Here is a 223,476-nt window from a genome sequence, read left to right as displayed (position 1 = left end):
TGGTAAGTAGATGTATTCTGTGAACCGCATTAAGATTTTCACACAAATCCTTCGAATACTTCGAACTGAAACTCAAAAATTTTTTTTTTCATCAAACCCATACGTGTGGGGTATCTATGGATAGGTCTTCAAAAATGATATTGAGGTTTCTAATATCATTTTTTTCTAAACTGAATAGTTTGCGCGAGAGACACTTCCAAAGTGGTAAAATGTGTGTCCCCCCCCCCTGTAACTTCTAAAATAAGAGAATAATAAAACTAAAAAAAATATATGATGTACATTACCATGTAAACTTCCACCGAAAATTGGTTTGAACGAGATCTAGTAAGTAGTTTTTTTTTTTATACGTCATAAATCGCCTAAATATGGAACCCTTCATGGGCGAGTCCGACTCGCACTTGGCCGCTTTTTTTCCTGATCATTCGTTCTATTCGTTCAAAGAATGCACCAAAAAAAAAATTGCAGAGGTATTGGATTATAGAGTCTGTTTGAAAAGAGAAGAATCGTGGAATGTATTGAGCCCCATACATTCCACGACTCTTCTCTTTCCGCACAGACTACCTAAATCTTTTAGCGTCATATCGGCGTCATGGTCAGACCCCTAAAGCGCCCGCACGTGTTGCATTAGGGCGTCGTTGGGGGTCAAACGTAGCGAATCGAGGGGCAATTCCGACGAACATTACGGTACAGGTAGTAACCCTGGCGGCCTAGCCAAGGTGACGATCGCTATCGCTTCGCCATCGAATCGCTTTGTGTCTCTCTATCACTCTTCCATATTAGTGCGATAGTGACAGTTGCGTTTCGATCGCTACGGAGCGTAAGCGATTGGCACCTTGGCTACACGGCCTGATCTGATATGTATTTGTAGGAATTGGAGCAAATGATGTTTTGTAGGTTAGTTGAAAATAGTTTTGTAGTTTAGGTTTTGTCATCACTACATAGTATAAAACAAAGTCGCTTGCCGCTGTCTGTCTGTCTGTCTGTATGTCTGCTTAGATCTTTAAAACTACGCAACGTATTTTGATGCGGTTTTTTTAATAGATAGAGTGATTCAAGAGGAAGGTTTATGTATAATTTGTTATCCCGTGCGAAGCCGGGGCGGGTCGCTAGTTTTGTATATATCAGAATAGGGCATTGTTGGGGTTCAAAATGGACGTTTCTTCAAACAAAAACGTCTCTTTTGACACTGACATATCCGATCCATATCGTATCTTTAGCGAATTTTTGACGTAGGTATCTTAAAGTTCGAATCAGGCCGCTAGTCTTTGAAAATATAATAAAAATAAAGACTTGGCTTAAATGTCTCGTAACCAGCACATAGAATTAAATATATATATATAAGTATTTCAAAATGGCGGAAATATGGGGGTCCGCGATGTCTACAGCTCACAGAGCCTTTAGTTTTATTAAGATTGACTTTACAATCCAGTGGCTACAGGGTGAAATTAAATTAAATTAAGAAATGAAATTGCCGAATATATTGCAAAGATGCCGCCACATGCAACGGTCACCCCTCACTGGGGGTTGATTTGAGGGTCAGTCCGTTCTATTGTTAATATTAATAACATTCGTTGGACATTCGAATTTAGTTTTAAAACTGGTTTTTGAAATCATAGTTTACAGCTCAATCCGAGGCCTTAGTTGTTTGTTCACAATAAAAATATAATATTTTTGTGTTAACAATGAGAATAATTTGTAAGTAAATTTCAAATTTTGGTTCCCTCTTTGTTAAATAACGAGTAGGAGATAAAAAAAAGTTTTTTATTTTTTATTCGTACATTATTTTTCCCACCAAATTTAGTAATTATTGCTATGGTACACTCCCGACAAAATGTACCTAATGTTAATATTAATGCTTGTTTCTCATCAGCGCTGAGACCATATTTCTTTATATTTCTCTGTGGTAAGACGTTACCGGTCATTAAAAAAAAAATATCTCATTATTTTCCCTTCAAATTATTACGATCATAACCAAAACTCATAAATTCCAGACATCAACACAAACCACAATAACATTATGGTTTTCTGTCCGATCCATCAGAACCGACAAAAAACGCTCGAAAAAACCGATAAGTATCTAAAACCGAACCGATATCATGTGTCTTCCGCCCGCCCCTAGCGTAATAGGGTTACCAGTTATGACTTTTAAAATGTATAAACCTTTTTTTGCAGCAAAACATTTATTATTATGTTTTTGTTTTAAAAAATATCTTATATATGTAGGTACCTAAGTATTATGGAAAAATACAAGATACATATTATGCTAATTTTTACTGAACAGAAATTTAACGTGGAAACTTCGTAATTTTTACAGAAAAATAAAAATAGATAATTAATTTACATGGCGGCGTGTTGAAATTATTAACTAGTAAGCCCACAATATTTACAAAGTCTAACTATGGCAAATTGCTTAAAACATTTAAGCCGGTAGAGTCTGGCTAATGAAAGTTGAGCCTGAGATAACGCGGGAATTTCAATAAAAACCGCACCTGGCAATAAAATTACTATGAAATTAAATGACAGCTTGAAACTGACAGCTTATTTGATAGGAAAAAAAGTTGCCATATAAAAAGTTTTAAATAAATCTCAGGCTCAACTTTCATGAGCCAGACTCTAGAATCGTGTTCTACAGACACTCCGTCAGTAGGTACCCCTATTGTCAATTTCGGACGCTCGGTGGTAACCCTGCCCTAGAGGGAAAATGGCGGACTCCCGTGAATTTTGAACAAGATGTTTTTACTTTAGATAATTAAGAATTTTGCTATATTGTGCTGGTAGGGGAGTTTTATAGTGTAGATGGCAAATTGTTGCTAATTTATTAATAGGTTTCTTGTCTTAATTAATTGGAAGAATGTATGAAGATACTTACATTTTTTTCTTACAGACATGTATTCCGTATATATCGTCATTTCAACACCAAATATGTAAGTACAGTCAGCAGTAGAAGTTGCTAAGCGGGCGAGGTGTTCAAAATTACCTGGACACGCTCTTATCCTCTTAACAATAAAGTCGCGTCAAGATCATTTTGAACACCTGGCCCGCTTAGCGACTTCTGCTGCTGACTGTACAGGTACTTATTGTGTCTTATTGAGCTTTCCAATCCTTGATAAAGTAACTGTCAACATCTTTGATAAATTTGATCGATTTTGTCAGTAAAGACGTTGAAGTTGATTTTATTTACTTGTGTAATTTTAGTAGTTTAATGAGCCCACCTAGAATCGGACCAAGCTTACTCTGCATGGCATTTGCAATGACTAAGTGTGGCCGTGTCATGATTAATGTCTATTTTCTGTGAAAATGACCTTTAAAAAGAAACCCTCTTTGCTTAGGCGGACTCAACCGTTTATGTTTTGGAACATGATTATGAACGGCACTCAAAATCTTGAATAAATAAATATAAAATATTATAGTACATTTTTACACAGATTGACTAAGTCCCACAGTAAGCTCAAGAAGGCTTGTGTTGTGGGTACTCAGCCAACGATATATAATATACAAATACATAAATACATAGAAAACACCCAAGACTCAGGAACAAATATCTGTGCTCATCACACAAATAAATGCCCTTACCGGGATTTGAACCCAGGACCGCGGCGTCACAGGCAGATACTAGGCCAGACCAGTCGTCAAACAAAACTATAATTTATATGTGTATGTCTTATTATAGTTACCAAGTTAAATGTCTGTAACTTTACCAACGACCGGACAGAACAGACGGACATTATCAGTCATATGACGAAACTATAACGGTTCCGTTTTGGCAATTTTTTCAACAGAACCCTAAACACCTTACCAGTACATATTAACTGAATTAGTCACTCCATTTCCAAATAAAAAGAATAAAATAACAAACAAAAACAACTTGCAGATTGAACCCTCTTTTTCGAGTCAATTAATTAGTAAAATTGACGGACAATAGAGGGCGCTGTTATTGAATTACGTCAAGAGGTCAGTGACCCCTCAATTGTGGACGATGCAATGCTATTCGTGTATATATATAGATTTAGGTTATGTACTTAATGATGACGTGTTTTTGTTTCAGTCAATTAGTGATTATGGTTTAGATTTAATTGGTACAAATTGTGACGTTATCTATGAAAAGGGACCTTATTGTCGATGGCGCTTACGCCATTATTAACGATGCTCCGATATAAATACAATGCCGCGCGACGCTGTGCGGCGTAAGCGCCATCGACAATAAGGTCCCTTTTTATAGATAATGCCCCAATTGGTTTTATTATTGACAAAGGCACCTTATTTCGTTTGGGATTAGGTTGAAAAATATACAGAATGACTAACGACGTTATGTTGGTACTTAGAGAACGGCCCGATTCGAACTTTAAGATACGTCAATTAATAGATCTAGAAACGATATGGATTAGATATGTCAGTGTCAAATGTGACGTTTCTTCAAACAAAAACGTCACTTTTGACACTGACACATCTAATCCATATCGTTTCCAGATCTATTAATTAACGTATCTTAAAGTTCGAATCGGGCAGAAATTCAAATTGGCACCTATAGATCAGGTCAGGTCAAGCAAATCTTGTCAGTAGAAAAAGGCGCGTAATTCAAATTTTCTATGAGAGGATATGCCTTTGCGCCTACATTTTTCAAATTTGCCGTCTTTTACTACTGACAAGATCTGGTTGACCAAGTATAGCTAGTATTACTAATAAGATAAGAAAATACTGGACTTTGAATAGGATAATACCTTCAATAGCTACTTAAAATATTAAATTATTTATCTATCAGTTCCAGTGATTTTTCAATAAATTGAAATTTATTTTATTTGGTATTAGTTTTTAGTTTTAATTTAGTTTTATTTAGATAAGTTAGTTTTTTTAATGTACCTGTAAATGATCTTGATATTAATAAATAATTACTTTTTTTAGGTATCAATGCTATCTAGAAACACATATGTAGTTCACTTAATTTGACATTTAGAAAGGCTATGCAGAATTGCAGATATTAATGCCTTAATGTTAATATTAAATAATTCATTGACTTGCCATTCACAGAATGCAGGTGCATCTCAACTCGAATTACATTTGTCAATCAACTCAGTCATTTCCGTGTTTATTCCCGGAACAAAATGCATTGTTTCAATGCAACTTGGTGCATCGTCATGTTTATATGAATTCTGTCAAAAATTATATTTACGATGTCGATACACTCCTTTCTTTTGAAGTATGTATCAGGACTTCAGGACTTGTTTTCGTTTTAAAAATAACGTCATTGTTTTGTCCTGTCTTCACTAAAGACGAATATCGGTCACTTTGTGTATACTTACACTAAATTACTCAATGACCAGGGCTATAACCGCGAAAATCGAAGTTCGCAAATTGAGGGCATAATTACGCCTTCTTTGGAATAAAAGAGAAAGATCCCCGCAATTTGCGAATTTCGGTTTTCGCGGTAGCCCCCCTGAACCCCTAGTGTGAATTTCATTCGATAGCGCAACGAGCGTTCGCGTTTGCGTTATGTCTATTTCTGTATGGGATTTTGAACAGCGCGCCAAGCGGGACATTTTGGAAACTCAAAATCCCATACGTGTCCGTCACGTCACGCTATCGAATGAAATTTACACTAGGGGAAATGGTTTTTTTATTTACTGAGCGAGATGTGTATTTTTCTGTCCAACTGAGTCGGAAAGTGGCTACTTCGTTTAGCAAAGCGGGCCGAAAGTTGACCCTTTCCAGCCGGAGGGCAGAAAAAATATTAGGTTTAGTGGTTCTTCCATAACTTTTTTAGGTAGGTATTCTGTATACTTTGATACTAATAATAGTCTGACAGGAGACGCGAGCGTTTCCCCAAATGTTATAAAAACACTAGATTTAAATTTGGAATGTCTGTGGCGGCCGGTAAATCACTTGACGCTAGTGAAGCCGCAGCACACATATTATTAACAGTATTTCAACTTTAATTTTCATTCATATTTTTAAAAGAGCCTTCGTTATGTTTGTACTGTGGGCCTGGAGGATTAAACTTATATTTATAACCGCAGGAGTTTCCAGCGTCAATAAGCAGCGGTGTCCGCTTATCACTTAAAAAACGTTATTTTCATTCACAGCGACAGCTCTTGTATAACCAACTATTAATGGAGTAATTAATGAGTTATAATAGTTAAATTTAAATTTTACATTGTAGAAACTTATTATTTAGCACAAAATAAAAACCACTACTTTATTTAAACAAAAGAAAGTTCAAGAAACGCTAAAGTATTTTTCGTATTCTTTTTTCAGCTTCAATCCTTCCTTTTCCTCAAATTACTTTTGTAATCGTAAAATTTACTTGTTATACCTAGAGTCTTACTGTCACTCTTTTGTCAGCTCTGTCTCGTATAACTCAGTGTCACATCACTTTTGCGCGCTGCAATTATTCTTGACTCTTTTATACAGCATGTATTTTTAGCTTTGCTGTTTTGAATTTAAAAGTCAAGAACTCGAATTTCATATGAATTTGAACAAATACCACCCACACTGTTAACTGACAGTTCGTAAACCTCATTACAAAAGGGATAGGGTCCACCGATGGACAGTTAAGAGTAGAGATGCAACGGATAGTTGGTTGGCCGGATACCAGATACCGGATATCCGGCCGGCGGAACAATACCTGTATTTTGAGTTTTGCAGGTTTCGACCTGTTTCGTAGTGAACGTTCGCGCGGACACATTTCTAGGATCATAACGAGTTTTATCATGTCATTACGTAGTAAGTTCGTTTATGTTTATAGTTACAAGTGCGCGCGCGTATTTTTGTGTAAACAAATAAGTGTATTGTGTGACGTTGGTTACGCATTCATTTCTATCTACTGTGTCGTTCGCATTATGACCGTGACTGTTTTTTAGATTCCATTTTTTACCCCAAAATGTGTTAATTTTACTATCCGGTATCCGGCCGGATACTAAAATAACGGCAGGATAGGCCGGATACCGGATAGTAACTGGATATTCGGTGCATCTCTAGTTAAGAGTGTTGCTGTTTGTACAAGTGAACCGGGGCTTAAAACCGAGCATTAGGTTTTAGTGCAATGAAACGACTTTAAAATATATTATTTTATTGAGCTTTAACTAGTAGAGTGCAATTAATTGTTTGAAATATTTTTCGAGACTATATACGCAATACATTAACGAATGTATTGCGTATATCACTACACCTTATAAAACAAAGTCCCGCGCCGCGTCTGTCTGTTTGTATGTTCGCGATAAACTCAAAAACTACTGAATGAATTTGCGATTTTCACCTATCAATAGAGTGATTATTGAAGAAGGTTTAGGAATATAATTTGTTAAAGTTTTGTGTAACCCGTGCGAAGCCGGGGCGGGTCGGTATAGTTATTATTATAGTCATCACTTGTGACAGTCGACTTCGCCTCAGTAAGCGCTACATTTTGAATAAGAAATGTAATGATGCAGTGTACCAATGCGTGATGATTTATTGATGAAAAATTAAAGTCGTATTTTTTTAGTAAAATGCATGAAAGTTGATTCATTTAGGTGTATATTACTTACCTCAGAACATATGATGTGATCGTATCAAAAATACACACTGTAGAGTTTTGCTGTCAATCTTTTGTCAGCTCTGTATCGTATATCTCAATATCACATCACTATCTCGCGCAGCGAGTACCTATTGTTGACTTTTTTATAGAGTTAATATACTGCTAATAGTTTAACCGTGTCGCCGGCGACGCGTTAACGGTATACCGGTTCAAATTTACGATTGTTCTTAAACAAAGGGACGTCAAATAAACGCTGAGGGATGTAAAAAACAGGTTTTTCGGTTTTAATTAAATTCTTTAGTGGATTGCGTAAACGAATTATGCAAGAAAGTTTATGGATTTGTTCAGTTATAGTTAGGTACCTACATATAGCCGGTCAACCAAACCTTGTCAGTAAAAAAAGGCGCGAAATTCAAATTTTCTATGGGACGATATCCCTTCGCGCCTACATTTTTCAAATTTGCCGCCTTTTTCTACTGTCAAGATCTGGTTGACCAAGTATATGTATTATTTTTACATTCGGATAACGACTGCAACTAAGGAACTGAAGAATATTCCTATACGGGTACTTCAGGTACTTGCCGACTGCAAAATTTTGAACCGACTTGATACCGCGATGAAATGGTTTCCCATAAAAGTGAAGCTAAGTCCGAATTTGATAGCCTGCCACGGCGGAAATTGCCGAAAGTACGAAAATGAAGGCGACTTCCGAAAAAGGGGGACTGATTTAACCCATCTGATACCGAAATAATAGTTATGGCAGTAGCAGAAATCTGACAGTATTTTTTTTTGCCGGAAGTGCTTGGCAGACGTTCTCAAAGATGACCATCGGGACCCCTAAATTAACACGTCTGATACAATCATGAAACCGGGTTCCTTTTGTAACTTTTTGTTATGGAACCCTAAAAATAAAAATATTGTATCGAGCGCCAGTTTCTACGAAAGCGATTTTCCCATTCAGATTGGAAATAAACTATGTTTTTTCGTATTTCATCAAATAAAAACAGTCTAAAAACCTGGAGCTTCTTTTTTTGAGTCGGTGTAAAAACCGTAAAACCGATTTAAAACCGGACCGAAGTAATTTTACGGTATATTTACAACATTTACACGCTCCAACCTGTCAAATTGTATACACGATAAGCAGCCATATTCGAACTTTAAGATACGTCAAATATTAGAAACGATATGGATAGGATGACTGTAACGTTGACATATAATTATTATAGTGTACTAGCGACCCGCCCCGGCTTCGCACGGGTTAACAAATTATACATAAACCTTCCTCTTGAATCACTCATCTTTAAAAAAAACCCGCATAAAAATCCGTAGCGTAGTTTTAAAGATCTAAGCATACAGGCAGACAGACAGACAGCGGGAAGCGACTTTGTTTTATACTATGTAGTGATGTAGTGAAGTGTAGGTAACATAGCATGCATAATAACATTACTTAACTGTAAGCTTATTTGTGAATAATATAAAAAAATATCAGTGTCAAACAAGTGTCAAAAGTGACGTTTCTTTAAACAAAAACGTCACTTTTGACACTTGTTTGACACTGACATATCCGATCCATATCGTTTCTATATCTAATATGTGATGTGTCTTAAAGTTCGAATATGGCTGAAGGACTTTCAAAGCTCGCAGCTTTTGACGGGAAAAATGAGCTTTTACTCCGTACCCCGCTTCGAACTATAAAAACAAAACGTTGTAAGTGCCTTTACTTTCTTTCCGACTTACGCCCTTTTATATAACACAATATCAAACATAGCCAAGTATCAAATGCAGGCGTCGACAACCTTTATACAAGGTTTTAAAGTCGATTTTCGTCAGATTATTTGTAAGATCGTAGGTTGTGGTGAACTGCTTAAAGTATTAGTTTTAGAGGCTAAATAGGGCGATATGTTATGCTTAGTGGTAATCTATTCTAATTGGTAGCGAGTTCGATGCCCGGCACGGGTCTAAGTGAATTCTTACTTGAGTACGTAGGTATATCGTTCGGAAGTATGTAGTTAGTTGATGGAGACGATTGAATTTAAAGGCGTAATTCAATTGGTGTATGTATTCTATAAGTATCATAAAAAACGCAAGGATATATGCTTTCCAAAAGTTTTTTGCTAATCATTGCCAAAGTGTGGTTATGGCATCATTAATGTCAATTTCTATGAAAATATTACCTTTATAACTACACTAGCGACCCGCCCCGGGTTCGCACGGGTTAACAAATTATACATAAACCTTCCTCTTGAATCACTCTATCTATTAAAAAAAAACGCATTAAAATCCGTTGCATAGTTTTAAAGATATAAGCATACATAGGGACAGACAGACAGCGGGAAGCGTATACTATGTAGTGATACCTCACTTTTTCTGTTCAAGTCGGTGCAAAATTTGCCACACTCTCATTTATTTTTGTAAAGCTATTAGAAATTAGTAGACTTTTGACAAGTAGTTTCATCAGCTACTTATTTATGCCGACTGTTCGTTTCCCATAAATGTGACGTTCTCTATCAAAAGATACCACATTGTCGCTTGCCATAAGGACCCTCTGACAGGTTCTTCGTATGGTAAGCGACAAAGTGGTACCCTTTGATTGAGAACGTCACAAATAAAGTTGAGGACGCTAATAGGTAATATTACGCGAAGCTCTGCGTAGGGGGCGCCACTCCCACAATCAGTCACAATCTGAGGGTCTACCCTACCGCAAAAGAGAGAGTCGAAATTTTGTTATCTAACCTCTCTATCACTCTTGCATATTCGAGCGATAAAGAGGCAGATAGCTGTGTTTCGATGTCGCGTTTCCCGGTAGACCCTTTGTAAACAAACCGCCTTGATGTATCAGTCATATTTTATTGTCTGTGAAAACTTGTCAAAAAACAGTTTAAGGCACAGTATGTATAAGATACTGTATGGTTTACTAAAGGCGCTAGTGCTGCACTCTGGCAAGGCATTGCAGTAATACCCCCTAACTAAAGTTACTCTTCGAGTCCATATATTTTCCTATTGTATGATCTCCACTTTCAACTCGTTAGAGTTTTAGATCAGATAGCAAGATATATCTGGTATTTATGCCATGATATGTCACAACACAATACTAAGCATTACTGATCGGAGATACAGTCAGTAGCCTATTTAGTTTACATTCTATCGGACGAACTATAAAATAAATAATAAACGATATTTTATAAAAAAGGTAAGCGATGACTGCACCGATCGTATCGGGTCGGGTTACTGTCAGGGGACATAAACATTTTCTAAAATCATTCTAATATTATACATTTTAATCGTTTATGTGTAGCTACCAAAACGGGGCTTTACTAATTGGAAAATAAAAATAAATCCGTGGAATGTTACCTAATTGTGTGAATGTTAAATGAAAATTAAGGTGAAATCTGAGTCCTGGTAAAGTCATCGTAGGTAGAGGACCTCTTACAAATAAATGATTATGATTATTATGATTAATACTCAAATGTGTCCTATAAATATGAAACTAAGTTTAAAAATCTGTTGTATAAATTAATGTAAGAGTACTGACTCTACGACTAATACGAGTAACTTACTGTACGAGTGTACATTGAATCAAAATGTGACGTTATCTATGAAAAGGGACCTTATTGTCGATGGCGGTTACGCCATTATTAACGATGCTCCGATATAAATACAATGCCGCGCGAGGCTGTGCGGCGTAAGCGCCATCGACAATAAGGTCCCTTTTCACAGATAATGCCCCAAATAAATAAACAAAGACATTTAAGTTATCAAATAAACCTTGTAAAATTTTAGTTCTGTTTTAACATTAACTAGCGACCCGCCCTGGCTTCGCACGGGTTAATAAATTATACATAAACCTTCCTCTTGAATCACTCTATCTATTAAAAAAACCGCATCAAAATCCGTTGCGTAGTTTTAAAGATCTAAGCATACAGACAGACAGACAGATAGCAGGAAGCGACTTTGTTTTATACTATGTTATAGTGACAAAGCATAAATCTTATTATTTACACGTCCCAAATTCACGTCTAATTAAATTGAATTGAACATGCAAAGTTGAAAGGTTGCGCGCCCCTGCTTGCGTCGGTTCGTTAGCCGTGTCGAGTGTACATTACATCGACTGTACTCCCCGAGGGAATAGTTTGAAACTCGACTGTACATACATATGGGGCATTATCTATGAAAAGGGACCTTATTGTCGATGGCGCTTACGCCGCACAGCGTCCCGCGGCATTGTATTTATATCGGAGCATCGTTAATAATGGCGTAAGCGCCATCAACAATAAGGTCCCTTTTCATAGATAACGTCACATATAACAACCATCGAACTAGCTTCTACCCGTGACATTGTCTGAGTATAAGTAATTGTTACTTAGGTTAGGCTGTACTAAGTAAAATATCTACCGAGCTTTGCCGAACATATAAAAACTCAAAATTGACCCAAAGATAAAACCTAGCTATTGATTTTCCCAGAGATAAGACCTAAAGTGTCATTCAATAGAACTTGCTAACTATGTAAACAAACCGCCATACTAAATTTGACACTGAATGTCAATTTACTAGTAACTTTTGTTTACATAGTTAGCAAGTTCTATTGAATGACACTTTAGCTATTGATGTTTCGCCCCCGAAACCCCCCATATAGGTAGCAAATTTTATCGAAATCGTTAGAACCGTTGCCGAGATCCCGGAAATATAAAATGTCACCGTAAAATTGTAAACACTCGTCAGATTATAATCTCACTAGTTATATTATAAACTGACGGTAGGGAGATTATAATCTAACCTAACCTAACCTACGTTAGATTATAAACTAACGGGTTCACAATCTTACGGTGACATATACATATATATCCGCTGATGTATCCGACATTGTTTATTTTAGGCATGGTCGGATACAATCAGCTGAAAGTCAGAAGGGAGCTAGCACTCGTTACATACATCTTTAAGCTGCTTAGGGGAAAAATATACAATGCGGATATATTGGGGTCGGTGGGTATTTGTGTTCCGCGCGCTTGCGTGGCGCGCCGTCAGCCCGGGCTACTGGCCGTGCCGCGCGCGCGCACCAAGCTGCTGCGCGAGGCGCCGATGACGCGCGCCGTGCGCACCCTGAACCTAATAGCCTCGCATATAGACCTATTTTCATGTACTACGAGTGAATTCACTAAAGTAGCTTTAATAACTCTTTGTTATATTGAATAGGTAAAAATATGATTTGTTAGATATAGGTACTTGTGTATTTGTATGTAATATTTTGCTACATTATCGCATTGGGTGCAACCTGTAATGATAATTGTATGTGTGTAAATAAAAAAAAAAAAAAAATATATATATATAAATAAATAAATAAACAAGAATTGCTCGTTTAAAGGTATAAGATGATTGATGAGTCAACTGACTCATCATTTAATTGATTTTTATTGAAAAATGTGTATCACAAAAAAGCTATTTGCCGTACAAATATTTTTGGTGACGACACTCGGCAGTTGACAAACACATCACGGCTCCCGTATGATCCGAATGACGAATATCAAACATTTAAGATTGTAACTGGGTTAAGTCTGGACACTGACGTGGACTTTATTTAGTATTAAGTAGACTAACGGCGACTAATTCCAATAAGGCCTAGTTTTTATCTAGATTGAAAGGTCAGACAGTCGCTTTCGTAAAAACTAGTGTCAAATTAAAACTAAGGGGACTATTTACTAGTAGTTCGCCCGCCCCGAATATAGTCTGTGCCCGAACTGAGAACTCGCGTTTCTGCAAAAACTATATCTATAGTCATAGTCATAGTCATAGTTTATTCATAAACAATTTTCATTGTGTTTGAAATTAATTTACATATACATTTTCTTATCTATATACACAAATAAATCTTATATCACGAACAATAAATACTGAAATTAAATTTTATTAAAGGAAAATTAAAATATAAAACACAATTAGAACAATATAATAAATTAATAATATTTCATTTGTAAAGTCAAAATTAATATTTATTATTCATGTCAAAAATATGAATTAAAAATCTTAAAATATTTACAGGCATAATACTTGCATTAATCTAAAATTCTACTAAAATATTCCTATAGAGGTTGATTCATAAACATCTACATATTTTATTTTCTACTCAATCAAATAAAACATGTGGAAAACCTCATATAGGTATTCAAAAAAAGTATCATATTAAAAATAGAAATTCATGATGGCGGCCATTTTTTACAAATTTAACTACGAATTCTCTTGTACGAGTATTCTCTCTCGTATATTCTACATTAAGGGACCTTTCGAATCCTCAGATATCAATACATATTTAATTTTGGATATGATCTGTGATATTGGTTATTGTTAGGTATTCCCCGCTAGGTACGGTACGCGTTCTCGCACATCTCTGGTGGAAACGCAGCCTTATGCGCAAACCAAATTGTATAGAATACAGTGCTTGTATGAGCTGAATGGCTGCGCGCGACCAATTTGTTGATTCCGCGCGTTTGCGACTGTTCAAACACGATTAACAAGAGATTTATGTGCGCTAGCGTTCACGCGCGGGATCTCCCGTTTCTTTGCAAAAACGAAAAATAACCTTGTAGGGGACGATCGATTCTCCATACAAAAGTAGTCCTCATTTTCCACCCTGGATATATTATGGAAAATATTTTTACACAATTAGATATATTTTAATCATAGCTATGCCCGACCGTTTACCCGAAAAAAAAAACGAATAAAATCAAACGGCTAGCTAATCAAATAGCTATGATTAAAATACAATCGAATTGTATACAAATATTTCCAATTATGTTAATATTCAGAGAGGAACATGGGGAATACGAAAAAAGACTGCCAGAACAATTGCTAGCCCTATATAGTCAACATCTTCGTCATCCCACCAACGAACTGAATGGAAATCGTCCATAACCGCACAATGGCGCTGATGGGCCCAATTCCCGTGCTATAAACCGTCCAATTGGCGTCATTAGGGTCAAATGGGGTCGCCGATCAGCTGTCATCGATTGAATTTACGGGTTCGTTGGCTTACAGGTTTAAGTTTCTGTCATTCAGTACAGTCAGCGTCAAAAGCAGTGGAACAGACTACGCGTCAACGTGTCTACTATTCTCTTATAACTTAATAAAAAGAGATACATCTATGTATGTAATGTAAAACAATTAGAATGTCACAGATAGTTTAGAATGCAAACTATAAATATAATAAGTATTATAACTATTTATCTACACACATGTCATTAGTGCTCTATAATGCGTTCAGAAACCGTAGGAAATGACAAGCTTTATTACAACCAATTTTACTATGAGAACTTTCTTATCTGTGGTAGTAGGAAAATTTGTACTTTAATGTAAAGTGTCATTCAATAGAACTTGCTAACTATGTAAACAAAAGTTACTAGTAATTTGACATTCAGTGTCAATTTTAGTATGGCGGTTTGTTTACATAGTTAGCAAGTTCTATTGAATGACAATTTACGAGTACATAGGTAACGTTATAGATTTTTGTAAGGTTATGAGTTTAAATTTTGAACAGCAGTCCAAACTCAAGTGGGTCTCTATTCTAGTATCCATAGATATTAAAATAGTTATCGATACAAAACGTCAATTTAGTATGTTTTTTTAATATAAACCGCACGATATTTGATCTCGAGTGACATGAGAATAGGGACTTCATTCTTTTGTCTAGGAATTTAAAAAAAACTACGGATGTGTGATATGCGTGAAAAAAGTTTTAATTCACCGCCATTTGACGTACAGTTTATCTTTTAGTTAGTTTTAAGTATGTGTTTAGATAAAGTAGTGTATGTAACTGTACATAATTAGGCATTAAAATACTCGTGTGATCCTTTTAAGAAACTCACTAACGTTCGTTTCTTAAACCCACACTCGTATTTTAATGCCTCTCATTATGTAGCAGTCACATAAACTACTATTATAACTTGTGTGTTGAAATTTGTGTACGTGTGGACGCTAGATGAGATTGGCGCCAATAATTCTCCTGATCAAATCAGTCGATTTTCCCAGCTCGTCTGGACTCTACTTATAGGTAATGTAAACTAAGATCTGTGTCCAAATATTTCATATTTAAATGACTAACTATTTGAGAACAAGCCTCAACTCATCAAATCCGGTTGCCCAAGACATAATCCATCTCAATCAACTTATCTAGTTAGGGGACCCGAATACTTGTTGTTATCTTATAAGCCTATGTTGCCAGGTGGCAGTGATACTATAGGTACTTAACATTGCATTCGTATATGCATAGATAAAGAAATACTCAACAAAATGTTGGGTTAAAATGCTAGAAAAAATACACACCAAGGAAAACCGAGACACGTGCAAAATATGCAATTATGCACAATATTCTAAAATATTGTAAATATGAAATATTGAAAATATTGTAAATATGAAATATTGTAAATATGAAATATTGTAAATATGAAATATTGTAAATATGAAATATTGTAAATATGAAATATTGTAAATATGAAATATTGTAAAATAGTTTTATATTGTATGCGGTCTTTTGACAAAGTGCCCTCTACGGCGGCAAGGCAACATACGGTTTGCAAGGTTTTATTACGAAGAATCAAGAGTGAACAGGCACCTCCTGGGCAGGCTCGCTCCATCGTAGGCCACGTCTTCGCCTCGGCTAGTCTGTGGCCATGAGTAAGCCCATTAATATTATATAAAAAAACCCTTTATTGTTATTATTTACCTCTATGTTCGAAACAGTTTAGGTTACAGATATACAGAAAGACACCTAGGTATTGAATCGCAAAGAGAGCATATAGTCACTAAAACAGTCGTATATATATATCTGAAAAAATCAACGTCATTTGAATCATACAATCACCTAGGATGTAATAATTCCGTTCATTCACCTCTCGTATCATTCGCCAGTCTTTAAATTTCAAGAGCAAACGTATCATAATATATTTATCCTCTGGCACAGCCACTCTGTCAGTAGAAAAAGGCGGCAAAATTAAAAAATGTAGCCGCGAAGGGTTGATATCCCATAGAAAAATTGAATTTCGCACCTTTTCTACTGGGGGGGTTTGAGTATACTTAATGTAGTCTAATTTTAAACACAGTTTATCTATGACGGTCAACAGATCTGACAGTTGATAAACCAATCGGTAAACTTGTTGACAGATAATAACCGTTTCCTGGCCACCTGCCAATTGACCAACAACTTAGGCAACGAGGTAATAAAATGCCATTTCCCGTATTTGGAAATTTTTACAACTTATTTAGATTGATAATTCTTGATGCTTGTTTAACCTAACTTTAAAGTCCTCTCCCTTGTGGCAACATTTGCCCAGTTCCGGTAGTTCAGAACCGCTACCAACTTTTGGTACGTTGTTGGGCATGCTTTTGGGACTCGAAAACTACCGGGAGACAGTGACGCAGGCCATCTACTTCAGCGCAATGACGTCATCAAAATGGCTCCCGCCGCGTTGTGAATACTGCATATCACACCCAAACTATGCATTGCATATATACATGAAATTGGGGTATTAAATGAAAGCATATTAAATATACTACATTTAGTACATACACTGTGTTCCAAAATATACTACAGTTTAAGAGCCATTTAAGCCAAGTAAGTCAAAATTATGTAAAAAAATACGAGTAGGTGACTGTACCTATGCATTCCTTTCGTCCGCCTTCCGTAATATATGGCGCCTATAGATTAGAAGCAAAGATATTCCAAAGCTCAGACAGCAATCAATATTCATAATAAACATTTGAATATTCATATAACTTAATTTACGTCCGTTACAAATACTCGAAGTTGTAAGAAAACCGGTAAAAACCGGTACTGAGTAATTAAAATAATTATTTAATTTCTCACGTTAATTAAATTCTTGGCTGTATGGCTCCGCCCGTGCTCCTTCATAAATCATGGCTAGTTAAAAATAAAAATCGCTTCCTAAGCCCTTTAAAAAAAACTATTGAGCTGTCAAACTGTATTGTTCAATTTTCAAACTTCAATTCACACCTCGAGCTTTGTTTGAGCGTTCCTTTGGCAGTCACAAAAGCCGAGACACAATAAAGACTGTTTAACTCAAATAACAACATTATTCCTTTGAAATAGAGTCTAATTTAGCAATAGTGCTGTAGTAAAAGTCAAATAGCGGAATATTCTACAATAACTTCCGTGCAAAAACTCGTTATTACAAAAGCGACCCTGCTCCTTTTCGTTTAGGTCTAAATTTCAATGTGAGGATACATATGACGTTCTGATTTCAAGATGGCGGTTTGACGTTTCAATCAAGATGGTGGCTAGTGGTTTTCGGGAATTTTATTATTGTACCAAAGTGGGTCAGGGATTTGTTTTGGTCGTGAAAGCTACCGTTTGTCCGATACAGTCCTTTTTATATGATTTCACAGCTTTTGTGCAAAAATAAAGTCAATTTAGCTTGAAAGGGTTTTTTGGCAGGTGAGTAAAAACTTGAATAGACCTGAGGATCAACAATGTTTTTTTTTGCTTGACGTAGGTCCTGTTTTGTTCACGCCTTTCTTGAAGATGAAAAGGGACTCCCGTATTCCAGAATAGGATAGAATATAATGATAACATTGTACGTATACGTGGGCCATACTGAAAGTTTCTGGATTCTGATATATATGAGACGACTTATTTTTTCTATGTGGCCAGTTCCAGGAATTTTCAGTATGCCCTAAGTATCAGCCTAAACTATTATGACTTTGACAGGTCACGGACTTAAACACCTTAAATACTAGGTATTGGACAGGACGCGGGACTGACCTTAGCCAGTTGGCCAGTAGGTACTTGGTCAGTTGAATAATTAATTAAATTACTGTATCTACCAATTAAGTATTGTGAGGCAAAGAATTGCCAGTAGAAAATTTCGCCTAATACTATATTACCACCCTAATAATAATTATACCTAATACCTAATTACCACCAAACCTAAACAAAACCTAATTATTACCTACTATGGAAGTTGGAAGATCGAACTTTCGCTTCACATTTTTGCCGCCCTATTTTTACTAAAAAAACTTTTGTCAGGCGTTAGTTAATTACAGTATAACTACCATGTTTAAATACTCGTACGCCCTACAAACCAATTTAATTTATACAGAACCACGTGACTATTAAAAATATTAATAAATTCATAACCATAGCCAACAGCCGCCTTTTTTTCTCCGCTCGAAGGAACGTCATGCAGCCAGAACTTTTTAAATTTCAATTGGAACTGTGAGTGCTCCTGTTATATTTTTTATTGTTCGGATGGCGGGTAAAGTGCCCGGTTATTTATAAAAAGAGGATTGATTCTGTTCACTATTTGAGTCACAGTTGGAGAACTAAATAACCGGCCAAGTGCGAGTCGGACTCGCGCACGAAGGCTTCCGTAATACATATTAGGTACGCAAAAAATGGCAAAAAATCACGTTAGTTGTATGGGAGCACCACTTAAATATTTATTTTATTCTATTTTTAGTATTTGTTGTTATGGTGGCAACAGAAATACATCATCTGTGAAAATGTCAACTGCCTAAGCTATCACGGTTCATGAGATACAGCCTGGTGACAGACAGGCAGACGGACCAGTTTTTGATTAATGTGACACACACATAGATATTTTCATTCACTCATTCATTCCATTCGTGCCAGCTCTTGTACATCGACCTGTATGTATATCTGCATCATGTATACTCGTAGGTACTCGATTGCAAGTGCACGAAGCTCGAAAGCGTTTGATTGGCAGTACAGTGGGACGCACAAGTGATACAATTACGATCCAATCACGCCGACATATTGCATTAGGGTACTGTCGGGTACACATGGCGTGTGGAAGTTCCTGTCGTACACTCATGAGCAATTAAATGGGACGCTTTGTATATAATTCATTTATAAGTTACCCGCTTTGAGTGTTACTAAGTTTAATATTTGTTTGACCGTGAATGTATTTAATTTAGGGGAGATAGTCTCAGTCACAATGTGTAATTAGAATATTTGAACAGTCAACGTCAATAGGTAGTAGCGGATGAAAAGACGCGCCTAAAGTATCTGCCATCCTGAGATACTTTTCTAAACAGAGATAATTATGTAAAGGAAAAAACGGAACCCTTATAGGATCACTCGTTCATCTGTCTGTCTGTCAGACCAAACATTTTGAAAAAAAATACTCATAATAGTTCTTTACCTATGACAGTACCTATTAGAAATGTGCAGTCAAGCGTGAGTCGGCCTTAATGTAAGGAACCCTCGGAACGCGCGCCCGACTCGCACTTAGCCGGTTGTTAGGGTTCCGTACCCAAAGGGTAAAAAATGGGTCCCTATTACTAAGACTTCGCTGTCCGTCCGTCCGTCCGTCTATCACCAGGCTGTATCTCATGAACCGCGATAGCTAGACAGTTGAAATTTTCACAAATAATGTATCTCTGTTGCCGCTATAACAACAAATACTAAAAATAAAATAAAATAAATATTTAAGGGGGGCTCCCATACAACAAACACGATTTTTTTGCTCTATTTTTTGTTGATGGTGCGGAACCCTCCGTGCGCGAGTCCGACTCGCACTTGGCCGGTTTTTTTTAAATCGCGTGGTATTAAACCCTTTGAAAGCCACGTCGTCGTGAACCTTGTTGAAATACACGATGGGTAATATGGGGTTGATGCCGTTAGTTGCCGTCTTTGGCGGTCAAAGGGTTAAAAGGGACATTTATTTAATCACGTGGACTTATCCGTCCCTAATACGGTGTGTGTATGACATCGTAAGATTGTGAACCTTAGTTTACAATCTAACGTAGGTTAGGTTAGTTTATAATCTCCCTACCGTCAGTTTATAATTTAACTAGCGAGATTATAAAGTGACGAGTGTTTACATATTTACGGTAACATATAACAATAATATTTAGCGAACTGTACTTTAAAAGTTAGCAAGCGATAGTATAGGCGCGTGGCGGCTGTCCGTCTCACTTAGCTCCCTCCGGCCAATACAGTCGTATATTCCGACATTGTTTCATTCACTATACGCACATGTCTACACACATGTCTACACACATGCCATAAACCCTGATGATGCCTTCAAAAACCACAATTTACGGCAAGCATAAATACTTATAAACTGTTTTGTTACAACTTGTGAAAATGTTATTATTGCGTAATAATCATCATCTTCCTCGCGTTGTCCCGGCATTTTGCCACGGCTCATGGAAGCCTGGGGTCCGCTTGGCAACTAATCCCAGCCTAACTAATCGTCGTTATTATTGCGTAATAATAACGACGATATATTATAATACCTATAACATTCAATTGCCAATATCTCTGAAAAACAATAGTTGTTAGCCAAGGGATGAAATGATGCCTTTCACCCGAGTTAAACACTCTACTTTACATTACGAATACGAGGGAAGTAAAATGAATGCATGTGTACCTTCGATTAACAATTTAGGCAAAAGTATCGTTAGGTATTTGTGGAATGGGGAGTTCAATATCAGAATGGAAATTGTACAACAAATCCATTTAAACCAAAATTTCAATAGCTTATCGTAAAAAAATTATATAAGTAGTCGTACTTGGAACGTAAAATGCTCTAGTGCAGAAACGTATCATTTTCTGCACACCTTTTAGAATAACAATGACCCACTTTCAGACGAGCATGAGAAAGGAATATTAGTAAGTAGTTTGTGTTACAAGGGATCAAAATGATATATTTCCGTCAAAGGGCGTACATTGAATCCTGAATGAAGCGATGTATTCTACAAATTCTACAATAGAATTCCGAACGTAGTGAGGGATTCTAAGGTAAAATCCTGAGCGTAATGAGGGATTCAAGTGTTAACACCCAAGACGAAAATAATTTTGATACCGTGTGACACATACTGCTTTTCACATCAACTATGAGGAAAATAAAAAAAAACCTTAGTGTTGACACAATCTGATGCTTAAACAGATTATTTAAGCTAAGAAAATAATGTGCAAAAAAATGAAAAAATAGTGTGCTAGAACAGAAAATTGCCACTTTGATCCCTCCTAGCAGGGAGGAAAAGTGACACTTTGATCCCTCCTAGCAAGAAAAAGCTCTTTTCCGAATAGGTGGTGTGAAAAATATATAGTCGTACTTGGAACGTAAAATTCTCTAATGTAGAAACGTATCATTTTCTGCACACAGAGCATGAGAAATGAAAAGGAATTTGATTTGATTTCACCTCACTGCTATAGTCAAAAGGACCTTTTAGTCAAAATGAAATGACAAAGCAAACATTCTAATGCCGCAATGGAGGCCGTAACATGCGGTTCCTACATTTCTTTATTAGTAGCGTTACCACGAGCTTGACACTGACTTGACATACAGGGATCGAATACCGGTATTTTTTGTATGGGAACGGAAACGGTATTTTTTCGTTCTTTGCTAATTACTTCATTTCTAATTGGGAAATCTAATAATACGAAGTCGTAACCTAAAAACACAACTGAGTGCTACATTTCGGGTATAAAATAATTCGAAAAATATGGTTATTTCTATGTTTTTGCAAAAAACCGGTTCCGATCCCTGTTGACATATTCGCTAGCGTGTGCGTAACTTACTTTCTATGCATCTTGCTCGTACTGGCATATTAGTGCGCGCAAGATGAAGAAAGTAAGGTACGCAGACGTTAGTGAATATGTCAGTGTCGAACTCGTGGTAGCTACACAAGCACATCTTCGTCCATGAAGCAACTCGCGATATTTTTAAAACGCCGTGAGTGATCTGCTGCACGGTGCCGAGCATCAAACCCGCACTTAGCTTATCGCAAGCCGTAATGGTGACCCAGGTGACCACGATTCGAATTCGCGCCGGACTGTCCATCTTTTAACTGTAACTAGCGACCCGCCCCGGCTTCGCACGGGTTAACAAATTATACATAAACCTTCCTCTTGAATCACTGTATCTATTAAAAATAAACCGCATCAAAATCCGTTGTGTTGTTTTAAAGATCTAAGCATACATAGGGACACAGACAGCGGGAAGCGACTTTGTTTTAATATTATGTAGTGATTTTTTAACTGGGTTTTATACAATGTCAGTGCAAACAAACAAACAGCTTGTCTGATGGTAAGCGGTTGTCATAATCGTAACCTATGAACGTAGCCGACTCACTAAAGCTATAAAACCTGTACACTATTGAGAGTGGAAAATACTGAACTTTTTAAAAGGTACCTGTCAAATGTGGCCAAATATTAATTAATTATATTATCTTACAATGAAGCGAGTCATATAACATTGATCGAACTTCGCTTGCGATGCTCGTTTGATCATATATTTACACACCTTTGTTACCCTACCATAAACATAAGTACCTATAGTATATGTTGCATGTTCCGATATTTAGTCTGTCAAACAATTTTGTCGAGAGAAAAAGTCGCGAAATTCTAATGTTCTCTGGGACGATAACCTTTCGCGCCTACTCTTTTTTAATTTGCCGCTTCTTTTACTGACATAAATGGCTTGACATACTATATTTGACGGCTCTGGCCGTCACTATCTATTGCATTCTGCGACGGTAGCACGGTCGCATTTTTATCTCCTGGCACCATGCCTGTCACGTTCTAACAAGTTAGTATGTAAGTGCGAAAGTGACGGGCATAGTGACAGACCATAAAAATGGAACCATGCTGCCACCGCTGGTTATAGTTTTACGCGTTATTCTACCCGATAATACTGCTGCTGACTGTAATAAGCCGATGTCAAATCATAAATTATCCACGATATTATTTGCACAATCCACGCGTATCGTAAAGTGTGGTGGCCCCAGCGCATGATTTACTATGAGCGTATTTAATGGCATACATCTTGCATAATCTGTTTGTGCATATAGAAGTACATTTATAATATTTATCCACCTATCATAAACCGTCTATGATGCATTCAAAAACTGCAAATTATGGCCGGTATAAAGATAAACTATTTCGTTACAACACATTTCTTATCTGTGAAAATGTCATTATTGCGTAACGTCGTACTACGTCGGTGGCAAACAAGCTTACGGCCCGCCTGATGGTATGCAGTCTCCATAGCCTACTCCAGAGGTGTTACATGCGCGTTGCCGACCCTAGCACTCCCTCGTTGAGCTCTGGCAACCTTACTCACCGGCAGGAACACAACACTTTATGAGTAGGGTCTAGTATTATTTGACTGCGGTTTTCTGTAAGGTTGAAGTACTTCCCCAGTTGAGCTCTGCTCTACATCTGGAATGACATCCGCTGTGCTGTGCCCTACCACACAAAGCGAGATGACATTCACAGTACCCATACCTCTCTTACGCTGCGTCTTAGGGTCTCCCCAAACTTATCGACGCGGAATCGGCAATGCCAATAGAAATGAAACTTTATGTCCACGCAATAAGAGCGAAAAAGACGCCGACGCGTCGGCCGTCGACGGCCGAACGGAGCCGAACCGAACCTTACCTGTTTATGCTGTTTACTATCGGCTTTCGCCGAATCCGCGTCGATAAGTATGGGGAGACCCTTACGTAAGCGAACAACTCGCGAACGCGGAGCGAAGCGGCGCGTTGTGGCGCGGCGGGCCCACGGCGTTCGCGTTCTCAACGAGATCGCCTACGTAGGACACTTCTATAGGTATCAAAGGATTGATTCACCCCGCGCCGCATCGCTTCGCTTCGCGGTCGCGTGTTGATCGCCTAGTACGCTGCGTTACTTAGTACCATCGCCCACGTACCTTATGCCTTTTGTAATACGGTCCACCGATGTACAATAACTAAACTATTCTTTGTTACAGCGCCACCATGACCTAGCCATGCGTGTGCTACTGCTGGTCGTGCTTCTGGCGGCGCGTGCGCGCGCGTGCCCGTGGGCGTGCGGCTGCCGGCCCGCCGCCGCGGACTGCGCGCACCGCTCGTTGCTGCACGTGCCCAAGAAGCTGCCTGTTGACGCCCATCGACTGTGAGTACCGTGCCATTAGTAGTGCTGTCTCTGTCGGGCCCGCCGCCGCGGACTGCGCGCACCGCTCGCTGCTGCACGTGCCCAAGAAGCTGCCTGTAGACGCCCATCGACTGTAAGTACCGTGCCATCTCTGTCGCTAGTAGTGCTGTCTCTGTCGGGCCCGCCGCCGCGGACTGCGCGCACCGCTCGCTGCTCCACGTGCCCAAGAAGCTGCCGGTTGACGCCCATCGACTGTGAGTGCCGTGCCATCTCTGTCGCTAGTAGTGCTGTCTCTGCTGCTGACGCTGAAGCTGCCTGTTGACGCCCATCGACTGTAGGTAAGTACCATGCTAATGTCAGCTCTGTCGGACTACCCCACAATATCTATAGGTACGAGGGGCGTTCAAAATATTCTCGGTATTGATATCTTACAACCTCTTCTAAAATTTCTTTCGTTACTGGCCGCTAAGTTTTATTCATTGACATTAAAAAAAAGTATAATTCGAACCGAGATGTTCTTTTATTTTTCTGCAATTGCTGAACAAACATGAACATCATGTGGGAATTGACAATGTTAACTAAATTAGAACATCGATGCGTGATAAAATTCTTGACAAAACAGGGTAAAAATCAAAAAACCATAAAAGAGGAAATGGATTGTGTTTACCGTGAGTCTGCTCCTTCTTTATCTACCATTCAAAAGTGGTCAAGCGAGTTTAAACGTGGAAGGGAGAGTGTTGAAGACGACCCTAGACCTGGCCGGCCTGTAGTAGCTACTTCACAAGAAAATATTGATAAAGTGGAAAAACTTATATTGGAAGATGGTCGAGTGAAGGTAAAATCTATAGCACAAGTAACCAATCTCTCTATTGGTACCGTACATGATATTATCCATGACCATCTTAATATGTCAAAAGTAAGTGCAAGATGGGTTCCGCGAATGCTGACTCGGCTTCAAAAAGACATGCGTGTAGCTTGTTGTTCCGATTTTATTGACCTGTGCGGTGAAAATCCTGATGAGGTGCTGCAAAGAATAGTTACTGGAGATGAAACCTGGGTTCATCATTATGACCCAGAGAGTAAACAAGAGTCCATGCAGTGGCACATTAAGGGTTCAGCTCATCCCAAGAAGTTCAAGGTCATCCCTTCAGCTGGCAAGGTCATGGCCACGATATTTTGGGATTGTGAAGGAGTATTACTGATCGATTATAAAGAAAAAGGTGTAAATATCACAGGACAGTACTACGCTAACATTCTACGTCAATTAAAGGATGCAATCAAAGAAAAGAGGCGAGGAAAGTTAACCAAAGGTGTTATGCTTCTGCATGACAACGCCCCCGTCCATACTGCTCATATTGCCAAGGCAGCTATTGTTGAATGTGGGTTTGAAACTGTTACTCACCCACCGTATAGTCCGGACTTAGCCCCCAGCGACTTCTTTTTGTTCCCCAATCTTAAAAAGGATCTGCGTGGAAATAAATTTTCCGATGATGAAGCATTGAAGGCGGCAGTGGAGGAGCATTTTTACACCAAAGATAAAAAATATTTTTATGCAGGATTACAAAAAATAATTGATCTATCTTTTAAGTGTATGAACATAGGGGGGGAGTATATTGAAAAATAAAAATATCAAACTTTTCGTACTTGTTTGTTTTCATTCTCATACCGAGAATATTTTGAACACCCCTCGTAGTTCGTTTTATTAGCATTAGAAAAAGACTACGCGATCTTGATCATCTTGACGTGTCGTATAATTGAAAAATGCTTATTAAAAATCGGTAACTACTTATTACTTACGAGGGGTATTCAAAATATTCTCGGTATGAGAATGAAAACAAACAAGTACGAAAAGTTTGATATTTTTATTTTTCAATATACTCCCCCCCTATGTTCATACACTTAAAAGATCGATCAATTATTTTTTTTAATCCCTCGTAAAAATATTTTTTATCTTTCGTGTAAAAATGCTCCTCCACTGCCGCCTTCAATGCTTCATCGTCAGAAAATTTATTTCCACGCAGATCCTTTTTAAGATTGGGGAGCAAAAAGAAGTCGCTGGGGGCTAAGTCCGGACTATACGGTGGGTGAGTAATAGTTTTAAACCCACATTCAACAATAGCTGCCTTGGCAATATGAGCAGTATGGACGGGGGCGTTGTCATGCAGAAGTAGAATACCTTTGGTTAACTTTCCTCGCCTCTTTTCTTTAATTACATCCTTTAATTGACGTAGAATGTTAGCGTAGTACTGTCCTGTAATATTTACACCTTTTTCTTTATAATCGATTAGTAATACTCCTTCACAATCCCAAAATATCGTGGCCATGACCTTGCCAGCTGAAGGGATGACCTTGAACTTCTTGGGATGAGCTGAACCCTTAATGTGCCACTGCATGGACTCTTGTTTACTCTCTGGGTCATAATGATGAACCCAGGTTTCATCTCCCGTAACTATTCTTTGCAGCACCTCATCAGGATTTTCACCGCACAGGTCAATAAAATCGGAACAACAAGCTACACGCATGTCTTTTTGAAGCCGAGTCAGCATTCGCGGAACCCATCTTGCACTTACTTTTGACATATTAAGATGGTCATGTATAATATCATGTACGGTACCAATAGAGAGATTGGTTACTTGTGCTATAGATTTTACCTTCACTCGACCATCTTCCAATATAAGTTTTTCCACCTTATCAATATTTTCTTGTGAAGTAGCTACTACAGGCCGGCCAGGTCTAGGGTCATCTTCAATACTCTCCCTTCCGCGTTTAAACTCGCTTGACCACTTTTGAATGGTAGATAAAGAAGGAGCAGACTCACGGTAAACACAATCCATTTCCTCTTTTATGGTTTTTTGATTTTTACCCTGTTTTGTCAAGAATTTTATCACGCATCGATGTTCTAATTTAGTTAACATTGTCAATTCGCACATGATGTTCATGTTTGTTCAGCAATTGCAGAAAAACAAAAGACTATCTCGGTTCGAATTATACTTTTTTTTAATGTCAATGAATAAACCTTAGCGGCCAGTAACGAAAGAAATTTTAGAAGAGGTCGTAAGATATCATTACCGAGAATATTTTGAACGCCCCTCGTATGAAAGCAAAAGACTGTAAAGAATCGTATATGATTGTTACATATTTGCCGTGACTTATTTTTCAAAACTCCGTAATAAAAACACACCTCAAAATGTTTACCTTTTTTTTTTGTAATGCTAATGCTTCTCGACGCAACGTTGGTGCAACTGCGCAGCGACGCTTCTTTCCATAGCGCTGCCCTCGCCATAGAAAATGCCTTAAACCATTAAGTAATAAAGTTTCAATAAATAAATAAACTGTCTTCTCAAAAATTGGCTGACCGTCTAGCATGAGTTGCGTTCACGCGCACGAGTCCATACTTGAAGACGCGTTAGATGTATGTAGTCGCGCGCGAGAACGCAACTCATGCTAGCCGGTCTAGAAGACTCCAAAAACTCAAGTCTCTATACAATAATGTCTTGCGGGCTTCAGTCCCGTTGTTCAATAACATACAATATATAACAATAACTATACAAATAACCGCAAATTTGAATTTACGTCGCGAATTGCCAGCGATTTGCACAAACGCGGTCGTAGGGCCCTACAATGCGTGAATACTGTGAATAGGTTAGGGATGGGAAAAGACGAGACCGAAACCCGTTCGGCTATGAAGCCATATCACATCGAAAATCTGTTTGGAAGACTAGGTACCCACTATGGCTCTGTGAGCTGCAGAGCAGCTTTTCTCAAAAGCTTGTAACTTGTAATACAAGTGGAAGTCCCTTTCCCATAAAAGCTGTCAAAAACTGACATCCACTTGTATTACAAGTTACAAGCTTTTGAGAAACGGGCCCCACAGACTTCGCGAAACTCCAGGGCTCCGTCATTTTGAAAAACAAAACAAAACTTATAACTATCGAACATATTTACAAAATTTCCCATATTTCTGAGAGAGACTTACAAAAGCAATTTTGCTCAAGCTGAAAAGGAGACTTTCACCCTTACTCGGTCAGAAATAATCGAAAATTTGAATTTACGTCGCGAGTAGATGGTATTACTGCAATGTTCTGCCGCCAGCACAAGCACCACTTAATTCGTGACATCGTAAACCATAGAGTAACTTATACATACTGTGCCTTTAACTGTTTTTTGACACGTTTTCACAGACAATAAAATAAGGCATTGATGCATCAAGGCGGTTTGTTTACAAAGGGTTTACCGGGAAACGCGAAAATCGAAATTTAGTTCTGCCTCTTTATCGCTCGAATATGCAAGAGTGATAGAGAGGATAGAAATTTCGATTTTCTTGTTTCGCGGTAAACCATCAGATTGTGACGGATTGTGGTAGTGGCGCCCCCTATGCAAGTTCCGCGTAATATTCTCTATTGCCAGCGTTGTGCACAAACGTTTTACATTGTTTGAATAGGCCTCCTGGCCGCGTAGCCAACATGCCAATCGCTTACGCTCCGTAGCGATCGAAATGCTACTGTCACTGTCGCACTAATATGGAAGAGTGAAAGAGAGACACAAAGCGTTTGGTTGTCGAAGCAATAGCGATTGTCAGCTTGGCCATAGAGAAAAAAATAGGTACATAGATTGCTCACTCCATACTCCATACATCAGTTTTGGTACCAAAAAGACTATTAATTTCAGTGTCTACATCTAGCATCGAGTAGCGGAACTATTAGTACTGCTACTTGCAATAGATGTAGCACCGACCGGAAAGTCTTTATGTTGTTGAGTATACAAGTAGCAGTACTGATAGTTCCGCTACTCGATGCTAGATGTAGACACTGAAATTAATAATCTTTTTGGTACCAAAACTGATATATGGGGTGAGCACTCTTGTCTTACTATATTTCTCTATGGCTTGGCTAGGCCGGCTGAATGGGTTTCGGTCTCCTTTTTTCCCATCCCTACCACTGAAAGGCGTGAAGCCCTATAAAATAACTATACACTCCACCAACTTGCCATGCGGTTGCTCAACGCGAAAACTACAGTTTTTCCATACAAATTGCATAGCAGTGGCGCCCTCTCGACCGCAAATGTAAGTTGGCCGTGTGACTTGTGGTTATACTTTTCCATTTTCTACTACGTTTGGTGTATTAGGTTTGGGGTGGGGGTAGAGTAGGGAAGAGATAGAGTGTGCTGTATACATTTTTAGTAGTAGTATTACCTAAACTTTATTGTACAAAAAGAAATATAAAACATGAAAAAACACACATCATTTGTACAAAGTCGAACTTATCCCTATTTTTGTTATTTATTGGTAATTCTAAACAAGATGCTTTGTCGTTTTCGTGACGTAAAACAATAGGGTATTTTCCTACTAGTCAAATCAGTTACTTCTTTAGAACTGTCAAAACGATTTGCTAATGTGGAACTGGAATTTATATGAAACATTACATCGTGACGTCACGGTCAACTCACCTACTTTTTATATTTCTATCCGATTTATTAAATAGAACTTGTGTTTAAAAATACTCCTATCTGTGTTTTTCTAATAATTATCTGGTACTTTATTTCATGCATGGTGTAAAATAAATTCGCCTTGCGATTCTGAACAAACCGTTTTTAGGTTTTCAGTGGGTCTTGAAACAACCTGTATAAGAATTTAAACAAAACATGAATTAGCGTTTTCCAAAAAAATGTACATTTCATTCATGTCTTCAAAATATTCACTTCTTGGGCTCATTTTACTCAGAATCATTTGTACATTCACGCCTCATACATGAAAAAATGTGTCCCAAAATTTTGTATGGAAAAATATTTTTCCAGTGCGTCACGTTCATACAAATAAAACAATTATTCATACAAAAATGTCACGATCTGTAAAGGAAATCTTGGGACAATTTTTTTCATATATGAGGCGTGAATGTACATACAAATGATTCTGAGTAAAATGAGCCCAAGAAGTCAATATTTTGAAGACATGAATGACATTATTTTTGGAAAACGCTCGACTACTTTTTGAAGCCATACTTTAAAGCCGCCTCTATAGTTTTCGTTACTCTGGGCACCCCACATGACATGTAATAGTGGGGTAGCTATATTATTTTCGTGTAATATCAATGTTGGTACAGACGGGAGCAGAAGTGAGATGAGGAACTATTTATTGATTTAATGTTTATTTGAACAAGATGTAAGACTTAATAAATACCTAATGAAATATCTAAAAAAATGATTTTAAAGTTTTCCACGTCAGAATGAAAAGATAGTAGGAAAAAATGTTTTCTGTGTGAGGTCCGTTTCACAAAAAAACTGGTTTTAATTTAAAGCGAAAGAAAGTCTGAGTCCAAGTAGGTAACTAGTATTAAAATCATTCTTCGCTATTTTTACGTATAGTCTAGTGTATAGTTTGTAGCTTTCTAATAGGCCCCGAAGGCTAATCCTATTGTCTATTGTTAAGAAAAACCGCTCGTGCCACGTGCCACAACCACCTGCATAAAAAATCGGTACTTCGGTTACTGAGTGCCGGCGAGTCGAACGCTACAGAACCAGTCTAAAATGTGTCATCGAGATGCGTAACAAAGGCGCGTTATCGGAGAGCGCACCTACACTGGTTTTTTGAGCGTTGGACTAGCCCGCGCTCAGGTGCCAAATAGAATAATTAGGACCCTTTTTTGCAGGTAAGTAGCACGTGCGGTTTTACTGAACAATAGACAATAGGATAAGCCTTCGGGGTCTACTAGAAAGCTACAAACTATACATTTCATTTGATAACGTGACGTGACGTACGCGTTTGCGTTAGGTCTATTTCAAAACGTCGCTTGGCGTGGCTATTCAAAATCCTATACATAATGAGTCACGTCACGTCACGCTATCAAATGAAATTTTCTCTAGGGATTCTGATTTATTTACCTAAATGACGTTTAGATTGATTTTTTTAAATGCCCATTGTTTAATCGTTTCAATTTTTTTTCGTCATTTACCTATGTTCATAAACATTTAAAAATAAATTGCTAACGTTCACATTTACATTTTTAACTATGTAGTCAGCAGCAGAAGTTGCTAATCGGGCCAGGTGTTCAAAATGATCTTGACGCGACTATTATTGTTTAGAGAATAAGAGCGTGTCAAGGTAATTATGACCACCTCGCCCGCTTAGCAACTTCTGCTGCTGACTGTATATCATTTATTATAACTAGAATATCATCCTTTATGGTAACACTTTTGCCCTCGCCCGTACCAATATAAGGGCGGGTTCATATTAGCATCATATTGGCGAGCGGGGAGCAATACGTCTTTATGATGCCCGTGAAGAAATATTTGTTTTCTCATTACATTACTTACGCAATCGCGACTGTAGCTATATTTCATGGACAAATCGATTTTGTTCACACTCACAGTTATTATAAAATAAAATAATTCATCCCTAAGTAGTTCGTTTTTAGGGTTCCGTAGCCAAATGGCAAAAAACGGAACCCTTATAGATTCGTCATGTCTGTCTGTCTGTCTGTCCGTCACACATATGTCACAGCCACTTTTCTCCGAAACTATAAGAACTATACTGTTGAAACTTGGTAAGTAGATGTATTCTGTGAACCGCATTAAGATTTTCACACAAAAATAGAAAAAAAAACAATAAATTTTTGGGGTTCCCCATACTTCGAACTGAAACTCAAAATTTTTTTTTTCATCAAACCCATACGTGTGGGGTATCTATGGATAGGTCTTCAAAAATGATATTGAGGTTTCTAATATCATTTTTTTCTAAACTGAATAGTTTGCGCGAGAGACACTTCCAAAGTGGTAAAATGTGTGTCCCCCCCCCCCTGTAACTTCTAAAATAAGAGAATGATAAAACTAAAAAAAATATATGATGTACATTACCATGTAAACTTCCACCGAAAATTGGTTTGAACGAGATCTAGTAAGTAGTTTTTTTTATAAGTCTTAAATCGCCTAAATACGGAACCCTTCATGGGCGAGTCCGACTCGCACTTGGCCGCTTTTTAGCATTAGAAAAAGACTAAGAGATCTTGACGGGTCTTTTAATTGAAAAAGGCCTTTTAAAAATCAGTATTATTACTTATGAAAGCAAAAGAATGTAAATCATCGTAGGTATATTGATTCATAATTGTTATATATTTGCCGTGACTTATTTTTCAAAAGTGTTTTTCAATGAAAAGACACGTCAAGATTGTTTACCTTTTTTCTAATGCTAGAAAAACTTACTATAGAACTCAATTTTGACTCGACCGATTTCCTATTTTTCGCTCTTGTATCGTAATTAAGCATAGAAATAAATTAAAAGTGGAAAATTCACTGTCTTGGGTGGGACCCACGACCACCGGATCACTGGTACAGTGCTCTGCCATCTAATATATAATATCTGGGTGACCGAGCTTCGCTCGGAAGACATATAAAAACTCATAAATGCGCGTTTTCCCAGAGATAAGACCTAGCTAGATCGATTTCTCGCCCCCGAAAACCCCCATATAGTAAATGTCATCGAAATCGTTAGAGCCGTTTCCGAGATCCCCGAAATATATATATATACAAACAAGAATTGCTCGTTTAAAGGTATTAGATTTATATAAATAGAATTTAATTTATTTCTAAGCTTAATAGCGTCGTTCGCAGACGTTTCTGCTTGATACAAAATTATTTTTTCACAGCACCTATTCGGAAAAGAGCTTTTTCTTCTCTGCTAGGAGGGATCAAAGTGGCACTTTTCCCCCCTGCTAGGGAACTCCCTATTTTTCATTTTTTTGCACATTATTTTTTTAGCTTAAAAAATCTGTTTAAGCATCAGATTGTGTCAACACTAAGATTTTTTCATTTTCCTCATAGTTGATGTGAAAAGCAGTATATGTGTCACACGGTATCAAAATTATTTCGTCTTGGGCGTTAACACTTGAATCCCTCATTACGCTCAGGATTCTACTTTATTGTAGAATCCATCGCTTCAATAAGGATTCAATGTACGCCCTTGATGGAAATATATTATTTTGTGATCCCTTGTAACATAAACTACTATTGTATCGTAATTTACTGTTGTTATACATACTTACCCCTTAGCTCCCACATTAAGTTAATATACCTATTATAATTAATATATAATATACATTATGTAATATTTAAAATATTATAAATAAATAAATTACTATGACTAAGACTACCTAACAATATATATATTTGGGTGAAACCGTCCTAAACCTATTTCCACGTGACTGAACCAATTGTCATACAGGGTGTTCCACCCTGTATACACAATCGAACACAAAAGCCAATGTAAACACATGTAACTTATATAACACGGAAACGAAAGGACAAAAAGGGGACAAAACGTAAAAGGTCACAACTCGCAAAACGATATTCTTAAACAACTTTAGTTTAATTTTAAATCTTATTTCTACAACATTACAGTTGAAATTTGAACGTCAATGACTTATGTCTTTTTGTTAACGTTGTATGTTTTCGTACAATACAGGGTGGTTACGACGTTCTTGCACAAAATGGAGGTTTGACTTCCGGTGGAAAATAAAATTTACATTTCCGGGAAATGGCGCTAATAGAGGAAGAGGGGGAGGAATAACAATAAAAAAGGATAAACAAACAATAGGGCCCGAATTAGTATTCCTATCACGAAATATTCGTGCTGGTATCCCTATTTTACAAAAGAAAATACATTTTTCACCACACCAGTGCGCAAAGGCACTTTTTATTCTACAAAACATCTTCCATTTTATCCACAGTAATTTTATGCAAGCTTCCCCGCGTTGGTGTGGTGAAAAATGTTGTGTTACACTCGGTAACAAAATTTGTTTAAAAAACCCTCGTGCCTTGAAACCCTGATCATGATTCCACTTTTCAAATTTGAGATCTTTCGCTTGTTCGGTTTTAGCATTAGCAGTTAAACAACAACTTGTACTTACTCGTACCTAAAACTAGTCACAACACCTTATTATATGTAAAACAAAGTCCCCCGCCGCGTCTGTCTGTTTGTATGGGCCCGATTCGGATTTTGTAATAGACATCTATTAGGTAGATATCTTGTAGACATCGCCAAGATACGATAACGATATGTTTAAGATCTAACCTGTCAAATTTGACATTTCCGCGATTCTGGAGATACTCTTGAACGATTTCCACAAGATATTACTTAGAGATCTAATTCACATCTAATAGATATCTAACACGATCTATCGTAAAAGTGACATTGGTTGCCCGAATTGCGCTGCAAAAGAGAACTAGTTGAAATCTAAACTATAACGTATCTAGAATGGATCTAGTAGGTGTCGTCTCTTGTGAATATCTTGAAGTTCGAATACGGCAGTATATGTTCGCGATAAACTCAAAAACTACAGAACTGATTGTTTAGGTGTATAATATGTAATGGTTTTGTGTAACCCGTGCGAAGCCGGGGCGGGTCGTAGTCTGTAAATTAAATAACCTGTAAAAAAGTAAGTAATATTCTTACAATTGTATTAAGGATAAAAACAGGATAAAACTTGTATAGGATCGCTTCCTTGTATAGGATCAGGATAATATGAGTGGGGATCAAATCTTACCCGCAGGCAAGACATCACTTCACTGGGGAGAGTATCATTTCATAAAACGGAGGACAGTCTACATATTTCAGGGACACACCAACCTAAGCCCGTACCATGAGTCACTGACAGTGTCAAAACTGGCATATACGCTATCGAGAACGTAATTTACTTTCTATACACCTCGTTTGCACTAATATGCGAGTACGAGCGAGATGTATAGAAAGTAAGTTACGTTCTCGATGGCGTTTATGTCAGTGCCAAACTGATGGTAGCCGTACTAGCCACCGACATAAAATCGAAGTTAAGTACGCTCTCGTTTAAAACGACATTCTGAATTTACATAAAATTTGACAGAACATTCAAATAACATGTACAGATGTAGTGCATAATTATTTCCATCGTACTGGTCCAGTCATTACTGTACCGCGTTAATTATTAACTAAACATAAACATAACATATTGGCAGAACTCATACGCTAATCCACACACGCACGCACATGCACACACACACACACACACACACACATACACACACACACACACACTAAATAATAGCATAAAATACCTAAAACATTCTTTAAAATAAAAATAGAGAATGTTAGTTATAAGTAGTTTATAAAAAAAATAAGTTACTTGCTTTTTTTTTATACTTGCTTATATATAATATAACATTTCCTATATTCAGTAATAATAAGACTGTTTAGTTATGGAGGACCGGCACCCTGATACAGGTTCACTCACCTAAAAGGAAGTCCCAACCACTGATGGCAATTTATAGATACCGATAAGGAAATAAATAATTTTCATTTTTCATTTTCATTTTCATCGTAGGTATTTTCACGGAAACGTACGAACGTGTCTTGCTATTTCAGTCAGTCTCGGTACAAAAAGTACTGACATTGGCTGAAGTAGCATGACAAATACGAACGTTTGAGATAAAATACGATGGAAAACAATTATGCACTACATCTGTATCTATGTCTGGTGCTAGTTTCCGTTGCTATAAATTGTAATACAAAGAAATTAGAGAGAGATAAGTCTTGCTCTATTTTCTATGTAGGGAAGTATAAAAATGTTTGGCAACGAAGGCCGGCAACGCACTTACAACACCTCTGGTGTTGCGGGTGTCCATAGGCAATGGTAATAGCTTACTATCAAGCGACTCGTCTGTTCGATTCCCTCCTATAACATAAAAATTCCCTCCCGCGGAATTTCCTCCCGCGGACGCTCCGGCTGCGGAATGAGCTGCCTTCCTGGTTTTCCCGAGGGTCTACAGTATGGGGTTCTTCAAAAAAGGAGTGTACAGGTTTTTAAAAAGGTCGGCAACGCGCATGTAACACCTCTGGAGTTGCAGGCGTCCATAGGCTACGGTGACTGCTTACCATCAGGCGGCCCGTATGCTTGTTTGCCACCGATGTGGTATAAAAGAAAAAGACAGTCTCATTAGATCCCAGAGACATTGTCACCGTACACCATCCGCCCGCGGCTTCCGCTCATTGATGGCCACTTCCGTTACGGCGGGGCTCGACTATTATTGGTATTTTCGTCTTAAATGAAGAGAGAGAACTGTCTTCAGAATTGAGTATTTGTCGATGTCGATTTTAGGGCAACGTAGATTACGACTTGTCACATTATCTATAGTTGGTCAAACCAATTTGTCAGTCAGAAAGAACCAGGAAAACTATAACTACTCATCCTTTTTCTTTTGGGTGCTAGTACTACTGTAAGACAAAGATAGTATGATTGTCTCTGTCTATGTTTGAAACGAGACAATCCTTTGACAAACTATAGATACAATACAATACAAATACTCTTTATTGCACACCTCATTACAGAAAACAATACGGATAATACAGGAAGAAGAGGTTAAACAACAGGCGGTCTTATCGCTAAAAAGCGATCTCTTCCAGACAACCTTTAGATATGTCATTGTTAATTCTCGAATGTAGAACATGGGTCTTTATTGTTTCCCAAATAGTTTTAAGCCATAATGTATTGTTTGCCCGCATTTTCGTTAGTCATAATTGATTTGATTCAGAAATGCGTCACTTTTCAGGATTGCCATAAAACAAACCTAACCTAACCTAACCTATCTATAGGATAACCTAACGAAAATCCTGAAATGTTAACGGTTTCAGTTTTATGACTAATGATAATATGACAAACAATACATTATGACTTAAAACTTTATGGGAAACAACGGGACCCCATAGAACATATGTGGTGCAGGGTGATACCTACAGATCTAGTGCATAATTATTTTCCATCGTATTTTCACGGAAACGTACAAACGCGTCTTGCTATTTCAGTCAGTCTCGGTACAATAAGTACTGAGGTTGACTGAAGTAGCATGACAAATACCAACGTTTCCGAGAAAATACGATGGAAAACAATTATTCAGTAGATCTTCACTAGATTCACGACCAGTCTGGCCTAGTGGGTAGTGACACTAGTGACCCTGCCTGTGAAGCCGCGGTCCTGGGTTCGAATCCCAGCAAGGGCATTTATTTGTGTGATGAGCACAGATATTTGTTCCCGAGTCATGGTTGTTTTCTATGTATTTAAGTATTTGTATATTATATACCTATATCGTTGTCTGAGTACCCACAACACAAGCCTTCTTGAGCTTACCGTGGGGCTTAGCCAATTTGTGTAAAAATGTCCATTAATATTTATTTATTATTATTTATTTATCTGGATCAACATAACCCCCTGGAAAACGATATGTCTGTTCCCCCCTTTCTCCCCGATGTTCTTAAATTAAATCAATCATCTTCAAAGTCCCAGTATTTCAGTCAGTTGTCTCAAACAAGGGGTGGAACTTTTTTAAAGTAATTAATATTTATATCCGCTGGCGAAACTCAGATAATTACTTCTTTGTTTTCGGCCACTTAACTGACAGAAACTGTTATTGTTAATTTAAAATTGGGGAAAAAGTTTTATTATTAGAACAAATTAAATTACTTTCTATGAAAATATTTTAATTTGTGTTAGAGTCAGAAATGTATGGGATGTAAAACATTCTACGACTCTTCTCTTTCCGCACAGACTCTAGTGTGAAATCTTATCCGAAAATCCATAATATAAGTTACCTACCTACTCGCAAAAAACTGCAATAAAACGGACCTTATCTATAAGAGGCACCCCTTGGCAATTAATATCAATTATTACGGACGTAATACTGCCATTCGTCACGAGATGGCGCGGAGAAGGTACTTGTGGGGCTGAAACTTTAGAAAATAGCTTTCAGGAAGCTGGTGCCAAAGAAAAGCTTAAATAAAATATTTAAAAATGCTTCTAAAAAGCAACCAATTACATTTCTTTTTTTTTGTGTGGCAAACAAGAGTTTTTTTTTTCAGAAAGTTGTGTTTTTTTTTTAAATGAAAACTTGTTTAGCGGCGCTGTGCACTTTTTGAGGTGGGGAAAAAATGTTAAACTCGCGACAGGTCACGTGACCGACAGATTCGACAGATTGAAAATTCGTAGACGGACACGTGACCTGATCGAAAAACTGTTACAATGTCATTGAGTTTTCACCTCTGCCGGCACTCCCGGAGTGCAACCCGTTGTTTTTTTTATGAAGAGTTGTCTCTTCATTAGTATTATGCTGAGGCGTGTAAGTAGGGATGAAAATCTTGGCCTCCAGAACTTTATATGTTAAGTAAAAAATATCATATTTCTTCGACAGTTATTTTTTAAACTTTCATCTTAATTGACATAATTTCCTCAAGAATTCGCAAATCTTTTTCCCGTTCCTTTACCAATTAATTTCCAACTTTATTTTTAATTCTGCCCCGTGGTCCAGGATTCCCTAAGTGCAAACTGCAAATAATTCTGTCCACACCAACCATTTATCCTGCATCCATGCATTCATCACGGACATTTCGCAGTGCGATTTGGACTTCAGCCAGCGACAGACAAATTTCGAAAAAGGAACATCTGCATTAAGTTCACTAGCGGTTAATACCTTCTTTGGACTGAGTAGAAACTGTAGGAAGTACCTACTGCCGCGATTAGGGTTGCCAGCGGACGTGAATTTACGTATTTAAGTGTCAAAATTATCTTATCGCTGAAAAATAATCCCAATTTTGGTCTAAGTTTCGCAAAATTGTCTTTTGTGTATTTTGTGTTATTTCCAAGTGTTTTGGAGGAGACTTTTTTTTATTTTCGACGCCATTCCCTCAAGCCAAAAAAGTGCCAAGTTAAGCTTATTCCTACTTATTTTGATTGAAATTGCTTCGTCCGTACCGTACGCTTGAATCGGCCAAGGCCTGAAACTGTCTTACCTACTTTTGCATACGACATTATCTTAGAGATAGATAGGATCGTACATCGGGAGTCGAACCTCGAAATTATCGTACATGTGCGATAATTATCATACGCCTGGCAACCCTGGTGACGGTTTAAAATTTCAAAAAAGGATCGTTGACTTATTGAGTTACTGGCACTTATTACATTCTTCTATTTACCGTGACACGAGTCCAGTGAAGGCAATTTTCAAAAAAGGAACACCAACGTTCGATTTTAACGGCGCTTACTGCTTTCTTCTACTGACTGTTAATACTGCAATGTGGATTAAAAACTTAAAAAGGAGTAACTACGTTTTAAATTTCAATGTGGTTAATATGTTTTTCTACTAAAGAAGCGCTATGCGTCACGATGCGGGGCCATTTTTCATACGATTCAATAAATTTTCAGAAAGATAGTAATTGTTTTAAGGATGTCGCGTTCCGCTAAAGTAAATCGTGCAATAAATTCGTAAATTAGAACGTTATTTGTTGAACGGTGTATGAAATCAATACATATTATAAAACAAAGTCCCCTGCCGCGTCTGTCTGTCTGTATGTTTGCGATAAACTCAAAAACTACTGTACGGATTTTCATGCGGTTTTCACCTATTAATAGAGATTAATATTCTTGAGGAAGGTTTTGGTGTATAATTTGTAAAGGTTTCGTGTAAATTCGGTGAACTACCCGTGCGAAGCCGGGGCGGGTCGCTAGTGAAATGTGATCCGTTGTAACTTTAACCATAGAGAAAAAAATACATAGATTGCTCACTCCATACATCAGTTTTGATACCAAAAAGACTATTAATTTCAGTGTCTACATCTAGCATGCTCAACAACATAAGACTTTCCGGTCGGTGCTACATCTATTGTCAAGTAGCAGTAGTGATAGTTCCGCTACTCGATGCTACGAGTAACTGATGCTAATAGTCTTTTTGCTATCAAAACTGATGTATGGAGTGAGCACTCTTGTCTTACTATATTTCTCTATGCCTTAACGTTACATCCGGATTGGGATGTTATTGTTGCAGCATTACTGCTGCAGCGAGCGTTGACGCAAGTAGGTAGTATACGGTAAAAGAGTAACTGGCTTTCTACTCCCATATATACTAAACACCTTACCTAAGAACTTACAGTATGAACTAATTAATATTGTTGAAAACCATGGCAAATGTATGCCAATACTAAAAAAATACTACCTAAGTCTAGAATAATGCATATATAATAACTTAAGCATGTAATAATAGTATTAAGCAAACGCGGTTAGGACCGCGCGATCTCGCCAACTATTACATAAACCCTAGAGGTTTCCAATAGTGGCATGCATGTAAAAATTGTAAAGTTGTAAAGTGAATAAATAAATTAAAAAAAAAGTTAGTTTTCATCACACTTGCTCGAAAAAGATCTTATTTCACGCAGGTGTACTTGAAGGGAAAAGGACTAAGTATCAGGGATGTTGCGAACATCCGCATCCGCATTCGCAACCGCGGAACTTCCGCATTATTTTCAACATCCGCATCCGCATAAAATCGATGCGGAGCTTATGCGGATGCGGATGTCGAACAAGTCGGTACAGGAACGTCTTAGCGGCGGCGTAAGTGCTAGGTAATTTCGTCATTACCAGGCCTCGGAGTTTTTTTAGCACGGTAAGACTAAGGAGAGCTATGGAGTCTTTGTTAACATTAAAATTAAGTTCATACTCATACTCATCCTCATTAATTAAGTACAAGTAAATTATGTACAGCTCTAGACCTAATAAATATCAGCGATCATCACAATAACGAAATACGTAACTATATATTCATGACATAATGTGACATCTGATTTACTCATACACATATTTAGGTAAAGAGGTTTAATCATAAGTGGCCTATCACTTAAAAAAGTACTTAAGACATGCAATATGGGTAATATAATAATATTAACATACACATATACATATTATTACTTTTTTATAATATAACATTTAATTAAATATATGTAAACAGAATTAATTACATATAAGTAGTCTAAGTATTTATAAAACGATTCGGACGAACTTAATTAATGAGGATGAGTATGAGTATGAATTTAATTTTAATGTTAACAAAGACTCCATAGCTCTCCTTAGTCTTACCGTGCTAAAAAAACTCCGAGGCCTGGTCATTACCTATAACGAAATCGTCTAGATCCAGAAAAGTCGGCCAAGTTACTGTTTATTAAATATAACGCACCTATACATATTTTTGCTTAAATACTAAACGTTTCGTTTTTTTCAAATAAAAAAATACTAAAAATGTAATATTTGACGTTTTCTAAGTACCTAATCTTGACATCCGCATCCGCATCCGCATCCGCGGATGTGAGCCTTTAAATATCCGCATCCGCATCCGCGGATGTCAAAAAATCGGCATCCGCAACATCCCTGCTAAGTATCTACCTAGTTCCCGCGGGAGTAAAGCCGGGGACACACTTATCCCACGTACGCAACGTATGCAATGCATTATGACATCTGCACCCTAAAATTTGTATGCTTAGAAACATACTTGTCATACGCAACGCATGACAAGTATGTTTCTAAGCACACAACTTTCAGGGTTCAGATTGTCATAATGCATTGCATACGTTGCGTACGTGGGATAAGTGTGTCCCTGCCTTTATGGATTGTGAAAAAAAAAGTGTGAGGAAAAAATTGCGTATAACTCCGGGGGTAAGAATATTGTAAACTCGAGTCTTTAAATTATAAACTGAAATAGATGTCATATATTAAAGATAAAGTGACGAAGCCCTCCAGTGGTGAAGGCCGGATAACACAAAATAAAATGACTTGATTTGTTCCCAAAGTTGTGTCGAGTATTTAATTCATCATAGACATGTCTGACTATAGTTTTGCTGGGCATTTTCCGCCAATCGAAAACCGTTGTGCCTATTTCGCGTGAACACCAAGGCAGCGCTAACGTACGACGTATAACAATCGTGAGAGTTTAATTAAATCAGTAGGTATATTGAATAGTTCATTAGAAGCAAAGCGCGCCAACTAAGGTTTGCTCCCGGGAAATACCGGAACCGAAAGTACCGGGAATTCCCGGGATTTTAAGCCAAGAACCGGGATTACAAAATTAAAATCCCGCTACTTTCGGGATTTTCGGGACTAACATTTCCGGTACAATATCTGACTGTTTTCTTTTACTTAGCATGAAATAATATCATTAAGAAAACAAATATATTTTATTAATCTAAGGCTGATGCTAGGTAATACTTTTACGGCTGACCACTATATTCAAATACAATAAAAAATAGTCAATGGGTTTGACAATGCCTGTAATATAAAATTGCGTAATTTGAAACTTGGGCATAAGTGTTTTACGATAAATAATTTTATACGAATGATTAGTTATTATCGTACTATGGTAATAGACACATATTATCATACAAAAGAAGTGTGTGTACCTTCACTGTGCTTCTTTTTTATTGTACCAATGTTTAGAGAAAGATTCATGGTCGTTTTACGCATTTTTTTTTAGAAAATTTACGTAAAGCCTGTTTTTTAAAGGCAGTCCAGAAAGTACCGAAAATACCGGGAAATCCGGGTTTCGGTTTTGCCTGGTACTGTAAATCCCGGTTCTTTTAAACAGTACCGGTTCTGCAATCCCTAGCGCCAACTGAAGCTGCTACAATACCTATTAGTACCTACTTATTCCTCTGTCTGTATTGAGTACATTCTCTCTAAACTATCCCGGCCGTCAAAGTGGAGGAATATCACTAATTCCGCAGAACCCCCCCCCCCTTCACCCCCTTCCTAAGGAGGGCTCATTAAAACTTGGTCCTCTCAGGAATGCGGTACTTTGGGCGGCACAAGTGCTGAGTCTTGTTAGTGTGTTGTGGGTCGGATGTAGATTTGGGTTACATGGCTTTTCACTAGGCAAATTTCGCGATAGACCCCGTCTATAAATGTGAGTTAATATGTTTTCACTAGGTGTTTTGGATGATATTTTATGCACATGAAAAAAAGATTTATTTATGAATAATGCCTAGGGTTTGCAATCCGGATCGGGAATGTATGAAATTATCCAGATCTGGATCCGGATCCGCGGATGGTCCCATACATTTCGGATCCGTCCTGTAAACTAATGCTATAACTTCCTAGCCCAGCCATACAAAGGAAGACGCAAAAAATTTACAGTGAGATATTACCCTATAAAATTTAAAATTAACGAAACAAAACAAATTCATAATTCATAATTGTTTACTGCAGCCCATGGTATTACAAGATGTTCTTATGTTAGTTAGTGGACCCTACTAGGGCGTAGCAACATTTTAAAACCATAATTAATCTAAGTATAACTAAGTTGCACAAAACATAAGATAAATTAATATGTTATTCGTAATTTATTGATTGGTTTTGCTGTTGTAATTATAGCACCGCTCACAATCTCTCTGCTTGGCCTTAAGGTTGACTGGTAGAGAATGCCTTATGGCATTAAGTCCGCCTTTTGTACTATAAGGTTATTTTCTTTTGTGCAATTAAGATTAAATAAATAAATAAAATAGAAATAGCATAATATATAACATAATATTACATAACACGAGTATAACATAATATTTCCAACAATACGCATAAAAATTAAAACAATTAACTTATTCAACTCTGTTCCAATTGAAAATAACTTAAATTTCATTTCAATTTATACGAGTTGCTAATAGATTTTATCCTTGAGCGTTTAACATTAAAATTTAGAATAATAGAGTATAAATCCTTAATGCATATCTCTTAATTATTTAGCACTTTAGTGTTCTCCTGTACCAATCTAGACAGATATTAATCTAGACGCAATTTAACCGACGTATAGCCGTCGGCTAACCGCTCCTTAAGTACCGTTCCGTGTTATCGTGAACTTTAACTTTTAGTTATAGAACTTTTGACTTAAGTTTTTATTAGGCTATTGAAATCCAGTTGATGAATGTCTACATTCAAGACTCTATAAACTCAAAACAAATACTTCCCTACATAGTATAAAACAAAGTCGCTTCCCGCTGTCTGCCTGTCTCTATGTATGCTTAGATCTTTAAAAATACACAACGGATTAGATGCGTTTTTTTTATAATAGATAGAGTGATTCAAGAGGAAGGTTTATGTATAATTTGTTAACCCGTACGAAGCCGGGGCGGGTCGTAGACAAAAACAAATACTTATAGAATAAAAAAAGAGATAGGTAAGTTTAAAAAAAATATTTTCAAAAGACATTTCGTATATGTTGCGCAAAAACTCAGCCTCACTGTGCAGAGGGGGAACACGGCCAGTGTCCTGGGAACAGTGCCTCTGAGCCCGTACCATGAGTCACTGACAGTGTCAAAACTGACATTTACGCTATCGAGAACGTAATTTACTTTCTATACATCTCGTTTGCACTAATATGCGAGTACGAGCGAGATGTAAAGAAAGTAAATTACGTTCTCGACGGCGTTTATGTCAGTGCCAAACTGATGGTAGCCGTACAGGATAATTTAGGTTTAAAAAAAGACATTCTAAAATAACATGAACATTCAAGTAACATAGGTATATCTATATACTGGGTCAACCAAATCTTGTCAGTAGAAAAAGGCGGCAAATTTGAAAAATCGCGGGTTAGCAACACTACGTTTGAATTATTCAAAAATCGTGTGTCATTTAATATCATATCTGTGGTACTGTTTTGCTTTACATTGCTACTGACATATCCGACTTGACAGACTATACTACTATATCTGGTACTAGTGTTCTTTGCCAGAAATTGTAATAAAATTAGATTATTTTCTTTGAATAACATTTTTTAGCAACGGTAACTTAACTAGTAAGTACCAGACTTACAATTAGTGCCAGTTGCACCATCCGCACTTGACAGACTGATCATCGTCACCCGGCGCGCCGCGGCGGTTTACTATGAAACTTTCCATACAATAAAATTTAGCGAAGTCTTTAACGATGACAATTAGTTGTAGTTTGTAGTCATAGACTATAGGAATCCTCTGGACGGAGTTTAGAGCAATTATTTCATGAAACCGATGCTGCCAAAAATACTGGGGTGCGGGGGACGAGGTGAGCGAGTCCCGTGCCGTGATTAGTCCGTTCAAAGACACGGACGTCACACAAAGACACTTTGACTCGAAAATGGAGTAAAACTACCGTATATATTTGTGGCAGAGGGGGTAGCGCTACTATGCTCAGTCTAGAGGATGTCTTGTCTGTGGTTGTAGTGCAACCGACCTTAGATGTTACGTAAATTATCATGCCAATAGCCTAGGTCGTTTTTTAACGACTGCCAATAAAAAGGAGTGTATTGTTTTCAACATTTTCAGACACTAAGACTAATTACTTAAGACACAATATACTTATATATGGCAGTCCAAAAACATCCTGAATGTCATTGTAAAATGTCTGGTATCTGTCACACATTTTGTATGCAGCCTCGCGAATTACCGCAGAACAATATAAATCAAAACATTATCAATAATTGGAAATTAAACGAACTTACCTGTAAGTGAAGTTCATTTCAATTATATTAGCTGCACAAACTTCGAAATGATAATTTTAACTTGTAGTACGTGCTTTATCATGTAGCCTGTTCCATGAATGTTACAGAGAGGCAAAGCCAAAATTAAAAATATGTATCTGATTTATGAACATAACTCCTACGTTGAACGATTCCCGCGCTGTCAACTGTCAATGTCATTTAGTTTAGAGTAACAAGCCAAGACATAACACTTTCACTGCCAGTAGCCCGCTAGGATTCTCTATTCTTAGGTACTTATCGCTACAAAGCGGAAAAAACATATGGTATCCGCTATGCTTTTAGCTCACGCTGGCAGTGAATATGCCAATAGATGGAACAACTTGGCCCCCAATTCAGCAAAGCCAATATTGCCATAACTTTGACAGGGATTATAGGTACACGAATCCCTGGTTGTCTCAGGACAACGTGGGTACTGGGTGGGATGGGTTATCATTTCGAAGTTTGTGCAGCTAATATAATTGAAATGAACTTCACTTACAGGTAAGTTCGTTTAATTTCCAATTATTATTACGCTGCACAAACTTCTTCAATGATAATTTTAACTTGTAGATGTTTAGAGATAAGTATTCAAAGTTTGTTTTGGCTTTGTATTACAACAATGAAATCATTGATTAACAATGATTTATTATTTCATTTTAAATTAGGTACCTTTTTAGTTATCATTAACTATTTTCAAAATATAGGTATGTATATTTAGTTTACAACATTATTTAGAGATCTAGTGATATCATTTCATCAAACTGTCTATCGTATAGTATAGATAGTTGAAACAAAAATAATTTGATCCTTATTTATTAATAGGTAAGTATTTTCATTTATACCACCAAATACCACATACAACTTAATTATTATAGGAAAGAAATCAAAGGATAGCATGAGATGCATCTGTTGGCGAATACAACAACTATAAGCAACTCTTGGCAGTGTGTTATTGTTGGTTACACCTTTAAGTAACACTTATTTTCTCATTTATCATAGTAAGGATTTACCAAAATTATTGGATGGAACCATGATTATGAAATTGAGAAAAATCATTACAAGAATCACTCCACCTTGATGTTTTTCTTCCACCAACTCCTAAACGATTTACGGTTGACACAACACATAACAGGTTAAATAGGTGATGAAAATAAAAATATATCAATACAAATCTTTAAGAGTTGACTTATGTAATCCCTCTACAAATCGTTTGGGAAGTGATTTTTTCATGATTCTGAGGGCAATAAATAATCACTAACAAGTTAACTACCATCACGAATATTATTGTTCGTTATTTATATATACAGGTAATCAATGTTTTACACCTCATTCAATTTGAAATTAGTGTTTTCCCTGAAAAAATTAATGCTATGGATAGCAAGGGTTGCTGAAATTTATCAATCAGAATAACAGTAAAGTTTGATATTTTTTCAAGGACAGGGTTTGCACGTTGTATAGGTACAATCACAACAGCTAATAAAAGTGATAAAGTAATTTTTTACTTTTTCTTAATCCTGTAATGAATGATTTTCATTAGTTGGTGACATTGTTAATAAATAATTTAAGACCGATTAAGGGTACTAGGTCACACTTTAAGGTTGAGTTTGGTGTAATCGAAAAAACGTTCTTCATAAAGTGTTCAATTCTATCATTTGAGGAGAGCCTATTCCCCAATAAAAGCACAAGAGCAGATTTACAATTATTTACACATCTATACCCTCATTACATAATGCTATTAAAAACGGCAAGCACTTCTGAAACAGATGCCATAAAATAATTAATGTAATTATTTTTACATAACATACACCAGTATTTCAAGTGTGTACTGTGTGTGTGTGTGTGTGCTTGACGGTGTTGGGCGCAAGGGATTACACCGTACTGTACTCCTTTCTCCTCTTCCTCTTCTCCTTCAGTGATGGCTGATGGCACTTCCTGGATAACACTGGGGTAACCAGGATAATGGATAATGGGGTAACCGCTGTTGAAACTTGAAACCAGTTAATAAAATATGTTTTTATAAATGAGAGTTGGGGCGCAAATCTTATACAATTATATGTACATATGCGTGTAAATATTTTGTAAACTGAGTAGTTACAATGACCGTGCCTTGATGCCTTCTACTTTTCCTAAATTTTAATACCTTAGATTTCGTTTCAGTTGGAAGGAAAACATAGATAAAATATTTTTTGCAAAAGCATCTACTTATGTAGAAAAAACATCTGGGTTACTTCACCAGGATATTTATATAATAACCAATAACTCGTGAGGTATATGGATTTCCAAAATGTTGTAAGAATTTCAAATTTAATTTGCGTTAAATCTGAAATCTTACATTATTTTCTCTCAATCAGCTTATGACACTTAAAGCACATATAGCATTTAAGTAGAATATTGTAATTTCTCTTTTCACACCACTGCTAATGTTCCTAGACATAAAAAATACTGTATTTCATTTCACCGGTTTATAAATAATTGCGATAGCTGTGTTGTCTTCTCTCAGATGTATCTCAGTGTGGTAAACCGGAAAAGAGGGTCTTTAAACATAAACAAGACCACCATAACCTGAACAAAATTAATGTACCTAATTCATTCTATTAGGCTTATTTAATAATTTCCACACGGGTGTAAGTATTACCGTAAGTAATTAAATATCTGGAAAAAATATATATTTATAACCCTTTATTTTAATTAGCCACCAAATTATGTCACACTAGGTGATATATTGGCATTGTATTTCTTTAAAATATACGAAATTCAGTATAGGTACTTTTATCTATTCAGCTCTTTAAATACACACATAACCATATTCATTAGCCAAACTTAAATATCTATAACTTGTAGTTATAGGTACCTATAACTTGTAGTTATAGGTACAACAACCCATTTATATGAGCAAAGTTCATTAAAACTAATTACAATGTGACCAATATATAAAGGACTTTATCTGTTGTTTAAGTTTGTATTTATCCTTATCGGCTAAAGAAATAATTATAGTATTACCCAGCTTTCTGAGGTAAGTACTAAGGAGCTAATTTCATTTGATTATAGCTCCATATAGGTAATGGTATCAAGACTAATTAAGTGTATCTTGTATATGTATGCACCTACATGGTATAAATAACATTTATAATAATAAGCTTCAACAATAGATATATAATCTAAACAATTGCTCATTATGTGACCTCTAGATCTTAGACACTTCATGAAAGGTCTGACACATATCGACACCTAGTCTAATAGTCTAATAAAAGGACTTATGTCATTACTTCATTAGTTTCATAACAGTTCCAATTCCCTGTTGACTTAAACTGCTTAGTTGCAATAAATTTACTTCTTCTATAGGTATCTGTATTTATTTCTCTTAGGATTTGGTAGAGAAAATATTGAAGTCAATATTAAACTGTATAAAGTGTACATTATTTTATAAGGACATCATAGGCATATACACACAGTATATATCACAGTCACATAGTTTTCTAGTATTTGACTATCAATTTTACAGAATTGATCATATTTCGGAATACCTCTAGGTATTAGCACAGACAAAAATTTAATTTTGTATGACAGAATCCTTGTAAATATGATGTCACTGCAATTAAAGAAGTGTATTTAAATAAACCACAGCTTTTGAGAATTTGTTCTAAATGAACACAGGCTGTTGTAATGTCACTTGAGTGCGACCACATTGTGACTGCAGAGAGGAAAGTGTTGCTCCGCTTCCTTATCGCTGCTTTTGACCAGGGTTTTTTGTATGTTGTAATGTTAAATGAACACTTTATTATATGAAACAAATAGTAACAGCAAAACATACATTGGAAAATATGATTGATAATCGAGCCCTTGAAGTTGAAGTACCGGGCCGTAAGCTATTAGTTTTTCTGTTAGATTTTCTTATAATATCACTTGTCGACAGCATGTTTTAAAGAAATCTCTAATGCCATTTATTGTGCTTTAATAGTATTTAAAGGACCGCTGCCTTAGCGAAGATTCTCAGTGATGACAGTCACACAAATGAAAGTCAGTCACTTAAAAGCGACAGCCGGTTGCAGCACAAAATTGATTGAGAGCTAAATCATCACAGTTAGCAAACAAATACTTAGCCTTATTCATTACTGACAAGCATCTCACCAGCCGCAGTTCAAGTCGCTGCCAATAAAATTTTACAGCGCAGATTATTTTTGCATAATCTTGTTTGGGTCATACTGGTTTTGTAATGTTCTTAATTATACATCTGAAAAAACAAACAACGAGGTTGTCTTATTAGGATTTTTCCATATCCAGATTTCTGGTGCCTCCGTCTCACGATGTCAAGATTTACTCGCTTAATTCCTTGCTTGCTGAAATAAGAATAAATATTTTAATTCACCTACTTGAAGATGAGTACATATCAAGAGACGGCCTAATTTGGCATACCACATTGATTAACTCATGGGGCCACAAAACCCAGTTCTAGCAAGACTTGTGGCCTTAAGTCCACTGCCATTGGCAGGTAGGATATGAGCCATATCTCAGTGCTGTTAGTAAGGAATAAGTGACAACACCACAATGTCCCAAATATACTGGCATTGAACACACCTAGTATTAGTATGTGAAAGATTGCCAAGTTCAAATATCATCAGAGATACCTAGGTTAGTACTCCAAAAAGCTTAGTATAGCCATTTTACAAACAGATGCACCTAGAATAGTGCTCCAGATTGCAGTGCATAGCTCAGTCACCATGTGCAGTTAGCAGACAGACACACCTATAATAGTGGCCCAGAATGCACAGTGCACAGCACAACCACCGTGTGCAGTTAGCAGACAGAGGCACCTAGAATAGTGCTCCAGAATGCACAGTGCACAGCGCAACCACCGTGTGCGGTTAGCAGACAGATGCACCTAGAATAGTGCTCCAGAATGCACAGTGCACAGCACAACCACCGTGTGCAGTTAGCAGACAGACGCACCTAGAATAGTGCTCCAGAATGCAGTGCACAGCTCAGTCACCATGTGCAGTTAGCGGACAGATATACACCTAGCTAGAATAGTGTTCCAAAAAATCCAGAATGCACAAGTAGCACAAACGTCGAAAATCATGAACAAATAAGCACTTGATACTGGGTCCACTGTATTTCCTACTTTGCGTTTATTTCCCTTTCGGAATTTTAGATACGTATTAAACATTCGGTCGCTGGCGAGCGAGAAGGGCACAGATTGCTTTTTATACGCCACGCGAAAATCGCTTTTTTCTCTACGCCGCTGGCGGAGATGGAGATGATGATGCAGACCTAAAATAAAAAGTAGGTACCTACGTCCATGCCCTGCTAGATTCTTATTTTGATATGCAACATGTCCGGGTGGATAGTCATGCTATCCACGAAACGACGCCGCCTTTGACCTTGGTCGCGAAAGTAGCATTTTCTTCTTCAGTCTTCTTGTATTTTCTTCCAATTTTGTAATTGGTCGGACTGTCGTACACTAATATTTTATTTTTTCACATATTTATTATATATTTACTATTATTTCCTGTTAAAAAAGTTATATTTTATTAAGCCCTAATGGTCTAGGCTAACATGAATAAACACAATGACATTGACAGTTGACAGCGCGGGAATCGTTCAACGTAGGAGTTATGTTCATAAATCAGATACATATTTTTAATTTTGGCTTTGCCTCTCTGTAACATTCATGGAACAGGCTACATGATAAAGCACGTACTACAAGTTAAAATTATCATTGAAGAAGTTTGTGCAGCGTAATAATAATGTATGATATAAGCTTGTTTGACGTGCTGCCAACTTTAATGTGCAACCAGCAATTGTGTGAATTGATATTAATGCGTACTGAGAAACAATAACGGCTATTGTGACCTAACTTTAGAGCCTAGACCAACTTGTGCACTAACTGCATAAGAATTACATGCGTGTCTTAAGTAAGCTCTGACTTAACTACTAAAGTACCTATATTTGGGCATTTCTATTTAAATTGTAACTGTAACTTAAATTGTAACTTGCATTTTAGATTTTGGCATTTCTATATGCTTACATTAAATATTTCGACTCAGAATAGGGTATTTTCCTACTAGTCAAATCAGTTTCTTTGTTAGAACTATAGTAAACGATTTGCTAATACGGAATTTATATGAAACATCGTGACGTCACGGTCAACTCGCCTACTTTTTATATTTCTATCCGATTTATTAAATAAAACTTGTGCTTAAAAATAACTGCTATAGCTGGTCAACCAAATCTTGTCAGTAAAAAAAGGCGCGAAATTCAAATTTTCTATGGGACGATATCCCTTCGCGCCTACATTTTTCAAATTTGCCGCCTTTTTCTACTGTCAAAATCTGGTTGACCAAGTATATCTATGTTTTTCTAATAATTATTTGGTGCTTTATTTCATTCATGGTGTGAAATAATTTATTTTAAATACTCTATGATATACTTAAGTCGCTAGTGCTGCACTCTGGCGGCAAAACATTGCAGTAATACTCCCTATTGTGAAACCTAAAGCTCCTAGTTCGCCGCAAACCGGTCGGTCGCGTGTACTCGTGCAGTCTTCATTTGACATCCGATATTACGAATGCATCGCCCGGGAATCGAACCGCCCACCGCCGCTGTCGAATAAGTTAGCCGCGGGGCGCAAATATTGTAGTCTCCATCAGATATACAGGGTAATTTTGTATATGACCGTGTTTTAAGAGGTGAATATAGTTGGTCAAACCAAATTGTCAGTAAATAAAAACAAAAAAAACTATATATACTAGGTAACCCTTTTCTTATGGGTGCTAGTTGTCTAGTGTAAGACAAAGATAGTATGATTATCTCTGTCTATGTTTAAAATGAGACAGTCCTTTGACAAACTATATTTATTCACATCAACACACTGAACAACTATAGTTTGGCCCAGGACTGTCTTATTTCAAACATAGAGAGAAATCATACTGTCTTTGTCTTACGCTGGTATTAGCACCCAAAAGAAAGGAATGAGTATAATTGTATTTATTTATTTAAACTTTATTGCACCAATTTACACAAAAAGAGTACAAATGGCGGACTTAACGCCTTGAGGCATTCTCTACCAGTCAAACATTGGGCTAAACAGAGACAGTTTGTTTGGTGCAGGATTATAAATAGTGGATATGAAAACAGGCCATGCCACTTTAGTTATATATAATCGGTTTACAATTTTTAATATTTTTTCATATCTTTCCTATCTATAATTATTTTCTTTGCTTTTTAATACTCTATGCGAGAATACTACCAAAGGAATCATAAGACATAAAATACGGCAGCTAAATATATCTGCGCAAATGTTTAGTCTGACTGTGAGTATTAAGTTTCATATATATTAATAGTTTATTGTTTCTGTGAATACAGTTTAGGATTATTGTAATAATAGACTAATTGCAGATAACATAATCTAGACGACCGGTGTGGCCTAGTGGGTAGTGACCCTGCCTGCTAAGCCGATGGTCCTGGGTTCGAATCCCGGTAAGGGCATTTATTTGTGTGATGAACACTAATATTTGTTCCGGAGTCATGGATGTTTTCTATGTATATAAGTATGTATTTATCTATATAAGTATGTATATCGTCGCCTAACACCCATAGTACAAGCTTTGCTTAGTTTGGGGCTAGGTTGATCTGTGTAAGATGTCTCCCAATTATTATTATTATTTATTAATGGGTATTGGTTAATAGTACATTACATACCTAGGGAGGTGAATTCGTAAATGCTCCAGATCGCAGGTGTTTGTGGCCCGAACCGAAGGTGAGGGCCATAAATATGCGATCTGGGGCTTTACGAATTACCGCCCGTTTTACGTCTTGACTTGGCCAGGAAGTGACATTTTGTTATATATTTAATTACACAAACGGGTCTACCGCGATATAATATAATTGTTTTTACCTTTAATTCCGACGTTTCAGCTGAGTTGCATCAGCTGTGGTCACGGAAGGACTGACGTCCCAACGACGTCACGTCGTTGTGTAATTAAATATGTGTACAAAACGCGAGAGTTTATAGTGTGACATTTTCTTCTCGCGTAGCGGGAAGAAAATCCCACTTACGGGCCTGGGGTGACGTAATAATATTATCACCACGACTGGCATAAAACTAGTTGACAAGTTGGAATCGTTAGTTGCTAGACTGATAGTTAGACTAAGATAAGTCTTCAACGATTTTGATAGCACACGCAGTGCAAGTGTTATTTTAAACGTCAAACTTCTATGAAATTATGACGTATAAATAACACTTGCTCTGTGTATGCTATCAAAATCGTTGCAAACTTTTCTTGGTCTGACTATCTATAAAGCTCATTCTTACAAGCTTAATTAATAATAATAATTGTAAAACCGCGACGTCATGTACAATAAATAACAGACGTAAAATTTCTATTTTGAACTACGGCACCCTAACCACCTTTGCTAACCGCTCCCTACAAATCTCCACACCATTTCGTGCGTCACAATTATTTCAATTACTTATGTTGGTAATACTTACACACTCCCTTTTCATGTGGCACGAATTAAAAAAAATATCCAATCTGTGCGTGCGGGTGCAAATATTTTAAAGCTTAAACATGGCTATGGAATCGTATTCAGCCAACGTGTATACAAGGTTTTATTTAAGTGAATTTCGTAGTGAGTTAAGCTTTTAAGTGTGTGACATTGGAATTGGACATTCAGCCAATGTTACGTGTACACAAGGCGTTATATGAGTACATTTAATGGTGAGTTACGCCTTTGTGTGTGTCTGGCCGGTGATAAATTAAGTTATGAATGGAATGGACTCGTGCGTCGTGCGTCGGACGTTCGATAATTGAATGGGGTTTTTTCTTGTCTGTGGCGGCCGGTACAGAAGATTCAAGTAAAGTCTATTTTTTTATTCCGTAGACTAAAATGACATTTCATAGTATGAACATCATGTGTCATTTCATACTATGAAATGTCATTTTAGTCTACCGAATAAAAAAATAGACTTTAGCAGAACGTAAAAAATTATGTTCTGAAGTACAGTCAACATCAGTATCTGTTATATTCTAAGATTGATATGTGTTTCTTGTAAAATTTTCCTAAACTTTTTTAAGAATTTTCTACCCTTTTGCAATTTATACATCTGTAGCTGTGTATACGGACTATTATACGCAAAAGTTTCAATGTTTTTCCAACACCCGAGCCAAACTATCAATACGTTAGCATGCGTTGTCTGTCTGTCTGTCAGTCCCCGGATACTAAACAGACACCCTCAAATCTAATTGGTATTTATAAATACGAACACTCGAGATTATCTTACTGATGACTAACTGCATAGAGAAAAAAATACATAGAGTGCTCACTCCATACATCAGTTCAGACTATTAATTTCAGTGTCTACATCTAGCATCGTGTAGCGGAACTATCAGTACTGCTACTTGACAATAGATGTAGCACCGACCGGAAAGTCTTATCTCAACAGCATAAGACTTTCCGGTCGGTGGCGACATCTATTGTCAAGTAGCAGTACTGATAGTTCCGCTACTCGATGCTAGATGCTAATAGTCTTTTTGGTACTAAAACTGATGTATGGAGTGAGCACTCTTGTCTTACTATATTTCTCTATGCTAACTGTGATATATTTGGAAATTACACCACTAAAATAAAATAAAAAAAGTATGTTCTTATGTCTGAGATTAGAAGAGATATGAATGAAACGATTGATGAACGAATGACATAGGTAAAGTGCCTAAAGTTGGTCAAACCATTTTGTCAGTCAGTAAGAACCAGGAAAACTATACAACCTACTCATCCCTGTCTTTTGGGTGCTAGTACTAGTGTAAGACAAATATAGTATTATTATCTCTGTCTATGTTTGAAATGAGACAGTCCTTTGAGAAACTATTCCTACTTAAATATACGGGTGTCGAAAACCGTCGGATGCATTCTGAAAAGGGAGTCGTATTACAATGGAACTATGGGTGATTTTCGGAATTATCCGACATAGGTACGAAATTACCCGAATACACCTTGTAGTATTTTTCACAAAGCTTGGGTACGGTGACAGCTGTCATCTTGTATAAAGATGACAGCAGTTATCGTACCCAAGCTATGTGAAAAATATTCCAAATATACATAGATGGTAGGATATAATTATATCCTAATAGATGCATAATAGAGATGTGGTATACGCGTGCGTCCGTGAGGGTCAAAACCTGAGGTCAAAACATACGCAATGCGACACGAGTGCGACACTGATTGGTCGAATTTATTTGTTGCCCACCATAATCCATACTAAATTTATGGTGGGGAATAAAAAAAAATGAGACTGTGACAAGGACAAACAATAATAGCGTTTTCGCTGCTACTCCTACTGAAAGATTCATAAGACTATCCCGTTCGGTAATTTCCCCCCACCCCTCATGCCTGATCCAGTTATACTAGATTAAACCATAGTTCAGTTCAGTTTCAGTTATAAAGTTAAAATATCTGGTAGACCGAGCTTCGCTCGGTAAACATATAAAAATTCAAGAATAAGCGTTTTCCCAGAGATAAGACCTAGCTAGATCGATTTTTTGCCCCCGAAAACTCCCATATACCAAATTTCATCGAAATCGTTAGAGCCGTTTCCGAGATCGCCGAAATATATATATATATATATATATATCTTCTTCTTCAACCTAGCGTTTTCCCAGCCTAGCGCCAGGGTCCGCTTTCCTGCTTAGTCTTCTCCACATATATAAATAAATATATAAATAAATAAATAAATAAACAAGAATTGCTCGTTTAAAGGTATTAGATATTGCTAAGTGTTGTTTAATTTACTCTTGAAATCATTATGAGAATGTACTCTTCGACTCTTAAGACCCAAAAAGAAAGGCATGAACCATCCTAAATATTCGTAATTGTTAATTGTACACAATCTCAGTTAATTGTACCTTAATTCAAGTTGTTTGGGCTTGCGAGATGAAACAGTAGGGATGTAAATATCGACAATATCGATATCGATAAAGAAAAGAATATTTCATATGATCGACGATCTACCGTAAGAGTACTACACTTCTTAAACGGCTACCAGAGTTCCATATCATATTGGAAATTCACCAGTAATGATGCGCTATCCCATTCTAAATTAAGCCTAGCATATTGAGCCTAGGGCTCATATATGGTGGAAATATTCACTGGATTGGGTACGGTCTTGGTAGCTCAGATGGAAGAGCACTGTAATTCAATTCAATTCAATGTTTTATTCATAAAATATACATTTTACACGTCAAATTTTTAAACATTATTAAATCTAGGTACATTCTGTTATAAATAATTCATATTACATATTTTTTTATAATAGATTTCTTATTCACTTATCACATGTCTTTATTCATTGAATTTGATACAACCAAAAAACTCATCAATCGAATACAAAGCGTCTATTTCAAGTTTTGCTTTTATCTTTCGTACAAATGAATTATAGCTTGAAGCCTGTTTAATTGCTGGAGAGATTGCATTGTAAACCTTAGTACCAATGTAGTTAGGACATTTTTTAGCTTTAACGAGCCGTGTGTGAGGTAAACTAAGCTCATGCCGCCGTCGAGTAATGGAGCCGTGCGTGTCAGCGTTGGTACGGAAGAGATGAATGTGTTTTTTGACGTACTTAGCCAGTTCTAGGATGTAAAGACTGGGTACAGTTAAGATTTTGTGATTCCTGAACAGATCTTTTGCAGGGTGATCCCAACCCACACCGGCGATAACACGCACTGCTCTTTTTTGGAGCCTGAATACTCTCTCGCGTTCCGCCGCCGAGCCCCAAAGGTCAATTCCATAGATTAAAATAGAGTTAAAATAACCGTAATAGGCCTTTTTTACGTTAGTGGAACTGAGGCATGGGCGCAGCCTGCTAAGAGCAAAGCAAGCAGAGGACAGTCTTTGACATAAGTTGTCAATATGGGGTGTCCATTTTAATCCAGCATCAATGGTTAGCCCTAGATACTTTACCTGGTCAACTTGGGGCACCGGTTGGCCATTGCACGTAATATTTAATGAGTACTCATAATCGCTTGAGCAACGCAGACTAAAGTGAATGATGTGTGTTTTCTCCACATTCAGTACCAAGCCGTTAGCAGTAAGCCATGACGATATTTGATCCATTACTTCTTGTAGTTTAGATTTTAATTGTAAGTACGTCTCAGCCGCGACAATGACACACCCATCATCGGCAAATAGAACAAATTCCGCCTGGTCTGAGGCTGAGGTAAAGTCATTCATGAGCAAAACGAACAGGTTGTTTCCCATTATAGATCCTTGTGGGACAGCGCAAGGGCCCAGTTCTAGTAGGTCAGATTTTGTTCCATTTACCGACGTTAGTTGTTTGCGCGTCTCGAGGAATGATTCGATTACTCGGTGAAAGTTACCAGTGATGCCGTAGTGGTGAAGCTTTGCTAATATGAGCGGATGACTTACGAGTTCGAAGGCACGTGATAGATCGCAAAAAATCGCTGCCACCTGTCGCCGCCCGTCCAGGTGACCCATTACTCTGGATATGACGTCACGCGCCGCATCTATTGTTGACCGGCCGGGTTGATAAGCGTATTGCTGTTTATTTAACAATTGATTTTGATTGAAAAAGGACATAAGTTCATCGCTTAATAGTCGCTCAAGAACTTTTGAGAATATGGGAATCAATGAGATTGGTCTATAATTTTTTAACACATCCTTATCTCCTTTACCTTTGTATACAGGCTGGACTTTGACCTTTTTAAAGTTAGAGGGGTAAATTCCGTCTGCTATGCAATGATTGAATAGTTTAGTGAAAATCGCCGTGTGCCTGCTACACTGCCACATCTCAAAAAACCGTTTTTTCGAGAAATCGCGTCTCAAAGTTGTGAGAGTATAGTTCAGGGTGTATAATAGGATCTTACTCCTTTAGTTTTAGGTCTATGAATTTAAAATTTAGCTTTTTTTACTCGGAATGATATAACCCTCCTTATGACCACGCCACTTTTTAAAAGAAATGTATATTTTTTAAGACACAAGGCCCGAAAGACAGGTATTTAGAGTTGTGGCCGTATTGCAGAAACGTTTTTTAAAGATTTTGAGATGCGGCCAAATTTAAACACAAAATTATTTGATAAAGGTTACCATGTAAATATAAATAAAAACACCAAAATAGTTAAAATCCCTTTATTTTATCAACTTTGATAGGAACAAGATTACTGTACGCGATAATATGTGTAACTAGCTTATAATCAGCAACATTATACCATGTCATTACCAAATAATATTAATTGTTTAAAAGGTTCTTTATAAAATTTGAACAAATAAAACTTTGAAACTTCTTTTTTAAAACATTCAAAATAATAAAAAGTATTTAGAATACCTACTATATTATAAAATAAGAAATCAAAACACAATACTGTTCCTTGCTAATTTGTGAAATCGACATCTTTAAGAACATTGCAGGCAATTTATTTATTATAATGCATTCAGTAAGTTAATTCTTACAAGTAGGTAACTTCTTATAAGTAATTAGTACAAGAAATAACGAATATCACAATGTATTTCAACTTAGCACTAATAAAAAAAGCGTTGATATACAAAATATTTTGTTTTCGTTACTTTAGTAGAATCAACGTATGTAATAATCAGTCTTCTTTAAGTAGACTTACAAAATACAAAGGTAGTAAATTGCTGTATATTTTCCTTTAAAAGGCCAATATTTAGTACTTACACAATACACATCAATAACACGTAACTACTGGACACTAAACTTAATCATAGGTAATTCTGTTTTCTGGTGAATCCTTCGCTTTTGACAAAGGTGTCACACGAGAGAGACTGTCCGAGGTGGCATTACGTGTATTAGCAGATCTACTCGTAGTCCTCGAAATGTTAGATCTAAAACAAGCAAGCATATAAAACATAGCTATATCTAGTTTCTATCATTCTTCATAAAATCATTTTAATGGAAATAAATTGAATAGCTAGGACACACACCGAAAAAAACATTAAACACAGTCATTACCACGAAAATGCCTTTACCATTATCAAATAAGTAAATGTAAATATATCAAAGTAACGACTTGATTTAATCGTCGTGATTTAATTTTTGGCGCCAAAGTCCCCAAAATAAAAGCAGTTATTATAATATTTAACAAAATTTCAATATTATGACACCATCCCGAATACAACCATCCCGAACACAGTTAGTAATTTACCTCACACAATAAAATCCGTTGCATATTATTGGCAGTAAAGCGTGCTATAGAATTAGACACATATAATATTATATACAATAAGGCAGCGAGACTTGGCCTTTACTAGAGCGGCACAAGCAGGAACTGCGTGTCACGGAAATGAAGATGCTGCGGTGGATGTGCGGAGTTTCACGCAAGGATCGCGTCCGAAACGCCCACATCCGGGGTAGTCTTGGCGTCCGTGACATCGCTGACAAACTGCAAGAGTGCCGCCTTCGTTGGTATGGCCACGTCTCGCGCAGACCGGCAAGTTACGTTGGTAACGAATGCCTGGCCATGCCGCCTCCTCCCGGTACGGGAAGAAAAGGCTGGCCCAGGAAGCGATGGCTTGATGTCGTTAAGGAGGACATGCGTGCCAACGGACTCACCACCAGGGACGCCGAAGACCGGGCAAAGTGGACACGAAGGAGTCGGAAGGCGGACCCCGGGTCCTCGCGCCCCGCGCGGGGGCACAGCTGGGATTGACGCCAGGATGATGATGATGATGAATATTATATACAATAAAATGTTAGTTAAATACATACACACTCTTCGAAAACATGCTCAATACTTATCTTTCTTCAGACGGGTAAAAATATGTATTAGGCTCACGACCCTCACTGATGAGCCATATTGAACCGCACTTGTAAGAAAACAAAGTTGAGATTTGCTTAATCATTTTGTTGCGTTGTGGTAGTTTCGGTGGCGAGCTGGTAATTTTGTAATAATAAGTGTAATACTTACTGCTGTGACACAACCAATTGCCGTTTGTTTCTTTTATATTTATAGTGATTCATCGTAATTATCACTCAACTAATTATTATTTTCTAGGACGCAACTCAAAAGCTTCATTTAAAACGTGTGCTATATAGCCACAACTCAAAAGGGCCGTCAGTTCACGTACGAACGCCAGACGGCAGACTGGCAAGTGGCTGTATTGCAGGGAATCGTCTGACTATTTATGGTCAAATCCATAAGGCCACTTGTGAGAAAAAGGCTCTTAAAGACCTTTTTTGCTATGGCTCTCGAAATAAGGTCGTAAATTGAACAATTTTGAATACGAATCTGCAATAATCCAGAAAATTAAAATTTTTGAATTGTGGCCGTATAGCAGGCACACGGCGAAATATCTATAACAAATGATGGAAGTATATCGAATAGCCGGGTCGACATATCGTTGATATCTGTTGAGCTTTTCCGTTTAATTATTTGGACAACCTTTGCCACCTGTTGGCGGGAAAAGCCTTTGAATTGAAATTCGCGTATGTGTCGCTCAATTTGCTTGTTAAGATATTGAAGCGCTAAGAGGATATTAGTTTGAGCATTATAGTTCCTATTTGCATCAACGTAAAACCGGTTTAGGTCAGTAGCTACGGCGGCGCATCGCTGTGCTTCACTCTGACCAGCTGATTTGCTTATCAGTATTTGGAGCGCATCGCCTTTGTTTACACTCTTACCGGTCTCGGTAGCGATGACACGCCATGCCGTACGGCTGATATTATTACTGTTGGCTATTGATTTATTAATACAATCCCTCCGGGCCGTACATAACTCATTAAAATAAGCAGTTTCAATTTTTAACAGGTCCTGAGGTAAATGACAGTCGTCAGGGCTATTACATATTTGTTTTTTAATGCTTCGCAAATGTGAGCGTAAAACCCTTACTGAGTCGTTTACCCAAGACTTTGTTACACTGTTTTGGGGATATTTCCTTATTGGAAAATGTAGGTTGAAATAATAGGTGATGATGTCAAGAACAGAGTTAACAGTTCGGTTTATACAAACAGGTTTATTTAAAACAGAGTTCCAGTCATAGTTAGTTAGGCTTAAATTAAATTGGTCTATATTGTAGCTAGAAAAAAGTCGTTTCCATATAATATTATTACATTGATAAGTTTTGTCAATTTGAAAGGTTATAATTATACATTTGTGGTCAGATAAGTGCATCTCATAGGATTTTGCGCTAACAATTTCATGAGTTGACATGTTCGAATAGGCGTGATCTATGCATGACGCTCTGGTTTTACAAATTCTTGTGGGAGAAGACACAAGTGGCTTTAATCCCGCTGACGTTACAGAATCAAGTAATGATTTTTTTTCCGAAGTATTTGTTAATAAATCTACATTGAAGTCACCCACAATGAGCACTTTATATTGTTTTAATAATTGAAGCTCGATTAACTGATTAAATTTATTAAGGAACGTTAAGAAGTTACTTTTCTCACCTGGTTGGGGCGGTGGTTTATACACACATATAACTATCACATTTAGTCCAATAAGCTCAATTGCGCACGCCTCGAAATCCATTTCTTGACAGAGGGCAGACACTTCCTGGCGCTCTATTGTTAAGAACGAAGACCTGGTGAAGATGCATACTCCGCCACCTCGATGTTTAGATCTGCAGAATTTAGCGCTAAGTTTGAAGTTTGTTATATTGATGGATCCTATCTCAGATGGTGATAACCAGTGTTCAGAAATGCAGAGAACATCACTTCCTTTAAGGAGTTCGAGCTCACACTCCAATTTGTAGGTTTTGTTTTTTAATCGATTAACGTTCTGATGAATTACACTAATTTGTTTTGTGTCGATTGTCAGTTTCGTCGTTTTGATACCACCAAATTGAGTGATAAACGGCTCAGACTTTGTGTTGAGATTGGATGGGCTATCCCGACATCGCGTTTGTTTTGGAGAATGTTCATGGACATCATAGTCACTAGCTTTGTCGTGTTGGATCCTGCTGTCTGGATGCAGCAGTGGCGGGCGGGCTCCTCGCACGCCGGGCGCTGCGGCGAAACCACTCGCTGACTGAGATTCCCGGTGGCCAGCTGCTAGGGTCCATGAAGTAATCGTATTTCTCGTAAGGTAATGTTATGGAGAAAGAAGCGTAGTAATTGTGTTTCAGAGTTATTTGCTCCACTTTGTATGCCTCACAGTCATTTTTCTTCTTCATGTAGCGTAGTAGGGTTTCCGCGGTAGTGTTGGTTTTAAAAAAGCATGCATGAATGCGCTTCACTCTGTCCATTGTTTGTAAATCTGGATCTGCGGCTCCGGAGCCTTTTATTGCTGCTCTTCGGATGCTTTTTCGATTTTTCTTTCGGGACTTCTGTTCTTCCCACGCATTGTCATCATATTCATTTTCGGCAACGTCCGAGATGATTGTCGTTGTACTTAAAGATTTTGGTGTTAGTTCAGGGTTAAATAATCCTGACTCCGTTTGCGAAGAGATGTTTTTTTCTTCGGACGATGTAGGTGGCTCACATTTCGTATCTACTGCTGTGTTCGCGTCAGTTACATCTGTAGCCGGTGTCGGAGGCGTCGCGAGCGCATTCAATTTTCTGCCTTGCGTAGCACGGTTTATAGCTGCAGTTGCGTTGAGGCGCGCTTGGCGCACTGGACGCGGCTGTGTTATTGCCGGTGTAACGGTTGGTTTTTTCGGCTGAGATTTGGGGGTGGATTGATTCCCATCTATTTTGCATGTTAGCTCGCGTATTAGCAGAGACTGATTTGATATTTTAGCATTTTGCTCACTAATAACGTTTTCTAGACATTTCACTTTTTCCACCAGGTTAGACACATTCTGTAGCACTTTTTGCACATCACTTTCTATATTATTGAGTGACATTTTGTATTTTTACGAATAAAACGGCAGCAGCGTACTGTCTCGCGCGTCCGTCCCGTCGCGGGTTGATTAGGTTTACTGTACTAGTGATCCAGTGGTAGTGGGTTCAAGTACCACCCAAGACAGTGAATTTCACTTTTAATTTATTTCGAAGCTTAATAGCATTGTTCGCAGACGTTTCTGTTTAATACAAAATTAATATCTATGTGTAGTTTTGGTGTATCTTTTCTTTTGCTAATAATTGTTATACAAAGAAATAGAGCCAGTCAACTATTTTTGTACAAATCTACTACTTGCTCTATTTAATTCGTATTAAAAAATTGAGCCAATTATCAGACGATATTTTTGTTTGTTTATTTTATTTATTTGTTATTATGAATGTTTTAATGTTTTACGTTTAATACATGAAATAAACTTATAATCTAATACAGTTTCCTGCAAAACTGTTTGCACAGTTTGACTGCAGGCGCGAGTCTCTGTTGTCATTTATACGAGTATGTTACCCATTTAAATATCCATGCTGAGTTACATGCTTACATGTTACTTCAGCATGCCGTTTTAAAATGAAAGGGTAATTTCGATTGTATGATAGCGGCTTTTTGGAGACGGGTTCGTGTTCGTGAGGCCACAGAATAAATAATAGTACTAGGTACAGAAGATTCACTCTCTAACAGAACGCGTGTATTACGACAGATATGACCGCTAGGTGGCGCAACGCGAGCAGGCGTCCTTTCCGTAGCGGTGCGCGGCAACTACTATGGCTATACACCGAAATTGGTGTGGGCCGCATGTACTTGTAGGTAGTTGTAGCGTCGCGACGAAATCGCGGAGTGAGCCACGCCTGGTGAGGCTCTTAATCTATCGATATCGATAGCACCCACATAGCCCCAACCGTACTTGTATTAAGTCGGCCATGTTTGTCCAACAATTACACGCGCAATTAGCGGATCGTCATTGCCGCTTCGGCCGGCAATCGATTGAGATATTTTAATCGCTGGCCCCGGGGTTCCTTATGGAAATGTGGCTGTGACGCTATGGAAAATATGTAGATTGTCTAGAAATAGGGTAGGTATTTAACGACATAATACACAGGATAAGTGACTAAAAGCGATCGATACAGGATGGCCTAAACATAGGTTGACAAAAATTTAAGAATTATTTTCTTATGTACCTAATGTCATTTACAAAATGTAATTAAAAAAAACTAAAATCATATCATTCCAATAAAATAAATCCTCTTTTTTCACAACAGAATTTGCAAGTTAAAGCCGTATCCAGACGAGCTGGGCAAATCGACCGATTTGATCAGGAATATAATTGGCGCCAATCTCATCTAGCGTCCACACGTATACACAATTTAAACACCAATTTGCATTCCATAGATACTAACTTCGAAAATTGGCATTTTTGTGTCCGCACCTGCTGATTTGATCGGGGAATCAAATTGGCGTTTGCGTCCGCACGGCCTGATTCGATCGGACAATTTCATCAGATTGGCGAAAAATTGTCTCGTCTGGACTCCACTTAACTGTATACCTAGCTGTACGAAACCCTAAACAATTAGCCTTCTTTATTATATTTTTATTTCATCTTGTGAAGTCGGCACTCTTTTGAGAAACGATTGCGATACGTTTTATATCGATACGATTAAATACTTCAATTAAATTACAACATAATTAAACATGATAATAACCGCTCGACGAGATATTTTAATTATTTCAATAGGGAATATTACGCGAAACTCGGCGTACGGGGCGCCACTGCCATCCTTCACAATGTAAGGGTCTACCGCAAACGAGAGAGTCGAAATTTTGTTATCTAACCTCTCTATCACTCTTGCTATTGATAGTTGACCAACTATTGTGCTTTAATTACCGAGATATGGTAGTTCGGACTTGGTATCATCATCATCACTACATAGTATAAAACAAAGTCGCTTCCCTCTGTCTGTCTGTCTGCCTGTATGCTTAGATCTTTAAAACTACGCAACGGATTTTGATGCGGTTTTTTTTAAATTGATAAAGTGATTCAAGAGAAAGGTTTATGTATAATTTGTTAATCCGTGCGAAGCAATATATCCCTGTTAACTTTCATTGTTCATAATTATCTATCGTAATATAAGTAATTGATAATTACCTACCGGTACCAATGAAAGTGTACCGACAGTAATAAAACGACTCTCGAACGGATATGGCAATGAAACAAGCCTCATAAAGCGATTAATTCATTACTCCCACGGGCTGTACGATTTACATACAAATAAAATTTATATGAAAGTTGAGAGTCAAAGTTATACAGGGTGAAGTTTATAAAGTGACTAGAATCGCTGTTTGGCATTATAACCATTATTGATCGTTGTTAGACACTAAATCTATTATTATATGATCGATACAATCGATAATTGTCACCCATGTTACTTCGGATGTTCGGTTTGGACATATTATAATGTACGTGAAAATTGGTAAAAGCTAAAAACTTGTACAGTAATTTTCTGTTTATAATTTAATATTTATAACTTTTAAAATAAATTTATTATTAATAGGTTAGAAGTAATTAATTGTAAAAAAATACTAACGTATCTATAAAATAAAACTTAATTAAAACTAAAAACTAATACTAAATAAAATTAAATAAATCTAAGAAATTGCGCCCCTTTGGCATGGTGCCGATGACGCTGGGCCTAATTTAATTACTTAAGTAAGACAGTTATCCATACTGCAGTCTAAAACTTTAATAATCAAGTTTCTATTTTTTTTTATATGCTCGTTATCAATGTCATCCTGTAGAATTGATTTAATTAATTAGTTTACTGCTACAGTCGGTAATAACTGATTTATAATTATACCAATATAAATGCGTACAAGTAATTAAATTATGATGACCGATGTAAGTATATTATGTTAATTTTATTATTTAATAAATTTATTATATGTTATACATTCATTAACTGTCAAATGTGTATTAAAGTCAAATATAGGCATATCAGGCATACGAGTACATATATGTATAGGTAAAACCGAATACGTTGTTTAAGTGAATCATCTTTTATAGGTATAGGTGCATTGGGATAACTTCAAAAGCGGGGTGATTTATAAAATGGCAAATACGAGTATCTAGGTACTAGACTAGAAGCACTAAAGGTCGTTTCTCAAAAAGTTGGCACCGCCACCTGTCAATAGGTTTATGTTAGAACTTTTTTTTCATTATGTATAATTTTTATATATAAAATTTTAACACATATTTAGAGAGACTTTTTACACAGAGGCCTAATACTTTGAAAAAGATTTAATAAATATTGATTACAAAAAAATATATTGTAACTACGTTTATCCGCTAACCTGTCGTGTCCCAACGCGAGGTACTGATGTTCCAAGCTATGAAAACCACACAAATTATTGACTTAATTTAACGTCATTGCTGTATTTTATTAACATATATCCTTCACTTTTAAAGTATTACTGTCGCATAACAATATTATGGTTATATTTTAAGTTATTCGGCTTCAAAGTTTGTCCAAGGCAATTCTTGACATTCACCTGTCGCGTCACGTTCACGACGATTGTATAACCCCCACCGCACCTTTCCCGTATCACTCCGCACGAGCCGAAGCCGTCAGTCATCAGCTATCACCTGGTAGGACGACGACGTGGTTATTGTGCTCCGCAATTAAAACACAAACGACAAAGTATCGGAAATTGGAGTTTGTAATGGGTAAGTACTCTTTATCCTGGCGAGGATATCTTGCTAATTGGGTATCCTATCGCATTACTATTAAGATATGTAACGTAATCAATAGTTTAGTTTTATATGCCTAAGTATGGAGGTCATCAAGCTAATACATTTTGTGTATTCGCGATATAACTGCCATTTTCCCCATCACCTGCATATCGTCCACCTGGCTAAAACTGCCAGGTGGATGAGATTTTGCGGCAGGTTAATGTCACTGATACCACAACTAATACTCGTAACTATATAATTGTATAGCGGTTATATCGCTTTTGTGTGTTAATTTAGGAATAAAAACTATCCTGTCTGTTAAAGCTGCATATTATTCAAATTTATGTACTTTTGTCTTACGTCTCGTTAACCTGGCCAAAAAAGTCAGGTGAATGATGCAATAGCAGGTGAATGAAGCGTCATTCACTTGCCATATGACAGGTGAACGATAACTATTTTAAATCCACGTTACATATACTCAAACAGTGATTAAGTAGATTTGTGACGTCCCATGGGAAAAGGTACCTTATGAGGGTTTTTAGTTTTAGACATATTAAAATGTTTTGTAAAAAGGTGAAAACATGCTCAATTTTTTTATTGTGTGATGAGATGACGGGCGAGAGAGAGAGGTCAGTTCTGATAATGAGATCCATGAAGAATCGAGGGAACTCCTCAAATCTTAAAGGCATACATATAGTGAGTTTTGTGTTTTTATTTACAAATCAAGCATATACATTCAAAAAAGTGACATTTGATGAAGTGGAACTGCTGATGAAGATCAGAACGGAACTCTTCAACGACGCATAGTTCACGTTTGGCGATTTGTCCTCTTTGTTATGTTTGTTAAACAAGTTAAGTTTGTAAGTTACATTTTTGTCAAGCTCGAGTTCTGATGATGAGATCCATGAGGAATCGAGGGAACTCCTCAAATATTAAAGGTATGCGTATATACTTTTGAATTTTCATCAGAAAATCAAGCATTTTCATTAAAAACTGTCGCATTTGATGAAGTGGAACTGCTGATGATGATCAGAACAGAACTCTTCAACGACGCATAGTACACGTTTGGCGATTTCGATTTCGACTTGGACTGGGACTGGGGATGGGACCCGGACCCAGACTTGGGCCCGGACTCGGACCCGGACTTGGACTATGACCCGGACCTACTGCTCTTCCAGGACGTGTTGGATGACCAAAACAGCGTATACCTATGATGCACCAAGTCTATTCCACTTGTACTGCGAGGGTTCAGCATCAGCTCTATCTTGGGTACTGCCCTCCCAAGTCCTCATCAAGACGTGTCGAATGACCAAAACAGCGTGTGTCTATGTTGCACCAAACCTGAGTTCCACTAGGTACTGCGAGGGTTCAGCATCAGCTCTATCTTGGGTACCGCTTTTCCAAGTGCTAATCAAGACGTGTTGGATGACCAAAACAGCGTGTGCCTATGTTGCACCAAACCTGAGTTCCACTAGGTACTGCGAGGGTTCAGCATCAGCTCTATCTTGGGTACTGCCCTCCCAAGTCCTCATCAAGACGTGTCGAATGACCAAAACAGCGTGTGTCTATGTTGCATCAAACCTAAGTTCCAGTAGGTACTGTTAGGGTTCAGCATCAGCTCTATCTTGGGTACTGCTCTCCCAAGTGCTCATCAAGACGTGTCGAATGACCAAAACAGCGTGTGTCTATGTTGCACCAAACCTGAGTTCCACTAGGTACTGCGAGGGTTCAGCATCAGCTCTATCTTGGGTACTGCCCTCCCAAGTCCTGCCATCCAAAATTTTAACCTACTATTGTAATCATCGTAGTGGACAATAAGGTCCCTTTTTATAGAAAATGACACATTTTTCGATTATTTTTATAAGGCATTGAAAATTATGTGATGGACAGGTGAATGACACTCATTTCAGGTGAATGATGACAAGAAACCAGGTTAACGTCAACGGACACAGGTTAATGGAGCCTCTCGATAACGTGTCAATATTTTCAGTGGAATTTGTACTTATTTCTCGATAACCTGCTTCTACTATCGATAACCTGGGGACAAAATATCTTTCACCTGTCCTTGATGTCATTCACCTGAATTTTCAAACGCCTATATCTTCTAAACTAATTGAAGGAATTGCTTCCCTTCCACATTTTCTAATAGTTTAAGTTGCCTTTTAACGATCTCAATAAAAAAAAATGCGAAAATGCATAATTTTTGAAAATCATTTTTAACCTGGCGGTGCCAACTTTTTGAGAAACGACCTAAACAAACACTAAACAGTGTGAGAAGGAAAAAGTGTGGACTTAACGAAGATGTAGTGACAAAAATTGAGAAAGGTATGTTGAGAAGGTTTGGACACGTGGAAAGAATGAGTGAAAGAAGGCTGACAAAGAGAGTGTATAAGGGAGCAGTAGAAGAGGGAGTTGGAAGGGCAGACCTCGGCGGGCTTTCTCTGATCAGATCGGGGAAATCCTGAGGAAAGGCCAGGTCAAGAGCACCCTAAACCGGCGAGCGTGTATGAGGAATGTTATGAAAGTAACGGAAGCGAAAGAGGTATGTCAGGATCGTAGCAAGTGGAAATCCGTGGTCTCTGCCTACCTCTCCAGGAAATAGGCGTGATTATATGTATGTGTATGTAGTTGTAGAAACACTTTCTGCTGTAGCAATAAGCAAGATGCCTGGGTAAGCATTGCTGTAGCGTAAGTGTTTCTATAAACGTGATAGCTAATAAGCTAGATTGTCCTCTGTTATGGGCAATGGGTCAGCGGACAAAGTCACTTTTTTTAATAAATTATTAAGTATTTGATTAAGTTACTGTTGTTACATAGATGATAAGCTATAACTGAAAATTAATTATAACTGTAATTTCGCATGTCCAAAAATTACTCTGCCCCGCCCCGGCGCGAAGTGAGACTAAAATACTATAAATAGTTAGTGACCCATATGACTATAAAACGATAGCAGGCGTGTCTCACTCCGCGATTTCGTCGCTTTGCTACAGGTAGCTAAAAGTACATCCGTTCGGTTCGGCCCCAATTTTGGGGAAAACCATAATCCGCGCGTGGCGCTGTCGCCACCTAGCGGCCATATCTGTGCTGATCGTAACAGACGCGTTTTGTTAGAGAGTGAGTCTTCTGTACCTAGTACTATTATTTATTCTGTGATGATAGTAAAACTAATTGCACGCTTTGTACAGTTAGTGAGCCATATACAGCGAAAGCTTAACATTATCGTACCATTTACGATTGTTTACAAACTTTAACCTCGCGCCGCCCACCATACAAAATTATAGACAAGGAAGTTTGAACCTTTTTGTTTTTTAAAATTTTACGAGACAAATGAAACGCTACCTTCTTTGTTATTAATTAAGGTTGACATTCCATCGAAACTGAGTGTACATCCTAATGTACATTGGGCGGCTCGAGGTTAAGGTGGGAAGTAAAAGGATTGTTATACAGTCGCCATCAGATATATCGGAGCAGCCGACGCGCTCACAAAATATCTGTACACGCCTCTATTGTCAAGGCGTTAGAGTGCGTGTTCAGATATTTTTGGGCGCCTCGGGCGCTCCGATATATCTGATGGCGACTGTATGTAGCGCGAGAAAGTTCTATTCAGTTACAACTGGCTTTTAGGGTCAAAGGTACGTTCGTAAACTACTAGGTTTACTTCGTTGGACACACAATTTGAAAAAACAAAGATACTGAAGGTGACATTTAGCCCAGTTAAGATACGGTTGCCGGTTGTGCAAAACATTAAACTATAAGAGTCTATTTTAAACATCATTCTAATATGACATTTACAATAAATCTAATACCTTTTTCTACTCCAGCACTTAAATGTGTCAATTAAATGACTGACAGTGATATCTAAAGCAATGTCATTTGAATGCTTTGTCTATAGGCTCATAAGATGACTGCTAGCAGTCATCTTATGAGTATAATACAACTGCTTTATTTTTTTTAAAGATACAAGTTCCGATCATCTTGATTGAAAGAGGTATGTTTTCATTTACAATAATAACTCTTTTTTTTTTAAATAATAACTCATTTTTTTTTAAATAATAACTCTTTTTTTTTAATAATAACTCTTTTTTTTAATAATAACTCTTTTTTTTTAATAATAACTCTTGTTTTTAATAATAACTCTCTCTTTTTTTTTTTTTTTTTTTTTTTTTTTTTTTTTTTTTTTTTTTTTGCTGCAGCTGTCATAGAAAAAGTAATGTATGCAACAGCTCATAATTGGTTCTTAAAATTCTCGGGTCTTTTTTTACAAAACTCGACTTTTTTTTTTTTTTTTGCTGCAGCTGTCATAGAAAAAGTAATGTATGCAACAGCTCATAATTGGTTCTTAAAATTCTCGGGTCTTTTTTTTACAAAACTCGACTACGTCTCGTTTTGTAACTTCGACCCTTGAATTTTAAGAACCCTTATTATATCACTGTTGCATAAACTACTATTAAACGAGCAATTCTTGTAAGTATATCTATTTATTAATAGGTATATATATTTCGGGGATCTCAGGAACGGCTCTAACGATTTCGATGAAATTTGCTATATGGGGGTTTTCGGGGGCGAAAAATCGATGTAGCTAGGTTTTATCTCTGGGAAAACGCGCATTTTTGAGTTTTTATATTTGTTTTCTGAGCAAAGCTCGGTCTCCCAGATATTATCTATATATATATATAAATGCAAGTGTCCTGACTGACTGACTGACTGACTGATTCATCAACGCAGAGCCGAAACTACAAAAGCTAGAAAGTTGAAATTTGCACACTAGGTTGAATTTATAAAGTGTACGAGAGATAAGAAGCGATTTTGAAAAATTCAACCCCTAAGGGGGTTAAAAAGGGGATGAAAGGTTGTATGGGGTGCAAGTTTTATTTCAAGCGAGGAATTTGAAACTTTGTAAAAATGTACTATATTAAAAAACAAGAAAATTAATTTCTGCGTTTTCGAAAATTCATCCCCCAAGGTGGTGAAAAAGGGGTTGAAAGTTTGTATGGAGATCAAATATTTTTGTGAGTGTTGGACTTGAAACTTTGTATATGGGGATATTATTATAAGACGGGAAAAGTAATTTCAGCGTTTTTGAAAATTCATCCCCTAACAGGGTTAAAAAGGGGTTGAAAGTTTGAATCCATTACAAATGCTTTGAAACTTCTTAGAAAGGCATAATAGCCGATGACAAAAAAATAAGTAATTGCGACGTTTTAGGTAATTCAACCTCTAAGGGGGTAAAAAAGGGGATGAAACTTTGTCCTGGGGTGCAAATTTTATTTTAAGCTAGGACCTTGAAACTTCGTAAAAATGTACTATATTAAAAAACAAGAAAATTAATTTCTGCGTTTTCGAAAATTCATCCCCCAAGGTGGTGAAAAAGGGGTTGAAAGTTTGTATGGAGATCAAATATTTTTGTGAGTGTTGGACTTGAAACTTTGTATATGGGGATATTATTATAAGACGGGAAAAGTAATTTCAGCGTTTTTGAAAATTCATCCCCTAACAGGGTTAAAAAGGGGTTGCAAGTTTGAATCCATTACAAATGCTTTGAAACTTCTTAGAAAGGCATAATAGCCGATAACAAAAAAAGTAATTGCAACGTTTTTGGAAATTCAACCCCTAAGGGGGTTAAAAAAGGGTTGAAAGTTCGTCTTATGGTGCAAATTTTATTTTAAGCTAGGAACTTGAAACTTTGCAAAAAGGTATTGAATTAAGATACAAGAAAACAAATTTCAGCGTTTTTAAAAATTCATTCCCCAAGGTGGTAAAACATGGGGTTGAAAATTTGTACGGATATCAAATATTTTTGAGAGTGCGGGACTTGAATCTTTGTATTTAGGGATATTATTAGAAGACAGGGAAAGTTATTTCAGCGTTTTGTAAAATTCATCCCCTAACAGGGTAAAAAGGGGTTGAAAGTTTGTATGGAGTTCAAATTTTATTTTAAGCTACGAACTTGAAACTTCAAAAAAATATATGTTATTAAAATACAAGAAAACTCATTTCAGCGTTTTTGAATATTCATCCCCTAAAGTGGTGAAAAAGGGGTTGAAAGTTTGTATGGATATCAAACATTTTTTCGAACGCGGGACTTGAATCTTTGTATTTCGGGATATTATTAAAATACAGGAAAAGTAATTTCAGCGTTTTGTAAAATTCATCCCCTAACAGGGTTAAACAGGGGTTGAAAGTTTGAATCCATTACAAATGCTTTGAAACTTCTTAGAAAGGCATAATAGCCGATTACAAAAAAAAGTAATTGCAACGTGTTTGGAAATTCAACCCCTAAGGGGGTTAAAAAGGGGATGAAAGTTCGTCTTAGGGTGCAAATTATATTTTAAGCTAGGTACTTGAAACTTTGCAAAAAGGTATTGAATTAAGATACAAGAAAACAAATTTCAGCGTTTTTAAAAATTCATCCCCCAAGGTGATAAAACATGGGGTTGAAAATTTGTACGGATATCAAATATTTTTGAGAGTGCGGGACTTGAATCTTTGTATTTGGGAATATTATTAGAAGAAAGGAAAAGTTATTTCAGCGTCTGGTAAAATTCATCCCCTAACAGGGTTAAAAAGGGGTTGAAAATTTGTATGGCGTTCAAATTTTATTTTAAGCTAGGAACTTGAAACTTCAAAAAAATATATGTTATTAAAATACAAGAAAACTCATTTCAGCGTTTTTGAATATTCATCCCCTAAAGTGGTGAAAAAGGGGTTGAAAGTTTGTATGGATATCAAACATTTTTTCGAACGCGGGACTTGAATCTTTGTATTTCGGGATATTATTAAAATACAGGAAAAGTAATTTCAGCGTTTTGTAAAATTCATCCCCTAACAGGGTTAAACAGGGGTTGAAAGTTTGAATCCATTACAAATGCTTTGAAACTTCTTAGAAAGGCATAATAGCCGATTACAAAAAAAAGTAATTGCAACGTGTTTGGAAATTCAACCCCTAAGGGGTTAAAAAGGGGATGAAAGTTCGTCTTACGGTGCAAATTTTATTTTAAGCTAGGGACTTGAAACTTTGCAAAAAGGTATTGAATTAAGATACAAGAAAACAAATTTCAGCGTTTTTAAAAATTCATCCCCTAAGGTGGTAAAACATGGGGTTGAAAATTTGTACGGATATCAAATATTTTTGAGAGTGTGGGACTTGAATCTTTGTATTTTGGGATATTATTAGAAGACAGGGAAAGTTATTTCAGCGTTTTGTAAAATTCATCCCCTAACAGGGTTAAAAAGGGGTTGAAAGTTTGTATGGAGTTCAAATTTTATTTTAAGCTAGGAACTTGAAACTTCGTAAAAATATATGTTATTAAAATACAAGAAAAGTAATTTCAGCGTTTTTGAATATTCATCCCCTAAAGTGGTGAAAAAGGGGTTGAAAGTTTGTATGGATATCAAACATTTTTTCGAACGCGGGACTTGAATCTTTGTATTTCGGGATATTATTGAAATACAGGAAAAGTAATTTCAGCGTTTTGTATAATTCATCCCCTAACAGGGTTAAACAGGGGTTGAAAGTTTGAATCCATTACAAATCCTTTGAAACTTCTTAGAAAGGCATAATAGCCGATTACAAAAAAAAGTAATTGCAACGCTTTTGGAAATTCAACCCCTAAGGGGGTTAAAAAGGCGATGAAAGTTCGTTTTAAGGTACAAATTTTATTTTAAGTTAGGAACTTGAAACTTTGCAAAAAGGTATTGAATTAAGATACAAGAAAACAAATTTCAGCGTTTTTAAAAATTCATCCCCCAAGGTGGTAAAACATGGGGTTGAAAATTTGTACGGATATCAAATATTTTTGAGAGTGCGGGACTTGAATTTTTGTATTTGGGGATATTATTAGAAGACAGGAAAAGTTATTTCAGCGTTTTGTAAATCCCCTAACAGGGTTAAAAAGGGGTTGAAATTTTGTATGGAGTTCAAATTTTATTTTAAGCTAGGAACTTGAAACTTCGTAAATATATATGTTATTAAAATACAAGAAAACTAATTTCAGCGTTATTGAATATTCATCCCCTAAAGTGGTGAAAAAGGGGTTGAAAGTTTGTATGGATATCAAACATTTTTTCGAACGCGGGACTTGAATCTTTGTATTTCGGGATATTACTAAAATACAGGAAAGTAATTTCAGCGTTTTGTATAATTCATCCCCTAACAGGGTTAAACAGGCGTTGAATGTTTGAATCCATTACAAATGCTTTGAAACTTCTTAGAAAGGCATAATAGCCGATTACAAAAAAAGTAATTGCAACGTTTTTGGAAATTCAACCCCTAAGGGGGTTAAAAAGGGGATGAAAGTTCGTCTTAGGGTGCAAATTGTATTTAAAGCTAGGAACTTGAAACTTCGTAAATAGGTAGTTAGGTAGTAGGTTTTATTAAATAGAGGACATGAAAATCTTCTAAGGGGGTTTAGAGGGATTATATCGAGGACAATTTTATTCAGTTAGGGGCTTGAAACTTAGTAGGTTGTGAAAGACAAGTCTCATGCATTGTATAATATTAATAATTAAGAAATGATTAACCGTCCTACCGCAATCTCTTGCTGCATAATGTTCTAAGCTAATGTAGAATATATAACCACCAATATACAAATCCACGCGTACGAAGTCGCGGGCAACAGCTAGTAAATATATAAGTATGCAGGAATTCTACCAACCGAATATCGCCGGTTTTTCCACAGATACTCGTTTTTTCGTTTACATTGAATAATGATCTGGAACATCGGAAAATTCGAAAGTCATTTAAAATTAAAGTATGTATATAAATCATAATGTATGAAACTCGTGAAACTTAAATCAGTGTTCATATTTTCATGTTTTCCATAATTCCAAATAGCTCGCACGGTTTCTAATAGCATAACACAATAGTATTACATACTTCTTTATACTGTTTGGTCATTTCTATACATTTTCGGAGCTCTATCGGACTTATGGTCGCAATAAACAGTTTTACAGCCAACTTGAGCGTGTACAGATTGTAAACTAAATGAGCTTTTATTGAACTTAATTGATATATTCAAAACGTTACAGTTTGTCGGCCAATTATGATAAAGTTTCATGCTTGGAGTTTTACATTTATAACTTATAACGAATTATATATGTATACCTAGAAAGTTAGAAAAGAAGATCGAAAATGCGGCGAGATATTGCATGCTGTCAAGCTATCTAAAGTTCTAAACTTATCAACTACCTAATGTATATTTTTCTAATTAAACAATCGAGAGGGCTTCGACATTTTTTCTTTAATATATGACATCTATTTCAGTTTATTATTTATACACAGTAGTGTGACTACTTAAAAAAAAACAAAAATAATTTGATTTGTTCCCAAAGTTGTTAACAATTATATGTAATTAGAAAAAAAATTACAAGTATTTGTTATGCGATTACGCGACGCGTCTCCATTTCAGCTTGGGCAATAGTTATTATTTTTACGAGGGGGGCAAAGTTGTTGTTTATCCTCGTGCTAATATTGATACGTGAGCAAGCGAAAGTTTCCAAAATTGAACCATGAGCGTAGCCAGCGTTCTCCTTTAGATTACACATATACAGATCACTTTTATCAACCGATTCTCGTGAAGTTTGAGAGCAAGTCCATTAAAACTAAAAAGGTAAATTTAATATCTTCGGTTACCGCGATAGTTACACATGAAATAAAACCATGAAAACGGATTATATCGCGTATAATGAATTTAATTATAATACACCACGAAGTTTCGAACCCTTTACAGCGTCCGTGGTAAAGTAAATTAAAGATAAGCTCACATACATACTTAAATGCGAGTCTTGGTAAGTGCAAAGTTACCATTACGGTCTCTACTATATCAAACCGTCATCACACAAACCAAGTTGCCAACAAGATGCATAAACAGTTCCATTTCAACACATGTTAAACTTAGTCAGAATAGTTACATCACTCTAAGTGGCACTAAGTGCCGGCACTGTCATAAGTGCCGTACAAGTGCCGTAAGTGCCCGCCACCACTAATGCTGTGAGAGTTCACCTGTGCATGTTCCAATTTGATTTAAGACACTTTGAAGACAAGGTTACGGTATCATTTTAGAAAATGCAAATTATATAAATACTTATATTCGTATTTTATTGAATTATATAAAAGGTCAGGCTTACATAAGTAAAGTAAATTAAAGGTAAATATTATATAAAAGATTCATAATATTGACAGAAATAAATAAATTCAACAAGTCAATTAAATAAAAATAAATAAATAAATATACATTTTACACGTCAAATTTTTAAACATTATTAAATTTAAGTAAATTTTGTTATAAATCATTCATATTACAATAGTTATTAGATATTTATAACAAAGTATTATTAAATTTATTATATCTTATTATTATTTATTAACCATATAATTCTAGTAACAAAACTTCCGTGAGACATATTAAATATATTAAAAACGGGTCACTCACGTATTTTAAGTCGAAAAACGCTCGACATGTTTCACTCCGTACCGAGTAGTATCATCAGGAGCTTGCGTTTACGGTGACGGACCGGCGCAGACTACGCAGAAATACGTGAGTGACCCGTTTTTAATATATTTAATACATATAATTCTAGCTTTATAAAATAAAAATTCATTAAACGTCACAATTCGATACCTCAGTCTAGGTGCCAACCAATTGTAATCGCTTGCTGTGACAATCGATTTGGGTTAGTTACATCTCTATATAGGCACGTCAGTCATAATGTGTCAAAAGACGCAAATAAAAATAATTCCACTATAGTTCATTTAAGAGCGGACTTACACTAAATTGCACTTTCTTTGTTTCAGAGATCTCCAAGGAAACAACATCTCTATCATTTTCCAGAGCGATTTTCAAAACTTAAAGGAGTTAAAGACACTGTAAGTTTATTTTAAATTACTTATTTGACATTTATGCTAAATGTATATGGATAGCGTGCAATTACATTTTTAACCCAATGCAATATAAAAATGTTCTTATTTATTCAAATGTTTAAATACTACAGACATTAGAAACTGTAGGTGGTCTCATTAAATTTGATCGTTACTACTAAAATTGGTTTCATAAAAGTTCAATTTAGTAATGACTTTCATTTATTTCCCAGGCAATTATCCGAAAACCAAATACACACCATCGAGCGAGATGCATTTTTGGAGCTCACCGCATTGGAGAGGCTGTAAGTATTTATTTTTATACAAAACCTCCTGCTAAAGTTACGTCATTCGGAAACAATTCCAAATTCGAACGCTCGATTTTTCAAATCGCCCAATCAGAGCGCGCGGTCACTAATATCCGCACGAGGTGACCTTGCATCGTCGTAATGCAATTATTTTTTCAATTTATTTCAATTGCAGGAAATTGAACAATAATCGTCTGGGCCACTTGCCAGAAGGTCTTTTTATGAGATTGAGGCATCTCCAGAGATTGTGAGTAACCCCAATTGGGGATTCCAATGGTGTGGTCCTGCTATTCCCCCTTTTGATGATGTGGATTGCATAGGTTTTGCTGTGATTTTAAATTATATCAAATAGTCAATAATGGACGTATCATAAATTGTACATTTTAATCAGATTTTGTAACACTTTTTACATCTATTATTTTATTATTGCTTTATTAATGATAGGTTAGAAATAATACTCCTGTTGTAATTTCTGTTTAGCAAGCAATTAAAATTTAGCATAATCATCCTTAGTTAAAATAACTACCTAAGAAATATCTCATTTGTCTTAATATAAAATATTTTTTTATTGAATTGAACCATATTTTAACTTACAGAAAAAGGACCTTGCTAAAGTAAGGATGGTATGCGCGAAGAATATCGTACATTGACCCGTATCTCTATCGCACGCGCATAATTATATTGCGGTCCCACTCGCACAGTGGCATTGACATCCGGCATCATCTGCGGGGTAGCAATATTATTATACGCGTGTGATAGAGATTGAAAATGGTGGTTCAATGTAAGAAATTCTTCGTGTTTAGCGTCCTTAGTTTACACGAACGTGTAGATATAATCTAAAGCACAGCAAAACTGTCCGCAGTTATCAAAACTCTCGGTAGATGGTGCTTGTCTCACCCGGCGCTTCGCCCCCAGATGGCGCTTACCCCGTCCGCCATTTTGTTTCGTTCGACTAATTCCATCGATACCTTGGCCAATTTCTTTTTCAACAGTTACGTTTTATGAAGATTGGTTTTCCAATATGTTGCACTTAGTTTAGAGAAAAGGATCCATCCACAAAAATGTGTCATTATTATAAATGACTTCCGTTTTTGACAGATTTTTTGGGTTGGATCTTTTTTCCTAAATTACGTTCAGATCGCATTTCACATCATGTCGCATTTTTATCACCGGTCATGCCATGCGTCACTTTCGCACTTACATATTTGTTAGAACGTGACAAATGATAAAGAGACGGCCATCTTAGCCCTACAGGTGGTCTAGGCTAGGGCATGAATACGGGAATCCCGGAATCCTGAAATACCGGAATATTGGACTTTTATGGTTATTGTATACTTAAAAAATCGCACTTCATAAAGCGTAACAAGAAATCACACGAAAAACACCCCACCAATAATTTTCTTCTAACTCTAAGGGTGCAAAAACCCAAGAGTACAAAAACAGATGTTATTTTATAAACGAGATATCAATGGAAATAAAAGTAAGATTTAAAAAATAAAACCGAAAGATCTTATTTACTAACGCCATCTGGTTAACAAAATATTAAATTTCAAATTTCTTCATACTTTATATTAGCTATTTGGCTATACATTGTATAATTTAAAATAACGTTTCTTGTTGAATGACATGATAATCATGATATCCTAAAACTTGCATTTTAATTAACGATTTTTACTTTTGTCTAATCTTTCTCTAATCCTATTATAGGTATTACAGCAAAATCATATTAATGCGAACACTGTTAATTACCTATATCTTTGACCACATTTTTCATGATATCTCGTAGGTACTAGTGACGTCTTGTACTCCGGGTTGCCCTGCATTTAGGTTGCCCCCGTCTGGGTTCGGTCTAACCCGCTAGTCTACCTGTCTCAGGCACTAATCTATCGCAATCCCGGTTCCCGGGAATCCCTGAATCCCGGTTTTCACATCCTTATCCAATTTAATTGAACTAAAATCGTATTTTTTTTTATTAAAAAAGATTATTGAATGACAAGTTTGTCACAAAATCAAGGAAGACCAATCTGTTTGTGCATAGATTCTCAGTAAGTAAGTATATTGATTAGTGTTTTTTGCGAGTTCATACATTTGTTACTTGCGTTCAGTGCCAAATGTATGAACTCAGAATAAACACTAATCATTGTGCAAAGAAGGCCTATCCAATATGCCAATCGTTTGCGCCGTAGCGAAAGAAACGGTAACGTCTCGCTATCCCTCTTCCATATAAGTGCGAAAGAGAGACATTAGCGTTTCGTTAGCTGCTCCGCATTGGCATTTTGGCTAAGCCCCCTGGCCCTATAGTGAAGGCCACACTCATCCTATACAACTTACAGTCAGCAGCAAAAGTTTATAAGCGGGCGAGGTGTTCAAAATTACCTTGACACGCTCTTATTCTCCTAACAATAAAGTCGCATCAAGATCATTTTGAACACTATGCCCGCTGAGCAACTTCTGCTGCTGTACAATATCCTTAGAAAAACACTCAGCTATCCATTTCTTATCCTTCAGCATTTCAATAAAAGATAAGATGTTTTCGCGGAATCCTGAAGAATGTTTAAAACAAAATCCCGTCTTATCCCCGTAATCCCGTAGTATTCCCGGGAACGAAACTAGGCAACTGATGCTTTCTGTGTATTAAAGCTAAGCTAGGTTACTAATTAATGTAAAGGTAAGTTTGTAGATACATAACTGTTTTCAGGGATTGTTTATTGGTGTATTTTCACAGGTCTACACAACAATGTAAATGAAAATGACAGCACTTTAGCCGTACCACGAGTTGGCATTTTACACTGACGTTAGAGTTTGCGATTTGCGTGAACTCGATCGCATTCCCTCTCTATCGCACCAATGTGTCACGTAGACGCTAACGTCAATGTCAAATGCCAAAATTACAAAATTTTGCTCATTAAAAATTCTTAAATTCCTCATATTTTTGTTTGTGAATCGAAATTGTTCATTTCCGAAATGAATGTGAAACTTATCTGAAATTTTCGAGTACTTTTTGGAAACTTCGAAACTAGCACAACTGCGTACCTATTACTTTCACGTTTTTCAATGCTTCAAATATCTAATAGCAAACAGAGGCAAAAGTGGTTTTCACAAAAAAATTTAGCGTGACGTAGATTTATTTTATAAGTCTCCTGGTTTTTTTTATAAATCTCTCAGAAGTATACTTTCAGAAATAATCTAGTTTACCTATATTTTTCTATTTTTACTAAAACCTAAAATTGATATCGATTGATTCGTTCTTTACGGTAATGATTTTCGGTATAAATAAATAGAAATTACCACTCCTTTTCTATAAGCAGCGAGAGCCGGAAACGACAATAAGAAGTGAGTTTACGTGCGCGTACGCATAGGGTTGGGATTAGTGCATCGATAAGCTCGATAAGGTTATACCACAGAATAAATAATATTACTACGTACAGAAGATTCACTATAACGTACCCGTCTATTACGACAGATATGACCGCTAGGTGGCGCAAGCGCGAACGCGTCCGTTCCGTAGCGGTGCGCGGCAACTACTATGGCTAGACACCAAAATTGGTGTGGCAGTTAACAGTGTGGACGATGTTATCTTCGCGACACGTAGGTACGTAGTTTTAATAAGAAGTTCAGTTAAGAAGATAGTTAAATAAACAACGATGTCTACGGTTTAGGATTAAGATTATAATTCTTGCGTCTTGTTGTTTTTAAGCAGCGATTGAGCCAGGCTCTTTTTAAGATATATTAATGTTGTATAAAATACTAGCGACCCGCCCCGGATTGGCACGGGTTAACAAATTATACATAAACCTGCCTCTTGAATCACTCCATCTATTAAAAAAAACCGCATCAAACTCCGTTGCGTAGTTTTAAAGATCTAAGCACACATAGGGACAGACGGCGGGAAGCGACTTTTATACTATGTAGTGATTGATGATCATAATATGAATTTATCTAGATTGATATAGGTCATAGCATAATTTATTTATTTTTTTATACTATCGTAGGCCCCATTTATTATGTCCGCATGATCGAAGATAATTTTTATTGTTAATTATTGTCAAACTTGTTACTTATAAAATAAATGAAATCAAAACATCGATAGTCCTGTACACATCTCTAGGGCCCTTAGCCGAATCTTGGACCTACTGACAGTTTGATGCATTGATATATGCCCATGTGAACACGCGCAGGATATGTCAAATGATCTATGGAATGATCTATAATGGGCTGGTCGAATGTAACCTAATTTTCGGTCGGAAGGTTAGGTAATGAAATAAAAGAAGTAGAAATTACTTGAACTTTATTATTTATTTATTTATTTTAATCTTTATTGCGCAATACATGAAGGTACAAATGGCAGACTTAACGCCTTAAGGCATTCTCTACCAGTCAACCAATGGGTCAAACCAGAAAGATCAAGTAGGTGCAGTGTCTTTTAGAGTAAATTACTTAATTAGAACTTTATTGCACGAAATAAAAGAAATCATGTAAAAATGATGGACTTCATGCCTAATAGCAGTTACTAAATACAAGTGGCGAACTTAATGCCTTTAGACATTCTCTGTCAGTTAATGTTGGGGTCAAAAGTCAAAAGAGAATTACAATTATTAGATAGCAAATAAAGCACATATATAGTTTGTCAAAGGACTGTCTCATTTCAAACATAGACAAAGAAAATCATACTATCTTTGTCTTACACTAGTACTAGCACCCGAAAGAAAAGGATAATTATAGTTTTTCTTATTTAATGACTAATTTGGTTTGACCAACTATATTAGGTATGTATTGTTAGGCAATTGACTTGACCGGATTCATTCCAGTACTTTTTGTTCCAGAAAGAACTTGAACTACATACCTTTAGATTAATGTTTTTGGCGGGATTTATACAGAGTGATTCACGAGACGTGAGTAAGATCAGCACTCAGTACATGTTAATTTAATTTAATGAAATCGTATTTAAGTAAAACAATCACACCTTTTTCCTATTTTTAACTCATTGTCCGTCATGTTTTTGACGTGATAACGTCTTATAAATCGATGAACACCGGTAGAATGCACGAAAAAGTATCACGTAACTGGACAGACCTCCATGGCATGGTAACGTTGTGGACAAATCTCCATGGTAACGTATAAAAGTATGCAATTTTTCATCAATGTTTGTATGACGTTACCACGCAAAATTATCGTCCCTAAACCGACTTTACAGACAACCATTTTTAGGGTTCCGTACCCAAAGGGTAAAAACGGGACCCTATTACTAAGACTCCGCTGTCCGTCCGTCCGTCCGTCCGTCTGTCACCAGGCTGTATCTCACGAACCGTGATAGCTAGACAGTTGAAATTTTCACAGATGATGTATTTCTGTTGCCGCTATAACAACAAATACTAAAAACAGAATAAAATAAAGATTTAAGTGGGGCTCCCATACAACAAACGTGATTTTTGACCGAAGTTAAGCAACGTCGGGCGGGATCAGTACTTGGATGGGTGACCGTTTTTTTGCTTGTTTTGCTCTATTTTTTGTTGATGGTGCGGAACCCTCCGTGCGCGAGTCCGACTCGCACTTGGCCGGTTTTTTTTATCTGTTTAACTCGGGTGAAAGCTGTGGGTGAAAGGCATCTTGGTTTCACCCCATTTCACCCCTTGGTTAAAAATCTACTAGGTATACTGAATCTGTTAAACTAGCTTAATCCTGCTCTCCCTGATCTCCTGAATCACCCTGTATATTACGTGAATAGTTAGGATATTGCGATATTCTTTGACATGGCTGCTTCCTTCTCAAGATGGCGGCTTCCGTCTCACGTGAGGCGCGTGCGCGTGCATTAATGTGCGAGTCTAGTTATTCAACGAAGTTTACTTAAAAAAATTAAAATATACTTAGTCAAGCAAATCATGTCAGTAGAAAAAGGCGGCAAATTTGACAAAATCGCGGGTTAGCAACACTACGTTTGAATTGTTCGAAAATCGCGTGTCATTAACATCTTATCTGTGGAACTGTTTTGTTTACATTTCATCGTTGTTCGATGTACCTTGCTGCTTTCCTAGGGATACCATACTTTAGTTTGCTTTACATTGCTACTGACATATCCTTGAAGAAATGTTATATATACTGGGGCACAGCGGTCGGCAACCTTTTAGCAGCCAAGGGCCGTATAGTATTAACGAAGTTGACGCGGGCCGCACTTTGTTAATATCTACGACTTTTCAATAATAATAATATTACATACAAAATAGCAGAGAAGTTCGCGGGCCGCATGCGGAAGCAAGGAAATTGCGTTTTGGTCGGTCAAATATTGCGATTATGTTGGTTTATGTAGGTATGTTGTTACTATACAATATTTTTTTAATAAAATATAAGGAAACGAATGGTACCATTCTTTTCTTCCTATTTGGAATTTAAAAAAAACTTAAGTACTGGTCATTTTTAATTTTCCAATATATTGTGATAAATTGCTCATTTTCTATCTGTTTAACTAGATTTAGTTATAAACTTCAACATGTGTCAACAACCCTATTTTGAACTTTTATATTCAAATTCATATATTGTATAAATAAAATCATATCCATTATTGTAAGTACACAAAATCAGATAATTCAATTCGCAATAAAATGGACTTGAAATCTACTTACCAACTTTTCTTACCCAATAAAATATAAAATTTCTTCGCCCAATTTTCACTTATTCAGCGTAATTAAATTTCTGCAAATGCACCAACGTGGAGGCATTTGTACAAATTCCAAATTGTCTCATACAAATGCAAATTTGCTATCGGGCCGGCCCTATCTCTTTCTGACAGCCCTGGGGACCGTGCATACTGTAGTGGGGAGTAGGGTTGTCACTTCTACGTTTTATGCTTTTTAATTATTTATTTAAACTTTATTGCACAACACACAAAAATAATGTAAAAATGGTTGACTTAATGCCTAATGGCATTCTCTACCAGTCAACCAAACCAAACAGATACATGTAAAAATGGTGCAAGGAGAAAAAAGGAATTTACTTATTAGAACTGTGGTAAACAACTGAACAAATAATAATACATTCTTTTTCATTTTATTTTATCGTTTGTGAAATCACTGAGCTTTTTTTCTAGTGCTTTAAAAATTACGAATTAATTAATGCTTATATTCGATACAAACATACACCACAACATTAACCTTTTAACCGCCGTAGACTGATATATAAGACATAAAAAATCGGCCTCATTTCGCCGCTGTCTGATAAATAAGACAAAACTTCGTGTAATTTCGTACCCCCCGGCGACACGAGCACGCTCGATGACGTATTCTATGGCTGTTAAAAGGTTAAAGTAGGCTTCAATCTAGATAAATTAGAAGTAACAGTGCTTCGGATGGTTCCAGAAAAGTATAACACTCAGCATGTGTCGCAGCACCTGAGTAGACATAAGAACAGTATGGTATGGCTACCACCAGTTTGGCACTGACATAAACGCCATCGAGAACGTAATTTACTTTCTATACATCTCGCTCGTACTCGCATATAAGTGCAAACGAGATGTATAGAAAGTAAATTACGTTATCGATAGCGTATATGTCAGTTTTGACACTGTCAGTGACTCATGGTATGGGCTCAGGCGGGCTAGTCTACGACATTCCTCATACTGTTTTTTTTCCTTATATAGCGATAATTTGTGGCAACCCTAGTACTAAATTATATAATAAGGCTCCCGTCCCCTGCGTTACTGGTACTTCCTATTCGTTACCGACTTGGGAATGGGTAATTCATTGTTCGGTCACGACTTGAAAGAACGTTGGGATACATTACCACCCATACCACTTGTACTAATCTCTATTGCACGCGCATAATTATACTGCTGTCCCGCTCGCACAGTGTCCTTGACCGCCGGCATCATGGGCGGGACAGCAATATACCTAATTGCACGCGTGCGATAGAGATAAGAACAGGCGGATCAGTCTACGACATTCCTCGTACTAAGCGTCCTTTCCTTAGCTATAAATGCTATAAGTAATTTGTGACAACCCTAGGTACGTAAGGTACTAAATTATATAATATGAACGCTGCCGTCCCCTGCGTTACCGGCAGTTCCTATTCCTTACCGACTTGGGAACGGGTAGTTCATTGTTCGGTCACGTCTTGAGCCTTCGGGAACATACGCTGTGAGGGCAACGAATACGTTTAGGTATATTTTAGAATTGGTTGTAAAGAAAAGTTTCTTTCGTTTTTAGGGTTCTGTAGCCAAAATGGCAAAAACAAAAACGGAACCCTTATAGTTTCGTCATCTCATATCTCCAGTTTTATGCCTCATACTCCTCATAGTATCTGAGATATAAAAACACAACTCATAAATTATTAATAGTTTAATCTAGGAATTATAAATTGTAACATAAATGTGTGAAACATTTTAACATGATGAGATCTAAACTAAACATTATAATATAGTGGTGCGATATATGTTAAATGTGTACAAGTTTATGAGCGAGTCGTAATAGTAGTTTATGCAACAGTGATATAATAAGGGTTCTTAAAATTCAAGGTTCGAAGTTACAAAACGAGACGTAGTCGAGTTTTGTAAAAAAAGACCCGAGAATTTTAAGAACCAATTATGAGCTGTTGCATACATTACTTTTTCTATGACAGCTGCAGCAAAAAAAAAAAAAAAAAAGAGTTATTATTAAAAAAAAGAGTTATTATTAAAAAAAAAGAGTTATTATTAAAAAAAAAGAGTTTTTATTTAAAAAAAATTGAGTTATTATTTAAAAAAAAAAGAGTTATTATTTAAAAAAAAAAGAGTTATTATTTAAAAAAAAAAAAGAGTTATTATTGTAAATGAAAACATACCTCTTTCAATCAAGATGATCGGAACTTGTATCTTTAAAAAATAAAGCAGTTGTATTATACTCATAAGATGACTGCTAGCAGTCATCTTATGAGCCTATAGACAAAGCATTCAAATGACATTGCTTTAGATATCACTGTCAGTCATTTAATTGACACATTTAAGTGCTGGAGTAGAAAAAGTTTACTAAAGTTCTGTTCACGGCACACTTTAGCAGGCCGTGTTGTTAATGTTAATGCTACACTATTGAGTCGATTTCTCAAAAAGACCAGAGGGCCTAGCCAAGATGACAAACGTTTGCCCCGTAGCGAACAGAACAGAGTAATCTCTCTTTATATTTAGGTACCGTGCACGTTGGAAGGTCTGCCATCTTGTGGCCTGAATCGGAAACATAAACATGCCATTGCCAAGCAAGTGTCTAACGTTTCCGTTGTCTAAAGTGTCCCCTATAGTTCATGCACGTTCTCTATAGATCCCTCTTCTCTTCCGATATAGTGCGACAGAGAGCTTATACAAGCTTGCTTTTGGTAGCTATAGTGCCTATAGTTACCAGCAGTAACCACGCTGACCCGCACGCCAGTCCGGTGTACGAGCGGGATATAAAATAGGTGCATAATAGGCGTTTGCGTCCGCACGGCCTGATTTGATCGGTCAATTTCATCAGATTGGCGAAAAATTGTCTCGTCTGGACACGGCTTTAGGAAAAGCCTTCAAGGAGGCAAAGACTAGCCTTTTCTATGCAAGTCTTAAAGGGCATAGCATTGAATTGAGGATGCATAGAGGGATACACTATGATTAAATATTAACGTAGGACCACTATATATACCTACAGTAAATATAGCTAAGCATCCACGCCACAACACGTTTCGTTACTTTTGGTCTTTAAAAGTGGAATCTTGAGCATTGCAAGGGTTTCAAGGCACGATAAACGTTTCTTCCGAGTGGAACACAAAGATGTTCACCACACCAAGGCAAGTAAAAAAGTCTCTTCTCCTTCCTCGCGTTGTCCCGGCATTTTGCCACGGCTCACGGGAGCCTGGGGTCCGCTGGACACATAATCCCAAGAATTGACGTAGGCTCTAATTTTTACGAAAGCGACTGCCATCTGACCTTCCAACCCAGAGGGGAAACTTAGGCCTTATTGGGATTAAGTAGTACGGTTTCCTTCACTGAAAAGCAACTGGTAAATATCAAATGATAATACTTAAGTCAAGGAAAAAAGTAACTGTAAAATAGTCAATTCCACCAGCCAACATGAGAAAATAACTCAAAGATTGCATCAGATTATTTTGCCACTCTTGTGGATACAATTTTTCTCATCCGTTTTTGAAGGATAAAGAGTTTTCTGAGCTGGTCTGCTGAAATAGTACATTATTGTCGAGGTTCGGAAGTAGCTACTTGCAGGCTGCGGATTCGTTTTAAACGGACGACCTTGGGAGTCCGTTTAATTGAATCAGCAGCCAGCAAGTTGCCTTCCAGCCAAGTCATATATAGTGCTTATCTTAAAAATGGTGCAAGAAATAGAAATATTTTACAGAAGCAACGTTCTAATTTTCACAGAATAAAGTAAAATCATTAAAAAGATTTGTTGCCGCTTTAAAAAAAAAGACGTGTATTTTTCTGCTGAAAATACGCCAACGAATTTGAGACACCTAAATAGTCGCGGTACCAACATTATAATAATAAGTGCTGATCATCTGTTTGGCTGTTTAATGGATCTATGCCTTCATTTGATATGGCCATTTAAAGTTTTAAAAAGTTTGGAACTCGTTAAATAATGAAATTTGTATGCAACATTGCAGTCCCGAAATCGATACTGCAATGTTTTTAACTTTTTAATTTTTTGAATGACCATAAACTACGTACTTCGCGACCTATTTTTTAACCGGCAACGTCGACTTCCCGTCCATTTTTGAGAAAATAATCTTATCATCGTAATTTTTTTGCCGTCCAGTGCACTCTGACACCCACAATACAAAATTATAGCCAAGGAAATTAGAATCTTGCTGTATTTTCAATTAGGTTCAATTTCATTTGTTCGAAAATTTTACGAGACAAATGAAATGCTACCTACTTTGTTTTTATCTAAGGTTGACATTCCATCGAAACTGAGTGTACATCCTAATGTACATTCGGCGGCGTGAGGTTAAAAGGTTTTCATCCTCACACCGTGAAAGCTTCTATTATTCGCAGTTCTGTTTCCAATTTATTTTTATCGCCATTGGCGCAGCTTCAGCGCTTTCAGCAGTCAAGTGAATTGCGATTTAAGCTTGATGTGTCGAGAATGCTCGGCGATCCGAAAGCTCTTCATGTTGAAAGCTGGAAAGGATCTATATTTAATAGGATATTTGTATGAAATGTGGTAGTTTATAAGGAAACTAGAGACCCGCCCCGGCTTCGCACGGGTTAACAAATTATACATAAACCTTCCTCTTGAATCACTATCTATATAAAAAAAACTGCATCAAAATCCGTTGCGTAGTTTTAAAGATCTAAGCATACATAAGGACAGACAGACAGCGACTTTGTTTTATACTATGTAGTGATGATACGAGAAAGCACCAGGAGTACCAATGTGTCAAAGAGAATTATCAAAAATTGCAATGTTCCCATGAAATTTTCTCGGTATTTTTTCTGCACGTTTATTTCAAACCTTCTTACAGTTAGTTTCGATTTCTATGACAAATGAAATAGACGCCAATGAGTGACGTAAATGTTAATTGAAACAGTCGTCTACAGTTAATAATAAGAACACTGAGTAACAATAATAATCCCTTATCTTAGACGGGAACTTTCTAAGTGGAAACTGACATGAGAAATCTCTTTTGAAAGTTTCCAGAAATTTTGGTAGTTTTGAGAATATTCTGCTACACATTGCTCAAACTACTTGCGGAAATAATATGGTATTTGAGTTCTAACATGTGACGTCACTATCAAATTACCTACTCTTTATAGTTTTATACGGGTTTAAAAAAAAATTGTGTCTAAAAATAACTGCTGTCTACGTTTCTCTATTAATCTTCTGGTGCTTTATTTCTTGCATGGTGAAAACTTATTTATTTTAAATACAGTCAAATACCTACCCTATTCATTATTTTGAAAAATATTATGCGACATGTACCTAAGAATCACGAAACTTTACCAATAGACACTTCCTTAACGCTTACAAATGGCCTTTTCCCAGTCTTATTTTCCCTTTTGTCTTCAAATCCCGTGAATGCAGTCGTTTAGCCGCGGAACAGGGGAAACCACTCCGTGCGGGGCGAAATGGTGCAATAATAAATACGTTTGGGGTGTAATGGCGGCAAAAGTGATTAGATTAGGTGGGTATTTCTTTGAGGATTATTATCGCCCGAACCACAGAATAAATAATAGTACTAGGTACAGAAGACTCTCTCGAACAAAACGCGTCTGTTACGATCAGCACAGATATGGCCGCTAGGTGGCGACCGCGCCACGCGCGGCTTACGGCTAGCCACCAAAATTGGTGTGGAACGGATGTACCTGTAGCAAAGCGACGAAATCGCGGAGTGAGCCATTACGCATACCACCCGGCGCGGGGACGGGCCGGGATGGTTATGTGGGACTCCCTGTTGTGGGCTAATGAGACCCCAGGTTTACCCACTAAAACCCCTCTGTTGCCGCCTCGGGGTTTACGCCTGCGCGAACTTAGGTTGAGTTCTATTATCTATTTTTTTTTTCGATTTTCTTTAATGGTGGGTTGACTGCAAATCTATGGATCCGAGGATCTACCGCGAAAACCGAAATTCGCAAAAGGCGGGAAATTTTCTCTTTTATACTCTACAAAAGAGTGTGCTATCAAAATCGTTGCAGACTTATCTTGGTCTTACTCTTGATTAGGTAGGATTTTTCATATCTTTGATGATTATTATCGCCCGAACGTAGGTTGAGTTCTATTAGGTATCTATTTTTTTCGCTTATATCCTCATTGGTAAGATGACAGGGAATCTATCATTTAAAACCCGCTTTATAACTTAGTACGCGTATCATGAAAATTTATGAAAAGACGGTGATTGAATGAGTTTATAAGTATCTAATCCATCTTTGACACGGGACAAAAAATCGACAAAAACATTGACGGAGCCAAATTTTCGCTAAGGAAAATTCACTTCTGAATATATTAAATACATATAGTCATATCATCGTGGCTACCTGTATGAATGTAGGTGGTGTATTCCCATTTGTCTCCGCCGAGCACAGATAGGAATAGGCCCTATATATTGGTCAATCATTTCCATTTGTCCCCGCGTCATGTATAGCGGCGGTCACGTGGGGCGGGGACAAATGGAAAATCACCATGTAGAAATACCTACTAGTTTAGAAATGCTAGTTTGAATTTTGTGCAACTATATTCGGTTCTTAATTACGGTATTTAGGTCATTTAAAGTCTATTTTTTTATTCAGCAGACTAAAATGACATTTCATAGTATGAACATCATGTGTCATTTCATAGTATGAAATGTCATTTTAGTCTACCGAATAAAAAAATAGACTTTAGATCAAAAGTTCAGACTTTTCGCGTTGACTAAGCCATACATTTTTCAAAGTGTAGGTACTTACAAAAGCTATTGTCAGTATTTACCAGTTAATTATATGGACAAATCCAAACCTTAGCTTTAGTTCGTTTTTTTTTTTCATTCGAAAAAAGACTACGCGATCTTGACGTGTCTTTTAATGAAAAACGCTTTTTAAACATCAGTAACTATTACTTATGAAAGCAAAAGAATGTAAATAATCGCATATGATTCACAATTGTTACATATTTGCCGTGACTTATTTTTCAAAAGTGTTTTTCAATAAAAAGACACGTCAAAATTGTTTGTCCTTTTCTCTCATGCTAAAAAATACGAACTATAACACATAACACGGTATTTTATTTAAATAAACCTGGTTGTTGTTTCAGGGTTTTTTCTAATGCTAAAAAGACGAACACAGTGCCTCCAATATTACTAGTTCAAAAAGCTCCCTCAAAGCCCCGAGAGCTCATTACGCGGCCGACTTCCGGAAGATGGCGGCACTTCCGGCGCAGTCTGTGATACTTTGTTCTTTGATACTGAAATCAATCAAGAATTGAGTATTGGATTTTCTAACGTAATTGTTTAAATATATTTTTTGTGTATTAGCTTTTAGTTCGTATCCCTACTAATATTATAAATGTGAAAGTAAGCATGTTTGTCTTTTGCCTCTTTACGCTAAACCGCTGAACCGATTTAGATGAAATTTGGTAAGGATTTTTTGCGACCATTTGCGACCATTGTGAATTATCATCGAGATGATGTTTATACTATAATATACATTTTTATTAAGCGCTGGTGGCCTAGCGGTAAGAGCGTGCGACTTGCAATCCGGAGGTCGCGGGTTCAAACCCCGGCTCGTACCAATGAGTTTTTCGGAACTTATGTACTTACGAAATATCATTTGATATTTACCAGTCGCTTTTAGGTGAAGGAAACTATCGTGAGGAAACCGGACTAATCCCAATAAGGCCTAGTTTATCCTCTGGGTTGGGAGGTCAGATGGTAGTCGTTTTCGTAAAAACTTAGTGCCTACGCCAATTCCTGGGATTAGTTGCCAAGCGGACCCCAGGCTCCCATGAGCCGTGGCCAAAATGCTGGGACAACGCGAGGAAGAGGAAGAAGATACATTTTTAAGTTTTTATTTTATTACAGTTTAAAGTTTTATTCTTAAGTACGGCTACCATCAGTTTGGCACTGACATTTTAAACGCCATCGAGAACGTAATTTACTTTCTATACATCTCGCGCGTACTCGCATATTAGTGCGTACGAGATGTATAGAAAGTAAATTACGTTCTCGATGGCGTTTATGTCAGTTTTCCGGGCGGATCGTGAGCGGGGAGCTCGCTTTTATAAAACGCTCACGCCCTGCCCGGAAAACGCGCCTGTGTGACGGAACGGACGGGACGGAAGGTGTAAGTGTAAGGCCTGAGTGGACGCTCGAAGCGGAGCGTTCGGCGGGGCGTGCAGCGTGGCGTCGGGCTCACGCGTGATGTGAGCAGCGTCCACTAAGGCCGCTCCTATAGGTACGCTTGCATTTGTTTAACATGCACGCCGCACGCCCCGCCCCGCTGCACGCCCAACTCCACTGAGCGTCCACTCAGGCCTTACACTAAGACGCAAAGTATAGCGAATTTTGTTATGTTTAATTTATTTTGAAAAGTCTAAGGGATTCATATATTTTTTAAAGTTGTTAATCAAAAGTGTTACCTACAGGCCACACCCGGTAAATATACTTACCACTGGACCTTTTCTCACCACAAAGACTTACAAATGTATCTAGGTTTTTCTGCCTATTTGTAGCCATTAAACTACTTTACAAAAACCCTACTAAGCTGCAGTTTAAAAACAAAACCCGATCGGCTGAAAGCCGCGCCTTGGTCTGTGTCTGATTGCACAGATTACGTAGACACCGCATTATGAAGGTTCAAAGCACGATTTTACACTTTTGCAAGTTTACTTTTAAATTCTAAGCCCTGAGATTGGATACAGCATTTATTTTATACTACAACAGCCTGAAAAAAAAGAAATAAATTTGTTTTATTTCAAGCAAGCACCCATATAACACAGTACACAAAGAATTACCTATAAAATAACTGTTGAAATACGAATTATTTTAATTTTTTTAATTACAATTTGTAATGTAACCTGCTAACTAGAGGTAGGTAAATAAAAACTTAGTTCTTATAGGTGGCAAATTTAAAAAGTGTAGCGCGAAGGGTTGACCTGCCATAGAAAATTTGAATTTCGCGCCTTTTTCTACTGGAAAAGTGGGTGCCAAACTATAAATTATGTACATAATCTCGCATTTTTGAGTTTAGGGCCGTTTGTAGAAAACGGTCCGAATTTCTAAAATACCAGATGGTGGAAATGTAAATTTGATGTTTACCAAATGGAGTTAGAGTTTTTTTTTGTAGATAAATTTATTTATTTACCTACACGTAACTGAAGTTAGCGGTCGCGCTCTCAAATAAATTTATTACTAGATCGCCTGTGTAGTGACCAAATTTATGTAGATATTTTTTTTATATACACGAAACTGCAGTGAATATGCAGCCGCGCTCTCAAAATAAATTATGTACCTACCACTGGTGACCGCAAATCTTATTTGCTTCATCTAGTTGAGGTAATCTAGCATCCACCATTTTGTCCTCCAACGAAACAACATGGCGACAATGGCTAATGGCGCCGGAAAGTGTTTTTGAAAGGAAGGGTTTCGGCGAATGTTTTTGCAGGTTTTTTCTTAAAACGTCGTTTTGGCTTTTTACCTTGGACTTTAAGTCAACATTGGACATACCTAATGGTGTTTTAAAATGCAATTAGGCTTATTCATTAAAATGTTGTTTAAAGTACTTATTGTAAAAATTTATTTGCCTTTATTATACACGATATTAGGTGCATTAGCTAACGTATTTGATATGTAATTTAAGGAAACTATAGGTCTATTTACTGCTGCTTAATCTACTGATCAATGTAAAAGAATGGCTGTTTGTTTCTCAATAAATAATAAATAAAAAAACTGAAATTAAGAATCGGAATCTCTGTGCGTTATAAATTCGAAGGGATTTGAATATTGTCTTGGGGTCTGATTTTTTAAACAAAACGCAGAGGTCATACTTTTTTCAGTACTTAAAATTATAGGATTGAAATCGGCCTGTCAGTTGTTCGGAACTTGCACCTTTTGCGTTTAACTGACAGGCCGATATCGTCCGGCGGACTGGTAATCAGTGGGCCCCTTAAACTAAAATATCTGGTAGACCGAGCTTTGCTCGGAAAACGTATAAAAACTCAAAAATGAGTGTTTTCCCAGAGATAAGACATAGCTAGATCGATTATTCGGCCCCGATTATTCGAACCCCCATATAGAAAATTTCATCAAAATTGTTAGAGCCCTTTCCGAGACCCCGAGAAAAAATAAGTCTTCTCATATATCAGGATCCAGAAACTATTCCTGGACTGGCCACTTAGAAAAAATAAGTCTTCTCATATATCAGGATCCAGAAACTTTCAGTATGGCCCACGTGTACTCACGCAAAAAGCCAAAACCACTTAATTTAATAAGAAAATCCCGTCACATTCTCAAAACAGCACTCCGTCGCGTAGGTAATTAGGCGCAATAATTAATTTAACTAATTACACGCTCAAGTGCCGCCATCTTGTGGAGCCGCGAAATGGAGACCGGATATTAATGGCGCCTCTTTATTAATTGCGGCTCGTGAAGATTTTCCGTTTTGTTAGTGTGCTCCATGATTTATAGTCGGTCAAAGAACTTTGTCAATAGAAAAGGCGCGAAATTCGAATTTTATATGGGACCCTTCGCGCCTAGCTATTTTAAATTTGCTGCTTTTTCTACTGACAGAAATGGCTTGACAGACTATAAATAAGTTTTTTGTTAGAGTTGAAGTAAAATGTGTAAGTAAGTAAGTAACTAAGTAAAGTAAATACACTTTATTGCACCACAAAGAAAAATACAATAACAGATTTACAGTGTAAATAAAGGTAGCAACAGGCGGTCTTATCGCTGTAAGCGATCTCTTCCAGACAACCTAGTAGTAGTAGTAGTAGTAGTGTAGTTTATATTTAGGATTATTTCTGAGGCCAAAGCGTTTACACAGTATAGAACCGATTGACTTTAGGTATATAGGTGGTCAAGCAAATCTTGTCAGTAAAAAAAGGCCCGAAATTCAAATTTTCTATGGGACGATATCCCTGCGTGCCTACATTTTTCACATTTGCCGCCTTTTTCTACTGACAAGATCTGCTTGACCAAGTATAATAATTGGTAGGTAAGTAAAACTATTTTTAGAAAAATCGATTTTAACCTTTTTAGGTCGGTCAACAACGACGGTTGAAATTACAATATCGAACAGCATGGAATGGTACCTATTGTCACTACTGTAAGTGATTGAGTTATTGAGTGGTCTAATCTGGCCAGTCTATTACCCTGAAATTCAAGAAAGTATCCCATTAAAACCCTGGTTTTTTCGATACCGTGATGTAAAAAAGTTACTTCTACAATTTGCAAATGCGTTTGGGACTATTAGTGCTATCTTGTACTATTGTAAGAGACATTAATGCCAAAAATCAGACGGACAAAGTGAAGTGGTCAATTACTATAGCAGTCAACCCTTAGTCTAATTTCCGTGTAAATTTTTCATGGCACTTGCCGTTGACTAAAGGATGACTCACGCTAGAACGGGCTGTGTCCGGGCTAAGGCGTCTGACTTGTTATTTTCTATGACGTCTGATCGGTTATCATGTGGTGCTTTCCATAGAAATGAAGCGCCGGAAGCTTCGGCCCAGCCCGGACCCGGTCTAGCGTGAGTCACATCCTTAAAACCTATAAAAACACTACATAGTATAAAACAAAGTTAACAAAGTCGCTTCCCGCTGTCTATATGCTTAGATCTTTAAAACTACGCAACGGATTTTGATGCGATTTGTGATACAAGAGGAAGATTTATGTATAATTTGTTAACCGGTGCGAAGCCAAGGCGGGTCGCTAGTTAGCAATATAAAATACTACAGTTTTCCGGTAGCCCGTCTTAAAACAAGCACTCAGCATATTTGAATTCAATTAACTTTCCATGGAATTACAAAATGGATCGTGAATAAACATCCCAATTGGTTATCAATTTCCGCGGCTGAAACAATTGCCCGCATCAAGTATTAATTGCCTTTGGATATTGTAATGGGGCTGGCAAAGGGTCGCGGAGGTACGAAAGGCATCGTGTTAGTGTAAGGCCTGAGTGGACGCTCGAGTTGGGCGTGCAGCGGGGCGGGGCGTGCGGCGTGCATGTTAAACAAATGCAAGCGTATAGGAGCGGCCTTAGTGCACGCTGCTCAAATCACTTGGGAGCTCGACGCCACGCTGCACACCCCGCCGAACGCTCCGCTTCGAGCGTCCACTCAGGCCTTACACTTATTACTATAGACAAAGACATATGTAACTCCGTATAAGATGAATAAAGTTTAAGAAAAAAACGTGCCTTGGAAATCAAGAAAAAGTCATTCTGCTCCTTTGATAGTGCACGACACCTTGCACTTTGTGACTATGCGCTGAAACTTGGCACAGTTGATCCTTAGGTGGTCTTGAGTTGATAGAGACCGGGAGCCAATGAGAGCCACCTCACATTTAGTGGGCGAGGGGGGGAATTTCGACGCTGCCGCGCTTCAATTGAAGCCACATTTCTCTAAAGCTATAGGTATTAGGGCATGTGATATATCATCTTCAGATAAATTGAGGATGAGGAATCTATTTTTAGAACAAAAACAATGCACTTTCTAACAAAAAATAATGAATAAAGTAGAAAACGCAAAAAAAAGTATATTTTTTTTATAATTACATTTTTTTTTAAGTCTCAGACAGACAGAAATCTCAAAACAAAAAATATAGTCGTAATGCTAGACTTATCTAGTTTACAAAAATATATAGTGTTACGTACGTGTGCTGGCTTGCTGGCTAGAACCGAACTGGGGGTACCCGCAGATCTTCTTATCTACCCACACATGTCAATATATAACATGCCTTTCCCTCTGGATAGATGACACTTCACTATATTTCGAATTCAATATTTAAAGTCAGTTTTGCACTACACTGTTTATACACTTAAACTATATTGTTCACTAATACCCTAACATGCTTTCATAGTCTTTGTTATTATTTAGTAACTACCTAACTATTGGCTATCTGCACTCTAATGTTCATCATCTCCACTATCAGACTCAATGTCTGTACTACCATATCCTTGAAGAGCTATCCTTTTCAAGGATGGTCTGCTGGACGGTGGGCTTTCACTTGACCGGGGTCGTTTATTACTGTTCAGTTCATTTCTAGGCACTGTATCATCCGAATCCAGTACTACACACTCTTCTGGACCTTTAACACCAATCATCTCTGCCCACTGACTTGGTGGAGGGATTCTTAATGTGCCAAAACCCTCATCTTCTCTTTCTTCTTCCCCTTGTTGAACTTCTTTACTATTACTTGCCTTGATTTCCGCTTGTGGTTCTTCTTCTGTGCCACTTCTAGTAAAACCAAGCATTTGGTTGACATGTCTAATAAATAATTTATTTCCTTGTTTAATTTTATATCTTAACACTCCAATCCTTTTGACTATTGTCCCTTCTAACCATCTCGGCCCAGCTCTATAGTTCCTGAAACAGACTGTCTCTCCCACTCTAAATTCTCTCACACGTTTTGTTTCATTTTCCTGGATATCTTCTGTCTCCTTTTCTTGAATCGAAAGAGGGTGTAGCCTATCAAATTTAGTTCGGAAACGTCTATTGTTAAGGAGTTCCGCGGGTGTTTTACCGGTGACAGAACTGGGTGTTGTCCGCAACCCATACAATATCTTTTGCAGTCTGGTTGACCATGGGAGATGTGACATCTTTTTTAACTTCAATTTTATTGTCTGGACCGTTCTTTCTGCCTGTCCATTAGACGCAGGATGATATGGAGGTACCAGTATATGTCTAATACCATTCTGTTTAAAATATTGACATATCTCTTCTGACGTAAACGCTTTCCCGTTATCGCTCACTATGGTGTCTGGCAGCCCTTGTTCAGCAAATATCTCCTCTAGCTTATTAATTACCATACTTGAACTTTGGTCACTAACTATTTTGACCTCCGGCCATTTTGAGTATGCGTCAATTAATATTAAGAAAACTTTGCCCATGAAAGGCCCTGCAAAATCAATATGCAGCCTAGACCAAGCCTTTGGTGGGGTAATCCATCTGTGCGTCACTTTGGCTGGCATATTCCTTACTTCCTTACAAGTTTGGCAATTATTTATCAAGCTCTCTATATCTCTGTCGAGACCAGGCCACCAGAAATAACTCCTTGCCATTGCTTTGGTGATAACTATACCATCATGATTGTTATGGAGCTCTTGAAGAACGCCTTCACGTAGCTTCTGAGGCACAATTACTCTACCTCCCCACAATATACAGTCATTGTATTCTGTTAATTCATCCCTTCTTACATAATAATCTCTATATTTCTCTTCTACTGTACTTGGCCAACCATTCCTAATCCAGAACATCACCTTTGCTAATATACCATCGGTTTTACTCAATTTAGCCACCTCCTTAGCCGTCATCTGTAACTCCACTGGTGTCTCATTGAGCAACAAAACATTCACCTCTTGCAGCTCTTCTTCTTTTCCACTGCTTTCAGGACCGGGCCATCTACTTAGGGCATCAGCATTCCCAATTTTTTTCCCTTCAACATATTGTAACTCGTAATCGTACGAGTTTAACAATAAAGCCCATCTTAACATCCTGGGTGATATCACATTAGGTATTGGCTTTTTTGGGTCAAATATACCCAAAAGTGGTTTATGGTCTGTCTGAATGACTATCTTACGGCCAAAAATATATGAGTAAAATTTCTGTACTGCAAAAATAATTGCAGCAGCCTCTTTATCAATCTGCGAATAATTTCGTTCATGAGAGCTCATAGTCCTGGAAGCAAACATGATTGGTCTCAAAGAACCATCCTCCATCCTGTGTTCCAGAACTGCACCCAGACCGTACTGCGAAGCATCACATGTGATAACCACCGGTTTCTTTAAATCATAATGTACTAATGTATTCCCTGTAGTCAACATTCTTTTCAAGAGACTAAAAGCTTGTTGGCAATTTGGTGACCATACCCATTTGGCTCCTTTCAATAACAACTTGTACAGTGGTTCAGCTACCGTTGCTTTCTGTGCTATAAATCTGTCATAAAAATTCAGCAATCCAAGAAAAGCCTGCAACTCCTTTACATTTTTTGGTGCTGACGTCTCCATTATAGCCTTGATCTTGTCTCCACAAGGATGTAGGCCATTGGCATCAATCACATGTCCCAGAAACTCCACACTTGCCTTCCCAAACTTGCACTTCTCCTTGTTGACTCTTAACCCAGCTTCCTTTAGGACCTGCAAGATGCGTTGAAGTCTGTCACTGTGTTCTTGTATTGTGCGTCCAGTGACCACAATATCATCCAACAGTACTGCTGCTCCTGACACGCCTGCCAATAAGTTGCTCATCATGCGCTGAAAAATTCCAGGACAGGCTTTAACCCCAAAAGCTAATCTTTTGCACCGAAACAATCCTTTAGGAGTATTTAAAGTAAGTAGTTTTGAAGTCGGTTCATCGACTACCACCTGGGTGTAAGCCTGCTCTAAATCTATCTTACTGAAAATAATTCCTCCTTGCAAAACCGCAAAAGCTTCATTTAACGTAGGCAGAGGGTAAGTATCAGTCTCAGTAGCCGTATTCACAGTGGCCCTGTAATCCCCACAAAGTCTGACTTTCCCATTCTTCTTAATGATAGGTACTATAGGACTGGCAAACTCAGAATGACTCACCGGTTCCAAAACATCTTCTGCAACTAATCTATCAATCTCTTGTAAAACTCTCTCTTTAATTGCAAACGCCACAGGCCTACACTTCAAAAATTTTGGTTTCGCATCAGGTTTCAAAGGTATGGTTACTACCGGGCCGGTGTACTTTCCTAAACCAGACTGAAAAACTTCTTTATATTTTTCCAGTAAAGTATCTATACCTCCGTCCTCCAATTTCACGTTATAAATTCCATGAATATCAATCTTTAACTCTGGAAACCAATCACGGCCCATCAAATCAGGCCCATTGCCTTTCGCTATCAGCAAGTTTAATTTTGTATGTATGTTCTTAAACCTTACATCAACTGTGGCTTCTCCTAACAACTCCACCTGATTTTCCGTCCAGGTTGTTAACCTAACTCTTGAGTCATCTAACCTTGGTAAGTTTCCATTCCAAATTTTCCTCGCTGTACTTTCTCTCAACATGGTAAATGCCGCTCCAGAATCGACTTCCAAATTGACTAGTCGACCATTTAATTCTACATTTGCATAGAATGGAGCCACTTTGTTCGACACCCAATTACACGAGACATCCTCATACAATCCATTAACCCGACTCGATTCCTTTGACTTACTTTTGTCTCGTGTCTCCGAACATACCTCTGCAATATGGCCCATTCTTTTACACACATAGCACCTACTATATCTGAACCTACAGAAATTTCCGTGCTTTTTGCCACACCGCCAACAATCCTTGCTCGGTTCCAACGGTTTAGCTTTAATTTTATTAACCTCCATTGGCTCGTCACCGCCTGTACTAGTAGGCGCCACGCTAGAGGTCGCTGCCGTCGCTGGCGTCGCCATGACTATCACTCCGGCGTCCGCCGTTTCAGCCGTTAACGCTAATTTTACCGCTTGATCAAAAGTTAACGTTGTCTGTTGCAACAGTTGCTTTTGTATATCTTTATCACGAATGCCACATACTAACCGGTCGCGCAACGTACGATCCAAATCGGTAAAATTGCACTCTATAGCCAATTTACGCAAACTAGCCACGTACTCTTTTATATTTTCACTGCTCGATTGACACCTCATATGAAACTTATACGATTGCACTATCTCATTTTGTTTTGGATTAAAATGATCGTCTAACGTGGTTTTTACCGTTGTATAGGTTATGTCTGTGATCTTTTTCGGTGAAATTAACGACTCAACGAGATCATATAAATCACGACCACAAACTGCAAAGAAATTCGCCTTTTTTAACTCATCCGTCTGAATACTATTCGCGAGCAAACAATAGTCGAACCTATTCACGTAATTTTTCCAATTGTCTTTGTCCATATGAAATTCACAAAATTTTACCGCCATTTTATTCACCACACTAAATAACACTTTTAAACATTCAAACACTATGTTTAATGCACTTTTAGCCTATTTCCGAATTAAATCCCGTCGCCAGAATGTTACGTACGTGTGCTGGCTTGCTGGCTAGAACCGAACTGGGGGTACCCGCAGATCTTCTTATCTACCCACACATGTCAATATATAACATATAGTTTATTATATAAATCTGTTGAAACATGGGAGATAAAAAATAATATTCAGCGTGGGTCAGGGTGATCTCAATGCATGATCGTCAACTCAAGACCACCTAAGGATCAACTGTGCCAAGTTTCAGCGCATAGTCACAAAGTGCAAGGTTCCCATACAACGGCGTGCAGTATCAAAGGTGCTAATAGATGGCGCACACACGTTTCATATTTAACAATTTTAACACATTGGTACATATCAGTGAAAGAACATGGGTCAAAATGGTATAAAAATAATAAAATATATCCATATATATACATTTTTTTGATAGTTTTACACATTTGAGTTTTAATCGTGTGTCGATAGATGGCAGTAAATTTACTGTGAGTACAAAATTTACTATGACAAGACCCCTTTATACTATCTATTCTCTTTGCCACCAAACAAAAAAATTGTCGCAATCGCATTCGCAACCTGTACCTACGCGACCAAAACGTCGTAAGTAATAGCGCTTAGCGTTTAGGAGTATGTGCTGCTGTAGATGTACCTATATGGTTTTTGCAATAAATGTTTTTCTATTCCATTCTATTCTTCTATTCATATACGAAATGAAGTGAAGTAATGCGTAATGTGCCAAGGCGATCGTCCCGTTCGCGTCAAAACCGTAACGAATTATTCCATCTGAATCGGCTGATATTGGGCTGTAACCGCGCGCACGCCCTCTTTGGCGGTCAAAGGGTTAAAAAAGTTAAATCTAACTAAACGAAGTCAGTTAGGGTTTATATTCAGTAAAATAAGAGCGTTAATTACATAGCGTAATGTGTTACATAGGTTTGATAGATGTCTACCAAAAAAAAGTTAGGTAATTTTTTACAAATATATGATTTAAGTTTAGACTTATAAAAGCGTAATGGCGTTTTCTCATTCTTTCGCACCATTATATTCCCATTTCACAACCGTAAGACGTTCATGAAACATTCAATGAGATATATTAACGCCTCATCCACACGATCCGACTCCGCGCCAATTCGGCGCGATCAATTATTCACGGTTACGGATACCGTACCGGCAAACGGGGATAGTGTGGATGCGGCTTTAGGTGTTTTATTCTATTGATTTTGTAGTCTAAGCTAAGGGCGCATTTAGACGGCGCACGAACTCGTATACGATTTTAGTTACATTACGGACCATTAAGGTTACAACAATTAAGCCGACCGATCAAATGACGCAATGAAACGCCTTTAGGGCTCATTTAGACGGTGCGAGAACTCGCATGCGAGTTTCATTACATTGCGTCATTTGATCGGTCGGCTGAATTGATGTACCCTCAATGGTCCGCAATGTAACTAAAATCGCATGCGAGTTCGCGCGCCGTCTAAATGAGCCCTAACTCTACACCGACATTGCAGTGACTGAGTGTGGAGATGTCTTATTTTTGTTAGCAATTAGATGTTTGACTCCCACACTGTTTAATATAAAATGACCCTTTTGACATTTCCTGCAGTACTGACTGCATGACTGTATTGCAGTGTGACATTCCTAATAGTTAATCAAAATGGGCAGATGTCAAACTCTCAAAATATTTCCTTCCGCTATTTTAAATTTTTTGCGACTATTTTACTAAAATGTAATAGTATTTTATGCAACCGTTATATAAAAAGGGTTAAAAAAGGCGAGTGGCGTGGGTTACAGGAATACGTCACGAGCATTTTTTGACCTACCTCAACTACCTAGTCATAGTCAACAAGATTTTCATGCTTTTAAAAACATAATTTGCAGCGTTTTTTGGCGAACCGCAAGCACTATACGTATACTTACTGGGCGCCAAGTAGACGCCATCGTCAATCACACAAGTATTGTCTTTCGTCAACATTTTGCCGCCATAACTTTCAAATGTCAATGTCAAATCGTAATCGTACGGATACGCAGGAAAGTAGGACAGGCTAACTATTAGTTTATGGTTATATGACTAGATTGCCAGTAGGAATTCCTATTCGTGAGTCATACCATAGAGTATAGACAATGGAATATAAGTTAGGGCAGTTACATAAATCCTCATCAACGCTGGTTCGGTTATAAGTGTTATAACTCGTTGACGTTTTGTTTAAATTGTCAATAGCGTTTGTATATAAAAATATAAAACCACAGAGCTACAATGTACAAATTGTACAACTTACAGCTTGACCAGTAATATATGATCATTGTATTTTTTTAGCTTTAGTTATTAGTTGTAGTTAATTTTAGTTTTATATTCATTTTATAACACTTATTATGCTTGACCAGTAATATATGATCATTGTCAAGAGGGCGCTGTTATCCTCATGTATAGGGTGACAGTTCAGTATAGTATGAAAAAATTAGTTCCAGTGAAATTCCGCAACATGGCGCGTGATCATATATTCCTGGTCAGGCTTTACAACATTTCCGACAGGAAGGAAAAAAAGTGCGACCAAAATCGGAATGTCAAGTGTAAGAAATTTTAAGCGTACATTATTTACTTTATTGTAACAGTATATTCCACGATATAATCCTTTGTCATTAGTACATTTTTCTTTATTTGTGCTTAAGATTGACTGGTAGAGAATGCTTTTGGCATTAAGCCCGCCTTTTGTACGATAAGTTTTTCTTTTGTGCAATAAATATTAAATATTAAAATATTATTTAAATAAATAAATCTCAAAAATAGTCACGTCATTTGTAGTCCGCATCTCTCGTACCTAAGTTATTTCGTAAGTTCTAGATTTTTGGTATATTTCTTGGTCTATGGTCATAGTTTATGTTATGAACTATGTGTTAAACACAGACACGCCATTGTTAATTTACATATTAGACAACTACTTAGGGTTAATTCTTGAGTTTTTCGCTTACGGTTTTCTTTAAATCACAATAGTTTTTGTATCTTTGTGTTTTTTTTTTCAATACTATTGTTATTGCGTTTTTTGTAATTCGACATTTAGAGGATTTATACATCTCTATGTTAGTTTGATTTGATATTTACGGCTTAGTTGTATTTTATAATTATTGATGTGTTTTTTTTTTGCTGTGTAAAAGTGCCCTTGTGGCCTATTTGCTGAATAAATGTTGATATTTGATATTTGATATTTGACAATGTTTAAAAAACACAGTCTGCAAAGAAACATGTTTAAGTCATGAAAGTTTTCCATGGAACAGCCATTTTATTTCGGTATCCAAAAAACCTCTTACAGCGTTAAATACATAGGATACTGACGGCCAACGTGGCCAAATACATAGCCGTTACATTACACATTTGTTACCATAGAAATAAAGATACTTTTGCCGTTACTATCTATTTGACTTTGCACCTCCGCCTAAGGGTTTAAGACACTGTATTATCATACGTAAAACAAAAATGCATTTAACAAAAAAAAAAAAAGCTTAAATTACCTACTTAAAAAATTACCTGCAACACAGTCCTCGAATTGCTAAAACGGTCTTAAACACATGGAGAGAACTGTTAAAAACGGTATTAAAAGGGCCTTTGAAACTCGCAAATTTTACACTCGTTTCACGCACGTGTGAACCCGGCTTATAAAGAAGTCCACAATATTCCCGCGGCGCCGGGGGGCTGCGTTAAAAATTAATATTTAATTACTCGTTCGCGTGCTGAATGTGATACGCGTACTGTACGAATACTTGTGGAGGGACAAGTATTTTGTACTAGTATAAATACTTGATAAATACTAGGTGCTAGTAGAGGTATTTTTTTGTTTTTCTCATTGGTTGTTGTAATTTTAAATAATCATAACGTAGAGTCTGTGCGGAAAGAGAAGAGTCGTGAATTATACGGGAACCAATACATTCTACGACTCTTCTCTTTCCACACAGACTCTAGTACGTGTGAAATAAATTGTAAGTTTGAATCAGTATACATGGCCCGCTTTTTGGCAATTTTAGGATACCTATAATAACCGTCGTAACTATCGCATTAAAATATAAAAAATCATAAATTTAAAAAAAAAATGCGTTTTACATGCAAAAATTCTACTCGCTTGATTTTCTTTGTAATTATAACATATATTTACGTTAGTTACGTTATTAGCTTAGATATAGTATGTTACGTAAATATTCATTCCAAGTTTCATGTAATTTAGGCTTGTCGTTTTAAAATGAGACCGTAATTTTGATTGTATGGAAGCGGCTTCCGTGTGAATACTCGTCTCTCATATAACCTCTAGTCGCCCATACGTCAAACCTTGCCAAGCAAAATGAGATTTTATTTTGTCAACACAAAATTCAAATTAGAATGGAACAGGAGACTAGAGAATAATATCCTACTTTGTACCTCAAGTATGTACCTATACACCTCTCCGCTCTACCTTTCCTAGTAGTATCAATCACTCACCAACTGAAATAAAGCCTTACTCATTTATAAATAAGTCTGAAATTCTTTTGTCCCGGCAAATATCAATTTGGACAACATTCCGAAGAAACTATTACCTACAAAGAAATTAGCGATTCAATACGTGAGTGACCCGTTTTTAATATATTTACTAAATTAGCGATTCATTAATCGATCGGTATGTATACTTTCGTGTTTCGTTATTTGAGAACTTTGAGTCGGCGACCTTAAAATTCAAATTAAATGGTCAAGCAGACATCCAAAACTCTTCTTCTCCTCCCCAAGACCTCTAAAGAAGCACGATCCATTACTTTTTCTAAACTTCTTCTACCATTCCAGAGACCTAAGCCGCAATGAGCTGACGGCAATCAGTCGACGAACCTTCCGCGGTCTCTCGGCCCTCAAAAGTCTACATCTGGATGGAAACCAGCTCAAATGCATCGATGAAAAGGCCCTTGAGAACCTGAAGAGTCTGGAAGTACTGTGAGTGGACTTTTCTTACTTTTTCATAGTAGAACAACTGAAAGCCATCAGTGCCTTCCGCGGTCTCTCGGCCCTCAAGAGTCTACATCTGGATGGAAACCAGCTCAAATGCATTGATGAAAAGGCCCTTGAGAACCTGAAGAGTCTGGAAGTACTGTAAGTTGGTATTTTTTTACTTTTTCATAGTAATTAGACCAAATGAAAGCCATCAGTGCCTTCCGCGGTCTCTCGGCCCTCAAGAGTCTACATCTGTATGGAACCAGCTCAAATGCATCGATGAAAAGGCGCTGGAAAACTTGAAAAGCGAAGTACTGTAAGTTGATGACATCATAACTCCTTTCCTTTTTTTTTTTGGTGCTTCGGTTCAAATGGGGTTGGCCGGTCGAAGTATTTAGCAGATGGCGCCATCATAGCTTGCCCTGTCAATCCCTTAGAATTGTGTCAAATTTTTGTTTTTTTAATGCCCTGGATGCCAGCCTTTTAAGCCAAATGTCATAGAAAAAGGGGCTGGCTATGATGGCGCCATTTATGCAAACCTTTGACAGTTACCAACCCCATTGATTCAAATAGCCTAAAGATCAATCGTACCGATGTTCATAACTTTTAACAGCATTTGCAGCATAAATATTTCATTATGTATTTCAATTAATTAATTTACCGGTATCACTAAATGTTGAAAATACCTCTTTTTGTTAACGTGTGTATAATATGAACTGTAAATGAAAATGTTGCGTGTTGTTTTGCTATCGCATTCGCATATAATAGCCGAAATACCCATTAAAAAAGCATTAATTTTTTTTTATACTATTAAATAAGCATTGAGTTTAATACAAAGTTAATTGTCTATTTCTTGATTATTAAACAAATTAGAGAGCTTTTATATTTTTTGTTTTGTATCTGATGCGAAATAGTTGCCTAGATGACTAGGCCGATAGAAAATTGAAATAGAATCACACAATTGGCTAGACAAGTAGTCACACAAATAACTAGTTTTAATTTAATTGATTCCTTTGTGTTAAGACACTTTAGTTTTTTCTTATTCAGTCTTGGAGGATATAATCAAACGGAGACGCCATGTCTGTAATTTTCTGTACAAAACCGTCTGCCGATATTTGCGGGGGAGGGGAACGTCAAATGTATGCGTAACGTAAAAATAGCCATGTCAGATAAACGTCAGTCCATACATTGTGTATGACCGTTGGCCGCCTATTTTCGACAGACGGGAAAGCCTGTTAATGGCTACTCCGTTTAGTTGTATCCTCCAAGTATTCAGTAGATAACAAGTGACCCGCCCCGGCTTTACACGGGTTAACAAATTATACATAAACCTTCCTCTTGAATCACTTCTATTTAAAAAAACGCATCAAAATCCGTTGCGTAGTTTTAAAGATCTAAGCATACATAGGGACAGACAGACAGCGGGAAGCGACTTTGTTTTATACTATAGTGATGATAAACTTAGTTTATTGTGAAATTATTCATCGCAAGTGTCTTTTAAATGCCATTAGTGTCTATTTACGTCACCGGAACCATATTAAAGATAATCTTAATCTTAAATAGCCCCAGCAGCCGTCTAAGTGTAAGGCCTGAGTGGACGCTCGAAGCGGAGCGTTCAGCGGGGCGTGCAGCGTGGCTTCGGGCTCACGCGTGACGTGAGCAGCGTGCACTAAGGCCGCTCCTATACGCTTGCATTTGTTTAACATGCACGCCGCACGCCCCGCCCCGCTGCACGCCCAACTCGAGCGTCCACTCAGGCCTTACACTAAGGGAGATGATCATCCTGACTTGCAGAAACGTGGATAATGTCCACACCGTGACTGAGCACTTGCAACTTTGCTGATCCTTCATAGATTATATGAAAGGTCCGACTTGGAATTTATTTATTGAACTTTACATGAAAAAATGTGTCCCAAAATTTTGTATGAAATTTTTTTTTTCCAAAGTGCGTTACGTTCATACAAATAAAAAAAAATCATACATAAATGTGACGATCTGGAAAGGAATTTTTTGGACACATTTTTTAATGTATGAGGCGTGAATGTACAAATGATTCTGAGTAAAATGAGCCCAAGAAGTCAATATTTTGAAGACATGAATGAAATGTACACTTTTTTTGGAAAACGCTCATATATTTTACGAGTTTGCGACACTGCATGCGTGTTAAAATAATTCCATGGGTATTTTCCTCTACTTAAAATAAATTATTTCACACCGTGCACGAAATAAAACACCATATAATTCTTAGAAAATCATAGACAGAAGTTATTTTAAAACACTATTTCGATTTAATAAATCAGATAGAAATATAATAAGTAGGCGAGTTGACCGTGACGCCACTACACACGTTTTCTTATAAATTCCATATTGGCAAATCGTTTTGACAGTTCTTTAAAAGAAGCTGATTTGACTAGTAGGAAAGTACCCAATTTCCGGTTAAGAGATGCAACGATGCAATCTATCTATCAAACGCCGCAATGTAACGTAAATCGCATGCGATTACCTGTGATGTGAATGGAGCCCTTAGGCACAGGGCGGACACGCCATACATCAAAAATGATTTGCGTTTATATGTGTGCGCGGCACGTCTGTACACGCGTCATTGAGTTTCTGACGGAATCCTGACATGCTCTCAGTAGAGCGACTTACGCACACATTCATGTCGTGGCCTGTCGCGGGCGAGGTAATCCGAGTCGGGGCGGGGCGGTGCGTGTCCGTTCTGTATGATAATACTATTACTTATTCTGTGCCTTAGGGTCGGTTGCATCAAACTTTTTTTCACACATCTGTGGCAAACCAGCATACGAGCTGCCTGATGGCAAGCAGTCACCGTAGCCTTTGGACTGTTTGTCATCGTTAAAGAATTCGCTAAATTTTATTGTATGGAAAGATTCATAGTAAACCGCCGCGGCGCGCCGGGTGACGTTGATCAGTCTGTCAAGTGCGAATGGTGCAACTCGCACTAAGTAAAACTTTAAGCCACCTCCACACTCGTGCGCGAATCGCGGCGCGAAGCCGCGACTCACGCACATAGTCTGAAGGGGGCTTTAATTAATTGTTTTATTTCCGTTTCCAGAACCCTAAACAACAACAACTTGACGTACCTCTCGCTGGAGCCGGCGGCTGTCGCGCGACTACACACGCTGCGACTGACCGACAATCCGGTCGTGTGCGATTGTCGCGTGGCACGGCTGGCTAGCGCTGTGAAGAGTACCGGCATTTTGGGAGTTGGAGCAAGGTACGTTTAAATTATTTAAAAATCTTTATCTCAAACCAGTAGCGATGTATACTCTGTTAGGGTCTGGCCGAATACAGAAAAGTCGTGAAATATAAGGAAACTAATTAATACATTCTATGACTCTTCTATTTACGCAAAGACTAGTTTTAGTTATTAAACAACAATCGCGCGACAACACACGCTGCGACTGACCGACAATCCGGTCGTGTTCGTGTGCGGTCGCGTCACACAGTTGACTAGCTCCGTCAAGAGTACCTATCGGCATTTTGGGCGTCGGACCAAGGTACGATTATTTATTTAAATGTTGTTGGACTAAAAAGCGTACAAGAGACGGATGAATAAAACTTTTGGGCAAACTGAAACTTGTACATCGTCAAGTAATGTGGCCACAGTCGCGTACGATTGTCACGTTGCGAACAAATTAGCTTAGAGTTATTATATTATCTTTATTACTTGGTCCGGGACGGGATACAAAGTTGATGTGTCAATTAGGGGGAAAATAGAGCCCATAAATTTTACCAATTTGCCTAAAGTGAATGTCACGTGTAAATCGGAACGTTTCTTGCAGATGTCAAGCCCCAGCCACATTAAGGGGAGCTCTTCTGACTGATCTGGAGGCGCACGAGTTGATATGTAGCGGTAAGTTTGTATTATTTCATGGGTTATTTTATTTTATTACCTTTATTTAGGATTACCAACAGATAATACATCTTACATGCTTTTAAATCTATATAACAATCATGACTGATGCTTATCTAATTATAGGTAACCACAACTTATATAAGTGTCTTGTACCTGTGAACAATAGTGAACATGCAGTAAACTTAAACTTATGGTTACGTATACCTATATGAATTAGTACCTGTACATTACATTAATTAATGCTAGCATGCATGTGTAACCTAAATACAGGATATTTTTTTTTACTTTTAGCCAAATTTTGCAAGTTGCATACATCGGTTTTAGTACCAAAAAGACTATTAGCATCTAGCATCGAGTAGCGGAACTATCAGTACTGCTACTTGACAATAGATGTAACACCGACCGGAAAGTCTTATGCTGTTGAGATAAGACTTTCCGGTCGGTGCTACATCTATTGTCAAGTAGCAGTACTGATAGTTCCGCTACTTGATGCTAGATGTAGACACTGAAATTAATAGTCTGAACTGATGTATGGAGTGAGCACTCTTGTTATACTATATTTCTCTATGATATAGGTCACACTCAGCAACTTATACTATAGGTAAGGGTATTAAGTAAGTACACCCTATATAACTGCCGACAAATGGTAAAATACTGTAACTCAAGTTTTCTTATTTTCGATACCTCCTTCAATAACAGGCGTAGAGAAATATCAGTTCTCAAAGTGTATAAAAATAGGCAATTTCAATGATTATCAAACTTTTATTCGTATTTTACTCTAAACAGGACCCACAACTGCAATGCCCGGCGAGTGCTCCGCGGAGCCCCGCTGTCCCCCACCCTGTCGCTGCACACCCGAGGGTACAGTCGACTGCAGAGAGAAACTTCTGTCGGAACTGCCTTCCACCATCCCACATAGAGCTACAGAGATGTAAGTATTGTTGCCCATAGGGCCACTTTTGACTCGCGTATCAACGGTGTTCGCAGGCGAATGGTTTGCCGAGTCACACTGTCCCCCACCTTGCTGATGCACACCCGAGGGTACAGTTGACTGCAGAGAGAAACTTCTTTCGGAGTTACCTTCTACTATCCCTCATAGAGCTACTGAAATGTAAGCATTGTTGCCCATAGGGCCACGTTTGACTCGCGTAACAACAGTGTTTGCAGGCGAATGGTTTGCCGAGTCTAGCTGCCCGCCTTCTTGTCGCTGCACACCCAAGGGTTCAGTTGACTGCAGAGAGAAACTTCTTTCGGAGTTACCTTCTACTATCCCGCATAGAGCTACAGAAATGTAAATATTGTTGCCTATAGGGCCACTTTTGACTCGCGTAGCAACAGTGTTCGCAGGCGAATGGTTTGCCGAGTCACACTGTCCCCCACCTTGCTGATGCACACTCGAGGGTACAGTTGACTGCAGAGAGAAACTTCAGTCGGAACTGCCTTCCACCATCCCACATAGAGCTACTGAAATGTAAGTACTGTTTCCTTATAGGGCCGCTTTTGACGCGCGTAACAACAGCGCTTTCAGGTGAATGGTTTGACGAGTCTAGCTGCCCGCCTTCTTGTCGCTGCACACCCAAGGGTACAGTTGACTGCAGAGAGAAATTTCTGTCTGAACTGCCTTCTCTTATCCCGCATAGAGCTACAGAGATGTAAGCATTGTTGCCTATAGGGCCACTTTTGACTCGCGTAGCAACAGTGTTCGCAGGCGAATGGTTTGCCGAGTCACACTGTCCCCCACCTTGCTGATGCACACTCGAGGGTACAGTTGACTGCAGAGAGAAACTTCTGTCGGAACTGCCTTCTACCATCCCACTACAGAGATGTAAGTATTGTTGCCTGTAGGGCCACTTTTGACTCGCGTAGCAACAGTGTTCGCAGGCGAATGGTTTACCGAGTCTCACTGTCCCCCACCTTGCTGATGCACATTCGAGGGTACAGTTGACTGCAGAGAGAAACTTCTTTCGGAGTTACCTTCTACTATCCCTCATAGAGCTACTGAAATGTAAGTATTGTTGCCTATAGGGCCACTTTTGACTCGCGTAGCAACAATGTTCGCAGGTGAATGGTTTGCCGAGTCACACTGTCCCCCACCTTGCTGATGCAGACCCGAGGGTACAGTTGACTGCAGAGTGAAACTTCTTTCGGAGTTACCTTCTACTATCCCGCATAGAGCTACAGAGATGTAAGTATTGTTGCCTATAGGGCCACTTTTGACTCGCGTAGCAACAGTGTCCGCAGGTGAATGGTTTGCCGAGTCACACTGTCCCCCACCTTGCTGATGCACACTCGAGGGTACAGTTGACTGCAGAGAGAAACTTCTGTCGGAACTGCCTTCCACCATCCCACTACAGATATGTAAGTATTGTTGCCTATAGGGCCACTTTTGACTCGCGTAGCAACAGTGTCGCAGGTGAATGGTTTGCCGAGTCACACTGTCCCCCACCTTGCTGATGCACACTCGAGGGTACAGTTGACTGCAGAGAGAAACTTATTTCGGAGTTACCTTCTACTATCCCGCATAGAGCTACAGAAATGTAAATATTGTTGCCTATAGGGCCACTTTTGACTCGCGTAGCAACAGTATTCGCAGGTGAATGGTTTGCCGAGTCTCGCTCAACAACAGTAATCACAGTGTATGGTTTCGAATGCTTCGCCTTGCCCCGTGTAACCCCTCTACTTGAGCGCAAGAAATCTGATGCAGCTTAAGATGCTGCCAGCTATATTCTCCACAGAGTTGGGCACTTTGATTGAAGAGAAAATCCTTCAAACATGGCCGTGTTCTTGGCATTGGCACAGAATAGTTAACAGTTTAAGATAAGTGCAATATTTCTATCCTCCTGAGACTAAATGTACATTACAATGTACATAATTCGTGCAATCTAATTTGAACCTTTCATGAACCAAATATAGTAGCATTTCTTTCGTTTCATTGCTTTTTAAAACAAACGAAATTCGTTCTAATTTACATAGAAAATAAGGTTCATATTAAAAACTTTAAAACTTTATATGGTGGGTCTTACGAGACTATAAAATATATGGTCACTCAATTCACGTGTATTGGCGCAGTCGGTAGGATCAACACATTATCTGACTATAGAGAATAGAAATGAAAAAAGAACTAACTCGTCTCTCTCTTTCCAGTCGCCTAGAACAGAACGAGATAACGGAGGTCGGCGCCGGCGCGTTTTCGGCAGTGAAGCGAATCGCGCGCATCGACCTGAGCAACAACAAGATCACGAAGTTAGCTGCGGATGCGTTCACCGGACTAGCGCATCTAACTTCATTGTAAGTTTATTCTTCGTTTTTTTGGCCTATTTTTTTTTTTCAAAGAATATTTTATTTATGCAACAACAGATAAAATTACAATCTAAAACTAAAGTTAAAAATAAACTAAGTACTTATCATAAAATTATTTATAATAAGATAAAACTGCAGAATCTAGACACTAAAACAAAGAGACATGAAGTGATTATATTGGTTCTTAACTTCTTAACAAAAATCCGCATCCTCGCACATCTCTGGTGGAAACGCAGCGTAATCCAGACTTACGTTACTTGACTTCTTGAACAGTATTCCTCATTCAATGTATGTACCAATAAACTACCTATTCGAGAGTAGACTATTTAGAGTAGAATAATTGTACATATTATAGTTCGTTTTTTTTGCATTAGAAAAAGACTACGCGATCTTGCCGTGTCTTTTAATTGAAAAACGGTTTTTAAAAATCAGGAGCTATTACATATGAAAGCAAAAGAACGTAAATAATCGCATATGATTCATAATTGTTACATATACGTATTTACCGTGACTTATTTCTCAAAATTGTTTTCAATAAAAAGACACGTTAAGATTGTTTACCTTTTCTCTCATGCTAAAAAATACGAACTATGACAGGGTATTTTATTTAAATAGACCTTGTTATATTTCAGGGTTTTATATGGCAATAAAATCAAAGAGTTGCCTACAGGGATTTTCCACGGCCTGTCCTCATTACAGTTGCTGTAAGTAAACTCTAATATAATAATATTTCATATTTATTTAATTCGTATGTGCACGGATACATTACACTATAATAATACTGTGTTACCTATTAGACTTGGCTCACGAGATAACCGCCACGTGGGATGTCCATTCGGCGATAATTGTCCCGATAGTCGTTTCAGCGAACGATCGGAAAATAAATAAATGGAATATTTACACTGTTAGTCATTTTTTAGAACTTTTCTTAAATAAGTAGGTATGTATTTTGTTTACAGATTATTGAATTCGAACGAAATAACCTGCGTACGAAAAGACACCTTCCGAGATCTGCAGAACTTGAAATTATTGTAAGTTTTTGTTTATGTTTGTTAATTTAACGTACATTCAGCAGAAGTGGTTAAGTAGCTGATGTGTGTAAGGCCTGAGTGGACGCTCGAGTTGTGCGTGCAGCGGGGCGGGGCGTGCGGCGTGCATGTTAAACAAATGCAAGCGTATAGGAGCGGCCTTAGTGCACGCTGCTCACGTCACGCGTGAGCCCACAGCCACGCTGCACGCCCCGCCGAACGCTCCGCTCCGAGCATCCACTCAGGCCTTACACTAAATCTTGCACACTTATTCTCTTAACAATAAAGCAGTCAGATAATGTTGAACATCTCGATAGATAATGTATTTACTTGTGCTGGTCCAAGGTATGGAAATGGATTAATATATTTAGACACGCCATTTTAAATTTATAGCAGCAGAGGTGACAACAAAATTGTATGACATACAACATATCTACACCTTAATGTTTTATTGTATATTGTATATGTCAATATGAGTTACTGGTATTTTTTTAATTTCAGATCTCTTTACGATAATAACATCAGGTCTCTTCCCAACGGCACTTTCGCCGCGTTAACCGGCATACAGACTTTGTAAGTAAATCATATTTACTAAGTATACTTATAATATAACTAGCGAGTCGCCCCGTCTTCGCACGGGTTAAAAAAATATACATAAACCTTCCTCTTGAATCACTCTATCTATTAAAAAAACCGTATCTAAATCCGTTGCGTAGTTTTAAAGATCTAAGCTTACATGTATAGGGACAGACAGCGGGAAGCGACTTTGTTTTATACTATGTAGTGATTATGTAGGAGTACTTAAAACAAGTATTTATACAACAGGTGTGCAAGGTGTGGAAAGTTTACAAAATGTTCTTCACAAGAAAAAAGTTCCCATTTTGGAAATGGAAAGTTTAATTCCCTCTTTCCAAAATGTGAGAATATTTTTCGGATTTCATTACAGTCTTCTCTGGGCTGTGTTCTATTTAATTCAAGAATGCTATGCCCCGTAGTCTTTTGGCACAGACATTAGCTGAGCCACCTTCCCTTTCAATTAGTTTGTAAGCATTATTGTGTACTTTTATTATGTACCTATGTTCAAACTCTTTGAATAAACGTCTTTTATTATTATTATTTATTATTTGTATCTCCTTTTTTTATTATTATTCTCTTTATTTATTTTTGGTCTTAAGTTAGGTTATTTTATAATATGGATATAAAAATAAAATACAAAAACACTTACAAAAACAATACAAAATACTTATAAACATATTATAAAAAAACCTAACCTAGGGTGCCGCCAGCAGCGGGGCAAGGCCCAAGCTGCCGGTGGTCAGGGCTGCAGAGAGAGGAACCGGCGGACTATCCGCGTCGTGTCCAAGATCACCGCCTTCTGCATCTGACCCTTGATCCAACCACCTAGCGAGAGTCTCTCAAGATGTTGGTCGAGACTCTTATTATTATTATTATTAACTGCAAAATCCTACAGGATACAACACCGATAAGAGCAAGAATACCCAACTAGAACTGATGATTATGTTTAATTGAATCTCAACTCTATTCCACAGGCACTTAGGTCGCAATCCGTTCGCCTGCGACTGCTCCTTACGCTGGCTGGCCGCCTACCTCCGCAAAAACCCCAACCTTGAGACTTCTGGAGCCAAGTGCGACTCCCCGAAGAGAATGGCTCGCAAACGAATAGATGCACTCAGGGAGGACAACTTTAAATGCAAACGTGAGTTGACAAAGCTTATTTGAGCCTTATAATGTAGGCATTTAGGTCGCAATCCGTGTGCATGTGAAGGCTCCTTATTGTAGATAGGTAGGTATATTCGTACCATTGCAAGAACCCAAGCCTTGAGACTTCTGGAGCCAAGTGCGACTCCCCGAAGAGAATGGCTCGCAAGCGAATAGACACTCAGGGAGGACAACTTTAAATGCAAACGTGAGTTGACAAAGCTTATTTGAGCTTTATAATGTAGGCGTTTAGGTCGAGATCCGTTCGCAAACGCTTTAAAACCTATTATTGCTTTGGGCAGACTTACCTAACTATTTATCTTTTATTTTGAAGATATTTAATTTAATTAATTGAAGGGATGTTTACAAAAACAACATAACTGACTACACTGGTTGACACCTGAAACGATTAACAATGTTCTTAAAAAAGTGTCAACCGCTCTAAGCAGTTATGTTGTTTTTGTAAACATCTCTTCAATTGTACTAGCTGCAACTTAAATTATAACATTGACATAATATAATATTGACAGAAATAGGTAACTGGACGTGTTTATGATTTACCTACCTACAACATTAAAATGACGTATTCGTAATAAACACACAAATAAATGCCCTTACCGGGATTCGAACCCGGGACCTCCAGCTTAGTAATAGGCTGGGTCACTAAAGACTAGGCTAGGAGGCCGTTAAAATTTGTAATCTTAAGGGTATTTTTATTACATGTCAATTAGCTCTGTTCTGTGGATATTGTATTTTTATTAATTATTTTAATGCAGGTATGTTTAGCATGTAGGCACTAACTCCTAAATATAAGTACTTGTAATACTAACAATTTTATGGAACTATGCCATAGTCTAATAAAACATGGTCTTCTCTTCCCAGAGTGACACAAGCCTACGTCACAATAACATTGCCACTTTTTATAGCGCTATCGCATATTATCATATAGCGCTGTCGCATGATGACGTAGGCTTGTGTCAGTCACGTGGTCGGAAGAGAGTACCAGGCGGAGTATATTATTATACCATGGAACTATGCCATCTGAAATAAATATATTGGATTGAATTATTTTCAGCCGGCGAAGAGTCAGCCAACGCGTGCGCCGACGCCGCGGCGTGCCCGGCGGCGTGCTCGTGCGAGTACGCCGTGCGCGCCGTCAGCGTCGCGTGCGCACGCCAGGGACTTGTGGAGGTGCCGAGGGATCTGCCGCTCAACACTGACGCTTTGTAAGTATCGACTCATTAATCTAGAGCAGCGGTCGGCAACCCGCGGCCCGTGAACCTGTCACTTGCGGTCCGCGAGCCTCCCTGGCTATTTTTTTATGTAATATTGACAAATGTTCTGATCTAGACTTTGGCGTATGCTGAAGACCTTTGACGTCTGGTGGCCGCCCGGTAGGTCGGCCCAGATACTCGTACCGCTGGGGAGACAGTGTGGAAGCGGATCAGCGTCAGCTTCAAGCCGATAAATGGCAGGAAACGGCGCAGGATCGGGAAAAGTGGTGTGCTGTCGTTTTGGAGGCCAAGATCCTCTTTGGGTCGCTGAGCCATAATAGTTACTTTTATTAGTTAGTTGAAGACCGCTAGTACTTGCAGAACATGCTAAGTATTAAGTCATGATCGTCGAGCGATCTGCCACTTGACACTGATTCTCTGTAAGTATCACAATACAGCTCTACAGTAAGACGTGTGTGGTGTCAGCGTGGCGTGCGCACGCCAGGGACTTGTGGAGGTGCCGAGGGACCTGCCACTTAACACGGATGCCTTATGAGTAGCCTCTAATAGGCTAGATGACAAATTTTCATTTATGGTATCAATCAATCAGGTTTGTTTTTATCCAATACATGCATTAAACCAATACAAAAGTCAGAAATGATAGTCAAAGTCCGACAGTCGTACACTACACTCGCGAAACGCCCCTAGCAAATCGCTATGTGAACGTGACGTCAATGTCACTGAGATCGCATCTTGAAGTATGAACAAAACAAGAAAATTGCGTTTTTGTCGGTGAAATATTGCGTTTATGTATATGGTTGCCATACAATCTTTTTTTGGATAAAATGTGAGGAATCGAATGGTATCCTTACTTATTTCGTTTATGAAAGTTAAAAAAAAACTTAAATTTTGAAATTTTCAGGTGCTGTATTTTTGTATTATTTCCATTTTTTTTTTAATATCCACAATATTGTGATATATTGCTCATTTGCTATCTATTTTACTAGATTTTTCTATAAAATTCAACATGTGTCATCATCCCTATTAGTCTAGAGTTTGTCGATTGGGGCTGTGCACAAATCACGCGAGGTGTTTTCGGCTACATTTGAAGACCAGCCCTGGAAGGCACCAGCAACATGCTGAGTTGAGGCAATTTCGTGGCACTTTAATCTTATTTTGTGTTTTATTTTATACTATGTATTGTCTCGTTTATTTGAGCTTAAGAATAAATTATATTCTATTCTATTCTATCACCTAATAGTTAAATAGCGTACCAACATTTATTTATCTGCTACTCACACTGTGCAACATTTTTTATAAAACTTCCAGGTTGATGCCAGACAACAGTCTAGGACAGATCAAGTCGGACGGACTATTTGGTCGGCTTCCAGACCTGATCAAACTGGACTTCAGGAACAACGGTAAGTCTATTACGTCTGTTATTACGCTAAATGCGTCTGGTGACCAGAGGGCTGGCAGCTACTTCGGCCAGAGACTAAGTCTGGCCATCCAACGAGGTAACGCTGCCAGTCTTCTTTGCACCATAACACATGACAGCGACCTGCGGGCGCAGTATGGTTCCATTTTTATCGCCTGTCACTATGCCCGTCACTTTCGCACTTGCATACTTGTTAGAACGTGAGAGGCATGGTGACAAGCGATAACAATGCAACCGTGCTACCGCCGCTGGGGAGCATTTTTTATTTATAAGATTATTTTAAGTTTTACTATACCTACATGTAGTTTAGTTTTATTGTTTAGTTTGGCTTTTTATGTCTCAATAATAAAGGAAAATAAATATTTATGCTAGAAAAACTTAGTTACCTATTTGTTGAAATTTCTTCCACAAGTACCATGACATCAGTTTTTTGAAATACGTTTACAAGAAGTCCATTTGCTCTGTCACTCGAATATTGTAAATCAAAAATCAACAGAGCATTGCATGTATTAGGTATATACCAGGGTTGGAATAAGAATTACCAGCCTTGTTTTACTAAACGTCCTCGCTTCCCAGCCTGCCATCGATTTACACTCGACCCGCAATTTTTTTTTTTTATTATAAATGGGCTTACTCATGGCCACAGACTAGCCGAGGCGAAGACGTGGCCTACGATGGAGCGAGCCTGCCCAGAAGGTGCCTGTTCACCCTTGATTTGAAGGTTGCCGGGTTATATGTGCTCGGATATATAGACGCCGGCAAGGAATTCCATTCCTTGGCAGTTCGCATAAGAAAAGCGGAAGCAAAGCGCTATTCCCACTAATTCCCACCTAATATACAATTTCTTGTTTAGGTATAACAGTGATTGAAGACAACGCGTTCGACGGCGCTGCCAACATTCAAGAGTTGCTGCTGGACGGTAATCTCCTGCAGACGGTCACCGACAAGATGTTCTTTGGACTGCACAGTTTGGGCACTCTGTAAGTATTCGTGTAAGGCCTGAGTGGACGCTCGAGTTGGGCGTGCAGCGGGGCGGGGCGTGCGGCGTGCATGTTAAACAAATGCGCACGTATAGGAGCGGCCTTAGTGCACGCTGCTCACGTCACGCGTGAGCCCACAGCCACGCTGCACGCCCCGCCGAGCGAGCGTCCACTCAGGCCTTACACTTAGTCACAAAATACCTATGGGTACAGATTACTACAGATAGAGGGAGTGTATCTAAGAGCCACCCCACACTATCGTCTCCCGAACGTCGGCGTTTAATCAACTCTATGGCTGTTGCTCAAGGTAACGTTCACGCAACTGCGCAGCGACGTCTTTTTCCATAACGCCGATTAGACGCCGACGCTCAAAAGTGTGGGTGGCCTTAAAGATTGCATTGGACTTATGAAAACTGCCAATCAAAAAACGGCCCAGTAAAGTTCACATTTATGACACAGCGTGCCATGTGCAGCATGCGTTTTCGCACGTCGCCAATAGGTAGAATAGCCATTTATTGTCATTACTTCCAACTAAACTAACTATAGATGGTCAAGCAGATCTTGTCATTAGAAAAAGGCGGCAAATTTGAAAAATGTAGGCCCGAAGGGATATCGTCCCATATAAAATTTGAATTTCGCGCCTTTTTCTACAGACAAGATATGCTTGACCATCTATAACTTCGTTGATTAGTTAGTTTACGTGATCGGTATCCCTGTCGTCACTAAAAATGTATATGTCACCGTAAAATTGTAAACACTCAGCACTCAGTTTATAATCTCGCTACTCGCTAGTTAAATTATAAATTGACGGTATAAACTAACCTAACCTAGATTGTACCTTAAGTAACGGGTTCACAATCTTACGGTGTCATATATAGTAAGTAATATCGTTTTCTTTTACAGATCTCTTACTGATAACAAGATTAGATGCATCACTCCAGCTGCCTTCGATCACCTGACTATGCTATCCACACTGTAAGTCAATTTCATTTGCTACTTTGTATAACATAAGCTTATCAGACGCATACCTACTTCACAGGTAAGCATAATTGGGTACTTTCCTCTACTTAAAATAAATTATTTCACACCGTGCACGAAATAAAGCACCAGATAATTATTAGAAAAATATAGATAGCAGTTATTTTTAAATACTATTTCTATTTAATAAATTGGATTGAAATATAAAAAGTAGGTGAGATAACTGTGACGTCACTACACACGTTTTCATATAAATTCCATATTAGAAAATCGTTGTGACAGTTCTAAAAAAGAAGCTGATTTGACTAGTAGGAAAGTAGCCAATTATGAAGATCCTTTCAGACTTGGAAAATATTTGCTTCATAACATTTTTTACTGGTGGAGTTGTAATTTTTTATCATTATTACCATTGTCAGCGATGAAATGGATACTAGATTGAAACTAGGCAATTTCTAAAGGCGCTCAAGCTCAAAATAGATCTAATTGTTTACAATCTTTATCTAGTGTAAAACCTTCAGATTTGAGAAAGGTGTCATGTCAAATTATACCCTAAAAATAATGAAAAGTAATGGTGATATCTGGAGCATTTGATTGATTACTAGGGTGGATCAACTATATCTTGTTGTTATTCTGTCCGGTCAGCCAAGAGACAATAGTAGCATAGTTTGTTAGAAGACATTGTACACCACCTTCTGACACGCTTGGTAGACGACCCTCAATGGAAAGGGTTTATAAGTATTAAGTATCACAAAAAAGCGTGTTTGGTAGATTTAAATGCCTAAAAATCAGGTTTTAAAGAGTGATCCAGGAGAACGTAACCATGGCAACGAGTGACAAGAAAAAGTTGATTCACCCACTATGTGTGTATATTTATAATGTGGTTTTTTATCACAGAAACCTAGAAAGCAATCCCCTGGAATGCAACTGCCATACTGCCTGGTTGGCGGGCTGGCTGCGCGTGCGCCGGCTCGCCCCGGGGGCCACATGCGCGTCGCCGCCGCAGTTACGACAAGCGCAGTTACACGCCCTCGACCAGGCGGATTTCAAGTGCGAACGTGAGTACACAGTATAACTTAACCCCTTGTACTACAGTAGAACCTCGATAATTAGTTCGCGGTTCGGATAATCGAAATGTGAGTTTTGGGTTTTGGGACGAGTTAAAAACAAAAACAACACTTTTTACATACCTAAATACAGTACATGATATATACACCGTGTTTTTTTTTATTTCCGTTTATTTCAAGGGTGCATTCCTGAGCTTAAATCAAGTAACTTTCTCAAAGACACCGATATTCTAATTAACTCCATTTCGGAGATAATCAATAATTTATTTTTTTCCTTTATGGCCTCTACAAGCGTGTACACTTGCCTTTGGGCCGGTTTACATATTGATTAGTGTTTAGAATGAGTTCATACATTTCTACTAAATTTAAGTACAATCTCGGTCGATCGATGTTCGAAATGACATTGATATGTCACAGATTTCAATTGTTTGGTTGAGTTAAATGTAAAACCCGTGTTACAACAACACTATTTGCTACTTTTAATTCGTTTTTAAACTTAATTTTTTTTTTGTAAAAAAGCAAAAAAAAAATTTTTTTTTGGTAAATTAACTATGCCGTTTAGTTTTCTTAAACGTACTTAACCATACCCCGAAGTTAACGGAATTCAATAAAAACACGGTGTATAATCGACCAAAGATCTCCCCCGCGAAGTACGCGAAGCACGGCCGTCGTGTACGCTGCTCGCACTGTTGGTGCTTGAGAAAGGATACCTTAGAGGCTCTCTGAACGGATCCCTTTGTTTGACATTAATGATTGAAAGTCATAATGCATTGATTGTACGTATGGATTCTATGGTCCGAAATAAATGTTTTTTTTTTATTGTCAGATTATCATTAGTCATAATTCTGAAACCGTTACTTTCCTAAGGTTATCCCATGGATAGGTTAATTAGGTTCAGGTTAGGTTTGTTTTATAGCAATCCTGAAAAGTTACGCGTTTCTGAGAAAAACCAAATTATGACTAACGAAAATGCGGACAAACAATACATTATGACTTACAACTTTATGGGAAACAATAGAGACCCCACTGCTAAACATGTCGTGCGAGTGAGTAAAAAAAAATACGTGAGTCTAAACCGTAAAATTATTTTAAAGATATTAAATAGGGGCTCTCAAGCCCCTAACGGCTAAAACACGCTCTCATTCTGTATCACTACATAGTATAAAACAAAGTCGCTTCCCGCTGTCTGTCCCTATGTATATATTAGACCTTTAAAACTACGCAACGGATTTTGATGCCGTTTTAATAGATAGAGTGATTCAAGAGGGAGGTTTATGTATAATTTGTTAACCCGTGCCATAGAGAAAAAAAATACATAGAGTGCTCACTCCATACATCAGTTCAGACTATTAATTTCAGTGTCTACATCTAGCATCGAGTAGCGGAACTATGAGTACTGCTACTTGACAATAGATGTAGCACCGACCGGAAAGTCTTATCTCAATAGCATAAGACTTTCCGGTCGGTGCTACATCTATTGTCAAGTAGCAGTACTGATAGTTCCGCTACTCGATGCTAGATGCTAATAGTCTTTTTGGTACTAAAACTGATGTATGGAGTGAGCACTCTATGTATTTTTTTCTCTATGCCCGTGCGAAGCCGGGGCGGGTCGCTAGTTACCTATAACATTATGTTTGTTTCAGCGGAAGACAAAGGTTGTTTAGCAGCAGATTACTGCCCCGTTCAGTGCTCGTGCACCGGCACGGTGGTGCGATGCTCACGCGCACAACTGTCGGCTCTACCCAACAATATACCAAGGCAGACCACTGAATTGTAAGTCTCAACGATACAGGGCTATAACCGCGAAAATCGAAGTTCGGAAATTGCGGCCATTTTTCTCTGCCACTCTAATTACGTGCTTAGCCGACTTATAACAAAACAATCTTTTCAAAAGTCGACTTAATTACTTAAACAAGAAGGTTCACATCAACAGCTCTTACCGGTAGTCAGCAGTAACAATCAACCTCTTTCTATCCTCCTAAGGCCCAAGGTCCTACCTATAGTATCTATTCAGTTCGATGTAATTTAAACCATGTTCAATTGGAACAGAGTCGCTTTTGCTTTGTTTAATTCAATTTTCAAACAACGCAAAATCAACTCTATTTCCTAGTTTAGGTTCAAATTTCAGTTGTCAAATTTTGTTAGTTTCGTTTGTATGGCTGAGCCCTAGGAGGCTATTTGTACATACATATAACGTTTAATTTTATGTTTTAAATTGCAGATACCTAGAATCCAACGATATAACCAGCATCTCACCGGAACAGATCCAGCATCTAACGCAACTCACTCGCCTGGACGTGTCCAACAACAAGATTGGCGTGCTCGCGAATAACACCTTCCAGGGACTCACGAAACTGTCCACGCTTATCGTCAGTTATAACAAGCTGCGGTGTGTTCAGGTGAGCGTATCTACAGTGTGTGTTTAGTTAGTAAATACAACGATATGTGGCTTTCCATTAGAGATGGGTCCTTATTCTTTATTTGCACAAGGATCTAAAGGACCTTTTCTGATGGAAAAGCACATATAACCAGCATCTCAGCGGATCAGATCCACTATGTAACGCAACTCACGCGGCTGGATCTGTCCAACAACAAGATTGGCGTGCTCGCGAATAACACCTTCCAGGGACTCACGAAACTGTCCACGCTCATCGTCAGTTATAACAAGCTGCGGTGTGTTCAGGTGAGCGTATCTACAGTGTGTGTTTAGTTAGTAAATACAACGATATGTGGCTTTCCATTAGAGATGGGTCCTTATTCTTTATTTGCACAAGGATCTAAAGGACCTTTCCTGATGGAAAATCACATATAACCAGCATCTCACCGGAACAGATCCAGCATCTAACGCAACTCACTCGCCTGGACGTGTCCAACAACAAGATTGGCGTGCTCGCGAACAACACCTTCCAGGGACTCACGAAACTGTCCACGCTTATCGTCAGTTACAACACAACAAGCTGCGGTGTATCCACAGTGTGCTTAGTAAATCCAAAGATATGTGGATTTCCATTGAGAAGAGTCTTTATTCTGGGTCTAAAGGACCTTTACTGATGGAAAGCCACATATGACCAGCATCTCAGCGAACCAGATCCAGTATCTAACGTGGCTGGATCTGTCCGACAACAAGATTGGCGTGCTCGCGAATAACACCTTCCAGGGACTCACGAAACTGTCCACGCTTATCGTCAGTTATAACAAGCTGCGGTGTGTTCAAGTAAGTGTATCTACAGTGTGCTTAGTAAATCCAACGATATGTGGCTCTCCATAGAGAAGGGTCCTTACACTTCAGTTGGACCTTTCCATCAGAAAAGGGCTCTTAATAAAACAATAAATAAAATAAATATTTAATCCAACTAATAATGTAATCTAAGATAGCACCCGCGTGCACCAGACCGCGAAATGCACCCGCCCACGAAACGCGGACGCCCTAAAAATCTAGCAAAGTACTTTTTATAGTATTTTATACAATCGTGATATAATGGAGAGCTTTTCAGTCGAGTACCGTGTTTGCCTTAAGTAAAGGTACGAGATTTAAAAGCTTGATTATATCACTATTGTATACAATACTTTTTCTACGAGTCAACAAAAAAAATACTTAAAACTAGTAGAATAATCATATATGTAGGTAAAAAAACCAAAAGTATACAGCTAAGATGCGCGAGCAGTCGCGATACCTTCATACTCGTACGCGCGCCCCGCGCCCCGCGCCCCCGGCCGGTTGGTCAACGACACCTTCTCGTAACTCATGAGGCCCTGGTACTTGCTCCGCGCTTTCGATTGGTCAATTTCATTATAGTCGACTAAACTGTATCGAAATGAATATTATAGTTGACTAAACTGTATCGAAATGAATATTATAGTTGCCTAAACTGTATTGAAATTAAAATTATAGTTGAGTTGGGATCCCATAGTGAAAAAAGTATGCGATTTCACTTTGGTATACGAAGTCTTAATTCAAGCATTGCAGTCGACGAGTAGAAAAACTTCTTTTCTCAAAAATGGACGGCAAAGTCGACGTTGCCGGTTAAAAAATAGGTCGCGAAGTGCGTAGTTTATGGTCATTCAAAAAATTAAAAAGTTAAAAACATTGCAATCTCGATTTCGGGACTGCAATGTTGCATACAAATTCCATTATTTAACGAGTTCCAAACTTTTTAAAACTTTTTTCTACTCCAGCACTTAAATGTGTCAATTAAATGACTGACAGTGATATCTAAAGCAATGTCATTTGAATGCTTTGTCTATAGGCTCATAAGATGACTGCTAGCAGTCATCTTATGAGTATAATACAACTGCTTTATTTTTTTTAAAGATACAAGTTCCGATCATCTTGATTGAAAGAGGTATGTTTTCATTTACAATAATAACTCTTTTTTTTTTTTAAATAATAACTCTTTTTTTTTTAAATAATAACTCAATTTTTTTTAAATAATAACTCTTTTTTTTAATAATCTCTTTTTTTTTTGTTTTTTTTTTTTTTTTTTTTTTTTTTTTTTTTTTTTTTTTTTTTTTTTTTGCTGCAGCTGTCATAGAAAAAGTAATGTATGCAACAGCTCATAATTGGTTCTTAAAATTCTCGGGTCTTTTTTTACAAAACTCGACTACGTCTCGTTTTGTAACTTCGACCCTTGAATTTTAAGAACCCTTATTATATCACTGTTGCATAAACTACTATAAATGGCCATATCAAATGAAGGCATAGGTCTATTAAACAGCCAAACTCAGCACTTATTATTATAATATTTATAATGTTGGTACAGCGACTATTTAGGTGTCTCAAATACGTTGGCGTATTTTCAGCAGAAAAATACACGTCTTTTTTTTTTAAAGGCGGTAAGCAAATCTTTTTAATGGTTTTACTTTATTCTGTGAAAATTAGAACGTTGCTTCTGTAAAATATTTCTATTTCTTGCACCATTTTTGAGAAAAGCACTATATATGACTCGGCTGGAAGGCTACTTGCTGGCTTCGGATTCAATTAAACGGACTCCCAAGGTCGTCCGTTTAAAACGAATCCTCAGCCTGCAAGTAGCTACTTCCGAACCTCGACAATAATGTACTATTATATTTTTGGACCACTGACTATAATTCATCATAATTTTTAGCGCGACGCCCTCAAAGGTCTGACACAGCTCCGCGTCCTGTCTCTCCACGGGAACAACATCTCGATGCTTGCTGATGGCGTGTTCAGAGATTTGGAGTCTATTTCACACGTGTAAGAATGCTTTTTCTTTTAAAAACTACGCGAGTAATCATATATTTCAACTTTGCCTAGATTTTAGATTGACATGTATTCAATAAGAAACATAATCTACTATAGCCTCGCGCCGCCCAATGTACATTAGGATGTACACTCAGTTTCGATGGAATGTCAACCTTAATTAATAACAAAGAAGGTAGCATTTCATTTGCCTCGTAAAATTTTCGAACAAATGAAATTCAACCCAATTGAAAATACAACAAGATTCAAACTTCCTTGGCTATAATTTTGTATAGTGGGCGGCACGAGGTTAAAATCTACTCTATTGTTTATAGAGAAACTTAACAACTGATCTGTACCTATTATAATTATTTCGTTGCGTTACGTTACATATTTTAACATATAGCTGGTCAACCAAATCTTGTCAGTAAAAAAAGGCGCGAAATTCAAATTTTCTATGGGACGTTATCCCTTCGCGCCTACATTTTTCAAATTTGCCGCCTTTTTCTACTGTCAAGATCTGGTTGACCAAGTATACCTACACTATCTTTGGTTCCAACTAGCGACACTAGATGGCGTTGATTGTAGGCTACGTTTTTTAACATTAAAGCATGAGATTGCTCATAATATGTATTTAAGTTTTATTTTAATTGGTTTATATAAATTAACCAAACAAGGCCTTCTGCAAATTTAACAATATAGTTCGCTGATTTCGACATTGATGACGCTAGAGCCCGTCTTATCTCACTTTCGAAATAAATAAACTCTTGTTTACCTCCCAAGTTGTTCTCTTTTCAAAATAAAGGTACCTTCATATTTTGTTTTAACATTATTTGTCTTAACCATTTTTTTTTCTACCAGGGCCCTTGGCTCCAACCCCCTCTACTGCGACTGCTCGACCCGCTGGCTCTCCGAATGGGCCAAGAACGCGGGCGAATACGTCGAGCCCGGCATAGCTCGCTGCGCCGACCCGCCCGCCATGAGAGACAAGCTCATACTGAGCACGCAATCTTCAGCGTTCATTTGCAAAGGTACGTGAGATTGGTTGAGTTGTTGCTTCAATTAGCCGGTAGATGGAGATGATTTTAATTCTTGCCATACTGAATACAATCTTCAGCGTTCATTTACAAAAGTACGTTGTATTAGAGGTGGGTTTCTACATAATTATGCTTATAATAGAAATACTGTGCGCCGACCTTCCAGCTATGAGACATGCGCATTTTTAATTTTTAATAGTGTGAACTTTAACTTTGCGAGAGACTTTGTTTTTAATGTAGCTGACTTGTATCTACCTAAACTTACATCGTCGTATTGCATGGTAGTACGTCTCTCTCAAACTTGCAACGAATATATCGATATATTGAATTTTTTATGCCACTCTAACTGCAGGGTGTGTAAAATATATATACTAATACGTATGAGTTAATTGTTATGTTAAAAAATAAATAAGATTTATTTAAATATGTGAATTGTGATATTCTGTATGTATGTATTTTTTTCTCTATGGTTTTGGTACCAAAAAGACTTTTAATTTCAGTGTCTACATCTAGCGAGTAGCGGTAGCTATCGAGTATCGGAACTATCAGTACTGCTACTTGACAATAGATGTAGCACCGACCGGAAAGTCTTATGCTCAACAACATAACTTTCCGGTCGGTGCTACATCTATTGTCAAGTAGCAGTACTGATAGTTCCGCTACTCGATGCTAGATGCTAATAGTCTTTTTGGCATCTTTTAGGTATCAAAACCGATGTATGGAGTGAGCACTCTTGTCTTACTATATATCTCTATGCCAAAACTGATGTATAGAGTGAGCAATCTATGTATTTTTTTCTCTATGTTCCAGGCAAGCCGCCATCCGACATCGTGTCAAAATGCGACCGCTGCTACAACAACCCGTGCCGCAACGGTGGCGCCTGCTCCGCCACCGCGTCCGGCGGCTTCAAATGCCTGTGCGCGAGGGGCTTCCACGGCGCGACGTGCGACGCGCAGATAGATGCGTGCTACGGCGAACCGTGCGCGAACGGAGTGTGTCAACTGCTTGAGGAGGGTCGATTCCAGTGAGTAGCCTATTTGAGTAGCTTATTTTAAAACTTGTGACTATTTACCAGCTAGATGGCGCTGTACTCAACTTTGCAACTGTACTCAACGATGCGCAGGGGGGCTACCGCGAAAACCGAAATTCGCAAATTGCGGGATCTTTCTCGTTTACTCTTATTAAGACGTAATTAGAGTAACAGCTGTGCGCAGAATACGTGCTACGGCGAGCCATGCGCGTATGGAGTTTGTCAACTGCTTGAGGAGGGTCGATTCCAGTGAGTAGCCTATTTGAGTAGCTTATTTTAAAACTTGACTATTTACCAGCTAGATGGCGCTGTACTCAACTTTGCAACTGTACTCAACGATGCGCAGGGGGGCTACCGCGAAAACCGAAATTCGCAAATTGCGGGATCTTTCTCGTTTACTCTTATTAAGACGTAATTAGAGTGACAGCTGTGCGCAGAATACGTGCTACGGCGAACCGTGCGCGAACGGAGTGTGTCAACTGCTTGAGGAGGATCGATTCCAGTGAGTAGCCTATTTGAGTAGCTTATTTTAAAACTTGACTATTTACCAGCTAGATGGCGCTGTTCTCAACTTTGCAACTGTACTCAACGATGCGCAGAATACGTGCTACGGCGAACCGTGTGCGAATGAAGTTTGTCAATTGCTTGAGGAGGGGCGGTTTCAGTAAGTAGCTTATTTGAGTAGCTTATTTTAAAACTTGTGACTATTTACCAGCTAGATGGCGCTGTACTCAACTTTGCAACTGTACTCAACGATGCGCAGAATACGTGCTACGGCGAACTGTGCGCGAATGGAGTTTGTCAATTGCTTGAGTAGGGTCGATTCCAGTGAGTAGCTTATTTTAAAACTTGTGACTATTTACCAGCTAGATGGCGCTGTACTCAACTTTGCAACTGTACTCAACGATGCGCAGAATACGTGCTACGGCGAGCCATGCGCGTATGGAGTTTGTCAATTGCTTGAGTAGGGTCGATTCCAGTATTTTAAAATTTGTGACTTTATCAGCTAGATGGCGTTGTACTCAACTTTGTGTAGCATCTGGCTCATAATTGTTGACCTATAGACCAAACGGTACGTTTCTTATAAGTCAGTAGACTTCCATTCAAATGTTCATGCGCAAGGTTTCTACTTCGTGACGTGTGATGCGCAGATAGATGGCGTTGCCTTGAATAAAGGCCATTCCAGTGATAATATGAGAATTGTTGTAAAATTTGTATTTTTGCAAGCTAATGACAAACTTGTAGTGTCTCTATTACTCGGGATATAGAGTAAGTACCCATGTAGGTACTTTTATTTATATTACCTTCTTTTTTTAGCTGCTCATGCCAGCCGGGCTACACCGGTGTGCGTTGTGAGGTCAATATAGACGACTGCGCAGCACACCGCTGCCAGAACAACGCGACATGCATCGACCAGTTGGAGGGGTACTCCTGCCAATGTGCGCCTGGATATATGGGTGAGAAATACTAGAATATTGCTTTATATCGGCCCGATCAGTTCAACATGTAAGCCGACGACGATTTCCTCGCGGACGCTCCGACTGTGGAATGAGCTCTCTTCCGAGGTTTTCCCGAGGGTCTACAGTATGGGGTTCTTGGGGAGTGTACAGGTTTTTAAATGGTCGGCAACGCGCATGTAACACCTCTGGAGTTGCAGGCGTCCATAGATTACGGTGACTGCTTTCCACCAGGCGGCCCGTATGCTTGTTTGCCACCGATGTGGCATAAAAGAAAACGAAAGCATATACCCTTTATTTCCGAAACTACTGAGTCAAAAGTTTTTAAAAAAATACACAGTTCTTTACCTATAGATGACAGGAAAATCTACTAGAAATGTGCAGTCAAGCGTGAGTCGGACTTAATATACCCTTGGAAAGCGAGTCCGAAACGCACGTTACTTGGCCGGTTTTTAAAGTAATTTTACTTTAAGTCAATTTAAACAGGGGACATTCGTTTGATACTATGTATACGATTTGAATTGTTATGTTTTCAGTTACTCATTATCGGTTAGGTATGAACGGACTGCAACGGAATGGAATTTGCTCGGAGGATATAATCTGGTTATATCATCTAAGCCCTAAGAGAATTTGTTATTAATTTTAAACAAATAGTAAGTATGTAATTTTACAATTTCCCTGTCGTTCTCAGGCGACTTCTGCGAGAAGAAAATCCCCTTCTGCACATCAGAGTTCAACCCCTGCGCCAACGGCGCGACCTGCACCGACCATGGCAGTCATTACTCGTGCACCTGCCCACGGGGGTATTCTGGACAGAACTGCACCACTAACGCTGATGACTGCGTCAATCATATGTGCCAGGTAATCTTCAGCATAACTTGTTAGTTCTTCTGTAGTTGCCTGTGATATTGGTCTAGTTCAGGGGTCACCAAATGGCGGACCGCCGACCTACTTTATTTTTTTACTTAATTAATAAACTCCACAAACTCAAGTAGATATGGACCGCGTTGGTCATTTTTTTAAGAACCTGCTCTACCCCTGTAGAAACTAATTGGTGACCCCTGGTTGTGAATGCACGACAATGGGTCCATATTTCCGGTGTTTGAATTTTTCCTGGCCAGTTCATTGGCTGCATCGTATCCTCTTGGCTTAGGCTTCGATGGCATTTGAGTATGAACTCTGTTGTGAATGTAAATAAATTTACCTGAATTTTTTGTAAAGTTTGATGCATTGTCGCAGAATGGCGCCACTTGCGTAGACGGCCTCGATGAGTACAAATGCGTCTGCTCCGCTGGCTACGCCGGCCGCTACTGCGAAGCCGCACCGCACGCCGCTCTGGGGACGTCACCGTGCGCCCATCATGACTGCGTGCACGGAGTGTGCTATCTGCCCACGGCCGCGCTGGCGTTGCAGGTAGTGTAGCCACACAACGATAGAGGGCGCTGTAGTTAGTTATATATATTTTTTGTAAGGGCTAGAGAAGTGCAAGAAACAGGAAAAAAATAAAGTGCTCTGGAGTTGCAGGCCGTATGCTTGTTTGCCACCGTCGTGGTATAGAAAAAGACGCCTTAAGCCGCTCTAATTGTGGCCATCAGTGTGCTATCTACCCACGGCCGCGCTGGCGTTGCAGGTAGTGTAGCCCCACAACGATAGAGGGCGCTGTAGTTAAATGTAGACATATCACTGTATGTGGAAGGGCTAAAAAAGTGCCTTAAGCAGCTCCAGGGACTTGACCCTCTGCACATCATAATTGTGTGCTAAATTGTTTATGAATCTCATACCTTTAAACGAGCAATTCTTGTTTATTTATATATATATATTTTGGGGATCTCGGAAACAGCTAAAACGATTTCGATGAAATTTGCTATAAGTATAGGTGTTATCGGGGGCGAAAAATCGATCTAGGTAGGTCTTATAGCTGGTCAAGCAGATCTTGTCAGTAGAAAAAGCCGCGAAATTCAAATTTTCTATAGGACGATATCCCTTCGCGCCTACATTTTTCAAATTTGCCGCCTTTTTCTACTGACAAGATCTACTTAACCAGCTACTTATATATCTGGGTAAACGCGCATTTTTGAGTATTTATCATATATTTTCTGAGCAGAGCTCGTCTCCCAGATATTATGTATTTATAGTGATAACTGTGTACACGGTAGTATAATTAAACCGCAGTGGCTGTTCTACAGGACGACATTATGATGGAGCGCATGCACAACGCGCCGGGCGACTACCTCTGCAAGTGCGCGCCCGGCTACTCTGGTACGTAATAAAGCCATTTTGTTTATATAGTTTGTCAAGCCGGATATGTCAGTAGCAATGTAAAGCAAACTAAAGTATGGTATCCCTAGGAAACGAACAAAAAGCAGCAATGTACATCGAACATCGATGAAATGTAAACAAAACAGTTCCACAGATAAGATAGAAATGACACGCGATTTTCGAATATTTCAAACGTAGTGTTGCTAACCCGCGATTTTTCAAATCTGCCGCCTTTTTCTACTGACAAGATTTGCTTGAACGAGTATATGTGTACCACTAAGGGCCAGGTGCACCAACCACATTTGACAGACTGATCAACATCACTCGGCAGAGAACTATGAAAACTCCCAAACAATAAAATTTTGCGAACGCTTTAACGGTGACAGGCGGTTTGGTGCAACCGATTCTAAGTATACTTACAACTTATTACATTACGAACAAACGAAGATATTTGTTAAAAATAATTTAATTTGTTTAGAATAAATTTAAAAGTGGAATAATTACTGTCCTAGGTGTGAATTGAACTCACGGCCTCTGGATCGATACTCCGTGAGTTAAAGTCTCACCCAGGACAGTAGTTTTTCCACTTATAAATTTGTTCTAAGCTTAATAGCATCATTCGCAAACATTCCTACTTGTTTAAAATAATTCGTCGTTATCGAAAATTTGTGTAGAAGGCAGCACCGTATCTCTCCCTATACCGTAAACCCGTACCTAAAAATTTTATTCTAATCAAATTGAAATAACTAAAGATTAAATTACCAAGATCTCCAACCAACAATTCTACAATTCGTTTATTCACAGGCCGCCTCTGCGAGTACCTCACATCGCTCACGTTTAACCACAATGACTCATTGGTTGAACTCGAGCCACTGCGCACGGCACCTCAAGCTAATGTCACTCTCGGTAAGCAGTAAGCACTAGTGCCATCTAGTTTATGAAACGAATATTGGACTTATACTCTATTACTACAAGCGCCATCTAGTTTATGATACGGGCAGCCTTAGTACCTCACATCGCTCACGTTTAACCACAATGACTCATTGGTTGAACTCGAGCCACTGCGCACGGCATCTCAAGCTAATGTCACTCTCAGTAAGTGCTACTTAACTATACTTTGTATCTTTAGGTATTTAAATAAAACTAAACAAAAAAATTGTACATTTTCGGGTTATTATAGTTAACCAACCAAATACAAAACCGCCTGGATCTGTCACTGAACGACTTGACTTTAAGCTACTCTATTTGATCGTGTAATGTTCTCATCTACCCTCAAGAGGCTCAAGGAGTCATTTGAGGGTAGATTTTGTTTACTTTTGTTTCAATACCAAAGATACAGACTGTAGTACAAGCGCCATCTAGTGTATTAACTAAACCACCGTAACCAAAGTATTCCTAATATTGTCTTCGGTTACCGCGATAGTTATTACTCATATATAATCCGTTTTAATAGTTTTATTTCAAAAGTATTCCTATTAAATACAATTTTTTGTTTCTTCGCCGTTGCCTCTTTTAATTCCTTCTAATCAATTAGGTGCTTTTATAAATCTAACGTGCTTATAATAAAATCATGTAATTATGTATTAATGTAAGGCCTGAGTGGAAGCTCGAGTTGTGCGTGCAGCGGGGCGGGGCGTGCGGCGTGCATGTTAAACAAATGCGCACGTATAGGAGCGGCCTTAGTGCACGCTGCTCACATCACGCGTGAGCCCACAGCCACGCTGCACGCCCCGCCGAACGCTCCGCCCCGCCGAACGCTCCGCTCCGAGCGTCCACTCAGACCTTACACTGCATAAAATGGAATCTAGCGTTGACTGTCACATTGTAAGAAACCTATTTATTTCAGTATTCAGCACAACTCAGCACCACGGCGTGCTGATGTATTTCGGCGACAATGAGCACCTCGCTGTTGAGCTGTTCAACGGTCGCATACGCATCAGCTACGATGTCGGCAACCATCCCACTTCTACAATGTATAGGTAAGTTCCACTTCTCTTACACGGACACACACACACACACACACACACACACACACACATAATAGGGAGTATCCTCCTATGGCCCAGCCACACAAACGAAGCATCCAAAATTTGCCACTGAAATTTGAACCTAAACTGTAGGAAATAGAGTTGATTTTGCGTTGTTTGAAAATTGAACGAAACGATGCAAAAGCGACTCTGTTCCAATTGAACATGGTTTAAATTACATCGAACTTAATAGATACTATAGGTAGGACCTTGGGCCTTAGGAGGGTATTACTGCAATGTTTTGCCGCCAGAGTGCAGCACTAGTGACTTAAGTGTACCATAGAGTAACTTATACATACTGTACCTTAAACTGTTTTTTGACAAGTTGTCACAGACAATCAAATATGACATTGATACATCAAGGCGGTTTGTTTACAAAGGGCCTACCGGGAAACGCGAAATCGAAACTCAGCTGCCTGCCTCTTTATCGCTGATGTGACAGAGAAGTTAGATAACAATATTTTGACTCTCTCGTTTGCGGTAGACCCTTAGATTGTCACTTATTGTGGGAGTGGCGGCCCCTACGCAGACTTTCGCGTAATATTCCCTATTAGTCAGACACGAATTTTATTCACGTTAGTTACCTTAAGTGTAAGGCCTGAGTGGACGCTCGGAGCGGAGCGTTGGGCGGGGCGTGCAGCGTGGCTGTGGGCTCACGCGTGACGTGAGCAGCGTGCACTAAGGCCGCTCCTACACGCTTGCATTAGTTTAACATGCACGCCGCACACCCCGCCCCGCTGCACGCACAACTCGAGCGTCCACTGAGGCCTTACAGTAAGTTTTTTTTTCTTAGCTTTGAAATGGTGTCGGACGGCGCGTACCACAAGGCGGAACTAGTCGCAGTAAAGAAAAACTTCACTTTGCGAGTCGATGACGGTCCGGCACGCTCCATCATCAATGAAGGTGACGCGTCTCTTTCTATCTAGTGTGTTAGAGAGGGACGAATGCTGTCATCTTCGAACACAAGGCGGAATTAATGCGGATAATCTATAACTATATGTCGGGAATCGTGGGCGTAAATATCATACTATCAGGAGCACATCAGGACCTTCAATCATTGATGGCGAGCCCTCGTCAATGAAATACGTTATTCAACTCGCAGTCTTTACTGGATAAGACTGATTACAAATCATATCACACGTTACACTTCTTATTCAAAGCAAACCAGTGGATTAGACCCAGGAACCGCCACAGACGTCATCTTCTCCCGTTCATTCTCTGATCTCATCTGAAGATTGATTGACAGCATAACTTCAATTGTTCTGGATTTCATTTGTTTTTGACAGCGCACTCTATGACGCCTTGGCGGAACTGCGCCGAACGCCACTCAGGTGTACACATAACACCCTAGTTTGCTCTATTTGTCAAAGATTGCATGATAAAACGCCTCTCAAAGGCGATAGATGGCACAATTCAATCATTCTCCGACATATCTCTCTTCTTCCTCGCGTTATCCCGGCATTTTGTTTTGTCACGGCTCATGGGAGCCTGGGGTCCGCTTGACAACTAATCCCACGAATTGACGTAGGCACTAGTTTTTACGAAAGCGACTGCCATCTGACCTTCCAACCCAGAGGGGAAACTAGGCCTTATTGGGATTAGTCCGGTTTCCTCACGATGTTTTCCTTCACCGAAAAGCAACTGGTAAATATCAAATTATATTTCGTACATAAGTTCCGAAAAACTCATTGGTACGAGCCGGGGTTTGAACCCGCGACCTCCGGATTGAAAGTCGCACGCTCTTACCGCTAGGCCACCAGCGCTTATTAATCATTCTCCGACATATATATTATGTTATTCAATGCTCGGTTTTCCTTATTTCTTAATTGTTTAACTTAGAGTTTAATATTTCAGGCAACAAGGAATACCTCCGTCTCGAGCGGCCTATGTATATCGGCGGTGTGCCAGAAGATGTCGCTAGGGACGCGTTCAGCAAGTGGCACCTCCGTAACATTACCAGCTTTAGAGGTAAGCTTCTAAATTAAAGTTTCATTGATTTTGATTGATGTGTGAAATCCAAGATATTTTTCACACCACCTATTCGGAAAAGAGCTTTTTCTTCCCTGCTAGGAGCGATCAAAGTGGCACTTTTCCTCCCTGCTAGGAGGGATCAAAGTGGCACTTTTCCTCCCTGCTAGGAGGGATCAAAGTAACACTTTTCTGCACACTATTTTTACATTTTTTTTGCACATTATTTTTTTAGCTTAAATAATCTGTTTAAGCATCAGATTGTGTCAACACTAAGATTTTTTATTTTCCTCAAATAGTTGATGTGAAAGTATGTGTCACACGGTATCAAAATTATTTCGAATGCCGCCTGTTTATTTTTGTGACAACAATGAAAGAATACTGAAAATAGGTTCAACTTGATCCAATACATCAGATTATGTAGCGATGCTACACGGTTTCCCATACTAAAAACATACTACACAACCTGCAATGAATGAGTGTCGCATTTCCGACAAAATAACATATACCAAAGTATGACAATTATGTAAAACTGTAGTATACCTTCTCAGCTGTAGGTTGATCAAAATACCCCGCCTCCTGGCTGGCTAGATTCGAAGAAACAAGCCCAAAGAGAATGCCACTCGAACGGAACTTGTCACCCGGGTTGTGCTGAAATTACTGGACTGAACCTGGCTTTGCGCATATCAAAATGATCCTTGTGATCCACTCTAACTGCTCAAATAGGTCACATCCTAATCTAATTAGTATTTTAGAATCATTTATAAAATTGCTTAAAATTATAAATCATAAATATGTGGGTCCTCCATCGTTCGACAGAAGAAACGTCAAAATAAACGAAGGTTTCGTTACTGCATAGGCAGGGAAGATATTCCGAACGAAACAATGTAGGAAATAGTAATAAAAGATGTAATTATTAATTATTATTGTTAACAACTTAAAATAATTCAAGTATTAATGAACATTTGTATTTTACAAGAATTACTGGATTTAAAAAATGCTCGAGTTGGTTTGAAGTTTAATGCATTGATGTGAATCGAAACGCAATTGACGGGTTGGTGGACTTTTCGAGAGGTGACAGGGCAGAACACTTGGGGGGTTTTTGGGTTTGTCGGGACGACGTGGGCTGGAAGCTTGTCCTAGATCGATTGTGGGAAAAATTGTCACGTCTCCTCCTGCCGCCCGGCTCAGCCGGTGGGAACTCGGACTATGATGTAGGCCCGTTTCCGTGGGTGAATCGCGTGGGTGATTCGCGTGAGTGAAGTGCGCGTTCCGGTGTACCCTTCGCCGCCTTCCGAAGGGGAAACATGGTGGACAGTCGTGCTCCCGCGCACGTCAGCGTGTGCCGCCAGCTTGGCGGCGCGGCGCATTGACGCCGCGTCCCATAGCCGTAGGGCACGGCCCCGACCCGCAGACCGTGCGTCAGGCGGCCCAGAGCGCCGCTTGACGATCCCGAGGCTCTTCATGCGGTCCCGCCCGCGAAGATACCGGCTGCCGCGGACCGTTCTCGCCCTGGCTTAAAGAAGTTAAGGCTCGACGAACGGCCGCCGCCTTCTGACCACATCCGCCTGCTGCGGCCAGCAGCAGTGTTTCTCCGGATAACGACCTTGCGCCGGATTCGTGAGTGCACCAAACTTTAGTGTTAGATTTTGGCCAAAATCTCGCGTCCCGTTTGATCTCGCGGCCGTATTTTTAAGGCTCTAGGACTATATTAACGTTCCCCCTCAGCGGTCGGGGTATTCTCTGTTTCCCAGCGCCCGCATCTAGCGAGGTGCCATGTAAATAAGGTCTGTCACCGATTTGGAAAGTAAATTGCATGATACACATTTGGCCTTATCCTTTATAGCGCCCTATCCCTACTCTCATAACCAGGTTTAAAGCAACAAGAGGTCCTTGTATTTCAATGGTTCAGTGTCTTGCTGCGAGCCTTATCCGGCATCTATTGTTGAGCATTTAAAAGTGTTGAAAGCATAATCTTAACAAACCACAACTATTCGGCCATCGCCGCTTCAAAAAATTCTCATTTTTATACACTACAATGGCGCCCGAACTTAAAAGCTTTCTAAACATTTACCCTGGTTACTGTGAGCTTGGAAAGGTGATAATAACAATTTATAAAAAAAATTGTCATTTAAAAAAAAAACTTAATATTTAAAAAAAATTGTTGAATTATTGGAGTTAAAAACACAATGTCAATTAATTTGTAAGTTTGCTTGTGGCAGGGTAGCAATTTTATCAATTATTATAATTTTTATTAGGCTACACTATGACTAATTAGCATAGCGCTCAGCCACTTATTATTTTTTTCACCACGCTCCATTTGAGAGCATAGTGGTAATTTATTTTAACACTTCAGGTGCAAAGTGAAGTGTTATCAATTTATTATACTTTATTACATACCCTGACACAAGCAAACCAGCTTTTTCACCGACATGCCGGACGGGGAAGGAGAGGAATTTCATGAAGTAGGTGGGGTAGATAGCTAAGCCACCCACCCCTACCCGTGTCTAATACCTCATTGTTTAATACGCGACCACTGGGTGCCGCATTGGACACCCGCCCGCCCGGTCAACCCATTTCCCACACATTTCAAAAGTATTAAAATATTTATCCACTTTTACTTGTCAAACCAACTCAAACTTAACATTCTGAAGACTTAGTAGGATAGACGAGACGCTCTAAATTATTTTTTTCGGTTTTGACTTATTCGGTTCTAAATAGAACTATTTTATAGAACTTAAATGTTCACATTATTTGTTTTGTTTGAAATTTGAGGAAATTGGCCTTAGTACCAACCTCAATTCCAGCTATCTTTGCATAGCATTTTTTATGTTGTACTGAAACATGCACCATTTGTATTCGCTAAAGGTAGGGAGATGTCGACGAACGGCATGCTGCATTCCACATGGAGTAGTATTCCTGATTTGTCACATAACCTCCGAATTTCCGACTGCTAGAGCAAACCGCTTTGTAGTTAAGGTAATCTGAAAAAATTCAGTTACCATTTAATCTCAGAGCATTGGTTAAGTGACATTATGCTCAAAATTGTATTTTACAAGGTGTATTTTCAAGCTACCAACTTATTTTTATTTTTCGGGTGAACTTCGGTAACAACCCATTTTTTTTGAGTATGCATACTTCCTTGACTCATTTGGTCAAGATTTTTTCAAGTGTTTTCTGGAAAACCTTATTTTTTTGTGACTACACACCCTAAGGGTCCAGGGTGATTCATTTATATGGGATATAACTCACTGACTTTGACATGAAAAAGAAAACCAAGTTTTTTCTTTTTCACGTAGTGTAAGCCCGCTGGCTACACATTGGAATATGACTTGAGTGTGAGCTACAAGTTAGCCTCCACTATAAGTGCAATTACTAGGTATAAACTAGCAACTAGTTACCACATTCCATTAAGGTACTAGTAGTTTTATAGTTATAGGCATATAAGCATAGTAGAGCATGCTATATTAAAACATAATTATTAGTATTGTACTATGTATATGACTACTAGTAATATACTAAATAGTAAGAATTGAAAAATATAGTTGAAAATACTTGATATTTAAATTAGGTTTTAAATACATTAGTTAACCATAAAATAGAGATTAGCTTATTGGTAGTTACATTGAAAGTGGTTAGACCACTCAACTTAGGATTATTTTAAATGAAATCCAAGGGATATTTTTAGTTAGGTTGTAGAAACCACAGTGTACTAGCTAGACACTGTGATTTCCAATACATAACATACAAGGATAAAGGTCTAGGACATAGGTCTAACAAGTAGTAATAAAACTTTATAGTCCAAGAGACGGACATAGGTAGACTAAGTTTTAATAATAGCCGGCATGCTCAACATATAAGTCTAAGCTTAGGGTATAACAATGATATATGTCAAATGTATATGTATATATATGCATGCATAATTAACGTCCTAATAGACTTGTTGATTTCGGGAAAAATTCTCCGGTTACCCCGGCTGCCTCGGTTAAGCGGACTTAACCTCTTTGCCGAGAGAGGGGATATTGTAGCGATGCTACACGGTTTCCCATACTAAAAACATACTACACAACCTGCAATGAATGAGTGTCGCATTTCCGACAAAATAACATATACCAAAGTATGACAATTATGTAAAACTGTAGTATACCTTCTCAGCTGTAGGTTGATCAAAATACCCCGCCTCCTGGCTGGCTAGATTCGAAGAAACAAGCCCAAAGAGAATGCCACTCGAACGGAACTTGTCACCCGGGTTGTGCTGAAATTACTGGACTGAACCTGGCTTTGCGCATATCAAAATGATCCTTGTGATCCACTCTAACTGCTCAAATAGGTCACATCCTAATCTAATTAGTATTTTAGAATCATTTATAAAATTGCTTAAAATTATAAATCATAAATATGTGGGTCCTCCATCGTTCGACAGAAGAAACGTCAAAATAAACGAAGGTTTCGTTACTGCATAGGCAGGGAAGATATTCCGAACGAAACAATGTAGGAAATAGTAATAAAAGATGTAATTATTAATTATTATTGTTAACAACTTAAAATAATTCAAGTATTAATGAACATTTGTATTTTACAAGAATTACTGGATTTAAAAAATGCTCGAGTTGGTTTGAAGTTTAATGCATTGATGTGAATCGAAACGCAATTGACGGGTTGGTGGACTTTTCGAGAGGTGACAGGGCAGAACACTTGGGGGGTTTTTGGGTTTGTCGGGACGACGTGGGCTGGAAGCTTGTCCTAGATCGATTGTGGGAAAAATTGTCACGTCTCCTCCTGCCGCCCGGCTCAGCCGGTGGGAACTCGGACTATGATGTAGGCCCGTTTCCGTGGGTGAATCGCGTGGGTGATTCGCGTGAGTGAAGTGCGCGTTCCGGTGTACCCTTCGCCGCCTTCCGAAGGGGAAACATGGTGGACAGTCGTGCTCCCGCGCACGTCAGCGTGTGCCGCCAGCTTGGCGGCGCGGCGCATTGACGCCGCGTCCCATAGCCGTAGGGCACGGCCCCGACCCGCAGACCGTGCGTCAGGCGGCCCAGAGCGCCGCTTGACGATCCCGAGGCTCTTCATGCGGTCCCGCCCGCGAAGATACCGGCTGCCGCGGACCGTTCTCGCCCTGGCTTAAAGAAGTTAAGGCTCGACGAACGGCCGCCGCCTTCTGACCACATCCGCCTGCTGCGGCCAGCAGCAGTGTTTCTCCGGATAACGACCTTGCGCCGGATTCGTGAGTGCACCAAACTTTAGTGTTAGATTTTGGCCAAAATCTCGCGTCCCGTTTGATCTCGCGGCCGTATTTTTAAGGCTATAGGACTATATTAACGTTCCCCCTCAGCGGTCGGGGTATTCTCTGTTTCCCAGCGCCCGCATCTAGCGAGGTGCCATGTAAATAAGGTCTGTCACCGATTTGGAAAGTAAATTGCATGATACACATTTGGCCTTATCCTTTATAGCGCCCTATCCCTACTCTCATAACCAGGTTTAAAGCAACAAGAGGTCCTTGTATTTCAATGGTTCAGTGTCTTGCTGCGAGCCTTATCCGGCATCTATTGTTGAGCATTTAAAAGTGTTGAAAGCATAATCTTAACAAACCACAACTATTCGGCCATCGCCGCTTCAAAAAATTCTCATTTTTATACACTACAATTAACATATCCGAAATCAATTGAAGTTTTTATACAAAATAATACGTTAACTTACCCGGGGGTACTATTAACACAAGTTACATTTATTCAACTGTAGGCATTTTTCTCAACAAAAATTAATTAAAATAATATCGAATTTTGTCTAAGACATACCTTTGCCTAAAATGCTCAATAACCTCGGTTACGTTTTGCATCTACCTACCAAACACTATGTATATTTATTACTACGTAATCTAATTTATTGACAGTAATTTAAATGTAATAAGTAATTTAAATGTAAATATTTTACTTCGCTCAAAAGTTACGTTTTTTCTGTTTATTTCTCACTGCACCCTTGACGCTAGGGATGTTTGACTGGCAGAATGCCTATAGGGGCATTAAGTCCGCCTGTTGTACTCTTTAATGTGCAATAAAGTTTTAAAATAAAATATAGTACCTACATTACATACCTAGGGAGGCGAATTCGTAAATGCTCCAGATCCTGCGATCTGTTTGTGGCCCGAACTGAAGGTAGGCTTTACGAATTACCGCCCGTGGTTTGTCTAAAGTTTTACGTCTCGCCTCGGCCAGGAAGTGAGATTTTCTTCTCCCGTAGCGGGAAGAAATTCCCACTTACGGGTCTAGGGTGACGTAAATTAACCTTTTGAACGCCACAGACGGCTTTAGGTTGGCATTATTTATTCACACAACTAAATTTTACCCCCGTGGCGTCAGTGGCACGGCAAATGGACGCGCCGTTTGGCGTTCAAAAGGTTAAGAGCCAACAGGAGTGGTCATTTCTCCATACAAACGTACTCGACTGTTTCCTCCGTGGGTTTTGAAGCTAGAGCAATGATTTTTTCAACACAGATTAATATTGTCAATATCTGTGTCGGACCGTTTTGCTTTTTTTGATATTTTTGTTATTTAAGGCGCTAGAGCCCTTCAAATATGTCCAAAATGGCCTAATCGATTATGACGCAATGAGAGGCGTGGTATTCAAAACTGATATCAATTAGCCAATAAAGCAAAACGGTCCGACACAGATAATTTCATAATCATTCAGATTTTCAAATTTGGTTACGATTGGTTAAGTTTTGGAGGAGGAAACAGTCGAGTACGAAACCTCGATTTTTGACATTTTTACGCAGGATTTTTCGCCTTGTCCTTATCGCACTAGTTTTAGGAGCCGCTTCCGTTAGCGAGACGGGTATATTTACCTAAAATAATATTTAAATCTCAGCTCCTGTTTCGTCTTAAATGATTGTCCCCCCAGGTTGCGTGAAGGAAGCCTGGATCAACCACAAGCGCGTGGACTTCGTGAACGCGGCGCGCGTGGCGCGCGCGGCCGCGGGGTGCGGGGAGGACGAGCCCGCCGCGCCGGCGCCGCCCGCCGTGCTGCAGGACCCGCACCACGCCCCGGTATAGTTTGTAGCTTTCTAGTAGAGCCCGAAGGCTTATCCTATTGTCTATTGTTCAGTAAAACCGCACTTGCTACTTACCTGCAAAAAAGGGTCTTCATTATTCTATTTGGCACCTGAGCGCGGGCTAGTCCAACGCTCAAAAAACCAGTGTAGGTGCGCTCTCCGATAACGCGCCTTTGTTACGCATCTCGATGACACATTTTAGACTGGTTCTGTAGCGTCCGACTCGCCGGCACTCAGTAACCGAAGTACCGATTTTTTATGCAGGTGGTTGTGGCACGTGGCACGAGCGGTGTTTCTTAACAATAGACAATAGGATTAGCCTTCGGGCTCTATTAGAAAGCTACAAACTATACCGACCGGCCTGAGCCTATCTATCTCTTATTTGTACCTCTATACACGATGATTTTTAGGGTCCCGTACCCAAAGGGTAAAAACGGGACCCTATTACTAAGACTCCGCTGTCCGTCCGTCTGTCCGTCCGTCCGTCCGTCTGTCACCAGGCTGTATCTCACGAACCATCATAGCTAAACAGTTGAAATTTTCACAGATGATGTATTTTTGTTGCCGCTATAACAACAAACACTAAAAACGGAATAAAATAAAGATTTAAGTGGGGCTCCCATACGACAAACGTCATTTTTGACCGAAGTCAAGCAACGTCGGGCGGGGTCAGTACTTGGATGGGTGACCGTTTTTTTTGCTTGTTTTGCTCTATTTTTTGTTGATGGTGCGGAACCCTCCGTGCGCGAGTCCGACTCGCACTTGGCCGGTTTTTTAATCGGTGATCAGGAACATTTTTTCTAACTCAGTAATTGATGTAGATCACGTTGAAGTCGTAATGACATGGAAACAAACTTGTTTTTTTTTTTAAATCATAATTTTAATTTTGAGATCAATTTTATCCTAAAATCCTTGTCACTCTACTAATCGGTATCTATGAATTATAGCCTCTTTACAAACTTAATGGCAATTGATAATTTATGAGTAACAACTTGTCATTGTCATTGTCATATGCATAAACAAACTCATAAATTCGTCAAATTTCCCGCCATATCAATGGCACTTGACGTATCGTAGTTACTTCATGTAGGATAACCATGTATTTATTGGTTATTAGTTTTAATTATGTTTTAACTTTCAATTAATTAAACAGTGAGATAATTGCGTGAGATCTAGCCTAATATGTTTAATTTGAGCTAGATATTAATATTTTTCTACTCCTGATCACCGATTAAAAATCATCGTGTATAAGCTATACCTGGATACCATCTAGTGATATTCTAGGTTGTTACTTGTTAACTAAAAAATAAGCTACTCGGCTCGCTTTTATCTTTTGTCGACGAACTCGTCCCGAAGGCTTGCCCCTCCGTGCTACAGGGCCCCCACCATTCTCAAGTCAGTCTCTGTCTCTTTCCATTATATGTAAACTGCGCGTGAACGCCATCTAGTGACGTTTTAGCTACTAACCAAAAAATAAGCAACCAAAATAAGCTACTTAGCTCGCTGTTACTTTTTTACCCGCGCCGCGTCCTTAATCTTAATTAGGGATGTAACGATACATGATTTTGCCGATACGATACCGATACCGATATTTAAAGTAAATAATCGGCGATACCGATATCGATAGCCTGGTAGTTAGTTAATAGGTAAATCAAATAAATAAAGAATTATATCCTTTATATGCATAAACCATACTTATGTTTAATAGACACTCGATTTTAAAAAGTGTGAAAAACTGAAAAATAAAAATAAAGAAAAATATATTCCTATTAGGAAAATAGCACGATTATAGCAGCTTCACTGTTACGTTGAGTAAGTTATATATCGTAGTAAAACTTACGTAAGTTTTGACAAATCAAGTTAAAACTGAGGTGAAGAATATTCTTGCCCACTAAAATACCTTACTGTGGGTTGTTTACATTTTGTTACGATATCGGGCGTATTTAAATCGGCGATGCCGATTATATCGCCCGATATATCGTATCGGTATCGGTATCGTTACATCCCTAATCTTAATCGTCAACAGTATGAACTTGAAGTAAAACAACGGAGATTTTTCACCAAAATGCGATCTCTTTCAGACAACTCGCATGTAACACCTATGGATTTGCAGGCGTTCATAGGCTACGGTGACTGCTATAAAAAAAACTTTTACTTCGGTTGGTGTTTGTCAATAAACGAATATGGTCTTGCATACGGTGCCTGTGGTCACCACGTCAGCAGTCGTAATCACACTAATCATACTTATAGCTGGTCAACCAAATCTTATCAGTAAAAAAAGGCGCGAAATTCAAATTTTCTATGGGACGATATCCCCTCGCGCCTACATTTTTCAAAGGGTATAGCCGGGTAAGCATGGCCAAACTGCCCTTAGCGAAAAAAACAATTTCCTTTTACTGGATTATTAACCTATGTATATGTAGTGCATTCACCAAATATTAAGCCTCAAATGCTTCAGATTTAAAAAAAAAATGCAAAAAAAGAAAAATCATTTTTATTTTATTACAGCCAAAGTACTAATCCGATTTCTTTGTAATTTGGGTATGTTGTATATACAATTAAGGTCGCTTTCTGAAAAAAATAATATTGAATTATCTCTTAAAATAATAGTAAAAAATTTAGATGAAAATTTTCAGAAAAATAAAAAAAATACATGCGAGATAGCGACAGTTATCAAATTTACATATTTCATGTAGAATTTAATAATGTTTAACATATATTTTTTTCAAAAATTAAAATCGGGATTAACAGTGTTAAAAACTCGAATTTGTAACATCCCATAATACCTTCTCTTCATACAAAATAACTTGTACGTTATACTAGAAAGTTATATTCCCAACGCAATTTGAATTTAGAACGCGACTTATTTCGCTGAGCGCGGACCTTAAACTCCGTGGCTGTATGCGGCTAGGGCGAACGGCATTCAGAGATTTAAAAAGCGGCCAAGTGCGAGTCGGACTCGCCCATGAAGGGTTCCGTATTTAGGCGATTTATGACGTATAAAAAAAAAACTATTTACAAGATCTCGTTCAAACCAATTTTCGGTGGAAGTTTACATGGTAATGTACATCATATATTTTTTTTAGTTTTATCATTTTCTTATTTTAGAAGTTACAGGGGGGGGGGACACACATTTTACCAATTTGGAAGTGTCTCTCGCGCAAACTATTCAGTTTAGAAAAAAATGATATTAGAAACCTCAATATCATTTTTGAAGTCCTATCCATAGATACCCCACACGTATGGGTTTGATGAAAAAAAAAATTTTGAGTTTCAGTTCGAAGTATGGGGAACCCCAAAAATTTATTGCTTTTTTTTTCTATTTTTGTGTGAAAATCTTAATGCGGTTCACAGAATACATCTACTTACCAAGTTTCAACAGTATAGTTCTTATAGTTTCGGAGAAAAGTGGCTGTGACATATGGACGGACAGACAGACGGACAGACGGACAGACAGACAGACATGACGAATCTATAAGGGTTCCGTTTTTTGCCATTTGGCTACGGAACCCTAAAAAAAGCGCGGGAACAGGAAAATAGGCACGAATTTTATACAGAGCGTTAACGATTGAAAAATGTCTGGGTCAATTTCACCAAACGAGCATTTTTGTCTAATTCCCATGGAATTTTGAAATACTAACATTACACAAAAAAAATTATGCTGATAATTTGATAAAAAATATAATAAACATTAATTTTCTTATGGGGTAAAAATATTCATAAAACTATAAAAGTTATTTCAATTTAAAATTTTGGTCAGGGCACGGGAATTAGTGTGTCCATGGGAATTAGATTTTACTAGCACGGAAATTAGAACATGGCACAGGAATTGTTTTCTTAACTTATTTTGGTAGTTAAAACTATTATTTATGTATATTTTAATCTACAATAATGTACTTTAACCATACTGAAGCGGCATCGAACATATTTACCTTCTTTAATTTTAGTTTCGGACCACAAATCTACGAAAGTATGATACACTAAAAACTACGTATTTGACTAATCGTTTCCTTGATTTTAATGGCAACTAATCTCTCTTTCTTAGTAAAATGTACATATTTCAAAACAATACCTACTTACATACATACATACATACAAAACTATTCATTAAATTAAAAAGTGTCATGATGTATCTGCATGTAGATAGGTACAAGGTGTATGATCTGGTATATGGCCGTATAGGAAATGATACTAAGAAATAAGTAAATAGGGGCACAGTGAGAAGAAGTTATTGTGTAAGTTAATCTGAAGAAATCGAATATGCTGCCTTCATAAATTCATAACACAAAAAATTGTTTGACCACATATGAGGTAAGGTGGGGTAAGACTATCACAGACAGACAGACATGACGAATCCATAAGGGTTCCGTTTTTTGCCATTTGGCTACGGAACCCTAATAAGGTATCTAATAGTAGTAATAGTATTACGATTTTAATACCCCCTGGCACTGACTAAAATAACCGACTTGGTTTCCCATTACATCTCAAAACTTTTTTGTAGTAGAAGAACTGCGTTGCGAGACTTGCATCTTTTTACATGTAATGTTTTTGATAGGATCCCATCTCTTTTTGTAGGCTGTCCTTCTTTTCAGGTAATCATACCCATACCATACTGATACTATGTATACACATCTTTATTCATACTCACATCGTACGTCGTAGTGTACCTTTACTTTCCCTACTAATTGTAAGAACTAAAAGGTAACGTTGTTATCGCATATATTTCTATGGGATTACAAACTTATTTATGCAGTTATTAGATCTTTAGAACGTGACTAATATTGCAGTATTATTAGATTTTTATTGGCTTAAAAAGCTAAAACCAAATTACGTTTCAAATTTGGGTATGCTAGAAGTACCTTAAAATAATGATGATCGTGAGTGATTGTGTCAGTGACAAAACTAAGGGATTGTAAAGTGCATTAAATGTTATTTTGATAGAATGTTATTGAGATTTGATGGTACGGCCGTGCCACTTTGTTTTGCTCGACTTGGCGGCGGCACTGCCGTGCCCCCAGATCCTTTGTCCTTCCCCGGGTCTCAAACTATCTCCATGCCAAATATCATCAAGATGATATTGGTTCAGCGGTTTAAGCGTGACGAGATAACAGACAGACAGACAGAGATACTTTCGCATTTATAATATAGTAAGAATAGGATATATATTTATTTTTTCTTGTATTAGAAAAGCTAATTTATAACAACTAATCTATTAAACGAGCAATTCTTGTATATATTTCGGGGATCTCGGAAACGGCTCTAACGATTTCGAATGAAATTTGATCATATATGAGGGTTTTTTGGGGTGAAAAATCGATCTAGCTAGGTGTTATCTCTGGGAAAACGCGCATTTTTGAGTTTTTAGGTAGGTATATGTTTTCCATGCAAAGCTCGGTCTCCCAGATATTTAAACTTTATACGGTATACGCTGTCAGCTGTCAAATTTACAAAAAAAAAAACATTGCAAATTTGATTCATTTTGTTTCATGTAACCTTAGGTACAGGTATTATAATATGTAATAATTCCAGAAATAGTTTTATGTTTATATAATATTTTAATTTTATAATATGATCAATGAATAAGGTACGGTGGGGCAAGACTAACAGTACAAGGATTCCATACAAGTGATAGTCTTACCCCGGTGTCGTCTTACCCCACCTTACCTTACGTATTAAAATTGCCCGGGTTATTCGGGTCCACCCTGTATGTACTATAGTACTTATACTAAAAAACCGTTCACAAATTTTTGTGCATTCTTTAAGATTTCCTTAAATGCAAAATAGAAAGATATACGTCATATTATTATTACATATAATATATATTCAATGCCAATATACATAAATGTAATAATAATATGACGTAAACATTGCCAATTAACTTAAAGTGCCCCCAATAAAAGATTTGTTGACAATAAATGTAATACTTTCTAATTCCCGTGCCACTTAATCAGCTATTTTAGGTAAATTTGCTATGGGAATTAGGGCACGGAAATTAGAATTCGTAATAAAAAAATTCGCCAAAAATTTAAATCGTGTTTGACCAAACTGTTATGTTATCGCTTACATAAAGATACATAAAGGGCTCCTAAATATGACAATTGTTATTGAAAAGCTATCTGGAAAATAAAATTTATAAGGGGCATCGAAATTAGAAAAAAATTGTCGCCCACCCGGATTCCGAAATACTTACGCGATTTGCTCAAACACGCCACGGCTTGACGTACATCCGTTTGCTTTGAAAGACAGCCGAATACTGCCAGTACAGGTGAGGCGGGACACGAGGCGGTTCAAATACAGACGTCGGCTGTCAGAGCCCTGTGAGTTTTGCCGACGAAATTGTACTCGCGCGCTCGGACAAAATTTAAACATCGATCACGAGTTATTTACCACAATTAAGTTAATAGTGTATGTGCTCAGTGATAGTAAATATCATCTAGTTTAAGTATTTGACACTAAATTAGTGATACTAATGTAGAATTTTTCGTAGGATTTTTCATTATGCTCAAAAGTAGATTCCGGACAGGGCACGGGAGCAGTAATTTGAGCCTTTAGGTATTTTTAAGTGTACTCTAAAAACCAATTAATCAGTGAATTCATATGGAACTCGGTGTGAAAGTGTGACTTCTTTATGTAAAAAAAAAATGGTAAGTATTATCTGATGCTAACCCGCGATTTTCATCACGGACAGAAAAAAAATCGTGTTCAGAAATTGACCCGTCTGTTCCTTTGATGAATAAAATACGTCACATTCTAAATTCAAATTCGTAAAGACTGCGTTCACAATATACTTCATTCGTTTATGACTACTTAGCTTTGCTTGTATGAAGAGAGAGTATTATGGGATGTTACAAATTCGAGTTTTTCACACTGTTAATCCCGATTTTAATTTTTGAAAAAAATATATGTTAAACATTATTAAATTCTACATAAAATATGTAAATTTGGTAACTGTCGCTATCTCGCACGTATTTTTTTTATTTTTCTGAAAATTTTCATCTCAATTTTTTACTATTATTTTAAGAGATAATTCAATATTATTTTTTTCAGAAAGCGACCTTAATTGTATATACAACATACCCAAATTACAAAGAAATCGGATTATTACTTTGGCTGTAATAAAATAAAAATGATTTTTCTTTTTTTGCATTTTTTTTTTAAATCTGAAGCATTTGAGGCTTAATATTTGGTGAAAGCACTACATATACATAGGTTAATAATCCAGTAAAAGGATATTGTTTTTTTCGCTAAGGGCAGTTTGGCCATGCTTACCCGGCTATACCCTTTGCCGCCTTTTTCTACTGTCAAGATCTGGTTGACCGAGTATACATGTTTTTTTGCGCAGGATCCATGCGTTCCGAATCCGTGCGCGCGCGGCGGGCGCTGCGTGCGCGAGGACGGGCCGGCGGACTACTCGTGCCGCTGCCGCGCGGGCACCGCCGGCGCGCAGTGCGAGCTACGGACATCTATCGGTAATTATACACAAACACTTTACATTGCGCGCTTTGTGCCGAGTCTTGCAGGAATGGCGCTGTATAAGGCGCGCAACCTAAAGCAAACAATAGGTACACCTCGACAAGTGGGAGTAATACGGTCGCCGTGTGCGCGAGGTCGGTCCTTCAGAGCTTCAGACTAGTCACCGCCGGCGCGCAGTGCGAGCTACGGACATCTATCGGTAATTATACACAAACGCTTTACATTGCGCGCTTTGTGCCGAGTCTTGCAGGAATGGCGCTGTATAAGGCGCGCAATCTAAAGCAAACAATAGGTACACCTCGACAAATGGGAGTAATACGGTCGCCGTGTGCGCGAGGTCGGTCCTTCAGAGCTTCAGACTAGTCACCGCCGGCGCGCAGTGCGGGCTACGGACATCTATCGGTAATTATACACAAACGCTTTACATTGCGCGCTTAATGCGGAGTCTTGCAGGTATAGCGCTGTATAAGGCGCGCAATCTAAAGCAAACAATAGGTACACCTCGACAAGTGGGAGTAATACGGTCGCCGTGTGCGCGAGGTCGGTCCTTCAGAGCTTCAGACTAGTCACCGCCGGCGCACAGTGCGAGCTACGGACATCTATCGGTAATTATACACAAACGCTTTACATTGCGCGCTTTGTGCCGAGTCTTGCAGGAATGGCGCTGTATAAGGCGCGCAATCTAAAGCAAACAATAGGTACACCTCGACAAGTGGGAGTAATACGGTCGCCGTGTGCGCGAGGTCGGTCCTTCAGAGCTTCAGACTAGTCACCGCCGGCGCGCAGTGCGGGCTACGGACATCTATCGGTAATTATACACAAACGCTTTACATTGCGCGCTTAATGCGGAGTCTTGCAGGTATAGCGCTGTATAAGGCGCGCAATCTAAAGCAAACAATAGGTACACCTCGACAAGTGGGAGTAATACGGTCGCTGTGTGCGCGAGGACATCTATCGGTAACTTTTCCTACTCAATACTCATTACGAGTTTTACAAAATCGACCCTCATTTGCAATAGGCTTGATGACAAGTTTTATTAATATCAGTCGATCTGGGGCCTAATTCGACAAGCGACTTTTGACGTCTCATGTTGAACTCCCGTTGAATCTGAACAATCGTGGGTTGTCGAATAGGTAAAGATCATAAAGTTGTACATGTCGAATATGGGCCCGGTTTGTTTTGAGGATCAAATGTAACATTGTCAATGACACATTGTAAATGTAACGTTGTCATTTGTCATGTGATATATGAAACCCATTTCCATGATAAATTGCTCATTTATGTCATGCAACTATTATGCCACACAAATAATTATGTGATGTCACTTGTTATAACAAATAATATGCTTTAGAATATGTAATCATTATGACAATGTATATTAGACGAAGTGTTAATATACCTTATGACCATTATATCAATAATAACATTATGTATACCGTTAATTAGGTATTGCAGTAGTATGCCATTTATTACGTTATTCAAAATATCGATATATCAAACTATAATATATGAAAAGTAATTATAACAAATGTAATGCACCCGTCATCATCCCTATATCTTACTTTCCACACTTGTACAGTCAACTACAAAGAGATGTATCCACTTTTTCACCTTATTGCATTGTAATAAAGTGAAAAAGTGGATACATCTCTTTGTAGTCGACCCTACATATTTGAAATATGTAACAGATATTTATTTTACGTTTGAATGTACAGGGGGCGCGCCTGTGATCACTCAGAAGATGCCGCAGCGTAAGATGGCCATCAACAACGTCCAGGCTTCACCAGGTATGATACCTTTATTCATTGACATATATATCTCAGGACTGGCCTTACCTGCACTTAAAATGATACTAGTTCAGCGGTGTCACTCACGAATTCGAGCGAATCGTGTAGTCTAACGCGACTACTAGTTGCGACCAATCGCGCGGCCGCGCGCGCGTAATGCGAACTCATCAACCAATCGCGTTGCAGCGTTTTCACACCGCTGTACGGCCCCATTCTTATTGCCCGTAAGACTAGTCCTGAGATATATATGTCAATGCCTTTATTCCAATGTTATTCGTAATTTCGAGGTTAGTCCCTTAGTAGTTTATGAGACGTGTTTACCTCCCAAATATAGGTATAAAAAATAAATATGGGACAATTTTTTATTTTATTTTATTTATTATTGGGAAACAAACAGCGAAAAAAAATACATATGTTTTTAAACAAATACAGAAAACACATAAGCCATAACAGTTTCCACTTAAAATAGAGTAATAACATTTTTGTTGCTCAAACTAGACTTACACAATTTGGTTGAACTTATGACTTTGTAAGTATGGTTAAATGTAGGTTTAGGTAAGATCATCAAATTAAACCTTAAAACAATAACTAAACTATAGCGATATATACATGCAGCTCGTTATCATACTGAATACAGATCTTTAAAATCTAATAGGTACTTACTTTTTTTTTTTAAATTACAATTCTTTGTTTTTTTTTTTTTTTATTTGTTATTTGTTCTTTATTGCAGAAACAAACTTAGGTAAGGTTGCATTAAATATATCGATATCAGAGTACTTTTCATTATAAATTTTGCATGCTCTAACAATAAATCTGTTCTTTGCGTACACAGTTCGGTTGGAAGGAATTGAGAATAAGCCAGAGGAACGCGTTCGACGGTCTGGACATAGAAATAATATGTTCGAAAGCAAATTAGGCGAGTCTATTGACCCGTTAAGAATTTTAAATAAGACAACTTGGTCCCTGACTTCGCGACGTACTTGAAGGGATAATAGATGGTTAGGAAAAGTTTTGAATTTATATTTCATAAACTTGATAAATTTATTTTGGATCCTTTCTATTGAATCAATGTGAATAGCAAAATGCTACAGAAATCGTCCTAGTCTCCCATAGGAAGCTCAATAAGAGCTCATTTAGACGGTGCGAGAACTCGCATGCTAGTTTCATTACATTGCGTCATTTGATCGGTCGGCTGAATTGATGTAACCTCAATGGTCCGCAATGTAACTAAAATCGTATATGAGTTCGCGCGCCGTCTAAATGAGCCCTAAGGACTAAGGATTGTGTTGTGGGTAATACACCACGATATTTCTAATAGATACTTAGATATAAAATAAATAATAAAAATAAAATTCATTTATTTCGAGTAACGAGGACTCATAATCACAATAATATACAATTAAATTAAAATTACATTAAACAAAATAAATAACATTAAACATACACTATTCTAAATACTAAGCACAACACAACAAAAATTATTTTAAAACATGCCGGTCGCAACAATGCCGCGTGTAGGGGCAGTCGACTCTGTCGGCAATCATGGCCAGGACGGCGTTGGGGCTAGCTCGCACTCTACGGACCAAGGCGGCGCCGCGCGCGCGCATGCTCGCGGAGAAACACGCCGCGCGCGCCTCCGCGAACATGCCCGACGCGCTGCAGTAGCGAGGCAGCCCCATCACCGCCCTGAACGCATTGTTAAACTGCACACGGAGGGTGTTGTAGGCTTTCCGAGTGTAGTTCGCCCACAGGCTGCACGTGTACAGAGACGTGCAGTACGCTCTAAAAAGCGTTACTTTCACGTCCCAGGAACACCTTGCAAACCTCCGGGCGATCATGTTAGCTCTAACACATAAGGCCCTCCGCTCACGCTCGATGTCAGCACTGTCCTTGAGGTCGGTCGTAACGATATGGCCAAGATATTTAAATTGTTGTACTCTTTCCAGAGGTACGCCATTCAGATATATAGGGGGCACGTCCAGTACTCGTTTAGACCCAACCTCAAAGACCATATACTGGCTTTCAACGGCATTGTACATTAAACCGTGGTCACTAACGTACTCCTCACAGGTTTTAAGTAAGGTGCGAAGGCCACACATTGACGCACTCAGCAGGACCATATCGTCTGCATAACTCAAGTTATTTACGCAAATACCATCCACATGACAGCCGATATGCCGACCGCTGAGCTCGACAATAAGTGCATTCATGTACAGGTTGAAGAGTGAGGGAGACGTTAGACCTCCCTGTCTCACACCACACTCCAGCCTGTACTCCTCCGACATCTCTCCTGCCCATCTCACGCTGTTGACCTGGTGTCCGTACCAGTGCCTGAAAATGTTAACTAGTTCCTGAGGCAAATTAATGCTCTCAAGCTTTCTCCATAATCGCTCGTAGGACACCATGTCAAAAGCTTTGGATAAATCCAATATAGAGTGGAAAAAAAGCGCTGGTGGCCTGGCGGTAAGAGCGTGCGACTTTCAATCCGGAGGTCGCGGGTTCAATGAACTTTTATGTATGAAATATCGTTTGATATTTACCAGTTGCTTTTCGGTGAAGGAAAACATCGTGAGGAAACCGGACTAATCCAAATAAGGCCTAGTTTCCCCTCTGGGTTGGAAGGTAAGATGGCAGTCGCTTTCGTAAAAACTAGTGCCTAGTTGCCTACTGCCTACGTCAATTTTTGTGAGAGTCAGGATGGCGGGTGTATGGAAACAAAAATAAACAAAAAGCATACCATATTTTAGTACCTAATTTGTACTATTTGGTACCTCCTATAAAAAAATTAGTACCTCACGGTATTTCAAGTTATTACCAAAAAACGTTACACCCGCCAACCTGACAGTCAGAATGGCGGGTGTATTTTATTACGCTATGATCCCGTGATTATTGATAAATTCTATAAAAGCCAAATTTTAGTACCTTTTTAGTACTTTAATATTCAATTATAAATTGAGCCATTTTATTTGTGGTTTCCGAGTTTTACTAATTTTACACTTTGCATTGCTATTAAAAAAATTCAGGCGCTTTAATTTTTCACCGTATCTATATCGTTTTTAAGAAAAAACGCTACGCTACAACTATTTTTATTACGCCAGGATTTAGTACCTTTCATGTTTAATCTGTTACCCTTTCACGGTTAATCTGTTAGGTTCAATTAACTATGAAAATTACGTCTTACAAATGGCCAGGCGCCATGTCAAAGGATGCTTCCTAAGAAGAAATTCCGCTCTTCATTGTGCATGTAATTGTGCACCTAATACCTACTCTTAAGTACAGGTTAATCAAATAAAACTTGCAAATTATGTCTGTTTGTCCGTATATTAGTGTGATGAATATACTCCTTTGTGGGATCCCGTTGATGTCCTTGTTTTGCTAAGAAATGCTAAGTACCACATACTATATTTTTATTTTCTACTGTGAGTACGATTGAAATACATACCTTTTGCAAGCAATATTTTCATTTAACTATTCTTACATGAGGTTTTTCTATCGTCTTGGTTAGTTTCTTAACTTATACATAACTAACAAAATACCACACCCGGTAGTATTTTCATGTTTAATATCCAAATGGTTCTATACAGGATGGATTTTCTTTTTGAGTCAGTGAGGGCAGCTACCAGATCCCGTGCTGCTACGAAAAAACGGTCTTAGAAGACCTTCGCTCGATTTCAAATTAATAAAGATTGGCTTTTACAGATTTCGAAAAAAACATACAGGGTGCGAGAAAAAGGTCATTTTTGCAAACTTTTTGAAGTGAAAACTTCTTTAGCGGCGCTGGGCACTTTTTGAGGTGGGGAAAAAATGATAAACTCGAGACAGCGTAAGGCGATCACGTGACCGTAAGGGGCGTAAGGCGATCACGTGGCATAATGAATAAAGAAAAACGCAGTGTTATTTGACATTTATGTTGCGGACTCCTTTTCAAGACTCTTTACCTATGTTCAAATAATTTGACGTTGTCATGGCAGTATGTAAATAAACATGTCAATGAAAAAGTGTGATCTTATTTGAGAATGATAATAATATATAATAAATAAATAGAATACCTCCGCTAAACGTATGTATCGTGTTACCGGGCGTTGGTAACATAGTGTGGTGAGTTTTCACTTCTATCGGCACTCCCGGAGTGCAACCGTTGTTGCTTGTTTTTTGATGCCAATCGATCCCATTCCTATTGAGGATCAAAAGCTTGTATGGAACCAATAAAAAAAATTCCGGCTAGAAAAGCCACAAATCGAGGAAAACTTTTCCCATACAATTTAAGTATGAAAATGAAAACTTTTATTTTTCACATGCTATTTTTGTATGCCAATCGATTCCATTCCTATCCAGTATCAATAGTTTCCTTGTGGTCAACTTACGGTAATGTACTAAAAAGTCAACAAATAAAAAAAAACTTTTTCCATACATTTACTATGGAGAAAACGTGAAATTTAATTCACATTCTTCTATCTACCCAATCAGTCCTGTTCCTGTCACATTTAAAGATCATAATACTGTATGAAGACATCTTACTGCTGTAAGACTGATGGGCGAGATAGAAAATTGTGAATAAAATTTCACGTTTTCTCCATAGTAAATGTATGGAAAAAGTTTTTATTAATTTGTGGCTTTTTAGTTCATTATTGGAAGTTGACCCCTAGGAAGCTATTGATACTGGATAGGAATGGAATCGATTTTCATACAAAAATAGCATGTGAAAAATAAAAGTTTTCATTTTCATACAAATTGTATGGGAAAAGTTTTCCTCGATTTGTGGCTTTTCTAGCCGGAATTTTTTTTATTGGTTCCATACAAGCTTTTGATCCTCAATAGGAATGGGATCGATTGGCATCAAAAAACAAGCAACAACGGTTGCACTCCGGGAGTGCCGATAGAAGTGAAAACTCACCACACTATGTTACCAACGCCCGGTAACACGATACATACGTTTAGCGGAGGTATTCTATTTATTTATTATATATTATTATCATTCTCAAATAAGATCACACTTTTTCATTGACATGTTTATTTACATACTGCCATGACAACGTCAAATTATTTGAACATAGGTAAAGAGTCTTGAAAAGGAGTCCGCAACATAAATGTCAAATAACACTGCGTTTTTCTTTATTCATTATGCCACGTGATCGCCTTACGCCCCTTACGGTCACGTGATCGCCTTACGCTGTCTCGAGTTTATCATTTTTTCCCCACCTCAAAAAGTGCCCAGCGCCGCTAAAGAAGTTTTCACTTCAAAAAGTTTGCAAAAATGACCTTTTTCTCGCACCCTGTATGTTTTTTTCGAAATCTGTAAAAGCCAATCTTTATTAATTTGAAATCGAGCGAAGGTCTTCTAAGACCGTTTTTTCGTAGCAGCACGGGATCTGGTAGCTGCCCTCACTGACTCAAAAAGAAAATCCATCCTGTATAGAACCATTTGGATATTAAACATGAAAATACTACCGGGTGTGGTATTTTGTTAGTTATGTATAAGTTAAGAAACTAACCAAGACGATAGAAAAACCTCATGTAAGAATAGTTAAATGAAAATATTGCTTGCAAAAGGTATGTATTTCAATCGTACTCACAGTAGAAAATAAAAATATAGTATGTGGTACTTAGCATTTCTTAGCAAAACAAGGACATCAACGGGATCCCACAAAGGAGTATATTCATCACACTAATATACGGACAAACAGACATAATTTGCAAGTTTTATTTGATTAACCTGTACTTAAGAGTAGGTATTAGGTGCACAATTACATGCACAATGAAGAGCGGAATTTCTTCTTAGGAAGCATCCTTTGACATGGCGCCTGGCCATTTGTAAGACGTAATTTTCATAGTTAATTGAACCTAACAGATTAACCGTGAAAGGGTAACAGATTAAACATGAAAGGTACTAAATCCTGGCGTAATAAAAATAGTTGTAGCGTAGCGTTTTTTCTTAAAAACGATATAGATACGGTAAAAAATTAAAGCGCCTGAATTTTTTTAATAGCAATGCAAAGTGTAAAATTAGTAAAACTCGGAAACCACAAATAAAATGGCTCAATTTATAATTGAATATTAAAGTACTAAAAAGGTACTAAAATTTGGCTTTTATAGAATTTATCAATAATCACGGGATCATAGCGTAATAAAATACACCCGCCATTCTGACTGTCAGGTTGGCGGGTGTAACGTTTTTTGGTAATAACTTGAAATACCGTGAGGTACTAATTTTTTTATAGGAGGTACCAAATAGTACAAATTAGGTACTAAAATATGGTATGCTTCTTGTTTATTTTTGTTTCCATACACCCGCCATCCTGACTCTCACAATTTTTGGGAACAAAAATAGCCATTTTGCCATAGGCTCCCATGAGCCGTGGCAAAATGCCGGGATAACGCGAGGAATAAGAAGATATAGAGTGGACATGAAACCGTCATGTCCACTCTGAATTATTGTCATTGTGAATATTTTAATAATGTATGTTGGTTTGTTTCAGCCGCCCCGTCTCACAAACAGCAAGCTGAGCACGCACCCGCCGCCGCACCCAATGGAGCATGTAGAAAGGTATCTAATAAAAACCGGCCAAGTGCGAGTCGGACTCGCGCACGGAGGGTTCCGCACCATTAACAAAAAATAGAGCAAAAAAATCGTGTTTGTTGTATGGGAGCCCCCCTTAAATATTTATTTTATTTTATTTTTAGTATTTGTTGTTATAGCGGCAACAGAGATACATCATTTGTGAAAATTTCAAATCTCTAGCTATCGCGGTTCATGAGATACAGCCTGGTGACAGACGGACGGACGGACGGACGGACGAACAGCGAAGTCTTAGTAATAGGGTCCCGTTTTTTACCCTTTGGGTACGGAACCCTAATAATATTTACCTCTTACAAACCTATGTATAATTTTGTCTTTCTTCAACAAATAGAAATATCAAACGGGTACACTACATAAACGGAAAAAATATTTTCGGATTTTTTCTAAATCGGAACTTTAAGCTTTCGTGCATATGAAAATCGGATTTTAAGTATTCGGAAATAGCACAGTCGTGATTTTCTTCTTTCGTGGTTTTCAAAGTCGTAATTTCGATATTTCGGACATATAAAAAATCGGGATTATGAAAGTCGGAAAAACATATTTCGGAATATTTGGGTGTTCCCATATCAAACAGATGGATAGGGACAAACGATTATCAAACGTTTGTTAGATTTGGCAGCCGTTTATCAATAACGCCATTAGACATTTTCTAGCTATTACCTAGTAAACCCAAATGATCTGTAGCGGGCATAAATGTGTCAGAAATTATGCAAAATTGAACCCTATCGCTTTGATATAAGATTCAAAATAATTGTGGGAAATATATTCCCTCTGCCTTATACAGTCTTAAGGGGCCCATAATTACCAGTTCGCCGGACGATTCAACTAGCCTGTCAGTTGTTCGGAGCTGTCACCTTTTGCGTTTAACCACAGAATAAATAATAGTACTAGGTACAGAAGACCCACTCTCTAACAAAACGCGTCTGTTACGATCAAGACAGATATGGCCGCTAGGTGGCGACAGCGCCACGCGCGGCTTATGGCTATAGCCACCAAAATTGGTGCGGAACGGATGTACTTTTAGCTACCTGTAGCAAAGCGACGAAATCGCGGAGTCACGCCTGGTTTAACTGACAGGCTGATATCATCCGGCGGACTGTTAATCTATGGGCCCCTTTAATGTTGGCTTTTCGGACTTTACAGGAAGCGACTCGCGAATACATAGTGGAAGGTAGTTGCCGCAGCCGCCGCGCTGTCCGCTCCGCGCGCTGCGCCGGGACTAGGAACGGTTGCGGCAAGCAGCACTGCTGCGCGCCGCGCAAGACCAAGAAGAGGAAGGTGTGTGTCTCGCTCTAACACTGTCTCTAGCATGTGCCGTCTCACTCGCCCTAATACATAGTGGAGGGTAGTTGCCGCGGCCGCCGCGCTGTCCGCTCCGCGCGCTGCGCCGGGACTAGGAACGGTTGCGGCAAGCAGCACTGCTGCGCGCCGCGCAAGACCAAGAAGAGGAAGGTGTGTGTCTCGCTCTAACACTGTCTCTAGCATGTGCCGTCTCACTCGCCCTAATACATAGTGGAGGGTAGTTGCCGCGGCCGCCGCGCTGTCCGCTCCGCGCGCTGCGCCGGGACTAGGAACGGTTGCGGCAAGCAGCACTGCTGCGCGCCGCGCAAGACCAAGAAGAGGAAGGTGTGTGTCTCGCTCTAACACTGTCTCTAGCATGTGCCGTCTCACTCGCCCTAATACATAGTGGAGGGTAGTTGCCGCAGCCGCCGCGCTGTCCGCTCCGCGCGCTGCGCCGGGACTAGGAACGGTTGCGGCAAGCAGCACTGCTGCGCGCCGCGCAAGACCAAGAAGAGGAAGGTGTGTGTCTCGCTCTAACACTGTCTCTAGCATGTGCCGTCTCACTCGCCCTAATACATAGTGGAGGGTAGTTGCCGCAGCCGCCGCGCTGTCCGCTCCGCGCGCTGCGCCGGGACTAGGAACGGTTGCGGCAAGCAGCACTGCTGCGCGCCGCGCAAGACCAAGAAGAGGAAGGTGTGTGTCTCGCTCTAACACTGTCTCTAGCATGTGCCGTCTCACTCGCCCTAATACATAGTGGAGGGTAGTTGCCTCAGCCGCCGCGCTGTCCGCTCCGCGCGCTGCGCCGGGACTAGGAACGGTTGCGGCAAGCAGCACTGCTGCGCGCCGCGCAAGACCAAGAAGAGGAAGGTGTGTGTCTCGCTCTAACACTGTCTCTAGCATGTGCTGTCTCTCTCGCCCTAATACATAGTGGAGGGTAGTTGCCGCAGCCGCCGCGCTGTCCGCTCCGCGCGCTGCGCCGGGACTAGGAACGGTTGCGGCAAGCAGCACTGCTGCGCGCCGCGCAAGACCAAGAAGAGGAAGGTACGTGTCTCGCTCTAACACTGTCTCTAGCATGTGCTGTCTCTCTCGCCCTAATACATAGTGGAGGGTAGTTGTGTGTAGGAACCAAACGCAAGACCAAGAAGAGGAAGGTATGTGGTTAATCGTACCTCTCAGTCCAGCAATGTCTTGTAGCGTGTGAATTGTATCCGGTTCGAAGGACCATGTTAATAATGGTCCTATCCTGTTACGTTACAGAACCATAGAGATAAGATAAGATAAAAGATAGTTTATTCAAGTAGGCATATTACAATGCACTTATGAACGTCAAATAAAGCTACACCCCGGCTCCAACCCTACACCTCTACCTCGAGAAGATTTAAATCCCCCCCTCAACCATGTTTTTACATGTTAAGTACGTGAGCAGAATTGGAATATGTTTAACCCAAAATTAAGCACACCTCTTGGTCGTCTTTCGAACGTTCTTAATGATCACAAACATGTCCACAGATCCGGCTGGTCTGCCCCGACGGCACGCGCACGAGCAAGGACATCGAGATCGTGCGCAAATGCGCGTGCGGCAAGAAGTGCGCGCGCACCACCCCTTTCCATTAAAGACTGTAACCTTAGGTCCAGGCATTTCACAGACGATGGCATTTAAATAGGCTAGCTAGTCCGTCTAAGTTATTCTCACAAGGCACAATGTCCTATTTTTAGGATACTTTAAATGAATTAAATGTCATTACGGTCCTCGAAGACAATTTGAAAACCAGACACTTTAAACTAATACTTTGGAAATAATTGTGCTAACCTATAAATATAAAAACGTCGTCTATTCTATTGAATATCTCTAAAAAAACTATTTAATTCAGTTTCTAAAGTAAATTAAATGCCATTTGTTTGGGCCTAACAAAAATTGACTGTGGACTTGTTAGTTTACATAATGACCATAGAGAAATATAGTAAGACAAGAGTGCTCACTCCATACATCAGTTCAGACTATTAATTTCAGTGTCTACATCTAGCATCGAGTAGCGGAACTATCAGTACTGCTACTTAACAATAGATGTAGCACCGACCGGAAAGTCTTATCTCAACAGCATAAGACTTTCCGGTCGGTGCTACATCTATTGTCAAGTAGCAGTACTGATAGTTCCGCTACTCGATGCTAGATGCTAATAGTCTTTTTGATACTAAAAGTGATGTATGGAGTGAGTACTCTATGTATTTTTTTCTCTATGATAATAACTGAATAGGTTTTGTATAAACTAACAAGTTAGCAGTTATTACTCAGTTTTAATTTATTACTGTCAACACTGCCCTTTAAATAAAAAAAATGACTTAAAATCTCATTAGAAAACCAAAACTCCTAAAATAGTAGTTTTTTTCTAAACTGGCAACATTCTTGACAGGACTGAAGCAACGCGCCTCTGACAATAATTTTGAGCGTGAAACCTCTGTTTTGTAGCGATAGGTCACGGGTAGACTTGATGAAATAACGAATTTACCAAATGTACATGTGCGAACGTAGTGGCGGCCTAAAAAACGTAAAATGTAAAGGTTTCTCAAATACGTAGTGAACATTTAGAATTATCTTTAGAGGTACCATTTTCTAATTAGTAGATATCTTGATTTGTTTGTACAGTCAGCAGCAGAAGTTGCTAAGCGGGCGAGGTGTTAAAAATTACCTTGACGCGCACTTATTCTTTTAACAATAAAGTCGCGTCAAGATCATTTTGAACACCTCCGCTTAGCAATTATTGCTGCTGACTGTACAAAGACTTAAAAAAAAAACTCAGACACTGCTATGCAAATGCGGTGATAAATAGAAATACATTTAGAAATAAAAAGTTGATGTTATGTTGGTTATTTACACGGTTTTCCATTTAAAAGCACGTAAAATGTATAATTATCTAAAAATATCTGCAATATTTGATAAAAAAAGCGCTGGTGGTCTAGCGGTAAGAGCATGCGACTTGCAATCCGGAGGTCGCGGGTTCGAACCCCGGCTCGTACCAATGAGTTTGTCGGAACTTATGTACGAAATATCATTTGATATTTACCAGTTCGCTTTTCGGTGAAGGAAAACATCGTGAGGAAACCGGACTAATCCCAATACGGGCCTAGTTTACCCTCTGGGTTGGAAGGTCAGATGGCAGTCGCTTCCGTAAAAACTAGTGCCCACGCCAATTACTGGGATTAGTTGCCAAGCGGACCCCAGGCTCCCATGAGCCGTGGCAAAAATGCCGGGACAACGCGAGGAAGATGATGATCTGCAATATTTGATACACGAATGAAGATATCAACTAATTTGTAAATGGTATTACCAATATTGTAATAAGAACATAACCTCACTTTTTATAAAATATTTAATAGGATCGCGTGTAGATTTAGAATAATCATCACGGTATTTTATCACACTAGACTAAAACTGTACTACCAGAAGGGTATATTCACCATTTTTATTACAACAAAAACTTTGTTCGTAAATAAAAATAGCAATGAAATTAATTATGTGTTCATTTAATGTAATTATAATTAATATTTATTATTTTAAAGTTGTTTAATTAGTATTCGATAGTTTTAAGTTAGTTAATAATATTTAGCTTTAATTAATTCATGGATCAGTTTAAAACAGAAATATATAAAGTCGGAAACTTAAGTCTTGCCAGCTCTCTCTGAAGATTGCCATAATTTTCTTATATTCTACTTAAAAAACATTTTTGGCCTATCGTAGGCTTTAAAATAAGTATTCGTATCACAAATTTAAGATATAATAGGTAAGCCATGATAAAGTAGTCATAGTTATTATTAGAAATGTACTCATATCCGTTTGTGACTGAAATTCTTTTGTAAAATAAAAATATATAAAATATCTATTGCCATTTTGTTGCTAAAGTAGGCTTATTAAATGTAAATTTATTAGATGTTAAGTGTATGTAAATCTTACTGTTTAGTGTAACGTGTATTGCATTCCGTATTTATATCTACCATTTTGGTAGTTTTCTTTTTCGTATGGTATCCCTGGAGATACAACAGACAACCACTAGGCTCAGACAATCAGCTCACACTTAAAATCTGTAAAATGTTTTTACAGTACATATGGTGTTACTTTACCACACTAGCGCAGTAGTTAGCACTTTACGTGCCTATGTCGAAAATGTAAAGGCCTATATGTACTGTAAATCGTTGTACGGTCTGTCTGTTTTGAGCAAAACAAGAACTGTTAAATATTCACACAACAACGCATTTAACGACCTAAAATATTTTATATCAGTATTAAAAACTAACAACCAATAGGGAAATCTTTCAAAACCATCCTTTGTTGCTATTGGATAAAGCCAACATTCAATGTTGCCATACAAAAATATTCTTGCCATGTACTGTTTCAAAAAGCTACCACACAGTGACATTGGCAACCGGCATCATGCCCCAAAGATAGCAACAGGCAATGGACGAAAATACTTGTGGAAAGCGTACTTAGGCCTTAAGCTTTGGTTTCCTCCGAAAGTGGTGCCGTCATATAGCGGCCGTCTCCATACAAATACTACGACATCCATATTTAGCCGTATTAGGTACCTATTTAGTATGGAGACGGCCGCTATATGACGGCACCGCTATCCTAGGAAAACCGATCTTAATACCTTTACAATAAGGTTTTTAATTGGTCAGCTAACAGTGCGGGGGAGGGGTTTTGATGGATTTATCTATTTTAGTTTTAAGTAGATGTTAAGTGTTTTAATTTGTAGTCCGATGTGATGCTTAAACACTCATCTCTATACTATTCTATTTCTGAGCTTTTTTGACATTGATTTCATTTCGACCTTATTGGTGAAAGAGATCTATTCTAAACTCAGATTCTGAAATATCAATTAATAGGGTATTTGACTGTGTTTAAAATAAATAATTTTACACCATGCATGAAATAAAGCACCAGAAGATTAATAGAGAAACGTAGACAGCAGTTATTTTTAGAGACAATATATATTTTAAAACTCGTATCAAACTACAAAGAGTAGGTTATTTGATTGTGACGTCACATGCTAGTGATTCAGAAATTCCATAGTAGCAAAATCGTTTTGACAGTTCGTAAAAAGAAACTTATTTGACTAGTAGTCAAATACTCTATTCTGTTTCTTACTATGCTAACAAAATATACCTACTTTTATTTTTGAGAAAAAAAAAAGAAAAGAAAAAAGTATACTTTGGAGATGAGTGGCTTAATATCGAGTGATGACGTCATCGCCGCATGCGCTTTTTAATAATTAAAATATAATAATTATTGTCTATGAACTTTATAATTTATTTGATGTAATAAAAGAGGATGTTAGATATATCTCTGCCTTTTACTTTTTTCGTAATTTATTTTGTCCCCATGTTGCAATATTTGATAGCCATCACATTGTTTTGCATAATTCGTAGAAAAAAATTGATCTAAGTTTTAGCGAGAAAAAAGCATATAAGTAACATTGAGGTTACAAGAGACGACATCTCGAACAAAATGTTTTCGCACCTCAGAGAAGTGCATGCATGCATGCGAAGCCGAAAATTGTTAATAAAGACGCCACGAGTATTTTTTGACTCAGTTAAACAACGTTGCGTACAATACTTTTCACCTCAGCAGCTCGAACAAGGGTACTTTGCTACTTAAAAACAGTGAGCAAAATCGCATTTTGCTCACTGAGTGAGACAAAATGAGCAAAATGCGATTTTGCTCACTCGGTGAGCAAAATTCGATTTTGCTCACTGTTTTTAAGTAGCAAAGTACCCTTGTTCGAGATGCTGAGGTGAAAATTTAATTGTTGGTATATCTTAAGAAAACATGAGTGAATAGAGGTAAGTGATTAAGTAGGAATACATTTTTCGGGTTCTCTAATATGTTCTCACTGCTGAGGTGAAAAGTTTTGTGAACTACACGAGATCAAAGTTATTTACATCTCGTGCGCTTTTGAGTCCCTTACTACGCTCAAGATTCTAAATTAGATTCACTCGCTACGCTCGTGAATCTATTATAGAATCTTTCGCTTGCACGGGACTCAAAATAAGCACTCGAAGAAATATCAAACTTTGATCTCTTGTTGTACAAATAACTATTTTCTACGACCAAACATTTACTTTGAAAACTAAATAATAGTAAATCAACAGTTATTCCATTGCTTACCGGTGAAATGTTATTCCATCCCTTTTATTATATTTTCTTGTGCTATTGTTGCAACTTTTTAACACGCACGAAGGCATTTTTTTAATTTTAATTTTTTTTTAATTTTCTGTACAAATGTGTGGCATCTCGTCAGTGGTCGGTGACGTACTAAAAGCAAAGAAGTGCATGCACTTCTCTGAGGTGCGGAAACATTTTGTTCGAGATGTCGTCTCTTGTATATACCTCAATGATAAGTAAGGAAGGAGTGGTACTTAACTCCATACATTAGTTTTCTTACCAGAACCACAGAATAAATAATAGTACTAGGTACTGAAGTCTCACTCTCTAACAAAACGCGTCTGTTTTATCAGCACAGATATGGCCGCTAGGTGGCGACAGCGCCACGCGCGGCTTATGGCTTTCCCCAAAATTGGGGCCGAACGGATGTACTTTTAGCTACCTGTAGCAAAGCGATGAAATCGCGGAGTGAGCCACGCCTGCCAGAACGCGAGTTATTTCGCAGTCGACAAGGTCATTTCCGATCACGTTTCCTAATTCACCCTGTATATTTAATATCCGCTGAGTTAAAGTAGTAAGAATAGAAACAACAGTATAACGAGGTAGATAACATTTACTTATTCACAACAGCTCATAAGATGAAAATGTATTCCAGCGTTATTTAACAAAAATAAATTATATTCGTTATCACATTATTCTAAAATGGACGTTTAAATTAATTTAAAATAATAAATAAAATTCAGAACTTACAAGAAATGTAATCAATTTTTTTTTTTATTTTACATTTGACAACATCGATGTTGGATATAGTGTTGCCTGTATTCACATTAAATTATTTCATTCCTAGATTTAAATAACACAGATCTAAAAACAGCGCTGTGTATAAATTTTATTTTTCGTTAAAATTTAATACAATGATTGTGAAGAAATAAGCAAGACTCGCCTAAGTGGACAATCTAGCCTATGGGCGTTTGAGACTCCAGACTTTGTAAATGTCTTCTAACTTCTAACCATATCATTTGATATTCCTTAAAGAAATGATTAATTACAAGAATATATTTAATTTATACTGACATTGATTAAAGACTCGTTTGGCAAAGCCATTAAGCCATTATTATATACCTAGTGTGTAAATCCAATACGGGCGATAAATTAAACCAGATATGGAATTTATCCGTGTAATCATTAATTAAGAAGTTTTTTTAAGTTACACTTAATTTTGACCCCGTAATTAATTTTTGAAAATTTACCGAGCAGCAATGTACTGCAAACATTACGAGACATATTATGATATGAGAATACGAGATACAAGCTTTTATAGTAACTGTCAACGAGCTTTGATAGTTACTTTAAAAAGCGCGTATCCCGTAACTTGTGTGTTGCTTTATATTGCGGGTCGAATCATTTTGTTATTTTTATTTTCATTGTATTTCTAAGAAAAAAATATCTCAATATACTTCTTAGGTCCTATGCTAACCACCCGTTTAAATATTCGCCCGTATTGAATTTACACACTGTATAAGGTATAATTAGGTTAATTCGTTAGACTTATATCGACCGGGTTATGAACCGTGATTACCTTTTGTATTGTTTTCGAACTCCCGATATTTCATCACGGTTCATATCCCGGTCGATATAAGTCTAGTGAAACTAACCGTGAACCATTCAAAACTGTTAGGTTAATTCATATTTATACTTGCTCATACTAAATGGCTGCATTTTAGGTTATTCTTTCCTGGTTCTTTTACAACGTAGTTTTCATTTCTGGGTGTAAGATTACAGAGTTTTTCTGGACGTCATCAAAGGGGCTACCGTGAAAACCGAATTTAACAAATTGGGGGGATCTTTCGCTTTCACTGCAATGAAGTCGTAATTTGAGTGACAGACAAAAATGCCCGCAATATGCGAAATTCGGTTTTCGCGGTAGCCCCTCAGGCGGTCTAGCATGAGTTGCGTTATCGCGCGCGAGTCCATACTTGAAGTCGCGCCACATAATAAATGAATGAATGAATAACAAATAAATGAATGAATGAATGAATAAATAATAGTACTAGGTACAGAACACTCACTCTCTAACAAAACGCGTCTGTCATGATCAGGACAGATATGGCCGCTAGGTGGCGACAGCGCCACGCGCGGCTTATGGCTAAGCCACCAAAATTGGTGTGGAACGGATGTACTTTTAGCTACCTGTAGCAAAGCGACCAATTCGCGGAGTGAGACACGCCTGGTCGCGCTAGATGTAGGTATGCAGTCGCGCGCGAGAAAGCAACTCATGCTAGACCGTCAGATCGCTATATTTCGTATACTAAGATTACTAAGCTATCCTAAGCCTGGATGAGTTTGTCCAGGATGGTATCACAGCTGTCCCAAGGCACCACCTTGGCTTTTATGTGGGGGGTTGAAGACGTGAGGGTCTTTTTTATTAAGTCGTCCAGAGGGTAGCCGCGGCGGGGGAACACGGTTGCCTGTGGGCAAAGGAGAAAATCAAAATAATATACTTAATCATATTTTTTTTATGATATAGAAGGCAAACGAGCAGATGGTAAGCGGTTACCGCCGCCCATGGACGGACATCCGTTTTTGGGTTCTTTCAACTCAGAATCACTAGCATATTCAATCCTGATGATAAAAAAAGTGTCCCAAAAATTTGTATGAAAATTGTACATTCCACTACGTCACGCCCATACAAGTGAAAATTTTTCTCAGACTATAACGTGACGTAATGGAATGGACATTTTGGGACATCTTTTTTTTAATAGCGGGATAGAGAATGCTGTCGATTCTGAGTAGAATGAGCCCAAGAATGTCCAGATCTGAAAAAATCAGTTTTTCGATATTTATTTTAGAAAAAGCCCAGAGGGAGTACGCTCTTTTCTTGCTGTTTTCTTTTCTTTTCATAATAATAATTTGAGCCTATATACGTCCCACTGCTGGGCACAGACTTCCTCTCATGCGCTAGAGGGCTTGGGCTATAGTCCCCACGCTAGCCCAATGCGGATAAAAATATGAAACATAAATATTGTTCAAATGGTGCAGAGCTCCAGTAAGTTGCTTCGAAATTGTACCTCAAAATGGGTGAAAATGGGGTTGATTTTTTTTAATGGCTATCATTCGGACGAGGTTTCAGGCTGAGGGTTATATTTATATTATTACCCTCAGAGTTAAAATTATTTCATCTGAGGTATGAATAATAAATTTCGGCCATTATGTATTTTCCGGCAACAGGTATCAATGTTCTTCATCATATTTGAGACACCACTCCGAGAGTGCAAGTGGCTTGCATAAAACTTATGATAAAATGCACAAGTTACTCAAATGAGCAGGTAAGTTAGCCGCATGACAGTAGTCGATCCTGATATCAGCGGCATAAGCATATAGTCGAGGACTGGCGCACCATTGGGCCAGTGCAAGTGACTTGCACAGATACTTACATGAGCGGGTAAGTTAGTAGCCGGACAATAGTCGTTCCTGCCGTCACCGGCATAGCATATGTTCGAGTATTGGTAACTTGCGCACCACTGGGTAAGCGCAAGTGACTTGCACTAATACTTACATGAGCGGGTAAGTTAGTAGCCGGACAATAGTCGTTCCTGCCGTCACCAGCGTAGCATATGTTCGAGTACTGGTGCCTTGCGCACAACTGGGCGAGCGCAAGTGACTTGCACTAATACTTACATGAGCGGGTAAGTTAGTAGCCGGACAATAGTCGTTCCTGCCGTCACCAGCGTAGCATATGTTCGAGTACTGGTGCCTTGCGCACCACTGGGCGAGTGCAAGTGACTTGCACAGGTTGGTGGGGCAGCGCGAGCAGGCAGTCTGCCGCATGCAGGGCTCGATGTATAACCGCCCTTGGTCCCAGAAGGCGCGGTTGGTAATCACAGCCTTTATGCAGTCCTGAAAAAAGTTTTTTGTATAATACTTAATAAGTTACCATCAAAACGGCATGGGTGCAGAGACAGATGTCATTTCACTACTATACATGCAAAATTGGTAAAATTGGTAAATATACGCGATATAATCCGTTCCAATAGTTTTATTTCATGAGTAACTATCGCGGTAACTGAAGACAATATTTTTTATAATGTGTTTATATATTTTTTGTATTGTTTTGTGTTTTTATATTTAACTTTTATTTTCATATTATTGTAAAAACCCTAGCCTAAGAAGGATGATGAATAAAATATTAATAAATCATATACAGATCTTCTAAATGAACACATAACATGGTGGTTTGATAACATGGTGTCGTGTCCAGTAAGTAAAATAAGTGCTCATACTTAAAGTTTGTATCAGGGATGTTGCGAATATTCACATGCGGATATCCGCATCCGCATCCGCAACCGCGGAATATCCGCATTATTTTCAACATCCGCATCTGCATCCGCATCCGCATAAAATCGATGCGGAGTTTAATGCGGATGCGGATGTGGAACAGGTCGGTACAGGAACGTCTTAGCATCGGCGTAAGTGCTAGACTGCTAGGTAATTTTAGTCATTAGCCAAAAAAAACTTATTAGAAATGAGCAGTCAAGCGTGAATGGGACTTAATATACGGAACCCTTATTGGAACGCGAGTCCGACTCGCACTTGGCCGGTTTTTTGAAATAAAAATTACTAAAATGTAATATTTGACGTTTTTTATGTACCTATCTTGACATCCGCATCCGCATCCGCGGATGTGAGCCTTTAAAAATCCGCATCCGCGGATGTCAAAAAATCGGCATCCGCAACATCATCATCATCATCATCTGTTTCAGACTCTGTATCTGTAGGTACTTAAATAAAAGTAAACAAACAATTTGCACATTTTCGGGTAGTTATAACAATTAATGGTTAACCGACCAATTACAAAACCGCCTGGATCAGTCACTGAACGAAACGTACATTATTTGATCGTGTAATGTTTTCTTCTACCCTCAACTGGCTTAAGGAGCCATTGGGGGTAGATTTTGTCTACTTTTATACCTAAAGATACAGAGTATATTAAGCGATCTGTGACACCTAGTCCCTAGACAGTACACACACTATATACACACGACATAACCTTGTCGTGATCACGCGTTTACTCGCCGTGACGTCATATCGAAACAAATGCTAACTTAATTAGAGTAGGCACGGGAAACGTACAAACAATACTTGACTATTTCTAGATCTTATGTGTTTGGAATAAGGTCGATGATTGGTTAGGAAACAAAACACGTTCTGAAAAGATGGTCATTTGCTTTTCTATGGTATGTATGGCGTCATATTTAGTTTCATTTCAAATGACGCGTTTCAGGGCACGATGAGTTATAGACCAAGAAAAGTCTGCAACGATTTGGATGCAGGTAAATTATGACGTATGAATAATCATACGTCATAATTTCATTTCATAGAAGTTTGACGTTTAAAAATAACACTTGCACTGCGAGTGCAATCAAAATTGTTGCTGATTCTAGTTTGAATCGAATTCTTACGAGTTTAGGTATACCTACAGTCCTACATACATAATTAAACACGAGTATACTCGTACCTACCGAGTGAAATATAAACGGAGCACAGAGTTCAGAAATTAAGAAATATAGTTAGATACTTTTGCCTGACTCGGGTTACCGTAGTCGGCAATACATCTATATGTAAATTGTGGAAAGGTTACAAGAGATTGGAAAGTTCCCGGAAAATTTATTGGTAATTAAGGAAACTTTCTCTTTAGGTAAAGGAAAATTTCGTCCCTATACAAAAATATGAGAAGTTTAAAAAAAAAATGTCAATGTGGCTTTCTTTTAACTTTCAGACGGCACGTCTGTTCTGCAAAGTTTTTAAACTTCTTTATTAACGCATACTTACAGCATGTTTTTCAAGAAAGTTATACACTATTATAGTTCGTTTTTAGGGTTCCGTACCCAAAGGGTAAAAACGGGACCCTATTACTAAGACTCCGCTGTCCGTCCGTCCGTCCGTCCGTCACCAGGCTGTATCTCACGAATCGTGATAGCTAGACAGTTGAAATTTTCACAGATGATGTATTTCTGTTGCCGCTATAACAACAACTACTAAAAACAGAATAAAATAAAGATTTAAGTGGGGCTCCCATACAAACGTGATTTTTGACCGAAGTTAAGCAACGTCGGGCGGGGTCAGTACTTGGATGGGTGACCGTTTTTTTGCTTGTTTTGCTGTATTTTTTGTTGATGGTGCGGAACCCTCCGTGCGCGACTCCGACTCGCACTTGGCCGGTTTTTTTTTAGCATTAGAAATAAGGTAAGCGATCTTGACAAGTCTTTTAATTGAAAAAAGCATTTTAAAAATCAGTAACTATTACTTATGAAAGCAGAAGAATATAAATGATCGTATTAGATTCATAATTGTTACATATTTGCCGTGACTTATTTTTAAAACGTGTTTCTCAATTAAAAGACACATCAAGATTGTTTGCCTTTTTTCTAATGCTAAAAAAAACGAACTATAAAGTAAGTACGAAAAAGGTATGTACATACTTACCTATCTACCAGTAGTTTTATCACACTTGAGAATTACACACACAATAGATACACTACAATAATAAACAACCCACAATAGTTCAATACCCTTGAGAACCAAACATAATGAAATTGTTATAAATCCCTAGTGGTTAGCGTGGTATTTACTATTTAGTGAGACTTACAAGCCAATTCGAGTTTTAGTTATTAGATTTGATTCTGATACGATACTGATCTGTCAGTGTTAAAAGTGTTCTTCAACCAAAAACGTCACTTTTGACACGTAGTTTCGCAAGTAGATTCGTTTCGTAATATAGTCTAAGGATTTCGACACCCTCGTATGTATAGCCCCAAGTTCACTTTCACCCTGTACATGTACAAAAGGACGTCTGACGTAAAGGGTGTATTATTCTGCTCGGTCGAGTGTCACTTAGCGACCACACCCTGTATCAGCTGCGAAGTGATTTTCCATCCATTAAACTTTCCATTATGAATAACAAGACTTAAGGTCGCTCGCGCGAATTTTCTTTGTTTCTTATCACTACAGAATCAGAAATTGTTTATTGCCTATTAGTGTTTACATCTTTCGGTTCCCGCAGGATTGTGTCAGCTAACTTGTGTCTAAAAAAGATCTGTGTAAGCTGAAGGTGTCATGTCACAAGTGATGAGTTGAAGATGTTAGTATTTGTGTTTCATATGTTACACTTTTATATTTTATTTTATTCTAAGAGGACGAGGAGCCGCCGCCCCGGGAGGCCAACGTCTCATGTATTTATTAATAGTATACTCTATTTCACCGATTCTTTTGTTTTTTAGTAGTGGGTTAAATTCTCCGTGCGCCAGGTAAGCGTCCCCAGGTGTGTTCAGTTATCACTACATAGTATAAAACAAAGTCGCTTCCCGCTGTCTGTCCCTATATATGCTTAAATCTTTAAAACTACGCAACGGATTTAGATGCGGTTTTTTTAATAGATAGAGTGATTCAAGAGGAAGGTTTATGTATAATTTGTTCACCCGTGCGAAGCCGGGGCGGGTCGCTAGTTATCTCCTAAATACAAAAAAACTATTTTTTTTAACACAAAGGAATCAATTAAATTAAGACTAGTTATTTGTGTGACTACTTGTCTAGCCAATTGTGTGATTCTAGATCAATTAACTATCCGCCTACGGCCTAGGCATCAAATGGATGCCGGCGTTTAATGAATTGCCTACGCGACTAATTATCTGGCTAATTTAACCAGATGGCTCCGATATATGTATAAAACATGAAAGTTAATATCGGCACAACGGGAAAGGCTTCACTTGCTACGCACTACGGCGTAGCACACGTAGCATGAAAATAGTAGCTACATTATACTGTAGAGGCTATAATGTAAGCCATACTGACAGTGAATTTTAGCCGGCCGAGCAGAAAGCAAGGCTCTTGCAAAACAAGAGGAATTATACCTAAAACGCTTTATTTTGGTGTTAAACCTACCTCTACCATAGAGAAAAAAATACATAGAGTGCTCACTCCATACATCAGTTTTAGTACCAAAAAGACTATTAGTATCTAGCATCGAGTAGCGGAACTATCAGTACTGCTACTTGACAATATACTATAGACATAGTTGAAAATGTTAAGTTCCTTGGCATACGTCTTGACTCCAAGTTAAACTGGGTACAGGAGCTGGAAGCTATTGAAAACGTAATTAATTCTGCGTGCTACGCCTTGAGAAGCCGCAGAGACGAAATTAGTGTAGTACAACTAAAAATAGTATATCATGCTCTAATTGAATCGAAATTGCGGTATAGCATTATGTTCTGGGGTAACAGTTTCAGATATAACGTGAACAGAGCTCTAATCGCTCAAAAAAGGGCTGTAAGAACCATATTTCGAATTCCACCGTGGGTCTCTTGTAGGCAATATTTCCTTAACCCTTTGACCGCCGTTGGCATGTATACAAGACAACGATAGAACGATACACTGGCGCCGCTGTCTTGTATACAAGACAAAAATTCAACCGCTCGGTAAATGTGGAAAAAATATCAATTATTTTTTTTTACACTCATGTTAATGTTTTAGGTCCTTGTTTAAAAAAAAAATTGCATTTATTGCAGCTATAGAAATCCATTCTTTTATAATAAGGCTCTCAAAAAAATTGCTCCAGATTTCAACGTTTTTCTTGTTCCTCGTCGCCGTTGTCCTGTATACAAGACAGCTAGGGATGGGAATGTTAACTCGATATGAGAATATTAAAAATAAATATCAAATCGCAAATCTGGTTTTATTTAAGCATTTGAACACTTGTTAAATGCCAATTGGTCGTAACTAGTAACTAGAATACGTAAAACGAGACGAGAGAGACAGGCATTAACTATAGCTGAAGTTCAGGGAGTCAGAGTCAGACAAGTAAATCTGTCCTCGTGGTTTATTTGCAGAACAAAAGATTCATTTTAAGATGATAGTGTAGTGGGGGGTGATACCCTGCAGTGACCGCTTCGCACAAGAATGGTCCAGGCGGACGCTAGGACTATATAGTCAGTGTCGCCTAACTATGAGAATGTTATATATTTGAAATTGACGAAAAATTGTCATGGTATGGAGGATGTAATACGGGAACTGAGAAGCTCATCTAAGGAACATGTCGAATATGAAACATGCATTCCCGAACATTTCCGATCCCCACCCTTTTCCAATATTATTGTTCTTCACTCATTGACAATTCAATTAACCCACGTGCAATTTTCCCCAATGCAGTTCCGGTACTTACATTTATATTATCGACACACGATGCGCGGCTCTAACGTTACGCTTATAAAGTTTACGTACCGACAAGCGCTTACGCCGTTGACCTAGAGACTATTATTACTTAATTCGCGCGGAAACAGTCCTTGTCGGTCTGCACTGCGGACAGTCCATGCGCGCCGTTGTCTTGTATAAACGACTTCTTGTACAGCCTAGTGCGGTGATATTACGTCATGAATCGATATTGTTTAGTGGTTGTTTTTAATGATAAAGACCTTTATTTTTAACATTATTACTATTTGCAATCCCTAAACTTTTTATTAGTTGTTTACTTAAAATTTGCTCTGGCGTGTGAGTGAGCGTCTTTGCGGACTAGGTCCGGCGGCCAAAAGGTTAAGCTTGGTATACTTACGATGCCCTGCTTATATGTACACATACTGCTTACGGAACTTGTCAAACACAAGAAAAGATTCGAAACGGATGAAGAAGAGGAACTGCGTTTTCTCACACGAACTAAAAATTTGAAAATAAATTTTCGCCCTACTTCAAAAATTGAGGAGCACTGTGTGAGACATCAGGCTGTTAAGTTATTTAATAAACTGCCTCAGCATTTGAAAAATATTTCAGAGTATACTATCTTTAAGCAAAAACTGAAGCAATATTTGTTAAGAGGTTTCTTCTATAGCTTGGATGAGTTATTTAATACTGATTTAGTTTAGTTATAGTGTATAAGTTGTTCATAAATGCCATATTTGATCTCATTATGTATAACGTGAATATTGTCCTAAAATGTGTTATTAGTAAGTAAGTATTTTGTCTAAAAACGAATATGATAATTGTTAGGTATATTATTTCCAAAATGTTACCTATTTTATTTTACTTCAAACACAATCTTGTATTGTTGATGAATAAATATGATATATGATATGACAATAGATGTAGCATCGACCGGAAAGTCTTATGCTGTAAGACTTTCCGGTCGGTGCTACATCTATTGTCAAGTAGCAGTACTGATAGTTCCGCTACTCGATGCTAGATGTAGACACTGAAATTAATAGTCTGAACTGATGTATGGAGTGAGCACTCTTGTCTTACTTATTTCTCTATGCTCTAACTGATGTGTGACAGCCAATGTTGTACGAATAGGGATGATGACACATGTTGAATTTTATAACAAAATCTAGTAAAATAGATAGCATACAAGCAATTTATCACAATAATGTGGATATTAAAATAAAATATTGAAAAATTACAAAAATACAGGACCTGAAAGTTTCGAAATTTAAGTTTTTTTTTTACTTCCAAAAACGATAAAAGTAAGGGTACCTACCATTCGATTCTTTACATTTCATCCAAAAAAATATTGTATAGCAACTCTATATACATAAACGCAATATTTCACCGACAAAAACGCAATTTTCTTGTTTTGTCCATACTACAAGATGGGCTCCCAGAGACCTTGACGTCACGTTCCCTTGCCGTTTTGTACTTATAGGGTGTTTCGCGAGTGAAGTGCGACTGTCGGCTTTTGACTACAATTTCTGACTTTTGTGTTACTTTAATGCAATGGGTCGCATATATAGACATTTGATCCTAAAAACAAACCCGATCGATTGATAGGTACCATAAATGAAAATTAATCATGTAGCCTATATACCCGTTAGCGCCACTTGCAGCATCCCACTAACCCGGAGTTAATCAGTTAAACCTGGAGCTACCATGGTTCCGAATACAATTTGACACTGGGTTAATGGTTTAACGGGTTAACCCCGGGTTACTGGGATGGTGCAAATGGCGCTTAATGTCCTAAAACGCTTTATTTTCGTGTTAAACCTACCTCTAACTAATGTGTGACAGCCAACGTTGTACGAATACTGTGTTCGCGTCGGTGAGAAGACTATATGCCAGCCAGCCTTCAACATGTGTATACAGCCCGGGGTCGGTCTATATTCGTCCAATTCTAACATATATTATATGCGTAAGCATATAGCGTACAGCGAGTAACTTTTAGTAGTTTTTACTACATCCTTTTCAATCTAACCTCTAAGTGCTATGAATTTTCAGCGGTTAGCTACAGTCGTAGTCGATAACATGGGTTCGACGAATCTCGCAGATTGATTGTTAGACGGCCGAACCGAGGCGAGGCCTATACGAGACACGAGGCTAAATGCACTGAAATTCGCAGATTGATTGGTAGACGGCCGAACCGAGGCGAGGTCTGTAAGAGACACGAGGCTAAATACGCATACATTTAAGTTAAATTACCTCTAACTGATGTGTAGACAACCAGTGCTGTACGAATACTGTGTTTGCGTCAGTGAGTAGCACTATATGCCAGCCAGCCTTATGTAAAGCTTTCAACATGTGTATGCAGCCTGGGGTCGGTTTCATGGAGGCTATCGCGCTGAGGACGTCCGCCTCTCGGAGGCCAGCAGAGTAGGCGTGCTCGAATACCTGGAATAAAAAGTTAAGGTTATCTGACAATTTCCTGTATACTTATTTCTAGGTCGGTAATTAGTAACGAGGGTTACGGCCCGATTCGAACTTTAAGATACGCCAGTTAATAGATCTAGAAACGATACGGATTAGCAGCGTCAAATATGAGGTTTCTTCAAACAAAAACGTCACTTTTGACACTGACACATCTAATCCATATCGTTTCTAGATCTATTAATTGACGTATATACCTTAAAGGTCGAATGGGGCAGTAAGTACTTAGCATCCATATCTACTTATTGTATTGCGAATTGTCATTGTCAGGTGACAAAGGGTTGGGCGTCTGCCATTTATATATACCTAAGGTCACAGTAAAAAGGTTAAAGGTGAAAAGGTTATCTAGTAATCCACTGAAACCTATTTACAAATGAACGCAAAGAATTTTGCTAATGCGTGGGTGGTGGGTGAATCTAAAGGGAATAAATGTATATAGTATGTATGTATGTATTGTGTGTATAAAGTAAAGTAAAATAATGTTTTCAAACAATTTTCGCCCTTTTATTCAAAGTTTCAAGTCGAGTCAAGAAGCCAAATAATAGTCACCTATTGAAAAAAACATTTATCTACAATAAAGTATCAATGGTCGATATCAAAACCAAAAAAAAAAAGGAATAGAGTGAATTTGGAAAATGATTTAATCGTCTGCGTGTCGCGGCAGGAACCGCGGTTTAGCGGAACCAAATTAGTCAAAATGAAACAACCTCATTCTTCACACTGAATACAGTTAAACCTTTACTTTTAAAATACAGTTTACCTATCTAATAATGATTTGTTTTATTAATACCTACATTAACGACCTTTAAAATTTAAATTTTAAAGGATTGGATTATTTTTAAGTTTAAAAAATGAAATTGCTTTCTATAAGTTTCTCTCAAAGCTGAACTTCGCGACCCACACTTTGGAAAACACTGATTTACATAATTAAATACCATAATTTTTAAATAAACAGTTATTGATTAAAGTGTCACCGTTTGAGGAGTACAATCTATGTTTTAATTATTTGCTCGTGTTAAAGGCCACACCCGCTAGGTATATAGAGGTACTAAAATACAAATGATCTTCCTCGCGTTATCCCGGCATTTTGCCACGGCTCATGGGAGCCTGGGGTCCGCTTGACAAGTAATCTCAAGAATTGGCGTATACACTAGTTTTTACGAAAGCGACTGCCATCTGACCTTCCAACCCAGAGGGGAAACTAGGCCTTGTTGGGATTAGTCCGGTTTCCTCACGATGTTTCCCTTCACCGAAGAGCGACTGGTAAATATCAAATGATATTTCGTACATAAGTTCCGAAAAACTCTTTGGTACGAGCCGGGGTTTGAAACCAAAATACTACTAAATTAATAACTACTTAGCTTAAATCTATAAGTGTAAGGCCTGAGCATAGGCCTGAGTAGACGCTCGATGCGGAGCGTTCGGCGAGGCGTGCAGCGTGGCGTCGGGGTCAGGAGTAATTTGAACAGCGTGCACTAAGGCCGCTCCTATACGTTTGCATTTGTTTAACATGCACGCCGCACGCCCCGCCCCGCTGCACGCCCAACTCGAGCGTCCACTCAGGCCTTACACTAATAGGGTCCTGAGGCATTGTACCAAGGATGCTGGCGGCATTTCCTCGCTTTATCGCAATGCTGAATACGTTGGCCAGCTCTTCGGTCACCAGTTACGTCAACCAATCGCTTCGCGATTTCTGCAGACAACTTGTGCGCGCTGGGACATTTATATATGCACTCGTAATATTGGGGTTCCGTACCCAAAGGGTAAAAACGGGACCCTATTACCAAGACTCCACTGTCCGTCTTTCCAATTGTCTGTCTGTCTGTAACCAGGCTGTATCTCTCTCATGAACCGAGCTAGACAGTTGAAATTTTCACAGATGATGTCTTTCTGTTGCCGCTATAACAACAAATACTAAAAAGTTATTTTAGTAGTACCTAATATGTGTATATGTGTAGCCATAAGACAAATAATTGTGAAACACGCCAGATTTCAGGGAAGTGCTCTGTTTATGTGCTGTGACGTTACTTTTGCGTCAAGGAATGGTCCAAGTCATATAAGAAAGGCGGGAAAGGAAGGTCATTTTACGTATTTATTAATATCTTATTTATAATCTCACACAGATCAACCTAGTCCCAAACTAAGCAAAGCTTGTACTATGGGTACTAAGGCGACTAAATAGATAACATCAATAACTCAGGAACAAACTCGTGATGAACACACAAATAAATACCCCTACCGGGATTCGAACCCGAGACCTCCAGCTTCGTAGGCAGGGTCACTACCGACTATAGTCTATAATTTTAGGTACCTATTTAAAAAAGGGTGAACAAAATCTACCCTCAAATGGCTTCTTAAGCCAGTTGAAGGTAGATGAAAATATTAGGTACATGATCAAATAATGTAGGTTAAAGTCAGGTCGTTCAGTGACAGATCCAGGTGGTTTTGTATTTGGTTGGTTAATCAATAAATGTTATAACACTTATAACTACCCGAAAATGTACAAATTGTTTGTTTACTTTTATTTAAATAGGTACCTAAAGATACAGAGTATAGGCTAGGAGGCCGTTAGGTAATATGGCCGTATGGTGACGTATTTAGTTTCCGAAATTACAAAAAAATCCACATGGAAAATCAGTAAGTATTTAGTTACTTTTTAATCAGGCAGGTAGGTAGTTTATTTAATCAGTAGTTAGTAGGTGTTTTTTTTTTGATCAGAAGTTTCTGACATTTTGAGTGGAGAACGAAATTCTACATTTTCAAAATTGAGACTCATATTTTTCTTATTAAATTTTCAGAAATATGCGAAATATTTTCCAGCTACTTGGAAACTTTTCGTAATATGTATGTCTTTTTACTAAATTGAGTCTATAAAATAAATAGGTACACAATTACTGAAATTCGAAACAATGCTCTACGTCTACACAGTAATTGCCCCTACCAAGATTCAAACCCGGGACCATCCGCTGCACTACCGACTATAGGCGTCCGAGTCATTAATACACTTATTAACAAAGAAAACCGGTGACTACATATGAGTCATTATTTACAAAAGGACCCGTTATATTGGTATTTAGACTTAGAGGATATAACCAAACGGAGACGCCATGTCTGTAATTTTCGGTACAAAATAGTCTGCCGATTTTTTCGGGGGAGGGGCAGGTCAAATGTATAGGTAACGTAAAAAAAGCCATGTTAGATAAACGTCAGCCATACAATGTGTATGACCATTGGCCGCCTACTTTCGACAGAGGGGAACGCCAGTTAATGGCTACTCCGTTTGGTTATATCCTCTTAAGTTTAGAGTACAAACGTTGATAATTAGTAATTACTTATTGAAACAATGTAACCTCCTTTATACATTTTGAACCTTGTATTCTAGAAGTTATAAAGTTATAATTTAGAATTATTATCTAGTGCAACACTGTTAAGGACATAAATTAAGAGATAGATAATTATATAAATAAGATTATCAGATTTAAATACTCGTAGTGACATAACGTGTCAATATGTGAGACTGAATAGATGTCTCGCTATATTAAGAGCAGCTTAGTAAAAATAGAAAGTTAAAAAATAATAGAGTTATAAAATGACAGAACAGAGAAGATTTACTCCGTTTATGAGACAAGTAAATGATTTATTTTTGTGGTTTTTGTGGCTCGTAGGATTTATATCGTAAACAGTTAAATGGGACACTATACAGTGTGGCTAAAAATAACTTTCAGCTGTTTAGTGTTGTCAAAATTCGAGTCATTATCTTATCTGTGGTCGTGCACGCAAAGGGACAATGCTGAGCCGAACGGAGCCAAGTTTGCCCGAAGTCAGGAGTGTCTCCCCACTGCCTGAACCGCTGTCAAACTTCGGTTTTCTAGGAAGTTTCCTTTCTGTACGGTAGTACTATTATTTATTCTGTGGTTTTGTCAGTGCTTGGTGACCGCAGCCGTCAGCATAAACATGGTCGGCTTCGGCTGCAGCACGGGTTACTTGGGCATCATGCTGCCGCAGCTGCAGCAGCCGGGTTCCACCATCACCGTCACCAAGGAACAGGCTTCTTGGCTAGGTCAGTTAATTCTACCGTCCTTATTTATAAGAAAAGCTGAACTGACATTGTGTGAAAAGTCAAAAACAGGCCTTCGAAATAAATATTCGTATAGCTATACCTTTTAAATTTAAGGTACTTAATTGCCAGTTCGGTTGCAATATACTACGATACTACCCAATCATCTTGCTATTAAAATGACAGATCGGCTGAAGAAATGAAAACAAGGATTATAAAACTAAACTAAGGACACCAAGCACGAATAATTTCATACACTGACACGCCATTTTCTATCTCTATCGCTATCCCTTTTTTTTTTTAATACCACATTGGTGGCAAACAAGCATACGGGCCGCCTGATGGTAAGCAGTCACCGTAGCCTATGGACGCCTGCAACGCCAGAGGTGTTACATGCGCGTTGCCGACCTTTTTTTAAAAACCTGTACACTCCTTTTTTGAAGAACCCCATACCGTAGACCCTCGGGAAAACCTCGGAAGGGAGCTCATTCCACAGCCGGAGCGTCCGCGGGAGGAAATTCCTCTTAAACCGCACAGTACGCGACCATTTAGGTTCTAGGGTGTGTGGATGAACACCCTGCCGATGGCGAGCGGTGCGGTGATAGAAAGCTGCCGTTGGCATCATGTCAAACAATTCTTCAGAGCACAGCCCATTGTACAAGCGGTAGAACACACATAAGGAGGCAAGGTCTCTCCTCAGACTTAAAGGTTCAATACCGCTTGTGAGTTTGGGATCATCGACGATTCGTACAGCGCGCCTTTGGATTGAGTCGAAGGGTCCAAGCTGGCATCCAGGTGCTCCTGCCCAAAGGTGACAGCAGTACTCCATATGGGGTCTGAATGCGCTGGCACAGTGGAAATACGCTGGCATAATCGGCGAGACAGCAATATAATTATGCGCGTGCGACAGAGATAGTAAATGGCGTGTCAAATTTTTCGTGCTATTGGCAAGGTGCGAAGTCGGTGGAGGGGAAGTGGCGCTGATCGTCACAAACACAGGTAATCTTATGGAATGTCCGACATTAGTACTAGCGGCAGCCACTTGAACCAATTTTACTCCATAAGATTTAACGTAAAAAGTCCGACAAAATGAGGGCAGCACCAGTCGTGCACCTAGCGAATATGTTTTTACACGTTTTCAGTGTCAGTGGGAGCAATGACATTGGTCTTCGGCACCTTCCTGGTGCCATCAATAATGTCGCGCGCGGGGCGGAAGGTTGCGCTCTACCTGGTCTCCGTAATCTCGATCCTAGCCTGGTTCGCCTACATCCTGGCTACGAGCTATGAGGTATACTAACTTATCAGTCCCGTGCAAATTTCCCCATCACACCCTTCTCTAAACGCCTTAGGAAGGCGCATAGCAACATCTACCTATCTGATGATGATTGTCACACGATTGAAAGCTTTTTTTTTGTCTTTTGGCTTTTACTTTCATCTGCCATCGGCTTTCTTATATGTAGTTCGTTTTTTTTAGCATTAGAAATAAGGTAAACAATCTTGATGTGTCTTTTAATTGAAAAACACATTTTAAAAATAAGTTACGGCAAATATGTAACAATTATGAATCTAATACGATCATTTATATTAATAGTTTAGTATAAGTAATAGTTTTTGATTTTTAAAAAGCGTTTTTCAATTAAAAGACATGTCAAGATCGCTTACCTTCTTGCAAGTTCTTTCTAATGCTAAAAAAAACGAACTATAGCCATAATCAGATTGTACGAATTATATACGTTTGAAGGCAGCGGCTTCTATTTTATAAAGCAGAAGGTACTGGATTCGTGGTGATTTTGTAATGAATTTCCCAAACTTTTTTAATTAAATACACATACTGACCAGTTTCAACTCTCATGTCACCCGATGGAAAGTTTTATCCTTAGCATGCTGGTCATTGCACAAATCAAATTTTATTTCTATACCTACTCTTTGCAAAGCGGGCCACGTTGTTTACACACACACACATGCACCGAATTCGATTGTATTTTAAACCGCTTTCAAGTCATTTTCGCACTTTAAGGTAACTATTTTTATTCCCTTTATCAAGTTGGCTACTTATCTTCATGCCCTTTCAGGTGCTGCTACTAGGCGCGATGGCCAACGGTTTCTCATTTGGCATGTTCGCGCCGCTGCGCTCCATCTACATCGGCGAGTGCTCCAGCCCGCGCTACCGCGGCGGCCTCCTCACCACTTGCGTTGAATCTCAAATCTTTGGCGTCCTATTCGTCCATCTCACTGGATCACTTATCAGCTACAAGTTAACTGCTATCTGCTCTATATCATTCCCTGTTATCAGTCTCCTCTTGATTATTTACTCGCCCGAATCTCCGAGCTGGCTCGCAACGAAAGGTCAATACGATAGATGTGGAAAGAATTTCATATGGTTAAGAGGAGAAGAAGAAATGCCTGAGCTGAAGAAAATGATAGAAACAGTCCTTTTGCCAACAACTAAAACAAATCAAAACAAGGTTAAAGAAATTATAGCAGTTGTAAAGAAGAAAGAATTCTGTAAGCCAATTCTTCTCATGTTTGCCTTGTATATTATGCTTACATGTGCAGGAGGACTCTTAATGGCTGTGTATGGAGTAACGATCTTAGAATCGCTGATGGGTCCCGAAGTTAACGCTAGTATCTGGATGGTCGCTTTAGATTGTCTGAGGGTCCTTTCTACTGCTATCGCAGTTTTGGTGATAAACAAAGTAAAGAGAAGGAAAATTCTGTTTAGCGTTGGGTTTTTCTGTGTTGGAAGCCAATTGTGTATGGGCGCTTACGTGTTTGCAAGAAGCAATGGTTATTTGCTCTTCGATTCATGGATACCTGGTACGTTAATCAGCGTGCAAATGATGTCGGTATCTATGGGAATGCAACCACTGCCAGGTGTTATAGCCGGTGAAGTATATCCATTGCAACACAGAGGTCTTTCAAGCAGTGTTGGTTTGATAATGCTGAGTATATCTGCATTTGCGGTACTTAAGGGTTATCCGAGTTTAGTATCAGTGATAGGTCTGGGAGAAAGTTACTTTTTGTTCTCTGGAATTATAGCAGCATGTCTGGTGGTTGCGTGGGTGCTGCTTCCGGAGACGAGTGGTCGAACCCTGCAGGAAGTGGAGGATCACTTCCGGGGTCCACTGTTAAAGCTTGAAGGTGAGAAGCAACCGTTAACGCATTCGGTGACAGCCAGCTACTTGTCCATACACGAATGACGATGTGTGTGTGTTTATGTGCAGCAGTCGTTTTACCTACATATCAAATATAAAGGATGTATAGTTAAGGCATCGTTAACATTTTTTTCTACTCGTCGACTGCAATGCTTGAATTAAGACTTCGTATACCAAAGTGAAATCGTATACTTTTTTCACTATGGGACCCCAACTCAACTATAATATTCATTTCGATACAGTTTAGGCAACTATAATATTCATTTCGATACAGTTTAGTCAACTATAATGAAATTGACCAATCGAAAGCTCGGAGCAAGTACCAGGGCCTCATGAGTTACGAGAAGGTGTCGTTGACCAACCGGCCGGGGGCGCGGGGCGCGGGGGCCGGGTCGCGTACGAGTATGAAGGTATCGCGGCTGTTCGCGCATCTTAGCTGTATACTTTTGGTTTTTTTACCTACATATATGATTCTTCTACTAGTTTTAAGTATTTTTTTTGTTGACTCGTAGAAAAAGTATTGTATACAATAGTGATATAATCAAGCTTTTCAATCTCGTACCTTCCTTAGGCAACACAGCAAGCTTCGTTGCCTAAACACGGTACTCGACTGAAAAGCTCTCCATTATATCACGATTGTATAAAATACTATTGTAAATCGGTGTTGTGAACTTTAACGAAATTGTCTAAAATATAACAATGTGGTTTAACTTGTTTACTTGGTGTAATATAATTTAATCCGTTTATAATGACAAGCATAACAACAATAATCACAAGAATTACATTAATAAACGAAGCTATTTTAAATAAATGACGTAATTTCGTGCATAAATAAATAGGTATATAGTTTAACCTGCCTTGTAATATACTGTCAATGGCAACGAATTTTGCAGGAAAATATAGCTACCTAAATATAACGTTAAAGGTGGGAACAATAGTGCCACCTTATTAATTGCTACGTTTATGTTAATGTGTAAGTAACCACCTATCTTCGGCATACACATCATATTATAAAATTTATAAAGCACACTTGTCTAAAAACGCCCCGCTTCCGCTTATCCCTTCCACCCTGACCCCTATTCATTGCCAACGCGACCGCGGCAAGGCCACGCGTGTTGGGCCACATCCAAGCGTATTCACACTTATGGCCCAACTAGTATAAACACGCTCTCTTATTCCTTATAGTTAGTATGAAGCTAGGGGTCATCTTACACTGCAAGATCTCTAGTCACTGGCCAATGGGAATGCAAAGCCAGGGCTTTCCTATCGCGAAAACGAAATCACTTGCTATTTTACAGTGTATCTATACCGCACAGGTAGAAATGCCAAGATGTCACATGTCGGTCACGTTGGCAACTCCTATTATGTCATGTGCTCCTGGTAGGGAATTCTGTAGCTACTTTTACGTACACCCTCGAAATTACTTGCTATTTTACAGTGTATCTATACTGCACAGGTAGAAATGCCAGAAATGTCACATGTCGGTCACGTTCGCAACTCCTGTTATGTCATGTGCTCCTGGTAGGGAATTCTGTGGCTACTTTTACGTACACCCTCGAAATTACTTGCTATTTTACAGTGTATCTATACTGCACAGGTAGAATGCCAGAAATGTCACATGTCGGTCACGTTCGCAACTCCTGTTATGTCATGTGCTCCTGGTAGGGAATTCTGTGGCTACTTTTACGTACACCCTCGAAATTACTTGCCATTTTACAGTGTATCTATACTGCACAGGTAGAAATGCCAGAAATGTCACATGTCGGTCACGTTCGCAACTCCTGTTATGTCATGAGCTCCTGGTAGGGAATTCTGTAGCTACTTTTACGTACACCCTCGAAATTACTTGCTAAGGTGACAATAGCTTGCGCATCGATCGCCATCGAATAGCTTTGTGTCTATCACTCTTCCTTATTAGTGTGACAGTAACAGTTGCGTTTCGTTCGCTACGTAGCGTTACCGATTGGCATTTAGCGTCTATCCAGGGGTCACCAAATGGCGGACCCCAGTCCGCATCCGAACCGCCGAACTATTTTATTCTTTTGCTTATTTAATAAAGTCAAGGAGAAACGGACTTATTTTATTTTAAGAACCGGACCCCTGAAAAAACGAATTGGTGACCCCTGGTTCACCTAGACCCCTAGATTCCCGTCATTTCATGGAATTTGGCGTCAAATGGAAACGGCTGAGAGCGTCATGAAATTTTACTGTAGCTTAACCTCGTAAGACACACCATATAAAGTTTACTAACTTTTAATTTGAACCTTATTCTATATGTAAATTAGAGCAAATTTATTTTGTTTTAAAAAGCAATGAAACAAAAATGCAACTTTATTTGGTTCATGAAAGGTTCAAATTAGATTTCTCGAATATGTATGAACATTGTATTGTACATTTAGTCTCAGGAGGGTAAAACCAAATGTCGATGAATAAGTTGTCTTGGTCAAGTTTCGGCGTAATGAACTAGAAAAATCGAACCTTCGCTGTCGGGAAAAATCTAGTTTCGGCCGGAGACTATTAATCGCCTAGAAATCCTAGAATACGTGAAACAGATTGGAAGCGTAATGATGACCGAATATCATTCCACGTGTTTAAGAGATGATACTCGTGATACACCTGTAGACCACTCTTAGCCCCAATTATCTTACTCATGCTAAACTACAGCCTGAGTCAGTTTCCCGCCATTTCATCATTACCGTGACGCTATATTTAAATATGGAATTCAACGATATAATGAAAGACTATGATAACATGACTATGATGTGATGATATGATATGTAGTAGATATTTCTGAACGCGAAACAAACTAAACATAATAAACTAGAGCAGTGGTTCCCAAAGTTGACTAGACTCTGACCCACCTAACATTATTGGTAAAACGCTCAGATTTCCTAGAAGTTTCAGGGCACACTCAATATATTCACTCGCGAGCCAATTTGGCAAATGCTGAACTTGATAAGTACCAAACCTTCCGTTTCAGCGACAATCCAGTTTCCGTCGCCTAGAATACATCAATAATATTGGAAGCGTAATGATGACTGAATATCATTCCACGTGTTTAAGAGATGATACTCGTGATACACCTGTAGACCACTCTTAGCCCCAATTATCCCGCCATTTCATCATTACCGTGACGCTATATTTAACCTTTTAACCGCCAGTAAGTTTTGATCGAGCGTGCTCGTGTCGCCACCGACAGTAATTGTACCACGCAGAGTAAGGCATAGTTACGGGAGTTATAAATGTGCTGTAAAAACCAAATCAGATCTTTGTCTTATTTATCAGACTGTGGCGAAATGAGCTCGATTTGTAATGGCGGTTAAAGGCTTAAATATGGAATTCAATAATATAATGATTATGACGACCTATGAGCTGGCGCATTTTTTGCTCAAAAACTCAGCCTCACTGTGCAGAGAGGGAACGCGGCCAGTGTCGCGGACAATGCTTCAGGCTAATTTAGGGTTACATTTATGATTTATTTATTTATTTTGTTATTTAATCTCTGTTTTAATAAATTAAAATATAATGAAAGACTATGATAATTAGACTGTAGCAGATACTTCTTAATGCGAGGTGTAGGGATAGAGATATTATAAGTGTCTCTATTTAGAAAAGTATTAGAGGATAGAAATGTAGATTTTTCCGCTAAATATTGTTGCTGAATGTACCAATGATTACATGGAGTTTGCTGCGCTAATCTCAGCTTCCAAGTTATCCATTAGCCGTTATCATAATCATATCCTTGACCTTCGCTGATAAGGATCGTGATAATGATAATATTTTTACGGTTAAGGTTTTGCGTATGGTTATTAGGATTCCGTACCCAAAGGGTAAAAACGGGACCCTATTACTAAGACTCCGCTGTCCGTCCGTCTGTCACCAGGCTGTATCTCACGAACCGTGATAACTATAGACAGTTGAAATTTTCACAGATGATGTATTTCTGTTGCCGCTATAACAACAAATACCAAAAACAGAATAAAATAAAGATTTAAGTGGGGCTCCCACAACAAACGTGATTTTTGACCGAAGTTAAGCAACGTCGGGCGGGGTCAGTACTTGGATGGGTGACCGTTTTCTTCTTGTTTTCTTGCTTATTTTTTTTCTTGTTTTGCTCTATTTTTTGTTGATGGTGCGGAACCCTCCGTGCGCGAGTCCGACTCACACTTGGCCGGTTTTTTTGACTATTAAAGGAGGATTATGCTAAATATTGTTATTAGGCAAACAGAATTTGTAGCTTTATTAACCGACTTCGGGATTTCAAAAGGAGGTTCTCAATTCGGTCGTTTTTTTTAATTATTTTTTTGATGGAAAGTAATCTTTACTCAAAGAAAGTAATACATATTGATTGGTCCCAATATTGTCAAAACCCAGTTCTGGTGATGGGATCCATGAGAAATCGAGGGAGCTCCTCAAATCTTTTTTTTTTTTTTAAGGCGATAATAATCATTTATTTACAAACAAGATATATACAGTGGTATTACTAAAAGAAATTAAAAACTAGCTTAAATCTAAAATAGGCCCTTGAGGCATTGTACCAAGGATGCTGGCGACATTTCCTCGCTGTATCGCAATGCTGATACGTTGTGCGAGGTAGCCAGTTCTTCGGTCACCAGTTACGTCAACCAGACGCTTCGCGATTTCGATTAAAAATTGACAATTTATGAAGTAGAACTGCCGATGACGATCAGAACGGAACATTTCGACGACACATGTGTAGTTCTCGTTTGGTGATTTGTCCTCTTCGTTATGTTTGTTAAACAAATTAAATTTTGGAAGGTGGCCAGTAGACGATTTACCCTATAATATATTTATTTTGTATTAATGAACAGTTTCACAGTTCTCTACCGGGTGGGTGTGTAAACTCGGCATACCTATTAAAAGATTGCAAAGCACCTATTTCGGTTATTCTTGGAAGTGGAACTTCTAGCAATATTTAGTTTAGGCAAGTATCATAAGTATGGATAGCAGTTTTATTAGTTTTGGCTCACGGGAAATTTCCTCGATGACATAATCTATCATTCATAAGTTTTATAGGGATGGACGCCGCGGTATCGCTAATTTATTTGTTTTTAAACGACTTTAAAAAAAACCGGCCAAGTGCGAGTCGGACTAGCTTTCCAAGGGTTCCGTACATTAAGTCCGACTCACGCTTGACTGCACATTTCTAATAGAAAACCTGTCATCTATTTTGTGTATTTTTTTTCAAAATTTTAAGCCTAGTAGTTTCGGAGATTAAGGGGAGGGAGTGGTCGGACAGACAGACGGACAGACGCACGAGTGATCCGATAAGGCAGTGGTTCCTAACCTGGGTATTTGCTAGAAATTATTTCAAATTGGAGTGGGGAGTAGTAATAGCGTTTGATCTGCTTTCTTAATACGTTATTAATTTTTGTATCTGCAATGGTTTTATTTTTACTTAAATATTTAATGTAATACTTTTTTCCGACTCCGCCTTATATGGGGTGCCGATGCTGCAGTGTCTCTATAAGCATTCGACAATGTGCATTTAATGTTATCCCGCTATTGCAAGTCTTTACAATCCTTAACATTGCTATCAAGGTTCGGTTAATATGTACATAAAAACCCTGCATACTATAAATAAATCTATAAAAAAATCAACTCAGGATAAATTTCTGTTAAATATATTAATGTGATTTCAACTTCCTCCTTTTTAAAAGTTTTTTTTTTTAGTTTAGTTAATTTACCTCATATTATGAAACATCAGCTGCTTCATTTTTTTTTTATACCTTGCAGGCTATAGGCAAGTGTTTATGCCAATAATGTGTAGACATAACCAACATAACACAAAAGAATTTTCTATAAAAAGCTTAATTAAGAAAACAAAGTGAAAAAAGTTTCTCAATAAAAAAAATGCTTATTACTTACATCGCTCATGTACGGCGTCCAATCACGATTTTCAGACTCCCATTCTGGCGGAGGCTGTTTTTCCCTCAATTTCTCTATCACAACGGCATCCGAGTCGTTATCGACTATAGTACGATCGAAATCGAATACTGCGAGGGAGGCCATCTTGTGACGTGCACACAACACGGTGGTCGCGTGGAGACTGCGGCGGGGCTCCAGGGCCAAGCTTTTATAAGGCGCGCGCAACTTTTCACGCCATGGCCCTTTGCAAATTTTCCTTCTTTCAGCCAGGGTTTGGTTTTTAGGAGCTTCAGCTACGGAGCTTAAGCGGAATTGTATTTTATGTCCTAAACTCCATATTTTCCTATGGTTTTCATGTATTTTTAGTAAAATATTAGTGTAGACTTTGAATTCGGTTTGACATTACTGTTGTTCTGTCAATGTTAAAACCAGCTGCTTAAGAGGCGTTTGGTTAGGTATTAAAGAAGCATGTGTATTGAATTTTTATATTCTTTTAAAAGACCCCAAGTAGAAGCAGAAAGGAAATAATCAGTTATTCTCGTTATTTATTTCATTTACAAGTAATCCTGACATAATTCGTAAATATATTTTTTAATCGTATCAAAAAGGAAAGTTGGGATTTTAGAATTTAGAAAAAAAAACTCGACAGTTCACGTTCTGACAGATAAGAATTTTGACATAACCTCTCATGCTAGTTTTTGCTAGAAAAATTAACAGAAAATTGAACGTTTCGTGTCACAAATGGCATCAATAACAGCTTATTCGATGGGCCGACTGGCGAAATACGTGACAGAGTCGACATTCCGGAATTTACGCTCGAATGTATACAGGTACAGTTGCGCAACGTATCTCTTTATAACCTAGAAAGTTATCTATTTTTTAGGACTTTTATAGCACATAGAAGCCCTTAACTTGCTGATAACAGGGTCACTATAGATGTGTTTATTATATGTAACATATATTCCATATGATAATTAGCTAAGCAGTGTCTTTTCATTTAAAAATCTATATGTACTAAATTTTAAGATTAATACCAACAGTTGCATATATCTCGATGGTTCATATACAATTTTGGTTCTCATATGATTTAATTAGTATAAAGAAGCATTATATCTCGGAAATTTTTACTTTTGAGTATTATATCAATATTGCATCAGAAATGATATAAGTACCTAAGTGGCGCTTGCAACACCCCACTAACCCGGGCTTAACCGGTTAAACCTGGAGTTACCATGGTTACCAGCACAATTTGACACTGGGTTAATGGTTTAACCGGTTAACCCCGGGTCAGTGGGATTGTGCAAGTGGCCCTAAGTGGTTTATATTTTATTGAACTGCTGACAAAACTGTCAAAAACATAGACAACTGTCTCAGATGGATAACTTACTTCCTATAGTGTCCAATCAAAACCGAAAACAAAGGTTCGGTTAGTTTTACACATAATGATATAAAATATTAATAAAATAGTATAAATTTATAACATACTAAGTGTAAGGCCTGAGTGGACGCTCGAGTTGAGCGTGCAGCGGGGCGGGGCGTGCGGCGTGCATGTTAAACAAATGCAAGTGTATAGGAGCGGCCTTAGTGCAAGCTGCTCAAATTACTTGTGAGCCCGACGCCATGCTGCACGCCCCGCCGAACGCTCCGCTTCGAGCGTCCACTCAGGCCTTACATTTATACACACAGGAGTACCACCTGCGGGTACAGCACAGAAGAGAAGGCAAAAGAGGAGAGCAGTGAAAAGCTGCCGACCACCTTAGAAGAATGCCATAAGCAGCTGGAAACCCTCACCGGAGAGCTCAACGCTATTAAGGCACAAGCCAAAGACTATGAGGTAGGTTATAGGTTATAGGTATTCGCGGGCTTGGTTTCCGCAACTCGACGTCATATTATTGCGCCTATTTTGCGTGATGGGTTGGCGGCCTATTCCTGCCAACCCAGCTCTACCAGGAAGCCTAGCAGACCCTTGACGTTGCCGACGACTTCTGGGAGCGACCCCGGTGAGCCGAGGTGTTGTGCCCGGTATTCTGCCACCCCTGGGCATTCGAGAATGACGTGGGCGGCTGTCTCCTCTGCCTCCATGCACGCCCTGCAGAGGGGGCTATCTGTAACACGTAGGGTTAGTAGGTGTTTGTTAAATGAGGCGTGGCCGGTTATGGCCCCAGCTATAAGCCGGAGCTGTGGTCTCTTCAGCTGTCGCAGCCTCCGTGACAGATTGGGGTTGAGTGTCGGGAGGGCTTCCTTCGCCTGCCTGCAGGTGCCTAGGTTAGACCAGTATTGTTGGTGTTTTACCTTGGTGTTATGACGCAGCATGTTCCGGAGCCAGGCAAATGGCAGAGGTATAATTGGCTCAGGTCCTGCCACCTTCAGTTCCGAGCCACCTCTCGCCAGGATGTCGGCTGCATCGTTACCTCGTGAGTTGCTGTGTCCTTTGATCCACTGCAGAGTTACGCCATTGGTGGTACATACCTCTGACAGAGCTTTGTGGCATTCGTAAATTAGCCCTGAAGTGAGAGTATAACTTTGTAGAGCTTGCAGTACTGATCGACTATCAGAGAGTATGCGGATGGGGTAGTCCAATGCTTCCCTTGAGACGATTGCGTGTGCTGCCATTATGATGCCCATACATTCCGCCTGGAAGACTGTGTTATGGGCACCAAGTGGTGTTGAGATGTGTATGTTTAGGTCCTCTGAGAAAACCCCAGCGCCAGTGCCTGACCTTGTCTTTGATCCGTCCGTGAAGATTCTCAGCTCCCTTGGGTTGAGTCCTTCATGGGGTTCTTCATGTAATTGTATTTTGTATTTCTTGTCGAAGACGAACTGCTTGGGTATCCTGTCAGTCACCGCTTCTATGAGCGGTTCCCTACCTATGGCCTCGTAGAGGATTTCGGTGTGTGGCACCCTAGGCGGTCTCCAGAGATTAGATTTTTTAAGACGTACCGCCGCAGCTAGCGCTTCCTGTTGTATAAAGAGGTGCAGCGGCGGCAGGCCCAGTAAGGCTTCCAGGGCCGCGGTTGGTGTTGTCCTCATGCAGCCCGTTGTCGCCATACAGGCCAGCCTCTGGAGTCGTTGTAGTTTAGCCTCAACTGTGGATAGTTTGGTGCGTGGCCACCATACTATCGCTCCGTAGCTTATTATTGGTATTATAACTGCCTGGTAAAGCCATAGAGTTAGCCTGGGAGTTAATCCCCAGGTTCTACCCACCATTCTACGACATTGCCAGAACGCGACTGTAGCTTTGTCTATTTTGCCATTTAAGTGATTACTCCAATTTAGCTTGTTGTCAAGTATTACCCCTAAATACTTTACCTCTGCAGATAGTTGGAGTTCTGTATTGAACAGTTTGGGAAGGCGGTAGTTTCCCAAATTGCGTTTGTTGGTGAACATTACCAGCTCCGTCTTGTGGGGATTGACTGTGAGTTCGTTGTTGATGCACCAGCGCTCCACGATGGCTAGTGCAGAGCGGGTAACGTCGCATACCGTACCTGTGTGGTTGCCGCTCGTTAGTATCACTATATCGTCAGCATAGCCGATTGTGTAGTAGTGATTGTTGTTTAGTGCCGTGATTAGGTCGTTCACTACTAGGTTCCATAGAAGTGGCGATAGAACGCCCCCTTGGGGGCATCCCTTTGCCACTGATGCCTGCTGTGTCTCGCCTGTCCCAAGTTTTATGACCCTCTGGCTCAACATGTTGTTTATCCACTGGGTCATAACTGTATTCGCTCCATGTCTTACCAGTGCTGCTGCAATGCTGCTGAACCTAGTCCTGTCGAAGGCCCCTTCTATATCTATAAAGGTTCCTAAGCACATGGACCTGCTTTTAATCGCCACCTCAATTTTGCTTACCACTGCATGTAGTGCCGATTCTGTAGACTTGCCAGGGCTGTAGGCATGTTGGTTGGGATGTAGGGGCACGTTACTCAGCACCCTCTCCCTCAGATACCTGTCGCACAACCTCTCCAAGGTTTTAAGCATGAAGGAGGTCAGGCTAATGGGCCTGAAGGATTTGGGATCCGAGTAGTCGCTTTTACCTGGTTTCGGTATGAAGATGACTTTGACCTTTCTCCACCGCTTTGGCACGTACCTGTGAGCCAGACAGGCGCGCAGAACGGTGGTCAGCTTCAGAGTGAGATGCCTACCGCCCCATTTTAGAAGCGCAGGGAAGATCCCATCCATTCCTGGAGATTTGAAGGAGTCAAAGCTGTTTATGGCCCATTGCGTGCGCTGTGGGCTGATTACCTCGTGTGTCTGTAGCCACTCGTCCTCCGACGGAGTGGTCTCCTCTGCCTCCCAACTTACTGGGTGCGATATCACGCAGTCCGGGAAGTGTGTTTGCACCAGGACCCGTTCCGCCTCCTCCGGTGAGTTGGTGAGAGAGCTGTCAGGCTTACGCAGGGATCCCAAGGTTATGGCTGAGTTGTTGGAGAGGACCTTCCTTACCCTGTTAGCCTGCATGGTGGTTTCAATGTCTGTACAGAATTTGCGCCAGGAGTTTGTGCTCCTGTACCTGAGTCGTTTCTTGTACTTGGCCTTTGTGGACTTGTAGTTATCCCAGTCCTCATCAGTGCCAGTGTTCATTGCTCTGTTTAGTTGTCTCCTCATCTTACCCCTGAGTCTCTCCAGCTCAGGTCCCCACCAGTTGCTCTTCCTTCCACTGCTTGTTGATGGGGTGGTTAAGGGACATGCCTGATGGTAGCACTCCAAGATGGTGTTTGTGAGGGCGCTTACCTGTTCTTCTATTTCAGCTGTGCCTAGTATCTCCAGGGGACACTCCTGCTGTTCTAGTATTGTGTTTAGTCGCAGGGTATAGAGATCGCGGTTGGTCCTGCGTGGGTCCCTTCTAGGCTCAGCTGTGAGTGTTTTTACCTGAATGTCGAATCGAATCCACCTGTGGTCTGAGCACGACACCTCCTCCGATACATGCCAGCCTGTGATGTGCTTCGATGCTTCTTCAGATGATAGGGTCAGGTCAATGATTGTCCTGCTACGTCTGTTTATGAATGTCGGTTCCGAACCTGTGTTAAGGAGGTTAAGGTTTGTAGTAAATAGGTACTCGACAAGCTTCTTACCTCTCTCGTTACCTGTTTCCATGCCCCATAGGGGGTGATGAGCGTTCGAGTCGGTTGCCACGATGAGTTCGAGCCCCTCCTCTTCGCAGTAGTTGACCAGCCTTGTCATGTCATGCGGTGGTGGGTCGTCCGCCTCCGGCATATACACAGAGGCTACGACCATCTTCTGCAGGCTGGTGTCTTGCGCGCCGTGCAGCCTTATGGCGCACACATCTCTAGAACAGAAGCTCGTTAGAGGTTGCACATGTAAATCTTTAGTTGTGTATATGCAGGCCCGGGGATTATCCGGACCCGAGTAGACTGTTAGCTTACCTCCTAAGTTACGGAGACCGCAGACAGAGCCTCTTCTGACCCACGGTTCCTGGATCAGGATTACGGCTGTAGTGTTGACCTCCAACCACTTCCGGATCTGAGCCGTCGCCGTTTCGCTGTGGTGGAGGTTGGCTTGGAGGAACTTACCAATTGGCGAAGGGAGCTCCTCCACCAGGATCACCCTCCTCCGCCGACATCGGCTCCTCCCCCTCCTTGCCGATGGCCAGCTTACCTAGCCCCTGCGCGCATTCCCCTTCACTCTCCGAGGAGTCACGAAGAAGTTCTTCTTCGTCCTTCTCGGAGACGGAATGAGACTGCACTGGGGCTTGCGACTCAGGCTCCTGGACTACTTCCACAGGTGCCTGTGTCGCCGGGTGAGTGTCCATGGGCTCGGCAGGTGTATCAGCTGCACTGTCGGTGTCGACAGCGCTGCTGGGGGGCGGTTGCTCCCTGAATTTCCCCCGTGCCCCCTCAAACTTCACGTACACCGAGCCCAGCATAAAGCCGAGCCGGAGTCCGCGGTCTACCAAGGGCTGCACGACTGTCTCCGGCACACTGACGACAGCGAACGTTTCCGTTCCCTGCACCTCTCGCCGGTTGAGCAGCCAGCGGTCTATTTCCGCCCACGGGTTCTGGTACCGGAGAGCTCGGCCTACCTCGCCAAAGTCCTCCCAGACACCCGGGAACAGGATCCCGCAGCGTACCCTTCTGGGCACCTCGCTCTGGCGCTTGACTACCACCTTCTCCCCCTTGTCGAGGGTGATGGTAGCCACGCTGCGCTTGAGCCACACCAGTGTAGCCTGGTTCTCGCACCACAGTCTCAGGGAGCCGTTAGCCCATACAGGCTTGCCCCTGAAGAGTGGGCCTACGGGAAGGCTTGCAGTGGGTTGTCTAGCTTCCTGCGAGAGCAGGGCTAGCAGTTGCCTCTGGACCTCATCCGACTGCTGTGAGGTCAGGTGACCCGAGGTGGCAGTGGTCACCGCCACCAGCAGGTCAGCCTTTGCAGCCTCTGCGTAGTCGGCAGGGGGGGTTTCTCCAGGCAGTCCAGTCCTCTGCCTCTTAGGCTCGCCTCTGGGAGATATGGTCTCGTCAAGACGAGCCCTCTTGGCAGAAGACTGGGCTCCCTGCTTACTCTCCCCCTTGGTCTTGGCCTTCACCCTCTTTTCCTGGGGAGGGGCACGGTTCGCTGCTGGTGACCCAGCTGCTGCCTGCGCCTGGCCCTTCCCAGGGGCGCCTTGAGGTGGCGCCTGGACGGTGTTGTTGAGAGCGGCTTGCCTCTCTCTTCGCCTCCGTCTCTGCTTCCTGTTAAGCTTGTGCGGCTTAGCCGCAGCTGTAACAGGGGGAGGCGGGGGTACAGGAGTTGTCACCCGTTTATCGGGCTTCCATCTCCGCGCCTTCCTGGACACTTGTACGGTCCATCCCGCCTCCAGCTGAGCAGAAACGGGGTCCAGCACCGGTTCCATCACTAGGGTCTGCTCCGTGGCAGGGGGCTTACCCCCTGGCGGAACAGCACCTGTGGATGTCCCCGGTGTTGGCAGTAGGGCCTGGCGCTGCGGCACCGGGCCCCCTGGTCTGGGTGTCAGCGCAACAGGTATGCGTGCCTTCGGTTTCCCGGCGGCTCTTCCTCCTGTTGCGGCCTGCCCCTTGCGAGGCGGTACTGTCGAGCCAGCTCCGCCCCGGGGCCGGTGTGTATTGTGTGTGTGTCTGTTTGTAGTGGTGCCTGGCAGGGTTGCCTGAGCCTCCCTGTAGGCACGTGTTGAGGAGGGGGGAACTGTCGGGACAGCTCCTGCTCCGTGTTGTGTTGTGTGTTGTTGTGTGTGGGTGGAGGTTACCGGAACAGCCGAAACTGCCCCGTTACCCTCCGGTGTTGGGGTACCTTCCAGTACCCGCGGGGTTTGGGATCTTATATCATCCATGTTGTTGTTTGTGTAATTTTCACCTCTCGAGCTTCCCACCCTCCATGGAGCCCGCACCTTTGGGGATGTCACTTTGGACACCAGGACTACCCAAGAGGTATAGGTGTGTTGAGGTGAGACTCATGCGCGACATCGGGAGCTGCAGACACGTGGCTGAGAGAGACGATCCTATCTCCCCCAGTGGTTCCACGCGCCCTTGCCCCGTCAGCATGGCCGAGCCCCTGGCATCCTCCCAGAGGACGCCCCTCCCCACACCTCGCCTGCGGACCGTACCACCTCGACCGTACGGGACGCGTGTCCAATACCCTGCAGTGGCTAGTTGCAGGGCCACCGTTTCGCCGGAAATTCGGACCAAAAAGGACATATTGGCCTACAGGGGATAACTAACCCCGACCCCCTGCAGGCCTCGGCCCCCAGGACTCCTGCATCCCCGCTTACGGCGCTCTACTGCGCAGGACTTACGCAGGCAGGTGAGTGTAGTCCGCCTAAGTCACCTACACCTTAGGCGGAACCGGGAGGTCCGTATAGCATAGCTAGCAATATGACCGAAATCCTATTGCTAGCCATGTCATACAGACACTCCAGAGTGTGTCATACCCCGCTCGGGTTTTTAGGTCCTCACGGGTTATGACGGAGGTCCGCTTAGTATAGATAGCAAATTGACCTAAGTCATTTTGCTAGCTATGCCGTGCGAACTCTCCAGAATGTGTCATATCCCATTCGGGTTTTTAGGTCCTCATGGGTTATGACGGAGGTCCGCATAGCATAGCTAGCAAATTGATCGGGATCATATTGCTAGCCACGCCGTACAGGACTCTCCAGAGTGTGTCGTACCCCACTCGGGTTTTTAGGTCCTCATGGGTTACGACGTCGCCTTCATACTCAGCTACTGGTGGTCCGGGGCAGATGGAATGTGCGACGCCCGACCGACCACCAGCATTACCAGGGTGTACGACCCACCCCACAAGTGGGATGGGTTCGTCCATGGCCTGCGGCGGCAGAGCCATAGACGACGGGGACGTGTATGATAGACTTGAGGGGGTAGGCATTGTGAGCCCAGCGTCGCACACCTGAACTACGTACCTACCCCCACCTACACCCCTTATGACTATGAGGTAAGTTCATGTATTGTGTTTTAAACTTTTTTCTACTCCCGTACTTTTATCTGTCATTTAAAGGGTCGTGCACACACCTTTAAAACCCTACCTTATAGTTGTCAAGACAAGTCTTTAGTCTATTCCCCAAAAAAGAATTTGTATCGTAGAAATTGTATCGCCAGTATCTTTTTGGCGATTTTACGATACTTCGTGTAATGACCACTTAAAGAATATTGAATGAAATACAGTGTTGCCAACCTTATTTTAAATGTCATCTCTGACAAATAAGTGAACCATAGACATGTTTTTTTTTAAATTTCATTCATTCATTCATTCTTTTCCCGCCCGTACCCTCCATTTTTGCTACTTCTTGAATTAAAAATATTTGTTAAATTTACAATTCTATTTCAAAGTAAGTGCTTGGTTGTAGAAAAAGTATTGTATGCAACGTTATTTAACTGAGTCAAAGAATACTCGTGGCATCTTTATTAACAATTTTCGGCTTCGCCTCAAATTGTTACTCACGCCACTCGCCTTTTTTGACCTCTCTTTAACAACGGTTGCATAAAATACTATTAACTGCCAATTTTGCATGTATAATTGGCCTTAAAATTTATAGTTTATGATGGTTCATTATTTTATAAGTGGGTAGATTTGCACAGTGTAGTTTTTCCTCAGTTCGAAACGTCGGGTCGAAACTACCAACTTAGGGAGTTGCAACGTCGTCCTGGCATCGCCTCTATCGGACGAGGCCAGGATGATGTGTAACCTGTACTTAAAAATAATGTAGTGGTGTAAGTATAAGTATGGTGGAAGAAATATATAAAAATAGCCTCGAAAATAAAAATAAATGTAAAAACGCGTTCAAGAAATATTACAATAACGGATGGGAATGTGTGATGACAGGTGTTACCTGATAACTGTTTACCTACCTTATTTGTTCCTTTTGTGTCTAGTATATAAGTACTTACCATATAAACACTCAACATGCAGTTTGAGCGTAGTGATGAATTTGCACCACGCATAAACTTTCATAAGTTTCTGTGGCGCATCTTAGTTCTAAGTTCTTTGTATTATGTTTTTGTGATGTGTAAATAAATAAAAAAAAACAAAGTAATTCTACACTACTACATTATTACTTTATCTCACTACAGGGGTGACATAGTCACTGTGTGACAAAACCCCTTTAAAAACTAAGATTTAAAAAAAAAACGTCGGGATGTTTGTCGGCACAAGAGGACACTACCTTAAACTAGTAACAACAAAGCATAAAACAAATATCGGGAAAAACTTTATTGCAAATCGTATAGTAAATGCTTGGAACAAATTACCCTCTGAAGTTGTGAACTCTACAAGTGTGAATCAATTTAAAAATAGACTCGACAAACTATCAAAACAGTGGAATCGTGCTAAGTGAACTATGATTTAGACGCACCAGCATCAGCTGCCTGTCTAAAACGAAATAATAATAAATAATAATAAGGCACCCTAGGTTAGGTTTTTTATAATATGTTTATAAGTATTTTGTATTGTTTTTGTAAGTGTTTTTGTATTTTATTTTTATATCCATATTATAAAATAACCTAACTTAAGACCAAAAATAAATAAAGAGAATAATAATAATAATGTAGTATAAATTAAATATATACACGATATAATCCGTTTTAATAGTTTTATATCACGTCTATAACTTTCATTGATGTGTGTCACTTAATGTTGTGCAGGATAAATACAAGCGCGCGCTCGCGGAAGGCGAAAATGTCCGTCGGCGTATGGTCAAACAAGTTGAGGACGCCAAATCCTTCGCCATACAGAGCTTCTGCAAGGACCTGCTTGATGTAAGTCACTTACCACGTTAATGGACCGGTATCAAAAGTTACACTCTTGCACTTTGAAATACCTATACCATAGAGAAAAAAATACATAGATTGCTCACTCCATACATCAGTTTTAGTACCAAAAAGACTATTAGCATCGAGTAGCGGAACTATCAGTACTGCTACTTGACAATAGATGTAGCACCGACCGGAAAGTCTTATGCTGTTGATAAGACTTTCTGGTCAGTACTACATCTATTGTCAAGTAGCAGTACTGATAGTTCCGCTAGTCGATGCTAGATGTAGATACTGAAATTAATAGTCTAACTGATGTATGGAGTGAGCACTCTTGTCTTATTATATTTCTCTATGCCTATACGTAGTTCGCAATTATAATAGGAATATAGTAGTACTAGTAAAACACTTTATTGTACAAAAATCAGGACAAAACAGGAAAAATAACATTCGTCATTAGTACAAAGGCGAACTTATCCCTTTAAGGGATCTCTTCCAGTTAACCTTTAAGCGATTGAGGGAGAATTGGAGACGGTAGACATCCGTACTGTACCAACGGCGCAAAAAGAAGAGAAAAGAAGAAAAAAAAATCTAAAAATATATGTTTGGTTATTTGAAATATCTTAAATCATGTGTTAAGAGTGACCAAGGCCACCGTAACCCATTTAAAATATTCTAAAAAAATACATGTAAGTAATATAACTTTAAAAAAAAGTAGTTTGGTAGGAAATTGGAATGAAAAGAATCTATTCTATTCTATTCTATATAGCCTTTTATTCCGATCCTTGGGTACAACTGTTATTAAGTCGATTTTATTATCTGTTTTGCTACAATATGTCCCCCAGTTCGGTGTGCCTCTTGGCATAGGCCTCCTCCAACCTTCTCCACTGTACTCTGTCCTCTGCAACTCTGGACCAGTAAGGCCCCAGGGTTAAGCGGATTTGATCTACCCGTCTTGTTTTTGGATATTTTTGTTTTCTACTTCCGTCTCTTGGGTGGAAAAGAATCTACGCAAAGTGTAACCAAGTAGAAAGGCAGACGAGGTTTAAAATGTTTATCTGTTCCCCACAGGTGGCTGACACATTGTCAGTGGCAGCAGAGAGCGTGCCAGAGAGTGCACTGGGCGAGGGCGGCGCTGAAGGCGCGGCCGCCGCGTTACGCTCGCTGCACGACGGCGTGCGGCTGACGCGAGCCATGCTCACACAGGTACAGACAGCAAGCATCAGTGGCGTACAGGTGGCTGACACATTGTCGGTGGCAGCAGAGAGCGTGCCAGAGAGTGCACTGGGCGAGGGCGGCGCTGAAGGCGCGGCCGCGGCGCTGCGCTCGCTGCACGACGGCGTGCGGCTGACGCGGGCCATGCTCACACAGGTACAGACAGCAAGCATCAGTGGTGTACAGGTGGCAGACACATTGTCGGTGGCAGCAGAGAGCGTGCCAGAGAGTGCACTGGGCGAGGGCGCGGCCGCGGCGCTGCGCTCGCTGCACGACGGCGTGCGGCTGACGCGAGCCATGCTCACAAAGGTACAGACAGCAAGCATCAGTGGTGTACAGGTGGCTGACACATTGTCGGTGGCAGCAGAGAGCGTGCCAGAGAGTGCACTGGGCGAGGGCGGCGCTGAAGGCGCGGCCGCGGCGCTGCGCTCGCTGCACGACGGCGTGCGGCTGACGCGGGCCATGCTCACACAGGTACAGACAGCAAGCATCAGTGGCGTACAGGTGGCTGACACATTGTCGGTGGCAGCAGAGAGCGTGCCAGAGAGTGCACTGGGCGAGGGCGCGGCCGCGGCGCTGCGCTCGCTGCACGACGGCGTGCGGCTGACGCGGGCCATGCTCACACAGGTACAGACAGCAAGCATAGTGGTGTACAGGTGGCTGACACATTGTCGGTGGCAGCAGAGAGCGTGCCAGAGAGTGCACTGGGCGAGGGCGCGGCCGCGGCGCTGCGCTCGCTACACGACGGCGTGCGGCTGACGCGGGCCATGCTCACACAGGTACAGACAGCATCAGTGGTGTACAGGTGGCTGACACATTGTCGGTGGCAGCAGAGAGCGTGCCAGAGAGTGCACTGGGCGAGGGCGCGGCCGCGGCGCTACGCTCGCTGCACGACGGCGTGCGGCTCACGCGGGCCATGCTCACACAGGTACAGACAGCAAGCATCAGTGGTGTACAGGTGGCTGACACATTGTCGGTGGCAGCAGAGAGCGTGCCAGAGAGTGCACTGGGCGAGGGCGCGGCCGCGGCGCTACGCTCGCTGCACGACGGCGTGCGGCTGACGCGGGCCATGCTCACACAGGTACAGACAGCAAGCATCAGTGGCGTACAGGTGGCTGACACATTGTCGGTGGCAGCAGAGAGCGTGCCAGAGAGTGCACTGGGCGAGGGCGCGGCCGCGGCGCTGCGCTCGCTGCACGACGGCGTGCGGCTGACGCGAGCCATGCTCACACAGGTACAGACAGCAAGCATCAGTGGCGTACAGGTGGCTGACACATTGTCGGTGGCAGCAGAGAGCGTGCCAGAGAGTGCACTGGGCGAGGGCGCGGCCGCGGCGCTGCGCTCGCTGCACGACGGCGTGCGGCTGACGCGGGCCATGCTCACACAGGTACAGACAGCAAGCATCAGTGGTGTACAGGTGGCTGACACATTGTCGGTGGCAGCAGAGAGCGTGCCAGAGAGTGCACTGGGCGAGGGCGCGGCCGCGGCGCTGCGCTCGCTGCACGACGGCGTGCGGCTCACGCGGGCCATGCTCACACAGGTACAGACAGCAAGCACAGTGGTGTACAGGTGGCTGATACATTGTCGGTGGCAGCAGAGAGCGTGCCAGAGAGTGCACTGGGCGAGGGCGCGGCCGCGGCGCTACGCTCGCTGCACGACGGCGTGCGGCTGACGCGAGCCATGCTCACACAGGTACAGACAGCAAGCACAGTGGTGTACAGGTGGCTGACACATTGTCGGTGGCAGCAGAGAGCGTGCCAGAGAGTGCACTGGGCTAGGGCGCGGCCGCGGCGCTACGCTCGCTGCACGACGGCGTGCGGCTCACCAGAGCCATGCTCACACAGGTACAGACAGCAAGCACAGTGGCGTACAGGTGGCTGACACATTGTCGGTGGCAGCAGAGAGCGTGCCAGAGAGTGCACTGGGCTAGGGCGCGGCCGCGGCGCTACGCTCGCTGCACGACGGCGTGCGGCTCACCAGAGCCATGCTCACACAGGTACAGACAGCAAGCATCAGTGGTGTACAGGTGGCTGACACATTGTCGGTGGCAGCAGAGAGCGTGCCAGAGAGTGCACTGGGCGAGGGCGCGGCCGCGGCGCTGCGCTCGCTGCACGACGGCGTGCGGCTGACGCGGGCCATGCTCACACAGGTACAGACAGCAAGCATCAGTGGCGTACAGGTGGCTGACACATTGTCGGTGGCAGCAGAGAGCGTGCCAGAGAGTGCACTGGGCTAGGGCGCGGCCGCGGCGCTACGCTCGCTGCACGACGGCGTGCGGCTCACCAGAGCCATGCTCACACAGGTACAGACAGCAAGCATCAGTGGTGTACAGGTGGCTGACACATTGTCGGTGGCAGCAGAGAGCGTGCCAGAGAGTGCACTGGGCGAGGGCGCGGCCGCGGCGCTGCGCTCGCTGCACGACGGCGTGCGGCTGACGCGGGCCATGCTCACACAGGTACAGACAGCAAGCACAGTGGTGTACAGGTGGCTGACACATTGTCGGTGGCAGCAGAGAGCGTGCCAGAGAGTGCACTGGGCTGCCGCGCGAGCCAATGTTCTATAGCTTGCCGCGTGATATGGAGACGGGGCTTTATGTAATAATTGGAATAGCTTACGTGTCATATTTGCGTAAAAATGTCTGCTGAATTTTGCGGTGAGGTAAACAAGTAAGACATGCATAAAAGATCCATGTCGAAACCAAGGCTCGGAACCGGTTTTTTCCTTCATGCAAATAATACCGGTATCGTTGCGTTATTTTTCGTTCTTTGGCTTATTATTTCATGTTTAATGGGACTATCTAATTATACGAAGTTGTTATCTGAATACAAAATTCAGTCCTACGTAAAGAGCATAAAATAATTAAAAATAATGGGCTATTTTGGGCCCTGGTCGAAACACAAAGAGAGACACGCACTTTTATATAAACATTAACACATTCTTTTGACGCACACAGACATGGAAATGTCTTTAATTAAAAAAAAAATTGCACGTTGTGAAAGGTTTTTGAAAGAGTAAAGATACTGAAAGGCTACTCCAGTTACTCTGTGCTCTAAGCCTATAAAAAATGTGTGGTAGAGAATGCCTTATGGCCAAGGCTAGGAACCGGTTTATTTTTCATACAAAAAATACCGGTATCAATACGTTCTTTTTTGTTCTTTGGTTTATTATTTCTTTTTCATGGGAAAATCTAATAATACGAAGTTGTTGCCTAAATAAATGATTCAGTCGTACGTAAAGAGCATAAAATAATTATAAATATTGGGCTATTTTGGGTTTTACAAAAAACCGGTTCCGAGCCCTGGTTACGGCATTAAGTCCGCCTTTTGTACTATAAGGTTTTTAACTTTTGTGCAATAAAGATTAAATAAATAAATAAACCTATTCAGTGTGGTCACCCCTGTGACTAATTTCTGCACCGGACCACAGAATAAATAATAGTACTAAGTACAGAAGACTCACTCTCTAACAAAACGCGTCTGTTACGATCAGCACAGATATGGCCGCTAGGTGGCGACAGCGCCACGCGCGGCTTATGGCTTTCCCCAAAATTGGGTCCGAACGGATGTACTTTTAGCTACCTGTAGCAAAGCGACGAAATCGCGGAGTGAGACACGCCTGACCGGACCTAAAACTAATGCATTGTTTGTTTGCAGGTTTTCACTCGGCACGGACTGGTGGCCGTGTCGCCTTTGAGAGAAAAATTCGACCCGAACCTCCATGAGGCACTATTCCAACAGGTAATTAACTTAACCTTTTGGACGCCAATGACCGATATATACGCACCGCAGGTCCAACGCCAAAGACGGATTATTCGGTCATAGACCACAGAGCAACATAGACCTAGGTGCATATGCATAAAGTTCAATTTCAGTTTTGACACTTCGGTGATGTGGCGTCTTGTTTGACACGGCGTCGAAAAGGTTAAAGCTGCGTACGCATTTTAGCGGCTGGTTAAACCTTCATAGTTTTTTTTTTTTCTCTTTATTTGAGCTTGTCACAGAAGTGAGCATGTCGCTCCATAAAAAAACAACAAATTAATATATGTTCTTAAAATTAACTTATTCTACGAACTATAGCCTTACGTACGAGCTGCAATAGCGCCATGGCGGCGTCCGACAAAGGAGCAGCCAGAACGCTATTGCAGCCCCCGACATCAAAGTGAAACATAGCACCAGTATTATGGCTTGAAAAAGCCAATTGTATCCGAGCAGCTTCATTCCGGACACATTCCATTATAACATGGTACACGTCTTCTAATACATCACATTCATCACAATTAGGAGAAGGAACTTTCTTCATTAAGTAACCGAATTGGTTCAATGGGATATGTCCAGAACGTAGTCTCATCATCAATACAATATCACGTCTATTAAGAAAACAATCAATCCACGGTGTCATTAGAGGATGAGGTTGGATCGTCTTGTACCAAATACCCTTTTCTGTTGATCTCTTATCAAAGTATTCTTTCCATAAAGTATAGGTTCTCTGTTTGGCTAAAATGATACAATCTGTATAAAAAGGTAAAGTATTACATTCTACTCCATCATGACAAGCCAGCCTGGCTATGGAAACCTTCATAGTTGCTAATGTGATGTAATGTTACATTCTGGCTGACAAGAATTTGAACTTATGAAATGTGCATTCTGTGTCAATATTTTTTATTATAATGGTTATGATTGTGATTGGAGATGCCCGAATAGTGGTTTTGGCCGAATACCGAATATTCGGCTCCTCTCTCGGCCGAATACCGAATATTCGGTATGACATATGCGAACATTTTAAGTCACAATTATTATGAAATTGATCGCCAACAAAGCACGTTAGATGACGTTGGCTAAAATATATTTTTGTTGAATAGAATTAATGAATAGAGTCAAACAAATCAGACTCATGATAAAAATAAAATGTTTTTTAACCAACAAATGCTCAAAAAATGGTCTTCGTATTTAACGACTTTCCAAGAGCACATTCTAAATATACCTACATAGTTTTTGGTTATTTTTATTGTGCAATTTTTCTTTTTAGTAGTAGGTGTAACAGACATTCGGTATTCGGCCGAATAGTAGGCAACATTCGGCCGAATACCGAATATTCGGCAAAGTGGCCGAATACCGAACAGTTGCCGAATATTCGTGGCATCTCTAATTGTGATTCATTTTTTATATAATCATCAGGCATCGGAGTTTTTGTCGCATGGTAAGACTAATAGCAAGCTATGGAGTCGACATTTGCCATAAATGTAAACTCTTATTCATACTCATACTCATGATTAATTTTATTTAATATGAGAACAGATGACTAAATAGTTACTACGTATATAAGTTTAATTTATTAAACCTCATTTGTTGCAGTAAATGTATGTTTCAATTGGGCGAGTTGTACTTCACAACTCAAGCACACTATAGCAGATTTTTCATAGTCACATTGTAAATCGTTGTATGGCTCTATCCATGCCAAAATTGCAGCTATTTCTGGGTTAGGCATAATAATTAATTATGGAATATTCCTGAACGTATTTACCACATACAGATATAAATAACTACTACGTTTGCAATCACCAGTGATTGACACATGACAAATACTAATCAATTTTATCAGCGGTCAGTACCTACATGACATTAGGTCTTTCGCAGCGATGTAGTTTGTATAGTTGTATGTTAAAATAGTTAAAGTTATGAATTCATAATGTAATAGAAAAATATTTTTTTATATAATTCGACTAAGATAATATACACGACCGACCGCTCTAAAGGCATTTTAAGATAAATTAAATAAATGAGTATGAGTATGAATAAGAGTTTACATTTATGGCAAATGTCGACTCCATAGCTTGCTACTAGTCTTACCATGCGACAAAAACTCCGATGCCTGATAATCATAACAGCAATGATATTATGTAACCATAGATAGGTTATACTCATGGGTTAATCAACTTTTTCTTGTCACATGTTGCTATGGTTACGGTCTCCTGAGTCACTCTTAAAATTCTAGGTTTTTCGTATTTAAATGAGCCAAACCTGTATTTTATGTTGGTTATAAGACCTTTCCATAATGTGACATCTACTGAGCATGTTAGTAGAACACGGTACAGCAGTTCTTCTAACAATCTATGCTACTATTGTCTCCTCGCTGATGGGACAGAATAATAACAAGAAATAGTTGATTGACCCTCATACTTGAGGAGCACAAAAAATACTTCCATATTCATTACTGTGCTTACGAAGAAATCTGTTATTTTTGATTAATTTTCTCATTCCATCCACCTTTGTCACACTCGTTGTTAAACATAAGGTCGTCTCTTTCGCTTTCGGTGTGCGGGAGCTTTTTAGGGTTCCGTACCCAAAGGGTAAAAACGGGACCCTATTACTAAGACTCCGCTGTCCGTCCGTCCGTCCGTCCGTCTGTCACCAGGCTGTATCTCACGAACCGCGATAGCTAGACAGTTGAAATTTTCACAGATGATGTATTTCTGTTGCCGCTATAACAACAAATACTAAAAACAGAATAAAATAAAGATTTAAGTGGGGCTCCCATACAACAAACGTGATTTTTGACCGAAGTTAAGCAACGTCGGGCGGGGTCAGTACTTGGATGGGTGACCGTTTTTTTGCTTGTTTTGAACTATTTTTTGTTGATGGTGCGGAACGCTCCGTGCGCGAGTCCGACTCGCACTTGGCCGGTTTTTACATGTATGTCTGTCTGTTTTCAGGAGGTGGAAGGCGCGGAACCTGGCACAGTGGTCGCCGTCTCCAAAGTTGGTTACAAACTGCACGAGCGCTGCGTGCGGCCCGCTCTCGTCGGCGTAGCTAAAGGCTCCTCCTAATGTAAGTATTTATTAACAGAATACATATTACAATTAGGGATGTTGCGAATATCCGCATCCGCAACCGCGGAACTTCCGCATTATTTTCAACATCCGCATACGCATAAAATCGATGCGGATTTAATGCGGATGCGGATGTGGAACAGGTCGGTACAGGAACGTCTTAGCATCGGCGTAAGTGCTAGACTGCTAGGTAATTTAGTCATTAGCCAAAAAAACCTATTAGAAATGAGCAGTCAAGCGTGAGTGGGACTTAATGTACGGAACCCTTGGAACGCGAGCCCGACTCTCACTTGGCCGGTTTTTTGAAATAAAAATTACTAAAATACAATATTTGACGTTTTTTATGTACCTATCTTGACATCCGCATCCGCATCCGCGGATGTGAGCCTTTAAAAATCGGCATCCGCAACATCCCTGATCACAATACATAGTCGCTTTCGTAAAAAAAAAAGGGTTGCACTCCGGGAGTGCCGGCAGAAGTGAAGACTCAATGACATTGTAACAGTTTTTCGATCAGGTCACGTGTCCGTCTTACGAATTTTCAATCTGTCGAATCGGTCGGTCACGTGACCTGTCGGAGTTTAACATTTTTTCCCCATCACAAAAAGTGCACAGCGCCGCTAAAGAATCACTTTAACTAGCGCCTACGCCAATTCTTGGGATTATTTGCCAAGCGGACCCCAGGCTTGAACTTAATTTAAAAATAATCGAAGAAATATGTACCGTATTTATGATACAATTCAAAATAATTGAATATGCTAAACGTCCAAAAAATGTCTGCGTCATATAAAAATGAACTGTCATAGGATAATAGGGACCATCATTCGACGCGAGGGAAGTAATCAGGAGGACCCCAGGCTCCTGAAGTTGCGTTAAAATACTCGCAACGCTCAGGATTCGAATTTTTGGAAAATAACCAATGCATATGTCACCGTAAAAGTGTAAACACTCGTCATATTATAATCTCGCTAGTTAAATTATAAACTGACGGCAAGGAGATTATAAACTAAACTAACCTAACCTACGTTAGATTGTAAACTAACGGGTTCACCGGTTCACAATCTTACGGTGTCATACACAATGCAATGTACACCTTATAAAACAAAGTCCTCGCTGCGTCTAGCTGTTTGTGTGTCTGTATGTTCGCGATAAACTAGAAAACTACTGAACGGATTTTCATGCGGTTTTCACCTGTCAACAGATAGAGTCATTCTTGAGGAAGGTTTAGGTGTATTATTTTTTTAACCCGTGCGGAGCCGGGGCGGCTCGCTAGAGTTAGACCAAAAAAAGTCTGCAGCGATTTTGATAGCCCACGCAGTGCAAGTGTTATTTACACGTCGTAATTTCGTAGAAGTTTGACGTTTAAAATGACACTTGCACTGCGTGGGGTATCAAAATCGCTGCAGACTTTTCTCGGTCTGACTCCAGTTGAATATATATATATATATATTTTTATTTTTATTTAGGCAAGAAACAGTCATTTACAAAAATAATGTAATAATACGCAATGTGTTAATAGACCTTGAGTGCCCTACCTTAATAAACGAATTCCTAATTTAAAGTAGCTAGTGTATGAGCAGTAAGCGGAAAACAAAGTTGTCATTAAGTAACAAAGTTATCAGTAACTTGAGTGCATCTATATTCATTGCTTGATACTCGTACATACATACACATGGGGTACATACGAATGTTATATCTATCTAATACCTTTAAACGAGCAATTCTTGTTTATTTATTTATTTATATATATATATATTTCGGGGATCTCGGAAACGGCTCTAGCGATTTCGATGAAATTTGGTATATAGGGGTTTTCGGGGGCGAAAAATCGATCTAGCTAGGTCTTATCTCTGGGAAAACGCTCATTTCCGAGTTATTATATGTTTTCCGAGCGAAGCTCGGTCACCCAGATATTACATAAGTTTATACCACGTTTATACCTACATTGTTAAATTAGACTAATATGCAGAAGTTGTTATTATATATATGTATATTAAAAGGTTGTCTTTGTTCACAGGCAGCGAGTATTCGAACGTGACACCTTACACGAAATATCACGGTCATGCACGGATTTAGCTTTTAAACTTGTCTTTTCCGTTCCCAAACTAAGATCACTAACCAATCTGTCTGGTTTTGAACTTTTACACTTGCATTGGTCAGATTGGCCAATCAATCTGTCATTTTTATTTTAGTACCTGTTGAATAAAACCGTTTAACCCTTTACCGGGCTGACATTTTAAAAATGACAATCGTATGTCTTACTCATCTAAAATAGAACACATGTTTGAAGTGCCGTATGTCGGAAATATATGTCCCTTAGCCTGGTAAAGGGTTAACTTTTGGGAATAGAAGAGGCAACTTTTTTCTACGTGTCTATGACCCATCACCGTTGATTAGTGTAAAGGGGCCCACTGAATCGGCCTGTCAGTTGGAACAAAAAGTTGACAGTTCCGAACAACTGACAGGCAGATACCATCCGGCGGACTGTTAATCAGTGGGCCCCTTTATTTCGGTGCTGATCTGACATTTCTGACATTTGATTGGCATTGCTAATTTGAAACCAAAATTGCATTTACTTACTTACCCTGAAATGCACTTTTTTATTAACTACCTTTAAAAAAACTTTACTCACAAGTTACCAAGCATAACGAGTTTCGACGTTATACTACAATTTAACCTTTTGGACGCCAATGACCGATATATCCGCACCGTAGGTTCAACGCCAAAGACCGATTAATCGGTCACATATCACAGAGCAACATAGACCTACGTGCATATGCATAAAGTTCTATTTCAGTTTTGATACTTCGGTGACGTGGGGTCAGCGTGACAGCTTTTGTGTTTGACACGGCGTCGAAAAGGTTAAGCAAACTACAGATGGAGTGTATTTATTTTCCATCGTATTTTCATGGAAACTTACGAACGTATCTTGCTATTTCTGCCAGTCTCGGTACAAAAAGTACTGACAACTGAACTAGCATGGACAAATACTAACGTTTCCGCGAAAATACGATGGAAAACAATTATACACTACATCTGTACAATTTTTATTCCTACAGAATTTTACCATAGGGGCTGTCCATAAATTACGTCATCCATTTTTGACGATTTTTGACCCTCCCACCCTAAAATCATCCAAAAATCATGCTTCGAATGACCCCGTTTCCTCCTACGTATTCCTACCATCATCCGATGTCCAGACCCCCCCCCCCTATAGTTCGTTTTTTTTAGCATTAGAAAGAACTTGAAAGAAGGTAAGCGATTTTGACATGTCTTTTAATTGAAAAACACTTTTCAAAAATCAATAACTATTACTTATGAAAGCAGAAGACTATAAAAGATCGTATTAGATTCATAATTGTTACATATTTACCGTAACTTATTTTTAAAATGTGTTTTTCAATTAAAAGACACATTAAGATTGTTTACCAAATTTCTAATGCTAAAAAATACGAAGTATAATTTGAAATGACGTAATTTTAATTTATGAATAGCCCCATATCCACAATTATCAGACATACGCCAACATCATTTGTGTTACGCGTCTAAGTGAATTCAATTGCGTTTTAAACTTGTGAGTAAAATTTCCGTATGACTGGACTCTAGACATTATAACAGAAGGGATATGTATAAAATTTACTTTGACACCTGTAGGTCTGCTTAACTGAGACATTTGGTGAGAATTGACGGTTTGTTGACCGTAAGGAAACCGTTGTAAGTGTAGTAACTTATCAAACTAATAACCTACCTATACTTCGTCTTTTTTTAGCATTAGAAATAAGGTAAACAATCTTGATGTGTCTTTTAATTGAAAAACACATTTTAAAAATAAGTTACGGCAAATATGTAACAATTATGAATCTAATACGATCATTTATATTCTTCTGCTTTCATAAGTAATAGTTACTGATTTTTAAAAAGCGTTTTTCAATTAAAAGACATGTCAAGATGGCTTACCTTCTTTCAAGTTCTTTCCAATGCTAAAAAAACGAACTATAGAAATTTAATTAATATAAAAGTTACTTTTTTTCTTCACTCAAGTGTGTTGAAAAACATGAAACGCGTGTGCATTGGTCATTACACAGGCTTTCAGTTTTATCACAATGTACTATTGGGAAATAATAAATGAAAGTTTTTGAGCGTCGCAATCCCTTTTGACTAGCAATGAATTTGTATAATATTTTTGTTATGATTAGGCGTAGACTTAGAATTCCATGATGTATGTCTGAGGCGGTACATAGTTGTTGTTTAAATAAATGGATTATATTGTTATTTGATTGGTTTCATTTTCATTACATCTACATAGCAGGAGGGGGTTATTCCCACTAGTTACCACCAAGTTGTTACCAGTGGTAATTACTGAGAATTTGTTTCCCACCTTTTACCACTGGAAAATAATTCCCAGTAGTATTAGAAAATAAGTCCTTCGGGCAAACTCGGCTCCGTTCGCCTCAGCATTGCTTCGAGCAATTATTAGGGTTGACACAACTTGACGTCCCTTTGCGTGCACGACCCACAGATAATAGCTTGAATTTTTACAACCCTAGATAGCCGAAAGGGATAGTGTGATATATTAGAAAGGGACAGAATGATTCGACCCTGAACCGCTGTCAAACTTCGGTTTTGTAGGAAGTGTCCTTTCTGTACGGTAGCGGGTATTATTACTAGTTATTCTGTGGTCACACTAATTCGATAGGTAGGTAGGTTAGGTTCGTTAGGTATCTTCAGGATGATATGATTTTATTCAATTACTACTATTTTAATGTCACACATAGACTAGGAATCCTCTAGACGGAGTTTAGAGCAATTATTTCATGAAACCGATGCTGCCAAAAATACTGGGGTGCGGGCGACGAGGTGAGCGAGTCCCGTGCCGTGATTGGTCCGTTCAAAGACACGGACGTAATACAAAAACACTGACTCGAAAACGGAGTAAAACTACCGTATATTTGTGGCAGAGGGGGTAACGCTACTATGCTCAGTCTGGAGGATGTCTTGTCTGTGATGTCGTGATGTCACATTATAAATCGGTTTAGTCTGTGGCGACAGGGGGTGAGTATACAATGACATATGTATAATGAAACAAAAACTCCTTTAAAATATATGTATTTATTTTTCAATAATTTGTACGCTTTGCGTCAAGTGCTATTATGCACTATATTTGTATCCACTTACTTATATTCTGTATCTTTAGGTATTTAAAAAAGAGTAAACAAAATCTACCCTCAAATGAGAGGTAGATGAAAACATTACATGATCAAATAATGTAGGTTAAAGTCTGGCCCCTATTTCACCACGGGTGCGAAAATTGTCGACATCACTGTTACTGACGTCACAGGCATCCATAGACTACGGTAACCGCTTACCATCGGACGGGCAGTGTGCTTGTTTGCCACCGACATATTAATTTAAAAAACTCCATTATATCGCCAATAAATAAGTACTTATTTTGCGAAGCTAATGACAATTGTCACAAGAAACACGACAATTGTCACGAAATTCGGACACGGAACTCATTTCGTGTCAAGAATTACCGAAAGTTCTAGATTAAATCGTGTGACAATTGTCATCATCATCATCATAAACTTCGAAAGAGAAACACCTGTTTTTTGCCGATATAATAGTTTTTTTTAATAATACAATGACGGTGGCAAACAGGAATACGGCCCGCCCGATGGTAAGCGGTAACCGTAGCCCATGGATGCCTGTGACGTCAGCAACAGTGACATTTGTCGAATTGTCGCACCTGTCGCCGTGGTGAAATAGGGGCCAGGTCGTTCAGTGACAGATCCAGGTGGTTTTGTATTTGGCTGGTTAATCAACAAATGTTATAACTACCCGAAAATGTACAAATTATTTGTTTACTTTAAGTACCTAAAGATACAGAGTATAAGAAAAAACTAATAGGTATACTACGCGTAAAATAGTGCACGATATTGTTGCAACAATAATACAGCTCAAGTAGATGGCGATGTACTACTTTTTGTGGCAACTGGCTGTCAATTGTTTAACAAGCTAGTCAGTACCGTCTTTACCATAAGGGCATACGGGGCCCGTGCCCAGGGCCCCCATCCTTAGGGGGCCCCGAAGGACAGACAGTAACAGTATATTTGATTACCCATAATAAATAGAAGATTATAGTAGAAAAATGTTTGTTTGATTAGCTTTCTTTACTTTCCAAAAGGGCCCCAAATTCTTGTGCCCAAGGACCCCAGCATATGTTAACCTTTTCGACGCCGTGTCAAACACAAAAGCTGTCAAAACTGAAATTGAACTTTATGCATATGCACGTAGGTCTATGTTGCTGTGATATGTGACCGATTAATCGGTCTTTGGCGTTGAACCTACGGTACAGATATATCGGTCATTGGCGTCCAAAAGGTTAAGACGGTCCTGAACCTAGTCACCTCATAATAAACGGGACATGCGGCGCCATCTTCTTCAGCTGTAAACACTGCCTCAATATTGAACCATTTTGCGTCTTATTATAATTTCTACAGTAAATGGACACTATACATATACAATTAATCTATACATACCTATACAATATACAATATGTAATGTACAATTATTACTATTATAAGAGACCAAATGAAAAGGCAGAAATATATACGCACCAAAACTTCATAGTAAATATACTGACTTATGAGCGTTTTCCAAAAAAGTGTACATTTCATTCATGTCTTCAAAATATTGACTTCTTGGGCTCATTTTACTCAGATCATTTGTACATTCACGCCTCATACATAAAAAAATGTGTCCAAAAATTTCCTTTCCTGATCGTCACATTCTTGTATGAAAATTTTTTTTATTTGTATGAATGTGACGCACTGGAAAAAATTTTTTTCATACAAAATATTGGGACACATTTTTTCATGTATGAGGTGTGAATGTACAAATGATTCTGAGTAAAATGAGCCCAAGAAGTCAATATTTTGAAGACATGAATGAAATGTACACTTTTTTTGGAAAACGCTCTTATATACTTTTTTAGGCAAATATCAAATCGAGGAACATTAAAAGGCATAGGCAGGATTTTGAGAATATATATGAACTATGCAATTAATTTTTACATTTGATTTTTATTTTGCTCTTAATAGGGAATATTACGCGAAACTCTGCGTAGGTGGCGCCACTCCCAGAATAAGTCATAATCTAAGGGTCTACCCCAAATGAGAGTAAACATTTTGTTATCTAACCTCTCTACCACTCTTGCATATTCGAGCGATAAAGAGGCAGATAGCCGAGTTTCGATTTCGCGTTTCCCGGTAGGCCCTTTGTAAACAAACCGCCTTGATGTATCAATGTCATATTTGATTGTCTGTGAAAACTTGTCAATAATCAGTTTAAGGAACAGTATGTATAAGTTACTCTATGGTATACATACGTCGCTAGTACTGCACTCTGGCAGCATAACATTGCAGTAATACTCCCTATTATTTTGTTGGCTGAAAGAGGATTGCCTGCCTCGTATTATTCAACGTCTCACCCTTTGACCGCCAAGGACGTAATAAGACGCCCGCGGCGACAGTCCAATATCAACCTTCGTGCATTCCGACAAGGTTCACGATGACGCGCCGCGCACGGTAGGCGTGGTGTACAAAGCGTTAGTGTAAGGCCTGAGTGGACGCTCTTGTTGTGCGTGCAGCGGGGCGGGGCGTGCGGCGTGCATGTTAAACAAATGCGCACGTATAGGAGCGGCCTTAGTGCACGCTGCTCACGTCACGCGTGAGCCCACAGCCACGCTGCACGCCCCGCCGAGCGAGCGTCCACTCAGGCCTTACACTTACGGTTTTTAAGAGCCAACAGGAGTGGTCATTTCTCCATACAAACGTACTCGACTGTTTCCTCCGTGGGTTTTGAAGCTAGAGCAATGATTTTTTCAACACAGATTAATATTGTCAATATCTGTGTCGGACCGTTTTGCTTTTTTTGATATTTTTGTTTTTTAAGGCGCTAGAGCCCTTCAAAAATGGCCAAAATGGCCTAATTGACTATGCCGCAATGAGAGGCGTGGTATTCAAAACTGATATCAATTAGCCAAAAAAGCAAAACGGTCCGACACACATAATTTTATAATCATTTAGATTTCCAAATTTGTTTACGATTGGTTAAGTTTTGGAGGAGGAAACAGTTGAGTACGAAACCTCGATTTTTGCGATTTTTACGCAGGATTTTTCGCCTTGTCCTTATCGCACTAGTTTCAGGAGCCGCTTCCGTTAGCGAGACGGGTATATTTACCTAAAATATTTAAATCTCAGCTCATGTTGGCTCTTAACATATACCTTATAACTTAAGTTTTTCCGGCAGACATTATATATGTCGGCGGCCGAACGTAAGATCGGGGGCCCGTTTCTCAAAAGCTTGTAACTTGTAATACAAGCGGATGTCACTTTTTGACAGCTTTTGTTAGGAAGGGACATCCACTTGTATTACAAGTTACAAGCTTTCGAGAAACGGGCCCCTGGCAGATCGTAATGTTTCTGTGTAATGTGTTGACGGTAGGCACATTAACCTTTTCGACGCCGTGTCAAACACAAAAGCTGTCACGTTGACGCCACGTCACAACTTTATGCATATGCACGTAGGTCTATGTTGCTCTGTGGTCTGTGACCGATTAATCGGTCTTTGGCGTTGAACCTACGGTGCGGATATATCGGTCATTGGCGTCCAAAAGGTTAAACCAATAGATAGGTAGGATAGGTTCGTTAGGTAGATTCAGATGCCCGAAGGGCAAACTGCAGAAATAGAGCCCCGCGTAGCGGGGCTTCGTCGACTTAGGGAACGAAAAGATTTTCACGTTTCACGATGTGCCTAGGAACTTCACGATCTGCCTGATCTTACGATCGGCCGCCGACATATCTATCAATTTAGGCCTATTATCTAATGTGATGTATGATACAATAATCATCAAAATTCAGTAATAAATATGGGAAAAATCTAAAATATAGCTAATCAGAATAAGCTAACTCGGCAGCTTGTTGGCAAGCGAGTGTGGAAGCACCATAACGTCAAATTACTATGAAATTTCGATGTTTAGGCTGCTTTTCCACTGAGCAGAGATAAGAGGAGACATGCGGGGATCAACCAATAGTAGTGCCGTACAGAAAGGAAACTTCCTACAAAACCGAAGTTCGGCAGCGATTCAGGGTCGAATCATGCTATCCCTTTCTAATGTATGGCACCATCCCTTTCGGCTATTTAGGGTTGTCAAAATTCAAGTTTTTATCTGTAGTCGTGCACGCAAAACGACGTCAAGTGGTGCCAACCCTAATAATTGCTTGAAGCAATGCTGAGCCGAACGGAGCCGAGTTTGCCCGAAAGGAAGAGTGTCTCCCCACAGTCACAGAATAAATAATAAAACTAGGTACAGAAGACTCACTCTCTAACAAAACGCGTCTGTTACGATCAGCACAGATATGGCCGCTAGGTGGCGACAGCGCCACGCGCGACTTATGGCTTTCCCCAAAATTGGGGCCGAACGGATGTACTTTTAGCTACCTGTAGCAAAGCGACGAAATCGCGGAGTGAGCCACGCCTGCCACTGTAATTCTTGGTTGATTACGGCACGTCTCCGCCTCTGTGGATAGGCAGCTTTACAGTGCAGAGTTAGCTTAGACTTTATTACAACTGACTGCCATCACCTGTCTCACTCGCACTTTACAAAAAGTGACAGATAATAATTGTGTCAAAAACGCGCCAGTTGTATTAACCCTGATTATAATACTAAAAATATGTAGTAATATAGAAATGTCGATACTTGACAAAAGCTAAAGCCAATAGGGAATATTACGCGAAAGTCTGCATAGGGGGCGCCACTCCCACAAGAAGTAAACAATCTAAGGGTCTACCCCAAATGAGAGTCAACATTTTGTTATCTAACCTCTCTACCACTCTTGCATATTCGAGCGATAAAGAGGCAGACAGCTGAGTTACGATTCCGCGTTTCCCGGTAGGTCCTTTGTAAACAAACCGCCTTGATGTATCAAAGTCATATTTGATTGTCTGTGAAAACTTGTCAAAAAACAGTTTAAGTGTATGTATAAGTTACTCTATGGTATACTTAAGTCACTAGTGCTGCACTCTAGCGGCAAAACATTGCAGTAATACTGCCTATAGGGAGCGTGCATGAACTGTAGGGGGCAGCACAGGTGCCGTCAGATTTCGCGCGAGTCGAAAATGTCAAGTTTATGCTTCCGATGTAGCCCACAAGATGGCAGGACCTACTATGCACAAGAAAACGTACGAGAACGGTAGATGGCAGCACTTGCTTTGGCAATGTAAATGTTTATGTTTTCGATTCAGGCCACAAGATGGCAGACCCGAACGCGCACTGTCCCTATTTTACATAGAAAATATAGCCCTTAACTACTATTATATAATGTATATTATCTTACAATAAGCATATAGTTTATGTCAAGTATAGACATTTTATTAACTAGTAATTAATAAATAACTAAAAATGCCGCAAACCATAATTAATATAAAGAAAAAAAAAACTGGTTTCGATAATATTACCCTTCATATGGGGAATAAATTAAAAACCAGCCTTTAAGTAGATATATTTTTCTATACAAGAATATAAAATTAATCTTATATTACATTATTTCCTTTTCTTAAAATAAACAAAAACATTCTCTACCAGTCAACCATAGGGCCAAACAGAGGTATTTGTTGTTATAATAATGGCAATGAACAGAAATACATCATATGTGAAAATTTCAATTGTCTAGCTATCACGGTTCATAAGATACAGCCTGGTGACAGTCAGACGGACAGTTGAGTCTTAGTAATAGGGTCCCGTCTTAACCCTTTGGGTACGGAACCCTAAAAAACACTTATCGGTAATATCAATATTCGGATAGTTTCAAATCTCATCCGAACGTGAAGCGAGCGATTTTGATAGCCCAGACTGCAAGTGTTATCACTACATAGTATAAAACAAACTCGCACCCGCTGTCTGTTTGTCTGTATGTATGCTTAGATCTTTAAAACTACGCAACGGATTTTGATGCGGTTTTTTTTAATAGATAGAGTGATTCAAGAGGAAGGTTTATTTATAACTTGTTAACCCGCGCGAAGCCGGGGCGGGTCGCTAGTTTAATTTAAACGTCATAATTTCATAAGTTTGATTTCAAACTTAGCTTCCTCTAACTCTTAACTGTTTCGAATTCTCTCTAAACCTAATTATTATCACTTATCCAATAATTAAACAAATATTTACAATATCAAATACTTTTTAACTATAGCACTATCGATTCGACATACACTCGAAAGTTCAAGAGCTATCGTCACTCGTATCGTACAGACATACATACACTGCGTATTCTGCCCTGTCCCATTATGGAACTATCATTCGTTTTTTTTAGCATTAGACAGAACTTGAAAGAAGGTAAGCGATTTTGACATGTCTTTTAATTGAAAAACACTTTTTAAAAATCAATAACTATTACTTATGAAAGCAGAAGACTATAAAAGATCGTATTAGATTCATAATTGTTACATATTTACCGTAACTTATTTTTAAAATGTGTTTTTCAATTAAAAGACACATCAAGATTGTTTACCTTATTTCTAATGCTAAAAAAACGAACTATATCGTTGAAATTTTGCGAAATTAAGTAAGTAAACTGTTACTTTATGAAAATTTTGCTAATTTCAATTTTTATAGACGTTATGTGACGTTTTTAGACTAGAATGATATAATTCCGTTATGTTATTAGTATTTACGCAATACAAGGCTTATATTGTAAGCATAAATATGTTTATAATATAGTGCCTTATACCTTAGCCGTAAGGTTCTAAATTGTATACATTGTGGTGCTGGCTGATGTCACCTTTTTTATATGTTTCCAGATTTATTTATAGGATAATTCGCCAGTAACTGGCCACCCTAAACTAAAAATGAATAGGCTACATGACAAATTTTCATTTATGGTATCAATCAATCAGGTTTGTTTTTAGGATCAAATGTCTATATGGGACCCATTGCATTAAAGCAATACAAAAGTCAGAAATGATAGTCAAAGTCCGACAGTCGTACTTCACTCGCGGAACGCCCCGAACAAATTGATATGTGAATGTGACGTCAAGGTCACTGAGAGCGCATCTTGAAGTATGAACAAAACAAGAAAATTGCGATTTTGTCAGTGAAATATTGCTTTTATGTATATAGCTGCTGTACAATCTTTTTTTGGGTAAAATGTGAGGAATCGAATGGTATCCTTACTTATTTCGTTTTTGGAAGTTAATAAAAAATTTAAATTTTGAAACTTTCAGGTGCTGTATTTTTGTATTATATCAATTTTTTTTTATTTCCGCAGTATTGTGATTAATTGCTCATTTGCTATGTATTTTACTAGATTTTGGTATAAAATTCAACATGTGTCATCATCCCTCTTCTATACACCTATAAACAGAATTCATTTCAGTATGGTGGCTAGTTATTGAAGGCCACTGACAATCCAACCTCTAGACTGAGCTTAGGCCAATTCTTTCATGAAACCGATGCTGCCAAAAATACGGGGGTGCGGGGGGACGAGGTGAGCGAATCCCGTGCCGTGATTGGTCCGTTCAAAGACACGG

The 223,476-nt window shown here is 39.1% G+C and overlaps 5 protein-coding genes and 1 long non-coding RNA gene across 7 annotated transcripts; 5 read left to right on the top strand and 1 right to left on the bottom strand.

The window, feature by feature from the left end:
• Nucleotides 1-24,460: 24,460 nt before the first annotated feature.
• On the top strand, nt 24,461-111,757 carry LOC134659883 (protein slit-like). The gene is made up of 8 exons (XM_063515591.1): nt 24,461-24,528; nt 78,022-78,093; nt 78,318-78,389; nt 78,568-78,639; nt 106,802-106,945; nt 110,019-110,180; nt 110,749-110,819; nt 111,609-111,757. Exons 4-8 carry the CDS (start codon nt 78,614-78,616, stop codon nt 111,755-111,757), a joined length of 552 nt encoding a protein of 183 aa, XP_063371661.1. The 5' UTR covers nt 24,461-24,528; nt 78,022-78,093; nt 78,318-78,389; nt 78,568-78,613.
• A 56-nt stretch (nt 111,758-111,813) lies between these two features.
• LOC134659882 (protein slit) lies at nt 111,814-161,829 on the top strand. Its single transcript, XM_063515590.1, has 31 exons — nt 111,814-111,825; nt 112,223-112,293; nt 113,967-114,110; nt 114,755-114,826; nt 115,082-115,153; nt 115,652-115,723; nt 116,701-116,867; nt 117,945-118,096; nt 118,542-118,600; nt 119,413-119,504; nt 120,375-120,501; nt 121,405-121,476; nt 122,374-122,534; nt 124,187-124,316; nt 124,765-124,942; nt 127,649-127,758; nt 128,605-128,774; nt 129,591-129,804; nt 131,128-131,267; nt 131,959-132,128; nt 132,507-132,680; nt 133,454-133,526; nt 134,331-134,432; nt 135,373-135,505; nt 136,347-136,456; nt 137,408-137,521; nt 144,419-144,564; nt 151,912-152,038; nt 153,758-153,829; nt 160,306-160,373; nt 161,550-161,829. The coding sequence occupies exons 1-31, from the start codon at nt 111,814-111,816 to the stop codon at nt 161,700-161,702; spliced, it is 3,657 nt and encodes a 1,218-aa protein (XP_063371660.1). The 3' UTR covers nt 161,703-161,829.
• Nucleotides 161,830-170,156: 8,327 nt separating this feature from the next.
• LOC134659534 (pyridoxal phosphate phosphatase PHOSPHO2-like) lies at nt 170,157-192,972 on the bottom strand. 2 transcript variants are annotated; one of them, XM_063515199.1, is made up of 4 exons: nt 192,625-192,972; nt 179,299-179,487; nt 171,523-171,741; nt 170,157-170,312 (listed from the first exon to the last, which is right to left on the bottom strand). In XM_063515199.1, the coding sequence occupies exons 1-4, from the start codon at nt 192,766-192,768 to the stop codon at nt 170,172-170,174; spliced, it is 693 nt and encodes a 230-aa protein (XP_063371269.1). In that variant the 5' UTR covers nt 192,769-192,972; the 3' UTR covers nt 170,157-170,171. The 2 variants fall into 2 exon arrangements, 1 of the variants encoding a protein (XP_063371269.1); XR_010097812.1 differs by lacking the exons at nt 171,523-171,741; nt 179,299-179,487; nt 192,625-192,972 and adding an exon at nt 171,401-171,512.
• LOC134659517 (facilitated trehalose transporter Tret1-like) lies at nt 183,448-186,794 on the top strand. Its single transcript, XM_063515177.1, has 3 exons — nt 183,448-183,583; nt 184,723-184,868; nt 185,653-186,794. The coding sequence occupies exons 1-3, from the start codon at nt 183,478-183,480 to the stop codon at nt 186,778-186,780; spliced, it is 1,380 nt and encodes a 459-aa protein (XP_063371247.1). The 5' UTR covers nt 183,448-183,477; the 3' UTR covers nt 186,781-186,794.
• Nucleotides 192,973-193,265: 293 nt separating the features above from the next.
• On the top strand, nt 193,266-212,931 carry LOC134659535 (grpE protein homolog, mitochondrial). The gene is made up of 7 exons (XM_063515200.1): nt 193,266-193,454; nt 194,311-194,458; nt 202,743-202,856; nt 203,922-204,056; nt 207,719-207,802; nt 210,775-210,893; nt 212,913-212,931. Exons 1-6 carry the CDS (start codon nt 193,366-193,368, stop codon nt 210,886-210,888), a joined length of 684 nt encoding a protein of 227 aa, XP_063371270.1. The 5' UTR covers nt 193,266-193,365; the 3' UTR covers nt 210,889-210,893; nt 212,913-212,931.
• Nucleotides 212,932-215,987: 3,056 nt separating this feature from the next.
• Nucleotides 215,988-216,744, top strand: LOC134659569 (uncharacterized). The gene is made up of 2 exons (XR_010097813.1): nt 215,988-216,167; nt 216,665-216,744. It is a non-coding gene; the product is annotated as an uncharacterized LOC134659569 (long non-coding RNA).
• The last annotated feature ends 6,732 nt before the right edge of the window (nt 216,745-223,476 follow it).

This window comes from Cydia amplana, chromosome 25 (genome assembly GCF_948474715.1).
Source record: "Cydia amplana chromosome 25, ilCydAmpl1.1, whole genome shotgun sequence".
Classification (NCBI taxonomy): domain Eukaryota; kingdom Metazoa; phylum Arthropoda; class Insecta; order Lepidoptera; family Tortricidae; genus Cydia; species Cydia amplana.
Note: the sequence above shows the minus strand (reverse complement) of the source record. Positions and strands in the feature narration are given on the sequence as shown.

Excerpts from the sequence above, each read along its gene's own strand:
- LOC134659534 (XM_063515199.1), bottom strand. The coding sequence starts at position 192,768 with ATGGCCTCCCTCGCAGTATTCGATTTCGATCGTACTATAGTCGATAAC. Across the intron at positions 179,488-192,624 it reads GGACGCCGTACATGAGCGAT|GTATTCGAGCACGCCTACTC; the intron begins GTAAGTAATAAG and ends TTTTTATTCCAG. Across the intron at positions 170,313-171,522 it reads CTACTAACTTACCCGCTCAT|GCAACCGTGTTCCCCCGCCG; the intron begins GTAAGTATTAGT and ends CTTTGCCCACAG.
- LOC134659517 (XM_063515177.1), top strand. The coding sequence starts at position 183,478 with ATGGTCGGCTTCGGCTGCAGCACGGGTTACTTGGGCATCATGCTGCCG. Across the intron at positions 183,584-184,722 it reads GGAACAGGCTTCTTGGCTAG|TGTCAGTGGGAGCAATGACA; the intron begins GTCAGTTAATTC and ends ACACGTTTTCAG. Across the intron at positions 184,869-185,652 it reads TCCTGGCTACGAGCTATGAG|GTGCTGCTACTAGGCGCGAT; the intron begins GTATACTAACTT and ends ATGCCCTTTCAG.
- LOC134659883 (XM_063515591.1), top strand. The coding sequence starts at position 78,614 with ATGAGATTGAGGCATCTCCAGAGATT. Across the intron at positions 106,946-110,018 it reads CTGAAGAGTCTGGAAGTACT|AACCCTAAACAACAACAACT; the intron begins GTGAGTGGACTT and ends TTCCGTTTCCAG. Across the intron at positions 110,181-110,748 it reads ATTTTGGGAGTTGGAGCAAG|ATGTCAAGCCCCAGCCACAT; the intron begins GTACGTTTAAAT and ends CGTTTCTTGCAG.
- LOC134659882 (XM_063515590.1), top strand. Across the intron at positions 119,505-120,374 it reads ACTGGACTTCAGGAACAACG|GTATAACAGTGATTGAAGAC; the intron begins GTAAGTCTATTA and ends TTTCTTGTTTAG. Across the intron at positions 153,830-160,305 it reads CAACGTCCAGGCTTCACCAG|CCGCCCCGTCTCACAAACAG; the intron begins GTATGATACCTT and ends GGTTTGTTTCAG.
- LOC134659535 (XM_063515200.1), top strand. The coding sequence starts at position 193,366 with ATGGCATCAATAACAGCTTATTCGATGGGCCGACTGGCGAAATACGTG. Across the intron at positions 193,455-194,310 it reads TTACGCTCGAATGTATACAG|GAGTACCACCTGCGGGTACA; the intron begins GTACAGTTGCGC and ends TTATACACACAG. Across the intron at positions 202,857-203,921 it reads TCTGCAAGGACCTGCTTGAT|GTGGCTGACACATTGTCAGT; the intron begins GTAAGTCACTTA and ends TGTTCCCCACAG.